The sequence below is a fragment of the Lactuca saligna genome, chromosome 8 (genome assembly GCF_052625555.1).
Source record: "Lactuca saligna cultivar CGN05327 chromosome 8, ASM5262555v1, whole genome shotgun sequence".
Classification (NCBI taxonomy): Eukaryota; Viridiplantae; Streptophyta; class Magnoliopsida; order Asterales; family Asteraceae; genus Lactuca; species Lactuca saligna.
This window is the reverse complement of record NC_136424.1, coordinates 124,924,890-125,213,247: the sequence shown is the minus strand read 5'-3', so window position 1 is coordinate 125,213,247 and position 288,358 is coordinate 124,924,890.

The following is a 288,358-nucleotide window of genomic DNA, read 5'->3' as shown; positions in this document are numbered from 1 at the left end:
CATGCATGGCATTTAGGGCTCAAATTGTCAAAACAAGCTCCATAAAGGGTTTTATGCATGGAGCCTTGCCCAAAACTTGACAAAGCTTGAATCATTGGGCTCATGGGACCTCCTTTTATCCAGATCTGGAGTCTTAACTCAATGACAAGCTCCAGTAACTCAGGAACCATAAGATAAGGGGGACAAAGCCCTAAAACTCTCTAGAAAGAGATCTAGCAAATCAAATGATCAAGGTGGTAGCTTTTGACCTCCAAATTGAAGCAAGCACAGAGAAACACTTGATCCACAAGACTCTTCTTGTTCCAAAGCTTGATGATCTTCACTCTTATTCCAATGTGCATTAAAACGCCAATGTTAGCTCCTATCTCTTTCTCTCTCAAATGGATATACATGATTAGGGTTTCTCACAGAGGATAAGAATGATAAGGAAGGCAGAAATGAGGGCTTAAAGTCCTTTAAATAGGACACAAACTTTGAAAATTACGGTTTTCTCACCCAACTCCTACTCATTGAGTCGACGTCCTCCGACTCGTCGAGTAGACTATAAAATCTTGTGGCCATTACACTCTCAACTCAGCAAGTCGGTGCTCCCAACTCATCGATTTTCTTGCCAAAATGATTGAAATAAAATAAATAATATACCTAGGACTCGGGATGTTATATATGTGTTTGATGGGGACGTGGAACCCTATAATAGGGGGGGGGTGAACATCGATTGCACCTAATCCCACATTGGCTTGGATGGAGAACTAGTATTTCCTTATAAGGGGTGTGGATACCTTCCTTATCACAACGTGTTTTAAAGCAGTGAGGGCAGGAAATCCCTTAAGAACTATGCAGTTAAGTGTGCCTAGGCGAGAGCAATTCAGGGATGGGTGACCCCTAGGAAGTTTTCATGCATGGAGCCCAAAGCAAACTATATTGTGATACGCTCCAGAAGGGGATGTTACATTGATGAGTTGGAGGTAAACTCGATGAGTTCGATCGTGATTTCACGATTCTATGGTTCATAGGAACTCGAGTAGTTGAAGCGAAAACTCGACGAGTTGAGTCAACTCGGAGCGTTGACTTTGACTTTGACTTTAACTTGGACCAAAGTTAACCCTTAAGGGATGATGAGTATGAAAGGGTAATTAAGGAAATATTTTATGTGTATGGGATTGAGTTGAGTTGATATTCAGAGTCGGAGACTATTTAGCTACTACAAATTTTTGAGGTGAGTTACCTTCTGGTATAGGTAGATTGAAAGGATTGATTCCGACCCACTAGTAGTTGTTTACAGTAGAGATAATTGTGTTTGTGATAATTATCTGGTATGTCACTATCTGTTGAGATTTATGTTCTTGTATGCTATGTTAGTACGTGATAATGGTAGGGGTGAAGTAGATCCCACAACCGGTTGAAAGGGACCGTAGGGGTAGGCCACTACCCAGATATGCTAGGAAGTATGTGATTTATGTTCTTATATGCTAGGATATTATGTTGTAGTGGTAGGATGTGAAATAGACCCCGTAACCGGTTGAGAGAGACTGGAGGGGTAGTCCGACACCCAGATATGCTAGGCAGTATCCGATTGAAAGAGATCGAAAGGATAGGGCATCACTAAGATATGCTAGGCAGTATCCGATTGAAGGAGATCGATAGGGTAGGCCGACACCTAGATATGCTCGGCAGTAACTAGTTGAAAGAGACCAAAGGGGTAGGCCAGCACCCAAGTATTCTAGGCAGTATGTTTATTGTATGGTATGTGGTATGATGGAGGAACTCACTAAGCTTCGTGCTTATGGTTTTCAGTTTTGGTTTCAGGTACTTCTACTTCGAAAGGAAAGGAAACGACATGATCGTAGCGCATCACACTATGATTTTCCGCACATGAGATCTTTCGGAGTTAAACTCTGATGTTGTTTTCTTATGAAATTTTTTGTTATTGAGATATTGGTTTCGATTATGATATGGGATGGCACTATTGATGTTTTCAGACTACTGGTTTGTATAATTACGTATTTAAAATTGAATAATTTGGTCATGATTTTTGGGATGTTACACCTTTGCTACAGACATCATGTTGAAAATGAGATATAGATCAACATCAATCTCATATAAGTGTTCAACTTTACGTCAACCATTAGATGTGTAACTCTCAACATATAAGAGTATCAAATCCCATCTTTACCACATACCCCTCTTGAATGGTTCATATCATATCTCAAAATAACTTTTATATCTGCCTAGTTAAATAAGAGTGTTTGAATGTAACAAAGTACAACATTTCTCACACTTAAGACCCATTTTTAAGACATATAAGTCACCCTCTTAAACTTGAAGATCCGCAATTATCTTTTACCTACCAAAAGTATATCTCTTAACACAACTATCTTTCTGCTACCGCAACCTCCTCATCGTAGTGAAGACTTAGTTACGTCCAACCGATTTAGCGTGATAACCTTTGTTTATCCAATGGACCTTTACGTCCAACCGATTTAGCGTGATAACCTTTGTTTATCCAATGGACCTTGTGTGGCCATACTAGACAGTGGTTTTATCATTTGTTTATTCTAGATGCAACTTTTGGAGACTCTATAAATAGAGTGCTCATGCGTTGTATCAAACACTTCTCATCTCTTATCACTTCTTCACTACGATCTTTTAATCTTTCTCTCTGAAATATAAAGATCTTTTTCTCATATCTCTATCTTACTGATCATCATCGAAGATCCTCTTCAATTTAAACCGATTTCACATACTAACTCGTGTTTGATTGCAAACCTTTTTATGAATCAGTTTCGTGTATACTTGATATAACTTGTCATTTACATTTCCTTTATATTTCAACACCTTACATTTCCACAACTAACTGTCTAAGAATCTAACTTCTATTATTGTTGAGGTTTTATGATCCTTTGAGATTAACTTATTCTGTAGCTATATTCTTGTACTAACATTTGTTCAAGTGTTTCTCCCAAATTTTTTCTCTCAACAACTGGTATCAGAGCCAAAGTGGTTTCTTTTTAAACAAAACTCTGATTTTGAAAAGCCTTCTTTACCACTGAATCTCATTCTTAAAAAAAATATCAAAAAAGGAAATGGCACAAGCTCTATCACTTAACGTTTCTAACAGTGTTGGAGGCTCCAACAAAGCTTTGATATTCATTGCAAGCGAATATCAGCACTGGTCTCAAAGAATGGATAGGTATCTGAAATGACTTGGTGGACATGTTTGGAGATCTGTTGAAGAGGGACCTCATGTTCCCATTGTTACTCCTGTTCAAGATGATGGTGCTCAAGCTAGAGTAGGTGGAGGTCAAGTTGTAATGAATCGTCCTACTTAAGATGATCTTGATAATACGGAAAGTGATGTTGTTGCTTTCTATGAAATCTCATGTGGAGTGGCCCCAGACTACTTTGACATTATCATCAACTACAAATCAACTAAAGAAATCTAGGATGTTCTCAAAAACTTGTATGAAGGTTCTAAGCAAGCTCAAGACAAGAAACTCACCACTACACTCAACGAGTTAAACAAATTCAAAGCCTATGCTAGTGAGAGTCTTGAAGACTCATTCAAAATATTTAATCTTATTGTCACAATGTTATCGAATGCTGGCACCATCCTAAGAAATCATGAAACAAACCTTCAGTTTCTCAATGGTTTCGGAAAACATTAGACTATGACAAAGATGATAGTCCAAGGAGTTAGAAAGATTCACACACCATCTCTCTTGAAGTTGTATGGTGAACTTCAGGCACAAGAATCAATAGTGCTAAAATATTGTGTAGACTTCAAAGGTCCACTTGCCCTCATAGCACATCCCCTACAAAGAAAAACCACCCAATAATATGAACCATACCCACTTTCGTATGAAACCCACCATAGTCCCAACAAGCATATACATAATATGATGATGAAGAAGAATTTCAAAATGCCATCGCCCTTGTTAGCCAATAATTTAATAGGATACCACCAACCTCATTTCAAAAAACTCTACAGTTGACCAAAACCACCTTTCAACCGTAACTTCAATCCGCAAAACAATCACTCTCAATATCCTAGAAACCCTCACCAATCTCCGCAACCACTAAACACTCATCAATCTAAAGAGGCACCGTAGCCCGTCAAGTCTACTGGCTCCGGTACTTCAACCGAAGATAAAAATGATGTTACCATCTATAACAAATGCAACAAAGAAAACCACTTTGCCAAAGACTGCAAAGAAAATATGGTGAAAGATAAAGCATTCTATCTTAGAATTCCCTGGGAGATGAAAGAAAAAGAAAAGGCAAGGGCATAAGCGGCCCAAGTAAAGAGGGATCATCAAGTAGATCAAGATTTCAACAACATCAAGGGCAATGGAAAAATCTGCACAGTGGCAACTGCTGATGAGGACGAATCGAGAAAGGTGGACAAAAACTACTGTTTCATGGCAAAAGATGGGACTTTTAGCATTGTTGAACAGGTACAACTCATGATCCAACCTAATAGTTACAACATGCATGATTGTGAACCTTTCTTAGACAAACTTATTGACACTTGTGTTGTCGTCCTTCCAGACTATAAAATGGCTTTAGATAAGAAGAAGATAGTGTCCCATGAAATGTTTCATGTCAGAGGACGACTAGAAGAAAAGTGACTTAAAATTTCCATGTTAGAAATGGACTTAGTGCTAGAAAAAGATGCCAGAATGTTATGTGAAACTTAGTTAGGAATAGATATGAATCAAAGGGATTTAGCCTAGAAGGAAAATGTACAATTAAATCTTTTAATCAAAAAGTTTTTTAATGAAAGTAAAGTTGTTGAAAATATTATGAATAATAGGACTATAGATCACACATACAATTATGGTTGGTCCAATGGGCTTTCAACCGCAAAGTACCCATCACCTCGATTTAACCAAGACCGTCCATATGTCCCTTCGGATCGAGAGTTTCATTTCCATGTCAATGAAAAAACATTCCCCGAGGAAATTAGATTTCACTTTGGTAGGCTTCATGAACTGAGTAATGATTGTGTTATTGAGGAAATTGTCCCTAAATCCTCTGATCCAATACCAATCATTAACACAAATTGTCCTAATTTTCAGTCATCTTCAGTTGTAGATGAATAAATTGCTTTGGAAGGACCAGACTTAGCCGATGATTATTCATCAATACCTTCTATAATGTGTTCCAACAAAAATCCATCCTTGACATACTATGCGGTAGTCTACTCATCCTTACCGCTTACTGCAGTCAAAAGCATAGTGACCATCCAACCCATTTTTCACAAAGTCCAAAATCTTCAAGAGTAGATAATTGAAATTCCCTGTTTTCTAAAACAATCAATGATTTCAAAAAAACCGCAGTTGAACAATTCTGACTGAGGTTCTCTAAAAACTCAAGCAAAATTGTCTTTCAAAGAAGAACTTAGGTCCTGAGGTAAAAATTGGGATACCAACTTCAAAGACAAAACTTTCAAACAAGCCAAGATTTCAAAACAAAATAGTTTAGAAAAACTCGTAACTGACAAAAATCTTTCACGAATCACTACAGTCAAAGAATTTGACAAAAACTAATGTATAATAACTAAAACTTGCTCAAACACTCCTGTAGAATTCCAAAAGAAAGTCACATCTTTTTAAAGGTATATGTTTCAAAATTATTCCTTAAAATATCAAAAATGGAAAGGTCTATTGCCAACTCCTGAACTGAATAAATCACCTCAGTCAAATTTGAAGTCAAAACCTAGGAGAAATTCTCGTGCAAAAGCTTTTTCAAATTCCAAAAGGTTCTATAGCCAAAAGTCATTCATGGACAGGACAAAAGACTCTACCTACATCCTCCAGACCGTATTCGAATTTCGGTGTTTGGATAAAACCTCTCAATCCTGGACTTTATCTTTTGAAAATCTCACGTCCAATCCAACCTCATAAGATTCCTAAAGTTACAAAGCTTCAAGGACTAGGTCTAAACACTGATACGAAACCTGTCCCTGTAACACACGTGCATGCATCCAATCAGAAAAATTCTCATTTTTCGTCGGGTTCTAAACTTGTTTGGGTGCCTAAACTAACCCATTAATCTTGTAGGCAATATGCATGGAGGAACAAGAAGAAGAGTTGTTAATTGATATTTCCTACTCCTTGCACATGACCGGAAGGTTAGAGTACCTTCGCGATTTGAGTATTATGTGTAACGGTAAACATGTCACATTCAGTAATATTGCAAATGGAATCATCATGGGTTACGGTGTTCTGACTATGGGCAACTTCTCAATTCAAAAGGTTGCTTATGTTGAAGGACTCAAGAATAATTTGATCACTATGGGTCAATTGTGCAAAGTTGGTAACAAAGTTGAGTTTGATAGTGAGTATTGCCACATTTTGACAAGTGACAGAAGCACCTACTTGATTAAGTCTAAATCTTAGGGCACAATGTATCCCTTTTGAAGTCTCTTTAATTATTGGAAAACTGCAATTGTGTTTTCTATCCAAAGCCGTATCCAAAGTTAGTTGGTTGTGGCACCGCAAATTAGCTCATCTCAACTTCTAGTATATCAACAACTTGGTCACCAAAGAACTTGTATGTGGTCTTCCTATTATGAAATACAACAATTTCACTCTTTTCCCAACATGTGAGTGTGGAAAGAAAACAAAGGTAAGGCATCCATTAGTTATCGATTCTTTAATTATGGAGCTGTTAGAGTTCCTTCATACTGATCTATGCGGTCCATCTACCGTAGCCACTCTTCATCATAAGAAATACATATTGGTTATAGTTGATGACTACACTAGTTTCACTTGGGTTTTCTTCTTGAGACTCAAATCAGATCCACCGTAGGTCCTGATCAATTTCGTCAAGAAATCGAGCTTCAAATCAAGCTTCCAGTAAGAAGAATAAGAAGTAACAATGGAACCGAATTCACTAATCCGCTCTTGCATAGTTTCATGGTTTCAAAGGACATCAGTCACAACTTTTCAGCCCCTACACAACATAGTAGAATGGAGTTTTAGAGTGAATAAATCGTCCATTTTTTGAAGCAACTAAATCAATGTTAAATTTTGGCAACCTTTCTCTATACTTGTGGGCCGCAGTAGTGGCAACTACATGCTTTGTTCAAAACCAAAGCATCATTTGCAAGCTTCTAAGCAAAACTCCATATGAGGGTCTGAACAACCACAAACCAAATGTCAGATTCTTCCACATTTTTTGATGCAGATGTTTTGTGATCAACAACAAGGATCGTATTAAAAAATATGCACCTAAATTAGATGACGGCATTTTTCCTGGCTACTCCACAAGAGTAGCCTATCGGGTTGTCATCAAACGCACAAGGCTGATAGTCGAAAGCTTTGATGTTAAATTTGATGACTATTTTTTCTGGAACACTACTCCTTCAACTGAATCCAATTATATGCTGGAAAGTGATATCCCAATCTCTTCGGATCCCGTAAACATAGTTGAAATTAACTATGATGATCTATTTGACCTCGTAGAGACAACTCATCTCTCTGAAATTGTTGTGTCTCTGGTAGCTCAATAACAACATGCTGAAGTATCTGAACCATCCTTGTCCGAAGATTTGTCGAATGGAACTTCCACCTTGCCGATTGAAGGAAAGGCTCAACTCTGGTTCAAATGAAAACCATCGACGTTCCAGTTATTGAAGATGCAGCTCCTGTATCTACCTCCAGAGTCACAAATCAATCAGATGTCGCTTCAGACTCCAATGTTGAAGAAATAGAGAACATAGATACAAGAACAGATCCAAGAATAATCTCAATCAAATGCGGATCAACATCCTATAGTGCAAGAAAATTATGTGGGTTGCTCCAAGTCGATGGGGAACTACCTTCTCCAACTGAAGAATTCTCTAACATTGATGATATTCCCTTGACTGTAGTCGCTGATCATCAACAATATCGATTTCATATTTTCACAAAGAATCACCAACTGGGTCAAATCATTGGTAACCCATCCGCATGCATATAAATTCGTTCTTCTAGTGATTTAATGGAACACTGCCATTACGCAGCCTTCATGTTTGCAGTCGAACCTCAAACCATAAAAGAAGCACTTATGGAGCATGACTGGATCACCGCAATGCAAGAAGAGCTAATTGAGTTTGAAAGGAACAAGGCGTAGAGGGTAGTACCAAATCCAAAAGGCCACACAATCATCGGTACTAGATGGTTTTCCAAGAACAAGCTTGACGAATCAAGTGCGGTGGTGAGAAAAAAAGCAAGACTTGTTGCTAAGGGGTATAGTCAATTGGAAGGCGTTGACTATGATGAAACCTATGCCCCTATAGCCTGAATGGAAGCCATATGCATCTTCTTGGATTATATGGCACATAAGAACATCAAAGTTCATCAAATGGATGTAAAAAGTGCATTTCTCAATGGTGAACCGAAGGAGGAGGTTTACATGCAACAACCTTTGAGCTTTGAATGTCAAACAAGCATCAAGCGGATGGTATGAGACTCTTCTAGAGTTTCTTGTCATGTCTGGGCATACAAGAGGTGTGATTGATCCCACTTTAAATAGAAGGGAAAATGGTAACCACTTAATGCTTGTTTAAATGTAAGTAGATGATATCATATTTGGTTCAACAAACCAGAATATGGTGGATGCTTTTGCAAAGCTGATGACATACAAATTTCAAATGAGCATGAATCGTGAGATCAATTTCTGTTTAAGTCTTCAAGTAAAACAAGTCCCTCAAGGGATTTCATTCATCAGGAAAAATACAACTCGGAGCTACTGAAGAAATAATTAATGGACAATTGCTCCCCAGCCAAAGTTCCAATGGCCTTTGGATATAAGATCTCTACTAATCCTGCTGGAAAATCAGTTGATCGCAAAACTTATCAAGGAATGATTGAGTCATTAATGTACCTAACCGCAAGTAGACCAAACATTTTCTTCGCCACAAACTTATGTGCTCGTTACCAATCTGACCCTAAGGTATCACATCTGACTGTAGTCAAGTAAATCTTCAGATACCTCAAGGGAAGCAAAGCACTAGGCCTCTGGTACCTGGAAGGAAATGACTTCAGCCTACAAGCCTTCACTGATGCGGATCATGGCGGTTGTAGATTAGATTGAAAGAGTACTTTCGATGGCTGTCAATTTCTAGGAGGAAGATTAGTCAGCTATTCTTTAAGGAAGCAAAATTGTGTCTCATTGTCTACCGCAGAGGCAGAATATGCGGCCATAACCAGTTTCTATTCTCAAGTTCTTTGGATGAACACTAAACTGATGGACTACGGTGACAGAATGTTGTGGATACCAATTTAATGTAACTTAGAGAGTGCCATTGCGATTTCTCAAAATCCAATTCACCACTCAAAGATGAAATAGATTGAATTGCGGTACCACTTTTTTAAAGACCACATACTTAAAGGTAATATCAAACTAATTTTTGTTCCAACTCATGAATAAATTACTGATGTTTTTTCAAAGGCACTTGACGCAGAAAAATTAAATAGTTGTCTAGAAATGTTAAGAATGATGAGTCTGACCTGCAATTCCATTTGTATTGATAGCTATCGCATTCATTTTGCTGTGAAGAACGTGCTTCTTTTCTTTTCAAAAACAAAACTCCTGAAGCATTCTCTTCACTGCGATTCTAGAACCATATATTCATCATATGTCCATTTGGTATATTTTGTATTCCACAGTCACATATGATCTATATATTCTTCGTGTCCTTAATTCCTTTTATTTCTAACTATTTAATGAAGTGTTTCCTCAGCTCAAGCTACCACAACCATACTATATCTCAACCGCTGTCATCATCATTCCACCCCACTCACAATAAAGGATCCCATAATTTACTTCCTAAATATCCTGATAACATTGTGTGCTATTTAATTGTTCTCATTAAATAAAAAAATCCCTCAAAAAAGCGAAACACTCATTTTGTAGCATATAATGTTTCAATTTCTTTCAAAATCACTTTTCTGTGTCAGACCTATTTTGGGCTATGAATCAAATAAACCGTTTTTCCATAAAAGAAATGTTTTGAGAAAATCTTATTTTATTTTATTTTATTTTGTCATGTCTCATATCCTCCAAACTTTCAATTCCGTTTCAACTTCTTCTTTTTTTTTTTATGATGGATAAACCCCCTTTACCACATATCCTTTAAATGTGTGATGATGGGCCGGACAATCATTAAATGCTACGATTTCCATGCAAGTCTTTTCTTTTTGATTTAATTTTTTTGTGGCTGATAGTGGTTAAAACCCAAGGGTTTTTACTATTAACAGCTGTATATTAATTAATTTGGATAAAATTTTGAAATTCAGCCATATAAAACCCCTTTTTCTCCCCAAGAAGGTTTTACGTTTTCTGAACCCTTACGATAATCCTTCTCTTCATCTTCTTGCTCTAAGCTTTCTGCAAGTTCATAATCTATTAAAAAAATGGTGAAATCAAGCATTTCCAAGAAGCAATCCATGGCCTCAAGGTCTGTGAAACCAACTGGTTCCAACACTAAAATCAAAGCTTAGTTCCTATCCACTGCTTCAAGCAATTTTAGGGTTGTGTTTGAAGATCATCCCCACTACAATGAAGCAATCTGATTGATGATCAAGTTCATTCCATCCCATCCACTATTTGGTGCATTCAATGCTTTCACTAACATTATTCCAACACCAAGTTATTCTCTCCGAGCACACAAGACATCATTACCACTCCGTACGAGATGGGGCACCAAATGAAGAAGAAAGGAATTAGAGAATTTAAGAAAAAAATAAGTTACCGACCGTGTGGCAGTTTGTGTGTCACTTTTTCATCAGAAGTTTCTCCGGCAGAACTGATGGCATGGACAACATAGGAATTAAGCTTCTCAAGCTTGTGTGGAGCATATTCACTAGCAACGCGGTTAGTTTTGGTCCAATTTTAAGGGATGACTTCCTACAATACATTTCAAAGGAGACTCCTCCACAAGATGCAACTGAGCTTACCTTTGCTCACTTTTGGTCTCTCTACATGTCACACCCTAAAACCGGAATGACGAAACATTCGGGGTGGATGACGTCATGTCAAGTAGCACAACACATGCATTATAGTAATCAAAGTACAACAAAACATTGCATTAATAGTAATAATTTTGCGTGGTTCACATTACAATATATCGAAGTAATACAAGTAACTGTAATAAGAACAGCATGGTACTAAGCTATCTTCATCAACAGCTCCGGGGATGTACCTGTCTAATGCTGACCTGAGAATACAAGTTATTTGAAAAGCGAGTATCAGCATTTTTACAAATGCTGGTGAGTTCATAAGTAATTATTGACATTTTAGTCAAATAACTTTATAATGTAGTAGTTTAAGAGTTTATAGTGTATTAGAGTTCTTTCCAGAAAATCCTATATTTTCTTTAATAAAAGCAGTCTTCTACCAAGACTGGACGGAGTTATGTGGTAAAAAGTAGTTTTCCCTTAATTGCTATCATTATCAAAATACTTAATTTGATAGTTAAAAGAAGCAACATAAGTCAGGGAAATAACATAAGCAGTGAGGACTGCTGACTAAGGCAAAGGAATCATAGACTCCAGGAGAGTATCAAACGAATGACACGCCTGCTTTCATCTAACTAATGGAGACACAGACCCCAGAAGGTACCAAATGAAAGGTACAGCTGGTAAGGTCTAAAACAGTGAATACAGACCGCAGACAATATCAAATGAAAGATACATCTTGCAAGGTCAAATCAGAGAATACAGACCGTAGACAGTATCAAATGAAAGATACATCTTGCAAGGTCAAAACAGTGTGACTCTGAAAATGAGTTACCAGCACACAGTGTAAATTGCCGGTGAAATACCGTTACCTTAAGGCCATGAATTATAAGGCAACCTGGGATACTTGTAACCATACTAACCGACGCTAGAGTACCTGACGCCCTACAAGCGTCTATAAAATATGACATTTGTCACCCCTTGGCTTGGTAGGCCGTGGACTGTAGCTAACAGTCAGGGTGCGGGGGTGTCAATCCCGTATAGATCTATACACACAATGTCCGCTCTCTCTACAGGAGACTCTGGTTACCAACTAGACGACAGAGAAGGCCGAGTCCTGAAGATGCATACCAAATAGTGGGTAGTGGGTTTCATATGTAAGTGTTGAACTAGGGGTAGAGACTCATAACTAGACTGACTAATGTAAACCTATATGTCTATACTCGTATACATAACATACAACAAATGAACCAAATGACCTTCGGACGGCCATTCGATCCCACTAGACCACATCTCAACGAAGAAAAGGAAATAGGGCGGACAAACCTTCCTAAGTCCTTCAATCATTATTTATATGCACCTATATAAGTACATACATACATCTAACTATGATTGAGTGTGTAACAACTGGAAACGCATCGTGATGTATAACTGGGTCGTGGTGTGTAAACGTACAGTGTGGAATAACCGAATCATGATGTATAGACTATAGTGTGAGCGAATAGTGTGGAATAACTGAATCATGATGTATAACATACATTGTGAGAGAATAGGGTGGAATAACTGAATCATACAGTGTGAGCGAATAGTGTGGAATAACTGAATCATAAAGTGTGAGCGAATAATATGGAATAACTGAATCATGATGTATAACATACAGTGTGAGCGAATAGTGTGGAATAACTGAATAATACATTATGAATGAATAGTGTGGAATAATCGAATCGTGAAGTATAAATGCACCAAGTATAAGTGTATCACGAAGTGGAATCGACAACTGATGAAGTAGAAGCGTCTAACAAGTATAAATGACTACAAGTATAAGCGAAATAGAGGCAATAACAGGTATAAGCATATCAACAAGTGAAAGCGTTATCAAGTAGGAGTTTAAAATAAGTGAAAGCGATGCAACGGTAACTAACAAGTATAAGTATACTACGTAAAAGAGAAATTTGACGAAAACCTTGGAAAACCTTAATACTTAGGAAAATCACATTTCGGTATTCTTTGGTAAAATAAGTTTGAAAACCTGTAGAAATCTTTGGAACCTTTATAAACCACTTTGAAATAATTTTAGTTACAACTGTACAAGTAAGAGTTTTGAAACAATTGAAAACCTTTTTGAAAACCATTATAGTATCCTACTCGGTAAAACCGTGTACAGTGTGGTAAAATTTTGTGCATGCGGGTTATCAATCACATGTGATTGATATGATAACTGGCATGTTTAACTTGTATTCCCCCCCTTAAAAGATGTAAAAACATTTAAAAGGTTCATTCAGGGGTATGAACTCACCTGGTGTAAGTAGGTCTGACGGAGGTGCTGGTTGGGTGTTCGGTGTCACGTAGAGAGTCGAACACACTCAATGACCTATTTAACATATGATAACATATGTTCACATACAATTAGTATATTTAATACTAATTAAACACGTTTACGCACTCAAAGGAGCGGAAAACACCTTGGTTAAGTGTTTGGGGTGTCCCGGGTAGCGTCTAAAGGTGTCTATGGGTTAGGAATGGAGTTTACTATTCGAGAGTAAACTCTCAATGCTATGTTTACGGCCCAGGGACTACTCACCATGAGTTTACGGCCGTAAACTCATGGTGAGGGGGTTCTAGTGTGTTTTAAGGCTCTATCTTGTTAGTGGAATTTTTCTAAGTCCAAATCCAAAAGGCATGAGTGAGTTTAAGGTCTTTAAGGGCTTCATTAAGGAGTTTACGGCCCATGAACCATCCCTAAGGGAGTTCACAGCCGTGAACTCCTATGCCATGAGTTAAGTGAAGTTTTAATCCATTAATACCCTCCTAGCATTTTATAGTAATAGTCTAAGGCCACTTGGGGGACAAAAACCAACATTTTGGCATCATTAAGGGTGTTTACAGCCTTGACATGTGTCTGGGCCGTAAAATCCTTTTAACCCCTTAAATCTTTGTGTTTGGATGATCTAAATCCGAAATACCAAGCCCCTAATTCATGTATTAAGCCTAACGGTGGTTTGGGAGTGGGTTTGGGGCATTTTGACAAGGTTTAGAGGTGTTTACGGCCTAAGCATGTGCTTGGGTCATAAACTCTCTTTTATGCCATAAAATCCTATGTTTTGATGATTAAAAAAACCTAGACAAATTCCTTAATTGGTTCCTAGGCTCAATCGGACAAGTTCGGGTCATTTTGGCCACATTTAAGGGGTTTACGGCCCTAGAGTGTTTCTGGGCCGTAAACTCCTCTTTGACAGCTTATATGGTCGAATTTTAAGCTATAATCACAAGTCATAATGTTTACAACAAGCTAGGGTAAGTGGACTTACGATTTGGAAGCATTTGGTTGCGGATTCGGGTCGAAAACAAGTCTAGAGAGAGAGGGTGGAAAACGCTCTAATGGAGTTTACTCCCCCTTATATAAGGGTGGGAGTTGGAGCTCAATGATATTCTACCCGATACTGTGGTTTAACGGGGCATTTGGGTGTACCTGATTTTGTGGTTGTGATAATAAAAACTAACTTTTCCAACTAAATGGAAATGTGTATTATGAGTTTTTATTTCTCTTATCACGACTTAACGACATAAATAAATGAAATGTTTATGTAATTGGCGACCTCTAATTAACGAAACTTTTATGCAGTGGAATATTCCATTAACGGTAACGGGGTAATGTAACGGAACAACTTTGGGTTGTCACATCATCCCCCTGTGAGAGGGAATTTCATCTCGAAATTCAGGTCCAGGCAAGGTAGTAGGTATGAATGGCCACGTAGAGGTAAGAGAGTACTTCCTATACAGTTTGTCCTCACATTCCTAAGTGAACTCTAGTCTGTGGTCGTCATTTCAACAGACCTTCATGTACGAGATGCGGATTTCGTCTCATGTAGCTTAGTGGGTTCCAACTGGTGTATCTACGAGGGTAGAGTTCTCAATGGTTTCCATCAGGATGAGTGAGGCATGAAGAGTGACGTCGAGTAAACACATACCAAGTCTCGGAAGTGGATCGATCTGGTGTGAAACTTGTGGAATATCCGAAGGTAGTAGTGGTCTGACGAGGGTTGGACCAAATCTTTGTGAGGATTCTCGGATGGTCCTAAGCTTTGAGAAGGGTAGAGATTTTCAGTACTTAGAACATAGTGTACTTCTATGGCAAGATCATCACTGGCGTGATAGCCATTCCAAATTTCCTAACGTTCTCACTCGTTCTTGGTGTGTAGTCCTTCAGGTTGGTTCTTAGGAAGCTGAGGTGGTCTTTGGTCTCGCGGTTCCTGTCAACTGGCTGATAGAGATTTTCTAGGTCGTCGAGTGGGTTGTGTGACTATGGTTATCTGTTCTCTATAGAGTGTCTAACTCAAGCTGGTGCAAAATGAACCTACACTAAAGAATCTTGAGATATGGAAACCCTGAGAGTCGGGGAGATAGGGTTTCACCGGACAAGTGTTGGACTATCTCGGGAGGTGATGCTACTATTTATGTGTGAGATAGTATTCGTGGACCACCTAATAGTCCAATGAATTCCCTAAGACTTTGGTTTATTCTAGTGCGGAAAGCGCCTGCTCTTGCATAACCGCTCGACTAACACCAAGGCTGGTGTCAAGTCTATAATCTCTTCGGGATCTGGGTCATGATGCTTAATGCCACTACTTTCACACTTTGTTCATGTATTCTTCGATGCGGAGGTTATCCTGTGGCTCTCGGTACTCTAGTGTTCACTTCGGAGAATGAAGTCTATCGTCTACAGAGCGACGACGATTTCCTCCATGCGAGAGGGCGGAGGATCCTAGGCACTACTCGTCGGTAACGGGATGGACGAAGTTCCTGAGTAGTGCGAACACCTTCTGCAGCTACTCTTCCGAAGGTTCTGAGTTTTCTAGGTATAGGTCAAATCTAGTGGGTATAGGTTTTCATTACTCGGAACTTTAATCTCCTCATCCATTTTCCTCAGAGTTCAACTCATCGCAGCTTTCGGATTTCTAGGACATCCGCTGTGATGCTCAAATCGGTGATTAAGTGTGAATGGATGGTCATAGTCCATGTGCTTGTCTCTTACGACTCAGGTTTCTTTATCAACCAAGGGTGTTAGCTACTAGGTTGGCTCAAGCGGAATGACAACAACTTCGGATTTGTGGTCATTATAGTAGCTCAATCCGTAGGGTTCTCTTGACTCTAGCTCCCGTTCCATGGGATAGGATGAAGGGTCTTTCTAGGGAATCTACTAGGTATGCTTCGGGAGGTTATCATCTTCTAGAATGCATGCAGTGCCTTTTGCTTCGGTTCTTATCTGTCTAAGGAGGGTTGGTTAACAGCGTGTGGTACCCCTCTCCTGGGTATTTCGGAAAGTTTGAGATAGAAGGACGACTGAAGGATCGCATTAGGATTCTTTAGTTGCATTATGTTTAGGTTTGGAAGAACCTTTATTTGCCGAAAAGGGCTACAGGGAAAGTTCTTTTTACACAGCACTAGGGATGAACACATGGTTGAACGAAGTCAAACCATGATGGGTAGAGTTGTCGTAGTTGGCACACTCTAACATGATATAAAGTGAGGGTCGATAGAGTCATGTGCCGAACAGGAACACAAGTTCTAGGTGTCTCAAGTTTCGTCCTGTGTATCACTGCCGCGGATACTTGGACCGATAGGGTCGACCCAGAACTATAGAGAGTCCTAAGTGTTTCTGAGCAGAGTATCTTTTTATGAATGGATTCTCACGAGGCATTTCTATAATTGCCTAGCATATACTAGTCATGTATAATTAAGGTGGGGAGGACTATTGACTGAGCGACTCCGCCCTAAATCCACAACCCAGCGAGGAACAGGAAATGAGGTGGCATTCACTCACTCTAGGTCTATCCATCTTCACTATACATGGTCGAAACGTATATGGTTAGCCATTATAGTTTTATCTGAGGAATTTTTTTTTTAATTTTTATAACAGTTGTGCGACTTTCGCGTTAATGGGGAAATATTTACATTTTGAAGTAGCCTTTCAATGTTTTCAGTTTAGTTATCCGAGATCGTAAGCCGTACCAAAAATCTACCAGGTTCCTTGATGCTTCTCCCTAAGTAGTAGAGTTAGACTCCTCCTGTGTCTTTGTCTTTCCCTTTGGTTGGGCAGTCCTTCTTGAAGTGTCCAATCTCACCACATAGACGGCAAACTGGATTGGCCGCCAAATTGGTGGTTGATGTAATGAACTCAATCTAGGTTCTGCAGATGCGGGCAGTATGACCCAACATGTGGCACCTAGCACAATAGAGTTCCTGGCATATACCATGATGATGGTAGCTGCACTTGCTGCAATGGGGAAGGTTTCCTAAGTATGGTTTCCTAGGTGTAGGGATGGAAGGGTTGGTAGGGAATTTGACCATCTCAGTTCGTTGCCCTTTGGAAGGTCCTTGAGCCGAGGTACTTCCCTCCTCGATCTTGATCTTTCTCTTCAGTGGATTTGAGTGAGGTCCTTGGGTGGCTAGGTATGAAGGTGTTGGTTGCTGCTGTCCATTGCTAGGATCGGAAATCCCGATAGGCACCTTGCTAACATTGGTGTTGCTAGCATTCAGGTGAGCCATGACAGCTGCTACGGCTGCTGAGACTGCAGCTTGGAATGTAGCTTCATCGAATAAGAGTGTAGGTTTCTTGCCTGTAGATTGGTTACGCTTCTTTGGAGGCATGGTTTTTCCTACACGGAAAAAGGAATACAAGATAATGAGAGACGATGTCTAACCCTGAACATTTCTGTCCTGAATTTATTAGGCATAAATTTTTCCCGTGCCTCGGGTACTGGTTGTCTGAGTGTCGACCTACATCCCTATGATGTAGTCCTGGTAATCAAGGTAGGAGTGTGAGTATCGAAAAGTCCATAAGATGCGAGTCGTTCCTACTAAGTTACCTTTATACTGGGAAGGTTTCACTCTCCGGTCTTGAAAGATTTGAGAACAGATCGGAACGAAACCGTGGAAAGAGACGCTTATGAAGTCTTATGGCTAAACAACCTCAACAGAGGTGTGGGGATCCGCTCTAAGCGTATCACTGGCAACGGGAATAAGGCGATTTACCTAACACATAGCATGAGTAGAGTAACCACTAACTCACTAAATTGTATTATTTTAGGGGTGTATTATCGTGATGAACACGAGGGTAAGACACTTCTCGGGCTCCATGTACCGGCTCCCTCGGTCTGCCTCGTATCTTTGACTGGTATCGGCATTGGTTTCCTTCGGGTAGTTACCTATGGTTCTTCTCTTGTGAAGACATATTGAATTTCTACTCCGCCTTACTTTCGAATCCGTCTCTAGGTGTCATCACTTCATGATGGATGACTGGAAATGTCAGAAATTTAAGCGAATTTCTTCACCGGTGTCCCTAAAAGATATAGGAACTTGGTGAATTCAATAGTCTCGACCTAGTTCATTCGTTTCCGAGCTGGAAATCTTCTCAATGAACTTCTTGGGGGTCGGAATCAACTCTTCTATCGAGTACTGAAGTGGATAGGGTCTTCTACAGGGTTCGTGCGAGAATGGAAATGTCTAGAGAATCCTAAGGGATTATTAACATGTCGCTGAGTGATCCATACCGAGTCCTGCTACAACTACATAGGGTATACAAATCATATATAGCTTAGATCCGATAGGCCTTCGAATATGTGATACTACTCTAGAACCACATCCCAATGAGGAAAAGGAAATAGGGTGAAACCACACATTCTTAGCCTATGGGATCCTTATTATATATAACCTTGGAAGTATATTCTCTGTAGTTGTAGGTATATCAATAAAGATCTTTTAGTTCTTCACACAAGGTTATCTAGGTATCCTAAAATACCCCTATTGTATTTTAATTTCTTGTTTGTTTTCTTATCTTCTGAATATGATTCTGGGATTTATGCGAGTCTTTTAGTGTTCCAAAATACTCCTATAGTATTTTAGCTTTATGTTTGGCTCTAGCATTCCTAGTTGGTAAGTTTCAGACCTGTTGCAACACCACTATCACTCCCGAGCACACGTTCATCGCATCTCGAATAAATGTAGTTGATCAAGTTACATTTATTCCAGTGTACGATTACATAACTGCCTAGGTTTAACTGTAGTGCTCAACATCCGAAGACTTTTATTATTGTTCTTCTTGTGATACTTGTGTTCAAGTGTTTAGATTCTGCATGTTATTATACTTTGGTAAAATATGGTTATATTTTAAAGTATAATTCTTGGTTAGAGTGTTTTATCCCTTTTGTATTTATAGGCTGTATATCTTTTATGAATTGAGATACTTAGCTCACTATAAACAATGCTCTGATACCAATCTGTCACACCCCAAAACTGGAGCGGCAGAAACGTTCGGGTGGATGACGTCATGTCAAGTATCACAAGACATGCATTATAGTAATCAAAGTACAACAAAACATTGCATTAATAGTAATAATTTTACATGGTTCACATTAAAATATATCGAAGTAATACAAGTAAATGTAATAAGAACAGCATGGTACTAAACTATCTTCATCAACAGCTCCGGGGTTGTACCTGTCTAATGCTGACCTTAGAATACAAGTTATTTGAAAAGCAAGTATCAGCATTTTTACAAATGCTGGTGAGTTCATAAGTAATTAGTGACATTTTATTCAAATAACTTTATAATGTAGTAGTTTAAGAGTTTATAGTGTATTAGATTTCTTTCCAGAAAATCCTATATTTTCTTTAATAAAAGCAGTCTTCTACCAAGACTGGACAGAGTTATGTGGTAAAAAGTAGTTTTCCCTTAATCGCTATCATTATCAAAATACTGAATTTGATTGTTAAAAGAAGCAACAGAAGTCAGGGAAATAACATATGCCTCAGCAGTGAGGACTGCTGACTAAGGCAAAGGAATCATAGACTCCAGGAGAGTATCGAACGAACAACACACCTGGTTTCATCTAACTAATGGAGACACAAACCCCATAAGGTACCAAATGAAAGGTACAGCTGGTAAGGTCTAAAACAGTGAATACAGACCGCAGACAGTATCAAATGAAAGATACATCTTGCAAGGTCAAAACAGAGAATACAGACCGCAGACAGTATCAAATGAAAGATACATCTTGCAAGGTCAAAACAGTGTGACTCTGAAAATGAGTTACCAGCACACAGTGTAAATTGCCGGTGAAATACCGTTACCTTAAGGCCATGAATTATAAGGCAACCTGGGATACTCGTAACCATACTAACCGACACTAGAGTACCTGACGCCCAACAAGCATCTATAAAATATGACATTTGTCACCCCTTGGCTTGGTAGGCCCTGCATTGTAGCTAACAGTCAGGGTGCGGGGGTGTCAATCCCGTATAGATCTATGCACACAATGTCCGCTCTCCCTATAGGAGACTCTGGTTACCAACTAGACGACAGAGAAGGCCGTGTCCTGAAGATGCATACCAAATAGTGGGTAGTGGGTTTCATATGTAAGTGTTGAACTAGGGGTAGAGACTCATAACTGGATTGACTAATGTAAACCTATATGTCTATACTCGTATACATAACATACAACAAATGAACCAAGCGACCTTCGGACGGCCATCCGATCCCACCAGACCACATCTCAACGAAGAAAAGGAAATAGGGCGGACAAACCTTCCTAATTCCTTCAATCATTATTTATATGAACCTATACAAGTACATACATACATCTAACTACGATTGAGTGTGTAACAAGTGGAAACGCATCGTGATGTATAACTGGGTCATGGTGTGTAAACGTACAGTGTGGAATAACCGAATCGTGATGTATAACATATAGTGTGAGCGAATTTTGTGGAATAACTGAATCATGATGTATAACATACATTGTGAGCGAATAGTGTGGAATAACTGAATCATATAGTGTGAGCGAATAGTGTGGAATAACTGAATCATACAATGTGAGCGAATAATGTGGAATAACTGAATCATGATGTATAACATACAGTGTGAGCGAATAGTGTGGAATAACTGAATAATACATTGTGAGTGAATAGTGTGGAATAATCGAATCGTGAAGTATAAGTGCACCAAGTATAAGTGTATCACGAAGTGGAATCGACAACTGATGAAGTAGAAGCATCTAACAAGTATAAGTGACTACAAGTATAAGCGAAATAGAGGCAATAACAGGTATAAGCATATCAACAAGTGAAAGCGTTATCAAGTAGGAGTTTACAATAAGTGAAAGCGAAGCAACGGTAACTAACAAGTATAAGTATACGATGTAAAAGAGAAATTTGACGAAAACCTTGGAAAACCTTAATACTTAGGAAAATCACATTTCGGTATTCTTTGGTAAAATAAGTTTGAAAACCTATAGAAATCTTTGGAACCTTTATAAACCACTTTGAAATAATTTTAGATACAACAGTACAAGTAAGAGTTTTGAAACAATTGAAAACCTTTTTGTAAACAATTATAGTATCCTACTCGGTAAAACCGTGTACAGTATGGTAAAATCTTGTGCATGCGGGTTATCAATCACATGTGATTGATATGATAACTAGCATGTTTAACTTGTATTCCCCCCCCTTAAAAGATGTAAAAACATTTAAAAGGTTCATTAAGGGGTATGAACTTACTTGGTGTAAGTAGGTCTGACGGAGGTGCCGGTTGAGTGTTCGGTGTCACGTAGAGACTCGAACACACTCAATGACCTATTTAACATATGATAACATATGTTCACATACAATTAGTATATTTAATACTAATTAAACATGTATACGCACTCAAAGGAGCGGAAAACACCTTGGTTAAGTGTTTGGGGTGTCCTGGGTAGCATCTAAAGGTGTGTATGGCTTAGGAATGGAGTTTACTATCCGAGAGTAAACTCTCAATGCTATGTTTACGGCCCAGGGACTACTCACCATGAGTTTATTGTTGGATAAGGTGTCTAAGTCCATAACTATTTCTGGTATGTACTTGACCCGACCCGGCATGGTCCATTTGGGTTGCATGGCACCATGCAATTGGATAGACTAAATGAGAGAAATAACACTTAGAGATTATTAATATATTATAAGTTCTAATATATTAATAATATTATTTGATTAGTTTGATCAATAATTAATTTAGAATTAATTAAGTGGTCAAAAGAGAACTAATTAAATATATGGGTTGATTATGTAAATCATCCATATCTTGTATAGTGGGCTAAGAGGCTCCATGGATTATCAAGTTGGGTTCTACCCATAGGATGCTCCATGGATGCTCCATGGGAGTTACAAACCCATGGGTCATGGAAATGAAGAGTCATGACACATTAGGGTTTACATGGTGTAACCCTAGATGTGTCAACACTATATAAGAATCATATTCTCCACCAAAATCGGCTACACTAAGGAAACAAGAAGGCTTGGTCGATTTCAAGAAGTGTGTGTTCTCTCATAAGTTTTTCCAAGAGCATTTGGTGTTGTGTGAAGCATTTGAGGCATCACACTTGGGGTGCTAGGCTCACAAGGTTTCAAGGAACACAAGCAACAACAAGGTAAGTTATTCTATCTATCATTCAAGTTAAAATTGTTCCCCATGTATGCTAGATAGGAATATAGCCTTGGAATTCAACTTTGCATGATAATTAGAAAAACATAGATCCAAGGTTATTAGGGTTGCATGTACACTTAGGAAGTGTTAGAATGCTCAAAACCCATCAGTGGTATCAGAGCCTAGGCTTGTTTACTTTTTATTTGTGCTTAAAAGTTGAAAAAAAGTCGAAAATCTTGCTGTCTACGAATGGACTCGTCAATTCCATAAGAGGGACTCGTCGAGTTCACGTGTATCTTCAACCAACTCGGCGAGTAAGTTCATGCACTCGGCGAGTAGGGTCGACGGGTTGCAGAATTTCGACTTTAGTTGCTGGAAATGAATTAGAAACATTACCCTAAACTTTTTGGTACTTGAAAAACTTGTTTTAGATGGTGTAATGTCTTTGATAATTCATTTACAACAACTAGTTATCAAAATTACAAAGTTTTAAGTGTAATTTTTGATTTATGAATAAGTTCATATTCATGTTCTTGTTCTTATGATGTTTTAGATGATCATAGGAATTATTTGTAACCTATGTGGTAGATTAATTCTTGATCATAATGTGTTTTAATGGAGTCCATAACTTGTCCTCAAGTTATGGAAAACCAAGAGTCACACTTGAATTAAAACCATTAAAAACAAACACAAGAGTTAGAAAAATGAAGAGTCTTCATTTTATTACTCTATTAAACTCATAAGTTACAAGAAATGAAAAGTTTTGAAAGTTACAAAACTTTAGTTCCAACCCCTAGAATTTTAAAAGTTAAATTTCAACCCTTATACTTATATTATGATGATTTAATAATTATATATATATATATATATATATATATATATATATATATATATATATATATATATATATATATATATATATATATATATATATATATATATATATATATATATATATATATAAGAACAAAGTCGGCTTACTGCTAGTACGCCTCATTCACGAAGCCGGTCTATAAGGTGGGTATAAGGTTGTTGCCTATAAAATGGTGACTTAATGGGTGTCTAATCTCACCCACCTCTTACTTGACTAGTAGAGGGTCGTTAGCCGAACGGGTAAGACAAGGACTTATAAATTCTCATTCAAAGTATGATGAATATAATAAAGTAACTAAATGTTTTATTAAATTCCCAATCTTAGTTACTTTAGGAAAATGTGAATAAGGTGCTAATCCATGAAATTACACTTTACACTTTGTCTAAGTCGTTGGTGGAGCGTGTGTGGTTAACCGGCACACTAACTTGGACTTAACAAGGTAGGTAAAGGGTGACTTAAGGTTTATTATAGTATCGGTGGAGCGTGTGTGGTTTACCGGCACATCGATTGAGTGATAAACTTTAAGGGTACCAAGTGATTTGCATGGTTACTTCACACCTCGTTTTGTGATCCTCGGTATCCCAGTCACAAAACATGGAGGGCACACTCGAGATTGAAACCTGCCTTTGAAAAGTTCATTGAATCTCAAAGAATCTAGGAATTTCTAAGAACCAATCATAAAACCTAATATCTAATATTTCGGTTTTCGTGGTGGAAATTAGTGAATCGTCATTCACCTACCTTTCAAATATGTTATAGCTTGGATTACAGCATACCTCTTCTAAGTTATAATATATTGTGATTGGATCCTAGCCTTAATATTACATTTGGGTGTTTTATTAAGGACTCTCATAGATCTATACTAAACTTGTTCTCTTCTTTCAGATGTCTTCAAACAATGCTGCTTCTGGCTCGAATCCTAATGGCTCCTTTACTCTTATGAGTTTGTGTGGGAAAGTTACCTTTGATGGATCCAACTTCAATGAGTGGATCAGAAACATCAGGATGATAACCCGCTACGAGGACAAAGAATATGTCCTTGACAAGGAGCTTAAGGAAATTGATGAGTCCATTGCAACTCCCCAGGAGATCGCTGACTTTCATACTCATGAAAGAGATGCGACCAAGGTGGCTTGCATCGTGTTGGCCACAATGACAGCTGAACTCCAAAAGTCTTATGAAGATTTCTACCCTTATGAAATGCACCAAGATTTGATGGAAAGATACCATCAAAATGTACGACAAGAGAAGTACGAAATCATCTGCTCCATGATAACAACCATGATGAAGGATGGAGATTCCGTCACGAGCCACATGCAGAAAATGCGAAGGTATGTGGATTGTTTGCTGAAGCTTAATGTGAATTTCCCTGAGGAGCTTGCAATAGATATCATTTTGCAATCCTTACCATCGTGCTATGATCAATTCCGCATGACATATCACATGAAAAAGGAAGAGGTCACCCTCAGCAAACTTCAGGGACTTCTCAAGACCACAGAAACAGGTCTTAAGGGGAAGTCGGTTGCTATCACTCCTACTCCAAACTCAACTCCGGTTTTGGCAATCGGGAAAAGTCGAGGGAGGAAGAGAAAGAGATCTTCGAAGGGTACCAAGGCTCGGACCCTTGATGGCTCTTCTTCAAGTGGAACCAAGAAAGGTTTCATTACTCCTTCTTCTGACCCAAAAGAGGCTGAATGCTTCTATTGCCATGAAAAGGCTCATTGGAAGCGGAACTGCCCAAAATACCAGCAGGATGTGAAGGATGGGAAAGTCAAACCCAACCATGCAGGTATTTACACTATCATTTCTAATAACTCACCCCATTCTAAATCTTGGGTCCTTGATACCGGTTGTGGTATTCATATTTGTTGTGACTTGCAGGGACTAAGAAGAAGTGAGGATGTGGAGCAAGGAAGAATAAACTTGATCATGGGGAATAGGAAAGCTTCACCTGTCACCAAGATTGGAGTTTATACTTTATCGCTAAGTAGTGGGTTTAGTTTAGATTTGAATAAATGTTGTTACTCGCCAGGAATGGCAAGAAATATTATTTCCTTTCATGCTTTGTACAAACAAGGGTTTACCTTTTCGTTTAATAATGAAGTTGGTTCTATTGATGCTTTCTTTAATAATGTTCTTTATTTTAAAGCATTACCTTGTGATGGTGTGTATGAAGCTGTGTCTGTTGTAGATAACTTAGGAAATAATGTTTTGTGTATTGATTCTACTACTAATAATAACTTGGATAAAGCATCATTATGGCATTGTCGTCTTGGACATATAAGCAAGAAACGCATAGGCCAACTCCAAAAGGATGGAGTCTTGGAGTCATTTGACCTAAAGTCAGATGATAGTTGCGAATCATGCTTACTTGGAAAAATGACAAAGTCACCCTTCATAGGCTCGTGTGAAAGGGGTGAAGGTTTGTTGGACCTTATACACACGGATGTGTGTGGGCCATTCAAACATGCCACAAGGGATGCTAATCGTTATTATTTGACTTTTACTAATGATTAAAGTAGATATGGATATGTCTACTTAATCAAGCATAAGTCAGAGACTTTCGAGAAGTTTAAGGAATTTAAACAAGAAGTCAAGAATCAATTGGGCAGGAACATTAAGATGCTTCAAGCCGATCGAGGTGGTGAGTATCTTAGTTCAGAGTTCCTCGACTATCTAAGGGAATGTGGGATTGTCTCACAATTGACACCTCCCAGGACACCGCAGTTGAATGGTGTGGCTGAGAGGCGTAATTGAACCTTGTTAGACATGGCTCGTTCCATGATGAATCGAGCTTCGCTACCAATCTCATTCTGGGGGTATGCCTTAGAGACTGCCGCCCATATTCTTAATCTAGTCCCTACAAAGAAAGTTGCAAAAACTCCTCACGAGATGTGGACTGGTAAAGTACCTAAACTAGACCACATCAAGATTTGGGGTTGCGAGGCTTTCGTGAGACGCGAGACTCATGATAAGCTCGAACCTCGAAGCGAGAGGTGTATTTTCATCGGCTACCCATAGAAATCCTTGGGTTACCTCTTCTACAGACCTAGTGATAATGTGGTCTTTGTAGCAAGAAGAGGAGTCTTTCGAGAAAGAGAGTTTATAAGCCAAGGAGACAGTGGGAGGCAAATTGATCTTGAAGAAATTCAAGAGTCAAGTGGTGAAGGAACTTCAAACTTTAGCCCTCAACTTGAGGAGGAAACTCCTGTTGAGCCAATTGACGAATCTGTACCTCTGAGGCGTTCCACGAGAGTTAGGAGTGCACCTGAGCATTACTATGGATTCCATATTACTGCAGAAGGTGAGACACTTATTAGTGATGGGACACTAGTAAGTCAAGATGATCCTAACAGCTACGAGGAAGCCATGGCAGGCCCTGAGTCTGCTAAATGGAAAGAGGCTATGGATAGCGAGATACAATCCATGTATGACAATCAAGTTTGGAACTTGGTTGAAAATGTACCAGGTCGTAAGACAGTGGGGTGCAAATGGGTCTTCAAGAAGAAGACCGACATGGATGGTAAAGTACACACTTATAAGGCTAGACTGGTTGCAAACGGCTTCTCTCAAATTCTTGGAGTGGATTATGATGAGACCTTTTCTCCGGTAGCCAAGATTAAGTCTATTCGGGTTCTGTTAGCCATAGCTGCATTTCATGACTATGAAATATGGCAGATGGATGTAAAAACCGCTTTCCTTAATGGAAAATTGGCTGAAGATTTTGTCAGCAGCAAGTACCCTAATAGAGTGTGTAAGCTTGAGAAATCCATCTATGGATTAAAGCAAGCACCTCGCAGATGGAATCTTTGCTTTGATGAAAAGGTCAAGGAATTTGGCTTTTCTAGGAGTGAAGATGAATCTTGTGTGTATGTCAAGGCTAGTGGGAGTATAGTTAGCTTTTTGGTATTGTATGTGGATGACATACTACTCATAGGAAATGACATTCCAACCCTGCAGGAAGTAAAGTCCTAGCTTGGGAAGTGTTTCGCTATGAAGGACCTCGGTGAAGCTGCCTATATTTTAGGGATAAGGATCTTGAGAGATCGGAGTAAAAGACTAATTGGACTTAGTCAGAGTACCTACTTGGATAAGGTGCTGAAGAGATTCAGCATGCAGGACTCCAAGAAAGGAGAGTTACCCATCCAGAGTAACGCCAAATTGAGTAAGACACAAAGCCCTAGCACTGAGGCTGAGATAGCAGAAATGAGTCTAGTACCTTATGCTTCGACTGTAGGTTCGATCATGTATGCTATGACGTGTACTCGACCTGATGTAGCCTTTCCCTTGAGCATGGTTAGCAGGTTTCAGGGGAACCCTGGCAAGGCACACTGGACTGTGGTAAAGAATATTCTCAAGTACCTACGAAGGACTAAGGACTGGGTCCTTACCCTCGGTGGGAGTGATAACTTGAGAGTAGTTGGGTATAGTGATGCTAGCTTCCAGACTGATAGGGATAATTTCCGCTCTCAGTCAGGCTGGGTCTTTACCCTAAATGGAGGAGCAATTTCTTGGAAGAGTTCCAAGCAAGAGACAGTGGAAGATTCTACTTGTGAATCAGAGTATATTGCAGCTAGCGAGGCGGAAAAGGAGACGATATGGCTGAAGAACTTCATTGGAGACCTTGGAGTTGTACCAGCTATTAAAGAGCCAATGGAAATTTTCTGTGATAGTGAAAGTGCTGTTGCCTTAGCCAAGGAACCAAGGGATCACGGGAGATCCAGACACATCGACAGAAAATACCATTTCATCAGACATCGGATCGAAAAAGGACTCCTCGTGGCAAAGAGGGTATCATCAGATGAGAATCCGGTAGATCCCCTCACAAAGGGACTAACTCGGGTTAAGCATCTTCAGCATGCTCGGAGCATAAGGCTGAAGGATGATATTAGCTTTAGTAGTTAGATAACCTCGAAATTTGTAAAGTGTAATTGATATTTGATGATGAATAAAGTGTTACTATCTCTTGTCGATCGTTTACTATATTTCTTTTGCATGTTTTGACTTCCAGAATAATTTTTGTTTGGTATAACATATTATTCAAACCTCCACAGTCAGTCATATGTTGGAAGTAGGTATGAATCAAGACTGTCATGTTTGGTTGTAGAGGTCTTGGACAAGGCTACAGCAATCATGAGTGCTCATAAGTTCTGAGCATTGGACTCAACCCACGCTCACTCGAATCACTTCATGGAATTCTATCTTGAGTGATCGTGAGACGGTAATATCATATAAGTCTTCAAACCTAGAGATATGATTTGTTACTTACAAGTTGGTTATGCATTGATTGTACGAAAACACATTGGTAACTCGATGTTATAAATCGTGCTCTTGTGTGTAATTCAATGAGTGGTAGAACAAACATATGAGTCGAAGTTTATCTGTTCCTTCTTGGATTAGAAGCTGATATATGGGCCCCTCGATGATTTTGTTTTGACCCATGTACCGGGCCCGGTCAGAACTAAGTTGATGTGTTCAATTAAGTTCTTTGTCAAACAAATCGGAAATCGGGAAACAAACTGTTGGACAATAAGTAAGACATTGTTCCATGTATTTGTCCGACTGATATCTAGAACAGAGGATTATATGATCACTTATCTTAAATGGCGTACCATCATCTTCTCAGTTCCGAGAAACCTTGAAAAGAGCTACGATTGCCGATCGGTTCCTAAAGTCATACTTGTAGTAATAGTTATTAGACTTATCCAAGTGGGAGACTGTTGGATAAGGTGTCTAAGTCCATAACTATTTCTGGTATGTACTTGACCCAACCTGGCATGGTCCATTTGGGTTGCATGGCACCATGTAATTGGATAGACTAAATGAGAGAAATAACACTTGGAGATTATTAATATATTATAAGTTCTAATATATTAATAATATTATTTGATTAGTTTGATCAATAATTAATTTAGAACTAATTAAGTGGTAAAAAGAGAACTAATTAAATATATGGGTTGATTATGTAAATTATCCATATCTTGTATAGTGGGCTAAGAGGCTCCATGGATTATCAAGTTGGGTTCTACCCATAGGATGCTCCATGGATGCTCCATGGGAGTTACAAACCCATGGGTCATGGAAATGAAGAGTCATGACACATTAGGGTTTACATGGTGTAACCCTAGATGTGTCAACACTATATAAGAATCATATTCTCCACCAAAATCGGCTACACTAAGGAAACAAGAGGGCTTGGCCGATTTCAAGAAGTGTGTGTTCTCTCATAAGTTTTTCCAAGAGCATTTTGTGTTGTGTGAAGCATTTGAGGCATCACACTTGGGGTGCTAGGCTCACAAGGTTTCAAGGAACACAAGCAACAACAAGGTAAGTTATTCTATCTATCATTCAAGTTAAAATTGTTCCCCATGTATGCTAGATAGGAATATAGCCTTGGAATTCAACTTTGCATGATAATTAGACAAACATAAATCCAAGGTTATTAGGGTTGCATGTACACTTAGGAAGTGTTAGAATGCTCAAAACCCATCATTTACGGCCGTAAACTCATGGTGAGGGGGTTCTGGTGTTTTTTAAGGCTCTATCTTGTTAGTGGAATTTTTCTAAGTCCAAATCCAAAAGGCATGAGTGAGTTTAAGGTCTTTAAGGGATTCATTAGGGAGTTTACGGCCCATGAACCATCCCTAAGGGAGTTCACGGCCGTGAACTCCTATGCCATGAGTTAAGTGAAGTTGTAAGCCATTAATACCTTCCTAGCATTTTATAGTAATAGTATAAGGCCACTTGGGGGACAAAAACCAACATTTTGGCATCATTAAGGGTGTTTACAGCCTTGACATGTGTTTGGGCCGTAAACTCCTTTTAACCCCTTATATCTTTGTGTTTGGATGATCTAAATCCGAAATAGCAAGCCCGTAATTCATGTATTAAGCCTAACGGTGGTTTGGGAGTGGGTTTGGGGCATTTTGACAAGGTTTAGAGGTGTTTACGGCCTAAGCATGTGCTTGGGTCGTAAACTCTCTTTTATGCCCTAAAATCCTATGTTTTGATGATTAAACAATCCTAGACAAATTCCTTAATTGGTTCCTTGGCTCAATCGGACAAGTTCGGGTCATTTTGGCCACATTTAAGGGGTTTACGGCCCTAGAGTGTTTCTGGGCCGTAAACTCCTCTTTGACAGCTTATATGGTCGAATTTTAAGCTATAATCACGAGTCATAATGTTTACAACAAGCTAGGGTAAGTGGACTTACGATTTGGAAGCGTTTGGTTGCGGATTCGAGTCGAAAACGAGTCTAGAGAGAGAGGGTGGAAAAGGATCTAATGGAGTTTACTCCCCCTTATATAAGGGTGGGAGTTGGAGCTCAGTGATATTCTACCCAATAGTATCGTTTAACGGGGCATTTGGTCGTACCCGATTTTGTGGTTGTAATAATAAAAACTAACTTTTCCAACTAAATGGAAATGTGTACTATGAGTTTTTATTTCTCTTATCACGACTTAATGACATTATTAAATGAAATGTTTATTTAATTGGCGACCTCTAATTAACGGAACTTTTATGCAGTGGAATATCCCGTTAACGGTAACGAGGTAATGTAACGGAACAACTTTGGGTTGTCACACTGCATTTCTGATCTTCACAAGTGGCAAAGCTTGACATGGGTGATGATTCTACACTCTTTATCACCCACGACATAAAAAGGTATACCCCTTCCAATGATCAATCTATTTTTGGACCCCTAAGGAGACTAACTAGACAGATCTTGGAGTCCATTGGAATCAATTCTCTTGAAGTCAGATATTACATTGAGGCTATGGATGGTATTGACCTATACCATTCTTCCCCGCCTCATCCTAGTCAGTATATCCTAGCCAATACTGAAACCTAAGTTCTAACTAGTACCACCGCTCCTATCTCAACTTCGGTCCCTTGTACCGAAGAACCATCTAGTCAACCAAAAACCAAACATGTCATGAAAATTGTAGCCTCTAAGGTAGCTCTCCGTAACACTGTTAACAAAGGAGAAGTTCCCTAAAAGAAACGTAAGACCAAAACCATTGAATCTTCGGATGAAGGACCTACTTACCCCTCGAAAACTCAAGACATACCTGCCAATGTTGAAGAAGTTTCTTATCATGAATCCGGTGATGTTTTCAGACGCAAAATCTCAAACTTACCCCTAGTCATAACCAAATTCGTGACCGGACGTATACCAGAGTCTCTCAATAGACTCCGATAGTCCTTAGAGCCCTTGCAGGCTTACTCGTTTCTACCATATCCAACTACTCAAATATAGCAAGTGAATCTATTTCATCTGAATGTGGAGACACACACCCAGTTGGATTCCAAGAGGATCCCATTGGTACAAATCGTCCTAAGGTCTCCAGGGCGAGACACCTACATGTATTCGAGCTTGAGGAGTTGCGCTTCCTCCTTCTTTCTGTACCGAAACACTGCAAACACATGACCAACTCATTGGCACTTCTTCAGCTCCTGCCAGAACCGAGCTGAGGCCAAACTTGATTTCAGGTCAAGGAGACCAAGGAAGCTTGGGAAATCCTACACCACCACCATTACATACAAGTGGTTTAGGCATGGTGAGCATAGTTGTGCCAGGATCTACGAACCCAGGGGATACCCCGGTGTGAACCAAAGGATTTGACGGACACCTTTCTGATGATTCCTCGACTCAGTATCAAAAAAACATTGAATCCAGAATCAAGAAATATGAAGCTTTTTGTAGGGCTTTTCAGGCACGCAAAGCTCAGCAAACTCAACAACTTCAGCAACGGGAGAAAATATGCAAACTGTAGCTAAGTATTGGATTGATACACTGAACAAAGCTAAGACTGCTCATGATATCTTAAAGATTCAAGAATGGATGTCTAAAATGGAAGCCACGATGCAGGAGGCTTAGAATCTCCAAGATGGTGCTGGTCCATCACAACCTCTCCCTATTGTTGGAAATCAAGGCTCAAACAAGGATGGAACCGCAATCGAGATAAGCACAGGACTGATGTTTGGTCTTGATGATCTAGATGTTAATGAAAATGATAAACCTGTTTAGTCAGATGAGTTCATGATGATCTTTGATGAAGATGAATCAAGTGGATCTCAACACTACACATTAAAGCCTAAGGAAAAGAAGAAGAAGCTAACAGTGACGAGAAAAGAATTTCTCTCTTCACAATCCAAAGTTGACCAAATTTTGGCTGCAGTCACTATTCATCAACTACAACAATCTGATATTGCTGGACCTTAGTCTCTGGTTGAAAGATTGGAACGATTGGAAACTAGAGAACAATTGGCTACAAATATAATATCATTGAAAGAAGAAATGGTTATTAGAGCCATCGACAACAGTCACACTGTGGATCACAAACAGTTCCTCTCTACTACGGAAAACCTCCTCAAAGAGGTGACCATACTCATGGCAGAAATCAAGTCTACTCTTGAAAGTCAAGCTATTTATTCATCGAACCTGGTACAAGAGACTTACAATGTTTATGAGTTTCCTCTTGATGTTCTAAAATCAACCATCAATGGCTTGAGGCGTTCTCGCACTGCAAATTCAAGTGTTGGCGAGATTCTGCACTTAACCAAAGAGATCTACAACCTGTTGTTCAACACAGAACTTCCCTCTAACATTCAAGTCTCTGACTTGATCAAGTCTCAATTCGATAAGAATTTTTCAAAGATTAATGCCCTCACACACTGGTTTAAGGAGCAACAAGTTGTTTATTCCTCAAAAGGGGGAAGTGAACACTCTCATCAACATCAATGTCCCCCAAGAATCTCAACTGTTGGTCCTTCTCATCAAAGAATAGTGACTCCGTAACCATCCCCGCAACAATCTTCCAAGACAACTTCAGTTCACTCTCCACTTCATGAAACTTCTCCAACTGCGGATCAAAACAAGCCTCCAACTCCACAATCTACACCTCAACCATCTCCTAAAACATCAACTCTAGTGTAATCTCATCATTCTCCTCCACCACAACAAGATTCCTCTCAACAAGAAGTTCAACATCAATTCCCTCCTCGTCAAGAAACTCCTCCTCAGTTAAAAAATTTGGAACCAACAATGTCTTCTGAGCACTCTACTGATTCTCGTACAACTTGTCAAAGGAAGGAAGACTGGAAAGTAGCAAAATTCGTTGAATTAACTTGGAGAGAACATCATTTGGACACAACCATGGATGAAACCGTAATCAATTCCTAGGTTAATCCCACTCGAAGATTACTTGATGTAGATTATAGGCCAGCTCTAAACTATGCTGAACCACCTTCGGATGTATACTGGGATATTTTGATCTCTCCCAACGCAAAGGTTTTTTCAGTATTTGAACCTTTTGACTGTAGCCTTCCTGATGATCAAAGGCTACGTCTCAGGTTTGAATGTCTAAACAGGTTCCATGCCAAGCATGGATCTAAATTTGAGAGTATATGGTCTAATGATAGACCTTTAGCAGTTAAAAGCTTCAAGATAAGGATGTTCATGAAGATGGACTTCATTCAGTATACGCTTACCAGAAGAGGAAATGACTACATTAGGACTCAAGCAAATTTTCCTTGCATGAATCCAGAGGAAGTGGTTCTGAGTTTGGATGTAACTTCAGGAGACTCTATAAATAGAGTGCTCATGCCTTGTATCAAACACTTCTCATCTCTTATCACTTCTTAACTACAATCTTTTAATCCTCCTCTCCAAAATATAAATATCTTTTTCTCATATCTCTATCTTACTGATCTTCATCGAAGATCCTCTTCACTTTAAACTGATCTCACATACTAAATCATGTTTGAGTGCGAACCTTGTTATGAATCGGTTTGGTGTATACTTGATATAACTTGTCATTTAAATTTCCTTTACATTTCAGCACTTTACATTTCCGTAACTAACTATCTAACAAGCTAACTTCTTATTATTGTTGAGCTTTTATCATCCTTTGAGATTAAGTTATTCCGCAACTATAACCTTTTACTAATGTTTCTCCCAAAGTGTTTCTCTCAATACCCATATATGTATCTCAGGTGTTAAGGATATACATATATTACCTTTTATCAAGTATCATTCATGATAGCAATCCACGAGGTGATCTTGAGCGGGTCAATCCAATAGTTGTTCTCTATCAAGTACCTTCGAAACTTGTTACAACGCTTTATCAACCATGCTTATTCATGTTAGACTTATTTCGTTATTGATCCCATAATAATAATCGAGTATGGTATTTAGTGTAGCAGCTGGTTCCTGGTACGTAAGATATGTTTGAGTATTTTGTGTTTTTGGTCGTGGACTCGGCGAGTTGGAGGCCCGACTCACCGAGTAGAAACGAGACTTGGGGTGCGGTGAAGTTAGCGACTCGATGAGTCCATAGTATGGACTCGATGAGTCCGTGCTATCTGATGAAACCCTAATTTCCAAGGGTTTGCACCCTATTTACACGACCATTTACGCCCCAACTCCGCCCCATTCACCATCATAAGCTCTTCATACGTTCTAGCTCTTGTTCTTGTGAGTTTGAGGCTTTTTAGTGTGTTTTCTTGAAGACTTTGAGAAGGAAGTGGAGTAGATCAAGAGGAAGGGAAGGAAGCCAAGCATCTTAGTGTTCTCTCAGTAGCCTTTTGGAGGTATAAATCGTTTTCCCTCTGTTTCTATGCTTATTACTCCATTAAAGACCTCCTTGAACCATGTCCCAAGCTTGGTTGTGCATTGTTGGTTGTTTCAAGTTGCTAGCCTTTAGATCTAGACCCTATTCAGTCCCTGGAGCTTGCATCTAATGCCTTTATGGAGTCATATTGCACACAAGCCCTAGATCTACCCCTTTTGTTGCACTTTAAGCCTTAGAACCTTTATTGGTGGTGATCTACACGTAAAGATGGAAACTTTACGTGTAAACCAGGCCCTAGGAGCCCAGATCTGTGGATAGCATAAGCTGAATTTAAGAAAAATCGACCATTTAGAGACCGCATGGTAGCTACTCGGCGAGTCTGCTCGCGAGTCTCCGAGGTTGTCCCCTTTTAGTTGTGTCGAGTAGAGTAGTGAGTCACGGGGTGTGACTCAGTGAGTTGGAAGCCTAACTTATCCATGAAGGAACTCGGTGAGTCATTGCCATGACTCAGCGAGTTCAAGGCAATCTCCTTAGATCAAGATCAGACTCGGCGAGTTCTTCATACAACTCAGCGAGTCGCAGCATAAGTGTTCATCGGATGAAGATGAACTTGCCGAGTTGTTCATACAACTCGGCGTGTAGGATGAAGGACTTGAACATCAGTTTGGAAGGAGACGTCGTCGAGTCAACGCCTAACTCGACGAGTAGAAATGAAATCCAGGTCAGTCAATTGAACAGGAACTCGGCAAGTTGGCAAGCCAACTCGGCGAGTCGGGTCAACTGGAAGTTGACTCTGAGTTTAACTTACGGCATGATCCGGGGTAAAATGGTCATTTTACCCAAATGACAGTTAGCAGTGTTTGATTGAGTATTTTGTGTGAATTACAGCCGGAGGATTTCCGGAGCAGCAGCAGCAGTAGACAGTCGGTTCCCGATCAGATCAGCAACTACTTCGAGGTGAGTTACCTTCCAGTAGCGGTGGGTCTACGGCCATAATGCAGGCCCACTAATAGGAGTTGTATGATTAGATGATTATCTTTGTGATATCATCTAGGTTGTTACTACTCGATATGTTATATGCTAGCATGATATGTTATATAAATAGAGATTGGTTGTCAGGACCGAAGGAAAGTGTAGACACCCCATAGATGTCTGAGAGTAGGTGATGATATGTTTGTATGCTAGCTTGTTATGTTATATGCGATAGAGGTAGTAGGAGGGGACCAGTCCCTGAGTTCGGTTGTTAGGACCGAAGGGTAGCCAGATATCCCAAATATGTCTGATAATATGTTATGTATGATATATGTGTAAGTAGCAGTAGGGGTGAAATAGTCCGTGAGGATCGGTTGTTAGGACCGATGGGTAGTCAGCGCCCCTGAATGGCTTGACATGGGTAGTCAACACCCCAGAATGGCTTGACACGGGTAGGACGGCACCTCAGAATGGCCGCACGGGTAGTCGGCACCCCAGAATGACCGTACCAGTTAGTCAGGCGCCCCAGAATAGCCTGGTAGTATGTATGTTATGTGTTTGTATGGTATGTGGTACGATGGAGGAACTCAGTACGCTTTGTGCTTACAGTTTACAGTTTTCGTTTTAGGTACATCCTCATCAAAGGGGAAGGAGCTGGCGCGGTAGCGGCACATCATGCACACACATTGGTTTCCGCATTTAATAGATTTCTCTGGGAATTATACTCTGATATTTCGATTGGTTGTATGATTTGGCTTTTAGACATGGTTTAAGTTGTGATGTGGTTTGATCAAACAATGTTTTTAATTATTAACGTTTTCTAAAGTAATGTTTTGAAACGAAATTTTTGGACGTGAAAATTGGGTCGTTACAAGTTGGTATTAGAGCCCTGGTTTGAGGGATTCGGACACACCTTCGGGGGTGTCTGAACTCAAATCGAGGGATTTAAAGATTTTCTAAAAGAAAATGTTTTCAAAAATTGAGAAAATAGTTTTAAGGAAGAACGAAGTGTGTGATGTGCGCGACCAACGAAGCTCAAGTAAGTATTCCTCAAAGTACCCATATAAGTTTATGTTATGTTTATCAGTTTTTGTAGAACAGCATGTTAGACTAGGACTAAGGATCTAGGAGTGATGCCTTATGTGCCTGCTTTATGTGTTTCAGTTGTATGATAATTCCATGCTAGTATTAAGTAGATAGCGAGTAGGATAGCCTGATTAGGTTATGCCTTGTAATATGAGCCTAGCATTGTATGCTAGTACAGCTCCTGTAAGCAGATAGCGTTGATTGAGATTGTTACCCTTTTCTGAATGCTGCTTGCTTGGTGCTATGTGGGACTCTGAATAATGAGGAGTTAGCCATTAGGCAAATACGTCACGTCACATGTGATCACGGTTGAAGAATCTTAGAGTGCCGGATTTGATCCTACTCCGTAGCTCTTGTTTGAGTCCAACCGTTGTAGGGACGAGTCGGATACTCGAAGGATTATCTAAGCCTCAGCACATGTGATGATATTCGGGTAGTGGCTAATTGGAATTACAAGGAGACCTGCAGCAGCTGAGGGCTGGGTAGAGTAGAGTAAGAGATTTTCCTAGGGCAAGCCTAGGATGAGTATAGCAGTGATCAGCAGTAGTGGAAGGGATCTGGTGGAGTCGAGGTAGTCCTTGAAGAAGGTACGGATAGATGTAGAAGGTAGTATGGGCCCGTACTACTGAAAGCATAGGATCCGTACCCGAACCAAGGAAGGCCAAGATAAGACCAGGGAACTTGTAAGTGGTTGTGATCCCTCAAGAAGTGTCAGTATCACTAATGATTGTTATTTATGTATTGCAGAATGGTGGTACTACGATCGAGGCCGATAGATGGCGGTTCTGGAGAGGGGTCAGGTTCGGGATAAGGTTCCGGGCCAGTGGATGAGGGACTACGCGAGTTCATCGCGTCAGAGATCACCAGAGGCATCCTTGAGTCGACCCCCATTATATTCGGGTCGATCAAGGAAGGGATTATCGAGTTGATGGAGGATCGCCTCAGGCCTTTCAGAAGCGACATGGCATCTGGCCAGTCAGGATATCGCACGCTGTCCTTTAAGGACTTCAGGGGCAGTGGTGTGCCGGATTTCCACGGGGTGAAGGACCCCATTATTGTCAGGCGATGGAATGCAGACATCGAGTTTGCACAGTTGACTAGCTTCTGCCCCGAGGGGTGGAAGGTGAGGTATGCAGCAGGGTGTTTATGAGACAGAGCTCGAGATTGGTGGGAGTCAGTGGTTGACTCGTTGGGAGCCTCAGCTATCGAGGCTATGACTTGGTCATATTTTGTGACTAGATTCAGGGCAGAGTTTGCACCGGTTTTCGAGCTTCAGCAGCTGGCCAGGGAGTTTTTGGACATGAGACAAACGACGGAGACTGTGGCGGAGATCACTGCCAAGTTCCGGGAGCGGGCACTATTGGTGCCCCAATATGCGGGCGACGAGGACATGAGGAGGACCCGCTACCATGACATGCTCCGAGCTGATATTCGGGAGCACGTTAGTTTTTCAGCTTGCCCCACTTTGAACTCCATGATTGCTAGGGCGAGGGAGAGGGAGATAGATTTGGAGCATATCCGGAAATGGAATTCATAGGAGGGACAGACAGGAGGGGCTTCGGGGAAGAAGCCCAAGGGATCAGATGGTAGACTGAAATGCCACTCAGGATCGAGCCACTACAGGAAATGCGGCAGGCCGCACGAGGGGGCATGCAGGTTGGGATCATTAGGCTGCTACAAGTACGGCAAGTCTAGGCACTATAGCAGGGATTTCATTGCTCCGACAGCAGTTATTCAGACATCGGAGTTGCTGTGTTTCCACTGCAACCAGAGAGGCCACAAAAGGCCAATTGTCCCCAATTGACAGCTTCAACGCCGGTGAAGGCGCCAACTCTAACGACCCTGCGGATCACAGATGAATGACAGGGCAAGGCAGAGAGTCCAATGGTGAGGAGGAGCACATTTCAGCTGACCACTGAGGAGGCACGCGCAGCACCTGATGTGGTGACGGGTATGATTCTTTCCCTCTCATTTATTTATATGATGATATGATATTGATATGTGCTCGGTATATGTATATATGTGTTAGGATCGTTCCATGTGAACGGTATCCCGGTTCAGGTGTTGTTCGATTCGGGTGCTACCCGATCGTTTGTTTCTCTTGCGCTTAGCAAGAAGTTCACTGAGTCTTCGGGCATATTGGATTGTCCTTTGAAGGTAGAGATTGCTGATGATCGATCGGTGCGAGCATCGATGGTGTTCCAGGATTGCGTATTGGGTTTGTTTGAGGAGCGCTACTTGGTAGACTTGGTCCCCATTCCGCTGCGTGGGAACAAGGTGATTATAGGCATGGATTGGTTAAGCCGTAATGGGGCGGTAATAGATTGCGCGCAGTGATTGTTCGAGGCACTGATCTTAGCCCTGCTAGAGGGCGTAGAGGATTTTGTGGTTTATTGTGACGTGTCCATTTCAGGGTTGGGCGCGGTACTGATGCAGAGGGGGCATGTCATTGCCTACGCTTCGAGGCAACTCAGGCCTCACAAGGCGAACTACCCGATGCATGATTTGGAGTTGAGGGCGGTGGTTTTTGCCCCCAAGATTTGGCATCATTACCTCTACGGGGTTCGAGGTACCATCTACACGGACCACAAGAGTTTGAGGTACCTCATGGATCAGCCGAATCTGAACATGAGGCAGCGTCGGTGGTTAGACGTGGTAAAGGATTATGATTGCGAGATCCTATACCACCCGGGGAAGGCCAATGTGGTGGCCGATGCGCTTAGCCGCAAGGTGGCGCCGATCAGGTATGTATGCATGAGGATGACCATAGTGACTCCCCTATTGGAGCGAATTCGGGAGGCTCAGCAGGAGGCTATCAAGGAGGAACATCGGAAGAGCGAGCATGTGGTGGGCCAGGTTTCCTCCTTCGATTATGATAGCCGAGGATTATTCACACTACACCGCAGGGTGTGGGTGCCGTATCACGGAGGCGTGCGCTAGATCTTGGAGGAGGCGCACAAGTCCCAATTCTCTATTCATCCCGGGGCACGAAGATGTATAGGGATCTTCATGTAGATTATTGGTGGCCCTGCATGAAGTGGGATGTGGCATGGTACGTCAAGCGGTGGTTGACCTGCAGAAGGTCAAGGCCGAACATTAGAGAGCGCATGGGAAGATGCAGCCGTTGGATATCCCATTGTGGAAATGGGAAGATATCACGATGGATTTTATCACGAAGCTTCCCAGGACCACGCGTGGAGTAGATTCAATTTGGTTAATCGTGGATCGATTGACCAAGAGTGCTCACTTTATCCCGATTCAGGAGAGTATATCGGCCGAGAAATTGGCCGACATCTATATCAGGGAGATCATGGCGAGGCACGGGGTGCCAATATCGGTTATCTCGGATAGGGATGTGCGTTTTACTTCTAGTTTTTGGAAGAGATTTCATGACGAGTTGGGTACTCGTTTGCATTTTAGCACCGCCTTCCACCCGCAGATGGATGGTCAGAGTGAGCGGACCATCCAGACTTTGCAGGATATGTTGCGGGCATGTGTGTTAGATTTCGGTGGTAGCTGGGATACCTATCTTCCCTTGGTCGAGATCTCATACAATAACAGCTACCATGCGAGTATTGACTGTCCCCCATTCGAGATGTTGTATGGACGGAGGTGCAGGACCCCGATATGCTGGGGTGAAGTTGGCCAGAGGGTCATGGGGAGCACCGAGATGGTGTTCAAGACGACCGAGAGGATCCATCAGGTTCGGAGCAGGCTTCAGACTGCTCAGAGTCGGCAGAAAAGTTACGTCGACAAGCATCAATCCGACATGGAGTTCCAAGTCGGGGATATGGTTCTCTTGAAGGTGTCGCCTTGGAAAGGCGTCATTCGATTCAGGAAGCGGGGCAAGTTGGCCCGAGATTTATCGGACCATTCAGGGTTCTAGCCCGGGGTGGGTAAGGTTTCATATAGGCTGGATCTGCCAGTCGAGCTCAGCCAGATCCACAACACTTTCCATGTTTCTCAGCTGCGGAAGTGCTTAGTGGACGATTCAGCAGTAGTGCCGTTGGAGGATATTCAGGTTTATAACATCCTGAATTACAGTGAGCGCCCAGTCGCAATCCTCGACAGGAAGTCGAAGGATTTGAGGAACAAGAGGGTGGAACTAGTGAAGGTGCAATGGCAGCACAGCAAGGGTTCGGAGTGGACTTAGGAGCCGATAGAAGAGATGATGGAGCATTACCCTGAGCTGTTTCAGGATCGAGAAGCAAACTTCGAGGACGAAGTCTAAAATAAGTGGGGGAGATTTGTAGCACATGGTTCCTGGTACGTAAGATATGTCTGACTATTTTGTGTTTTTGGTCGTGGACTCGGTGAGTTGGAGGCCCGACTCGCCGAGTAGAAACGAGACTTGGGGCGCAGTTAAGTTGGCGACTCGACGAGTCCATATTATGGACTCGACGAGTCTGCGCTGTCTGATGAAACCCTAATTTCCAAGGGTTTCCACCCTATTTAAACGACCATTTGCGCCCCAACTCCGCCCCATTCACCCTCAGAAGCTCTTCATACGTTCTAGCTCTTGTTCTTGTGAGTTTGAGGCTTTTTAGTGTGTTTTCTTGAATACTTTGAGAAGGAAGTGGAATAAATCAAGAGGAAGGGAAGGAAGCCAAGCATCTGAGTGTTCTCTCACTAGCCTCTTGGAGGTATAACTCGTTTTCCCTCTTTTTCTATGCTTATTACTCCATTAAAGACCTGCTTGAACCATGTCCCAAGCTTGGTTGTGCATTGTTGGTTGTTTCAAGTTGCTAGCCTTTAGATCTAGACCCTATTCAGTCCCGGGAGCTTGGATCTAATGCCTTTATGGAGTCATATTGCACACAAGCCCTAGATCTACCCCTTTTGTTGCACTTTAAGCCTTAGAACCTTTATTGGTGGTGATCTACATGTAAAGTTGGAAACTTTACGTGTAAACCAGGCCCTAGGAGCCCAGATCTGTGGATAGCATAAGCTGGATTCAAGCAAAATCGACCATTTAGAGACTGCATGGTAGCGACTCGGCGAGTCGTTCATCTGACTCGGCGAGTTTGCTCGCGAGTCTCCGAGGTTGTACCCTTTTAGTTGTGCCGAGTAGAGTAGTGAGTCACGGGGTGTGACTCAGTTAGTTGGAAGCCTAACTTATCCATGAAGGAACTCGGCGAGTCATTGCCATGACTCGGGGAGTTCAACGCAATCTCCTTAGATCAAGATCAGACTCGGCGAGTTGTTTATACAACTCGGGGAGTCGTAGCATAAGTGTTCATCGGATGAAGATGAACTCGCCGAGTTGTTCATACAACTCGGCGAGTAGGATGAAGGACTTGAACATCAATTTGGAAGGATAACTTGTCGAGTCAATGCCTAACTTGACGAGTAGAAACGAAATCCAGGTCAGTCGATTGAACAGGAACTCGGCGAGTTGGCGAGCCAACTCGGCGAGTCGGGTCAACTGAAATTTGACTCTGACTTTGACTTAGGGCATGATCCAGGGTAAAATGGTCATTTTACCCAAAGGTCAGTTAGCAGTGTTTGATTGAGTATATTGTGGGAATTACAACCGATGGATTTCCAGAGCAGCAGCAACAGTAGACAGTCGGTTCCCGATCAGATCAGCAGCTACTTCGAGGTGAGTTACCTTCCAGTAGCGGTGGGTCTACGGCCAAAATGACGGCTCACTAATAGGAGTCGTATGATTAGATGATTGTCTTTGTGATATCATCTAGGTTGTTACTACCTGATATGTTATATGCTAGCATGATATGTTATATAAATAAAGATTGGTTATTAGGACCGAAGGGAAGTGTAGACACCCCAGAAATGTCTGAGAGTACGTGATGATATGTTTGTATGCTGGCTTGTTATGTCATATGCGATAGAGGTAGTAGGAGGGGACCAGTCCCCGAGTTCGGTTGTTAGGACCGAAGGGTAGCCCAGATACCCCAGATATGTCTGATAATATGTTATTATGATATATGTGTAAGTAGCAGTAGGGGGTGAAATAGTCCCCGAGGATCGGTTGTTAGGACCGATGGGTAGTCACGCCCCAGAATGGCTTGACATGGGTAGTCAACACCCCAGAATGGCTTGACACTGGTAGGACGGCACCCCAGAATGGCCGCACGGGTAGTCGGTGCCCCAGAATGGCCGTACCGGGTAGTCAGGCACCCCAGAATAGCCTGGCAATATGTATGTTATGTGTTTGTATGGTATGTGGTATGATGGGGGAACTCACTAAGCTTTGTGCTTACAGTTTACAGTTTTGGTTTCAGGTACCTCCTCATCAAAGGGGAAGGAGCTGGCGCGGTAGCGACACATTATGCACACACACTGGTTTCCGCATTTAATAGATTTCTGTGGGATTTATACTCTGATATTTCGATTGGTTGTATGATTTGGCATTTAGACATGGTTTAAGTTGTGATGTGGTTTGATTAAACAATGTTTGTAATTATTAACGCTTTCTAAAGTAATATTTTGAAACGAAATTTTTGGACGTGAAAATTAGGTTGTTACATTTATAGTGAATAAATTTACTCAAGGATTAAACATGTTATTAAAGAACTCAAAAAATACTTAATGAAAAGATCAAATATCATATATATCATAGTCATTACAATAGATGATGCTACAAAATGTTCTAATGTTAAATACTAATACATAGATCAAATCCAGTCACTAGAATAGCGAAGTTTAAGCCTCAAGCATGTTCTTCAAACTTTGCTTGAGGAAGGGGCTTTGTGAAAGGTTCCGCCAAATTTTGACTAGTGGGAATTTTGCGAATACTAATTTCACCATCTTCAACTTTATACTAAATAAAGTTGAATCTTCGGCTTATATGTCTTGCCTTCTTATCTGATTTGAGTTCTTTTGCCAAAGAAATTGCACCCTCATTATCACAGAAGACTTGCAGGGTATCTTGAATGGAAGGAACCACGCCTAGATATCCAATGAGTTTCAACATCCAAGCAGGCTCTTGTGTGGCTTCTGAAACAGTGATGTATTTTAACTTTGTAGTGGACAGTGCTACAACACTTTGTTTGGAGCTTTTCCAATATATTGCACCCTCATTGACAATAAACACATAAACTGATTGTGACTTACAATCATCTCGATCTGTTATGAATGATGCATCAGCTTAACACTTTACACTTAAGCTTTCATCAACACCTCCATAGACGAGGAAAATAGCCTTAGTCCTATGCAAGTACTTATGGATGTTATTCATAAATCTCCAACGAATCTACCTTGGATTTTGTTGGAACTTGCTTCTCATGATCATATCACAAGCAAGATCAGGTCTAGTACAATTCATGGCATACATGATAGATCCAAATGCCGAAGCATATGGAATATCTTTCATCTTGTATAACTCAACTTTTATGCTAGGACATTGAGATGAACTTAGTACTATGCCATGCGCCATTGGTATAGCTCCTCTCTTAGAGTTTTCCATATTGAACCATTTCAAGACTTTGTCAGTGTATATACTTTGGCTTAGACCTATTTATCGTTTTGATCTATCTCTATAGATTTTGATTCCAAGAATATATGTAGCCTCACATACATCCTTTAGTGAGAAGCACTTTCCTAACCAATCCTTTACTCCTTGTAATGTTGCAATGTGATTTCCAATGATAAGTATGCCATCCACAAAGAGGACTAAGAAGGTTACTGAGCTCCCACTAGTTTTCATGTAAACACAATATTCATCTTCATTTCTAATAAAACCATACTTTGTGATTTCATCATCAAAACTATGATTCCAATTTAGAGATGCTTTTTAACCCATAAATTCATCTCTTGAGCTTACACACTTTATTAGGATGCCTTTGGTCAAAAAAACCTTCAGGCTAAGCCATATAGACATCTTCTTCCAAGTGTGCATTAAGAAAAGCGGTTTTGACATCCATTTGACATATCTCATAGTCATGATATGCAACTATGGAAAGAAGTATCCTAATAGATTTTATCATAGCAAATGGGGAAATGGTTTCATCGTAATCAACCCATTGGGTTTGATTGAATCCTTTAGCAACGAGTCTTGCTTTAAATGTGTGGAGGCTGGCATCCATGTCAGTATTTTTCTTGAAGACCCACTTACTCCCTACAATATTACATTGGGGAGGAAGTTCAAACAAATCCCAAACATGGTTTTCTCGTATAGATTGCATCTTTGTGTTCATGACTTCAAGACATTTGTCAAATTCAGGATCTCCCATTGCATTTCGGTAGGTGACGGGCTCTTTAGCATTAATCATCATGAGCATTCATCAATGAGAAATCCATATCTCTCTGGTTCTTGACGAATTCTCCCGGAACTACAAACGCCTTGTGTTTCAACAGGTTGAAGAGTAATGATCGCTTCATCTTCAACAACATCTTGTTTAGTACTAGTGCCTACGTGAGTTGCATCAGGTTGTGGTTCTTGATCTTCTTCAAGTTCCATGCGCATCCCACTTGCTTCTGTTGGATAAGGAGTCTAAGTCCATAACTATTTCTGGTATGTACTTGACCCGACCTGGCATGGTCCATTTGGGTTGCATGGCATCATGCAATTGAATAAACTAAATGAGAGAAATAACACTTATGGTTATTAATATATTATAAGTTCTAATATATTAATAATATTATTTAATTAGTTTTGATCAAGAATTAATTTAGAATTAATTAAGTGATCAAAATATAACTAATTAGATATATGGGTAGATTAGGTAAATCTTCCATACTTTATATAGTGGGATAAGAGGCTCCATGGATTTTCAAGTTAGGTTCCACCCATAGGATGCTCCATGGATGCTCCATGGAGTTAACCCATGGATCAAGAAATGAAGAGTCATGGAACATTAGGGTTTACCTAATGCAACACACTATATAAGCAATGTAACTCTCCCAAAAATCGGCTACAGTAACAAACAAGAGGGCTTGGCCGATTTTGCATGTGTTAGAGTATTCTCTCAAGTTTATTCTTTGCATTTGGTGTTGTGTGAAGCATGTGAGGCATCACACTTGAGGTGCTAGGCTCACAAGGTTTCAAGGAACACTTTCAACATCAAGGTATGTACTTCTATCTTTTATACAAAGAAAATTGTAACCCATGTATGCTAGATAGGTTCATAACCATGGAAAAAAACTTTGCATGATTATTAGAAAAACATGGATCCAAGGTTATTAGGGTTGCATCTACACTTAGGAAGTGTTAGAATGTTCAAAATCCATCAGCTTCATCCGATAGAAACTTGTTTTCCAAGAATTCAAGCTTTCGTGAGATAAGGATCTTAGTATTGTAACAACGTAAATTTCGAAATACATAACACGGTAAGCATAAAAGCTTAGTGAGTTACCCAAAATACCACACACAACACATTAGCCACTCAAGGCTATAACTCAATTAGACCCTCTGGTCAATGTGTCTCTGTGGGACCCTCTGGTCTCACAACTCATATGGAACCTTCGGTCCCTCAACTCAACATCACAATATATTACTCAAAAAGCATAACACAAGTAATTTACATGATATCTCATTACATATTTCATGCACATAGGAACCCCTGTTCACGTATAAGGTTTACCACTCAAGGTAAGTATAGTGAGAAGACTCACCTCGGGAAATCTTGGAAAGTCTCGAACTTGAAATATTGATCTAGCCTCCGCCTAATTACACAAAGTAAATCACCTCTCATTAACAACGATTCTCAAAGGCTAGACTAATCCTTTCCTATAATCTCTTATAATGGGAAAAGACCATTTTACCCCTCCACTGGTCCAAATGTTGAAATGTTTACAAACCCTAAAAGTCAACGAAAGTCAACTCCAGTCAGCTGTCCAACCTTGACCAGACTCGTCGAGTGCACTCAGGTGATTCGGCGAGTCCATGCGTGTTTTCTAAATCCTTGTAAGGCCTCACTCGACTCGTCGAGTTAACCTTTTACTCAATAGGTTACCATTGATCACGAATCACGGAGCAACACGATCCGAATTGTTGAGTCCTCTCATGGACTCAGCGAGTGTCCTCCATGAAAATACTCAAATGATCTACTGCATCAGATCTGTTTTACTAAGTTATAAATCTGACCTTGTAACACCCAAAAGTCATCTAAAGGTCCCATTTTTATGTTCATGTATCGCACATATTTGTTGAAATAACAAATAAAATGGTAACCTAGACTCAAAACTCTCATGGGAATACATAAAGCTAGATGGTTGGGACTCTCTGGACCTCTCAAGGTCCAGATCCAAAATCTATTCCTCACTGGGACTCAATATGCTCAAAATCCCTACCAAAGAAGGGGTAAAGAATCCTAGGTTCATGGGATCTACTATATACACGAATATAGGCATGGATTCATAACTTAAGCAACAACCTTTGATGAAGTCCTAACAAATCTGAGCTCCTTAATCATCATAGCTTTGAATAGCCTCCTTGCTTCTTGTAAACATGCACAAATAGTGAAAAATTAGCTCCCTCCCTCACTCTCTATGCTCTCTAGTTCGATAGGGTTTCTCAAGTGGTTGTGTGGCCGCAAATGTAGGCCATAAATGCCTTTAAATAGGTCTTAGGCTCAAAGATTTAGGGTTTTTATCAACAACAGAGACTCGTCGAGTTGACTTGCCGACTCGTCGAGTCCACTAATTAATTTAAGTCAACAGACGCGATCCTACACAATGACTTCAGGCGCCAACACATTGAGTCCCTCTTATTATCTCAAAGCACATATTGAGTTTACGATTCCTGGAAATACGGATGTTACAATTCTCCCCCACTAGAACCAGACTTGACCCTCGAAGTCTCATTCTACAAACAACTCTGGATGCTGCTCCCGCATCCCCGCCTTCGGCTCCCAAATCAGCTCGGAAACTCTCCGATTCATCACATCGGCTATACACTTCCTCAACTGGGATACGTGGAAGGTATCATGAATATGGCTCAACTCTGTAGGTATCTCCAAACGGTATGCTACCTTACCCACTCTTGCACTCACCCTGAACGGACTAATGTATCGGTGCCCCAGCTTACCCCTCTTCCTGAATCGGATCACTCCTTTCCAAGGAGATACCTTCAGGAGTATGAAATCTCCAACCTGAATCTCGAGCTCAGATCGCCGCCTATCCGCATGACTCTTCTGACGGCTCTGCGTTGTTATTAATCTATGCCTGACCTACTGTATTTGCTTAGTCATCTTAAGTATTATCTCAGTGCTACCCATCACTCGTTGCCTAACCTCTCCCCAGCAGATAGGAATCCGACATCTCCTCCCATACAAAAGCTCAAAGGGAGGCAAACCAATACTCGAATTGTGGTTGTTGTTTTAAGGAAACTCAGCCAGAGGTAGGTATGTCTCCCAACTTCCCCCGATGTCTAAACACATGCTCGAAGCATGTCCTAGAGCTTTTGTATCGTTCACTCAGTCTGGCCATCTGTTTGTGGGTGGTAATCAGTACTGAAGTACAATCTCATACCCAACTCCTCATGGAACTTTTTCTAGAACCTGTAAGTGAAACGTACATCTCGGTCTGACATAATCGAGATCGGCACTCCTTGCCACGACATCATCTCTCTAACATATATCTCTGCCAGCCTCTCCGCAGAAGAACTCTCACTGATAGCAAGGAAGTGTGCGCTCTTCGTCAACCGATCAACAATCACCCAAATTGCATCAACACCCCTCACGATCCTTAGCATTTTGGTGATGAAGTCCATAGAAATTTGTTCCCACTTCCATTGGGGAACCTCTAGCGGCTGTAACTTGCCACGCAGATGCTGGTGCTTGGCCTTAAGCTAATGATAGGTCAAGTACCTCTCTACTACCGACACAACATCCCTTTTCATATAGGGCTAATCTCTCTTCAGGTCCAAATACATCTTAGTGGCCCCGGGATGGATCGAGAATCTTGACCTGTACGCCTCCTCCATCAGTATGCTATGTGTCTTGCCCATAAATGGCACCTAGATCCAACCATGAATGGTCATAAGCCGTCAACTATCGGTAACAAACTCAGATACCTACCCAAACACCTGCTCTCTGTTGTAGTTTCCCAGTCTCATAGCCTTCGCCTGGGCCTCTCGAATGGTATCCATCACCGGAGTCATTACCATCATCCTCATACATATATCTCAAAACGGAGCACTCCCCACCGTACGGCTCATAACATCGGCTACCGCGTTAGCCTTGCCTCGGTGGTACAAGATCTCACAGTCGTATTCATTTACCACATCCAACCATCTCCTCTGGCGCATATTCAGGTTGGGCTGATCCATCAGATACTTCAAGCTCTTGTGGTTCATGTATATGGTACACTGGACCCCATACAAATAATGTTGCCATATCTTGAGGGCGAACACCACTGCCCCCCACTCAAAATCGTCGGTGGGATACCTTGTCTCCTAAGGCTTCAACTGCCTTGATGCCTATGCTATCACGTGCCCTCTCTGCATAAGCACCACACCCAACCTCGATATAGACGCGCCACAATACACCACAAAATCCTCCATTCCCTTCGGAAGGGATAACACCAGTGCCTCGCATAATCTCTGGCAAAGAGTCTCAAACGAGGTCTGCTGCTCAGGATGCCAAGAAAAAGCAACACCCTTCCAGGTCAATCTGGTGAGGGGAACGACATCTTAGAGAAATCTATGATAAACTTCCGACAGTAGTCGGCCAACCCTAGGAAACTCCTGATCTCAGTGCAGGATCTCAGCACCCCCAAATCATAACAACCTCAATCTTGGCCGGATCGACCAATTTCTCATTCTGATTAATTAGGTTCCCCAAGAACTGGAGATCTCGTAACCAGAAATCACACTTAGAGAAATTGGGATAAAGCCTCACCGATCTTAATACTCCAAGGATCACTCTCAGATGCTCCTCATGCTGCTCTTTGAGTCTTGAATATACTAGAATGTCGTCGATGAACACAATCACCGATCGGTCCAACATCGGTCTGCATACTCGGTTCATGAGATCCATGAACATTGCTGGTGCATTGGTGAGCCCAAAAGCATCACCACGAACTCGTAATGCTCATAACGAGTCCTAAACGCTGTTTTTGGGATATCCTCATCACGCACCCTCATCTGATGATAAGCAGACCTCACGTCTGTCTTGGAGAACCAAGATGCACCCTGTAACTGATCGAAAAAATCATCGATCCTCGGTAGTGGATAACGGTTCTTGACTGTCAACTTGTTCCACTCCTGGTAATCAATGCACATCCAGTGTGAACCATCCTTTTTCTTGAAAGAAAGGATCGACGCTCCCCACGGTGAGCTACTCGGTCGGATGAACCCCTTCCCTAGCAGCTCCTGAAGCTACGAGGATAACTCCTGCATCTCTGGTGGCTCAAGGCGATAAGGTTCCTTGGCAATAGGCGCCTCTCCCGGAACCAAATCAATATGGAACACAACCTGCCTCTCCGGAGGAACACCCAAAAACTCCTCGAGAAACACATCTGGGAACTTATGTACTATCGATACCTCATCGAAAGAACTCGGCCTCTCTGTGGCAATTCGTGCATCCATTACATAGGCTATAAACCATTTACACCCCTATTGTAGACTCTACCATGCTCTGGCAGCCAAGCAAAATGCAAATCTAGATCGCGTACCCTCGCCATATACCATAAGTACTCCCCCAATAGGGTCTCGTATGGTCACCAAATGACGCTCACAGTCGACAATAGCCCCGAATCGGCTCAACCAATCCATGCCCATGTTGACACAAACATCCCTTGTCACAATTAAGAATTTTGTTCCTTGTAACTACAACACTTAAGTCAAATTATGAATCAAAAACATAAGAGCATGTATGCTTCTTACTCTATGACAACAAAAGTTTCAATCAAACACCCCATGCAACACAAATAGTCGTTAAACAATTGGAAACCCTAGAAGTTCTTGTTTAAGTCCATTTTTGGAGTAGGACTTCTTTATCGGGCCCAAAGGACCAATAAGCTTCCAATTTGGTTATCTTGGACTTAGAACTCTTAAATGAGCTCTAATTGGACCCATTTCCATTTAATTAAATATTTTGGGCCATATTGGGCCTAGAATGAAATAAAACACCTTAATGGACCTCATTGGGCCATAATTAACCTAATTAGCCCTAATAGACCACAAGAATCATAATTGTATTTAATTGGGCCGTGAATTACCCTAAAAGGGCCAAGGGGGTGAAAACCATTAACTTGGACTCCATATTATGGAGTTAAACATAAAAATCCCAAATCTCCATCTCTCTTCTCTAACTCTCGGCCCAAATACAAACCCAAGAGGAAAGGGTTGACTTTACTTGCCACCTCATTTTTATATGGGGGATATCTAAGCTTTTGCACTTCAACCATCCATGCAATCTCACCCTCCCATGCAAGCACTTCTCTTCTCTCTCTCTCTCTCTCTCTCTCATTCTCGGCCGATTCCAAACACACACACACACATATTTCACTCACTTTTCTCTCAAGCAAACTCCCTCATACCCCCTCCATAATTTCGAGATCTAAGAATGATTCAAGGGGAATTCTTACACAAATTCCTCATAAAAGGTAAGATAAGGTTTGGATCTATGATATAAGTTCTTTGTTTAATCAAAATCTCCTTCTAATCCATGTAGAAATCATGATCACTCTCTTAGAGATCCTCTAAGTTCGAGATCTTCCAAGGAGGGGTACTAATGCCGAATCCTCTTCCCATTTTCTTCCAAAAAATGAAACCACACCCAAAGGTGAGCTTCATACCCCTATTTTTCTGTTTTATAAGTTTTTGTGGGGGAGAATACAAGCAAATGTGTAAGATATATGAGTTCATGCATGTCTTGTGTGATTTTATGCATCTATGTATCGTTTTTATGTGTTATGTGATGATTATACTAGCTAAAAATACCTAAAAAACTGAGATATACAACATGAAGAATTAAATAAACATAGCTTATACCATTGTACACTAATCAAGTTAATAAAAATGATTTATTTAGTTAGGATGAACATTTTTTAACACAAAACCCATTTTTGGGCCCAAAATGTCAAAAATACAAAACTAAGGGGCCCAAAACAACAAAACATAATTTATGGAGGTGGAAACAAGTCCAAACAGTCTTTATGATAATTTTTTTGAATAAAACCACTTTGGAGGGGCTTAAAATGTAAATTCTAAACCTAATGGGCTAAAAATGGGCTTTTCGACCCAATAAGCCCCAATTTGTGAAAATCTGGAAAATAGACGGGCTGAACTGCACATTTATGAAAAACAGGGGATTACTAGTGTAATAAAACTATTTCAAGGATCTAAAATGTTTTCAAATTAAAAAGGGACTAAAAATGTAAACATTTTTCTTTTTGGGCCAAAATTGTAAAAGTTGCGAAGATGGGGGTTTCAACCGAGAAAATGTCATTTTGAGGGACCTAATCTATTTTTTTTCAAGTAAATTGGTGCTAAAAATGTCTTTCCAATAAGTTTTGATACTAATGTGTCAAAAATAATAGTTTAAGGACTAAACCGGAAATTCTTTTATACACAAACGGTTAAAAGTGTAAATTATATCCTAGGAAGGGCTTAAGTAGATAAACTCACATTCTTAAACCAATATATCCCTTAAAATAAAAGTACGAGTACTACGTCTACCAGCGAAATGTGATAATAAATACACCCTCAATACCAAAAATCGTTACCAAACAAGTCGATTCGGTCTCGAATCAATAATGAATCAAAAATCAATATACTACGGTACTACAATGCACATGCGTTAATATGCGAGAAGTCAATACACATTCTTTGGGCTCAAAAGATTCAAATCGTGCTTGTTGGGCCTAGCTAGCCCAATGACATGATCTTTAGGCCCGAAGGGAACACACTTACATGTTATTGGGTCTTATATGACCTAATTCCTTGTAAAAGGACTTTCAATAGCCTTATTGTGCTGTTGGGCCCCACGGGTCCTTTGGTACTGCTAGCAAAGTCGAGTAGTCAAATGCGAGTCGGACCCAGTGCCTTTCGCATTCACGATAGCCTTGAACGACCTATGGAAATAACGGGGGCTTCACACCCTCTTTTCTCCTCGGTCGTGGGGCTATGAGAAGTCGGGGTGGTTGGATTAAGTGAGTAGTACGGACGACGCCTAAGGGATCGTTTGTAAAGTTGTAAACTAGTCATCTTCATTAATGCGTGCTTCTAACGACTCACAACCCATAATTAATCCAATGTCACCTGGAACTATAGAATACAACCTCGTATCGGAATAATACTAACTAAGCCACGTAAATTGATGTATTAGGAAAACATCAGGTTTTCCTAGGGAATTCAACACTTTCACCTATGTGATGCATACAAAGTCGAACAATTATTCACACTTATAGAAATCAACAAGCATACTTACGGATCTTCACACTTTTTCTTCTTATCATAATCTTTTCCGAAAATATCGGATTTTCTGGTGTTTTTCAAAATAACACAAATCATTACTTTTCAAATATTACTTATGAACTCACCAACATTTCATATTTTGATGTTTTTCCAAAATACTTGTATTCTCAGGTAATAGGTAAATCGAAGAAAATGCATCCAGTGATGTCATGATGTTTTGTTTAATTAATATCGAACGGTTTATGTTTTGAAAATGTAACATTGTAAAACAATGTACTGAATGTAAACACTGATGGTTGTAATATTTCAATGCATGGTGATGAATGATGTTATGATTCATGTATATTCATTGTGATGGTATTCAATTAAGTCAAAATAGCCGTCGGACGTTTCCGCCGTCTGGTTCGAGGGTGTGACATCCCCCATTTTAATTGGTATCAAATCTATCGGGAACTCAACACCAAAAATATCGAGAATACATCCTCGAATCACCTCAGTAGCATACACCGCTTGCTCGTCGGCTATAGAAACTCACAGAGGTTGACTCAACGCCTCTCATCAGATACTGATGTACTGGCTGAATGCTAATGACATGAAAGATCGACTCGCACCTGAGTCAAATAACAGTAAAGTAGGTAGATAACTCACAAGAAAAGTACCTATGCATACCACAATTTAAGAACAATGCCTCAAACTCAGTGCGAGTAAATAAATAAATAAATACATACCTACCATGACATCGGGCACTGCGCGGGTCTCCTCCATTGTCAACTGAAAGGCTCTCCTGCGAGCCCTCAGCGCCTCGGCCTTCACCAGCCGGTTCTCAGAAGCATGCACAAAAGTAGGTGCAGATCCCTACACTAGCTAGGGGCACTCGACCTTCAATTGGCCGGTCTAGTTGTAATGAAAGCAAACCGAGAATCCCTTAGGGAAATCCTTTCACCATGTTCTCCTCCTTGCTGCATTTGTAGCAGATCCCGATTGGTAAGAACCCTCGTTACTCTTGCTGGACTTGCTACAAGTGTGACCTTTCTGGCCCCCAACTCTGGAATCAGCGGGCTTAGCCTGCTTCGTCGCCAACTACGAGTTCACTGGCCTTCGGTCCTTCCCCCAGGACTCCTACTCATCCTCCTTAGTCTGAAGCTCGAGCTCAATCTCTCTCCTCCTTGCATTGGCCTGGAGCTCGGGTAATATCCGGTACGACGAGTTCGCCACGAACTCTCGTATATCCGTCCGCATTATATCAAATAAGATATCTCATAACACAAAATAAGGGTATTTTGGGAAATCACTGCTCGACCCTAGCTGATTGTACACACTGCTCCGACTCGACTTCTCTTAAACTCTTGCTCATTTTTAGGGAAATTCATCTCTTTTTGAAAAATATTTCTCAAATCCTCAGTTTGAGTCCAAACACACCCGATGGTGCATCCGAATCCGACAAACCAATGCTGTGATACCAACTTGTAAAAATGTAAATTCCAAAACTATTTTTCATTTTTAACACGATAAAAACTTAATTCATAATTCTCAAAACAAATATGTCTCCAATTTTAATGAAAGAAAATACAATCCCAGAATCATAAAAACATTCTCCTGCTGGTGTGTACAATCATGCCGGTGCCTTGTTGTGATCCTCGATAGTACCTGAAGCACATAACACGGAAAGCATAAAAGCTTAGTGAGTTCCCCAAAATACCACACACAACACATTAGCCACTCAAGGCTATAACTCAATTAGACCATCTGGTCAATGTGTCTCAGTGGGACCCTCTGGTCCCACAACTCATATGGACCCTTTGGTCCCTCAACTCAGCATCACAATATATTATTCATAAAGCATAATACAAGTAATTAACATGATATCTCGTTACACAGTTCATGCACATAGGACCCCCTGGTCACACATAAGGTTTACCACTCAAGGTAAGTATAGTGAGAAGACTTACCTCGGGAAATCTTCGAAAGTCTCGAACTTGAAATACTGATCTAGCCTCCGCCGAATTACACAAAGATTCTCAAAGGTTAGACTAATCCCTTCCTATAAATTCTCAGAAGGGGAAAAGACCATTTTACCCCTCCACTGGTCTAAATGTCTAAATGTTTACCAACCCTAAAAGTCAACGAAAGTCAACGGTCCAACCTTGACCAGACTCGTCGAGTGCACTCTGGTGACTCGATAAGTCCATGCGTGTTCTCTTAATCCTCCTAAGGCCTCACTTGACTCGTCGAGTTAACCTTTTACTTGATGGGTTACCATTGATCACGAATCGCTGAGCAACACGATCCGACTCGTCGAGTCGTCTCATGGACTCGGTGAGTTTCGTACATGAAAATGCTCAAATGGCTTTTTGAAGTCAGATCTGTTTCTCTAACTTATAGATCTCACCTTCTAACACCCAAAAGTCACGTAAAAGTCCCATCTTTACGTTCATGCATCGCACATATGGCTCTATTTGATGAAATAACTCATAAAATGGTAGCTCAGACTCAAAACTCTCAAGGGACTGCATAAAGCTAGATGGTTAGGACTCTATGGACTTGTCAAGGTCTAGATCCAAAGTCTATTCCTCACTGGCCTCCATATGCACAAAATCCCAACTAAAGAAGGGGTAAAGAAACCCTAGATTCATGGGATCTACTATATACATGAAAATTAGCATGGATTCATACCTAACAAAATATCCTTTGATGACGTGATAGCATATTTAAGCTCCTTCATCAACCTAGCTTTGAATCCCCTCCTTCCTTCTTGTAAGAATGCATAAATGGTGAAGAATTAGTTCCCTCCCTCACTCTCTATGCTCCCTGGTTCGATAAGGTTGCTCAAGTGGGTGTGTGGCCGCAAATGAAGGCCATAAATGCCTTTAAATAGGGCTAAGGGCCGAAGAGTTGACTCTCTGACTCGTCGAATCCACTCATTAATCTGAATCATCAGTCGCGATACTACTCAACGAGTTCAAGCGCTAACTCGTCGACTCCCTCTTCTCATCTCAAAACACATATTCAATTTATGATACATGGAAATCCAGATGTTACAATTCTAATTAGGGATGTAGAAGTAATATCCTAAACAATCATTAGGATATCCTACAAAGATGCATTTGGTACATCTAAGCTCAAGTTTGTTGGAGGTTTTTTGTCTAACATACACTTCATAACCCCAAACTTTCATATACGATATGAATGGAGTTTTTCCATGCCATATCTCATAAGGTTTCTTGTCTACTTTCTTAGTTGGTGCCATATTCAAGATATGAGTAGCGGTTAGCAAGGCAGAATTCCAAAATAAAGAAGGGAGAGTACTTCTACTCATCATGGATCGAACCATATCAAGTAAGGTGTTATTTCTCCTTTCAGACACACCATTAAGTTGTGGTGTTCTGGGTAGATTAAGTTGTGAGATAATCTCACAACTCCTAAGATGATCTTGAAACTTTTGGCTTAAGTGCTTGCCACCTTTATCCAAATGAAGGATTTTGATTGTATTATTGAGTTGATTTCAACTTCACTTTGAACAAATTTAAACTTTTGAAATGCATCATGTTTATTTTTCATAAAATACATGTTACCAAATCAACTAAAGTAGTTAGTAAATGTGATATAATATCTTTCACCATATCTTGACATTATGTTAAAAGGACCATATACATCTATGTGTATGATGCCTAATAAAACACTTGCACTCTCACTACTGCCAGAGAAAGGGGCCTTTTTCATCTTGCCACATAAACAAGATTCACATACCTCAAATGACTCAGTGTCATTTGCCCCCAAAAGTCCACTCTTTTGGAGTTGTGATATGCACTTCCTGTTTATGTGCCCAAGACGACAATGCATTAGTTATGTTTAGTTCAAACGTTGTTTGATCCTTTTGGTGTTAACATGGTAAAGGGACTTATTGTTTGAAGTATCATCTAGATTCAATTCAAAATTTTTATTTATTGGTCTAGCCTCAAAATAGAATATTCCATCCAAGAAGAAATGAATATTGTCATCAACAAATTGAAACTCAACACGATATTGGGGGGGGGGGTCTTCTATTCGATGAGCAGCAATAGGTTGGTGGCTGCCTCCGAATCCCATGAATGGTGTGTGTGTGTGTGTGTGCGCATGTGGTCGCTATCTCGTTGTCGCCGCTATCTTCTACCGTCGTGGTTGTCGTTTCTACCTTATTCCACTACTACTAGCCACCGTGAGAGGTGGATGTGGGTGTATTTATGGGTGTGTGTTCATGTGTTATTACTGTTTTTGGTTGTTATGAGAGTGTATGTGAATTTTGTTTAGCCAAGGTTCACGGAAAATCCACCGCCATCACCGTGAGGTGGTGGCTGCTGCAACATGCCACTGCCAGCCTCCACAAGGGTGGTTGTGTGTATGTGTTTACATCTTAGTATGTATGTTTATTTTGGGTTGTAATATGTAATTAAAATAAGAGTAATGAAATGAAACTTAAACCACCACCAAGAAGTGGTAGTTTCCACCTCCTACCACCACCAACCGTCGTGTCGGGTGGCGGTGTGCTTAGTTGTGCTGGGATTGTTTTTTTGGATGTTGGACAAAGGACTAAAACCCTAATGGGCTTAATGAAGCTTAATGGATCTAAAAGCCTAAACAAATGACTAATGGGCCTAGTGAAACCTTAATGGGTCTAATGAACCATAATCGATCAAAAGACATATCAATTAGGCCTATTGGGCTAAGATAGGGTTGGAAACCCTAATTACGGGTTAGAAAACCCTAATATTGGATTTATGGGCTTGGATTTATCGGGATCCACTTTTGGGCCATTAGAATGGAATCATGTGTTGAGCCTAATCACACCATATGGTTTATTTTGAACAATAATGGACTTAATGGATTAAGTCCTTAAGGGGTTAAGTAGAAACACTTAACGCTAATTGTCATTTTATATGAAACCCTAATTTCATTTGGGTTTATTTTTGGTCCTTTCTATTGGTCCTTGATGATTGGATTTATTGTTGAGCCTTTCTATTAGGCCTTGATGATTAGGTTATCAATAGTCCATCCAAGATCAAGCAAATAGACTAGAATAATTAATGGGCTTCGAGGTAAGGCCCATACGAGGAATTCGGCCCAATTTAGAAAATTGGGCCATAGTGATGGGTTTTGAGCATTCTAACACTTCCTAAGTGTACATGCAACCCTAATAACCTTGGATCTATGTTTGTCTAATTATCATGCAAAGTTGAATTCCAAGGTTATATTCCTATCTAGCATACATGGGGAACAATTTTAACTTAAAGTATAGATAGAATAAGTTACCTTGTTGTTGTTTGTGTTCCTTGAAACCTTGTGAGCCTAGCACCCCAAGTGTGATGCCTCAAATGCTTCACACAACACCAAATGCTCTTGGAAGAACTTATGAGAGAACACACACTTCTCAAAATCGGCCAAGCCCTCTTGTTTCTTAGTGTAGCCGATTTTAGGTGGAGAACATGTTACTTATATAGTGTTGACACATCTAGGGTTAAACCCTAATGTGTCATGACTCTTCATTTCCATGACCCATGGGTTTGTAACTCCCATGGAGCATCCATGGAGCATCCTATGGGTGGAACCCAACTTGATAGTCCATGGAGCCTTTTAGCCCACTATACAAGATATGGATGATTTACATAATCAACCCATATATTTAATTAGTTATCTTTTGATCACATAATTAATTCTAAATTAATTCTTGATCAAACTAATCAAATAATATTATTAATATATTAGAACTTATAATATATTAATAATCTCCAAGTGTTATTTCTCTCATTTAGTCTATCCAATTGCATGGTGCCATGCAACCCAAATGGACCATGCCGGGTCGGGTCAAGTACATACCAGAAATAGTTATGGACTTAGACACCTTATCCAACAGTCTCCCACTTGGATAAGTCTAATAACTATTACTGCAAGTATGACTTCAGGAACCGATCGGCAATCATAGCTCTTTACAAGGTTTCTCGAAACTTGAGAAGATGATGGTACGCCATTTAAGATAAGTGATCATATAATCCTCTGTTCTAGATATCAGTCGGACAAATACATGGAACAATGTCTTACTTATTGTCCAACAGTTTGTTTCCCGATTTCCGATTTGTTTGACAAAGAACTTCATTGAACACATCAATTTAGTTCTGACCGGGCCCGGTACATAGGTCAAAACAAAATCATCGAGGGGCCCAGATATCAGCTTCTAATCCAAGAAGGAACAGATAAACTTCGACTCATATGTTTGTTCTACTACTCATTGAATTACACACAAGAGCGCGATTTATAACATCGAGTTACCAATGCATTTTTCGTACAATCAATGCATAACCAACTTCTAAGTAACAAATCATATCTCTAGGTTTTAAGACTTATATGATATTACCGTCTCACGATCACTCGAGATAGAATTCCATGAAGTGATTCCAGTGAGCGTGGGTTGAGTCCAATGCTCAGAACTTATGAGCACTCATGATCGTTGTAGCCTTGTCCAAGACCTCTACAACCAAACATGACAGTCTTGATTCATATCTACTTTCGACATATGACCGACTGTGGAGGTTTGAATAATATGTTATACCAAACAAAATTATTCTGGAAGTCAAAACATGCAAAAGAAATATAGTAAACGATCGACAAGAGATAGTAACACTTTACTCATAAATAAAACACTTTTATTCATCATCAGATGTCAATTACACTTTACAAATTTCGAGGTTATCTAACTACTAAATCTAATATCATCCTTCAGCCCTATGCTCCGAGCATGCTGGAGATGCTTAACCCGAGTCAGTCCCTTCGTGAGGGGATCTGCCGGATTCTCATCTGATGATACCCTCTTTGCCACGAGGACTCCTTCTTCGATCCAATGTCTGATGAAATGGTATTTTCTGTCGATGTGTCTGGATCTCCCGTGATCCCTTGGTTCCTTGGCTAAGGCAATATCACTTTCACTATCACAGAAAATTTCCATTGGCTCTTTAATAGCTGGTACAACTCCAAGGTCTCCAATGAAGTTCCTCAGCCATAACGCCTCCTTTGCCGCCTCGCTAGCTGCAATATACTCTGATTCACAAGTAGAATCTGCCACTGTCTCTTGCTTGGAACTCTTCCAAGAAATTGCTCCTCCATTTAGGGTAAAGACCCAGCCCGACTGAGAGCGGAAGTTATCCCTATCAGTCTGGAAGCTAGCATCACTATACCCTACAACTCTCAAGTCATCACTCCCACCGAGGGTAAGGACCCAGTCCTTAGTCCTTCGTAGGTACTTGAGAATATTCTTTACCGCAGTCCAGTGTGCCTTGCCAGGTTTCCCCTGAAACCTGCTAACCATGCTCAGGGCAAAGGCTACATCAGGTCGAGTACACGTCATAGCATACATGATCGATCCTACAGCCGAAGCATAAGGTACACAAATCATTTGTGCTATCTCAGCCTCAGTGCTAGGGCTTTGTGTCTTACTCAGTTTGGCGTTACTCTGGATGGGCAACTCTCCTTTCTTGGAGTCTTGCATGCTGAATCTCTTCAGCACCTTCTCCAAGTAGGTACTTTGACTAAGTCCAATTAGTCTTTTACTCCGATCTCTCAAGATCCTTATCCCCAAAATATAGGCAGCTTCACCAAGGTCCTTCATAGCGAAACACTTTCCAAGCCAGGACTTTACTTCCTGCAGGGTTGGAATGTCGTTTCCTATGAGTAGTATGTCATCCACATACAATACCAAAAAGCTAACTATACTCCCACTAGCCTTGACATATACACAAGATTCATCTTCACTCCTAGAAAAGCCAAATTCCTTGACCTTTTCATCAAAGCAAAGATTCCATCTGCGAGGTGCTTGCTTTAATCCATAAATGGATTTCTCAAGCTTACACACTCTATTAGGGTACTTGTTGCTGACAAAACCCTCTGGCTGACTCATGTAAACATTTTCAGCCAACTTTCCATTAAGGAAAGCGGTTTTGACATCCATTTGCCAAATTTCATAGTCATGAAAAGCGGCTATGGCTAACAGAACCCGAATAGACTTAATCTTGGCTACCGGAGAAAAGGTCTCATCATAATCCACTCCAGGAATTTGAGAGAAGCCCTTTGCAACCAATCTAGCCTTATAAGTGTGTACTTTACCATCCATGTCGGTCTTTTTCTTGAAGACCCATTTGCATCCTACAGTCTTTCGACCTGGTATATTCTCAACCAAGTTCCAAACTTGATTGTCATACATGGATTGTATCTCGCTATCCATAGCCTCTTTCCATTTAGCAGACTCGGGGCCTGCCATGGCTTCCTCATAGCTGTTAGGGTCATCTTGACTTACTAGTGTCCCATCACTAATAAGTGTCTCACCTTCTGCAGTAATATGGAATCCATAGTAATGCTCAGGTGCATTCCTAACTCTCGTGGAACGCCTCAGAGGTACAGATTCGTCAATTGGCTCAACAGGAGTTTCCTCCTCAAGTTGAGGGCTAGAGTTTGAAGTTCCATCACCACTTGACTCTTGAATTTCTTCAAGATCAACTTTCCTCCCACTATCTCCTTGGCTTATAAACTCTCTTTCTTGAAAGACTCCTCTTCTTGCTACAAAAACCACATTGTCACTAGGTCTGTAGAAGAGGTAACCAAAGGATTACTGTGGGTAGCCGATGAAAATACACCTCTCGCTTCGGGGTTCGAGCTTATCATGAGTCTCGCGTCTCACGAAAGCCTCGCAACCCCAAATCTTGATGTGGTCTAGTTTAGGTACTTTACCAGTCCACATCTCGTGAGGAGTTTTGGCAACTTTCTTTGTAGGGACTAGATTAAGGATATGGGCGGCAATCTCTAAGGCATACCCCCAGAATGAGATTGGTAGCGAAGCTCGACTCATCATGGAACGAACCATGTCCAACAAGGTTCGATTACGCCTCTCAGCCACACCATTCAACTGCGGTGTCCTGGGAGGTGTCAATTGTGAGACAATCCCACATTCCCTTAGATAGTCGAGGAACTCTGAACTAAGGTACTCACCACCCCGATCGGATCGAAGCATCTTAATGTTTCTGCCCAATTGATTCTCGACTTCCTGTTTAAATTCCTTAAACTTCTCGAAAGTCTCTGACTTATGCTTGATTAAGTAAACATATCCATATCTACTGCAATCATCAGTAAAAGTCAAATAATAACGATTATCATCCCTTGTGGCATGTTTGAATGGTCCACACACATCCGAGTGTATAAGGTCCAACAAACCTTCACCCCTTTCACACGAGCCTGTGAAGGGTGACTTTGTCATTTTTCCAAGTAAGCACGATTCGTAACTATCATTTGACTTTAGGTCAAACGACTCCAAGACTCCATTTTTTTTGGAGTTGGCCTATGCGTTTCTTGCTTATATGTCCAAGACGACAATGCCATAATGATGCTTTATCCAAGTTATTATTATTAGTAGAATCAATACACAAAACATTATTTCCTAAGTTATCTACAACAGATACAGCTTCATACACACCATCACAAGGTAATGCTTTAAAATAAAGTACATTATTAAAGAAAGCATTAATCGAACCAACTTCATTATCAAACGAAAAGGTGAAACCTTGTTTGTACAATGCATGAAAGGAAATAATATTTCTTGCCATTTCTGGCGAATAACAACATTTATTCAAATCTAAATTTAACCCACTACTTAGCGATAAAGTATACACTCCAATCTTGGTGACAGGTGTAACTTTCCTATTCCCCATGATTAAGTTTATTCTTCCTTGCTCCACATTCTCACTTCTTCCTAGTCCCTGCAAGTTACAACAAATATTAATACCGCAACCGGTATCAAGGACCCAAGATTTCGAATGGGGTGAGTTATTAGAAATGATAGTGTAAATACCTGCATGGTTGGGTTTGACTTTCCCATCCTTCACATCCTGCTGGTACTTTGGGCAGTTCCGCTTCCAATGAGCTTTTTCATGGCAATAGAAGCATTCAGCCTCTTTTGGGTCAGAAGAAGGAGTAATGAAACCTTTCTTGGTTCCACTTGAAGAAGAGCCATCAAGGGTCCGAGCCTTGGTACCCTTCGAAGATCTCTTTCTCTTCCTCCCTCGACTTTGCCCGATTGCCAAGACCAGAGTTGAGTCTGGAGTAGGAGTGATAGCAACCGACTTCCCCTTAAGACCTATTTCTGCGGTCTTGAGAAGTCCCTGAAGTTTGCTGAGGGTGACCTCTTCCTTGTTCATGTGATATGTCATGCGGAATTGATCATAGCACGATGGTAAGGAGTGCAAAATGATATCTATTGCAAGCTCCTCAGGAAAGTTCACATTGAGCTTCAGAAAACGATCCACATACCTTTGCATTTTCTGCATGTGGCTCGTGACGGAATCTCCGTCCTTCATCATGGTTGTTATCATGGAGCAGATGACTTCGTACCTCTCTTGTCGTGCACTTTGATGGTATCTTTCCATCAAATCTTGGTGCATTTCATAAGGGTAGAAATCCTCATAAGACTTTTGGAGTTCTGCTGTCATTGTGGCCAACATGATGCAAGCCACCTTGGTTGCATCTCTTTCATGAGTATGAAAGTCAGCGATCTCCTGGGGTGTTGCAGTGGACTCATCAATTTCCTTAAGCTCCTTGTCAAGGACATATTCTTTGTCCTCGTAGCGGGTAATCATCCTGATGTTTCTGATCCATTTATTGATGTTGGATCCATCAAAGGTGACTTTCCCACACAAACTCATAAGAGTAAAGGAGCCATTAGGATTCGAGCCAGAAGCATTATTTGAAGACATCTGAAAGAAAAGAACAAGTTTAGTATAGATTTAAGGGAGTACTTAATAAAACACCCAAATGTAATATTAAGGCTAGGATCCAATCACAATATAATATAACTTAGAAGAGGTATGCCGTAATCTAAGCTATACCATATTTGAAAGGTAGGTGAATGACGATTCACCAATTTCCACCACGAAAACCGAAATATTAGATATTTAGTTTTTATTGGTTTTAGAAATTCCTAGATTCTTTGAGATCCAATGAACTTTTCAAAGGCATGTTTCAATCTCGAGAGTGCCCTCCAAGTTTTGTGACTGGGATACCGAGGATCACAAAACGAGGTGTGAAGTAACCATGCAAATCACTTGGTACCCTTAAAGTTTATCACTCAATCGATGTGTCGGTAAACCACACACGCTCCACCGATACTATAATAAACCTTAAGTCACCCTTTACCTACCTTGTTAAGTCCAAGTTAGTGTGCCGGTTAACCACACACGCTCCACCAACGACTTAGACAAAGTGTAAAGTGTAATTTCATGGATTAGCACCTTATTCACATTTTCCTAAAGTAACTAAGATTGGGAATTTAATAAAACATTTAGTTACTTTATTATATTCATCATACTTTGAATGAGAATTTATAAGTCCTTGTCTTACCCGTTCGGCTAACGACCCTCCACCAGTCAAGCAAGCGGTGGGTGAGAATATACACCCATGAAGTCACCATTTTATAGGCAACAACCTTATACCCACCTTATAGACCGGCTTCGTGAATGAGGCGTACTAGCGGTAAGACGACTTTATTCTTATACATATATATATATAATTATTAAATCATCATAATATAAGTATAAGGGTTGAATTTTAACTTTTAAAATTCTAGGGGTTGGAACTTAAAGTTTTAACTTAACTTTACTTGTTCCAAAACTTGAGGGCAAGTTTTGTAACTTTCAAAACTTTTCATTTCTTGTAACTTATGAGTTTAATAGAGTAATAAAATGAAGACTCTTCATTTTTCTAACTCTTGTGTTTTTAATGGTTTTAATTCAAGTGTGACTCTTGGTTTTCCATAACTTAAGGATAAGTTATGGACTCCATTAAAACACATTATGATCAAGAATTAATCTACCACATAGGTTACAAATAATTCCTATGATCATCTAAAACATCATAAGAACAAGAACATGAATATGAACACAATCAAAAATTACATTTAAAACTTTGTAATTTTGATAACTAGTTGTTGTAAATGAATTAGCAAAGACATTACACCACCAAAAACAAGTTTTCAATTACAAAACAGTTTAGGGTAATGTTTCTAATTCGTTTCCAGCAACTAAATCGAAATTCTGCAATCAGTTGACCCTACTCGCCGAGTGCATGAACTGACTCGCCGAGTTGGTTGAAGATACTCATGAACTCAACGAGTCCCCCCTATAGACTCGACGAGTCCATTCGCAGACAGCAAGATTTCCGATTCTTTTTTCAACTTTTAAGCACAAATAAGAGCAAACAAGCCTAGGCTCTGATACCACTGATGGGTTTTGAGCATTCTAACACTTCCTAAGTGTACATGCAACCCTAATAACCTTGGATCTATGTTTGTCTAATTATCATGCAAAGTTGAATTCCAAGGTTATATTCCTATCTAGCATACATGGGGAACAATTTTAACTTAAAGTATAGATAGAATAACTTGTTGGGTTTTGAGCATTCTAACACTCCTAAGTGTACATGCAACCCTAAATACCTTGGATCTATGTTTTCTCTATTATACATGCAAATATGAACATCCAAGGTATTATCCTAATCTAGCATACAATATTATCAATATAACAAGATAGAATACATACCTCTTGATGGTGCTTGTCTTCATGAAGCTTGAGTGCTTAGTGCCTCAAGTGTGACACCTCAAATGGTTCACACAACACCAAATACACTTGGAATAACTTGAGAGAAACTAGAACACTTCATGAAATCGGTTAGCCCTCTCTAGAATAATCTAGTGGCTGATTTTGTCAAGAATAAGATCTTTATATAGTGTTACAATTAGGGTAAACCCTAATTGTCATGACTTTCCATTTCCTTGGATCCATGGGTTCAAATACACCATGGAGCATCCATGGAGCATCATATGGGTTTTGGCCCAACTAGATAATCCATGGAGCATTAGCCCACTATATAAGTATGGATGATTTACACAATCAACCCATATATTTAATTAGTCTTCTTTTGATCACTTAATTAATCCTAGATTAATTCTTGATCAATACTAATTAAATAATCTTATTATTCTTATTATTAATATACTAGAACTTATAATATATTAATAACCATAAGTGTCTTATTTCTCTCATTATAGTCTATCCAAGTGCATGATGCCATGCAACCCAAATGGACCATGCCGGGTCGGGTCAAGTCTTACCAATTATAGTTATGGACTTAGACATTAATCCAACAGTCTCCCACTTGGATAAGTCTAAAACTATTATTGCGTATGACTTCAGGAACCAACTAGCAATCGTAGCTCTCAAAAGCTTCTGTCGAACTCTGACCTTGTAGATGAACTCTGATCTTTGTCAACGACTTGTCCATTAGATAAGGGATCATATATTCCTCCATTCTAGATATCATATGGACTGAGACATGGATTATAATCATTCTCTCTGTCCATTAGTTGTTTCCCGATTTCCGATTTATGACGACTGACTAATTGAACAAATCAAATCAGTCCTGGCCCGGCCGAGCACTTCCATTTGTCATCATCAAATCATCGAGGGGCCCACAGATATCGCTTTCATCCCGAAGGTAAAAGGAATGGATAAACTTCGACTCATATGGCTTGTTCTACTACTTGTTGAATCATACATAAAGACACGTTTTATAGCACCGAGTTACCAAATGCAGTTTCGTGCAATTAATGTACAACCAACTCATAGTAACAACTCATATCTCTAGGTTTGAAGAATATAAGATATTATCGTCTCATGATCACTCGTGATAAAATCCATGAAGTGATTCCAATGAGCGCGGGTTGAATCCAATACTCAGAACTTATGAGCACTCATGAGTGTTGTAGCCATTTGTCCAACAACTTAGACCTCTACAAGCCAACTCATGACAGTCTTAATTCATATCTACTTCCAACATATGACCGACTGTGGATGGTTTGAATAACTTAGTCATTCCGGAAGAATAACCTAGTTTATTCGGGAAGTCAAAACATGCAAAGTGAAACACAATAATAATTGAATCCAATATGGTCTCAGAACTTATGAATATAAATAAAACTCCTTTTATTTATCACCATATGATTACACATTATTCATTGTATATTGTTTCAGCTATCAACATTATTCTTGAATTTTAAACAATAGTTGTCCCATGCTCCAAGCATGCACACTATGTTTTCTAAACAATAGTCATGCCATACACCAAGTATGCATAATATGTTTGACTATGATCTGTATTTTGTGAACTAGATCAAATGAACATAACTTCAATGATTCTCTTTTCACACTCCCAAATCCTTACTGCAAATGCAAGAATTCCAAATTCATGTCATTTACTGAAATCTGTTAGATTCTAAACTTATATGCATCGATCCTCTTGTAATGATTATGCACAAAGTCAGAAAGACTTAACAACAATCATTACAGAGCATTCCAAAGGAGATCAAGTCCTTGGAACCATCCTTCTTGCGTTAAGTTTCCTTAATCTTACACAGATTGAAAATTCTAACTTTGAAACATTTCCTAATTCATTTTGACTATCACTTCTGAACAAGAGTTGCCTCCTTACAGATTATGTCAATATGGTCCTTCCAGAATTATCACTATACTTCCAATTGTCCTTGAGAAACCAATCTTTGGTAAACCTTAGATTGTCCTCGACAATTGTTTAATCCTTTTTAGTCATATCCAGTTCTAAACCTTTTCCATTCTTAACGCCCCAGGCATTTGGAAAATTTTAGAAAGGATGAATATAGCACATGTAGTCGGTCCTATATCCGAAGTATATGGGACACGATTCATGATGTCTCACATAAAGACTAAACCAGTCTTTTGCTATAACATTTCCATTTCAATTTGCCAAGTTCTCATAATTCAGATTATGAAAAGGGATGCCGTAATCATAATCGAATTTAAGAACGCAAATAATGGACCCATATACAGAATTTCCTTATGTTGAGCCATTCCAACATGAAATTCATATATATCCTTGACTAAATGATTAAAACCTCACGATCTAAGTTTATAGATTTGAGATGAAGTATAATTTCCTCTCCCTTAATTATAGCAAAACAACTTTTTCCCAATTGAAACCTTTTGTTTTCTATAATTAACATTGCTAGCTTGCAATACTTATTGTAATTATCATGCTCCCACTAACATGATGATTATTAGCATAACACTTATGCTCCCACTAGCTTTAACATATACTCAGAAAGCTCGACTTCTAGAAATCAATACTTTATTGACTTTGTTACCAAAGTTCAGATTTCTGATACTAGATTGTTTTGATAAGACTTTATCAAAAAACATACACCTTCCCTTAGATAGCTCATGGGTGTGTCAAAACAATTTTAAGAACTATGAAAAGGGATGCCGTAATCATAGTCTTGATCGTTTTGACCTTTGCCATTTCTCACAAGTCCAAGTTAGTGTGCCGGTAAACCACACACGCTCCACTAACGACTTTGAGAATGCAAATATCACAATTGCTATCTAGCTCAAATCTACTTAGTGGAAGTGTTTCATCACCATCATTTTCATGAATCGGAGAGAAACCTTATGACACTTAGATTTAATGGTGTATGAGTTCTTATCCATGTGAATTGTCAAAACCATAGTCACAAGACAAGGGTAATGACAATTCCAAACTCATATGGACTGAACTCAATCTTAATTTCTTGCCACCTGGCAGCTCAAGGGCCTACCATTGCTTCCAAGTTGTTGTGCAACACATTGAGAACTCTAAGAACTCATATGCAAAGCCAACTTTAACTGGGATGGGCACAGAATATGTCAACACGATAGGTTATAAACCTTAAGTCGTGTGCTAGTGAAGAACTTTAGGTTTTATTCTTGATTAGTTCTTGAGACTTTCAAGACCTTTTAAGACTCCCACTGTCCTCTTGACATATAAGACTTCCTTGTCAAATATTCAAGAGATAGTGTGGATTCTAATCAAGACAAACACTTCACACAATTGGCCTAAGTTGGTCTTTGTTTTATCCAAAACATCACAACTTACCAATTTCAAATGTACAAGAGTAGAAAACTTTTACTCTTACATTTGACACGTGTTTTTAAACCTTCTTTAAGACATGTCACTAAAATTACAATCTTGGATTATGACTCTAAGACTTGTATTGGAACGAAGTATGACTCATCTTCTTGATTTAACCATTTCAACAATTCAAGATCCCTTCTTCTTAGTCACAAGAATGAACTAAGACTTCCTTAGAGAACTAATTTTGATATGGTTTCTTAATCATTAAGATGATCACAAAAACGATACTAAAGTACTCTCCCATCTTTTCAGATTTGAGAAACTTTTATCCTTCTGCCTAATTTGATTCTTCTTATTCGCTCTGCCTTACATTGGAACCTTTTCCAATGTCTCAGAGTTACACTTAAGCTTGTAAGTATAACCATATTTACTGAGCTTTAGTAAACTATGACGAATAGCCTTACATCTTTTGTGGTGGACTTAGTCAGTGCACATGACTATGTACTCGATCCCTTAGTCCATTACTTGACTCACACATCCATGTGAATAAGTAATTAGTCTTAATTTTCCAATACTTGAAAGTTCTCATTCATCATGCTATAGAATTTGCATGATTCCAAGTCCCGGTCCAATTGAGACTTTGGATGATGAGAATCTTTCCTTGTTTGGTAAATTTAGACATTACCACAAATGAAAGAATCAATTTCATATTTCCACTCTTGCTATTAATGGAATCGTATAAGCAACAATTTTTCCTCAAATGCCATTGTAAGGATATTTTAAAATAAATAAAATCAAAATTTTCTTTTATTTTAAACTATGCGGAAAAACGTATCCTTACAATCCATACGAAAACTTGTTGTTGTCTATTCCTTAGCAATATCTCATAACTCCTAAGAAGTAGCTCAAGAATCCGATCTTCAAACTACGCGATAGAAATCCATCTATGCGATCAGATTCAGCATATTCTTTCTTTAAGTTCCTTTACTTTTCTTTGATTCTTAAAACATTACCATGTGACCCAGTCACATCATGTATCCGGAATCTCATAATAGAAACTTAACAGAGTTAGATTAGTGGACTTTACCTGAAGTAGAGTCAATCTTATTGACTTTAACATCCTTAGGTAAACTTGGCAGCTTCGCAACTAATGACCCTTCCTTTGGCAATATAAACATATGGACCCTTTGATAATGGTACACGGGACTATCACAGATTTAGCTTTTCTCTTTACCATTTGTTCAACCAAGTTGACTATGGCCGATCCCTTTCCATTGGGAAGAGAATGCTTTTTCTGTATTTCCTGTGTCACATTGTCAATGTCCATAAAGTTTCAGGAAGTTGATCTTAACAATAGATAAGATCATTAAGGGTCTTGTCATAGTCTATTTCATAGGTGTCCCAAAGGAACTCACTATGTGACTTAGAAAGTGATTGAACCACCAACTTTCTCAAGACTTTGACACCCAACTCTCCCGGCTTGTCAATATGTGACTACATCTCCAAGATGTGATCACACCTAGACCTTGCCTTGCCATTAGGGCTTGAGTGATCTTAAACTTTTCAAGAACTTGTGGGTTAGGGAGAATAATTGGAGGAGGAGAAAGAAGTATGATATCCATGGGACATCATCTTCATTAGGAAAGCTTGTTTCAAGAGATTCGGGAAGATCATAAATGTCTAATCCAGACATGTTATGGGAGATATTCAAGATAGTTGATCTTTGAGTCCTTAATATGACACCCAATATGAAAATATTAAGGCTAGGACCCAACAAACTATTTTATAACTTAGAAGAGGTATGCCGTAATCCAAGCTATAAAACAATTTAAAGGTAGGTGAATGACGATTCACCAATTTCCACCAAGATAAACGAAATGTATTATTAGGTTTTAATTGGTTTTGAAACTCCTAGATCTTTTGAGATTCATTGAACTGTTCAATGGCATGTTTCAATCTCGAGTGTGCCCTTCAGGTTTTGTGACTGGGATGCCGATGATCACAAAACAAGGTGTGAAGTAACCATGCAAATTACTGGGTACCCTTAAGTGTTTATCCCTCAATCGATGTGCCGGTTAACCACACACGCTCCATCGATACTATGATAACCATTAAGTTACCCTTTTCCTACCTTGTTAAATACAAGTTAGTGTGCCGGTTAACCACACGCGCTCCACTAACCGACTCAAACAAAGTGCAAAGTGTAATTTCGTGGATTAGCACCTTATTCACATTTTTCTAAGTAACTAAGATTGGGTATTATTAAAAGTTTAGTTACTTAGTATTTATCATTAATACTTTTAATGAAGGGAGAATTATAGTCATGTCAAACCCGTTCGGCTAACGACCCTCCACCAGTCAAGCAAGCGGTGGGTGAGAGTGGACACCCATTAAGTTGCCATTTTATAGGCAACAACCTTATACCCACCTTATAGACCGGCTTCGTGAATGAGGTGTACTGGCGGTAAGACCGACTTTACTCTTATACATATATATATTATTAACTTATAATATTATAAAGTATAAGGGTTGAATTTTAACTTTTAAAATTCTAAGGGCTAACTTGGAATTAAAGTATTCATAAGAGAAAACTTTACAAATTCCAAAACTTGAGGGCAAGTTTTGAAACTATTCAAAACTAATTAATTCCATAACTTATGTGTTTAAAGTAGTTTTAATCCAAAAACTCTTCAAGTTCCATAACTTGAGGACAAATTATGGAAGACTTTAAACTAATAAAGAATTAACTTTTTTCTTTATTTTATAACTTATGAAATTAATTAAGGTTACATTATTTTTTTTTATATTTATTTAATGAAGAGACTCTTGGTCCTCCATAACTTGAGGACAAATTATGGAGTCATAACTCCAATTAATTAGAACTAGACTCTTCATTTTTGTAACCTTTGCCAACTTTATGAGTTTTATGAGTCTTTAATGTGACTCTTCATGTAACTTGAGGATAAGTTACACAAACACATTTTATACTCAACTCTTAGATTAAAATGGATTGAAAACAACTATTTCATTCAACTTTTTCTATTAATCTAAGAAACTCATAAGAACAAGATAATTCAAATCAAACTTTTTCATGTAATTAGTCTAACCTTTAAACTAATACAAAACATGAATCTATTGACAATTATCTTTGAAAATGGATTAGCATGAACATTACCACATCAAAAAAACAAGTTTATAAGTTCAAAAACAACTTAGGGTAATGTTCCTAGTCCATTTCTAGCCAAAAACCTCGAAAATATGTTGTCTGGGGTCCAACTCGTCGAGTGCATGAACACAACTCGGCGAGTTGGATGCATTTTGCCTTGGACTCGTCGATTCCCTTCATGGACTCGGCGAGTCAGCTGGGCTGACAGCATCGAAACTCGATTTTTCAGCTTCTATTGCAGGTATAACAAGAAAACAAGCCTAGGCTCTGATACCACTGTTGGGTTTTGAGCATTCTAACACTCCTAAGTGTACATGCAACCCTAAATACCTTGGATCTATGTTTTCTCTATTATACATGCAAATATGAACATCCAAGGTATTATCCTAATCTAGCATACAATATTATCAATATAACAAGATAGAATACATACCTCTTGATGGTGCTTGTCTTCATGAAGCTTGAGTGCTTAGTGCCTCAAGTGTGACACCTCAAATGGTTCACACAACACCAAATACACTTGGAATAACTTGAGAGAAACTAGAACACTTCATGAAATCGGTTAGCCCACTCTAGAATAATCTAGTGGCTGATTTTGTCAAGAATAAGATCTTTATATAGTGTTACAATTAGGGTAAACCCTAATTGTCATGACTTTCCATTTCCTTGGATCCATGGGTTCAAATACACCATGGAGCATCCATGGAGCATCATATGGGTTTTGGCCCAACTAGATAATCCATAGAGCATTAGCCCACTATATAAGTATGGATGATTTACACAATCAACCCATATATTTAATTAGTCTTCTTTTGATCACTTAATTAATCCTAGATTAATTCTTGATCAATACTAATTAAATAATCTTATTATTCTTATTATTAATATACTAGAACTTATAATATATTAATAACCATAAGTGTCTTATTTCTCTCATTATAGTCTATCCAAGTGCATGATGCCATGCAACCCAAATGGACCATGCCGGGTCGGGTCAAGTCTTACCAATTATAGTTATGGACTTAGACATTAATCCAACATAACTTACCTTGTTGTTGTTTGTGTTCCTTGAAACCTTGTGAGCCTAGCACCCCAAGTGTGATGCCTCAAATGCTTCACACAACACCAAATGCTCTTGGAAGAACTTATGAGAGAACACACACTTCTCAAAATCGGCCAAGCCCTCTTGTTTCTTAGTGTAGCCGATTTTAGGTGGAGAACATGTTACTTATATAGTGTTGACACATCTAGGGTTAAACCCTAATGTGTCATGACTCTTCAATTCCATGACCCATGGGTTTGTAACTCCCATGGAGCATCCTATGTGTGGAACCCAACTTGATAGTCCATGGAGCCTTTTAGCCCACTATACAAGATATGGATGATTTACATAATCAACCCATATATTTAATTAGTTATCTTTTGATCACATAATTAATTCTAAATTAATTCTTGATCAAACTAATCAAATAATATTATTAATATATTAGAACTTATAATATATTAATAATCTCCAAGTGTTATTTCTCTCATTTAGTCTATCCAATTGCATGGTGCCATGCAACCCAAATGGACCATGCCGGGTCGGGTCGAGTACATACCAGAAATAGTTATGGACTTAGACACCTTATCCAACACATAGATGGGCTACAGTTTTAGACCTTTATGATTATGTGATATTGGGCCATCAGAATGTTGAATGTTAGACGAGAATAAATGGTTGGGCGTTACGGTAATACCTTGTAATGGTTTGGGCCCAATTTGGAAAATTGGGCCATATGTTGGGCTTTAACTCATAGTTGACTATTGGGCCTTTGGATTAGGCCTTGGGCTTGCATAAAGCTAAGTTAAGGGTAAAGTAGTATTTAACCCAATGTATGTATCTATGGTTATGTGTTGGAACCCAATTATTAATTGGGTGTTATTTTGATGTTGACAGATCGGGAATCTGTCAACAAAAGTTTGGGTTGTGTCTGCGGGACTTCAACAGTGTGAGGTGAGTTACCTTCTAGTAGGGGTGGGTCTAAGGCCACAATCCCAGCCTACCAACAGCAGTAATTGGTAGATGATTTTCTTTGTGATAATTATCTTGGTATGGTTAGGTTATATGCTTATGAGATATGCTTATGTGATATGCTTATGAGATATGCTTATGTGATATGCTATGTGTGTTAGTGGTAGTAGCAGGGAATAACTTTTCCCTGACTCGGTCGTTAGGACCGAAGAGTAGGTTAGTACCCCAGATCTGCCTGACCGTATGATTATATTTTGTTATTGTATGATAGGCGTAGGGGTGATATAGTTCATGTTGCCGGTTGAGATAGAGGGGAGGGTAGTTAGCACCTCAGAATAGCCTAACATGGGTAGGTCAGCACCCCAGACTGGCTTCACATGGGTAGGTCAGCACTCCATAACGGCTTCACATGGGTAGGTCGAGCACCCAAGAATTGCCTGGCAGTACGTATGTACTTTGGTATGTGGTATGATGGGGGAACTCACTAAGCTTTGTGCTTACAGTTTTAGTTTTGGTTTCAGGTACCTTGTTTTTATGGGGAAGGAGTCGGCTTGATCGCAGCACAACACACCATGTTTTCCGCACACGGGATCCTTGGGATTGCACTCTGATATGGTTTTATGATTATATATTTTGATTATTGACACTCTGATTTTGAAATGAGATACTATTATGAACATTTTTATACAGGTGATTTTATGTAATAGCTTAATTGAAAATGAAATTTTTGGCATGTATTTTTGGTATGTTACAAGTTGGTATCAGAGCCTTGGTTTGAGAGATTTGGGCACACTCTCGGGTGTGTCTGTACTCAAACTAAGTACTTGGTATGAAAATTTTTAAAAGTAAAACCCTTTTATATAAAGAATTTTGAAAAGAGTAAGGAACTTTGAAAAGAACAAGGTGTGTGATGCGTCTAATCAGCCAAGCTCAAGTAAGTTTTCCCCAAGATACCCATGCATGTTATGATATGATTATGAGGACTACATGCTAGATTAGTGGTGGGATTAAAACCCTAATTAAGATTTGATGAACAAGATGCGGAAAATAAGAACAAACACAAATATGAAGATGATGTCGAATGATCACTCGATTTATTGAATTGTGAGGAACAAATTACACTTAAGAAAATAAGAATCTAACTCTACAAGAAACCTCACAACGTGGCGGCTACATTTTGCCTCACTCTTTTTAACCCTAATTGTGAATAATACATGACTATTTATAGGGAGAAGACAAGTCTTGGGCTTTTGACCTAGAATTAGTTAAAGGGGCCCATTACCATCATCCATGGAGTGCTTTGAAACCCTACAATCTCCCCCTCAAAGTATGGAATGGATGATAATGCTTTAACTTCCAAAACAAGCATCTAGCAAATACAAAAATCTGCAACGAGGAATATATGAAGCAATCCACGAATCTTGATTCTTCAATAGTCTTCAAACACGGGCTCTAGGATATATAAATCAGGCACTTAAGTAATGTCTTTAAACTTCATTTTCAAATGTAATCCCAAAGAATCTTCATGAAAACCAAACCCACCATAAAAACCCATTTCAGAACAAAGAAATCGAATCACTTCTTGTCTTTGAAGAGCCCCCCTCCAAGTCACAATGATCTTCAAATAAGCTAATGATATAATCCATCAACAAATATCATGTAACAACCCAAACTTTATGATTCGTAAAGCCACTTGATCGAGAAAATACAAGAAGTCGGAGATATAACAAGTCCTTAGCAGAGCTCGATAAATAACTTCCGCTGTAAAGGATACTTCTCTGTAAAAGCTTTAGCAGAGCTCGATGAAGAACTTCTGCTGTAAAAGCTACCTTCATAATTCTACCATAAGCTTTATCAAAAATCTTCAACTTTGAAAAGTCACAAATCCAATTTCGAATGACCATACCAAATTCTCCCCCAATTTATAATCAAAAACATGATTATAAAGCCTTCAAATGGTCATGAGAATGATCTTGAATGGATAAAAATTTACTAAGCTCCCCCGCGACAAAAAGATATACATAATGAAGTATAAAATCCGAAAAAATCGTGAAAATTTGATGTTATCACGAAAAACGACTTTCCGAACCGCCAAGACTTGATGGAATCTTTATTTTTCTGTTCATGAAAAGATATGTGCGTTAAAAAATCCAAAACTGTTCACCAGCCCTTAAAATTGGGTACTTTTTCGAAAAATGGGTTGAAAATGTCACTTGCTGAAATTCAAGGGCTGGAATGGTAATTCTGCATAAATATACCCCGTTATTTGTTACAAAATCTGGAAATGGTCCAAAACTGCCAAGGCATGAAAGGTATAGGGACCAAAAGAGTTAATTCACTGAAGTTGCAGGGACCATTAATGTAACATAAGCTTTCTTCTCCACTTTACCCCTGATTATAAGAACGCAACCACTGATTAAACGAACAAACGGTGACTGGAATGGCGACTTCAAACGGATGTTCGCATATGAGACCACAAATCCAAATAATCAACACCCACGAATTATACATTTGTTCCGAGAATGAAGATGCGAATCCGAGCATTTCGTAGTCGATTCCAAGCCGGATCACCACAAAGAAGACGTGCCAAATTGTTACAGTCTCGGTGCGAAACCCAGTCAATAGGTTCGCTTTCGGTCCTCCCCTCTTTCGTTCCAAGCTCAAGAATAATTCACCTGAAGCGAACCCAACCAAAGGTCGGTTCCTTTCGTTTCTATTTCCATTTCAAGCGCCTTCAGGCGAATCACCCATTCGCTTTCAGTTCATCCTTCGTTCGCTCCAACCATTAACAAGCGAACCCAAGTTTATTGATACAAAAACGAAACCGAGCATCACGATGAGAATAAGGAGCGAAACCTTAGCCAAGCCGAACCATAGGGTCGCTTTCGGTCCTCCCCTCTTTTGTTCCAAGTGCTTTCGTTCCAATGTTCACAGTCAATTTTAACTTTTCGTTTTGACCCTTGTTCATCCCAGTTGAGATACGATTTCATTTGTTCGCAGGTAAAGGCTTTCACAGCAATTTTGACTTTTCTTGTTTGACAATTCAAATCGAGATATGGAAAATGTATCTGTTTCGATTCCTTCATTTTGATTGCATTCATAATCCATTCCTTCCGATCACAGATAGACACCCTTCGTTGAGATCGCCCAGATGAACAGTAGATGAACAACATAAATCCCCATGAACAGTAAGTTGAATAGAAATCTTGATTCCAAAAAGCTAAAACGCCAAAAATCTTCAATAACTTGTGCAGAAAATCATCAAATCAAGAACCGATACTTCAAAAATCAATAGATTTTCAAAGACCCGCTCTGATACCACTTGTTGGGATTAAAACCCTAATTAAGATTTGATGAACAAGATGCGGAAAATAAGAACAAACATAAATATGAAGATTATGTCGAATGATCACTCGATTTATTGAATTGTGAGGAACAAATTACACTTAAGAAAATATGAATCTAACTCTACAAGAAACCTCACAACGTGGCAGCTACATTTTGCCTCACTCTTTTTAACCCTAATTGTGAATAATCCATGACTATTTATAGGGAAAAGACAAGTCTTGGGCTTTTGACCTAGAATTAGTCAAAGGGGCCCATTGCCATCATCCATGGAGTGCTTTGAAACCCTACAATTAGGGCTAAGGATCTAGGAAGGAGGCCTTATATGCCTAGTGTATGTGCTTGTAGACTTGCATGCTAGTACTGATCATTCAGTGATAGGATAGCCTATTTAGGTTATGCCTGATTGTACGAGCCTTTGAATTGCGTGTACAGATTCTAGATTAGAGGATAGAATAGTTTGATTGTATTATGATGATTACATTTTCCATTTTCTGAATGCTGCCTACTTTGTGCTTTGTAGGACTCTTAGTAATGTGAGCTAGCTATATTCATGAGGTATCTAGTTGACATTATTGGGAATCTTTCAGCAACTGAGGACTGGGTGAGTACGGGAACCTAGGAAAGCTTGGGATATGTTTTAGTGGGTTTGTAGTGAGGCTCAGTGATACATGGGTGTACCAGTTTGAGGAAGTGACTTGGAGGTTTCGGTAGGATTGTTGAGGAAAGTATGGATATGTGTGGAAGGTAGTAATTGGCCCGTACTATTAAGATCACAGGAAAGTATGGATATGTGTGGAAAGTATGGATATCAGAGGATGTTTGAGTTGTTGCAGCTTAGCCATTGGCAAGCAAGCTAGCAAGCGTGACAGGGTGTCAGACCCTGAGGGATATGATTTCCATGAAGTTGCAGATGCAACCTCGATGTGGAGCACTTTAATAATAGGGGTTCATGCTAGGTGCGTATAGTAAAGGGTCCCTGGAAGAGACCCATGATTCCTGATCATCAAGTGAAAGGGCAACAGGGCCGGAGTCAGTGTAGCACATACGGGAAAGTGTCCAAGGGAGTTTGTGGTTCCATGGATTTAGATTGCTACAGGTGTGGTTGGGTTGGTCATGTCAGCAAAAGGTTGTAAGGATTCTTGGGTATATTCAGATCCTTGGAATGTTAGTTCGGTATGGTGTTAAGCACCCAAAAACGAAACTCAGATTTGGGTTCTGGCTCAGGAATACGGTCTTAACCAGTCGATGCGCGATCGCACAAGTTCATCTCATCAGAGATGACTTGCGGAGTTACGGAAATGGACATAGTGGTCTTTTGTTCAGCCAAGGAAGGGATTTGGGAGATTTCAGCCATCGTCTTGGGACCTTTCTGGCTAGATTCATCGTCAGACAGTTAGGGGTTCATTTAAAACCGAGTTCTATGGATTCTTAGAATCCTTCTGGAAGGAAGATCCTCTAGTTTCTCCATGTCGTCAAGATCAAAATTTCGTTAGAGGTTCGCGGGTATGTCATCTTTTGCAACTTCAAGTGGATATTAGGAATCTATACTGCTTTATAATTTTGAGTGAGTTTGGACAAGTCAGATATTAGGTCGGTTTCTACTATGATCTGGGTTATCAAGGATTGTCATATGCTAATCTGCATGCCGAGAATCCTTAATGAACCTACAGAGGGATGTATCTTGCGGAGTGGATTCCACATGTACCATTCTCATCTCGGATCCTTTTCGAGATCTGTTCTAGATTATTATTCAGAGAATATTGGGTCAGGAGTAGAGCGATGGTTCTCCGTTGAAGTCAGCGTTCGGTTATTCTATCATTGTTTGGGTATGGTTGTTAGCTTTCTATGGAAGAACTTTGGAGTTCAAGGAACCACTGTTACTAGGGAAGAACCAATAGCATGAAAATGGTAATGTGAGTTGCGGTTGTTAGATGCATAAGTGGTTAGTCATTGGATGTTCAAGAGAAGTGTATTTTTGTATGGGCTATGTTCGGTTAGAGTTCAGTGTTATTGCAAGTATGGAAGTGAGAACGAGGACTCATCAGCCAGGGTGAAGATTAAGGCCTTCGGTTGATAGCATGGTTGATGGACTGAGGTGTCATACTGTACCAGATTTCAAGAGTACTCTTCAAGATTTCCGAGTATAGGCGATCTTAAGGTTTAACCGGTGATTAATCATAGCATTGGTATGCACAGGTAGTTATTAGTAGGATCCTAGAAACCGGGAAGGATTGGGAATCCCTTAATTCTCGCGTTCCATGAAGACTTAGTCCAATCTAAGTGGGGAAAAGACTTTTCATAACGTTATCAAAATGTGAGTTCTGGTTACGCGAGGTGCAATCTCTTGGGCACCTAGTTAACCAGAAGGGGTATTCTGGGCGATTCAACCAAGATAGAGGTTGTAATGCAGTGGGAGATTCCGAGGTCTCCACCTAAGATTCGGAGTTTCCTGGGTCTAACAGGTTATTATTGGAGATGTATATGAGACTTCTCTGAGATTGTGGTTCCTTTGACCCGACTGACCAAGAAATCGGTGGCCTTTCGGTGGGGGCCTGAGCAGCAGGCAACCTTCGAGACTCTCAAACAGCGGTTGTGCAAGGCACCGATTCTCACCCTGCCAGAGGGTGTAGATGATTTCGTGGTTTACTGTGACGTTTTGATCATGGGAGTGGATGTGGTATTGATACAGTAGGGTCACGTGATAGCAGGTTTTGGGAACCAGGTTAGAGTTCCAGTTAGAATTCATGTTCAATTGAGTGTTAGGTCGAGTGCATGTTAGAACCAATATGGAAAGTGTTGTGAGTTTATGGGTGTAGCCGTAGCATTCACTAGCAGTCAGATAGTGTTAGAGTGTTGTAAATTTGCCGGTGTAGCAATACCATTCACTAGCAGCCAAATAGTGTTAGAGTGTTGTAAGTCTGCGGGTGTAGCCGTAGCATTCACTAGCAGTCAGATAATATTAGAGTGTTGTAACTCTACGGGTGTAGCCGTAGCATTCACTAGCTCCCAGATAGCGATGGAGTGTTGTAAGTCTGCGGGTGTAGCCATAACATTCACTAGGTTGGTAGATAGCGTGAGTGCGTTGTTGGGATGCGAAAGGAACAGTAGTACCCACCAGTTCGGGTGTAGCAGTAGTTATATGGAAATCCAAAAATTAGATTTCAGAATTATCTGGATGGATTAGGTCTAGCTGAGCCAGTGATAAGACAGTAGGAACGCCACTGCAGTGTTGAGATCGACAAAGCAATGGATGGCTTAAGGTAGCTTGTTATATAAGGCTACAATTGGTCATGTAGCAATCACTTTTAGCCGTGGTATGGTAACGTTAGGATTCGACGCATGGACCCGATCGGTTAGAGCAAAATAAATTTTGATTCACAATGGCATGATAACTAGTAGCAACTATCCTAGTGAAGAATTTCGTTCGGAAGTTGTGTGAGGCGACTAAGTGGGAGTCCCTTGGCTCCATAGCCGGGTTGGAACCAGGTACTTCTGATGATTGGTGAACGAATTAAGACTAGGGAGATATCGGTAGATGTTGGAAAGCTTCTATGTGGCAACATATTGCTTCAAGAAATCTAGCGTTTCGACAGTTTCAGCTTTTGGGCAGCGCTAGTATTTGTGTTTTAGGTTGCAAGTTCGGACACAATAACAAATTGCTTGGGTTATGCAAAAAGACATGGATGGATAATTGGGTCTGTGATCTCAGTTTTTTAGTGGGAACTACATGTTATCAAAAGTTGAGTAGTCAGTTGAGGGATAACCAGACTCCTCAATGATAATGATTCAGTATGAGTGGTCTGTTAAGGATTCAAACCATCTCGAGGCAACAAAAGTCGAGTAGATGTTATCTTATTGCAGGGAATTCGTTCATCTATGGATTCTAGGGATTTGTGAATATTGGTTACAACTACCCTGGGAAGAGTAGGGTATGCCCAGGATGGGGACCATGTTACTCAAGGGGTTTGGCACATAAGAAATCTTCAGGCATGATTTCGAGGACAAAATCTAATTTAACTGGGGGAGAGTTGTAACACCCCGTTTGTATATTAAATAAATAAATGAATTGATGAATGTACAGTAGCCCTAAAATCAATAATTATATATGTAGGTTGTTGGTTTCAAGGAGTTAGTTAGCATAATTTACAAGTTAAAGGTTAAAAGTGTAAGTCCCAAACTCAGTTTATAATTATTTACGAAGACAGGGGCTCCGTGGTAATTATTGGGACATAATTTGAAAAAGATTTGAAGGCTTAGGGGGCTGATTGGTGATTTTGGTACCTATTATGAAGAGATTCTTGAAGTCAAGGGCTGGTTGGAATATGTTGGATTTAAATTAAAAGAGGTTTCCAAAGCTTGTGTTAGATGGGTAAATAATGACCCATTTTGAGAGAAAATAGGGAAGGAGGGGTCGATTATGTCATTATGGAAAGGATTTTAGAGGGGCACCGGGTATATAACCCTTATGGGAACCCTAACCCTAACGAGAGAGTTCAACCGCAATGTGTGGAGTCAGCCACCCCCTCCCTTCATTCACTGTTCCGATCAGTGAGGGTAGTCGTTGATGCCGCTATTTCGCCATCCAAACACCACAACAACGCCACTCTTCTAGACCACTCGAAGTTGTGATCCACCAAAAATGTTCCTCGATGAGTGCCGATGAATCTGAGACATTCTTAGAATGACATTACTCTTGGCAAGGACCGATAAAAGGGCTGCGGTTGGGTCTCCATGTTGTAATCGTTGCCATGCGACTGTTTCATCAAGGGTGTCGCCACTCCACCGCCGATGTCAAGCTGAGGACCACTGTGCACTCACTCCATTGATGATGAGGGTTGTTTCTGGACATCGGGGTTGTGGATGAACACGATGTACAGCTGTTGCTGTTCGCCAGTCAGGATCTTAAGCCCTAACCGCCATCCCCGCTGTTGGGGGGGAGGGTTCTTCGGTTCGATTAGCACCACCAGGTGGGTGGGTTCCTGCAGATCTCGAGAATGGTGTATGTGTGTGTGATCGCTATCTCGTTGTCGCTGCTATCTTCTGCCGCTAAGTGGCCATGGATGCCATTTCTACCTTATTTGGTGGCCAATAGCCACTGTGAGAGGTGGTTGTGGGTGTATTTATGGGTCGGTGTTCATGTGTTATTACTATTTTCGGTTGTTATGAGATTGTATGTGTGTTTTGTTTAGCCAAGGTTCATGGAAAATTCTCCGCCACCACATGCCACCGCCGGCCACCACAAGGGTGGTTGTATGCATATGTATACCTCTTAGTATGTGTGTGTATTTTGGGTTGAAATATGTAATTAAAAGAAGAGTAACGAAATGACACTCAAACCACCACCGTGAGGTGGGTGGCTGCCGCCACCAGCCCCGTGTCTGGTGGCGGTGTGCTTAGTTGTGTTGGGATATTTTTTTTGGATGTTGGACAAAGGAGTAAAACCCTAATGGTCCCAATGAAGCTTAATGGACCTAAAATCCCAAACAAATTACTAATAGGCCTAGTCAAACCTTAATGGGTCTAATGAACCATATTTGATCAAAAGACATATCAATTGGGCCTATTGGGCTAAGATGGGTTTGGAAACCCTAATTAGGGTTTAGAAAACCTTAATATTGGATTTATGGGCTTGGATTTATCGAGACCCTCTTTTGGGCCATTGAAATGGAATAGTGTGTTAAGCCCAATCACACCATATGATTTATTTAGAAGAATGATGGACTTAATGGATTAAGTCCTTAAGGGGTTAAGTGTGAAACACTTAACCCTAATTGTCATTTTATGTAAAACCCTAATTTCATTTGGGTTTATTTTTGGGCCTTTCTATTAGTCCTTGATGATTGGATTTATATTTTAGCCTTTCTATTGGGCCTTGATGATTAGGTTATCAATAGGCCATCCAAGATCAAGCAAATAGACTAGAATAATTAATGGGCTTCGAGGTAAGGCCCATGTGAGGAATTGGGCCCAATTTAGAAAATTGGGCCATAGATGGGCCATAGTTTGGATCTTTATGATTATGTGATATTGGGGCATTAGAATGTTGAATGTTGGACTGGAATAAATGGTTGGGTCTTATGGTAAGGCCTTGTAAAGGTTTGGGCCCAATTTGGAAAATTAGGCCACATGTTGGGCTTTGACTCATAGTTGAATTTTGGGCCTTTAGATTTGGCATTGGGCTTTAATAAAGCTAAGTTAAGGGTAAAGTAGTATTTACGTCCAAGTATGTATTTATGGTTATGTGTTGGAACCCAATTATTAATATGGTGTTATTTTGATGTTGACAGATCGGGAATCTGTCATCCAATAGCTGGGGTTGTGTCTGCGGGACTTCAACAGTGTGAGGTGAGTTACCTTCTAGTAGGGGTGGGTCTAACGCGAGAATGCCGACCCACCAACAGGAGTAATTCGTAGATAATTTTCTTTGTGATAATTATCTTGGTATGGTTATGTGATATGTTTGTGAGATATGCTTATATGATACGCTTATGAGATATGCTTATGTGATATGCTTATGAGATATGCTTATGTGATATGCTATGTGTGTTATTGGTAGTAGTAGGGAATAGCTTTTCCCTGACTCGATCGTTAGGACCGAAGGGTAGGTTAGTACCCCAAATATGTCCGACCGCATGATTATATTTTTATATTGGATGATATAGGTATGGTGAATTACTCCCCGTTGCCGGTTGAGAAAGACCGGAGGGTTATCGGCACCCCATAACGGCCTAACATGGGTAGGTCAGCACCGTAGAATGGCTTGACATGGGTAGGTCAGCACCCTAGAATGGCTTGACATGGGTAGGTCAAGCACCCCAGAATTGTTTGGTAGTATGTATGTTGTTTAGTATGTGGTATGATGGGGTAACTCACTCAACGTTGTGCTTACGGTTTCAGTTTTGGTTTCACGTACCTCATTCTCAAGGGGAAGGAGCCGGCTTGATCGAAGCCCATCACACCATGTTTTCCGCACACGGTATCCTTGGGATTGCACTCTGATATGGTTTTATGATTCTATATTTTGATTATAGACACTCTGATTTTGAAATGAGATATTATTATGAACATTTTTATACTGGTGGTTTTATGTAATAACTTAATTGAAAACGAAATTTTTGGCCTAATTTTTGAGATGTTACAGTATAAACATTTAAGTTGGTGAGTTCATAAGTATGTATTTGAGATGGAAAGTTTGTCTTTTTTGTTTGAAAATGTTATAGTGTACTTCCATCAAATCCAATATTTTCTTTAGTGAATGAAATATAGTCTTAGGCCTTAATACTAAAATGTATGTTGTTACTGTATTCTATAGTAAAAAATGGTAGTCTTGTTAATAAATAAAACTACATCATGCATGTTTGTTACAATTGTATGATGTATTAGTGTACTCTGTACTTGAAAAGTAGTAAACTGTAATTGTGTTTGCATGGAAACCTTTGTATGAATGCCTAGATCCCACCAGCCGTAGTGTAAAATAGTTTACTGTAGTTTTGTTTATATGAAAACCTTTGTATGAATGCATGGATACCACCAACCGTAGCATATTGTTGTGTATTGTAGTACTATTTGTATCAAAACCTTTGTATGAATGCCTGGATACCACCAACTTGTAAAAACCCAAAATTTAAGACAAAAAATTTCTTTTAATAAATCATTACTTAAAGTAAAGTCATCATTCCAAAACATATTATGAGTATAACTTTTCAAAACACATGTTCATTATTAGAGTAAACATTCCCAGGCTGACTAATTTATGGTGTGTGCCATGTGATCACCCCGAGCTCTTCCCTCCGTTACCGGAAGTACCTGAAACCAAAACTGAAAACCGTAAGCACGAAGCTTAGTGAGTTCCCCACCCTACCACATACCATGCATAACCACATATTGCACATACTGGGCCACGCCCGCTATCTTGGGCCTCGCCCCTACCTTGGGCCTCGCCCGCTACAACGGCCCCGCCGCTCCAGGCGCCGCCTGGCTTCGAGCCCCGCTCGGATACAAATCTGTTTTACTTAGGCTTGGCCTGTCACAGGGCCTCGCCCACCAACAAATAATAACACATAAACATTTCACAACACATAACTAAACACATGCAATTGGTTCTGTCCTAAGGCCTCGCCTATCCTGGGCCTTACCCATGTCGTGCTACTGATGAGTCATGGAACCCCATCCACGCTCCTAATGGTAGTGAGGTACGGGCCCAGCCCACTCTCACTCCTGTTCTAGTATGGGCCTCGTCCCTATTCTGCTACTAATGAGATATGGAACCCCATCCACACTCTACTATTGGTGAGATACGGGACCTCACACAAACAACAAGTATAATTTAGCATATAAAAAAAATCCTTGGGCACCCACCCGCTATTACTAGACCTCGTCCTGAATATCATACTAGCATACTATGCCTAGGGCTAACCCCCAGGTCTTCTACTCATAACTACATGGGCCGGCATTGTGGCCTTAGACTCATTCACACAAAGGGAAACTCACCTGCACTGACTGAACTTGCTGATGATCTCACTAGCTGCTGCCCGACAACTCACTGAACTCCTACTCCCCTTGCTTCCCGAACTACCAATATCAATGCGACACTGAGTCTAACGGATCCCCGAAAGACAACCAATTCAACCCTGGTCCAAGTCAACCTTCCAGGTCAACCCTACTTGCCGAGTCACCCTACAGACTCGCTGAGTTCAAAATGTTCAGATTCCTTCCATTCGCGTCTCAACTCACCGAGTCAGTCCATGACTCGTCGAGTCTATCGATTTTTGAGTCCTGACCTGTCCAACTCACTAAGTCTCCACCCGACTCACTGATTCGAGTCTCAACTCGAAGGGCCTAACAAGCATTCCCTAAGTGTTCTTGGTCCTAGGCTTGGACTTAGATGAGTTTGAAGGCCAAAACACGAACCAACAAGGGTTTACAGCCATGCAAGGGTTTATGGGCGTAAACTCTTGGTTTTCAGGCTGCAAATGATGTTCTAAGGCTAGAAATTGGGTGTTTATCAAGCCTAACTAAAAGATGGAAGAAATACTTACACTTTGGAGGCTTTGAGCGGGTTTACGACCCAAGAACAAGTAGGTGTTCTTGGTGTTCTTAGTGAAAGTGATGAACACTTGAAGATCTACCCAATAACATGATTTTTATGGATGAAATAAATGGGTGATACAAGATTTAGAAGGATAACAACAATTAAAATGGAAGGAATTCTTACATTTTGGAAGATCAAGGTGAAAGCTTAATGATAGTTGAGAGAGAAATACGAAATCTAGGCTTGGAAGTGTAAGAAATGACTAGAAATGAGGGTAAAACTCATATATGGGTATGAGTTTACGGCCAAGGAGGTGTTTACGGCCGTTAACTCTAGTTTACGGCTGTAAAGTCCTTATAAATGGAGTTTCCGACTTGTATGCTGCACACTACCCTCTAGAATACACTTCCTAATATTCCTTCTTGATGGTACCAGGCTTATAACACTCAAATAGACCTGAAACATGGCTAAAAGATAGCCAAAACATGTCTGAATTTGATTGACTTGACTGAATGTACAAGATAGAAATTCCGGGTTGTCACATCTGACTAGTAGCTTCTACGATGTTCTTTAGGCATCAGAATGTTATGACGTTTGTCACCCCAGGCATTCCGGCCTAGCTATAGCTAATACTTTAGGTGCAGGGTTGTCAATCCCATATAGATCTATACACAAAGTCACGCTCTCCTTCCAGGAGATTATGGATATAATTTATAGGACTTGGACTTGTACCCCGATGGTTACAATTGAATTAGTGCCTCACAAACCTGTACTTGAAACTGTAGTGTTATAGCGTTCTCTTGTACTTGAAACTGTATGTATCACCTCGTAGTAGTTTACTTTGTAATGTAAAATAATTATACTTAAATAATTATTTAGTAGTGTATCCTTGAATCATTGTAATAGAGTAGTGTTCCATAAACTATATCCTTTAGAGTTTATATTATTGTTATTGAATAGCATTCTTGAACTTGTAATAAAGTGTAGTGTCTTCCAAACTATACCTATTATAGTTTAAATGTATGTTCTCGTCCTGTGTATTGAACTTAGAAAAATAGTGTACTTTTTCACAAACTATACCGATTATAGTTTAAATGTACGCTTTGTAATGTACTGAAAAACTTTGCAACTTAACTGCTTGTATAAGGTAGTAGTTAGAAACTTGTAATAAACACCCTTTTGCTCGACATGTTACAAAAGGTTTAAAAATATATATAAATATATTTTTATAATATGTAGCGATAAATCGATTTGAATCAATTGCAAAATGGTTTGAAATCGTTTGAATATTAACACAATAGTCCTTGTGTTTCACTAGTATCCCTCCCCCCCCCCCCCCCAAAAAAAAAAAAAAGTAAATAAATAAAAAAAACATTGAAATATAGTGAAAACATAGGGGTATGAACTCACCTCTAGTACGTGTCCGTGGTTGGATAGTGAGACTGAAGATATGATCCTCGGGCTAGCGTATGTGGAAATAACGATATCCTAGCATTATTTAACATGTAATCGCATTTAAATTAGCTAAATAATTAGTTAATGTGTTAGACAACACTTAATTTATGTAAGGAATTTCTTACAAGAATTATTAAGAATTGTATAAGGTGTTGATGAGGGTTTTCGGCCTAACCTCCACCGCAATCCTTTAATTTCGGTCTTAAAACCTCAACTGAGAACCAGGTTCTCAGTGTAATGGTGTTCTCGGCCAGGAACGATTTCTCGGTCCTACGTGTTTTTGGTCAACTTCAAGATTTGAAGGTTGTTCTTGGTGCTCTTGGTGAAAATTATGAAGATTTGAAGAATTTTTCTTGAAGATATGAAGATTCTTATATGATACTTGAGAGAAAAAAGGGTGTCTTTTCGGTTGGACAGTGAAAAAATGACTATGTTTTTGAGTGAACCCATATATATCGGTTGGGTTTTCGGTCAGAAGGGGGTTCTTGGCCGAAATAGGGTTTTCGGTCGGAAGAGGGTTTTTGGCCCTAGAGGGTTTTCGGTTCCAAAGGGAAAATGTTGATTTTTAAGTGTATTTTATTCCAAATACTTATATAAAACATCATTTATATAATTTAAATACTATTTAACCCTTATGTTCTTAACCAAACCAACAAAACTCAAATTTTATCGTAAGGGTTTAACTTTTATTGACATGAAAAATAACGGGTTGTTACATCTTTTCATCTTGAGAACATGAGTGCTCACATTCCCGATTTCTTTCATCTTGCAAGCATGAAGGGCTCGAGCAGTTTCAAATCTTACAGTCCTTGCTTGCTGACCAAACATATGCTTGAGATGTTCAATCATGTCAAAGGCAATGAAGAAATCTAGATACCACTGAAGATCAGGTATCATGGTGGCAAGCATAAGGCATGAAACATCAAGTGAGTAACCCACATGCTTAAGCCAAGCATCATGTGCAACCTTTGGAACAGAAGATGGTTCTTCCGAGATTTGTAATTCAAGGACATAGTCTTTCTTTTCTTTTTTTTAAATGATTCTTAAATTTCTGTGCCAATCTAAAAAATTGGAGTGGCTCAAATTTTCCTTTTCAAGCATGGATCGAAGGTTCATAGGGTGATGATGTGTTATAGTAGTTGGTGGAGCCATCTACAAAATTTAAAAAAGTTTAATTTAGTAATCTAATTTTTTTTTAAAATAATGCCCTTTTTTTCCAAATTTTATTTATTTAAGGTCTAGAATCCAAGTTATAAATAAAATAAATGGTTAGCTATCCTTATCCCACTTACTCAATTTCAACAAGGTAAATTGATTTTATTAATTGCACCACTTGTAATTCCTAGATGTATGAGGCACTTAACAATCCGTTTGTCAGTTTGACATGTTTTGTCTCATTTATGCCTTAGAACTCTCTTGCTTAGGTTACCTTTATCACAAGAAGTTTCCAATCAAGTCATCTAATTAAAGAAACTTGTACAATTGGCCTATAACTAGGTTATACAAATTGCAAAAATACTTTGGCCACCAAAAGATAACACAAATGGTTAGGTATCATTTATACCATAAGCATGACACAAATGGTGTGCAAATGTTTGTAAAGTTGTATGGCATAGAGTTTCCTTTAAAAAGAGCTTTGGATGTTTTTTATTCTATTTAAAACATATGATATCATTGTTGGAATAGTGTCTAAGGCTGCAACTATATTAGGCAAGTATTTGACATCATTGTGCATGGTCCTTTTTGGTTTCCTTCACCATAGCAACTTGACAGGGTGATTTATTATGAGAGAATAAACATTATTAATATATTATGAGAATAATATAAGGAATAATAATATTATTATTTGATTAATATAAGTCATAAATTAATTAGGAATTAATTTGGTGACTTAAAGAGATTAATTAAATAAGAGGGTATAAACTGTCAATTGTTTGATAGTTACACTTTGGGCTATATACCCTTTAAGGATAAGGGGTGGATGATTTCTAGGGCTAAGGATAGCCATAACATCGTCCAAGGCTTATCATGGAAAGGATTGAGATTGCTTAGGGCTTAAGTTATCCAATTAGGGTTTAAGGGTGAAACCCTAGGAGCGTTACAAGTATAAATAGACCTCTTGGGGTGGGGAAATCGGCACCTGTGTCTTTGGAAGAATCTGGTCGATTTTTGTCCTCTCTCCTCTTTCTCAAATCATTCTCCTTGCTAATTGGTGTTTGTAAGCCATTAGAGGAGTGACATTTGTGACTCTAGAGCTCCAAGAACAAGAAGATCAAACAAGTGTTTCAAGGTAAACTTCTAACTCTGATTTTTTATTGTTCTTATACCTTATTAGCCATTAGAAGTCTTGGATTCAATGCATGTTTAATTAGAGAAACCCATATCCAAGAATTAGGGTTTGCATGTGCATATAGGAATGCTCATATGGCCAAAACCTATCAGTGGTATCAAAGCCTAGATTGGTTTCTATTAAATTGATGCATGGTTGTTTTTTCTTGCTTGCAAAATTCGAATTTTGTGGATCTGAGTGTTGGACTCGGCGAGTTGTCTTGACTCGGCAAGTCCAGTTGGGTACTCAGCGAGTCCAAGCGTCAGGAAGAGCAAAAATCGGGATTTTTTGATATTTATCTTATGGAAACTTTCCTTTATCATATTAGATCAAGCTAAATCCGATTTTTTGATATATATGACTATATGCTTGATCTAATTGAAGATGTTTATCAATTAATAAAATATTTAATTTCCTTATGTGATAATTATTAATTATTTTTTATTAAATCGGTAAAATGTTTTGCAAGAAATCATAAATAAATCAAATATGGATAATTATGTGATTAATTGTTAATTTAGATTGTTTGTTATTTGATCCTTTATGTTTTGAAAAGTTTAAAACTTGTCCTCTAGTTTTGAAATTTACGTTTTGTGATTAAAAGTTTAATTTAGACAATTTAAATTTCAAACCTTAGAATTTTAATAGTTTAAAATCCAACCCCATACTAATATAATATTACAAGATTAATATATATATATATATATATATATATATATATATATATATATGTATGTATGTATGTATGTATGTATAATTAAAATGCTAGTCTTACCGTTAGTAGGCATCATTCACGAAGACGGTCTATAAGGTGGGTATAAGGTTGCGGCCTATAAAATGGCGCTTAATGGGTGTACACTCACACCCACCGCTTGCTTCATCGGTGGAGGGTCGTTAGCCAAACGGGTAGGATAGGGCAACCTCATCCTCTCATTAAATGTATAATATCAAATACAAAGTAACTACATGTTTTCAAAAAAATTCGCAATCCTAGTTACTTTAGGAAAAGTGAATTGATGCAATCCCATGAAATTACACTTTGCACCTTGCTAAGAAGTTAGTGGAGCGTGTGTGGTTTACCGGCACACTAATTGGTTCTAAGCGAAGGTGGCAAAGGGTGATTCATTGTTTATCATAGTTCGATGGAGCGTGTGTGGTTTACCGGTACATCGAATAGGTGATCGTTACAATGAAGGAAACATGTGAATTTGCATGGTAATTCATACCCGCTTCGTGATGCTCGGTATCCTAGTCACAAACAAGAGGGGCATATCGAGATTTAAACATGCCATTGGAAAGTTTCAATGAATCTCATCCAAACCTAGGAATTCTTAATACATTTAGGAATTAAATTTATGTTTTGTGGTGGAGAATTAGTGAATCGTCATTCACTTACCTTCAAATTGTTTGCATGTTAGATTACGACATCCCTTTTCTAATATGTAAATATTCTTGTGATAATTAGGGATTCATATTCTAATCCATCTTTGTCCTTTCTATTTGAAGATGTTGAACGCTAACAACACTGCTGCTAGCTCGTTCACATTAATGAGCCTTTGTCAAAAGGTCACTTTCGATGGGACGAACTTTAGCGAATGGATAAGATACATTCGCACAATTGCTCGCTATGAGGACAAGGAGTATGTCCTCGATGAGAAGCTCGAGAAAATTAACCCTGAAATCGCTACTCCAGCTGAAATGAATGATTTCGAGACTCATGAACGTGATGCAACGAAGGTTGATTGCATCATGATAGCCACTATGAACTCCGAATTCCAAAAGTCCTATGAGGACATGTATCCCTACGAGATGCACCAAGACTTGTTGGAGAGATACCACCAAAACATGAGACAAGAGCGTTACGAGATTTTCACTAACATGATTTCCGCTAAGATGGGTCATGGAAAATCTCTTACCGTGCACCTGCAAAAGATGCAAAGGTATGTTGACCATCTTCGCAAGTTGAATGTTGACTTTGGGGAAGACTTGGCGATCGACATGGTGCTTCACTCTTTGCCTCCTTGTTACAATCAATTTAGGATGACATATCACATGAACAAGGAAGACGTCACCCTAAGCAAGCTCCAAGGTCTCCTTAGGGTTGCTGAAAGCAACCTCAAGGACAAGTTTGTTGCACTAACTCCCAATCCACCCGCTGCTCCTATTTTGGTTATTGGACAAGGAAAGGGAAAGAAGAGGAAGGCTTCTTCTAAGAACCATCACAAGGTTAAACCCTGAGATGGTGCCTCTTCTAGTGGGACCAAAATTGATCCTGCTAAGCCCTGCCCTAACCCAAAGGAGGCAGAGTGCTACTACTGCCGTAAAATAGGACATTGGAAGAGAAGCTGCCCAGAGTACCTGCAAGCCATCAAGGAAGGAAAGATCAAGCCGTCTTTGGCAGGTATGTACACAATTAAATCTAACGATTCATCTCATGCTATTTCTTGGGTTCTTGATACCGGTTGTGGTTATCACATTTGTTCTGATGTGGAGGGACTAAGAATAAATAGGGATGTGGAGCATGGAAGGATAAATCTAATCACCGGGAATAGAAGATCGTCACTTGTGACCAAGATTGGAGTGTATTCTTTAGTGCTTAGAAATGGTATATGTTTAGATTTGAACAATTGTTGCTATTCGCCAGAAATGGCTAGAAATATCATTTCATTTATTGGTTTATTTAGACAAGGTTTTAGATTTTCTTTTAATAATGAGAATGGTTCTATTTTGGCTTATCTAAATGGTGTCATTTATTTTGAAGCAATACCATGTAATGGAATTTATGAAACTGTTATGATTGTTGATAACTTAGGAAATGATGTTTTATGCATGGATTCTTCCAATAGTATGGATAAGGCATCCTTGTGGCATTGTCGTCTTGGGCATGTCAACAAGAAACGCATAGCCCAACTCTAAAAGGATGGAGTGTTGGAGTTAGTCAACCTTAGGTAAGATGACACATGCGAGTCTTGTTTACTTGGAAAGATGACTAAGTCACCCTTCGCTGGTACGTGCGAAAGGGGTGAGGGTCTATTGGAACTCATACATACCAATGTGTGTGGACCGTTTAAATCTACCACGATGGATGGAAACCGCTTCTACGTGACTTTTACCGATGACTATAGTAGATATGGGTATATCTACTTAATCAAGCAAAAGTCAGAAACTTTTGAAAAGTTCAAAGAGTTCAAGAATGAAGTGGAGAATAAATTGGGCAACAAAATCAAGATGCTTCGATCCGATCGAGGAGGAGAGTGTTCGATAAGGTGTCTAAGTCCATAACTTATTTGGTATATACTTGACCCGTCCGACATGGTCCATTTGGGTTGCATCTCATCCAAACTATTATGGATAATTTTATAAGAGTTATACACACATGTTTATTAATATATTATAAGTTATAATATATTAATATGAAGTTACATTATTTAATTAGTTTTAATCTTAAATTAATTATGAATTAATTTAGAGATTAAAAGGAAGACTAATTAGATTATGGGCTATTTGTTTTATATAGTGTGGGCTAATACTCATTTGTTAATGGGCTAGGCTTATGTGGAAGTCCATGGATGATCCATGGAGCTTTTAACCCATGGATCCTTGGAAAGGAAAAGACATGGGTTATTAGGGTTTCACCCTAACCATGCACACTATATAAGCATGCTTATGGAGCATGAAATGGGGCCTAAGGAAAAACTAGTGAACTAGTGTGGGTGTGCTTGTGTGTGGCCGAATTTATACAAGTGTGTATACTCTCTCAAAGTTTTCCAAGAGTTTGTGGTGTTCTGTGATTCCATTTGAGGCATTCACACTATTGGTGCTTGGCCCTCAAACTCCTTAGAACCAAACTCACCAAAAGGTATGTAATCTCTTCTAACTCTTTTATGTTGAAATGTTCCCCATGCCATGTTAGATAGGTTATAAACATTGGAAAATTTAATATTTTGCATGTATTTAGACAAACATAGATCCAAGGTTTATTAGGGTTGCATGCACACTTAGGAAGTGTTAGATTGCTCAAAACCCAACAGTGGTATCAGAGCCTAGGCTTGCTTGTTTGATACTTGATGCAAAATAGTGAAAAAAGTCGAAATCGTTGCTGTCTGCATGGTGGACACGCCGAGTCCATGGTGGGGACTCGACGAGTCCAAGGCAAACTTCAACCTACTCGTCGAGTAAGTTCATGCACTCGACGAGTAGGATCGAAAAGTGTAGTTTTTCGACTTTTGCTGCTGGAAATGGACTAGAAACATTACCCTAAACTGTTTTGGTGTTATAAAACTTATTTTAGTTGGTGTAATGGTTGTTCTAATCCATTTACAATAGCATATAGCAAAATTCCATGATTTTATGTGTTCATATAATTCTTGAATTTTTGATGATCATGTTCATGTTCTTATGAATTTAGAAAATGATAGGAATTATTTGCTGAATTGTTTAGGATTAATTCTTGATCATTTATGTGTTTTAATGGAGTCCATAATTTGTCCTCAAGTTATGGATTTCCAAAGGTCACTCTTATTTAACACACACTTAAAACACATAAGTTACATGAAAATGAAGAGTCTTCATTTTTATGAACCTTTAATTCATAAGTTATGAAATGAAGAGTTTTGCAAAGTTACAAAACTTGCCCTCAAGTTTTGGAATTTGTAAAGTTTCACACACATTAATAAACTTTAATTCCAACCCTTATTGTTTTAATAGTTAAAATTCAACCCTTATACTATTTATAACATTAATGGTTAATTATTATATATATGTATAAGAATAAGTCGTTTTACCGTTAGTAGCCCTCATTCACGAAGCCGGTCTATAAGGTGGGTATAAGGTTGTTGCCTATAAAATGGCGACTTAATGGGTGTCCATTCTCACCCACCGCTTGCTTGATCGGTGGAGGGTCGTTAGCCGAACGGGTAGAACAATGAATTTAAATCCTCATTAAAATTATAATGATTATTATAAAGTAACTAAACTCTTTTAATTCCCAATCTTAGTTACCTTAGGAAAATGTGAACATGGTGCTAGTCCATGGAATTCACACTTTGTACCTTACCAAGTCGTTGGTGGAGCGTGTGTGGTTAACCGGCACACTAACTAGGACTAGTAAGGACCACGAAGGGTGACTTAATATTTGTCATAGATCAATGGAGCGTGTGTGGTTAACCGACACATTGATTAGGTGATAATATTAAGGGTACCAAGTGAATTAGCATGGTTATTCACACCTTGTTTTGTGATCCTCGGCTTCCCAGTCACAAAACTTGAAGGGCACAATCGAGATTGAAACATGCCATTGAAAAGTTCAATGAATCTCAAAAGAATCTAGGAATTTCAAATCCAATTAAACCTAATAAATCATTTCGTTTTCGTGGTGGAAATTGGTGAATCGTCATTCACCTACCTTTCAAATATATTATTACTTAGATTACGGAATCCCTCTTCTAAGTATAATATAATGTGATTGGGTCCTAGCCTTAATATTACATTTGGGTGTGTTATTAAGGATTCTATATATCTAATCTAAACTTATTCTCTTCTTTCAGATGTCTTCCAACACTAATGTTTCGGGCTCTGACCTAACTGGTTCTTTCTCTCTCATGAATCTTTGTGGGAGGGTCATCTTTGATGGTTCCAACTTCATGGATTGGATTAGGAACATCAGGATGGTTACTCGTTATGAGGACAAAGAATATGTCCTCGATAAAGAGTTAAAAGAACTTGATGAGTCCACTGCTACTCCTGAGGAGATCGCTGAATTCAGGACTCATGAGAGAGATGCTACTAAGGTGGCATGTATCATGATGACCACGATGATAGCCGAGCTCCAAAAGTCGTATGAAGATTTCTACCCTTTTGAAATGCACCAAGACCTGATGGAAAGGTACCATCAGAGTGCTCGTAAGGAGCGGTATGAAATAATCTCCTCCATAATAACTACCCGCATGAAGGACGGAGAATCCGTCACGGGCCACATGCAAAAGATGCAAACATATGTGGACCGTTTGCTGAAGCTGAATTTTAACATCCTCGAGGAGTTGGCAATTGACATCATTTTGCACTCCTTTCCTTCTTGTTATGATCAATTTCGAATGGCATATCATATGAACAAGGAGGAAGTTACCCTCAGCAAGCTTCAAGGACTCTTGAAGACCGTGGAATCCGGTCTTAAGGGTAAGGCGGTTGTTACCTCTACTACTCCTACTCCAACATCTACCCCTGTTTTTGGCTATTGGGCAAGGCAAAGGGAAGAAGAGGAAGCACCCTTCGATGGGTACCAAGGGAAAGTCTCTTGAAGGCTCCTCATCAAAGACCAAGAGCAGTTCTGTCACTCCTTCTGCCATTCCCAAGGATGCTGAATGCTTTTATTGCCATGAAAAGGCACACTGGAAGCGAAACTTCCCTAAGTACTTGCAGGATCTAAAGGATGGGAAAGTGAAACCCACCCATGCAGGTATTTACACTATATTGTCTAATTACTCAACACATTCTAACTCTTGGGTGCTTGATACAGGATGTGGTATTCACATATGTTCTGATTTGCAGGGCCTAAGAAGAAGTGAGAATGTGGAGCACGGGAAGATAAACTTGATCATGGGGAATAGGAAGGCTTCACCTATTTCCAAGATTGGAGTTTATACTTTGTTGCTTAATAATGGGTTAAAATTAGATTTGAATAAATGTGTGTACTCATCTGAAATGGCAAGGAATATTATTTCTTTTCATGCTTTGTACAAACAAGGTTTTACCTTTTCGTTTGATAATGAATGTGGTGGTATTAATGCTTTCTTTAATAATGTGTTTTATTTTAAAGCATTACCTTGTGATGGTGTGTATGAAACTGTGTCGATTGTAGACAACTTAGGAAATAATGTGTTGTATATTGATTCTTCTACTATCCTAGATAAAGCATCATTGTGGCATTGTCGTCTTGGACATGTAAACAAGAAACGCATAGGCCAACTCCAAAAGAGTGGAGTCTTGGAATCATTTGACCTTAAATCGGATGATAGTTTTGAATCTTGTCTACTTGGAAAGATGACAAAATCACCCTTCACTGGAACTTGTGAGAGGGGTGAGGGTTTGTTGGACCTAATACATACTGATGTATATGGGCCATTCAAAACCACCACAAGAGATGCTAGTCGGTATTATGTGACTTTTATTGATGATTTTAGTAGATATGGGTATGTCTACTTAATCAAACATAAGTCAAAAACCTTTGAAAGGTTTAAGGAATTCAAACAGGAAGTAGAAAATCAATTGGGCAGGAACATTAAGATGCTTCGATCTGATCGAGGTGGTGAGTATCTTAGTACCGAGTTCCTTGACTATCTTAAGGAGTGTGGGATTGTCTCACAATTGACTCCTCCCAGGACACCACAGCTTAATGGTGTAGCTGAGAGGCATAATCGAACTTTGTTGGACATGGTTTGCTCTATGATGAGTCGAGTTTCGTTACCAATCTCTTTTTGGGGGTATGCCTTAGAGACTACCGCCCATATCCTTAATCTAGTCCCTACAAAGAAGGTTACCAAAACACCTCATGAGATGTGGACTGGGAAGGTTCCCAATTTGGACCACGTCAAAATTTGGGGTAGTGAAGCTTTTGTGAGGCGTGAAACTCGTGATAATCTTGAACCCCGAAGCGAAAGGTGTATTTTCATCAGCTACCCACAGAAATCCTTCGGTTACCTCTTCTACAGACCCAGTGATAATGTGGTCTTTATAGCACGACGAGGGATCTTTCGCGAGAAAGAATTTATAAGCCAAGGAGACAGTGGGAGGCAGTTTGATCTTGAAGAAATTCAAGAATCAATTGGTGAAGGAACCTCAGACACTAGCAATCAACCTGAGCAAGAAACTCCTGTTGATCCAGCTGACGAGTCTGTACCTCTGAGGCGTTCCACACGGGTTAGGAACACACCTTCGTTTTATTATGGCTTTCATATTACTACGGAAGGTGATACGTTTATCAGTGATAGTACACTGGTAAATTTGGATGAACCCAGCAGTGTTAAGGAAGCCATGGCAGGCCCGGAGTTTGCTAAATGGAAGGAGGCTATGGACAGCGAAATACAGTCCATGTATGACAATCAAGTTTGGAACTTGGTTGACAATGTACCAGGCCGTAAAACAGTCGGGTGCAAATGGATCTTCAAGAAGAAGACAGACGTGGAAGGAAAAGTGCATACTTATAAGGCTCAACTGGTTGCGAAGGGTTTTACTCAAACTCAAGGTATTGATTATGATGAAACCTTCTCGCCGGTAGCAAAGATTAAGTCTATTAGGGTTATGTTAACCATTGCAGCATTTCATGATTATGAAATATGGCAAATGGATGTCAAAACCGCTTTCCTTAACGGAAAGTTGGCTGAGGATGTGTACATGAATCAGCCAGAGGGTTTTGTAAGTGCAGAGTACCCTAATAGAGTATGCAAGCTTGAGAAATCCATTTATGGATTAAAACAAGCATCTCGTAGTTGGAATCTTTGTTTTGATGAGAAGGTAAAAGAGTTTGGCTTCTCGAGAAGCGAAGATGAGTCTTGCGTGTACGTCAGAGCTAGTGGGAGTATAGTTAGCTTCTTGGTACTGTATGTGGATGACATACTACTTATAGGAAATGACATCCCAACCTTGCAGGAGGTTAAGTCCTTGCTTGGGAAGTGCTTTGCTATGAAGGACCTAGGGGAGGCTGCCTATATCCTAGGGATAAGGATATTAAGAGAAAGGAGTAAAAGACTAATTGGACTTAGTCAGAGTACCTACTTGGATAAGGTGTTGAAAAGGTTCAACATGGAGAATTCCAAGAAAGGAGATTTACCGATCCAAAGCAATACCAAACTGAGTAAGACTAAGATTCCGAGTACAGAGGCAGAGATAGATGAGATGAGCCGATTACCGTATGCTTCCGCAGTTGGCTCGATCATGTATGCTATGACTTGTACCCGCCCTGATGTAGCATTTGCTTTGAGCATGGTCAGTAGGTATAAGGGGAACCCTGGCAAGGCTCATTGGACCACGGTAAAGAACATTCTCAAGTACCTATGGAGGACTAAGGATTGGGTCCTTACCCTTGGTGGGAGTGATGACTTGAGAGTATTAGGGTATAGTGATGCTAGTTTTCAGACTGATAGGGATAATTTCCGCTCTCAGTCAGGCTGGATCTTTACCTTAAATGGAGGGGCAATTTCTTGGAAGAGTTCCAAGTAGGAGACGATGGCTGATTCGACTTGTGAATCAGAGTATATAGCAGCGAGTGAAGCAGCGAAGGAGGCGATATGGCTAAAGAACTTCATCGGAGACCTTGGAGTTGTACCAGCTATTAAGGAACCTATCGAGATTTTCTGTGACAACAATAGTGCGGTTTTCTTAGCCAAGGAACCAAGAGATCATGGCAGATCTCGACACATTGATAGAAAATATCACTTCATAAGACACAAGATTGAAGAAGGACTCCTTGTGGCAAGGAGGATATCGTCGGATGAGAATCCTGCAAATCCCCTTACGAAGGGACTGACGAGGGTTAAGCATTTTCAGCATGCGAGACGCATCGGGCTGAGGGACGATATTAGTTTTACAGATTAGATAGTTTTCCTGAAACTTGTAAAATGTAATCGACGTTTGATGATGAATAAAATTTGTGATTTATTTATGAGTAAAGTGTTACTATCATTGTCAATTATTTACTATTGTTTCAGTTTTGCATGTTTTGACTTCCAGAATAATTAATTTATTCAAACCTCCATAATCGATCATACGTCGGAAGTAGGTATGAATCAAGATTGTCATGAATTGGGTTTGTAGATGCCTTAAAGGTGTTTAGACATGGCAATGGTTGTTGCAAAATTCATGAGTACTCCTAAGTTATGAGTATTGGTATATACCCACGCTCACTTGTATCACTTCATGGAATTTATCTCGAGTGATCGTGAGACGATAATATCATATAAATCTTCAAACCTAGAGATATGAGTTGTTACCTATGAGTTGGTTGTGCATTGATTACACGTAAACGCATCAGTAACTTGATGTTATAAAACGTGCCTTTGTGTATGATTTAATAAGTAGTAGAACAAGCATATCAGTCGAAGTTTATCTGTTCCTTCTAGAAATAGAAGCGATATCTGGGCCCCTCGATGATTTTGTGTTGACCCATGTATCGGGCCCGGTCAGAACTAAACCGATGTGTTCAGTGAAGTTCTTCGTCAAACAAATCGAAAAATCGAGAAAAAACTGCTAGAAAATAAGCAAGACATAGTTCCATGTGTTTGTCCGGCTGATATCATGAGAACAGATGATTATGTGGTCACTTATCAAAAATGGCGCTTCATAGTTCAACAGAGTCTTCATAGTTCGAGGGAGTTTTCGAGAGCTACGATTACTGGTTGGTCCTGAAGTTATAGGCAAATACAGTTATTAGACTTATCCAAGTGGGAGTCTATTGGATAAGGTGTCTAAGTCCATAACTTATTTGCTATATACTTGACCCGACCGGCATGGTCCATTTGGGTTGCATCTCATCCAAACTATTATCGATAATTTTATGAGAGTTATACACATATGTTTATTAATATATTATAAGTTATAATTAATTAATATGAAGTTACGTTATTTAATTAGTTTTAATCGTAAATTAATTATGAATTAATTTAGAGATTAAAAGCAAGACTAATTAGATTATGGGCTATTTGTTTTATATAGTGTGGGCTAATAATCATTTGTTAATGGGCTAGGCTTATGTGGAAGTCCATGGATGATCCATGGAGCTTTTAACCCATGGATCCTTGGAAAGGAAAAGACATGGGTTTTTAGGGTTTCACCCTAACCATGCACACTATATAAGTATGCTTATGGAGCATGAAATGGGGCCTAAGGAAAAACTAGTTAATTAGTGTGTGTGTGCTTGTGTGTGGCCGAATTTATACAAGTGTGTATACTCTCTCAATGTTTTCCAAGAGTTTGTGGTGTTTTGTGATTCCATTTGAGGCATTCACACTATTGGTGCTTGGCCCTCAAACTCCTTAGAACCAAACTCACCAAAAGGAATGTAATCTCTTTTAACTCTTTTATGTTGAAATGTTCCCCATGCCATGTTAGATAGGCTTGGAAAATTTAATATTTTGCATGTATTTAGACAAACATAGATCCAAGGTTTATTAGGGTCGCATGCACACTTAGGAAGTGTTAGATTGCTCAAAACCCAACAGAGAGTACCTAAGTCTTGAATTCCACTATTATCTCAAGGAGTGTGGAATAGTTTCACAATTGACGCCACCTAGGACACCGTAGTTGAATGGTGTTGAAGAAAGGTGTAATCGAACCTTGTTGGACATGGTTTTCTCTATGATGACTCGTGCTTCGCTATCTATCTCTTTTTGGGGTATGCCTTAGAGACTGCCGCCCATATCCTTAACTAAGTCCCTACTAAGAAGGTTGCCAAAATACGTCACGATATGTGGACGGGGAAAGCTCCTTCGTTAGCACATATCAAGGTTTGGGGTTGCGAGGCTTTCGTAAGACGAGATACTCACGACAAGCTCGAACCCCGTAGTGAGCGATGTATTTTCATCGGCTACCCGTATAAATCCTTTGGATATCTCTTCTATAGACCGAAGGACAATGTTGTATTTGTTGCGAGGAGAGGAGTTTTCCGAGAACGAGAACTCATAGGCCAAGGATACAATGGGAGGCAAATCGAGCATGAAGAGATTCAAGAGCCGATAGATGAAGGAACCTCTACCGCTAGCACTCAACCCGAGGAGGAAACTCCGGTTGAACCGATTGACATATCATTACCTCTTAGACGTTCTGAAAGAGTTAGAGGTCAACCCCAGTTATATGGTTTTCATATTACTACTGAAGGGGACACGTATATTAGTGATAGTACACTAATAAACCTTGATGAACCTAATAGCTATAAGGAAGCCATGGTAGGCCTGGAGTCTACGAAATGGAAAGAGGCAATGGACAGTGAGATTCAATCCATGTATGATAACCAAGTTTGGAATTTGGTTGATAATGTACCCGGACGTAAGACCGTTGGGTGCAAATGGATCTTAAAGAAGAAGATCGACGTGGATGGAAACGTACACACGTATAAGGCGCGATTGGTTGTGAAGGGATTTACTCAAACTCCTAGAGTTGACTATGATGAGACCTTCTCACCAGTTGCGAAGATAAAGTCTATTAGAGTGATGCTACCAATTGCCGCATTTCATGATTATGAGATTTGGTAAATGGATGTCAAGACCGCTTTCCTTAACAGGAAGTTGGCTGAGGATGTTTACATGGCTCAACCAAAGGGGTTTGTGGATCCGAAGCATCCGAATAGAGTGTGTAAGCTTGAGAAATCCATTTATGGACTTAAGCAAGCGTGTCACAGATGGAATCTTTGCTTCGATGAGAAAGTCAAAGAGTTTGGATTTCTACGAAGCGAAGATGAATCGTGTGTATATGTCAAAGCCAGTGGGAGTATAGTAAGCTTCCTCGTTTTATATGTCGATGACATATTACACATAAGAAACGACGTCCCGACTCTGCAGGAGGTTAAGTCCTGGCTCGGGAAGTGCTTCGCTATGAAGGACCTCGGAGAGGCTTCCTATATTTTGGGAATAAGGATAGTAAGAGAAAGATGTAAGAGACTAATAGGACATAGTCAGAACACTTACTTAGAGAAGGTACTAAAACGTTTTAGTGTGGAAAACTCAAAGAAGGGAGAACTAGCGATACAAAGTAATGCCAAGTTGAGTAAGACTCAAAGTCCGAGTACCGAAGCTGAGATATCTGAAAGGAGTCGAGTTCCATACGCTTCCGCAGTTGGCTAAATCATGTACGCTATGACTTGTACTCGCCCTGATGTAGCCTTTGCTTTGAGCATGGTTAGTAGATATCAAGGGAACCCTTGCAGAGCTCATTGGATTGCGGTGAAGAATATCCTTAAGTACCTTCGGAGGATGAAGGAATGGTTTTTAGTCCTCGGAGGGAGTGATAACTTGAAGGTGCAAGGGTATAGTGACTCCAGCTTTCAAACCGACAGGGACAACTACTGTTCGCAGTCGGGCTGGGTCTTTACCCTGAATGGAGGAGCACTAACTTGGAAAAGTTCCAAGCAGGAAACCATAGCAGATTCAACGTGCGAATCCGAGTACATTGCAGCGAGCGAAGCGTCGAAGGAGGCAATATTGTTGAAGAACTTCATCGGTGACCTTAGAGTTGTACCTGCCATAAAGGAGCCCATGGAGATTTTCTGTGATAATGAAGGAGCGGTTGCCTTGACCAAGGAACCTAGAGATCATGGTAGATCTTGGCATATCGACAGAAAATATCACTTCATCAGACATCGTGTAGAAGAATGACAACTCGTAGTGAAGAGGATATCATCAGAAGATAACCCAACAGATCTTCTTACGAGGGACTGAGTAGGGTTAAGCACTTGCAGCATGCTAGGAGTATTTGGCTGAAGGATGATATTAGCATAGATTATATAGTGTTGGAAACGTGTAATAGATAAATGTAATTAACATTTGATGATTAAATAAAGGAGTTTTATTTATGAGTAATGTTACTGTCTTATGTTAATTGTTTAACTATTGTTTCACTTTGCATGTTTTGACTTCCAGAATAATTGAGTTTATTAGGAATAATCGAATTATTCAAATTGTCCACAATCGTTCATATGTTAGCAGTAGATATGAATGAAGATTGTCATGAATTGGTGTGTAGATTGTCTAAATGGTATTAGACATAGCAAAAGATTGTTGCAATGTTCATGAGTGCTTATGAACTGGTTTTGAGCATTGGAACAAACCCGCGCTTGCTGGAATCACCTTATGGAATGTGATATAAAAGGTGATCGCAAGACGATAATATCATATAGTCTTAAAACCTAGATATATGGTTTGTTATTTGTTAATTGATTGTACATTGATAATGCAAAAACGCATCAATAACTCGGTGTTATAAAAAGCATTGTTGTGTATAGTTGATTAATGAATAAGTAAATTCATATAAGTCGAAGTTTATCTGTAACTTTTATCCTAAGAGGGTAAAAGTGATATCTTGGTCACTCGATGATTTGATTTGACTTATGTGCCGGGCCCGGTCAGAACTGAATTGATGTGTTCGATTTAGTTCTATGTCAAATAAATCGGAGATCAAGAAACCAAATGCTAGACTAATTATTCCATAGAATTGTCAGCATGATATCTAACAGAGGACTGTACGATCCCTTATCTAAAGGACAAGATTGATTAGATCAGAGTTTGACAGCATCTTTGAGAGCAACGATTGCAAACCGGATTGTACTTGTGCATATAGTTACTAGACTTATCCAAGTGGGAGACTGTTGGAATAGTGTCTAAGACTGCAACTATATTAAGCAAGTATTTGACCCGATTGTGCATGGTCCTTTTGGGATGCCTTCACCATGGCAACTTGACTGGGTGATTTATTATAAGAGAATAAATATTATTAATATATTATGAGAATAATATAAGGAATAATAATAATATTATTTGATTAATATAAGTCATTAATTAATTAGCAATTAATTTGGTGACTTAAAGAGATTAATTAAATAAGAGGGTATAAACTGTCAATTGTTTGATAGTTACACTTTGGGATATATATCCTTTAAGGATAAGGGGTGGACGATTTCTAGGACTAAGGATAGCCATAAAATCGTCCAAGGCTTATCATGGAAAGAATTGGGATTGCTTAGGGCTTAAGTTATCCAATTAGGGTCTAAGGGTGAAACCCTAGGAGCCTTACAAGTATAAATAGACCTCTTGGGGGTGGGGAAATCGGCACCTGTGTCTTTGCAAGAACCCTGGCCGATTTTTTTCCTCTCTCCTCTTTCTCAAATCATTCTCCTTCCTAGTTGGTGTTCGTAAGCCATTAGAGGACTGAAATTTGTGACAGTAGAGCTCCAAGAATAAAAAGATCAAACAAGTGTTTCAAGGTAAACTTGTAACTATGATTTTGTATTGTTCTTATACCTTATTAGCCATTAGAAGTCTTGGATTCAATGCATGTTTAATTAGAGAAACCTAGATCCAAGAATTAGGGTTTGAATGTGCACATAGGAATGTTCATATGGCCAAAACCTATCAATCGTTATATGTCACACCCCGGCCGTCGGCGGAAACACCGCGTGGTGTAACGTCATTCTTCGTATCACACTTAGATAACATACATTGAACAGTATTAAAGAAAATACATACCTTCATTGATAATTGAAAGTTACATAACTATTTTTCTAGAACCTATTACAAAATATCCGACTCTGGCATATTTCTTAATGAACAGAACGATAATAGTAAATCTTCTCCTGTTCGAATACATACAAGCTTTTCAAGATCCTGAAAACACATACATTTTAAAATACGTCAACTTAAAGTTGGTGAGTCCACAGGTTTTGACTCTATATAAAAATAACACATTTTCCATGTTCAAAAGTATAGTTTTGAAAGTATCATTTTGACTCTTCAACATTTAGTACATACATAACATTAATACCTGTATACGACAATGTATAATGTTTATACATAAAATTAATACTTGTATATGACACTGTATAATGTTTCTAACAAACTGCTACAATGAGCTTGTAACTGCTGCTACGACACAATACCTCTGATAAAACACGCTCATGATTTCCATGAGAAACAATTCATTCATAATTTGTATGAAAAACAACACCGTAAGCTTCATTGACGCCAGAACAATAACAAGTAAACGGATAGTTCGTCACTTGTTTATGGTCGACTGTAATTAACAATCACAAGTGGGGTTGTCAACCTGTATACTAATTATACATGACTTCCTCGCTCATACTGGATTAATGGTTACAGTTCAGAGGATTTCCTCTAAGATCCCCAATCTTAGTTGATGAATACAATTACTCATTTAGACTTCGATGACTTCCTATAGCCCTAACAACAAAAGCATTTTTCTGTCTAAAACCCTAAGTTACTAGACTTTGCTTTTAAACATTACTCCTAACTTCATTACATTTAGGCAATATAACAACTATAACTTGAAGTAAAACCAGGTTTTATCTTGATATAAAACCAATAACAACAACAACATATAACGTAACAAGTTTTATATTGACATAAAAACCAACAATAACAACGTACATACTTTTTAACATATAGAACCTCCGAATATAACTTCGGAACCATATCACACACAACATATATAGAATCTTAAGTATAACTCAAGATCTACATTAATATATTTCTATAACAATAGCCTGCTAACAAGTTGATAATAGTTGTATATAATCAAAATATTATATTTAGAACAACTATATCTCGATTAATATAACTATCTATATTGATACAAATAAACCATCGTATATACCTCATAGTAACATATATACAATATATAGCGTGTGTTTTCCCCCGAAAATATTAGAAAGTGTGGCCGTGAAACTCACCCTAGTAGCGTGATTTTATATAATCTAAGCAGAAACAGTCAGCGATACGAGGTCGTCGGGGCTCGAGATGCAAGATGGCTTCAGCAAGGGAGAGAGGAGAAAGGGAAATGGTGTAAGGAATAGCTTAGGTCGGACCTGATATTTATAGTAAGGATTTTGGACTCTCACCTTGTGAGTTTTATAAAACTCACCTCATGAGTCTTGCATGCTCATCCCGTAGACTTGCCATTTGCATCCCTAGCTTTGGAGGGTGGCCATGTGACTCCTCACGTCGTGAGATATCCTTGCTCATGTCGTGAGTTTGGATCTTATCCCTTCGTAGCCTCGTGACACACCTTCTAGATTCTGAGATGTGGCAAAATGACACCTCACATCGTGAATAAACCCTTGTTTACGTCAGGAGTTCAGTTAGATTAGGGTTACTGATAGCCGAATCTTCGGAAGGTCATAACTTTCGTATACGAACTCCGTTTTTAACGTTCTTTGTATCCACACGTAGGCATTTACGAGTACAACAACTCTCTTTTAGACTCCAATGGCTAATTCTAAGTCAGATTCAGACGTTCTCTATATCTTTGGAATCGTATGGACATATACTTTGAGTTGTACTATATAACAAAATTCATATTTGTATTTGAATTTATCATGAACTACATAGTATGTTTATCACATTACTCGCTTATAAAATCACATTACATGATTGGTATAATCACATGTGATTGTCTATTGACCTATTTTGGCTGGTGTTACATTATAATTGCATGCATCAAATTGATCATGGTATCAATTTTTAAAAAATCACATTTTGAGGTTCAAATATGAAATTCGGTTTTATATTTTTAGCGGTTCGATTTTAACGATAATATTCAAATATTAAATTTGAGTTTGAGCCTTGTAGAACCTTTTATTATTCTTCAATAAAACTTCTTTTCATTAAAAAATATTTGGAGTGTGTATAAGTTTCAAAATCATAATTTCTAGACTTATATTCAAATATCGGGTTTTATTTTAAAACATTAACTTGTTACATCTTATGTTTAACTTTTAAATTTTGAAAACATAATGCCATGTGATGTTTATTTTGACCAAAAAATAGCTTGAGTTTGTGAAAAGCTAAATTATCAACCACACAAAATATTTACTTGAAAAATAAGCAACATAAGCATGTATTTGACATAAACAAGTCTTAAACTAGTTAGCACTTTTATGAGCCAACACAAAAGTGTTACATTCTTCCTATGGGACAAAAGGGACCAAATAATACAGGGTGTTCTTCATGTGATATTCAAGCTCCCACTTGCAATAACCACCAACTTTCTTGCAATTTTTTTTAAGATCTTTATAAAAATTATGAACTTTTATAAGACCTTATAAAACAATGACCTCCACTTGAAGTCTTCAAAAATGGCCTCCATCTACATCTTATTACATTTTTTTTATTAAAATAAATCTAGTCTAAAACTAATCTATTACATAAGAATAACAAGAATAAAAATAGCTACTTTTATTACATACTTTTATGAATAATTGAATATTACAAACCATTTTAAAAAAAAATGCATAGACAACAACACAAATGGTCTAATGCTTTTTTATGCACTCTAAAATACATATAATCATAAACCAACCATTCTTTTTCTAAGACAACTTGTTTTTATACATAACAAATTTATCCATATACTCCAAAAACTAAGATTTGCATAAATCAAAAAAAAAAAAAAAAAAAAAAAAAAAAAAAAATCTACCAAACTTGCAAGGTGGCTTTGACACCAATTGTTGGGTTTTTGTTCATAGTTAGATTCGAAAAACACGAACTAATAGAAACAAAAGTATTAAAGTTTTTGAACATGATAACATTTACAACCCACCAAGGATGTTCTTGATAGTAATGGAAAGATAAAAATACAACCATATCAGGAAGTAGTAACAGCAATCTTTGAAGAACTTTGGGTCCCCTAGGGGAGGCTTAGATGTTGAAGAAGATGGATGAACTTTGAGATACCAACAATGCTCCAAGTTTTTAGAATGCTAGTTCTATGTAAGCTCTTAAGCTTGGATATAAATAACCAAGTATTTGATGCAAGTAACTTCTACTAACTCAAAGCAAGAGAAGAGACGGATAGAGTGGAGAGAGCTCATGATTTTTCTTCATGGGAATTAATAAAATCAAAGCCATTCACCAAGTATTTATAGTAACCTTAGTATCAGTACTTTTTAATTAAACAATTTGTAAGGCCATACTCCATACCTTTTTATTAAACAATTTGTAAGGCCATCCTCCATAATTTTTGATTAAGTAATTTGTAAGGCCATGCTCCATACTTTTTGATTAAACAATTTGTAAGGCCAAGCTCCATTCTTTTTTATTAAATAATTTGTAAGGCCATGCTCTCTACAACATATGCTAGTTTTGTCCATTTTCAAGGAAAAGAAAGACATAGTTTATATTTTATAACCTCAATTTTTAAAATATATAAGTTTTATATTTAGGTAAAAGATAAAAGGATCCTAGTAGTCCAAAAGGTTGTGCATGACTTATTAATTCATACCTTATAAAATAATGTGCGTTACTTGTATTGTAAAATAATCATTTCCATGAAATAAATATCTTCCTAATTTACTATAAGAGGTTATTAATATTTATTACAACAAATTTCTAATAAATAATCAATTGTATCAAGTTGTTGTTAGTGTGACCCTTAGTATCATATGTTAATTAGCAATGTCATTCTAGTATTATTCTACAGCATATTAGATCGTTCAAATGTTGGTGTTGGCACTGGCAGTCAGCGTATAGAGTGTTTGACTCATCCCATCATAAGATGCGACCTTACAATCTCCCCTATCTGATGATGACAAAACTATTCTTCTTCATAGGATTCATCGAAAGAACCATGGTATAATTTTTCAGGTTCTTTTAAAATTTCAGGCATTACCGACTTGAATTCATCAATTTAGAGTTCTTCTAATCGTTTGCTAAGCTTAAAATAGATCAACTCATAATATCCTCTTTCAAGTTCTAAATGACTATGTCCTTCCATGAAAAGATGAAATAAATGCTCAGTAACTACAATAGGAAGATCATCATTGCATTAAAAGCACATATGATTTTGACTATCAAGATAGAAAATATCATGCTATGGTTTTGAAATGAACATGTACTGAGCTGGATCAACACACACTGGCAATTTATTATTTTTGTAGTGAGTTCCATATGGAAGAAGAAACTTGGTATTCATAGATCTTTTAGGAGTGTATGTTCTTCCTAAAGTTGATGATCTAGATGCTGATGGCATAAGATTCAGCTTCTTGACTTTGTTGAGCAGCCGCTAAATTGCCAACTTCACATTCTAAGCATGAATACATTCATGTTTGTTGATAAGTTTCTAAATTTGTATCCACTTCTTGTAGCCAAATTTGACTAGTTCACGAGCGAATATAACCTCAATGTATACATACTTGGTCTTCTCTTTAACCAAGTGATGCTTCAATGCCTAATTCCATGGTTTAGTAAACCTTACTCTAATGATGGGATCAGGCTTTGATCTTCAAGCCGGAACCTCTCCAAACTTATTTCTACTGATCCTGGCATTTAGCTCTGAAACTTTATGTTGTTTTTCCACATTGTTATTGAGCACATGAATATTCTTGTTTTTAACATTAATGCTTTAAACATCATCACTTTCATCAGTGGAAGCAAGAGCCTAGCAAACTTAATAGACCAACGTTCTCATTTTCTAGCTTCTTTTCTTTCTTGAGTAGCAACATTATTCTCTACAATGATTTCTCTTACTTCCTCAATAGTTATAACCCATTCTTCAACTAAAACATTTAGATCAATAGTGATCGTGTTTTTTTTAAAGAGGAAGTGCTAAAGGATTAGTAGCAACAGAAGAGCTTCCTACTTCAGCATCATGAGCTCCCCCAGAGAATAATGGCTTCTTTTTTTGAGGATTAAGCTGATAATCATCATACCGAATGCCACTGTTACTTCCTTAAGGATTCTGTCACACCCCGAAACCGAAGGCGGAAACGTCTCGGGGCGGAGGTGACTTCATGTGAATATCATAACGAATGTACATAGTAAGCGAAGTAAAACACAAAACATTACATTACATTACATTACATAGATTTCATTACATTAGTTGAAAAGTAAAGTAGTACAAGTTTCATAGATACATAGTTTAAACAAAAGAAAGACGTGACTTCCATTCGCTCAGTCTTCTGCAAAAGGATGCAGGGTACCTGTCTAAGTAGAACATGAGAATACAAGCATTTTAAAAATCAGCATAAAGCTGGTGAGTTCATAAGCGGTTTGTTCTTATGAAAATGTACAAGATTCCTTTTGGTTTCTAAAAATGTTATGACCCAAGAAAATACCATATTTTCTTAAAAGTAAAGTTTAGTTGTTCTGTTATGTTACACTGTTCTGGTTACGAATTGTGATTACCCTAGGAAAATCCTATATTTTCCTAATGTGAAAGTTGTGTACTGAAAACCTGATTAAGCTTGTGAAGTGTTATCGAATCTGAAAGTAACATACAAGTATCTACTATACTTAAAGTGTGTGCGTGCAAAGTTTCTTGAAAGTTCGGTTACCTTTAAGTGTACATTAGTTTTAAGAAGTATATAAAACTAATAAATAAGTATAAAGTTTTCATAATCTTGATTGCGAGTTCCATAAGCATACTACATACTAGATTTGACTTGAGTCGGGGCCAATATCTTCTATGACTTTTGTCATCCTTGAACCTTTTAGTTCGGCTGTAGCTAGCTGCCAGGTGCAGGATAGTCAATCCCGTATAGATCTATACACTCAATTCACGTTCTCCACTTTACGGAGACTCTAGTTACGGGGGCGGTCCTCCACTTTCGTGCCTAGGAAGTGTTGCAAAGGACGTGCATCCAATGTTTAAGATTCATGAATTTAAAACTGAAATTACCAATACGTCAATCCTGTTCTATTGGTATTTACTCTCATGTCTAGAGGGAGTACTAACTAGGACCTGACTATACCTGTCCTTCACACTTGTGTCTAGGGGTGTTTTATTAAGGACAATACACAAGTTCTATTTACTATCCTCCACTCGTGTATCCCTGTGGGGTGTTACCGAGGACAAAAAAATATACTAAGTTTCCTATTCAAAGTGCAAAGATTATGTTTTGAACTATTTAATATGGAAACCATTTGTGAAAATATAAAGTATAACAATTTATAACGTTTTTCACAAATTATATGATAATGAAATCTGCAAGTTTAAACGGTTATCAGTTATGATTATCAGTGTTAAAAACATATGTAATATGAAACACAATACTTATAAAACAAGTTTTGAGTACAAGTATTACTTGTACTTTGCTTTTATTTCCCCCTGAAAACAGTGAAAAACATTGAAAACGGGTAGGGGTATGAACTCACTAGGCGAGAAATGTGTCAACGAGGATGCTAAACGTCGGATCAAGGCTTCAAAATGTGCGAGGTTCCTATGTAACGTTAAATGATACAAAAATGTATCTAATTAGACTTTAAAACACTAATCAGATTCGATTATACACTCCATGACGTGAAAACACTTCAAATTAAGTGTTTGGAGTGACTCGGGTGACGTTTATGGACATGAATGGCTAGGATATGGAGTTTACTCTTCAAGAGTAAACTCTAGGGAGTGTTCATGACCCTAGACACCACATCCCCATGAGTTTACGGCCGTAAACTCATGGTGGGGTGTTCTTATATGCTAAATGACCTTAAATCAAATGGGAGGTGTTGCTAGGTTTGGTTCTAGGGCATTATCAAGGAATTAACTCAACCATACAGACTAAATGATGAGTTTACGGCAGTAAACTAAGTGTTTATGGCCATAAACTCTCACCCACACAATTCTTAAGTGTTTTGAAGGTCATTGATTTATCACAAGTGATTCTACTCAATTTTACAAGACAAGTTGTGAGTTTAGGGCATCAAAAAACCCATTTATAGGAGTTTACGTCCCAGGAACCCATTCTTGGAGGGTTTATGGCCGTGAACTCCTTATGGAGTTGTTTTAATCAAGTTTAAGGTCCCTAACTTGTTTGTGGTTGCTTCTAGACTTTAATCCAGGGCTTATGAGGTGTGTAAGTTGCATTTTAACACCCAAAAAGGAGTTTACTCCCCATGAAATGGTGTTTATGGCCCAACCTTGTTCTTGGGTAGTAAACTAATGTTTACTCCCCAAAAGTTGAGTTTAAGGTGTCCTAAGTCCAATCCAATAAGTCCTTAAGCCATATCTAAGCTCTAATGGTGATTTGGAAGGGTTTTGAGGCTCAAAAACACCACTTATATGTGTTCACGTCCCAAGAGTGTTTGAGGTCCTAAATCATGATTTGAACTCGAAATTGAAGGCTAAGGATGTTGTACAAGAAGCTAGGATGATTACCTTGGTGTTTTGAAGCTTGAAATGGATGATTTCTGGATCAAATTCTTGAATTGAGGAGAGAGGTTAGAGAGAGTGTCAAAAGGCTCCAAATGAGTCTTAATTCAGTTTGTATATGGTTTGAATTTGATATACGATGAAATTCTACCCGATACTGATGTTAACCGAGGCTTTTGGTGGCGCCCGATTAAGTTGTCATCACCCAATATGGTCGAAACTAAAATTTTTCTAATCACTAGTTTGGGATGTTTTCACATGTTTCCAACATCTTTGGATAATTACAAGGTCAATTAAAATTCGTAACTTAATTGACCTAATCCAAAAAAAAATTGAAATAATTCGATTAAAACGGGTTTTAGGGACGAAGTGCGTTACAGCGATGGAATAACTTCGGGTTGTCACAGATTCTCCCCCTCATAGTATGAATCAGGGTAGACGAAACTCAAAGGAACAACAGGAACAAAAACTTGTGCATGAATCCTAAATCAAGAAACATTTCATAGTCATCATTCTTTCATTGATCACTAGTGTCTGAGATAGGTTCATCATATATTGCATCAATGTCTGCAATGTTTCTCTCTTTAGCGACAATGATTTCATTTTCAACCCTTCCCAATTCAGATAATTCAGCATGTGATGGAGTTGATGCAATCAACACAATTTACATTTGCTGATCAGAGACTTTTTGATTATTCTCACCCTTTTTAGCAGCATCAGATTCGGAAGAATGGCCAAAAGGTGGTGAAGGAGTGTAAGGAAGAGAGTGAGATGGTAGAGGAGGCTTGATAATGGAGGTGGAGATGGAGAGGGATTATCACCTAGATATTTTCATGGGTTCTTATTAATAACCATATCATCATCTGTTGGATTAATGTCTAAGTCCATAACTATAATTGGTAAGATTTGACCTGACCCGACATGGTCCATTTGGGTTGCATGGCATCATGCACTTGGATAGACTATAATGAGAGAAATAAGACACTTATGGTTATTAATATATTATAAGTTCTAGTATATTAATAATAAGAATAATAAGATTATTTAATTAGTATTGATCAAGAATTAATCAAGGATTAATTAAGTGATCAAAAGAAGACTAATTAAATATATGGGTTGATTGTGTAAATCATCCATACTTGTATAGTGGGCTAATGCTCCATGGATTATCTAGTTGGGCCAAAACCCATATGATGTTCCATGGTATATTTGAACCCATGGATCCAAGGAAATGGAAAGTCATGACAATTAGAGTTTACCCTAATTGTATAACTATATAAGCATCTTATTCTTGAGGAAAATCGGCCACTAGTGAGAGTAAGAAAGGGCTAGCCGATTTTCATGAAGTGTAGAATTCTCTCAAGTTATTCCAAGTGTATTTGGTGTTGTGTGAACCATTTGAGGTGTCACACTTGGGGCACTAGGCACTCAAGCTTCATGAAGACATTCTACATCAAAGAGGTATGTATTCTATCTTGTTATATTGATAGTTTTTGTATGCTAGATTAGGATAATACCTTGGATATTCATATTTGCATGTATAATAGAGAAAACATAGATCCAAGGTATTTAGGGTTGCATGTACACTTAGGAGTGTTAGAATGCTCATAACCTAACAGTGGTATCAGGGCCTAGGCTTGTTTTCTTTTTATACCTACAATAGAAGCTGAAAAATCGAAATTGGTGCTGTCAGCCTAGCAGACTCGCCGAGTCCATGAAGGGACTCGACGAGTCCAAGGCAAAATGCATCCAACTCGCCGAGTTGTGTTCATGCACTCGACGAGTTGGACCCCAGACAGCATATTTTCGAGTTTTTTGGCTAGAAATGGACTAGGAACATTACCCTAAGTTGTTTTTGAACTTATAAACTTGTTTTTTTAATGTGGTAATGTTCATGCTAATCCATTTTTCAATGATAATTGTCAATAGATTCATGTTTTGTATTAGTTTAAAGGTTAGACTAATTACATGAAAAAGATTGATTTCAATTATCTTGTTCTTATGAGATGCTTAGATTAATAGAAAAGTTAATTGAAATAGTTGTTTTCAATCCATTTTAATCTAAGAGTTGAGTATAAAATGTGTTTGTGTAACTTGTCCTCAAGTTACATGAAGATTCACATTAAAGACTCATAAAACTCATAAAATTGGCAAAGGTTACAAAAAATGAAGAGTCTAGTTCTAATTAATTGGAGTTATGACTCCATAATTTGTCCTCAAGTTATGGAGGACCAAGAGTCTCTTCATTAAATAAATAAAAATAAATAAATAATGTAACCTTAATTAATTCCATAAGTTATAAAAATAAAGAAAAGTTAATTCTTTTATTAGTTTAAAGTCTTCCACAAGTTATGGAACTTGAAGAGTTTTTGTATTAAAACTACTTTAAACACATAAGTTATGGAATTAATTAGTTTTGAATAGTTTCAAAACTTGCCCTCAAGTTTTGGAATTTGTAAAGTTTTCTCATATGAATACTTTAATTCCAAGTTAGCCCTTAGAATTTTAAAAGTTAAAATTTAACCCTTATACTTTATAATATTATAAGTTAATAATATTTATATATATATAAGAGTAAAGTCAGTCTTACCGCTAGTACGCCTCATTCACGAAGCCGGTCTATAAGGTGGGCATAAGGTTGTTGCCTATAAAATGGCAACTTAATGGGTGTCCACTCTCACCCACCGCTTGCTTGACTGGTGGAGGGTCGTTAGCCGAACGGGTTTGACAGGACTAGAATTCTCCCTTCATTAAAAATATTAATGATAAGTACCAAGTAACTAAACTCTTAATAATTCCCAATCTTAGTTACTTAGGAAAATGTGAATAAGGTGCTAATCCATGAAATTACACTTTACACTTTGTCTAAGTCGTTAGTGGAGCGTGTTTGGTTAAACGGCACACTAACTTGGACTTAACAAGGTAGGTAAAGGGTGACTTAATATTTATCATAGTATAGATGGAGCGTGTGTGGTTAATCGGCACATCGATTAAGGGGTAATTTATTAAGGGTACCAAGTGATTTGCATGGTTACTTCACACCTCGTTTTGTGATCCTCGGCATCCCAGTCACAAAACTTGGAGGGCACACTCGAGATTGAAACATGCCATTGAGCAGTTCAATGAATCTCAAAAGATCTAGGAGTTTCAAAAACCAATTAAAACCTAATAATACATTTCGTTTATCTTGGTGGAAATTGGTGAGTCGTCATTCACCTACCTTCAAATTGTTTTATAGCTTGGATTACGGCATACCTCTTCTAAGTTATAAAATAGTTTGATGGGTCCTAGCCTTAATATTTCATATTGGGTGTTATATTAAGGACTTTAAGATCAACTATCTTGAATATCTCCCAAAACATGTCTGGTTTAAACATTTATGATCTTCCCAAATCTCTTGAAACAAATGAAGATATGTTCCAATGGAAATCATACTTCTTTCACCTCCTCCAATTATTCTCCCTACCCCACAAGTTGTTGAAAAGTTTAAGGTCACTCAAGCCCTATTGGCAAGGCAAGGTCTAGGTGTGATCACATCTTGGAGATGTAGTCACATATTGACAAGCCGGGAGAGTTGGGTGTCAAAGTCTTGGAAAAGTTGGTGGTTCAATCACTTTCTAAGTCACATAGTGAGTTCCTTTGGGACACCTATTAAACAGACTATGACAAGACCCTTAATGATCTTATCTATTTGTTAAGATCAACTTCCTGAAACTTTATGGATATTGACAATGGTGACACTGGAAATACAGAAAAAAAAAAACATTCTCTTCCCAAGGAAAGGGATTGACCATAGTCAACTAGGTTGACCAAATGGTAAAGAGAAAAGCTAAGTTTGTGATAGTCCCGTGTACCATTATCAAAGGGTCCATATGTTTATATTGCCAAAGGAAGGGTCATTAGTTGCGAAGCTGCCTAATTTACCTAAGGATGTTAAAGTCAATAAATTTGACTCTACTTCAGGTAAAGTCCACTAATCTAACTCTGTTAAGTTTCTATTATGAGATTCTTGATACATGATGTGACTGGGTCACATGGTAATGTTTTAAGAATCAAAGAGAAGTGAAGAAACTTAAAGAAAAAATATGTTGAATCTGATCGCATAGATGGATTTCTATCGCGTAGTTTGAAGAACGGATTCTTGAGCTACTTCTTAGGGGTTATGAGATATTGCTTAGGAATAGATAACAACAAGTTTTCATATGGATTGTAAGGATAAGTTTTTCCGCATAGTTTTAAAATAAAAGAAAATCTTTGATTTTATTTATTTTAAAATATCCTTACAATGGCATTTGAGGAAAAATTGTTGCTTATATAATTCCATTAATAGCAAGAGTGGAAATATGAAATTGATTCCTTCATTTGTGGTAATGTCTAAATTTACCAAATAAGGAAAGATTCTCATCATCCAAAGTCTCAATTGGACCGGGACTTGGAATCATGCAAGTTGTATAGCATGATGAATGAGAACTTTCAAGTATTGGAAAAATTAAGACTAATTACTTGTTCACATGGATGTGTGAGTCAAGTAATGGACTAAGGGATCGAGTACATAGTCATGTGCACTGATTAAGTCTACCACAAAAGATATAAGGCTATTCGTCATAGTTTACTAAAGCTCAGTAAATATTATTATACTTACAAGCTTAAGTGTAACTCTGAGACATTGGAAAAGGTTCCAATGCATGGCAGAGCGGATAAGAAGAATCAAATTAGGCAGAAGGATAAAAGTTTCTCAAATCTGAAAAGATGGGAGAGTACTTTAGTATCAGTTTTGTGATCATCTTAATGATTAAGAAACCATATCAAAATTAGTTCTCTAAGGAAGTCTTAGTGCATGCTTATGACTAAGAAGAAGGGATCCTGAATTGTTAAAATGGTTAAATCAAGAAGATGAGTCATACTTCGTTCCAATACAAGTCTTAGAGTCATACTCCAAGATTGTAACATGAGTGATATGTCTTAAAGAAGGTTTAAAAACACTTATCAAATGTAAGAGTAAAAGTTTCCTACTCTTGTACATTTGAAATTGGTAAGTTGTGATGTTTTGGATAAAACAAAGACCAACTTAGGCCAACTATGTGAAGTGTTTTTCTTGATAAAGAATCCGCACTATCCCTCGAATATCTGAAAAGAGAGTCTTATAGGTTAAAAGGACAGTGGGAGTCTTAAAGGTCTTGAAAGTCTCAAGAACTAATCAAGAATAAAACTTAAAGTCCTTCACTAGCACACGACTTGAGGTTTATAACCTATCGTGTTGACATATATGTGCCCATTCCAGTTAAAGTTGGCTTTGCATATGAGTTCTTAGAGTTCTCAGTTTGTTGCACAACAACTTGGAAGCAATGGCAGGCCCTTGAGCTGCCAGGTGGCAAGAAATTAAGGTTGAGTTCAGTCCATATGAGTTTGGATTTGTCATTATCCTTGTCTTGTGACTATGATTTTGACAATTCACATGGATAAGAACTGAAGAGATTAAAACAAACTTAAAGATCGATTAGATCTATGAAACAGGTAAATGAATGACTAAGTAAACAATCAAGAACAAGCTAATGAATCAGAAAGATCGAATGATTCAATAAACAATCCTCAGAAGAGCTCGATAAAGAACGTCAACTGTAGAGGATTTTAGGGTTTACAAATATTCAATGAGAGTGACGACTATTACTATACGCATACATGCATGCATATATTTATAATAAAACCGTAACAGATTTTCTAATAAAAATAAGGCTAATCTAGCTGAACACGGATTGACAAGCCCAATCTGGTTGTAAAACAAAAGGGCCCAAGATGCAAGTCTATTATCTTCAACAATCTCCCCCTTTGCGTCTTTGGCACAGAATCTTCATTCTCTTTTGACAGCAGAAGGCTTCTTTTCCGTCTCAAAAATCTTCGGTATTATAGCCAGAATGTGATGCTTGAAGGTGATATACCAACGAAGCATGTCAGTGAAGTTCTTCTTGTCTGCTGTTGAGTTCTGTTTGCATCGATGAATGATGTTTATAATATGCTCCAGACAATCTGTAGAAAACAGATGTTTGTCTACCAAAGCAAACAGAAACTTATGCTTGTCACCTCTGGTGAACATGACCGTCAGATTGGAAGAATCAATTTGCCCTACCTTCATTTTATGAACATCTCCTGTCTTGGAAGTAGGCTTGACGGTCGGTTTCTTATTCATAACCTTTGCTATTTCCTGATCCATAGTGGCGAGCTCATGGATGTAGGAGGCCAACATTCTTTTAAGATGTTTAAGAATCGGTTCATACTCTCTATGATTGGAGAGAAGAATGTTGTATAGCAGAATCCAATCATGCGGATTCAGACTGGGAAGATCTGCCAGAGAAATGAGATGTTCTGTGTTGGCCGTTCCTCTGTTGATTTTGAAATTAACGTTCACAAATTTCCTAGCCTGTGTCGGTTTCAGCACCTTAACTTTAATAATTTTCTGAGCGCTCCATGTCAAGTACTGCGGTTGACCATACTTCAGATAGAAATCTATTAGCTCTCTGTCAACCTTCAAGTTCGGATGAGGGACATCGGCAGTGACATCAAAGCAATGAAATGTGAAAGCTTTTCGCGTGATTGGCATGTCGAACTGCGAGTCTTTTGTATTTTCACACTCGAAGGATGCAATCGGTTCCAACCAATATATGGAAGGAAACTCAATCGCTTGAGTGATGAGTGTGTCTCTGTCCCAATCTAGGAACAGAGTCTTCTTGGCTTGAATAGCATCCTCATCCTCCTTGATCTTTCTTTCCCTGGCCTTGGCCTCTCGAGCTATCTTAAGAGTTTCATCAAGCTCTTTGTCCCTTTTCTTGCGTTGAAGAGCTTCAGTGATAGTTTCATCTAAATTTGATTCACTCTCAATAAGGACTTGTTTCCCAGAACCCGAAGCTACATTAACCTTCGGTTCTGTCTTGGGCACACCTTCCTCTCCCCCTTGTCGCGGAAGAACAAGCTTCTCCGAGACACCCTTCATTTCACTCAAGATGTTAATAGCAGGAAGGAGTTTCGTCTGGAGATGTTGTCTGATAGTGAGGGTAAGGAAGGGATCATGGGTGTCAAGAACATTTGTTAACAAATTCTTGACATCACCAGCACAACTTTGAAGAACTGCCCGCTGATTCTTTAGCAAAGAAATTTCTTGTTGTGCCTGGGCCAGTTGGATCTTTTGTAGGTCGATGGTTGCCTGGTGCTTGACAAGATCTTCCTTCACGGTGCTCTCGGCTGCCAGAGAAGCAAAACGTGAATCCAAAGATTTGAGAAATGATGTGGATTCAGTTTTGTGGTCAGCACGCAGAGCCTCAAATTTGGTGGTTTCACCCTGAAGGGTAGCCGAGAAAGAGTCAACAGACGTCTGAAACCTGGCCGCATTGGAATCAGCATGAGCTTTTAGAGAATCAAGAAAGATCTGAGTTGTGTGAACAACCTCAGAAACTTCCTTGGTGGCTTTGGAGCATGAAGCAGCTGAGTTGTCGATGGCTTCAGTTGAACGATACAGGGCGTTAGTGTACGTCTTGATCGCAGACTCAATGAAGGCTTTGAGCACAACACCCCCGTAGGCTTTATTATCAGCCAGCAGACAATCAAGTTTGTCATGAATTTCCTGAATCTGCTGACTAGTAACAGGGGTATCGGCATAAGTGTCTGTAGGAATCCGGTAGGGGCTATAATAAATAGAGTCGAACTCTTCATCATCACCGCCCAAGGTAGCACCGGAGTTGGAGGATGGAGAAGGAGATGGGGGAAGGTTGATGACCGGGGTTTCAACCACAGTAGCAGCCCCTGTATCAGATACATTGACTGTGACTGGTGGTTGGGAAGAGGTGATAGTAACTGTTTCGGTGATAATTGGTGTGGAGATAGAGGATGAAGGTTGAGTAACAGAGAAGGGAATGGTAGGTTCTGTTGTAGTTGGAGGGATGGTTATAGGAACAGAAATTTGTACCTTCTGTGTTGGTGATTGGGGTGGAGTTGGAATTTTTGGAGAAGTGGGAGGAGTGGGTGATTTGGTAATTTGGGGAGATGTAGGTGGAGAGGGTGATTTGGGAATTTTGGGAGATGCTGGTGGAGAGGTTAGATGAGAGCCAGCAGGAGAAGATGGTTGTTGAGGAGACTGAGCAGGTGTTGTTTCGGTTTGAGGAGCAGCAGCCTCTGTGTCTGATGGGTCATTAGGAGCAGAGTCAGAAGAAGGAGACCCTTTGGCTCTTTTAGCCATCTTCTTGACCTTTTTGGATTTGGACTGAGAAGGTTCCTCTGCCTCAGATTTGCGTTTAGAGGATCTTCTCTTTCTCTCCTTCTTTGGTTCAGTTTCTTTCTTCTCCTTTTTCTCCTTTTTGCTTGCCCTCTTGCCACGGTTGGCAGGTTGATCGAGGGCGTCAAGAGCAGCACGCTGTTCATCGGACAGAATCCTTGGAGGCAAGGGTGTTTTGGTGCTATAGTCAGCCATGATGTTGCTGTGAGGCGTGATGCACCTATACATGGATTCAGGGATCAATCCATAATGGAGAAACTTACTTGGATCAGAGACAATGATCTTCTTGGTGTGGTAAGTGGCAATTGAAGCCGTAAGAGCATCCTTCATTACCGGGATTTCAAGGGAATCCATGGCCCTTTTTGTAATAAGCGTACAGAACCGTCCGCATCAGATCTCGGAGTACCTTGTAGTTGTGTTGAGACTTTGAACGACTTGAGACCAGATTATGGAGCCATAATCTAGATTGATGCCGTTGTAAAGACCATACAGGATGGTCAGAAACCCTTTACTTGTGGTGTTAGAACCACCACACCTCTCCGCTAATCCCTTAATAAGAAGGGTAAGCAATCCGTTCCACTGAGATGGAAGACAGGATTTCTTGACTTTGGCAATGGTAGTAAGAACATCCGTATACCCCATTTCGTACATCATTGAAAAGAGTTGCGCAGTGGTGATAAAGTCCGGTGAGATGACGGAAGAGTCGACAGCAAGCCCTAGAAGAGAGCAAAACCTTGTTTTGGATACAGAGGTTTTCTTGTCGTGAATGGTGAAGAAGATGCGATCTTTGTGTTTGTCGTAGTTGGCCGTTGTGTAAACTTGGGAGAGTAGGGACATGGGAACGGCCTCCACCTGCGTGAGTGCCAACAACAATGGGGAATATTTGAGACATTCCACCACATGTAGCATGCAGGAGTCATATAAGAATGGGGTCATCTCTATAATCAAATTTTGATTGGGTTTGATTGAGAGCAAAGAGGAGGATGCAGTTTGATCTTGTGTTGAAGAAGAAGTCGCCATTGTTGAGTTGTGGAAGAAGATGAACAGTTGAAACTTTTTCAGAGAGAATTCGTGAGAGGTAAATTCCAAAGAACACGATCACCCCTTATTTATACCGTTCATAGGAGAGAGAAAATCGTGATGATGAAGAAACCAAAACGTCGCCTGAAAAAGCGCGATTGGAAGTTATGGTGTATCCCAGGAATACGTCAGCACACGTGGGTGTGAAAGGAATCAATTGCACGCGCCCAAATCAGTTTTGTACCGTTTGAAATTCTTGTGCCTTGTTTGGTTACATCTGAAACTTAAAACCATATGCCAAACAGTAATCAGAATGTTGGAAAAAATTAATTTTCGTGCATAGGAGTGTGAAAGATAAAGAGATAAATCTAAGGTGTTTTGGGATGTGAGTGTTGTCTAGTAAGAAGACAGAAAGCGGAAGATTCCGGGAAAAAATCGCTTCCTTCAAAGCCAAGAGAGACTTGAAGTGCTTGTGTGGATTCCCGAGAAATACGATCAGTTGTCTGTTAATAAACAATGAAAGGCATCTTTTGATCATGGGCTGAAGGATGGCTGACCTCTAACCGAACATCAAGTCTTAACATAGAACTGAGTGTTGGTAGAGATACCTGTGAGACCGATGTGATCTGTTGAACAGGTAGGTGGGAATTATCTTGTGACAAGAATGGGATAGACAGAAATCTCAAAGAAAAATAAACTGGACCTCTTTGGGAAGAAATGTCTTAGGAGTAGACGATTTCATAAAAGATCACACAAAAAGAAAATGAGATTTCCAAGTAATAGCTTGAGTTTATCACTCACTGTCAATTCATTTCAGGTATTGGATTTTGGGTTTCACTTAGAACGTGGTAATCGAATCCAAGATCATAAACATAGATGTTGTGCAACCATAAGCCTCAGTGGTAAAGACCGAAAGCATCAAGGGTTACTTTGGGGAATCGAAGGTAAATGAAGAAGTTGAGGAGATGGTTAAGAGACCGAACGTACCTTCTGCTACACAATAGGGACAAAGCAGAGCAACTCATGTTTCAGATGAGTAGAGTAAGGTAGCTCTAGACCGATATTGAGAGAATAGCCTGATTGGGAAGAAACGATAGGTATTGATCGAATCATTAAGGCCTGCTCGAGGTCATAGAGGCTTGCGACAACATACAGCAGCATGCTTCTAGGGATGTCTAACTAGTCTGATAAAGATAAAACATACCTGAGTAAACACTACAGAAGGAGATGCTTGTATTCACCTGTGCAAAACGTACACCGACCAGAAAGATAAAATGTTTTTGTAATTTTGGGATTTTTCTGAAAAAATAAATAGAATCGGAAAGATAAAATGTTTTTGGAATTTTGGAATTTTCTGAAAAATAAATAAAAACAGAAAGATAAAATGTTTTTGGAATTTTGGAATTTTCTGAAAGATAAATAAAACAGAAAGATAAAATTGTACAACATAAAAATTGAGGAAGCAGAGATAGACCGAGCGATCTGTGTATTTCGGTGACAAATTTAGAACCGAGAGGAACCGAGCGGTCTGTCTAGTTCGGTTCAGTAAATCGTTAGAGCATAGAGAGACCGAGCGGGCTGTTTGTGTTGGTTCCTTTAAATTTCCGGGACAGAGAGAGACCGAGCGGTCTGGTTGCTTCGGTTCCTTTATTTCACCAGAGCAGAGAGAGACCGAGCGGTCTGGTTGCTTCGGTTCCTTTATTTCACCAGAGCAGAGAGAGACCGAGCGGTCTGGTTGCTTCGGTTCCTTTATTTCACAAGAGCAGAGAGAGACCGAGCGGTCTAGTTGCTTCGGTTCCTTTATTTCTCCAGAGCAGAGAGCAACCGAGCGGTCTGTCTCGTTCGGTTCTTGATCCTTAGATGGAGATTTGAGGATTTGGGACCGACTCTCCAACCATCATACCCAAGCCTTGTAGAATTTTATTGAAAGTCGTTTCAGGAAGAGCTTTGGTAAAGACATCGGCCAATTGATCAGTGGTTCTAACAAAGTGTACTTCAACGTTTCCGTCTTCCACGTGATCTTTGATGAAGTGATACCTCAGTGCGATGTGCTTGGTCTTGGAATGCTGCATTGGGTTATGACAGATCCTAATTGCACTTTCAGAGTCACAATATAGTGGGATCTTTTTCATATTGAGTCCATAATCTCGAAGTTGACTCTGGATCCAAATCACTTGAGAGGTACAAGAAGCAGCAGCAATGTATTCGGCTTCAGCAGTAGACAGTGACACGCAGGTTTGTTTCTTTGACTGCCAGCTAACCAACTTCCCATCGAGGAATTGGCATCCACCAGTGGTGCTTTTCCTGTCGAGACCACAACCACCAAGGTCTGCATCTGAGTAGGCTTGAACGAAGAAGCCTGAATTAGAAGGGTACCACAGACCTAAAGAGGTAGTTCGCTTGAGATATCGGAATATGTTTTTCACTGCAAGCATATGAGGTTCCCTTGGATTTGCCTGAAATCGAGCACAGTAACAAACGGAAAACATTATGTCAGGTCTGCTAGCAGTAAGATACATTAGAGAGCCTATCATTTGACGATAAAGTGTAAGATCAACAGCTGGTTTGTCCAGGGAAGGAGTGAGCATAGTGCCGAATGCCATTGGGACTTTGACTTTTGAATCTCCCATCATGCCAAATTTTGCTAAGAGATTCTTGGTGTAAGCTTCTTGGTTGATAAAGATGCCTTCAGGTCCCTGTCTTATATTTAAACCAAGGAAAAAGTTAATGGGACCCATTGAGCTCATTTCAAATTTAGTCTCCATCAGCTTTCTGAATTCAGCTGTTAGGCCTGGATTCGTGGAGCCGAAGATGATATCATCGATGTAAATTTGGACGATCATAAGGTGGTTACCTTCCTTTTTACGAAGGAAGGTTGGGTCAACCGAACCTTGTTTGAATTTGGACATCTTTAAAAATTTAGTCAGCGTTTCATACCAGGCCCTCGGTGCTTGTTTGAGACCATACACGGCTTTATCCAATATGTAATAGTGATCGGGATGCTTTTCATTCACGAATCCAGGAGGTTGCTCCACATACACAGTCTCTTCGAGATCTCCATTGAGAAAAGCACACTTGACGTCCATTTGAAAGACCTCAAAGTTTTTGTGAGCAGCATAAGCAAGAAATATTCTCACTGATTCCAGCCTAGCTACCGGAGCGAAAGTCTCTTCATAGTCAATGCCTTCCTCTTGATAGTATCCTTTGACGACCAATCGAGCTTTGTTTCTGATAACATTCCCTTCCTTGTCGAGTTCGTTCCTAAAGACCCATTTGAGACCAAAAAACGAGGCATAAGGAGGAGTTGGAATAAGACGCCAGACCTTGTTCCTTTCAAATTCATTCAGTTCATCTTGCATTGCTTGAACCCAATCAGAGTGATCAAGAGCAGTTTTAACTGTCTTTGGTTCAACTTTGGAAACGAATGAGTTAAACATGCAAAATTCAACTTTTGAGTACAAGGATGCTTGTTTTGCCTTGAGCTGTGATCGGGTCAGAACTGTTTCTGAGATATTACCAACCACTTGTGAAATAGGATGATTTCTGGTCCATTTGGTGAGAGGAGGGAAGTTTGGATCAAAGGATGGATCCAATTCATCATTTATCATTTCTTCTGGTTCGGACAGACTGTCGAAGTCGAATGACATATCAGCATGCTCCCCCTCGACATGTGATCTTGCAGGAATGTCTTGTGAATCATGAGCTATAGGGGTTTCCTGATGTGATGATCTTTCGGGTGCTAATGAACCTACGGTTGGAGAGGCTCTGTCGTTTGGTGAGACGCTTTCGGTTGGTGAGACACTCTCTGTTGGTAAAGCACTCTCTGTTGGTGAAGCACTCTCGGTTGGAGGTTGAGACCTTAGCTCCCCCTCAACTTGTGAACTTGACTGGAACGCAGGTGGATCCTCCCCCTCTACTGATGCATTGTGTTGAGGAGGGTCTTGTGAACTCGATTCTTCTTCATTTAGTCTTCTTGCAGCATCGTCAATAAGTTGCTTCAAGTTATCTACCCTGTTGTCTGCTGCACTGGCTTCAGAAAGATTGGCCTTCTCTGGTTCATCAAAAAGCTCCATGAATTTCTCGAATAGATTGGCGACCGAGGCTGTGACTTGGCCAGTTTGAGGAAAGATTTCTCCAGCTGTGTCTTCATTGGCCTGTAGCTTCTTAACATAGCTATCATCAAAAGTCACGTACTAAGTTTCTTCGATCTTCTTGGAATGCTTGTTTAACACTCTGTATGCTTTGGAAGTAAGAGAATATCCCAGAAATATCCCTTCATCAGCTTTGACATCAAACTTGTTGCGGTGTTCTTTGGAATTGAAAATGAAGCACCTGGAACCGAACACATGGAAAAACTTCACATTTTGCTTCCTATTGTTGATGATCTCATAAGGAGTGAGAGTGAAGCGTTTGTTAAGATACGACCTGTTCTGTGTAAAACAAGCAGCAGAAATAGCATCAGCCCAAAAATATAAAGGTAAGGAAGCAAAACTTAGCATTGTTCGGGCAACTTCACATAAGGATCGGTTTCGTCTTTCAACAATTCCGTTCTATTGAGGTGTATAAGGAGCTGAGAAGTTGTGACTAATCCCTTTTTCTTCCAGGAATTCTTCAAATTCTTTATTTTTGAACTCTAACCCATTGTCACTTCTGATGTTGCGAACAATCTTCTTCAGCTGTACTTCAATCTGCTTGATGAACACTTTTAGCTTGTGCATCGCTTCATATTTAAGCTTCAGAAAGAACACCCATGTAAAACGTGAAAAGTCATCAACAATAACAAGAATATACTTGCTACCACCAATGCTTTCTACAGAAGATGGACCACATAAGTCAATATGAAGTAATTCCAGTGGTTCAACGACTTTGGTGTTTATTATGGATGGATGACTTTGACGACTCTGCTTTCCCATTTCGCATGCAGCACACAGATGATCTTTGTCATATTTGAGCAATGGGAGACCCCTCACATGACTTCCAGTGACGAGTTTGTTGATATCTTTGAAGTTGAGAAGAGAGAGTCTTCTGTGCCACAGCCAGCTTTCGTCAGATGGTGCCTTGGATAACAGACAGATGGCTGGGTTTCCTTTGATTGGTTTGAGATTTAGGGGAAACATTTCACCTTTGCGCTCTGATTGGAGAATAACTTTGTTCGTCTTCTTATCAATAATTTCCGAACCTTCATCATCGAATGAGACTTTGAGACCAGTACCTCCAACAAGCTGAGATACACTGATGAGATTGTGTTGTAATCCCTTTACATATGCTACTTTCCTAATTAAGAAATCACTGTTTGTAATCATCCCGTAGCCTTTGATTGTTCCGAAGGAATTGTTCCCAAATTTGACATTACCACCATTGGAAAGAGATCTGAATTCCCTGAGTTCTTCCTTCCTCCCTGTCATGTGACGCGAGCAGCCACTATCAATGTACCATTCTTCGTCATACTGCTCGTCACTAATAACCTGCAAAAATTAAGCAGATTTAGGAACCCAGAGCTTTTTGGGTCCTCGTGAGTTGTTTGCGGGAATAGTAAGAGAGATGTCAACAACATATGTTCTTTTAATTAGTGTTGTATTATCTTTTCTTTTGATGGTGTAAACTCTGATTTGATTTGGATTTGATGGTTTCAGAATGGATTTTGATTCAGTATTTGAAACCTTCCTTTTCCATTTTTGATCAGCTGAAGACTGAGATTTTTGAGAATAAGCAGAGTAGACTTGAGGACGAGAAGAGACAGAGGATTGTGAGGAATTAGAAGTTTTAGAACGAGAAGAGACTGGGTAACTCATTTGTTTTTGATTAACGGAAGGACCACCTTTAGAGTTTTGACCTCTTTTAATTCCCGAACCGAACCTGTGCTTTCGGTTGAAATCATTCTCTGAACCGAATCTATACGTTCGGTTGTTGTTGTGCGCTGAGTCGAACATCTACTTTTGGTTGTTGTTCTGCTTAGAACCGAACCTCTGCTTTCGGTTGTTGTTCTGCTCAGAACCGAAACTCTGCGTTCGGTTATTGGTGCTCTCCGTCGATTCATCAGAATTTTTCACTGGTTTTAAATTCCTATCTTGATGTGAGAAATAGGCATTTTGCGATCGCCAAAACTATTTTCTTTCGGAGAGATTTTTCCTGTATCTTTGATTCTTTTCCCGTTTTTGACTTCTCATCTGCTTTGGACGATGATGGACGTTAGCTTTACGTTCATTAGTTGAAACACTCTGATTCGATGTTGCTTTGCTTGGAGATTTGACTTCTTTTGCAGGAATTTCTTTCTCTTGAGGAACATCTTTCGTTCCACTGGTACTTGCCACGTTAAAGCAATCAGGTTTATTTAAAGGTTCTGGAACGTATCTGCCTTTGCTTTTCCATGAAGTCCTTTCAGACAGACCTACCATTTCATTAGCATTGTCAATGGGAGCTAACCAGAAGAACTCATCACACCCATCAACATTGTCCTCGTTCACAATAGTTGTTAGTTCAGCAGTCTGATGTTCAGTTACACCAGTGACTTTGTATACTTGATTCGGAGTGGTCCTAACTTTTTGGTATACAACTGCCTTCTCTACAAGAATCGGGGACTTTTGTTGGGACAACCGAGCGAATTCCACAAAATTTTCTGAGATAAGATTTTTGTGGTTCTCGGGTTCATTTTTGACAAATTCTGAGCAATCAACTGTGTCTTCTACAGAAATTTCACTCATGTTATTGTCCTCGTTAAGCTTAGATGCATTTTCAACATCAATTTTATTTTCCGAGCTCAAGTTGACATTCAGTGAGTCAAATTTTTGTATAGTTTCGGTTCTAAGCTTTAGTTTATCATTTTCATCCAAAAGATTTTTGAGCATATTCTTGTGGTCCTTGGATTTTATGAAAGATTCAATTTTGTCCAGTCCATATAAATATGTTGGATTAACATCCTCAGACGAAATAATACTCTCACAATTGAATGCATCAGCATCGATTTCATCTTCCTTAAACTCAAGAAAGGGTAAAATCATGCGATGAATCTTTTGACCTATTTCACAATTTAAATGAAGCTGAGTAATATTAGTATAAAGACGTTTGGCAATCAGACAAAAAACATTTCGCTGTTTCAAAATCTTTAAATTATCTCTCTACAAATAGATGTTTTCATCTTTTATTTTGATTAACTCTGACTCCTTCAGTTCGATCCACATCCGCCGTTCCTCACTCTTCGAAGAAACCCCGCTTAATTGATCAGTTAGGTTAGAATTGGTGACCCGAGTTTGAGTTAAGCTACTATCCAGATAAGAGATTCTTGAATTAACACTTTTTAATTCCTTTTCATATGAACATTGTGGGACTTTAAATGAGACAAAAACTGATTGTACCTTCTTGATCAATTCATCAAGTTCGTTGAACTGCTCGCTGAGTGGTTTGGTGGTAAAGCACAGATTCTATTGTTCTTTGTCATCATTCCCACCATCTGTGTTGTATCCTCTCATCTGCGAAACATCAGACACCATCAAGCATTTTCCTCCACTGCTCTCTTCTTTCACTACATAGGCCTTTCCATGTGAAGGCTTCCTCACTTCATCATCTTCAGAGTTGGTTGACCAAACCTCCACGCCACCGAACTCATCATCAGCTACAGAGCCCTGCACAATTAAAGCATTCATGGAAGGGTTAGCAACAAATTTCTTCTTCCTTAACTCATCAAGCTTTTTCATCAACACAGCTTCTTCATCATTTTCTTCATTCTTTTCTGCCATCTTTTTGAGGACACAATCTTTTGCGTAGTGGTTCTTTCCTCCACAATAATAGCAGCTCACTCCAGAATCTCCTTCAGCCTTCGGTTCCTTCTTTGTTTCTTCAGCTTTCGGTTCATCTTTGACCTTTTCAGTGCTATAGCTTCCTTGCCAGTTTCGGTTCCTATTGGTGCGGAATTTCTTCTTGATGAATCTCTTAGGGTTTGACACCATCATAGCATAGTCTTCAGATGTAAGATCATAATCATCCAAGTTGAGATCTTCGTCCTCCATCACAACTTTGCTTTTCGACAGGAGTGCTAATGAACCCAGACTTGAAACCACGGTCTTCTCTTGCAGCACGATCTTTTCCTGAGATTTTAGAATACCCACCAGTTTCGCCAAAGAATAGGATTTGAATTGCTCGTGTGCTTTAACTGTGGACACAATTGATCTCCACTCAGACCTGAGTCCATTTAAAAAAGTAACCTTCTGTTCAATCAGTTTTCTTTCGATGTCATGCTTGATCATCTTGCTAAGAAGATGATTGAAGCGATCAAACGTTTGAGTCACTGTTTCTTCGGTTCCTTGCTTGAATTCACCAAACTCAGACAGAAGTAAGGTTTGAATGGAGTGTTCAAGGTCTTCATCTGTAGAGTACAATTCACGTAGCCTGTCCCATATCTCTTTAGCAGTTGTGCATGAACTTACCAACCTGAAGGTATCGGATTGAAGAGAAAATCTAATCAATCTTAGCGCTTTGATATTGCACTGAAATTTAACCTTTTCATCTTGCGCTACATCTTTAACATCTTTCAGGAGATCATTATACTCCTTTTGAGTTTTAATAACCCTTGAAGTTGCTGAATGAGAAAATGGTCCAAAGATAATTGCTTCCCAGATGAGGTATCCATTATCCTCAGATCCTATGACATAATCTTCAAAGTGATTCGCCCAGACTTCATAATCATGTGTGTAGAGAATGGGAATCTTTGTCGTTGATCCAATGTTGTTTGAAATGTTGATGGGATTGGATTGAGACTCGTCCATAATTGATCGAATAACCTGTTCAAAGATCAGACTTGTAATATATCGAATTAGGGCAAAGGTAATAAATATTGAGATACGTCAATTAAGAGATGACGGCTCAATAAATATTAATGAATGCGGAATAACCCTAATCGAAGCTTTTTCACAGAAAAGAAGTGTATGAATTACACAGTCTCCTGCTCTGATACCAATTGAAGAGATTAAAACAAACTTAAAAATCGATTAGATCTATGAAACAGGTAAATGAATGACTAAGTAAACAATCAAGAACAAGCTAATGAATCAGAAAGGTCGAATGATTCAATAAACAATCCTCAGAAGAGCTTGATAAAGAACGTCAACTGTAGAGGATTTTAGGGTTTACAAATATTCAATGAGAGTGACGACTATTACTATATGCATACATGCATGCATATATTTATAATAAAACCCTAACAGATTTTCTAATAAAAATAAGGCTAATCTAGCTGACCACGGATTGACAAGCCCAATCCGGTTGTAAAACAAAAGGACCCAAGACGCAACTCTATTATCTTCAACAAGAACACATACACCATTTAATCTAAGTGTCATAAGGTTTCTCTCCGATTCATGAAAATGATGGTGAGGAAACACTTTCACTAAGTAGATTTTAGTTAGATAGCAATTGTGATATTTGCATTCTCAAAGTCGTTAGTGGAGCGTGTGTGGTTTACCGGCACACTAACCTGGACTTGTGAGAAGTGGCAAAAAGGTCTAACCATTATGATTACGGCATCCCTCTTCATAATTGTTTAGATACACAAGTGTGCTATCCAAGGGAAGGTGTATGTTTTTGATAAAGTTTTATCAAAACAATCTAGTATTAGAAATCTGAACTTTGTAAGAAAGTCACCTGATTTCTGAGTACATGCCAAAGCTAGTGGGAGCATAAGTGTTATGCTAATGATCATCATGTTAGTGGGAGCATGATAATTATGATAAGTATTGCAATTTAGCAATGTTAATTATAGAAAATAAAAGGTTTCAATTGGGAAAAAGTTGTTTCGCTATAATTAAGGGAGAGGAAATTATACTTCATCGAAAAATCTATAAGCTTAGATCGTGAGGTTTTAATCATTTAGTCAAGGATATATATGAATTTCATGTTGGAATGGCTCAACATAAGGAAATTCTGTATATGGGTCCATTATTTGCGTTCTTAAATTCGATTATGATTACGGCATCCCTTTTCATAATCTGAATTATGAGAACTTGGCATATAGAAATGGAAATGTTATAGCAAAAGACTGGTTTAGTCTTTATGTGAGACATCATGAATCGTGTCCCATATGCTTCGGATATAGGATCGATTACATGTGCTATATTCATCCTTTCTAAAATTTTCCAAATGCCTGGGGCATTAAGAAGGGAAAAAGGTTTAGAACTGGATATGACTAAAAGGATTAAACAATTGTCGAGGACAATCTAAGGTTTACCAAAGATTGGTTGCTCAAGGACAATTGGAAGTATAGTGATAATTCTGGAAGGACCATATTGACATAATCTGGAAGGAGGCAACTCTTGTTCAGAAGTGATAGTCAAAATGGAATCTGGAAATGTTTCAAAGTTAGAATTTTCAATCTGTTTAAGATTAGGAAACTTAATGCAAGAAGGTTGTTTCCAAGGAGCTGATCTCCTTTGGAATACTCTGTAATGATTGTTGTCAAGTCTTTCTGACTTTGTGAATAATCATGACAAGAGGAACAATGCATATAAGTTTAGAATCTAACAGATTTCAGTAAATGGCATGAATTTGGAATTCTTGCATTTGCAGTAAGGATTTGGGAGTGTGAAAAGAGAATCATTGAAGTTATGTTCAATTGATCTAGTTCACAAAGTAAAGATCATAGATAAACATAGTATGCATACTTGGTGTATGGCATGACTAGTGTTTAGGAAACATAGTGTACATGCTTGGAGCATGGGACAACTATTGTTTTAAATTCAAGAATAAAGTTGATAGCTGAAACAGTATACAATGAATAATGTGTAATCATATGGTGATAAGTAAAGGGTGTTTTATTTATGTTCATAGGTTTTGATACCATATTGGATTCAATTATTATTGTGTTTCACTTTGCATGTTTTGACTTCCCGAATAAACTGGGTTATCCTTCCGAAATAACTAAGTTATTCAAACCATGCACAGTCGGTCATATGTTGGAAGTAGATATGAATTAAGACTGTCATGTGTTGGCTTGTAGAGGTCTAAGGTGTTGGACAAAGGGCTACAACACTCATGAGTGCTCATAAATTCTGAGTATTGGATTCAACCCGCGCTCATTGGAATCACTTCATGGATTTTATCACGAGTGATCATGAGACGATAATATCTTATATTCTTCAAACCTAGAGATATGAGTTGTTACTATGAGTTGATAGTACATTGATTACACGAAACCGCATTTGGTAACTCGGTGCTATAAAACGTGTCTTTGTGTATGATTTAACAAGTAGTAGAACAAGCCATATGAGTCGAAGTTTATCCATTCCTTTTACCTTCGGGATAAAAGCGATATCTGTGGGCCCCTCGATGATTTGATGATGACAAATGCAAGTGCTCGGCCGGGCTAGGACTGATTTGATTTGTTCAATTAGTCAGTCGTCATAAATCGGAAATCGGGAAACAACAAATGGACAGAGAGAATGATTATAATCCATGTCTCAGTCCATATGATATCTAAAATGGAGGAATATATGATCCCTTATCTAATGGACAAGTCATTGACAAAGGTCAGTGTTTATCGACAAGGTTAGAGTTCGACAGAAGCTTTTGAGAGCTACGATTGCCACTTGGTTCCTGAAGTCATACGCAATAATAGTTTTAGACTTATCCAAGTGGGAGACTGTTGGATTAATGTCTAAGTCCATAAGTATAATTGGTAAGATTTGACCCGACCCGGCATGGTCCATTTGGGTTGCATGGCATCATGCACTTGGATAGACTATAATGAGAGAAATAAGACACTTATGGTTATTAATATATTATAAGTTCTAGTATATTAATAATAAGAATAATAAGATTATTTAATTAGTATTGATCAAGAATTAATCTAGGATTAATTAAGTGATCAAAAGAAGACTAATTAAATATATGGGTTGATTGTGTAAATCATCCATACTTGTATAGTGGGCTAATGCTCCATGGATTATCTAGTTGGGCCAAAACCCATATGATGCTCCATGGTATATTTGAACCCATGGATCCAAGGAAATGGAAAGTCATGACAATTAGAGTTTACCCTAATTGTATAACTATATAAGCATCTTATTCTTGAGGAAAATCGGCCACTAGTGAGAGTAAGAAAGGGCTAGCCGATTTTCATGAAGTGTAGAATTCTCTCAAGTTATTCCAAGTGTATTTGGTGTTGTGTGAACCATTTGAGGTGTCACACTTGGGGCACTAGGCACTCAAGCTTTATGAAGACATTCTACATCAAAGAGGTATGTATTCTATCTTGTTATATTGATAGTTTTTGTATGCTAGATTAGGATAATACCTTGGATGTTCATATTTGCATGTATAATAGAGAAAACATAGATCCAAGGTATTTAGGGTTGCATGTACACTTAGGAGTGTTAGAATGCTCATAACCCAACATCATCATCACCCAAGGTCATAAAATGTTTCAAATCAGCCACATCCTTTTCAACTCTAGTCAGTCTTTCTCTAAAAGACTGAGTTAACTACACTAGTAGACAGAGTTGAGAGACGACAATAGTTTGGAAGTTTGAGCTGGATTCCCACTGATAAAATACAATAGTTTGAAGAGGCGTTAGCATAGGAAGTACATGTTCGGCTTGACATGGCGCCAAGGATCTTGGAGATATCACATCTTGGATCATTTGATAGACATTTTCCACTTGAGAAGGGGTTGAGCTCTGATGAACAATATCATTTACAGAGGGGGTGTATGAAGAAGTAGTTGAAAATAGAATGTGATTGTTCATTCTTGGAAGAGATTCATTCCTTAAACAAAGTCTTCCATATTAATGACAAGCTCATTTTCTTCAGCATTTGTGACTTATTTTTCATCGGTACCTTCTTTATCATCCCCTTCTTCATCATTAATATTTTCTTATTCATTAGCCTCATCATCATCTTCCTCGTAATCAAAGGATTCAACTGTGTAGGGGTTTGTGATCCAATTAACCATACTTTGAGTAATATGCTTTTCTCCTTCAATAGCAGCAACATTGATAATATTTGAGGACAAGGTAGGAATTAGAATACCGATCCCATGATTATAAATATACCCTTCATCAAGAGCCAAGATTAGACCAAGCCATCGATGATAAGAAATATACACTATCTTCTTGTTTCAAGTGATGCAATCAATGAACTGATCAAGAAAGAGTTGAGAAAAAAACAATCTTTTGTTGCATACCATGGAGTACAAATTTCTTTTCTCAAAAAGATTTAATTGATTGAGGCTTCTAGTCTTATGTCCAAGACATTTACCAATAACTCCTGACAAATATTTCCATCCTAAACTAAAACATTAACAAAGTGTGTATTTGGATGTGATGAGATTAAACTTACCTTTAATATATAAAGATCGATTAGATCTTGAACAAGTATATAAACATAAACAATATGAACGCAATAAAAAGAATAAGTCAAGATGGAATGAAACGTGTCGAATGATTAAACAAAATCCTCAGAAGAGCTCGATTATGAACATCAACTGTAGAGGATTGGAAGGTTACAGGAACGATCAAAGAAACCTGTTATCGTCTAGATGTATCGCTATTTTCAGATATCTAAAAACCTTAACCTAATATGCATGCAAGCGTAAACTTATATACAAAACATAAAAGGTTCACGGCTGGACAGGCCCCAACCGGAATACTAAAAGGCTTATGCTTAACGAGCCCAAAAGACGCAATCTTCAAAAATAATTTCTAGCCCAACAATCTCCCCCTTTGCGTCAATTTGGAGCGAGACCTTCATTAGTTACTTGGGCCAGTAGCTGAAGCAGGCACCTTCTTCTTCACGGTACTAAACAGACATTTGGTGATGGAGAGAATGGTCTGTCTAAACTGGATGTACCAATTAATCATATCTTCAAAGTACTTGATGTCATCAGCCGAGTTCTCTTTACACCGTTTGATAATGAACAACACATGCTCCAAACAAGTTGTGGTGTAAAGATGCTTGTCAGCTAAAGCGAAGAGACATTTCTCTCCTTCCGCTCTAGTGAACATAACCGAGTTGCGTCTCGGGTCGATCCTGCCCAATAGCATTTGGTTGAGATCACTGGCCGATCCCACAGGAGCAATCTTTGGTTTCTTCTTGAAGACTGTGGCGACCTCCTGATCCGTTAGGGCAACCTCCATGATGTAGCAGGCTAACATCCTTTTGACATGGTCTAGAATGGGACCATATTCAGCTTCATTAGTCAAAAGGATATTATACAGGACAATCCAATCATGAGGATTTAGATTCGGTAGATCTCCCAGGGAGATAAGATGAGCAGTTCTTGCAGATCCCCGAATCAACTTGAACCGAACATTTATAAAACGACCTTCAGTATAAGGTTTCAGCACCCGAACGTTTACAATCTTCTGGGCGCTCCAAGTAAGGAATTGTGGACGAGAAGCCGCCAGATAGAAGTCAATGAGCTCCCTGTCAAGCTCAGCGTTCGGGTGAGGGACTTCAAAGATGTTTGAGAAGACGTGGAAGATGAACGCCTTTCGAGTCAGCGGCATATCGAACTGCGAATCGACAGTGTTGTTGCAGTCGAACGAGATAACCGGCTCGAGCCATAAAATGCTAGGAGTTTCAATGGCCTCTTTAATCAAACGTTCCCTGGTCCAGGCAGGGAAGAGAGTCTTTCGGCTCTCAAGGAGATCGTGGGCTACTTTTTGTTTGCGTTCGGCTTCTTCAGCCTCTTGCGCCACACAACTGGCATTTTCATCAACCTTGCGACTGTTCTTTCTTTTTAAAATGTCAGCAATGGTCTCCTTGTCGCCTTCTTCATCTTCTTCCTCAGCTATGTTTTTGCCTTTGTCCTTCACACCCGAGCCTAAAGCTTGATCAGTCGGAGATGGTTCGGTCGTGTGAGTAGCTTTGGAGGAAGGAGGTGGTTTTGATCCTGTCTTCTCATCTCCCCCTTGTTTCGGAATGGACACGAAACTTGGGAGCCCTTCTACTTTGGTAAGAAGATCGATGGCTGGAGAGAGTTTTTCAGCAAGGGAACGCCTCACCGAAAAGTTTAAGATGGGATCGTGTGCTTCCAGAATGTTGGATATAGCAGCGTGGATATCCGAAACACACATCTTGATCACCTCCCTTTCGGATCGAAGATCTTCCAGTTGTTGTTGGGATTGGGAGAGTTGAGTTGTCTTGACCTCAAGGGCGGTTGTTTTGGTTGCCAGATCGTCCATTAACGAACGCTCGGTTGCAAGATCCTCTTGTAGCTTGGCGAGGCGAGCATCAATGGAGGCACGAAGGGCCGAGTTGTCGTCGCATATGTTTTGGCGGAGAGTAGCGAACGAAGGCAACTCCGATGAGACAAAGTTGGCAAATTGTTGAACAATTGGTTCCAAAGATGTCTTGGTGGCATTGGCACTTTCCTGCAGGGACTGCAGCAGGGTAGAAGCGTCAGAAAATAGTTTATCGACTTTTTCGGTCGCAGCCTCACAGGCTCTGGTAGAGGCTTCAATCGCAAGAGTTGCTGAGGCCACCGAATCATGTTGAGCCCTGGAGAAGGCATCAACAATTTTCTGAAGGGTAGCTTCAGAAAGAGAGGACTGTTGGTTGGAAGAGGAGGCGAGAAGTAGGTCAATCTTCTCGTTGAGCTCTTTGAGATGTTTCTTTGTTACTGGAGCATCATCCTCCTCGTCACTTTGAACTTAAAATGGACTATAGTAGACCGAATCAAAGATCATATTTTCACCACCAAGATAAGGGTTTTCGCCCTCAGAGGCATTTTCAGGAGATGAAGGGGGTGGTGAAGTTGGGGGTGTTGTGGGTTTGGAAGGATCAGGTTGAGTGGGTGTTGGTATAATTTTGGTTGATGGTTGAGTATGGGTAGTTTCGGTTGTTTGGGTTTTGGTTTGAGGTGGTTCGGTTACGTGTGGTGATTCGGTTGTAGTTGTAAAGATTGGTGGAGGGGAAGGAATTGGGGAAATTGGAAGTTCCATCTCTGGGGTAGGGGACCGAGGTGGTATGTTGCCTCGTTGAGGAGATGTATCTCCTTGAGAGTCGTCAGAACCCGAACTCTCACCCTCAGAGTCACTCGAAGAAGAGGGAATTACAAGCTTTCGCTTCGGTTGGGTCTTCCTCCTCTTCGGCGGTGGGGATTGTGCGGCTTTCGGTTGTTTCCGCTTTTTAGGAGAAGGTCCCTTTGGAGCTTTGGACGTTTGCTTCCCTTTTTCTACCTTTTTGCCCCTGCTTACCGGTTTGTCTGCATCGTGAATTGACCGGAGCATATCCGAATCAACCTGCTGTCAGAGGGCACGTCGCCATACATTGACTCCGGGATAGAGCCAATGAAGGAGAATTTTGATGCATCTGAGACGATGATCTTCTTGGTATGGAAAGTACCAACAGAAGACATCGATGCACCATCAGCAGTAGAAACATCAAATCTATCCATGGCCCATTTTGTAATCAGGATCCAGAATCGGGCCAACGATACCTCAGAGTGTCGGGATGAAGAGGAGAGGCTTTGAATAAGTTGTTGCCATAGGACAAACTCATAGTCCAGGTTAATCCCATTGTAAACCCCGTACATGATGGTGAGGAAGAGACGACTTGCACCATCTGATCCTGAGCTTCTTTCCGACAAGCCCTTGAAAAGGAATGTAAATAGACCATTCCACTGTGGCGGCAAGCATGACTTTTTGAACCTTGCGACAGAGGTAAGAACTTCTGTGTATCCCATGTTGTAAAACATGTTATACAGATGACCAATCTGAATCGACACCGGATGAACTCTTGAAGGGTCAACAGCAAACCCTAGCAAGGTGCAGAAACGTTGGCGAGAGACTGAGGTTTTGTGTTCTCCAATCTCGAAAAAGACCCGGTCGACGGCCTTATCGTAGTATGCAGTCGCATAGACCTGCGATAGGGCCACCATCAGCACAGATTCGATTCTAGAGAGAGCCGGAACAAGTTGGGAATACTTCAAACACTCTATGACCGGCGACATATAGGAGTCGTACGCTAGTGGGTTAAGATCAATGACCAGACATTGTTGTGGGCGAATGGGAAGGATCTGTGAGGTAGCATGAACAGAAGAAGAATCAGCCATTTGTTTTGTAGGTATGAAGAAGATGATGAACTGGAAACTGTTTGGGAGTATTTGCGCTCTGGAAATTTTGAAGGTGGTAAAGAGGTAAAAGGTGGTGTAGTGGGCTATTTATAATGGGTGATAGGAGAGAGAAAAATCGTTTCAAATCTCTTATGGAAATTTGAACCGAGTTGTTGAGTGACAGATGGATGACAGTTGGGGCGTGTGATGATCACGTAGGAGAGAGAGTGTCAGGTTCCTAGGATCACGCCGCCCAAGAAGCGCCGTTTCATAGGGACAAGCCGTTACTATTTCCACACGCGCATTTAATGCCACAGGACAAGAGAGAACTGAAGGTTTAAAAGGATTCCCGTTAAATTACGATCAACCATTTATTAAGAAATGTTGAAAGGCTTCTTTTAATTAGGCTAAAGAAGAGTGGCTTGAAAATAAAATCTCAGAAAGAAAAATAAGAACTAGATCCCAAGGGAAGAAATGTTATGGGTTTTAACAATTTCATAGGAATCACATAAAATTGGAGATTTTAACAGGGTACTTTCGTCAATCCTTTAGTGAAAACTTGAGCAACTTAATTGTTCACCGTCAATTCATTAGGTGTGGAATTTTGGGTTTCACTTAGCTCGTAGTGACACAATACTAAGATCATAAACACAGATGTTGTGTAACCATAAACCTCAGTGGTAATTTCTGAGAGTCTTAAGGGTTACTATGATGGAATGAGTGTAGTGGAGAAGTAATGTGGAGATGGTGTAAGAGAACGAAGTACCTCTACTGCGAAAAGAAGGACCAAGCAGGAAACTCTTAACTCATGTGAGAAAAGAGTGAGGTAGCTCACGATTAGAATAAATGAGTTGGCCTTATTGGGAAGACAAGGTTTGTGTATACCAGGTCATGAAGGCCATTATTCAAAATCTTATGAGGCTTGAGACACATACAGCAACATGCTTCTAGGGACACTTAGGTATTTCATCAAATTTATCCCCATAAACGAACACAAACACACAAAAAATAAAATAAAAAAATAAAAAAATATTTTTGGAGTTTTTGAGATTAAAAAAAAATTTGAAAGAGGAAAAGAAAAAGAATAAGAATTAAAATTTTTTTTTGAAAAACCGAACCCGAACCTTCGGTTGGTTTCGGTACAATAAAATTTTGAGGAACCAAGAAATTTAGGCAAACAAGAAAAAGTAATTTTAACACGAGGAAAAACAAAAATTGTACAAGAAATATACAACATAGAAAAACTACCTTTGAAGTAATCAGTGAGTCAGATAGTTGAACCGAACCCGAACGTTCGGTTGGTTTCGGTTCTTACGTTTGAGTTTGAGAGGTAGTGTGATGTACTGACTCTGATTCCATCATACCTAGTCCTTGCAATATTTTATAGAATGATGCTTCAGGAAGAGCTTTTGTCAAGACGTCAGCCAGTTGATCAGTGGTTCTTACGAAGTGAACTTCGACGTTTCCATCTTCCACGTGATCTTTGATGAAGTGATACCTCAGTGCTATGTGTTTGGTTTTGGAGTGTTTCACTGGGTTATGACAGATCCTAATTGCACTTTCAGAGTCACAATATAGTGGGATCTTCTTCATATTGAGTCCATAGTCTCGAAGTTGACTTTGGATCCAAATCACTTGTGATGTGCAGGATGCAGCTGCAATGTATTCCGCTTCGGCAGTAGACAACGATACACACGTTTGTTTCTTGGATTGCCAGCTGACTAACTTCCCGTCAAGAAATTGACAACCACCAGTTGTGCTTTTACGGTCGAGTCCACATCCTCCAAGGTCAGCATCAGAATAGGCTTGAACAAAGAAGCCTGAGTTGGATGGATACCATAGACCTAAGGAGGTGGTTCGCTTGAGATAGCGTAAGATGTTCTTCACTGCAAGCATGTGAGGTTCGCGTAGGTTTGCCTGAAATCGAGCACAATAACACACAGAAAACATGATATCAGGTCTGCTAGCAATTAGATACATCAGTGAGCCAATCATTTGACGATAGAGCCTGATATCGACAGCCGGTTTGTCTAGGGATGGGGTAAGCTTGGTGCCGAATGCCATTGGGACTTTGACTTTTGTGTCTCCCATCATACCAAACTTTGCTAGGAGAATCTTCTATTGGAATAGTGTCTAAGGCTATAACTATATCCGGTTGTGCATGGTCCTTTTGGGTTGCCTTCACCATAGCAACTTGAAGGATGATTTGTTAAGAGAGACTAAATATTATAAGGAATAATATATGGCTATTTGATTAATATAAGTCATAAATTAATTGGTATTAATTTGGTGACTTAAAGAGATTAATTAAATAAGAGGGTATAAACTGTCAATTGTTTGATAGTTACACTTTAGACTGTAAATCCTTATCCTAGATAGGATGGACGATTTCTAGGGATTGGATAAGCCAAAATCGTCCATAGGGTTATCTATGGAATGGATTTGGATAGCCTTAAGAGAAGATTATCCAATTAGGGTTAAAGCTGTAATCCTTAAGGAGTCTACAAGTATATATAGACCCTAGGGGTGAGGGAATTTGGGGAATCACAACATACCATCTAAAGTAGAGATACTCTGGCCGAATTCCTCCCCTCTCCTCTCTCATAAATCATCTTGCTTGCTATTGGTGTTTGTAAGCCATTAGAAGAGTGACATTTGTGACTCTAGAAGCTCCAAGACAAACAAGATCAACAAGGAACTCAAAGGTATGATTCTAGATCTGTTTCATCGTTGTTATTTAACCTAATTAGCTATTAGAAGTCTTGGATTCAAAGCATGTTTAATTAGAAAGCCTAGATCCGAGCAATAGGGTTTTGCATGCGCACATAGGAAAGTTCTTATGGCTAAAACCCATCAGTGGTATCAGAGCCTAGGTTGGTTTTCTTTAAATTGTTGTTTGATTAACTGAAACAAACCTGCAAAATTCGATTTTTGGGTTTATGAGTCACTGACTCGGCGAGTCCCCTTGTGCACTCGGCGAGTCCAGGCGTCAGGAATGGCCAGATTCGGGATTTTTTCATAATTATCTTATGGAAACTTACCTTAATCATATTAGATCAATCTAAATCCAATTTTTTAATAAATATGACTATTATCTTGATCTAATTAAAGATATTTATCATCTAATAAAATATTTAATTTCCTTATATGATAATGATTAATTATTTTGATAATTATCTTGAAAGAAATCTTAGATAAATCAAATAAAGATAATTAGGATATTAATTGTTAATTGGAATTATTTGTTATTTGATCCTCCATGTTTTAAATGTTTAAAACCTACCCTAAAGTTTTGAAATTTATATTTGTGATTAAAAGTTTTAATTTAGACAACTTAAATTTCAAACCCTAGATTTTAAAAGGTTTTAAAATACAACCCTATACTTATATGATATTACTAGAATAATATACATATGTATAACTAAATGCTAGTCTTACCGCTAGTAGGCCTCATTCACGAAGCCGATCTATAAGGTGGGTATAAGGTTGCGGCCTATAAAATGGCGCTTAATGGGTGTACACTCACACCCACCGCTTGCTTGATTGGTGGAGGGTCGTTAGCCGAACGGGTAGGATAGGGCAACCTCATCCTCTCATTAAAAGTATAATAAGAAACACAAAGTAACTACACGTTTTAAAAATTTCCCAATCTTAGTTACTTTAGGAAAAGTGAATTGATGCAATCCCATGAAATTACACTTTGCACCTTGCTAAGAAGTTAGTGGAGCGTGTGTGGTTTACCGGCACACTAATTGGTTCTAAGCGAAGGTGGCAAAGGGTGATTCATTGTTTATCATAGTTTGATGGAGCGTGTGTGGTTTACCGGCACATCGAATAGGTGATCGTTACAATGAAGGCACCATGTGAATTTGCATGGTAATTCACACCCGCTTTGTGATCGTCGGCATCCCAGTCACAAACAAGAGGGGCATATCGAGATTTAAACATGCCATTGAATAGTTCAATGAATCTCATCCGAACCTAGGAATTCTCAAAAACACTTAGGACTAATAGTTTATGTTTTGTAATGGAGAATTAGTGAATCTTCATTCACTTACCTTCAATTTATTTGCATATTAGATTACGGCATCCCTTTTCTAGTATGTAAATGTTATTGTTGGATCCTAGCCCTAATTTTTCTTATTGGGTGATAATTAGGGATTCTTGTTCTAATCTATCTTTGTCCTTTCTATAGATGTCAAACGCAAACAACGTTGCTGCTAGTTCTTTCACATTGATGAGCCTTTGCCAAAAGCTCACCTTCGATGGAACGAACTTTAGCGAATGGATAAGATACATTCGCACCATTTCTCGCTATGAGGATAAAGAGTATGTCCTCGATGAGAAGCTCGAGAAAATCAACCCCGAAGTTGCTACTCCCGCCAAAATCACCGCCTTTGAAACTCATGAGCGAGATGCAACGAAAGTACATTGCATCATGATCGCTACCATGAACTCCGAATTCTAAAAGTCCTACGAGGACATGTATCCGTACGAGATGCATCAAGACTTGTTGGAGAGGTACCACCAAAACGCGAGACAAGAGCATTACGAGATTTTCACTAACATGATCTCCGCTAAGATGGGTCATGGAGAATCTCTTACCGTGCACCTGCAAAAGATGCAAAGGTATGTTGACCGCCTTCGCAAGTTAAATGTTGACTTCGGCGAAGACTTGGCGATCGACATGGTGCTTCACTCTTTGCCTCCGATGTACAACCAATTTAGGATGACCTACCACATGAACAAAGAGGAGGTCACCGTAAGCAAACTCCAAGGTCTCTTGAGGGTTGCTGAGAGCAACTTCAAGGACAAGTCTGTTGCACCAACTCCCAATCCATCCACTGCTCCTGTCTTGGCTATTGGTCAAGGGAAGGGAAAGAAGAGTAAAGCTTCATCGAATAACTATCGAAAGGTGAAAGCCCGAGATGGTTCCTCTTCTAGTGGGACCAAAGTTGATCCCTCTAAGCCCTGTTCCAACCCAAGGGAGGCAGAGTGCCACCACTGCCACATGATAGGACATTGGAAGAGAAGCTGCCCGGATTACCTGCAAGCCATCAAGGAAGGAAAGATCAAGCCATCTTTCGCAGGTATATACACAATCAAATCTAACGATTCTAATCATGCTATTTCTTGGGTTCTTGATACCGGTTGCGGTTATCACATTTGTTCTAATGTGCAGGGACTAAAAGGAAGTAGGGATGTGGAGCAAGGAAGGATCAATCTAATCATGGGGAACAGAAGATCGTCGCCTGTGACCAAGATTGGAGTGTATTCTTTAGTGCTTAGGAATAGTTTAGTTTTAGATTTGAACAATTGTTGCTATTCGCCAGAAATGGCTAGAAACATCATTTCATTTCATGGTTTATATAGACAAGGATTTAGATTTTCTTTTAATAATGAGAATGGTTCTATTTTGGCTTATCTAAATGGTGTCGTTTACTTTGAAGCTATACCATGTAATGGAATATATGAAACTGTTATGATGGTTGATAACTTAGGAAATGATCTTTTGAATATTGATTCTTCCACTAGTATGGATAAAGCATCCTTGTGGCATTGTCGTCTTGGACATGTCAACAAGAAACGTATAGCCCAACTCCAAAAGGATGGAGTATTGGAGTCATTTGACCTTAGGGAAGATGACACATGCGAGTCTTGTTTACTTGGAAAGATGACTAAGGCACCCTTCACGAGTACTTGTGAAAGGGGTGAGGGGCTATTGGACCTAATACATACCGATGTATGTGGACCCTTTAGATCAACCACGAAGGATGGGAACCGCTTCTATGTGACTTTTACCGATGACTATAGTAGATATGGGTATATCTACTTAATCAAGCAAAAGTCAGAAACTTTTGAAAAGTTCAAAGAGTTCAAGAATGAAGTGGAGAATCAATTGGGCAGGAAAATCAAGATGCTTCGATCCGATCGAGGAGGAGAGTACCTAAGTCTTGAATTCCACGATTATCTCAAGGAGTGTGGAATAGTTTCGCAATTGACGCCTCCTAGGACACCGCAATTGAATGGTGTGGCAGAAAGGCGTAATCGAACCTTATTGGATATGGTTCGCTCTATGATGAGTCGTGCTTCACTACCTATCTTCTTTTAGGGGTATGCCTTAGAGACTGCCGCCCATATCCTTAACCGAGTCCCAACTAAGAAGGTTGCCAAAACACCTCATGAGATGTGGACAGGGAAAGCTCCCTCGTTGGCACATATCAAGGTTTGGGGTTGCGAGGCTTTCGTAAGACGAGATACTCACGACAAGCTTGAACCTTGAAGTGAGCGATGTATTTTCATCGGCTACCCGCAAACTTCCTTTGGATATCTCTTCTATAGACCGAAAGACAATCTTGTTTTTGTTGCGAGGAGAGGAGTTTTCTGAGAGCGAGAACTCATAAGCCAAGGAGACAGTGGGAGGCAAATCGAACTTGAAGAGATTCAAGAGTCGATAGATGAAGGAACCTCTACCGCTGGCATTCAACCCGAGGAGGAAACTCCGGTTGAACCGATTGACGAATCCTTACCTCTTAGACGTTCCGATAGAGTTAGAGTTCATCCCCAGTTTTATGGTTTTCATATTACTACCGAAGGGGACACGTATATTAGTGATGGTAGACTAGTAAATCTTGATGAACCTAATAGCTATAAGGAAGCCATGGCAGTCCCGGAGTCTGCGAAATGGAAAGAGGCGATGGATAGCGAGATTCAATCCATGTACGATAACCAAGTTTGGAATTTGCTTGATTATGTGCCCAAACGTAAGACCATAGGGTGCAAGTGGATCTTCAAGAAGAAGACCGACGTGGATGGGAACATACACACATATAAAGCGCGATTGGTCGCGAAGGGCTTTACTCAAACTCCCGGAGTTGACTATGATGAGACCTTCTCACCAGTTGCGAAGATTAAATCTATTAGAGTGATGCTAGCAATTGCCGCATTTCATGATTATGAGATTTGGCAAATGGATGTCAAGACCGCTTTCCTTAATGGAAAGTTGGCTGAGGATGTTTACATGGCTCAGCCAGAGGGGTTTGTGGATCCGAAGCATCCAAATAGAGTGTGTAAGCTTGAGAAGTCCATTTATGGACTTAAGCAAGCATCTCGCAGATGGAATCTTTGCTTCGATGAGAAAGTCAAAGAGTTTGGATTTGTACGAAGCGAAGACGAATCTTGTGTATATGTCAAAGCCAGTGCGAGTATAGTAAGCTTCCTCGTTCTATATGTCGATGACATATTACTCATAGGAAACGACATCCCGACTCTGCAGGAGGTTAAGTCCTGGCTCGGGAAGTGCTTCGCTATGAAGGACCTTGGAGAGGCTTCTTACATTTTGGGAATAAGGATAGTAAGAGAAAGAAGTAAGAGACTAATTGGACTTAGTCAGAATACTTACTTAGAGAAGGTACTAAAACGTTTTAGTATGGAAAACTCAAAGAAGGGAGAACTACCGATACAAGGAAATGCCAAGTTGAGTAAGACTCAAAGTCCGAGTACCGAAGCTGAGATAGCAGAAATGAGCCGAGTACCATACGCTTCCGCAGTTGGCTCAATCATGTACGTTATGACTTGTACTCGCCCTGATGTAGCCTTCGCTTTGAGCATGGTTAGCAGATATCAAGGGAACCCTGGCAAAGCACATTGGATTGCGGTGAAGAACATCCTTAAGTACCTTCGGAGGACGAAAGAATGGTTCTTAGTCCTTGGAGGGAGTGATGACTTGAAGGTGCGAGGGTATAGTGACGCCAGCTTTCAGACCGACAGGGACAACTACCGTTCGCAGTCGGGCTCGGTTTTTACCCTAAATGGAGGAGCAGTGACTTGGAAGAGTTCCAAGCAAGAAACCGTAGCTGATTCAACGTGCGAATCAGAGTACATCGCAGCGAGCGAAGCGTCAAAGGAGGCAATATGGCTAAAGAACTTCATTGGTGATCTTGGAGTTGTACCGGCCATAAAGGAGCCCATGGAGATTTTCTGTGATAACGAAGGTGCGGTTGCCTTGACCAAGGAACCGAGGGATCATGGTAGATCTCGACATATCGATAGAAAATATCACTTCATTAGACATCGTGTAGAAGAAGGACAACTTGTAGTGAAGAGGATATCATCAGAAGATAACCCAGCAGATCCCCTTACGAAGGGACTGAGTAGGGTTAAGCACTTGCAGCATGCTAGGAGTATTGGGCTGAAGGATGATATTAGTATAGATTAGATAGTATTAGAAACGTATAATAGATAAATGTAATTAACATTTGATGATTAAATAAAGGAGTTTTATTTATGAGTAAAGTTACTGTCACATGTTAGTTGTTTAACTATTGTTTCACTTTGCATGTTTTGACTTCCAGAATAATTGAGTTTATTAGGAATAATCGAATTATTCAAATGGTCCACAATCGTTCATATGTTGGGAGTAGATATGAATGAAGATTGTCATGAATTGGTGTGTAGAATGTCTAAATGGTGTTAGACATATCAAGGGTTGCTGCAACGTTCATGAGTGCTTATGAACTGGTTTTGAGCATTGGAATAAACCCGCGCTTGCTGGAATCACCTTATGGAATACGATATAAAAGGTGATCGCAAGACGATAATATCATATAGTCTTAAAACCTAGATATATGGTTTATTATTTGTTAATTGATTGTGCATTGATAATTCGAAAACGCATCAGTAACTTGATGTTATAAAACGCATTGTTGTGTATTGTTGGTTAATGAATAAGTAAATGCATATAAGTCGAAGTTTATCTGTAAATTTTATCCTAAGAGGGTAGAAGAGATATCTTGGCCACTCGATGATTTGATTTGACTTATGTGCCAGGCCCGGTCAGAACTAAATTGATGTGTTTGATTAAGTTCTATGTCGAATAAATCGGAGATCGAGAAATTTAAATGCATGACTAACCATTCCATAGGATTGTCAGCATGATATCTAACAGAGGACTGTACGATCCCTTATCTAAAGGACAAGATTGATTAGATCAGAGTTGACAGCATCTTTGAGAGCTACGATTGCAAACCGAATTGTACTTGTATAGTTACTAGACTTATCCAAGTGGGAGACTGTTGGAATAGTGTCTAAGGCTATAACTATATCCGGTTGTGCATGGTCCTTTTAGGTTGCCTTCACCATAGCAACTTGAAGGATGATTTTTTAAGAGAGAGTAAATATTATAAGGAATAATATATGGTTATTTGATTAATATAAGTTATAAATTAATTGGTATTAATTTGGTGACTTAAAGAGATTAATTAAATAAGAGGGTATAAACTGTCAATTGTTTGATCTTTAGACTGTAAATCCTTATCCTAGATAGGATGGACGATTTCTAGGGCTTGGATAAGCCAAAATCGTCCATAGGGTTATCTATGGAATGGATTTGGATAGCCTTAAGAGAAGATTATCCAATTAGGGTTAAAGCTGTAATCCTTAAGGAGTCTACAAGTATATATAGACCCTAGGGGTGAGGGAATTCGAGGAATCACAACACACCATCTAAAGTACAGATACTCTGGCTGAATTCCTCCCCTCTCCTCTCTCATAAATCATCTTGCTTGCTATTGGTGTTTGTAAGCCATTAGAGGAGTGACATTTGTGACTCTAGAAGCTCCAAGACAAACAAGATCAACAAGGAACTCAAAAGTATGATTCTAGATCTGTTTCATCATTGTTATTTAACCTAATTAGCTATTAGAAGTCTTGGATTCAAAGCATGTTTAATTAGAAAGCCTAGATCCAAGCAATAGGGTTTTGCATGCGCACATAGGAAAGTTCTTATGGCTAAAACCCATCATCTTCGTGTAAGCTTCCTGATTAATAAAGATGCCTTCGGGTCCATGTCTTATGTTTAAACAACGGAAAAAGTTAATAGGACCCATTGAGCTCATTTCAAATTTAGTCTCCATCAGCTTTTTGAATTCAGCTGTTAAGCTGGGATTCGTGGAGCCAAAGATGATGTCATCGACATAAATTTGAACTATCATAAGGTGGTTACCTTCCTTTTTGCGAAAGAAGGTTGGGTCAACCGAACCTTGTTTAAATTTAGACATCTTTAAAATTTTTTTAAGCGTTTCACACCAGGCCCTCGGAGCTTGCTTGAGGCCGTACACAGCTTTATCCAGAATATAGCAATGATTTGGATGCTTTTCGTTCACGAACCCAGGAGGTTGCTCCACGTACACAGTTTCTTCGAGTTCTCCATTGAGAAATGCACACTTGACGTCCATTTGGAAAACCTCAAAGTTCTTGTGAGCAGCATAAGTCAGAAATATTCTAACAGATTCTAGCCTAGCTACTGGAGCGAAAGTCTCTTCATAGTCTATCCCTTCCTCCTGACAGTATCCCTTTACCACCAGACGAGCCTTGTTCCTTATAACATTACCTTCCTTGTCCATTTTGTTCCTAAAAACCCATTTGAGACCAATAACCGAAGCATTTGGAGGAGTTGGAATGAGGCGCCAGACTTTGTTCCTTTCAAATTCGTTCAGTTCGTCTTGCATTGCTTGAACCCAATCAGAGTGATCTAGGGCAGTATTAACTGTCTTTGGTTCAACCTTTGATACGAATGAGTTAAACATACAAAACTCAACCTTTGAAAATAAGGATATCTGTTTTGCCTTCAGTTGTGATCGGGTCAGAACCTTTTCAGAAACATCGCCAACTACTTGAGAGACAGGATGATCTCTGGTCCATTTGATAAGAGGAGGGTAATTCGGATTAAAGGTTGGATCTAGTTCAGCATTGATCATTTCTTCTGGCTCAGATTAGCTATCGTAATCGAGTGTCAGATCATCATGTTCGTCCTCAATTGATGAGCTTTGAAAGGCATGAGGTTTAGGTGTTTCTTGTGGTACTGAGCTTCCAGGCGTTGAGGCATCTTCGGTTGGAGAGGTATCTTCTGTTGGAGAATCATCTTCGGTTGGTGAAAGACCTTCAGTTGGAGTGGTAGAATTTAGTTTCCCCTGGACTTGTGAGCTTGGCTCCCCCTCGACTTGTGAGCTTGGCTCCCCCTCGACTTGAGAGCTTGGCTCCCCCTTGACTTGAGAGCTTGGCTCCCCCTCGACTTGAGCGTTGTTGGAAGGCGAGTCATTAGTGGTTGATCCTTCTTCATGCATTCTTCTTGCAGCATCTTTGACAATCTGCTTCATATGATCAACTTTGTTGTCTGCTGCACCTGCTTCGGAGAGTGAAGCTTTCTCTGGTTCGTCAAAGAGCTCCAGAAATGTCTCGTATAAATTGGTGACCGAAACTGTGACCTTGTTAGTTAGAGGAATGATTTCCCCTGCAGTGTCTTCTTTGGCCTGTAGCTTCTTGACATAGGTATCGTCAAAGGTCACATAGTATGTCTCTTCAATCCTTCTCGAACGCTTGTTTAGGACCCTGTACGCCTTGGATGTGAGAGAGTAACCCAGAAAAATTCCCTCGTCGGCTTTGACATCAAACTTGTTGCGGTGTTCTTTAGAATTAAAGATGAAACACCTTGAGCCGAACACATGGAAAAATTTCACATTGGGCTTTCTGTTGTTCAATATCTCATATGGAGTGAGCTTGAACCTCTTGTTGAGATAGGACCTGTTCTGTGTAAAACAAGCAGCCGAAATAGCGTCAGCCCAAAAATAAAGAGGTAAGGAAGCGAAACTTAGCATGGTTCGGGCAGCTTCACACAAAGATCGGTTTCGTATTTCGACTATTCCGTTCTGTTGCGGTGTGTAGGGAGCTGAGAAATTGTGACTTATTCCCTTTTCTGCAAGAAACTCTTCAAACTCCCTATTCTTGAATTCAAGACCATTGTCGCTTCTGATGTTGCGAACAACCTTCTTGAGCTGTACTTCAATTTTCTTGTTAAATACTTTCAGCTTTTGAGTTGCTTCAGATTTGAGCTTTAGAAAGAACACCCATGTAAATCGTGAAAATTCATCAACAATAACAAGAATATACTTGCTACCACCGATGCTTTCGATAGATGAAGGACCACACAAATCGATATGAAGTAATTCGAGTGGTTCAACAACTTTTGTGTTGATTATAAATGGGTGACTTTGACGACTCTGCTTCCCCATTTCGCATGCAGCATACAAATGATCTCTGTCGAACTTGAGCAATGGAAGACCCCTAACATGACCTCCAGTGACAAGTCGGTTGATATCTTTAAAATTGCGATGAGATAATCTTCGGTGCCACAACCAGCTTTCGTCGGATTGAGCTTTTGACAACAAGCATATAGCTGGGTTTCCTTTGATGGGTTTAAGGTTTAAGGGAAACATTTCACCCTTTCGCTCTGACTTGAGAATCACTTTCTTTGCCTTTTTCTCTATGATTTCAGAACCTTCATCATCGAACGAGACTTTGAGACCTGTACCTCCAACAAGCTAAGATACACTAATGAGGTTGTGTTGGAGTCCTTCCACATAAGCCACCTTCCTTATAGTAAAGTCCCCATTTGTTATCATCCCGTATCCCTTTATGGTGCCGAAAGAATTATTTCCAAATTTGACGTTGCCACCATTTTCAAGAGATCTGTATTCCCTAAGCTCATCTTTCCTCCCTGTCATGTGACGTGAGCAGCCACTATCGATGTACCATTCTTCGTCGAACTTCTCGTCACTTATAACCTGCAAAAATTAGGCAGATTTAGGAACCCAAAGTTTCTTGGGTCCATGTGAGCTTTGCATGGGAACGGGAACAGTAAGAGAGACGTCAACAAGATAAGTTCATTTTATAAGAGTTGTTTCATCTTTCCTTTTAATGGTAAAAACTTTTATTTTGTTAGGATTGGGTGTGTTCGGTTTAGACTCTGGTTTGGATTCATTGACCTTCTGCTTTCCCTTTTGTTCAGCTGATGAATGAGATTTTTGAGAACAAGAGGAATCAATTTTAGAATAAGATGGAGATAAATCGATGGAAGTAGAAGAATTAGAAGAACGAGAAGAATTAGAATGAGAGGGTTTGGATTGAGAGGATTTCCTGGCTGGAGACTCTAGGTGACCCTTTTGCTTTTGATCGTTGGAGGGACTGACCTTAGAGTTTTGTTCTCTTTTGACTTCAGAACCGAACCTTTGCGTTCGGTTGAAGCTGTCTTTGGAACCGAACCTTTGGTTTCGGTTGAAGTCTTTTTCAGAACCGAACCTTTGCCTTCGGTTGATATCTTCTTGTGAACCGAACCTTGGCTATCGGTTTTTGTGACTTTCAAGCTTTCCTACAGGATTGTTTTCATACTTCAGATTCTTGTCTTGGTGTGAGAAATATGCATTCTGGGAATGCCAGAATTGTTTCCTTTCAGAAAGGTTCTTCCTGTATCTATTGTTCCTTTCTCTCTTCCTATTCCTCATCTGTGTAGGTTGATGATGAACATTTGCTTTCGGTTTCGGTGTCTCCTTGGCTGGTTCCTTTTGAACTGCAGGAGTTTTACTTTGAGCTGAGGGAGTAGATGTAGCGTGTTCTTTTGCCGAACAATCCTCCTCCTGAGGAATATCTTTTGTACCACTGGTGCTTGGCTTATCGAAATTATCCAGCTTATTCAAGGGTTCAGGTATGTATCTTCCTTTTCTCTTCCAGGAAGTTCTTTCAGATAAACCAATGGTTTCGTCTGAATTATCAATTGGAGCTTCCCAGAAGTACTCATCGCAGCCATCAACATTGTCTTCGTTTACAATGGCTACAAGTTCAGCTGTTTGACGTTCGGTTACTCCTGTTGCCTTGTATACTTGATTCGGAGTGGTCCTGACCTTTTGATACATAACTTCTTTCTCAACTAATATTGGGGACTTTTGATGGGACAAACGAGCGAACTCTACTGAATTTTCAAAAATAAGATTCTTGTGGTTTTCAGGTTCGTTTTTAATGAATTCTGAGCGATCAACCGTGTTTTTGTCTTCGTTAAGCTCAGATGCATTTTCAACATCAATTTTGTTTTCTGAGCTTAAGTTGGCGTTTAAAGAGTTAAATTTTTGCATGGTTTCGGTTCTCAGTTTAAGTCTGTCATTTTCATCCAAAAGATTTTTAAGCATGTCCTTGTGATCTTTGGATTTAATGAAGGACTCAATTTTGTCCAGTCCATACATGTAGGTCGGATTGACATCATCAGACGATATCACACTCTCACAATTGTAGGCTTCGGCATCGATTTCATCTTCCTTAAACTCTAGGAAGGGCAAAATCATGCGGTGGATCTTTTGGCCTATTTCACAATCCAAGTGAAGCTGAGTAATATTTGAGTATAAACGTTTAGCAATTAAACAAAAAACATTCCGCTGTTTTAACAATTTTAAATTGTCTCTTTGCAAATAAATGTTTTCGTCTCTAACTTTAACTAATTCCAACTCCTTTAACTCGATCCACATTCTCCGCTCCTCACTTTTCGATGCCACCCTGCTCAATTGATCAGTTAGGTTAGAATTGGTGACCCGAGTTTGGGTTAAGCTACTATCTAGATGAGAAATTCTTGTATTAACATTTTTTAGTTCTTTCTCATATGAGGTTGATGGTACTTTGGATGAAACAAAAACAGATTGTACCTTCTTTATCAGTTCATCGAGCTCACTGAACTGTTGGCTAAGTGGTTTGGCCGCAAAACACATATCCTCCTGTACCTTCGGTCGATCGCTTCCTCCATCGGTGTTGTATCCCCTTATTTGAGATACGTCAGTCACCATGAAGCATCTTCCTCCACTGCTTTCATCCTTAGCCACATAAGCCTTTCCATGGGTAGGCTTCCTCACTTCATCGTCTTCTGAGTCGGTAGATCAAACTTCCGTGCTACCGAACTTGTCACCTTTAACCGAACCCTGCATAATAAGAGCATTAATAGAAGGGTTAGCGGTAGACTTCTTCTTTCTCAACTCGTCCAATCTTTTCTGCAACACAGCTTCCTCATCATTTCCATCATCTTTTTCAGCCATCTTCTTAAGGACACAGTCCTTGGCATAGTGGTTTTTCCCACCACAGTAGAAACAGCTTACTCTGGAATCGCCATCCACCTTCGGTTCCTTCTTGTGCTCCTCAGCCTTCGGTTCATTGTTCACCTTTTCAGAGCTGTAACTCCCCTGCCAGTTTCGGTTTTTGTTGCTGGGGAATCTCTTCTTTATGAACCTCTTGGGATTGGACACCATCATGGCATAATCCTCAGACGTGAGATCATATTCCTCCAGGTTGAGGTCTTCATCCTCCATCACAGCTTTACTTTTAGATAGGAGGGCCAACGAACCAAGACTAGTAATGACGTTCTTTTCTTGCACCACAATCTTCTCTTGGGACTTAAGAATACCCACTACTTTCGCCAAAGAGTATGATTTAAACTGCTCATGAGCTTTGACTGTGGAAACTACTGCTCTCCATTCAGACCTCAATCCGTTCAAGAAAGTAACCTTCTGTTCGATAAGCTTCCTTTCAATATCGTGTTTAATCATCTTGCTGAGAAGATGATTAAAACAATCAAACGTCTGGGTCACCGTTTCTTCAGCTCCTTGCCTGAATTCTCCAAACTCAGATAAAAGCAAAGTTTGAATAGAATGTTCAAGATCCTCGTCTGTAGAATACAGTTCACGAAGTCTATCCCAAACTTCCTTTGCCGTCGTGCATGAGCTAACGAACCTGAATGTGTCAGACTGAAGGGCAAATCTGATCAACCTTAATGCCTTGATACTGCACTGGGATTTATCCTTTTCATCTTGTGCAATATCCTTCACGTCCTTTAGCAGATCATTGTACTCCTTTTGTGTCTTGATGATTCTGGACGATGCAGAATGAGAAAACGGTCCATTGGTGATGGCTTCCCATATAAGATACCCATTATCCTCCGATCCAATCACGTAGTCTTCAAAGTGATGCGCCCATACTTCATAGTCATGGGTGTATAAGATAGGAATCTTTGTCGTCGAACCAATCCTGTTGGAAATATTAATAACGTTTGATTGCGTTGCGTCCATTATGATCGTAAAAACCTGTTCAAAGATCAGACTTGTAATAAAGCAGATTAGGGCAAAACAATAAATATCAAGATACGTCAATAGAGAGATGACGGCTCAATAAATATTGATAATTGCGGAAAAACCCTAATGGAAATCTTTTTCATAGAAAAGATGTGTATCGATTACACAGCCTCCCGCTCTGATACCAATTGATGAGATTAAACTTACCTTTAATCTATAAAGATCGATTAGATCTTGAACAAGTATATAAACATAAACAATATGAATGCAATAAAAAGAATAAGTCAAGATGGAATCAAACGTGTCGAATGATTAAACAAAATCCTCAGAAGAGCTCGATTATGAACATCAACTGTAGAGGATTGGAAGGTTACAGGAACGATCAAAGAAACCTCTTATCGTCTAGATGTATCGCTATTTTCAGATCTCTAAAAACCTTAACCTAATATGCATGCAAGCGTAAACTTATATACAAAACATAAAAGGTTTACGGCTGGACAGGCCCCAACCGGAATACTAAAAGGCTAATGCTTAACGAGCCCAAAAGACGCAATCTTCAAAAATAATTTCTAGCCCAACAGGATGGATCATGTGAGTTGTCCTGAAGAGAAAAATTTACAATAGATTTGTAGGAATGGATTTACACTTTTCTTATGAAGGAATCTCAGAGTAGCTTTCTGATCAAGGAAGACAAATAATAACTCAAAAGGATTTTTCATCAATAGTAGCCCTAGATTAAACATCTCTAATGGTTCCAGTAGTGGTTTGAGCACCAGAATTAATAGAGGCAGAATAGTAGAACTTGCAAACTTGCTTAGGGTAGAATGTGTTCGGAAAATCATATCACAAAAAGCATATCGAATTGGACATCTCTTCACATAATTGACAAAATCTTCAATTCTTGAGTTCACGAACTTCTTTGGGATAACATCAGAGAAGGCCACATTGTTTTCTTGAATGAAAATACGGGAATCTGGAGCATGATAGCCTTTGACAACATCAGTATTTGTAGCAAACTCGTACAGAGGCTTTGACATGATAAAATATTGAGGAAGATGAACGTTGAGAGAAGCCTTTTGGAGAAGGAACTAAAATTGCATGAGTATCTTGTACAAGAGACCTAGGATAGGGTTTTCCCAAATATATACGAAGTTTTTCTTCCGTTTTACATAACTATGATTGAAGAGATCGGCATCGTAAAAATATTGTATCCTAATATATTGATAAACCATTTAATCATCATCTAAAAAGTCATCGTTAAAATAAGGAAGACATATTAGTGCGGCACAATATCATAGGACAATCTATCACTGGGAGCAATCAACATGTCAGAGTTGTAGGCGGAAATTAGTAAATTTGTGATGTCTCCTGTTAGTATAGGTTTGAAATACCGTTCACTGACATAGTATTGCGAGATTTTATCAGCATGTGGTTTCATACGCTAATTCATTAATCAATTTTATTATAAAATAAGAGAAATAGTTGTATGACATGAGTGATAAGCTATGGTATTTTAGTTTAACCATCAACATAGATTTTGGAAGTTCTCATCAGCGTTTGGTACATTATGTTGAATCATAATGCTTTATGGAAGAAAATAGGAGAGCATGGATTGTTTTTTGTCATGTTGAGGTAGAATCAGTGTGGATCATCAACGGTGATAATCCATCAACAAGAAGTGGTTAAATCATTGCATCATACAGTTAGTTACAATGTAGAATCGTAGATCATCCATTAATTCATAGTGACACCATGTCATACCTTAGACTTGGATGTGAGGGAAATGACTAACCCTTTTTCATTTATGGATTAGACAAGTAACTCTTATGTTAATGACTACGCAATCAGGGTAAGGTGTTGGGTTATGCTCAATGTTTCAGCAGAACATGAGACTTAATCAATGTTTGATTTTTAATTGTTGTTGGTATGATCTCCTAGATAAGGGTTAATCATTTCAGTTGATTATTTCTTAAAATCCATTATTGTTTTGACAACTTGATAATAAGAGACAAGTCGTAAATCGGCATTATGTTTATATTTGACTTTATTATAAACAAAAATGAAATATCCTATCTTTATGCTTCTGAGCTTGTGAGAAGTATCGGATATCGCTAGGAACTTTATAAAGAACACAATGCAACTTTTCTGATCTTAATCAAGTGCTTGTTTAATTAGATAATAAAAGGTTATGATTAACTGAAGAGCTTGTTTTGGTTAATTTAACTAGGTATAAGAGATTATACTAGAGCCTGTTGTTTTTCTCAATACTAGCTCAGATAGAACACATTTTGAATAATTAGATATGAGCTGATTGCATGATTAGGAATGTCACAGCACGCTGTGTTCCTGGGGATTCAACCCTACTTCCCTATGATATCCTTTAGTGTAACTAAGCACTCAAATTAATATTTGATTAAATCCTGCTTGACAGCGATTTAACACGAGGTTGTCTCGACGTGGTGGTATTGTGTCGACGTGGTGGTATTGGGATTCAATCAACCAGGGTATTGGAAAAATTTCTGGATAATTTTTGGAATTCTTCTTCTACAAATTTGGAAGTTCTATTGGTCTAATGGTACATTGGAAAAATCTTCCAGCTTCGTCTAAGGTGTGGGATCTCGCTTTCTCTGTTTTAGGAATGTTTCTTTTAATAATTCAGGTCCTTCATTTTGTTCGATCTGTTGGTACTTCTCCCTTTCATAAGGATATGTTAAAAAATGAACAGGACTCGCGTAATAAGTTATATGTTTTCCCTTGGGGGAGTGTGAATTGTTGGTAGTCCGATAGATAAGGTCTTGCAGAATGTATGGTGGTCGAGTGTGATTGCTTGAGCATATTCTCCTAGCCTTAAGGAATGGTTCTTATTTGACTTACTTCTTTCAAGTTAGGGTTGGTGTACCATAATTTATTTGATTTCCTAGTTGCATGTGAGCATGTTGTATCCGATGATACGTATGTAGCAGCTTAGATCGTGGAAGGGTTGCATGTTATATACTGGTATGGCTCATGTGGTTATGGGTAAGTGTAAGTAGGTTGTGGTCAGGGTTCTTGGAGGTTATTAGGATGATGGTTTTACACCTATAGACCTATTAGGTAATGATTGGGAGTCTTCATGGTCGATATTACATAATGGGAAGAATGGTGATGAAACGTGTGCTTCTCATTCTAATGGTTCGATGGTGTCGTGATGTGTCATGAACCATCATGGATGTCAATTATATGATAGATTGGCAGATATGTCATGGAAATCAATATGTGTGGTTTGTTGGTCTTTGGCAAAGTTAGGTACTTTGAGCAGTATGGAAATATCACAGATGGCTTACTAGCCTATGGGTTTTGGTTAGGATTTATTAGGAATTTGACTTGTTGCAAAAGTCATATTTGTTTATCGACAATCTTCGTTGATTTCCTTATTGGATCATTAATTGTTATTGCAAGAAGAGTTTTGAGTGAGTTGAGTTGTCAATGATGGAGTTCGTTGTAGGAATCATGGATGAATTTTTAGTTGACTATACTACTATTCGCACGGGAGTGTGAACGATGCCGAATATTTTCTTTTGGATTAACCATCATTACGTTAGTAGGAGCGGTGGGATGGTGGTGACTTGATAGGAATTCAAGTGTGTATTTGAGAGCTTTTTGGCTATTTATGAGTTTGGTTTGGGTTGAAATTCTTGATCGAAACATTTTGAGTATTATTATGTTGGATTTAGTGTTGTTCTTTGTTAGAGAATTGAGCTAAGTATGACGAATGGATAACCATCAACCATTATGTTGGTCCACATAATTTTAGGTTGATGGATTCCATATTTTGTCAAGTATGGATCAGTTCAGACGCAACTTTGATATTTTTCTAGTTTACGTAGTTTGCTATAAGTGGGTTCATACCGTTGGGGCGAGAGAGAGAGAGAGAGAGAGAGAGAAAGATAGTTGTTGCAATTGAATGATTTCAAGTGTTTAGATTATTGTTAGCATTAGTTGGGTTCTGCATGGTGCCTCAAGTTTTCAATTTGGTTGTGTTGATGTTATAAAGCGAGGGGATGGAGTATGTGAAATGGTTCTAGTAAAATTCCTAGGAATTCTATCCGAGTCAGATTTTGAGGACAAAATCCAGTTTAAGTGTATGAAAATTATAACTCCTATTTTAGTGATGATCTAAGTTTGGGACATTAGGCCGAAATTTTATCAAGTGATGGTATTAGCATTCAAAGGAAATGAGTTTAGACCCTTTCAGATGTTAATAATTTTGGATTAAGTGATTATAACCCTCGATTTGTGCCTTGAAGAAAAAGGGTAAAATGTAAAAGGAGATATATCAGGATTCTTGCATGAATTAAGGATTTTAGTTTGATATGTTTTTAGTCAAAACTACAAAGGTGTAATATCCAAAAAATTTAAGACAAATTTAAACTTTTTCAACCATGAAACCAAATAGTGTTTTACAAAATGTTTTCAAAATATTATTCATCATAGTACCCCGAAAATATAATCATATGGATGACGAGCGGTACGGTCAAGCCTTCACCTTGCCATGATCTCCAGAAGTACCTGAAACAATAAACTTAAACTATAAGCCCGATAGATTTGTGAACTACGCCCAAAATACCAGTACCACACCGATAATACCAAATCAATAACAGATAATTAACAACACGCAAATTGGGCCTTCAGCCTGAACTGATTACCCTGCAGGGCCTACAGTCTATCCGAACCGCTCATAGGGTATCTTGGCCTTCAGCACAAAGTAGGACCACCTCAACCCAAATATCAAGAAAATAACCATGTTCACATAAGTAACACATACTAGCATATAGAGATATTAGATATAACTATCTCATAGATCATTGATCATAGCAATCTCTCATAACCAGAGCACTGACGTAAAAAGGTCACTAACATACCAATCCTAACGGATCATAAGAGCATAACAACATATTGTCTATCCTGATACCAATCTAATAGATCATAACCACATGTAGCATACTATAACCAAGATAACAACTAAAAGGATCGGCCTTCGTGCCTTAGACCCTATTGATATAGTGAAGTTAACTCACCTTGCTAGTAGCTCTGAATGATACTGTCCACACCTCCAGATATAGCTCCAACAACCTCGCCTGTACCCATAAGTGGTCCACTCAATAATCACCCAAATTACCAAAATTCCCTTGGGAGGTACAAGACATCCCACAGTAAAGTCAAGTCACCGGTCAATGGTAAATAGTCCAGGTGGACCTATTTGCTGATTCCAGAATTTGTCGACTTGACTCAAATTACCAAAATGCCCTCGAGTCCCTCTAGATTCCAGAATTTCTCGACTTGACTCGTTGAGTCTCTAGCAGACTCGCCGAGTCGATACGCGACCCAGTGCAAGGAAATCCAATCTAACTCGTTAGGTCATCTCCCAGAGCTCGTCGAGTCCATGCGGGACTAATTTGGACAAAACCATACTCGACTCGCCGAGGCATCTCCCAGACTCACCGAGTCCATACACATACTCTCATGATCAAGCGATTCTGAACTACCCATTTGTTCCAGTCAGTAGATCTAGGTCCCTAGAGTGCATTACCAACATAAGGTTGCTACCTTTACCTATTTGGGTGACACAAATTCCACATCTAACCTTTAAATGGGATTTACTCATAAACAAGGGTCCTTCATGACCCTATTAAGAACTTTATGAACTTAGGGCTCAAAAGAGGTTCAGATTTGAAGTTTCAACTTCAAATCTAGCTCGCATACCATAATCCCTTCATTAATAGCTCAAGAAATCCCTAATCTTCACATATGAAATATTCTAGAAGAAAAGAGGTCAAGGTAACAGCTTGTTACCTCAAAAACGTGCCCAAGCTGAAGTAGACTATGGATCTACACAAAATCCTTGATGCTAGCCTCTTGATCTACAAGTTTCCTTCATAAAAGTCACTTCCGAAAGTTCCAAAACACTCTCCAAGCTCACACTCACGGAGATTAGGGTTTCTGGCTCTCAAGGGGTAATAAAGGACAGTGGGAGGTACTAAAGGTCCAATATATATGATGAAAAAAGCCTAAAATTTAGGGTTTCCTTTGCCAGCACCTACTCGTCGAGTCACTCATTAAATGATGTGTCTTGATTCGTTGCTACTTGACGAGTCACAGCGTCAACTTGTCGAGTAGACCTTAAAACATGAAATCTAAATGGAATAATAATGATACCTGATGGTTGGGATGTGAAATAAGAATTGTAGGGATCGTCAATATATTTTCGTGCATACCAAGAACACTAAAAACAAAGTTGAAAGGAAAACGTTATGGGTTTTTGATGTTGAATTGGAAATTAGGAGTTTTGCACTACATCGGGCGTAGGAAAAGCCCCTATGCTGGTGGTAGGTGCTAAATTTTGGATGCAATTTTTTGGACTATGCTAGACATAGGTTTTGCTTGTTGAGTTTTATTTAAAAAACTAGTTGCAAAAACTACAAATAATGGAAAATGGAAGACATGAGTTTTATATAATAACATAAATTTTTTTTATCAATCACCAAAGACCATCTTGCAAGTAATAGAAATATTTATAACACGATCATAGAAGAAAGACGTGGTAACAACCTTTGAAGCACTTTGAGTCCTCTAGGAGAGGCTTGGAAGTCGATGGAGTGAGGATGAACCCTTGAGACACCAACAATGTGCCAACTTGATGGAGTGCTAGTTACAACTCTTAAGCTTTTAAGACAAAACAAGATTATGACTTAAAGAGAGAATGCAAGCAACAAAAATCTTCAATGTTCAAGACTTTAAAGAGAAGATGGAGAAGAAGAAAGAGATCTCGGCCATGGAGAGTGGAGTGAAGATAAATGAGATCACTCACCTCTTATTTATAATGGAATTATGGTCCAGGAGTTATTAACCATTAGACAACTTTGTCACCTATGTCATGAACACATCTTCCAAGGTATGACTCTTTTGGATTCTACCAATGCAAATGTCTTTTCTCTTCTTCTCATGTTTCCAAGAAGAAAAGACATGTCAAGAGTTTATATTTTATAAACTCAAAATTAATAAGATATAAGCTTTGTCTTTTTGCTGAATGATAAAAGGTTTATTAGGTCCAAAAAGATGTACATGACATATTATATTCATACCATATGAAATAATTTGTTACTTGTATTTTAATATAAATAATCCTTTGAAATAAATATTTTCCCAATTATTATAAGATTGTACGAATATTTATTAAAATCAGTTTCTAATAAGTAATCTTTTGTATCAAGTTGTTGTTAGTGTGACCCTTAGGATCATATGTTATTTAGCAATATAATTTTCAACATGACTCTTGAGCATACTAGATCTTTCATTGCTACATAGGGCATAATTTTTGCAGACCAAAACCCTGACCCAAAGGTCTTCAGTCGTGTATAAGGGCTCTAACATCTTGGGATCGTTCCCACAGCCAAGCCTCCACCACCTCATATAATTTATGTGAAACCCTAGCCACCATTTGTGTGTTTTATATCTTTTAGAGAGTTTTATGTGTTCATTGAAGGGAGAAGGTGTTTTTAGAACCAAGTGGAAAACTTCAAGGTGTGTCGATCTGGGATTTACAAACCAACATCTATCTCTAGAAGGTGTAAAGTTTTCATCTTGATGCTTGTACATGTTAGATCAAGTATGGTTGTGAGTTTTATGATTTTATCCCTACAATCTTGGTCCTTGTGAGCATGAGTTACTCCAAAACATCTTAATGCCTCCTTTTGTTGCTTTTGAGGTTGTAGAGTCATAAAATTGAGAGCTTGGGCACTCTCATCCATCCATGTATGAGTTCTTGTGCAAAAAGTGACAATATGGCTTAGGGTTCAGTTTGTGATCTTCTTGGCCATCCAAAGGGATAAATTCAGAGAATTTGTCCATTAAGACATTCATTTAGATTAAATATGGGAGTTTGAGAGTTTGACTAGTTGTATAAAGAGCTTAACAGAAGTTTTTGGGAAATAGGTGTTCTACATTCGATGTAGTGCTCTATACGCTAAGCATAGCTATATACTGGGTGTAGACTTTTGTATACTAAGCGTAGTTCTATGTTGGGCACAGATTAGTGTGTCAAGCAGAGCGTAAGTCAACTGATGGTTGACCGTTGACATTTTGACCGAATTGTGTGACAACCCAAACCTTTTTCCGTTAAAGTTAGCCGTTTTCCATTAAATAAATTTCACATTTTTATTTATCACATTAAATTTCTATGGTTTGGAAAATCATTTAAGTTTTAATATAATTAAATTTATATACAATTCGGAACTAAAAATCACGTGAAAACCCGAGTTTCCTTCGAAAAATTAGCAGTTTCCGGCCTGACTGGTGTCCACGGCCGTGAACCCGTTCACGAAAGTGAACCCGATCACGACCGTAAACTCGTTCACGACTGGTGGACCCCACCACCGGCCATGAAACCCCCTATATATACGTGATTCCTAACGTCATTTACACTTTTCTGTTGAAAACTCCCCCATTGTCTCTCATAACCTCTCAACCGCAACCACCAAAATACCTTCTTTTCTTCCGAAAAATCATCAAGAATCACATTTTGGCATTATTGTGGAGCATCTAAAATGCGTTTTTTGTCGGATCAAGCATTGTTGTTTTTGAGTTCACGGCCATACACCCTTCATATCTTCAAACCTTCAAGGGCCGCAAACCATTCACAGTCGTGAACCCATCAAAAATTCATATATCCTTCAAGAACACTGTTCACGGCCGTAAACTTTTCAAGGGGCTGTTCACAGTCGAGAACAGTTCATAGCCGTAAACCTCTTCACGGCCGCAAAACTTCCCTATGTGGTGAACTTAACTGAAAACCCGCTTTCCCCTATTCAATCAAGTCCCGATAACATTCCTAAACCAAAACCAAGTGTATTTCCAACACTATAAATAATGGTTTCGCTAATAAAATACATTTATGTATTTAATTCTTATTAGGATCCCGTTAAGTGACGCGTACAATAATCTGAGGGTCTTCATTTCCAGTTTCATTGTTCGACATTTCACGCAACTAACAGTGAGTGCATACCCTATGCTTTTACTATTTTTAATGTATTTAGAGCGGGCGGGGAATACAAGCCAAACACAAATGATTTTGTGAACTTATACAGAAGAATTTCATCATGTTTAAATCTTATGCAATTGATACAACCAAAAGATTTTCATATTGTATAAAATATTTAGATATTTTATCCCTTTTGTAGCACGACGAGCATAAGGGACATTTTAAACTTACAACCACAATTGCATAGTTTATAGATCAACACACGAACAAACTACACAACATAAATGCAAACTATAATAGGTATAGTTTTGGATTTCAATACACAATTTTACAAATTCAGAGCTTATCCACTAACAAATATATAAACTATGATAAACTTAGTATATGATATACATTACTACCTTCGGATTTCAAGATTACAACATTTGATAATTATTTAAATATAATTATTTTCACACTACAAGTATACAAATGGATTCAAATAAAAGAGAACAATACAAAACCACAAGTAATCTAGTTAATACAGGATTGTGAGATATCTCTTCAATTGTACCCTTTGGGATACATAATAAATCCTATCATTTAGTATAACCAGAGTTTCCTAGAGAGAGAGCGTGAGATTTGTGAAAAGATTTATTCGGGACTGACAATCCCACACATGAACTACTAGCTACAGTTAGGCAAGCATGCCTGGGGTGAAAGATGTCATATATCCAACACTTAAAGAACGTCGTAAAGGTCACTAGGTAATATCAAGCATGGTTATACGTCTCATAAAAGTATAACTAACCTTTTTCTATGGGATTTCATTCTTCATTAATTTTATTTTAATCAATGGAACTATTAGACATTATATTGGTGGTCGCTAGGGTTTTCAAACAGAACATACTATATATATTGATGGTAGCAGGGTTTTCAAACAGAACATACTATACATACTGGTGGTATCCAGGGTTTTCAAGCAGAACATACTATACATACTGGTGGTAGTTAGGGTTTTCAACCAGAATATAGTAATGAACATATATGTTAGAAAATATTGGATTTTCTTGGGAAGCATAAATACATTTTACATATTCATTGACATGTTTTCATTACAAAATCATTTTATGAACTCACCAGCTTTATGCTGATACTCTTTCAAAATTGCTTGTATTCTCATAAATCAGTAGACAGGTACTCCCGAAGACTTTTGAGAAGACGGAGCAAATAGAGAACACGTCTTTATATTTTGTTATACTTTTGATGTATACAAACTATGAATCAAACAAATGTAAATATGCATATCATAATGTAATGGTTGTGTTGACTTTGATTACGATGATGCAAGTGTTATGATAATACATATGACATCATCCACCACTGAACGTTTCCGCGTTCCAGTTTGGGGGTGTGGCAGATTTGTATCAGAGCTATTATTTATAGTGAACTAAGTATACAGAACCTTACATGGTATACAATTATAAACGCTAAGGGGCCAAAGTGCTCTGAACTAAAAGTGTACTTTTAAAATATAAGTATTTTATAAGAAGTATACAAGTATATATATATATATATATATATATATATATATATATATATATATATATATATATATATATACATATATATATACACATACATACCAGAAAAAGTATCGCTTGTAGAACAAAACAAAAGTATTTGGATGTTCGACACTGCGGTTAAACCTGGATGGTTATGTAATCATGTCTGGGATCAATATAGCCTGGTCAAGTATATTTATTTGACACATGACCAACATTTGTTTGGGAGTAACTGTGGTGCTGCAACAAGCCTAAAACTTACCTAGGTTTATACAACAATAAGTTGATAGGAAAAAACATATAACATTAAAATATAGGATTATAATAGCTAGAGCCAAATATAGTGTAACAGATCATTCCAAGTGTTGCTACTTATTTCTTCACAGCGATAATTTACTTGTATGGGTAACCTTTCTCTATATATAACTTAGTAGAACACTTTATCTTTTAGGCTGATGTATAACTTGTTCCGTATCTCTTGATTCTAAAATCTATGGGACTTACCATCCTCTTCTTCTTGATTATTTTAGAATAAGATTCCTTCGAAGAAGAGACCAAGTAGAAAAGAATAACAATCCCCCAACAGATCCAACGCTACCACCTCCTTAGTTCGACCCTATAATGTTCCAAGCAGTGGTTACAGCCGTTGTGGCTTCCGCAATGTCGCAAATTAATTAAGGCGGCTCTAGCGGGTTTGGAAGTGGTACCCATCCCCTTAACCTTGATGGAAGTCAGGGATACCAAAAGTAGTGTTCCTACAAAGATTTCATGAATGTGAAGCCTAAGTCCTTCGACGATAATGGAGGAGTCATTGCCCTAACCTATTGGTTCGCGAAAATCGAATCAATTTTTGAGATTTGTGCTTGTTCTGAGGCAAGAAAAGTACAGTTGGCGCTTGCACCTTCAACGATAGAACTTTGACATGGTTGAATGTAAGAGTCAAATCCTTATGCTTGCTGAATACTACCTAAGAGGCAAAATGCAGAAATTGGAGCACGAGCTTTGGAACCTGAAGATGAAGGGTTCCGACATTCCCACCTATACAGCTAGATTCTGCGATCTATCTCTTCTCTGTCTAGGATTGGTCACCCCGGAAAGCAAGAAAATAGAGAGGTAGAGTTGGGGATTGACACCCCAACTCAAGGAAATGTTTTGGCTGCTAAGCCTCCCACCTTCAACAGTGCCAAGTGTTTAGCGCAAACTCTTATAGATCACGAGGTTGATCCATTGGATTAGTGTCTAAGTCCATAACTATTTTGGGATGTACATGGCCTGATTATGAGCATGGTCCTTTTGGGTTGCATTCACCATAGCAACTACTAGGACGAATTATGGAGAGGGAGAGCATTAATTATGATTTATTAATATAGTATGAGAATAATATAATAAAGGAGAAATCATATTGTTTAATTAATATTAGTCAAGAATTAATTAAGAATTAATTTGGTGGCTAAAGGAGATTAATTAAACTTAGGGGGTTGATATTGTAATTATAAGATAATTGAAATTGGGCTAATGGACTGCATAGAAGTTGGAGTGGACGAAATATATTGGGAAGCCCATAAGAATTTGTCCAAGGCTTCTAAGGAGGGATTCCATGGGTTGCTTAGGGCTTAAGCAGTCATATCAGGGTTTCCAGCTAAAACCCTAATAGCCTAACTATATATAGAGACCCCTAATCCCCAAAAACGTAACTAAGCAATCCTTTAGGGTTTCTAGACGTTTTTGTGCCTCTCCTTCTCCTCCTTCTTCATCCTTATTGCTTATAGTGTTTGTAACTCCATTAGAGGTACAACACTTGAGGGACTAAGCATTCTGAAGCAAATTACAAGAAGGAATAGATTGTTATTGCTACATAACAATCAAAGGTAATATCTAAACCCTAATTTTGATTATAGTATGTTAGATCTAGGGTTTATGTGTTTTGGATAACTTGCATGTACAATTAGATAAACCTAGATATAAAGTTTTAGGGTTTTGCATGTGCACCATAGGATTGATGTGGTGCTCATAAACCATTAGTGGTATCAGAGCCCAGGATGATTTTCTAATGTATTTGATGCTAAATTTATGTTTTCAAAGCATAAATTTTTTTAGTTTTTTTTTGCTTCTGCTTGATCACCACAAAGTGGTAAAATCACCATGAGGTGGTGTCGGGGCAGATGATAGAAAACTTAGGAAATTGACCTGTTTTGAGCTTGGATAATTACCAAAATTGTTTTTGATTGATAAAATCCGAATTTTATTAATTTTTTATGATTATCCTTGTTAAAATTAGAGATAATTGTCATTTAATTAGATAATTATTTCCTTATTTGATAAACACTAATTATTTGAATTAATTGTTTTGAATTATCTTGCAAGAAATTGAGTTAGGTCAAATTTAGATAATTCAAATTATTTGATTAATTTAATATTTGTAATTTGATCTAGATAGTTTTGAAAAGTTTTAAAACTTGCCATCATGTTTTGGAATTAAAAATTTTTGATTAAAATTTAATTTTGAAATATTTAAATTCTAAACCCTAATGTTTTGAGAAGTTAAAAACTTGCCCTCAAATTTTGGAATTTATAATTTGATTAAAAGTTTAATTTTGAAATATTAAATTCTAAAATCCCTAGTATTTTGAAAAGTTCAAATTACAACCTTATGGTTTTATTAAGTTAATTAAGTGTATAATTAAAAGAGAGTTAATAAGTCAATAAACATATTGGTTTACATTAAATTAAATTAAAAGTATAATTTATTAAATTAAACCACCTGGTATTTTAAAAGTGTAAAATACACCCTATACTATATATAACATTAAAAGTCTAATATTATATATATATATATATATGTGTGTGTGTGTGTGTGTGTATATATATATATATATATATATATATATGAGTAAGCTGTGAATCTTAACGTTAGTAGGCCTTATTCACGAAGTTGGTCTCTAAGGGGTGTTTAAACAAATTGCCTATAAAATGGTGATTGAATGGGTATCCACTCTTACCCACCGCACTCTTGACTAATGGAGGGTCATTAGCCGAACGGGTAGGATAGGTCACAACCATCCATTATAAAGTATAATGAATCAAAGTAACTAAACGCTTTTAAAAATTCCCAAATCTTAGTTACTTTGGGCAAAATGTGAAATTGTTAGCTATTCCATGGAATTACACTTTGTACCCTTGACGAGACATTAGTGGAGCGTGTGTGGTTAACTGACACACTAATTTGGGATTGGAATTAGTAGCAAAGGGTGGATCGATGTTTTACATTGATCAATAGAGCGTGTTTGGTTAACCGACACATTGATTAGGTGATAGTAACATTGGGTGTACCAAGTACATTCGCATAGTTATTCACACCCTATTTGTGATCCTCGGCATCCCAGTCACAAATGATGGGAATAATCAAGATTAAACATGCCATTGAAAAGTTCAATGAATCTCAAACGATATAGGAGTTTTCAAAACATTTAAAACTTAATTTTTTTTTTCGTTTTTGATGGTGGAAATTGGTAAATCGTCATTTATCCACCTTCAAATACTCTGCAACTAGATTATAGAATCCCTCTTCTAGGTTGTAGAATATTGTGTTGGATACTAGCCTTAATGTTTCATTTGGGTGTTACATCAAGGATTCTTATCAACTCACTTGAATTTTCTCCCATTTTGTAGATGTCTAAATCTAACAATGGTCTTCCCAAATCCCTTGGCACAAGATTTCCAAATGAAGCTGACGTTCCAAGATACGATCAAGGAAATGAGATTCATGCTTCACTTCCTCCACTTCCTCATATTGTTCTACCTAACCCACGTGATGGAAGGCTTGAAAATTTCATGCTCACTGAAGCCCTAATGGCAATAAAACATGAAGATGGGCAACCTGTGTGTGCACACGTCATAAAGATGAAGTCACATATTGACAGGTTAAGGATGTTGGGCGTCGATTTTTCAAGGAAGATGGCTGTAGACTTGGTTTTTTAGTCACTTCCTGACTCATATAGTGAGTTCGGAAGAGTGTACTATATGATGGAACACGACGTGACCCTCATGGATTTGACCTAGTTGCTTATTGCGGCTGAATCAGCAATGATTTGGCGTAATGGTACAGCAAACTTGATTGGTCAATCAAACTCCCAAACTTCATTGGACATTGGCAAAATTGGAAGTCAAGAAAAGGCTGAGATTGTCCTATGTGATGTGCCAAAGAAGTCCATTTGCTTTTACCGCGAAAAGAAGGGGAATTAGAGACGAAGTTGCCCTGACTACCTGAGAGATCTAAGAGATGGGAGAGTTAAAATGTATGGCTCTACTTCGAGTAAATCCACTAACTAACTTTATAAGTTCCTATTTTTTTTATTCTTATAGCATGATGTGATAAGATTACATTTTGATGTTTTGTAGTATCGGAGATAAGAAAGGCAGCTTAAGGAAGAAGCGTGCTAAATCTGATCATGAAGAAATGGATTTCAATCGCATGGATTCGAAGATCAGATTTGTGAGCTGATACTTTAGAGTTAGGATAGATTGCTAAGAAATATTTAATAACATGTTTTTTAGTCGAATTGCATTGTAAGGATAAACTTTTCTGCAATAAAATAAAATTTGATTTTGTATTATTTATTTATCCTTGCAATGGTATGTATGAAAAATTGATGTTTGTAAATTTCTATTGTTAGCAATAATGGATTTGATTCTTAATTATGTTAATTGTGGAAATATCAAGAATTCCCCAAATTAGGAAAGATTCACATTCCCATGTTTTAATTGGATAGAAACTTGGAATCGAGCAACTTGGTTTGCATGATGAATGAGAAACTTTATATTTGAAGAAGTTAAGACTAATTCATTGACAAAGAGTCAAGTAAAGGACTATGAGATCAAGTTTGCAATGTTGTGCAATGTTCTAGTCCACCACAAATAAAGATAATAGATTCATTATGATTTACCAAAAGCTAGGTGAATATGGTTATGGTTACAAGTTTAAGTACAATTCTACATCATTAGAAAGGTCTCAATGAAAGGCACGATGAATAAAAAGGATTGGTATGGCAGAAAGATAAAAGTTTCTCCATTCTAGGAAGAAGGGAGAGTACCTTTTATCATATTTTATGATCATCTTAATGATTAAGAACCATATCTCAAATTAATCCTCGAAGTGAGTCTTAGTGCATTTGTCTGACTAAGAAGAGGAATTGAAAATTGTTAAAATGGCTAAATCAAGAAGTCAATCATACTTTGTTCCAATATTGAGTCTTAGAGTTAAGATTGCGATATTGAATAACTCGCCTTCTAGGTTTATAACACTTATAATATGTGGAATAAGGAAAGTTTCTTATTCTTGCACATTTAAAAATGGTAATCTGTGATGTCTTGAAGAAGACAAAGACCAACTAGAACCAATTAAGTGAATTGTTAGTCTTGATAGGATTTCACACTAACTCTTGAATATTTGTTTTGTCAAGCAAAACTTCTGGACAAGAGAATCATATATGTCAAGAGGTCAGTAGGAGTCTGAATGGTCTTGAAAAGTTCAAGTACAAATAAAAAATAAACCTATAGTTAATCACTAGCACACAAATTGAGGTTTGCGACCTATCGTGTTCACATAATTTTGGTTATGTGCCATTCGAAATTAATTCAACTATGCAATATGAGTTTTATGAGTTCTCAATTGAATTGCATAAAGGCAAGGCACTCTATCAATGGAAAGTACACTGATAGGAAGGGGTGAGCTTCTTGAGAACCTGGAAGCAATGGTGGCGATATGTACTACCATAAGACAAGAAATCAAGAATAAACAAGTTCACTCCATATGGTTTGGATAGGAACACATACACCAGATAAATATAAGTGTCATAAGGTTTCACTCCATTCATAAAAAGGATTGTTATAAAATGCTTTCACTAAGAGAGATTTTAAGTAGATAGCATTTGTGAAAATTGTATTCTCAAATTCGATTATGATTACGACATCCCTTTTCATAGTTCAAATTGTAAGATTTGGCAATTAGTCTAAACGTTTGGGGCTTATTGCTATAAGTTCTGAATTGTTTAGACACACATTCAAGCTGTCTAAGGAAAGGTGTATGAGGTTAAGAGGCTTAGATAAAGGTTTATCAAAGCATCAAGTATCAGAAATCTGAACTTAAGAAATTTAATAAGCGTTGTTTTTCTAATAGTTCAACTGTTTTCTAAATACATGTCAAAGCTAGTGGGAGCATAAGTGTTATGATAGAAGAGATAATCATCATGTTAGTGGCAGCATGATTATTATTTTAAGTATTCTAGGTTAGCAATAATAATTATAGAAAACAAAATTTCACTTTGCAAAGTTGCAGGGGTTGAAAAGTTGTTTTTGCTATAGTTAAGGGAGAGAATATTATACTTTGTTTCAAAATCTAAAAGCTTAGATCGAGAAATTTTAATAAAATTTAGTTAAGGATATATAGTGCAGTCTCAAAATACGATTATGATTACGTCATCCCTCTTCATATTTCAAATTTTGAGATCATGTCACATAAAATATTATGGCAAAAGACTGATAAAGTATCATGTTTTTATGTGAGACATTATGCATCGTGTCCCATACGTTTCGAGTATAGGATCGATTTCATATGCTAGAGTATTTGACTGCTCTAAAATTTTCCAAATACCTAGGGAATTAAGAGGGAAAAGAGACTAGAACTGGTTTTGACTAAAAAATTGAACAACTATCAATGGACGATCTGAAGTTCACTAAGGATTTGTCGCTTGTGAGCAGTTGGAAGTATAGTAAAGGATGGACCATGTTGGCATTATTATAAATAGATAAGATTCTATTTAGAGTGAGTTGTCACATGGCAAATATGGAAATGTTTCCATAAATGGGAATTTGATATTAAGAAAAATGTTTAGATTAGAAAATTTTATGCAAGAAGGATGTTCAAAGGAATGTACTTTCAATGTGAGACTTCACGACTATGGAATTGTCTTGTAACAATCTCCAATAGAGTACTTTGTAATTTTATAGGCCGAGTCTAGGTAACGTTGGTGATGTGACATTACGAAAGAATCGTTGCATAAAATGTTATAATCTAACATATTCTAAAAGTGGCCAGAATTTGGTATTCTTACAATAACGATAAGGATTAGGGATTGTGAAATGAGTTTCATTGGAAAAAAATTTTCAATTAATATATTTCACAAAGTATGGACCATAGGTAAACAAAGTGTGCATGCTTGGAGCATGGGACAATTGTTATTATAATTCAAGTGTCATGTTTGTTATGTGAAACATTAAACAATGAATAATGAGTAATCAATATGGTGATTAAATGAAAGGTGTTTTATTTATACTCAAAAGTTTTGGACCTTATAGGATTAAATATTATCGTTGTTTTTCACTTTGCATGTTTTGACTTCCAAAATAACAAGGTTATTCAGAATAACAAGGTTATCGAAACTCCACAGTCGATCATACGTTGGAAGTAGGTACAAAGCAAGACTATCATGAATATGTCTGTAGATTGTCTAAAGTGTTTAGGCATAGCAGAAGTTTGCTACAGAGCTCATGATTGCTTTGATAAGATTAAAGTATTGGATTAAACCCATGCTCACTTGAATCACTTCATGGATTTATCACGGGTGATTAGTGAGACGATAATATTATATATTCTTGAAACCGAGATGTGTGAATTGTTATTTACTAGTCGGTTGCAAATTGATAATAAGTAAATGCACTAGTAACTTGGTGTTATAAAAATTATTATTGTGTGTGATTCGATCAGTAGGTGAAAGTGAGCATTTGAGTCAAATTCTATCCATTCCTTTTACCGAAAGTTGGATAAAAGCAATATATGTTGGCCCCTCGATGATTTAGTGATGACACCCTAAGCGCTTGTCCAAGATGGGACTAAGTTGATGCGTTCAATTGTAGTCTGTAATCAGTGATCATAAATCGGATGTCGGGAAACAATATATAGACAGAGAGAATGATTATAATCCATGTCTCAATCTATATGATATCTAGAATGGAGGAATATATGATCCCTTATCTAAAGGACATGTTATCTAATAAGATGAGAGTTGACAACGACATTTGAAAGCTACGATTGCAGATCAGGTTTTGAAGTCATGCCAAATAGTTATTAAACTTATACAAGTGGGAGAATGTTGGATTAGTGTCTAATCCATAACTATTTTGGGATGTACTTGACCCGATTAAGAGCATGGTCCTTTTGGGTTGCCTTCACCATAGCAACTTGTAGGATGAATTATGGAGAGAGATGATTAATTATGATTTATTAATATATTATGAGAATAATATATTAAAGGAGAAATCATATTGTTTAATTTATATTATTCAAGAATTAATTAAGAATTAATTTTTGTTGCTAAAAGAGATTAATTAAAATTAGGGGACTGATATTGTAATTATAAGTGATTGCAATTGGGCTAATGGACTCCATAGAAGTTGGAGTGGATGAATTATATGGGGAAGACCATAAGAATTTGTCCAATGCTTATAAGGAGGGAGTCCATGGGCTGCTTAGGGCTTAAGCAGTATTATTAGGGTTTCCAACTAAAACCTTAATAGCCTAACTATATATAGAGACCCCCTGAGCCCCAAAAACGTGGTTAAGCAATTCTTTAGGGTTTCTAGACGTTTTTGTGCCTCTCCTTCTCCTCTTTCTTCATCCTTATTGCTTATGGTGTGTGTGACTCCATTAGAGGTGCAACACTTGAGGCACTAAGCTTTCTGAAGCAAATTACAAGAAGGAATAGATTGTTATTGCTACAGAACAATCAAAGGTAATATCTAAACCCAAATTTCGATTATAGTATATGAGATCTAGGGTTTATGAGCTTCAGATAACTTGCATGTACAATTCCATAAAACTAGATCCAAAGTTTTAGGGTTTTTCATGTGAACCATAGGATTCATGTACTGCTCATAACCCATCATGATCTTCCTGCACTGACAGCCACTCCAAAACTACGAAATGAGAGTGGTGGAAAGAAAAGGTTTTGGAACAAACGTAAGGGTCAGTCTTTGCTGGAGCCCTCCAAGAAACTACAAGTAGTAGCAGTTCATGTTGCTACCACTCCTGTCGTTGCTCCTGCAGCTCAAGCACCTGCCAGTAGATATGATAGTACCCTTCCAAAGTGTGAAAAGTGCAACATTCATCATCACGGACCCTACCGTGATATGCAATGCAACAGTTGTGGCAAGAAGGGGCAGACATCTCGATTTTGTAAGACACCAGCCCAACCAACCAATCAGGCTCCTAGAGCGGGCGTTGGTTAAGCATGTTATGGTTGTGGGGAGATTAGGCACTTCTATAGGCATTGTCCCAAGGCAAAAACAGTTGGCAACATAGGGAGAGTGCTAGCAATGAGCTAGGAGGAGCAGTTGCTGATCACACTGTTGTTACGGGTACGTTCCTCCTTGGCAACTCATACGCATGCATTCTTTTCGATTCTGGTGCGGAGAGAAGTTTTGTTAGTCATGCATTTAAGCATCTACTCAAGCATAAACGACAACCTTTAACCGAAACATTTACCTTCGAGATGGATAACAAAAAGAAAGAGAGCACTAAAAATGAATTCATTGACTTAACCCTTACCCTAAACGACCATTCCTTTCTAATCGACCTTATGCCAGTTTCCATAAAAAGCTTCGACATCATCATCGGCATGGATTGGTTGAACACTAATCTTGATGAAATCCTTTTTTATGAAAAAATCATTCACCTCAATCTTCCATATGGCGATGCCCTCATTATTTATGGTGATAAACTCAACTCAAACCTCCGTATCATTTCATGCATCAAAGCCCAGAAATATCTGTTAAAGGAGTGTCATGCATTCTAAGCCCATGTCATAACTGAGAGCAAGAAGTTAAAGACCTTGAGAGCATCCTCGAAGTCTACAAATTTCTTGATGACGTTCTCGAAGAGCTTCCTGGAATGCCTCCCGAGCGCCAAGTCGAGTTCCGAATCGACTTAAACCCCAGAGCTAAATCCCTATACCATCTAGCGCCGGCAGAAATGCAAGTGTTATCCAGCCAACTCAATGAGCTACTCAGCAAAGTTTTCATCAGACTGAGTTCCTCACCCTGGGGAGCCCCGGTCTTATTTTCGAAAAAGAAGGATGGATCCTTTCGGATGTGTATAGATTATCGTGAACTAAACAAGCTCACCATCAAGAATCGATATCCCCTTCCCCGAATCGACGACCACTTCTATCAACTGCAAGGAGCTAGTTACTTCTCAAAGATAGACATAAGAACAGGGTACCATCAACTATGAGTCCATGAGGGTGATGTTCCTAGGACAACATTTCGTACTCGATATGGTCACTATGAGTTTGTAGTGATGCCCTTTGGTCTAACCAACACACCGTCGGTCTTCATGGATATGATGAATTGGGTGTGCTGCCCTTTCCTAAACAAGTTCGTAAGAGTGTTCATTGATGATATACTTGTCCACTCTCAGAGCGAGGAAGATCATAAATACTTGAGGCTAATGCTAGAAAATCTAAGGGTGGAGAAACATTGTGCAAAATTTTCAAAGTGAGAATTTTGGATCACAAAAGTAACTTTCCTTGGTCACGTGGTTAGCGAGGAAGGCATACACGTGGACCCTTCCAAAATCATGGCGATTGAGAATTGGTCAGCACCTAAAACATCCACAGAAATCTGTCAATTCTTGGGTCTCGCTGGCTAGTATTGTAGATTTATCCAGAATTTCTCCAGGGTTGCTAATCCTTTAACCACCCTGAGTTAGAAAGGAGTACCCTCTAGATAGGGAGAAAAAGCAAGACACTACATTCCAAACATTGAAGCAAGCCCTATGCAGCGCACCTATCTTGTCTCTACGTGAACGGACAGAGGACTTTGTTGTCTACTGTGATACATCCAATCAAGGCTTGGGTTGTGTGCTCATGCAGCAAGGAAAGGTTATTGCCTATGCCTCGAGACAATTGAAATCACACAAAGTCAATTATACAACTCACGACCTGGAGTTGGGAGTAGTCGTCTTCACATTAAAAAAATGGAGACATTATGTCTTCGAAACCAAGTGCACTGTCTTCATCGACCATAAGAGCTTACAACACATTCTCGATTAGAAGGAACTGAACATGAGTCAAAGACGATGGGTGGAGCTACTCAATGATTATGAGTGTGAGATACGCTTGAAGGTTTTTGAGCATTCTAACACTCCTAAGGTGTACACACAACCCTAGAAACCTTGGATCTATGGTTTACTAATATACATGCAAATTTCATTTTCCAAGGTTCTTAACCTAACTAGCATGGCATGGGGAACTTTGAATCATAAAAGCTACTAGGAGAACATACCTTTCTTGTGTGGATTCCTTGAGAACCTTGTGAGCCTAGCACCTAAAGTGTGATGCCTCAAATGTTTCACACAACACCACAACCCTTAGAATAACTTTGAGAGAAGTTCACTAACACTTAAACTCGGCTAGCCCTCTTGGTCATCACTTAATCGCTGATTTTTCTAGCCATGGAGCTTCTTATATAGTGTGCCACATGTAGGGTTACTCCATGTAAACCTATATGTGCATCGGTTTTCATACTCCATGATCCATGGGTTCATAACCTCCATGGACTATCCATGGAGCAACTTATGGGTTTTAGCCTAATTCAATAAACCATGGATACAAGAATGGATGATTTACACAATCAACCACATATCTTTAATTATTCTCTTTTTGATCACTTAATTAATTCCAAATTAATTCTTGATCAATGCTAATTAAATAATATTATTAATATATTAGAACTTATAATATATTAATAAACCTTAAGTATCCTTTCTCTCATTTATTCTATCCAAGTGTTGCAATGCCATGCAACACAAATATGCCATGCCAACCAGGTCAAGTACATCCCAAAAAGAGTTATGAACTTACACATTTAATCCAACAGTCTCCCGCTTGGATAAGTCTAATAACTATAACTGCAACAAGAACTTCAGGAACCGATCAGCAATCGTACCTCTTTCAAACTCTCATGGAACTGAGATCATGATGATACGCCATTTAAGATAAGTGATCATATAATCCTATGTTCTAGATATCAACCGTACAAATACATGGAACAATGTCTTACTTACTCTCAAGCAGTTTGTTTCCCGATTTCCGATTTTTTTAACATAGAACTTAATCGAACACGTCAATTTAGTTCTGACCGGGCCCGGTACATATGTCAAAAAAAATTATCGAGGGGCCCAGATATCGCTTCTAATCCAAAAAGGAATAGATAAACTTCGACTCATATGCTTGTTCTACTACTTGTTGAATTATACATAAAGGCATGTTTTATAACATCGAGTTACCAATGCGTTTTCATGCAATCAATGTATAACCAACTCATAGTCAACAACTCATATCTCTAGGTTTGAAGACTTGTATGATATTACCATCTCACAATCACTTGAGATAAATTCCATGAAGTGATACAAGTGAGCATGGGTTGAATCCAATACTAAAAACTTATGAGCACTCATGAGTGTTGTAGCAATGCTTGCTATGTCCAATACCTTAGACATCTACAAGCCAACTTCATGACAATCTTGATTCATATCTACTACCAACATATGACCGATTGTGGAGAATTTGAATAATATGATATACCATAACATAATTATTCTGGAAGTCAAAACATGCAAAATGAAATGATAGTAAACAATTGACAGAAGATAGCAACACTTTTACTTATAAAGAGACAACAACTTTTATTTATCATCAAATGATAATTACAATTTATAAATTTCAAAAGCTATCTAATTTCTAAAACAAATACTATCCTTTAGCCCTATGCACCTTGCATGCTAAAGATGCTTGACCCTACCCAGTCCCTCCGTGAGGGGATCTGATGGGTTCTCATCCGATGATACCCCCTTTGCCACAAGGAGTCCTTCTTCTATCCGATGTCTTATAAAATGGTATTTTCTGTCGATGTGTCTAGATATTCCGAGATCCCTTGGTTCCTTGGCTAAGGCAACTGCACTTTCACTATCACAAAAAATTTCCATAGGCTCCTTTATAGCTGGTACAACTCCAAGGTCTCCAATGAAGTTCTTTAGCCATATAGCCTCCTTTGCTACCCTACTTGCTACTATATACTCTAACTCTCAAGTTGAATCAGCAACTATCTCCTGCTTGGAAATTTTACAAGTAATTGCTCCTCCATTCATGGTAAAGACCCAGTCCGACTGAGATCGGAAATTATCCCTATCATTTTGAAAGCTAGCGTCACTACGCCCCACAACTCTCAAGTCATCACTCCCACTGAGGGTAAGGACCCAGTCCTTAGTCCTCCGTATGTACTTAAGAATGTTCTTTACTGTAGTCCAGTGAGCCTTGATAGGGTTCCCTTGATATCCGTATACCATGCTGAACGCAAAGGCCACATTAGTACGAGTACAAGTCATAACATACATGATCAAGCCTACAACAGAAGCATACAGTACTCGACTCATCTCAGCTATCTCAACCTCTATACTCGGGCTCTAAGTCCTACTCAATCTGGCATTACTTTGGATCGGTAACTCTCCTTTCTTGGAATTCTACATGCTGAACCTATTTAGCACCTTATCCAAGTAGGTAGTCTGACTAAGTCCAATTAGTCTCTTACTCCTGTCTCTAAAAACCCTTATCCCTAGGATATAGGCAGCTTCTCCAAGGTCCTTAATAGCGAAATACTTCTCAAGGTAGGACTTCACTTCCTACAGAGTTGGGATCTCACTTCTTATTAGTAGTATCTCATCTACATAAAGTACCAAAAAGCTAACTATACTCCCACTGGCCTTGACATATACGCAGTATTCATCTTCGCTCCTCGAAAAGACAAACTCTTTGACTTTCTCATCGAAACAAATAATCCATCTACTAGGTCCTTGTTTCAATCCATAGATGGATTTCTCAAGCTTACATACTTTATTAGGGTACTCTGTACTGACAAATCCCTCTGGATGACTCATGTAAACATCCTCAGCTAACTTTCCATTAAGGAAAGTAGTTTTGACGTTCATTTTCCATATTTCATAATCATGAAATGCATCAATGGCTAACATAACCCTAATAGACTTAATCTTTGCTACTAGTGAAAAGTTCTCATCGTAATCAACTCCTGGAGTTTGAGAAAAGCCCTTCGCAACCAGTCGCACCTTACAAGTGTGTATATTACCATCCATGTCGGTCTTCTTCTTGAAGATCCATTTGCACCCGACTGTCTTACAACATGGTACATTGTCAACCAAGTTCCAAACTTGATTTCCATACATGGACTGTATCTCACCGCCCTTACCCTCCTTCTATTTAGCAGCCTCATGGCCTGTCATGGCTTCCGTGTAGCTGTTAGGTTCATCGAGACTTACCAGTGTGTTATCACTGATAAGTGTATCACCTTCCGCAGTAATATGGAAACCATAGTAATGCTCAGGTGCATTACTAACTCTCATGGAACACCTTAGAGGTACAAACTCGTCAGTCGGATCAACAGGAGCTTCCTCGCCAGGTTAATTGCTAGGGTTTGAGGTTCCTTCACCACTTGACTCTTGAATTTCTTCAAGGTTAATTTTCCTCCCACTGTTTCCTTGGCTTATGAACTCTCTCTCGCAAAATACTCCTCTTCTTGCTACAAAGACCACATTATCATTGGGCCTGTAGAAGAGGAAACCAAATGATTTCTATGGGTATCCGATGAAAATACACCTCTCACTTCGAGGTTCAAGCTTATTATGAGTCTCGCGCCTCATGAAAGCCTTGCAACCCCAAATCTTGATGTTTAGATTGGGAACTTTTCCATTCCACATATCGTGAGGTGTTTTGGCAACCTTTTTGGTAGGGAATGTATTAATTATATGGGTAGCGGTCTCTAAGGCATGCCCCTATAACGAGATTGGTAGTGAAGCTCAACTCATTATGGAACGAACCATGTCCAACAAGGTTTGATTACGCCTCTTAGACACACCATTAATCTATAGTGCTCTTGGAGGTGTCAATTGTGAGACAATCCCACATTCCTTATGATAGTCAAGGAACTCTGTACTAAGATACTCACCACCTCGATTAGATCGAAGAATCTTAATGTTCCTGTCCAACTGATTCTCCACTTCGTGTTTAAACTCCTTGAACTTTTCAAAGGTTTCTGACTTATGCTTGATTAAGTAGACATATCCATATCTACTATAATCATCAGTAAAAGTCACATAGAAGCGGTTAGCATCCTTTGTGGTGCATCGAAAGGGTCGACACACATCAGTATATATGAGATCCAACAAACCCACACCCCTAGCAAAAGAACCAACGAAGGGAGATTTTGTTATTTTTCCAAGTAAACAAGATTCACAACTATCATCTGACTTCAGGTAAAACGACTCCAAGACTCCATCCTTTTGGAGTTAGCCTATGCGTTTCCTGTTAACATGTCCAAGTCGACAATGCCATAATAATGCTTTATCAAAGTTAGTGGAAGAATCAATATACAACACATTATTTCCTAGGTTATTAACAACCGACATAGTTTCATATACACCATCACAATGTAATGCTTTAAAATAACGAACATTATTAAAGAAAGCATTAATACCACCACATTCATTATTATACGAAAAGGTAAACCCTTGTTTGTACAAACCATGAAAGGAAATAATATTTCTCACCATTTCAGACGAGTAACAACATGTATTCAAATCTAACACTAACCCACTACTTAGTAACAAAGAATAAACTCCAATGTTGGTGATAGGTGAAGCTTTCCTATTCCTCATGATTAAGTTTATCTTACCATGCTCCAAATTCTCACTTCTTCTTAGTCCCTACAAATCAGAATATATGTTAATACCATAACCTGTATCAAGGACCCCAGAGTTAGAATGGGGTGGGTTATTAGACAATATAGTGTAAATACCTGCATGGTTGGATTTTACTTTCCCATCCTGAATATCTTCCAGGTACTTTGGGATGTTTTGCTTCCAGTGCAACTTTTCATGCCAACAGAAGCATTCAACCTCTTTAGGATTGGCAAAAGGAGTGACAGAACCTCTCTTGGTTCCACTTGAAGAGGAGCCATCAAGGGACTGTCCCTTGTTACCCTTCTAAGGGCTCTTCCTTTTCTTTCCTTCGCATTGCCCGATTGCCAAGACAGGGGCCGCGGTAGGAGTTTGAGTGGTAACATCCGATTTACCCTGAGACCACTTTCAGCAGTCTTCAAAAGTCCTTGAAGTTTGATGAGTATAACTTACTCCTTGTTAATGTGGTATGTCATTCAGAATTGATCATAACAAGAAGGTAAGGAGTGTAAAATGATGTCAATTGCAACCTCCTCGGGGAAGTTCATATTCAATTTCAGCAAATGGTCCACATACCTTTGCATTTTCTGTAAGTGGCCCGTGATGGGTTCACCATCCTTCATTCGGGCTGTTATCATGGAGGATATTATTTCATACCTCTCTTGATGATCACTTTGATGGTAGCGGTCCATTAAGTCCTGGTGCATCTCAAAAGGGTAATAATCCTCATAGGACTTTTGGAGCTTGACTGTCATCATGGCCAACATGATACATGCCACTTTCGTGGCATCTTTCTCATGAGTTCGGAATTCATCGATCTCCTCAGGAGTAGCAGATAACTCATCAAGTTCCTTAAGTTCCTTATCAAGGAAATATTCCTTGTCCTTGTAACGAGTGACCATATTGATGTTCTGGACACATTCCATAAAGTTGGAACCATCGAAGATGACTCTCCCACAAAGGTTCATGAGAGAGAAGGAGCCGATAGGATTTGAGCAAGAAGCAGAATTGTAGGAAGACATCTGAAAAGAAGAAAGACATGTTTAGATTAGATATAAAGATAGTCCTTAATAACGCACCCAAATGTAATATTAAGGCTAGGACCCAATACAATATTTTATAACTTAGAAGATGGATGTCGTAATCCAAGCTATAAAATATTTGAAGGTAGGTGAATGACGATTCACCAATTTCCACCATGAAAAACGAAATGTATTATTAGGTTTTAATTGGTTTTGAAAATCCTAGATTCTTATGAGATTCCTTAGAACTTTTTAATGGCATGTTTCAATGTTGAGTGTGCCCTTCAAGTTTTGTGACAGCGATGTTAAGTATCACAAAACAAGGTGTGGATTAACCATGCATATTACTTGGTACTCTTAATGTTTATCACCTAACCGATGTTCCAGTTAACCACATGCACGCCACCAATCTATGATAAACATTATTCCACCCTTTTCCTACCTTGTTAAGTTCAGTTTAGTGAGTCAGCTAGCCACACACGGTCCAATAATGACTTAGCCAAAGTTCAAAGTGTAATTTTGTGACATCCCCAAAAATCACGGCCAGAAAAGACCGATTTTGTTTATGCTTTATAAAAATCAGAGTACCTCTTTTCATAGAAATGTTGCGGAATTTGTTCCCAGAAAAAAACGATAAATACGTTATCAAAAAATTTTCGAAGAAACGTATTTTATTTATGTTAAAATGTTTGGGATGTCATCGTCAATACATAAACATAAGCATAAATAGAACTTACATTTATTTACACTAGTGGTCTACATCTCTTTAATCTCTCAGTGTGACTTCATATCAATACCTGTGATGTAAATAAACTGAGTGGGTCAGGTTGGGAAACCTGGTGAGTACATAGGGATTTCAATCCCACAATGTTATACCATATATATAGTTTAAAACTCACAAAATATACAATTTCACCGTATATATATATATATATATATATATATATATATATATATATATATATATATATATATATATATATATATATATATATATATATATATATATATATAAACAACTCTTATCCCACCCAGTCGATCCTTGCAACGAGGCTATCCATACTCTCGGACCTAAGATTAGTCGTTTTACCTACTCCATACTCCCGGATCAGAAATGAATGAATTTACCAAATCCATACTCTCAGACTAGGGACGAATGACTAATCCATACTCTCGGATTAATGATGAATGATTATGCCTAATCCATACTCTCGAACTAGGGACAATGACTAATCCATACTCTCGGATTAATGACGAATGATTATGCCTAATCCATATTCTTGGACTAGGGATAATGACTATGTCTAATCCATACTCCCGGATAAGTGACATATACTAACTTCTATTCTCTGAGTTTAACTCACTTGTACTCGTAAGAATATACTACCCAATATTCCTCATATTTAATTTAGGTCTACTCTTTATCCTAAATTATCAAATATAATCAGGTATGTTCTTTAACACGAATTTCAAGCAACATCAATTAACTCGCACATAAACATATAATTAATACTTCAATCAATACTTGTATTAAAATCATGTTCACGAAAGGGACTATGCACTCACCTGAGTAGGTGGTGACTTAGCACTCAGACAGCGCTTCGATACTCTCAAAACGATATTCCTTCGATAAAACCTAGTACCAATACCACTAGGGTTTAGTCTAACGATAACCGTGACAAATTAATTAGTCTGACTATTATTAAGTGTTAATAACGCTCAATACAACTCATACCATTGTGTAAGCGTAGCACACTTACAGTGAATTTTATCGAAAACCGGAACTTAATTGGAGCAGCATTTCGAAACCGAAAGGCTCTTTTTCTTGTGACACCGGAAGCCTCGGGGCTTCCCTCACGGGCTAGGAGTTTTATCTAGGGCTTAGGGGTGTTTAGAGGTGCTAGAGAGAGAAAGTAGTGAGAGAAATAAGAGGTTTTGGGGTGAAGAGAAATGGCAGCCTCGCACCTCAATTTATAGGGTCAGGCTTCGGAAATTACGCTGGGCGTACTCCTCGGGTATGGATGCCAGCCGAAGATAACTGTCTCGCACTCACCGGATGGATCAGATCGCAGTTACGCGGGGCGTAAAGCGATACTACGTGGCGTGATCCGAAGCGAAGACCGTGTTCAGCAAGCAACGGACCTGATCGAGCCACGTCATCATTTCGCAACAGATTTCGCAAATTCATAGTCCGACTTCTAAAAATCATAACTTTCGCATACGAGCTCCGTTTTCGACGTTATTTATATCCACGCGAAGGTGGGAACGTAGTCTACAACTTTCGTTTAGACATTGTCGGCTAATTTTGAATAGATTTTAAATTTTATATTATTAACAGACCAGGACATGATTGGTCCGTTAAATCCTCATAACTTCTTCATCCGACGTCCATTTTCGCCCATCTTTTTCTTGTTACACTACTCTTATCGAGATCTTGGATTCTCGTTAAGGTCGTGCCGGATAAAAATCACTCGATCTAATATTCGAATTTCGGGTTGTACAGTGTTAATCCGAAACTTTGAAAAATCATAACTTCTTCATACGAAGTCAGATTTGGGCGTTCTCTTTATTGATGTTCTTAGTTTAACATATTCTACCACTTTTGTTTATATCGCTAAGGATAAATCTCGCTCTATCGTCAATTCACTATTTACGCTTTCCGGTATCGTGTCGGTTCTGACGCAAACTTCGACGGGTTATAACTTCTTCGTTATAACTCGGATTTCAGCGTTCTTTATATGCATGAAAACCTTGTAACATACTCTACAACTTGGTTAAGATTATTTAATCTAAATAATCTTTTTTCGAAAAGTTGTTTTCGACCCCTATTACCTCTAATTTGACTAGCACAGATCTACGGGTGTTACAATTATCTCCCCCTTAAGATGATTACGTCCCGGAATCATCAACGAAATAGGGTCTTATAATGACTCCATACGTCATCTCTTCATCCTAGGTAATTATAAATTCTGTATTCCTTCAAGTCTATCACTTAGACTCATTGACTGTAAGCAGTGCTCGATCTTACACCTGCTCTCTACCTCAGGTTAGACTCCAAATTATGATCTTTAAGTCACAATCTCGATCCTTACTGGATACGAACTTGAGATAAGTTCTTTTATTACTACTATAGATCGATGTGTCATATTCTAATGACCTATCATCGTATGTTGCAACACTTAAACTTAGGTCTCTTAGAGTTAAATTCTAAAACAAGCTATGCGTTCCTTCATGTTCTAATGTGATATAATCACACTTTAACATTTGGCATTTCTAGCTACCAACTTCTTTAACAACGACCGCGATATTTCTATTGATCGCTTTGATTTCAATCGTTTGGTTTAAGTCGGACGCTACATCCACCTTTATTTTCTAAACCACATAGCATACTTTGCGTAGTCGGACTCAATTCGATATGACCACTAGGGTCGGATTATCAACAATCTTCTTAGTCATTACCGAAACGATGGTAACAACACACTTGAATAAAATGAAATCAATTACTAGCTTCTTGGTAAGCTTGTGAATTTCCCTGATCCAAGTGTGAGTCCTGTGCTTTCGGTAGTATAGGCCTCTACTACCATTCACACCTACTCATACTCATCCCAAGTATTATCCCGCAGTTTTTCCAAGTCACCATACAAGAAAACCATACAACAACTTAACACATCAGATAACAAAACAAAGGTTTTATATTATTTCTTGAAACTATTACATAGGTGTTCAAGTTCACCCTAGACTATGCCTCTAACGGGCTACATCGTGAGGTACTATCTACATGATTACTCCATAACTCGATCCTCGGATGTCAAGCCTTCACTCCTGAATCCTCGCATTGTCATCTGCTTCATCAAGGATCATTTGAAATGCTCTTGCCTTTGGCTTTGGTGGCACATTTGGCTTTGTGGCCCTTTCTCTCTTTGGGAAGTCTTGTTTGAAGTGTCCTTCTTCTCCACACTTAAGGAACACTTCTCTCTTGGTTGTGCATTCGCTGGCATAATGACCAGTCTTCCTGCATTTAAAGCATGTTGTATATTTACAGCATTTCCCGATGTGCTTCTTTCTGCACTTGTCACACCATTGCGTTCCTTCTTCAGACTTCGAGAATTTTCTCTTCTCGCTGGACCTTGAAGATCCTTCAAACTTTCTCTTCTCGCCAACCTCCATCTTGTTGGCGGCTCTTCCCTTGATCATATCTTCAACAGACTTGGCAGCCCAGATAGCTGCCTCTAGAGTAGGTGTTTGATGCACTAGCACCGCATACTACCATGGAAGTCCTTTTGCATACTTGAGGATTTTCTTCAGCTCATCCGGAACAAGACACAAGGAGAACTCCATCTTCTCTGTGAAGTTGTTGGTGTATTCATCAATAGTCGTGCTTCCTTTCTTCAAGGTAAGGAATTGGTTTTCTAGCTCAAGCAAATTTTGGGCTGAGCAGTACTTACGTTTGAACTGCACCAAAAACTCTGCCCATGTCAGTTGCAGGGGCTCATTGGGGCTTAGAGTCTTCCTCAGAGTGTTCCACCAACGAACCGCGCCTCCTCTGAACTGGCGTACCGCAAACGTTGTTTATAGTTTGCCTCTGCAACCACACATCATGAAAGCTAACTACATCTCTGAGATCCAATCCATGACCCCGATCGGATCTGCCTTTCCAGTGAAATTCGATGGCTTGCAGGTTTGAAAATCCTTGTACTTGCATCCATTCCTCTCGACTTCGTCATCTTGATTGTTCCTTCTAATCAACGGTGGATCAGCTTGACCAATGGTCCTGCTGTTGTTCCCTTCCTCAGACTGCCCGTCATTCAGCTCGGGTTGCTCAATAGGCATCGTAAGTTCCTCTCGAGCTTGTTGAAGTAAACGCCTTGTTTCCTCCATTTGACGATCCAACATCACCTGGATCATCGCTTGCACTCCGGCCATCGTTATTGGCTTAGCAGCGGCTACCACAACCGGTATCTGCTCAAGCACTGGGGGTTGGTTTCTGTTCCCATTTCCGTTCACGTTTCCGCTACGGGTTCTTGCCATCTTGATATATACACCGAATAAGGTGAATCTAGACCTTTACTTGGGATTGACGGTTAAATCATCCTTATCACTCCGAAACGTTTATATGCTAGTTCTGATATCGTAGTTAAACGCTTAGAATCCTAAACATAAAAGGTTTCCAGATCCGGTCGGCAACAGGCCATGGATCCAAACAAATAATAGCATGTCAGGAACAAAGCATTTAGCACATAAAAGCATTTTAGGCACAATCCCTAAAATAATCTAGTGCTCACACCTCACAATCATCGCTTAGCATTCTAAGTTTAAGTCTAGAAATAAATCCATATTCCTAGTTCGCTTAAACTAATGCTCTGATACCAACTGTGACATCCCCAAAATTCACGGCCAGAAAAGACCGGTTTTGTTTATCCTTTATAAATATCAGAGTACTTATTTTCATAAAAATACGATAATTACGTTATAAAAACATTTTCGATGAAACGTATTTTATTTATGTTAAATTGTTTGGGATGTCATCGTTAATACAGAAACATAATCATAAACAGAACTTACATTTATTTACACTAGTGGTCTACATCTCTTTAATCTCTCAGTGTGACTTCATATCAATACCTGTGATGTAAATAAACTGAGTGGGTCAGGTTGGGAAACCTGGTGAGTACATAGGGATTTCAATCCCACAATGTTATACCATATATATAGTTTAAAACTCACAAAATATACAATTTCACCATATATATATAAACAACTCTTATCCCACCCCATCGATCCTCGCAACGAGGCTATCCATACTCTCGGACCTAAGATTAGTTGTTTTACCTACTCCATACTCCCGGATAAGAAATGAACGAATTTACCAAATCCATACTCTCGAACTAGGGATGAATGACTAATCCATACTCTCGGATTAATGATGAATGATTATGCCTAATCCATACTCTCGGACTAGGGACAATGACTAATCCATACTCTCGGATTAATGACGAATGATTATGCCTAATCCATATTCTCGGACTAGGGACAATGACTATGTCTAATCCATACTCCCGGATAAGTGACATATACTAACTTCTATTCTCTGAGTTTAACTCACTTGTACTCGCAAGAATATACTACCGAATCTTCCTCATATTTAATTTAGGTCTACTCTTTATCCTAAATTATCAAATATAATCAAGTATGTTCTTTAACACGAATTTCAAGCAACATCAAATAACTCGCACATAAACATATAATTAATACTTCAATCAATACTTGTATTAAAATCATGTTCATGAGAGGTACTATGCACTCACTTGAGTAGGTGGTGATCAGCACTCGGACAGCGATTCGATACTCTCAAAATGATATTCCTTCGATAAAACCTAGTACCAATACCACTAGGGTTTAGTCTAACGATAATCGCGACAAATTAATTAGTCTGACTATTATTAAGCGTTAATAACGCTCAATACAACTCATAATAATAGCCCAAATAATTATTTTAAGGACTTAAAAACATTCCTATAATTATTTCAAAGCTATATTAAAAACTGCATAAGCGTAGCACACTTACAGTGAATTTTATCGAATACCAGAACTTAATTGGAGCAGCGTTTCGAAACCGAAAGGCTCTTTTTCTCGGGACTCTGGAAGCCTCGGGGCTTCCCTCGGGGGCTAGGGGTTTTATCTAGGGCTTAGGGGTTTTTCGAGGTGCTAGAGAGAGAAAGTAGTGAGCGAAAGAAGAGGTTTTGGGGTGAAGAGAAATGGCAGCCTCGCACCTCAATTTATTGGGTCAGGCTTCGGAAATTACGCTGGGCGTATCGAGGGTACGTTGTGCGTACTCCGAGGGTATGGATGCCAGCCGAAGCCAGCTGTCTCGCACTCACCGGATGGATCAGACCGAAGTTACGCGGGGCGTAGCTTCTTCGTACGCGGGGCGTAAAGTGATGCTACATGGCGTGATCCGAAGCAGAGACCGTGTTCAACAAGCAACGGACCTGATCGAGCCACGTCATCATTTCGCAGCAGATTTCGCAAATTCATACTCCGACTTCTAAAAATCATAACTTTTGCATACGAGCTCCATTTTCGACGTTCTTTATATCCACGCGAAGGTGGGAACGTACTCTACAACTTTCGTTTAGACTTTGTCGGCTAATTTTGAATCGATTTTAAATTTTATACTATTAACAGACTAGGATAGGATTGGTCCGTTAAATCCTCATAACTTCTTCATCCGACGTCCGTTTTCGCCCAAATTTTTCTATTTACACTACTCTTATCGAGATCTTCGATTCTCGTTTAGGTCATGTCGGCTAAAAATCTCTCGATCTAATATTCGAATTTCGGGTTGTACACTGCTAATCCGAAACTTCGAAAAATCATAACTTCTTCATACGAAGTCATATTTGGGCGTTATTTTTATCGATGTTCTTAGTTTAACATATTCTACCACTTTCTTTTAGATCTCTAAGGCTAAATCTCGCTCTATCATAAATTCACTATTTACGCTTTCCGGTATTGTGCCGGTTATGAGCCGAAACTTCGACCGGTCATAACTTCTTCATTATAACTCGGGTTTCGGCATTCTTTATATGCATGGAAACCATGTAACATACTCTACAACTTGGTTAAGATTACTTTTTCTAAATAGTCTTTCGTCGAAAAGTCGTTTTCGACCCCTATTGCTTCTAATTTGACTAGCCCGGATCTACGGGCGTTATAAATTTCATGGGTTAGCACCATATTCACATTTTTCCGAAAGTAACTAATATTGAGAATTTATAAAAAAATTTAGTTACTTTACAATCATCATACTTTTAAAGAGGATTAAAGTCATTATCCTACCCGTTCGGCTAACGACCCTACACCAATCAAGGAAGCAGTGGATGAGAGTGGACACCCACTAAGTTGCCATTTATAGGCAACAACCTTATACCCCCCCCCCCCTCCTATAGACCGACTTTGTGAACGAGGCCTACTAACAGTAAAATGAGTTGTTCTATATATATATATATATATATATATATATATATATATATATATATATATATATATATATATATATATATATATATATATATATATATATATTATTAACTTATAACTTTATAAAATATAATGGTTGAATTTTAACTTTTAAAACTATAGTGGTTGGAACTAAAGTTTTTAAAGTGACTTTACATGCTCCAAAACATGAGGGCAAGTTTTGTAACTTTCAAAACTTTCCATCTTTCATAACTTATGAGTTAATGGTTTATTAAAATGAGAGATTTTTCATTTTATGTAACCTATGCGTTTATTAATGGACTTTAAAAGAAAGACTTTTGGTAATCCATAACTTGAGGGAAAATTATGGATCCAATAAAGCACATCAAGATCAAGAATGAAACTAACAAACTAGTTGCAAATAATTCCTATGATCCTCTAAACTTATAAGTATGTGTGCATCCATATCAACAATTTCAACAATCATAAAAAAAAGACATACAAAACTTGAAATTTTTATAATAGCCTTTGTAAATGGATTAGCATAAGCATTACACCATATAAAACAAGTTTTATAAGACCAAAACCGTTTAGGGTAATGTATCTAGTCTATTTCCAGCAGCAAAACTCAAAAATCTGCATTCAGGGCCTCCTACTCATTGAGTGCATGAACTTACTCGAAGAGTAGGATGAATTAACACATAGATTCATCGAGTCCCCCCATGGACTCGGCGAGTTTACTCAGAAGAATGCATAAATCTTGAGTTTTTTCAACAATTTGCATCAAGTATCAAGAAAACAAGCCTATGCTTTGATACCACTGAAGGGTTTTAAGCATTCTAACACTCCTAAGGTGTACATGCAACCCTAGAAACCCTGGATCTATGTTTTACTAAGATACATGCAAATTTGATTTTCCAAGGTTATTAACCTAACTAGCGTGGCATGTTAAACTTTGAAACATAAAAGCTAGTAGGACAACATACCTTTCTTATTGCTTGGATTCCTTAAGAACCTTGTAAGCCTAGCACCTTAAGTTTGATCCCTAAAATGATTCACACAACACCCCAACCCTTAGAATAACTTTGAGAGAAGTTCACTAACACTCAAAATCGGCTAGACCTCTTGTTCTTCACTTATTCGCCAATTTTTCTAGCCATGGAGCTTCTTATATAGTGTGCCACATTTAGAGTTAGTCCATGTAAACCCTAATGTGCATGAATTTTCATATTCCATGACCCATGTGTTGATAACCTCAATGGACTATCCATGGAGCACCTTATGGGTTTTAGCCCAATTTAATAAACCATGGAACATTAGCCCGCTATACAAGAATGGATGATTTACACAGTCAACGCCATATGTTTAATTAGTCTCTTTTTGATCACTTAATTAATTCCAAATTAATTCTTGATCAATACTAATTAAATAATATTATTAATATATTAGAACTTATAATATATTATTAACCTTAAGTGCCCTTTTTCTCATTTAGTCTATCCAAGTGTTGCAATGCCATGCAACCCAAATGGACCATGACAACCGGGTCAAGTACATCCTAAAAATAGTTATGAACTTAGACACCTAATCCAACAAAGCTATCATCCTGGCAAGGCTAATGTGGTAGAAGATGCCATCAGCCGGAAAGAGTATTCAGTTCATAGAGTGAAAGCACTTACAATGACCATCCAGAAAGAGTATTCAGTTCAAAGAGGCTTAGTTGGAGGCCTTAAAACCAGAGAACATGTCAGATGAAGCCTTAAGGGGGATGCAAAAGAACTTGGAGATCATAGGAGACGGAATTTACTATTTCATGAACCGTATCTAGACCCCAAAATTTGGTGGTTACTAGATACTCCGTTCATCTAGGTTCGGATAAGATGTACCTGGATCTCAAAAAGCTCAATTGGTGGACAAACATGAAAGCTGATATCGCTACTTACGTAGGCAAGTACTTGACTTGTGCCAAGGTGAAAGTGGAATATCAAAATCCCTCTGGTCTACTTTAGCGGCCAGAAATACCTGAGTGGAAATGGGAAAGGATCACGATGGATTTCATTAGTAAGTTACCCAGGTCTCCGAGTGGGTACGATGCAATCTGGGTAATTGTCGATCGATTGACTAAATTCGCCCACTACCTGCCAATCTTAGAAACATTGAAGATGGAAAGACTTACACGAATCTACATCCAAGAGATAGTTCGTCTACATGGTGTGCCTGTGTCCATTATCTCCGATCGGGATAGCAGATTCACCTTGAGATTTTGTTAGTCACTGCAGAAGGCTAATGGAAATAGGCTGGATATGAGCACAACTTACCATCCTGAAACTGATGACTAGAGTGAGAGGACCATTCAAACATTGGAAGACATGTTGAGAGCATGTCTTATAGACTTTGGCAAGTCGTTCGACACCCATTTTCCCTCTATCAGGGGAATGATGTGACAACCCGAACCTTTTTCCGTTAAAGTTAGTCGTTTTGCGTTAGATAAATTTCATATTTTTATTTGTTCTGTTAAATTTCTATGGTTTGGAAGACCATTTAATTTTTACATAATTAAATTCATGTACAAATCGAACCAAATATCGCGTGAAAACCCAAGTTTCCTTTGAAAAATCAGCAATTTCCGGCCTGACTGGTTTTCACCGCCGTGAACCCGTTCACGGAAGTGAACCCAATCACGGCTGTAAACTAATTCACGGCTGGTGGACCGCACCACCAGGCATGAAACCCCCTATATATACGTCATTGCTACCCTGATTTACACTTTTCTAGTCGTAAACTCCCCCATTCTCTCTCTAACCTCTCAACCACAACCACCAAAATACCCTCTTTTCTTCAGAAAAATCATCAAGAATCACCTTTGGGCGTCATTGTGGAGCATCTAAAACACGGTTTTCGTCAGATCAAGCATCGTTGTTTTTTATTTTACGGTCGTACTCCCTTCATATCTTCAAACCTTCAAGGGCCGCAAACCTTTCACGACCGTGAACCCTTCAAAAATTCATATTTCCTTCAAGAACACCATATACGGCCGTAAACCGTTCAAGGGGCTATTCACGGACGAGAACAATTCATGGCCGTAAACCTCTTCACGGCCGCAAACCCTTCCTAAGTGGTGAACTTGACTGAAAACTTGCTTCCCCTGATCAATCAAGTCCCGGTAACATTCCTAAACTAAAACAAGTGTTTTTCCAACACTATAAATAATGGTTTCGCTAATAAAATAAATGTATGTATTTAAGTGTTATTAGGATCCCATTAAGTGACGCTTACATGTTAGGGTACAAAGTCTTCCATGAATGACTTTGTAATGTTTGACTTTTGTAAAACCCACTTGCATGTGGAGTATTAGCCTTGTGACACATGAAAGATAGAGAGTGAGAGAGAGACATGTAAACACCTCTATAAATAGTGGGTTTATACCACTTGTAGAGGTGTGCTTGAGAGATGTAATAGTGAGTGTGTAAGTGTGTGTTATTTATGTAGTCTAGATCTAGATCCTTTTTGTAACACTATATACAATAAATACATCTCTTAAACACCCAAATCACCATGTTCAATTGTTCAAGCTATAATTCCGCATGTCAAACCATGTTCTTTGTCACTACAATTGATATCAGAGCTTAGTTTTCACGATCAACATGACTTTTGAAGAACGATTCTGGGTTTGGCAATTTATGTCGCAACTTGAACAATTTTGGTGAGTCTCTCTCTATGATCTCTCGTAATATTTGGATTCGTGCTTTGCCTTCTTGATTTTTGATCGTTTGGATTCATTGGATCTAATTCGTTTCAAACTTCATTGTTGATCCAATTATTTTTGTTCAGATCAAAAATTCAAAAATCAAAATCATTTTATCAAACTTCTAAATTTACTATTCATCGTTTCTTTTATTTTGAAAGTCACTGTTCATGAACTAATTTTTTAAGTCCAACAATTGAGATATAATCGTTGATAATCCTTTTGTTAGCCTAAAATTTGTTTACATCTTATGATCATTTAGTGTTGTTCCAGATCTAGTCGCACACATCAAATAGTTGTTCCATCAAACTCACTCAGATTGGTTCTTGGTTCTTAATCGTCTGCAATTGATTCTACTTTCGTTTTCATTTCTTTATATCTTGAATTCGATTGACTTTGATTGCTGAGTCTAGCTTGTGAATCGATTTTATATATTGTGTTTAATCACATAAATCGATCATGATCAAGTCAGTTAAAAATCATGAAATTGATCTCTTTAAGTTCTATGAAACGGACGGAGAACACTTGAAGATGGTGAAGAACAGTTGAATAACTCTTTTTGATCTGAAATCAGACATCATAATCATCGATTTTGTGTTTTTGATCTTTGACATCAAAAGGTCAAACTCGGAAAAGAATAGTCAAAGTTGATGATTGTGGTATGAATTGATGAACTGGAAGATGAAATCGATAGAGACAAGTTGTTTTGGGTGTGTGTGTTGAAATCAAGTTCAATTTTGCGTTTGATTTCAAATTAGCTATCGATGTCGACTTGTGAGTATCGACTGGATTGGAAATAAGCAAACGCTTGACCGTAAAGGTTTTGAAATCAATTGTACCGATGAAATCAATTGAAGTAAAAAGTGTGAGTTCGCAAGTTTAATTTTTGTGAGTTCAATCGATGATGATTAGGAATCGATTATGTGAAGTCGAGGATTGGAGGCGAAATCTGAATCGATGGTTTGGATAATCGATGATTTGCGATGAATCGATGGTTTTGATTGTTTGGGATTTGTTTGATTTTGGGGTTTCCGTATCAAAAAGAAAAAGTTTGCAATGATATAGATTTGTGTTGTCGACTTCGTTTTTGATCGATGAAAAATAGACTAGCTAAAAGTTTGTTAACAAAGGACTGTAAGCGAGTTTTGCACGTTTGGAGTTGAAGATCTGTATTGTGTTCGCATCTATGGATTGAGTTCGTATATGTGCTAATCAATTTTGGGTTCGCATATTGATTTTGGTTCGCAATTTGGAAGTTAAACAAGATGGCCATTCGCATTTTGTTATGTAATGGTGATATTCGCATTTGAGATCAAAAACAGGTTGCATATGAATGACATCAATTGAGTTCGCATTGTGGAAAAGAACGGTTCGCATATGAGATCAAAATCATTTTCACATTTGGTTAAAGAGATAACATTGGGTTTGCATTTGCTTATAAACATTGGATTCGCATTTGGTTTTAGAGATTGTGTTCGCATATTTGATTAATTGGGTTAAAGATGCGAAATATTTATAAGAAACATGCGAAGAATCTGGAACATGCGAAGTAATTGACTGTATAAGTAAATTGGGGAAGAAGAAAGCAAATAGTTTCGCATTTGGCCCCTGATCTTTTCACAAAATAATACAAATGGTCCAACTTCGCAAAATGGGGTTATAAAATGATAAAAATGCAGAATTTTCATTTCGCATCCCTGCAGTTTCGCAAGATGACAAATTTTACCCAGTTTCGCATTTGGGGTAAAAAATTTGAGAAATTGGAATATTTTCAAATTTGGTCCATGCAGTTTGAGAGAATTTACACATTTTACCCAGTTTCGCAAATGGGAGTGTATTTCGCACATTTGACTGTTTTTGGCGCAACGGGTCACTGCAGAATTTTGAAATTGACAATTTCTACCCATTTTTGAGAAATTTTGTCAAAGGCAATCCGTGAACGAAGATAAAAATTGATTATTTTTTGGATTTTCCGGATTGAAGCACAAAGTTTATGCCACATGTTAAGGGGGAGTTTTGATACGAAAAATTCCGAATAGAGCACGTTCTTTTTCCTTGGAGTTTTATAATTAAATTTCGATTACAAAAAGGGGGAGAAGTTTTATATGGAAATTCGAACTTGAATTTTTCATATTACGCGGATTTGAAGACCGAAGTGATCTTGAAGTTTTGAAGCCTACGAGATGATGCAATTGGAAGTTCGGAAGTGATGTATTCGAAATGGGTTTGGAATTATTGAAGATTTTTGGGGTGTGTTTTTATGCGCAACTTTAGGGTGATTATTTGGAGTTTGGAATACTCTTGATCATTCGTTACTGCTCGGATTGTATTGTCTCACATCCTAGAGCCCAAATTGAAGAATCATGGAAAAATTGAAGATTGAAGTTCGTGTCGACATGTATCACCTTTGAGGCTCGAATCGCGTAGTGTTTCACTTTGGAAGATTTGAAGTGGGTCATTCATTCCTAACTTTGAGGGGGAGAATGTTAGGGTACAAAGTTTTCCATGAATGACTTTATAATGTTTGACTTTTGTAAAACCCACTTGCATGTGGAGTGTTAGCCTTGTGACACATGAGAGATAGAGAGTGAGAGAGAGACATGTAAACACCTCTATAAATAGTGGGTTCATACCACTTGTAGAGGTGTGCTTGAGAGATGTAAAAGTGAGTGTGTAAGTGTGTGTTATTTATGTAGTCTAGATCTAGATCCTTTTTGTAACACTATATACAATCAATACATCTCTTAAACACCCAAATCACCATGTTCAATTGTGCAAGCTTTAATTCCGCATGTCAAACCATGTTCTTTGTCACTACAGTACATTAATCCGAGGGTCTTCATTTCCAGGTTCATTGTTTGACATTTCAGGCAACCAATAGTGAGTTCATACCCCTATGCTTTTACTATTTTTAATGTTTTCAGGGGGGGGGGGGGGGGATACAAGCCAATTAAAAATGATTTTGTGACTTATACAAAAGAATTTCATTAGGTTTAAAATTTATGCTATTGATACAACCAAAAGATTTCCACTTTTTATAAAATATTAAGATATTTTATCCCTTTTGTAACATGTCGAGCATAAGGGAAGTTTTAAACTTATAGCCATAATCTCATAGTTTACAAATCAATACACGAACCAAGTACACAACATACATGCAAACAATAATAGGTATTGTTTGGAATTTTAATACACAATTTTACAAATTCAGAGCTTATACACTAACAACCATACAAGATATGATAGACTTGGTATATACTATATAATACTACCTTCGGATTTCAAGAGTACAACATTTGATAGTTATTTAAGCATAATTACTGTTACACATGAAAGATGCAAAGATATTCAAATACAAGAGAACAATACAGAACTGCACGTAAACTAGTTAATACAAGATTGCAAGACATCTCTTCAACTGTACCCTTCGGGGTCCGGAACAAATCCTATCATTTAGTATAACCAGAGTCTCCTGGAGGGAGTGCGTGATATTTGTGAATAGATCTATTCGTGACTGAAAATCCCACACATTAACTGGTAGCTACAGTTAGGCATGCATGCCTGGGTGACAAATGTCATATATCCAACAGTTGAAGAACATCGCAAAGGTCACCAGGTCCTATGAAGCATGGTTATACGACTCAGAATAGTATAACTAACCTTTGTTTACAGGACTTCATTAGTTTTATTTTAATTAATAGAATTATTATACATTATACTGGTGGTAACCAGGGTTTTCAAACAGATATACTATACATACTAGTGGTAGCTAGGGTTTTCAAACAAAACATACTATACATACATGTGGTAGCCAAGGTTTTTCAAGCAGAACATACTGGTGGTAGCTAGGGTTTTCAAACAGAATACAGTAATGAACATATTTGTTACAAAATATTGGATTTTCTTGGGAAGCATACATACATTTTACAGATTCATTGACAAGTTTTCATTACCAAAAACATTTTATGAACTCACCAAATTTATGATGATACTCTTTCAAAATCGTTTGTATTCTCATGAAATCAGTAGACAGGTACTCTCGCAGACTTTGGAGAAGATAGATCATATAGAGAACACATCTTTATATTTTGTTATACTATTGATGTATACAAATTATGAATGAAACAGATGTAAAAATTCATATCTTAATATCATGGTTGTGTTGACTTTGATTACTATGATGGAATTTTTGTGCTACTACATATGACGTCATCCACCCCGAACGTTTTCACCGTTCCGGTTTGGGGGTGTGACAAATTGAATTTTGGCAAATCATGTTCAGACTTAGTATTGCAAGGGTAAATTAATCATTTTCCCAAAGGAGTTTTAGTGGTGAGCCTAGACCTTTCGTGATATTGTTATTACCTTAATTGTTAATTAGAGTTTTATTATGTATATGTTTAGCAAGTGGAGACTTGATATCATCGACTCGAGTGGGTGGTTTATCTTGTATTTTATGTTGAGGTGTGTTTTATCACTATAATTTGTACTGTAGTATGTGTTCTTGTGTGTAGGATGTTGGTATACTGTACTAACCTGTTAGATTGGTAGATATGTATGATTACATGTATTGATGGTTATTATTCATCTATTCGCATATGTCAACACAGTATGCTTGGATTAAGGCGGTACTGTTTTCTATTGTAAGAAAACAAACCCAAGAGCAATCCAGCCATAAGTTGAGTGTCGGGAGGGAAATCAAGTCGTACGTTGTGGGCTCGGGTGTAGGAAACTAATAAGGTGAGGGTTAGGAAGGGCAATCTAGTCTTATGCTATGGGCTTGGGAACAAGCTAATCATGAGTTGTAGGCTAGGAGGGGGCAATCCAGTCTCATGTTGTGGGATCCGGGGGAATCTAATCTTATGATGTAGGCCTAGTATGCATGGAATGTATTGTATTTTTGTATGGGGTATTTTGGTGGAAATGCATGATCATACACATCCTCCTGTTGATTTATATTTTAAGGGACCATTCCTAAATCTGATTTAATGGATTTGACTAGAAAACAGTACTTGACTATCTTATGGTTTTTGTGAAAATGCTTTATAAAAATGAAAAATTTTATCATGGTTTTTTGGATGTTACATCCGGTATGTATACACCGTGGACGTATTCCCAACTAGCCATCTGGTAGCCAACACATATACTAAATATCATTAGGGTTGTGGTAACAATTATTTCTCAAGAGCAGCTTCTACTGATCAACTTAGATCGTTGTTTATAGTGGAGTCAGATCCTTTTAAGTGGGAGGGAGCCGACTGTAAAGTGACGCTATTGTTTATGATATATATATATATATATATATATATATATATATATATATATATATATATATATATATAGTGGAGTCGGATCCTTTTAAGTGGGAGGGAGCCGACTGTAAAGTGACACTGATGTCTATGATATATATATATATATATATATATATATATATATATATATATATATATATATATATATAACAGTGTTGCTTCTAATTTCCGATTAAACAAAACTGTAGCACACTCCTTGCTTGGGGATTTTGAAGGCTTAGGTTCCATACCACGTAAACTCTTCACATCGTCTCTATCTTATAAACTTATTTGCATTTAATATTTAAGCATTCAGTTAGTTCAACTACTTCTAGATTTGACTAATTTTTGAATTGGTTGTTTAAACCATTTCTTCGAGATGTTTAACCATATTAAGTGACTCAAATACTTCCAACTCATTCTACGGATTATTCTCAAGTGTATCAATGATGTGGGGAACACGATGCTAGCATTCATGCGATAGTAAGAGCATCCAAACAATTTAGGCAAATATTGAGTTTTTAAATTTTTGGTGGAATCTCATTTCTTTCTTTTACTTCAAGTTGTTTTTTTGTTTCCTCTAATTTGGAGGACCTTAGTTGTTAATTCCTAAAACTATTGTTTTGTGGTTTTATTTTAATTTCCTCGTAGATATCTTTTTGGAGAAGGTTATCTTCTTGTAATAAAATTGAGGGTTTTGTTTTCCCCAATATTCATTAAAGCATGAGTTCAATTGAATCAACAAAGAATTTAATTTATTAATTCTTGTATTATTCACACATGCTACATCAAAGTGGTATTGGTTTCCAGTCTATCTTGTGTTATGACGCCTCACAAACCAAGGAATATGGATGCCATTGTTGCATTAGATGTTTATCCCATAACTATTATTGATATGTACTCGATCCGAGAATAGCATGCTCCATTTGGGTTGCATATCATCAGGACAATTTGTTAGGATGGACTTTTGAGAGAAAGTTATATATAGGGCCGACCGAAGGGATGGGCGAGCTGGGTCACAACCCAGGGCATCAAAAAAATAGGGGCATTAATTTTGGTCCTACTATTATTTAATTCCAGTCCAAATATTGACCCACAAGTGTGTGTGTTAGTAGGGCAACAATTCGTGCCAAAAACAAATTCATATGAAGCGACAATTTCAATAATCAGAAGACGAGGAGACGTCATCGCTTCACGCCAATTCAGGAAACGAGGAGATTGCTTCAATAGTTAGAATCTGACGTTGCCCCCGATAACTCAAATATGACTTTCTGGTGGTCATAAACGATAAGATCTCTTAAAATCATCTACTAGAAGTCATACGTATGTTTTTATATGCATTAAATTATTGTGTTTTTATTTACATGAACTTATAGCTGTTTATACTTTTAGGGGACTATATATGCATTCAAATGGAAATGAGGATGAAATGGGTTTCACTATCCGTGAGTTGTGTTCATATGGTAAACATCAATAAGAAACATGTGAGTTTTGTTCATATGGTAATCATCAATAAGAAACATGATTGCAATCTGAAATTTGTTTAGTGGGTTAGTTCTTTGTGGTCATAATTATCAATCTCTTGGGTGGGGGTTTCACTTGGCGTACATTTTTCTTTGGTTATCTCTCACATATGTGTAAAGAATTAATTTAGTGAGCAAAAGGAACTAATTAAATATGGACTCTTATATATATATATATATATATATGATGAGCCAAGTTCATTGAGGTTGGGTTAAGCTTTCATTGATAGTCAATGGAGTTCTTAACCCATGGATCCTATGGAAATAAAAGATCATGGGTATTAGGGTTTACATGAATGTAACCCTAATCCTCCACACTACATAAAGAGGTCTATGGTTCATGAGATGGCACTAGTGCATACACAAAAAGAGGGCAAAGCCGATTTCATAAGAGTGAGAGTATTATTTTTCTCAAGTTATTCCAAGGGTTTTTGGTGTTGTGTGAAGCACTTGAGGTGCAACACTTAGGACACTAAGCTCTTAAAGATTCAAGACTTCAAGCTTCATCAAAAGGTATGTCAATCTACTAGATTCTTGTATTGTATAGACTTCATATTATGCTAGTTAGGATGAAACCTTTGAACATGTATATTAGAGAAAACATAGATCCAAGGTTTATAAGGTTGCATGTACACCATAGGAGTGTTAACATGCTCAAAACCCATCAAAAACAACTCCTCCTTCCATTACTTAATGGAGGTTAGAAAACCGTCATAAATCTCCACCAAACCATGGCAAAAGGAGAAAAACCCAATCTCCGTTGTACATCGAAATATAGAAATGACGAAACAGAATGATGGTCGACAACACATCCAGAGCGACGCATAGCAGGGTGAAGCAAAGAATCTTGCAAAAGTCATAAGGTTTATTTGCGCGATGTGCAGACCATAATAATCAAGAATAGTTACTAGAAAATCGAAAGCAAGAAGTGATGGGTTTTAGCCATAAGAACTTTCCTATGTGCGCATGCAAAACCCTAATGCTCGGATCTAGGCTTTCTAATTAAACATGCTTTGAATCCAAGACTTCTAATGCCTAATTAGATTAAATAACAACATTGAAATAGATCTAGAACCATACCTTTGAATTCCTTGTTGATCTTGTTGTCTTGGAGCTTCTAGAGTCACAAATGTCACTCCTCTAATGGCTTACAAACAGCAATAGAAAGAAAGATGATTTAGGAGAGAGGAGAGGGGAGGAATTCGGCCAGAGTGTCTCTACTTTAGATGCTGTGTCGAATTCCCTCACCCCTAGGGTCTATTTATACTTGTAGACTCCTTAAGGATTCCAGCTTTAACCCTAATTGGATAACTTAGACTTTAAGTTAATCCATATCCTTTCCTTAATAACCCTATGGACGATTTTTGGCTTATCCAAGCCCTAGAAATCGTCCATCCTATCTTGGATAAGGATTTATAGTCTAAAGTGTAACTATCAAACAGTTGACAGTTTATACCCTCTTACTTAATTAATCTCTTTAAGTCACCAAATTAATTCCAATTAATCTATGACTTATATTAATCAAATAACCATATATTATTCCTTATAATATTTACTCTCTCTTAACAAATCATCCATCAAGTTGCTATGGTGAAGGCAACCCAAAAGGACCATGCACAACCGGGTCAAATACTTGCCTAATATAGTTGCAGCCTTAGACACTATTCCAACAGTCTCCCACTTGGATAAGTCTAGTAACTATACAAGTACAATTCGGTTTGCAATCGTAGCTCTCAAAGACGCTGTCAAACTCTGATCTAATCAATCTTGTCCTTTAGATAAGGGATCGTACAGTCCTCTTTTAGATATCATGCTGACAATCCTATGGAATGGTTAGTCTAGCATTTGATTTCTCGATCTCCGATTTATTCGACATAGAACTTAATCAAACACATCAATTCAGTTCTGACCGGGCCCGGCACATAAGTCAAATCAAATCATCGAGCGGCCAAGATATCGCTTTTACCTTTTTGATAAAAGTTACAGATAAACTTCGACTTATATGCATTTACTTATTCATTAACCAACTGTACACAACCATGCGTTTTATAACACCGAGTTACTGATGCGTTTTCACATTATCAATGTACAATCAATTAACAAATAATAAACCATATATCTAGGTTTTAAGACTATATGATATTATCGTCTTGCGATCACCTTTTATATCGTATTCCATAAAGTGATTCCAGCAAGCGCGGGTTTGTTCCAATGCTCAAAAACAAGTTCATAAGCACTCATGAACGTTGCAACAACCCTTTGCTATGTCTAACACCATTTAATCAATCTACACACCAATTCATGACAATCTTCATTCATATCTACTTCCAACATATGAACGATTGTGGACAATTTGAACAATTCGATTTTTCCTAATAAATTCAATTATTCTGGAAGTCAAAACATGCAAAGTGAAACAATAGAACAATTAACATAAGACAGTAACATTACTCATAAATAAAACTCCTTTATTTAATCGCCAAATGTTAATTACATTTATCTATTATACGTTTCTAATACTATCTAATCTATACTAATATCATCCTTCAGCCCAATACTCCAAGCATGCTGCAAGTGCTTAACCCTAATCAGTCCCTTCGTAAGCGGATCTGCTGGGTTATCTTCTGATGATATCCTCTTAACTATGAGTTGTCCTTCTTCTACATGATGTCTAATGAAAGGATATTTACTGTCGATATGTCTTGATCTACCATGATCCCTTGGTTCCTTGGTCAAGGCAACCGCACCTTCGTTATCACATAAAATCTCCATGGGCTCCTTTATGGCAGGCACAACTCCAAGATCGCCGATGAAGTTTTTTAGCCATATTGCCTCCTTCGATGCTTCGCTCGCTGCGATGTACTCTGATTCGCACATTGAATCTGCTACGGTTTCTTGCTTGGAAGTCTTCCAAGTTATTGCTCCTCCATTTAGGGTAAAGACCCAGCCCGACTGAGAACGGTAGTTGTCCCTATCGGTCTAAAAACTGGCATCACTATACCCACGCACCTTCAAGTCATCACTCCCTTCAAGGACTAAGAACCATTCTTTCGTCCTCCGAAGGTACTTAAGGATGTTCTTTACCGCAATCCAATGTGCTTTGCCAGAGTTCCCTTGATATCTGCTAACCATGCTCAAAGCGAAGGCTACATCAGGGCGAGTACAAGTCATAGCATACATGATTGAGCCAACTGCGGAAGCGTAGGGTACTTGGCTCATTTCTGCTATTTCAGCTTCAGTACTCGGACTTTGAGTCTTACTCAACTTGGCATTTCCTTGTATCGGTAATTCTCCCTTCTTTGAGTTTTCCATACTAAAACGTTTTAGTACCTTCTCTAAGTAAGTATTCTGACTAAGTCCAATTAGTCTCTTACTTCTTTCTCTTACTATCCTTATTCCCAAAATGTAAGAAGCCTGTCCGAGGTCCTTCATAGCGAAACACTTCCCGAGCCAGGACTTGACTTCCTGCAGAGTCGGGATGTCGTTTCCTATGAGTAATACGTCATTGACATATAGAACGAGGAAGCTTACTATACTCCCACTGGCTTTGACATATACACAAGATTCGTCTTCGCTTCGTACAAATCCAAACTCTTTGACTTTCTCATCGAAGCAAAGATTCCATCTGCGAGACGCTTGCTTAAGTCCATAAATGGACTTCTCAAGCTTACACACTCTATTTGGAAGCTTCGGATCCATAAACCCCTCTGGCTGAGCCATGTAAACATCCTTAGCCAACTTTCCGTTAAGGAAGGCGGTCTTGACATCCATTTGCCAAATTTCATAATCATGAAATGCGGCAATTGCTAGCATCACTCTAATAGATTTAATCTTCGCAACTGGTGAGAAGGTCTCATCATAGTCAACTCTTGGAGTTTGAGTAAAGTCGTTCGCAACCAATTGCGCTTTATACGTGTGTACGTTCCCATCCACGTCGGTCTTCTTCTTGAAGATCCATTTGCACCCAACGGTCTTACGTCCGGGCACATAATCAACCAAATTCCAAACTTGGTTATCGTACATGGATTGGATCTCGCTATCCATTGCCTCTTTCCATTTCGCAGACTCCGGGCCTACCATGGCTTCCTTATAGCTATTAGGTTCATCAAGATTTACTAGTGTACCATCACTAATATACGTGTCCCCTTCGGTAGTAATATGAAAACCATAAAACTGGGGATGAACTCTAACTCTATCGGAACGTCTAAGAGGTAAGGACTCGTCAATTGGTTCAACTGGAGTTTCCTCCTCGGGTTGAGTACCAGCGGTAGAGGTTCCTTCATCTATCGACTCTTGAATCTCTTCAAGTTCGATTTGCCTCCCACTGTCTCCTTGGCTTATGAGTTCTCGCTCTCGGAAAACTCCTCTCCTCGCAACAAAGACAACGTTGTCCTTCGGTCTATAAAAGAGATATCCAAAGGATGTCTGCGGGTAGCCGATGAAAATACATCGCTCACTTCGAGGTTCGAGTGTGTCGTAAGTATCTCGTCTTACGAAAGCCTCGCAACCCCAAACCTTGATGTGTGCCAACAAGGGAGCTTTCCCCGTCCACATCTCGTGAGGTGTTTTGGCAACCTTCTTAGTGGGGACTCGGTTAAGGATATGGGCGGTAGTCTCTAAGGCATACCCCCAAAAGAAGATAGGTAGTGAAGCACGACTCATCATAGAGCGAACCATATCCAATAAGGTTTGATTTCGCCTTTGTGCCACACCATTCAACTGTGGTGTCCTAGGAGGCGTCATTTGCGAAACTATTCCACACTCCTTGAGATAATCGTGGAATTCAAGACTTAGGTACTCTCCTCCTCAATCAGATCGAAGCATCTTGATTTTCCTGCCCAATTGATTCTCCACTTCATTCTTGAACTCTTTGAACTTTTCAAAGGTTTCTGACTTTTGCTTGATTAAATAGATATACCCATATCTACTATAATCATCGGTAATAGTCACATAGAAGCGGTTCCCATCCTTCGTGGTTGATCTAAAGGGTCCACATACATCGGTATGTATTACGTCCAATAGCCCCTCACCCCTTTCACAAGTATTCGTAAAGGGTGACTTAGTCATCTTTCCAAGTAAACAAGACTCGCATGTGTCATCTTCCCTAAGGTCGAATGACTCCAACACTCCATCCTTTTGGAGTTGGGCTATGCGTTTCTTGTTGAGATGTCCAAGACGGCAATGCCACAAGGATGCTTTATCCATACTAGTGGAAGAATCAATATTCAAAACATCATTTCCTAAGTTATCAACAATCATAATAGGTTCATATATTCCATTACACGGTATAGCTTCAAAGTAAAAGACACTATTTAGATAAGCCAAAATAGAACCATTCTCATTATTAAAAGAAAATCTAAATCCTTGTCTATATAAACCATGAAATGAAATGATGTTTCTAGCCATTTCTGGCGAATAGCAACAATTGTTCAAATCTAAACATAAATTATTCCTAAGCACTAAAGAATACACTCCAATCTTGGTAACAGGCGACGATCTTCTGTTCCCCATGATTAGATTGATCCTTCCTTGCTCCACATCCCTACTTCTTCTTAGTCCCTGTACATTTGAACAAATGTGATAACCACAACCGGTGTCAAGAACCCAAGAAATAGCATGATTAGAATCGTTAGATTTAATTGTGTATATACCTGCGAAAGATGGCTTGATCTTTCCTTCTTTGATTGCTTGCAGGTATTCTGGGCAGCTTCTCTTCCAATGTCCTATCTTGTGGCAGTGGTGGCACTCTGCCTCCTTCGGGTTAGGACAGGGCTTAGTGGGATCAACTTTGGTCCCACTAGAAGAAGCACCATCTCGGGCTTTAACCTTGCGATAGTTCTTCGATGAAGCCTTCCTCTTCTTTCCCTTTCCTTGACCAATTGCCAAGACAAGAGCAGCAGACAGATTGGGAGTAGGTGCAACAGACTTGTCTTTGAAGTTGCTCTCAGCGACCCTCTAAAGACCTTGGAGTTTTCTTAGGGTGACCTCCTCTTTGTTCCTGTGGTAGGTCATCCTAAATTGGTTATACATCGGAGGCAAAGAGTGAAGCCCCATGTCGATCGCCAAGTCTTCCCCAAAGTCAACATTTAACTTGCGAAGGCGATCGACATACCTTTGCATCTTTTGCAGGTGCACGGTAAGAGATTCTCCATGACCCATCTTAGCGGAAATCATGTTAGTGAAAATCTCATAACGCTCTTGTCTCGCGTTTTGGTGGTATCTCTCCAATAAGTCTTGATGCATCTCGTATGGGTACATGTCCTCGTAGGACTTTTGGAATTCAGAGTTCATGGTGGCAATCATGATGTAATGTACCTTCGTTGCATCTCGCTCATGAGTCTCAAAAGCGGTGATTTCGGCCGGAGTAGCGATTACGGGGTTGATCTTCTCAAGCTTTTCATCGAGGACATACTCCTTATCCTGATAGCGAGCAATGGTGCGAATGTATCTTATCCATTCGCTAATGTTCGTTCCATCGAAGGTGACCTTTTGGCAAAGGCTCATCAACATGAAAGAACTAGCAGCATCGTTGTTTGCGTTCGACATCTAGAGAAAGGACAAAGATAGATTAGAATAAGAATCCCTAATTATCACCCAATAAGAAAAATTAGGGTTAGGATCCAACAATAACATTTACATCTTAGAAAAGGGATGCCGTAATCTAACATGAAAATAAATTGAAGGTAAGTGAATGACGATTCACTAATTCTCCATTACAAAACCTAGACTATTAGTCCTAATTGTATTGAGAATTCCTAGGTTCAGATGAGATTCATTGAAACTATTCAATGGCATGTTTAAATCTCGATATGCCCCTCTTGTTTGTGAATGGGATGCCGAGGATCACAAAGCGGGTGTGAATTACCATGCAAATTCACATGGTGCCTTCATTGTAACGATCACCTATTCGATGTGCCGGTAAACCACACACGCTCCATCGAACTATGATAAACAATGAATCACCCTTTGCCACCTTTTCTTAGAACCAATTAGTGTGCCGGTAAACCACACACGCTCCACTAACTTCTTAGCAAGGGTGCAAAGTGTAATTTCATGGGATTGCATCAATTCACTTTTCCTAAAGTAACTAATATTGGGAAATTTTTAAAACATGTAGTTACTTTGTATTATTTATTATACTTTTAATGAGAGGATGAGGTTGCCCTATCCTACCCGTTCGGCTAATGACCCTCCACCAATCAAGCAAGCGGTGGGTGTGAGTGTACAACCATTAAGCGCCATTTTATAAGCTGCAACCTTATACCCACCTTATAGATCGGCTTCGTGAATGAGGCCTACTAACGGTAAGACTAGCATTTAGTTATACATATATATATATATTATTCTAGTAATATCATATTAGTATAAGGTTGTGTTTTAAACCTTTTAAAACGTAGGGTTTGAAATTTAAGTTGTCTAAATTAAAACTTTTAATCACACGTATAAATTTCAAAATGTGAGGGCAAGTTTTTAAACATTTAAAACATGGAGGATCAAATAACAAATAATTCCAATTAACAATTAATATCCTAATTATCTGTATTTGATTTATCCAAGATCTTTCAAGATAATTACCAAAATAATCAAAATAATTAATTAATTATCATATAAGGAAATTAAATATTTTATTAGATGATAAATATCTTTAATTAGATCAAGATTATAGTCATATATATATCAAAAAATCGGATTAGGGTTGATCTAATATGATTAAGGTAAGTTTCCATAAGATAAACATGAAAAAATCCCAGTTTTGGCTAATCCTGATGCCCGGACTCGCCGAGTACAAAAAGGGACTCGCCGAGTCCATGACTCAGAAACCAAAAAATCAAATTTTGCAGGTTTGTTTTAGTTAATCAAGCAACAATTTAAAGAAAACCAAGCTAGGCTCTGATACCACTGATGGGTTTTAGCCATAAGAACTTTCCTATGTGCGCATGCAAAACCCTAATGCTCGGATATAGGCTTTCTAATTAAACATGCTTTGAATCCAAGACATCTAATGCCTAATTAGATTAAATAACAACATTGAAATAGATCTAGAACCATAACTTTGAATTCCTTGTTGATCTTGTTGTCTTGGAGCTTCTAGAGTCACAAATGTCACTCCTCTAATGGCTTACAAACACCAATAGCAAGAAAGATGATTTAGGAGAGAGGAGAGGGGAGGAATTCGGCCAGAGTGTCTCTACTTTAGATGGTGTGTCGAATTCCCTCACCCCTAGGCTCTATTTATACTTGTAGACTCCTTAAGGATTACAGCTTTAACCCTAATTGGATAACTTAGACTTTAAGTTAATCCATATCCTTTCCTTGATAACCCTATGGACGATTTTTGGCTTATCCAAGCCTTAGAAATCGTCCATCCTATCTTGGATAAGGATTTATAGTCTAAAGTGTAACTATCAAACAATTGACAGTTTATACCCTCTTACTTAATTAATCTCTTTAAGTCACCAAATTAATTCCAATTAATCTATGACTTATATTAATCAAATAACCATATATTATTCCTTATAATATTTACTCTGTCTTAACAAATCATCCATCAAGTTGCTATGGTGAAGGCAACCCAAAAGGACCATGCACAACCAGTTCAAATACTTGCCTAATATAGTTGCAGCCTTAGACACTATTCCAACAAGAAGATGCAGCCCAAACTTGAATAATACTTGGTAAACCCCCATGAATCCTTCAGGAGCATCGATAATGGCATCGTTGGCCTTCGACAGACGAGGATAGAACTTTGGATCAATATTTTACTTTTGAATGAGCATACCCATGGTCCAAACGGTCAACTTGGATTTTACCATCCCAATGTGAGAAATCCCAGTGATGTCCATATTCAGGAAAGAAAAAGGAAATGAGAGAAAAGGTCGATAGAAGACAGAAAATGAATCTAACTTAAATAATGAATGGTGAAATGGATGATTCAATACCAAAGATTTATGGAAAGTCCAGAACGCGTGAAGATTAATGGGTAAAAAATGTGGTTGGTGGATATTATACATGAATTAAAGAAAATGAATATGAAAATACGATTATAGGGATCATCATGAGGACTAGCATAACTGTCAACACGTCATGTCAGAGTTAATTCAGGAATTTTTCACCCTTATCCAATTATAACGGATATAATGTCGTTTCTTCGAAAGTTTGTATCCCTACTCCACACAGTATATAGAGATAGAAACTGGGGGGGGGGGGGGGGTTAATAGGATATAGTCTAAAAATACCTATATCCTTCCTAAATATACCGAACCAACAAGTTGCAAGGTCACTCGAACTAACCGGCCCCATATGTCTTAAAGTTGCTCACTTAAATACCAAATTAGCATGAAAACTCAAAAGGAAAGGAAATAACAAATAAAAAGTACAAAGTGACATCGAAACACTAGCAACAATACCTCGAAACCATGAGAATACAGTTTATACAAGGATACATGGCTGGTTGATCCTAGCACAACCACATGACAACTACGTAACAACATAACAGTACATATAGTCATACCTTCAATCATAATACCATAAATGTGATAAGATGGCATGTCACGGTCGATATGGGAAGAATTTGCTATTTTCTCCTGTTTCGCTATAAATAGATAGCATGACTCGTCAAAAAGGTAAGCACATAGAATTCTTACTTATCTCTCTCATGTAATCAATCAATAACATAACCTTTTGCTAACTTAACCATCGGAGTGTTGTCCGGCATCCCCTCACGGTCGACTGGCTTACGGTTTGTTTTTATTCTTCAACTCAATGTATCAGCCTAGGAAGAACTGGCCCAAGAATGAAATATGGAAGACTGACCTGATATTACATTAGATGGATCTCTAACAGTGAATCGGGCTCTAGGGCACCTTCATCCGTAGGCTCACTGTCACAACTAGAAATTTTGTGTCATATAAGCTATATACTCAAGTAAAGGTTGAATCAAAAATTTTAAAGCATGTTTGATGCCTATTATGTAACATCAAAATTTCAATCAAATACATCATACAAGTACTACACATAGTCGTCAAACAATTGGAAACCCTAGAAGTTCTTGTTAAATCCATTTTTGGACTAGAACTTCCTTATTGGACCTAAGTGGACCAATAAGCTTCCAATTTGACTATTATGGGCTTAGAACCCTTAAATGGGCTCTAATTGGACCCACATTAATTTAATTCAACATTTTGGGGTCATTTTGGGCCTAGAATGAAATGAATTAAAAGCTTTGATCCATGATTAACTTAATCTAGCTTAATAGAGCATAAAAATCACAATTTTATCTTATAAGGCCAATGATCACCCAAACTAACTCTAATATTGGGCTTAGGGGCAAAAAGCCGAAAAACCTTTCTTCCTTTCCAAATTCTCGGCCCAAGGCCCAAACCCAAGGAAGGTTGAAGAGTTGACTTGCCATTGCCACCTCATTTTTATCTTTTGGACATCCATGCAACATATCACATATACCCATGCATACATCACCTCAAAGTCACTCTTCTTCTTCTCTCCCACTCACTCTCGGCCGAGCAACACCCACACACACACAAATCTCTCACAAACTCTCTCTAGATCACTCAAGGCTTCTTTCTTCTTCTCCATCCAAAATCTCGAGATTTAGGAAGCATTCAAGGGAGTTCTTCCACAAAAATCATCATCTAAGGTAAGGTTTTGCTTGGATCTATGACTTGTATTCCTTGTTTTATCAAAAATCTCTTCCTAATCCATGCAAAAATCGTGATCTTGCACTCTAGAAAACTCCATAAACTCGAAAACTTCATCAAGGAGTGCAAAGGCCAAAAATCACTTCATTTCTTCCATTCTTTCTTCAAAAACCGAATCAACACCCAAGGTGAGTTTCATACCCCCTTATTTTCGGTTTTTATAAGTTTTTGTGGGGGAGAATACAAGCAAAGGTGTAGATCCATCATTATGTGTATGTTGTGGTTGACTTCTATGCTTATATGTATGTTTTGTATGATTTTGATGTTAGATCTAGTATGAAATGCTAAAAACCGAGACATGTATTTCATTATAGCATAAAATATACTACTACATGCAAATTATACTAATAAAAATAGCCAAATGGCTTGACAACACTTAATTTGGGCTAAAAACTCATTTTTTTGACATAAAATGTTGAAAATACAAAGTTGAAGGGCCTAAAATGAAATATTTCGAAATCTGATGGGTGAGATGAGTCAAAACAGTTTACATAATGTATTTTCTGAAAATATACTATTTGGAGGGTTAAAAACATAAATTCCAAGCTTATTGGGCTAAATATGACATTTTCGGCCCAATGAGGCCCAATATGCGAAATTTTCTATTTTGGAGGACCAAAACTGCATTCTTCTGTAAAACAGTGTACTATAAGTGTTCCATGTACTTTTCAAAGGTTTAAAATGCTTTTCAAATTTAAAAAGGACCAAAGTTGCAAAAATTTTCCAAATTGGACCAAAAATGTAAAAATTGCGAAAAAGAGGGGTTATAACCGAGAAAACTGCAATTTCAAGGACTTAAGCTGTTTTCTATGAAAAATATGCTGGAAAATACTTATTTCCAATAATTTTTGGTGTTAAAATGTCAAGAAAATTGATTTAAGGACCAAACCGGAAAGTTTTTAAATAAAGGGGTGAAAAGCGTAAATTTTACAAATAAGGAGGGACTGAAAACAGAAAATTCTCAAGGCTAGTTCAATACATGCAATTTGACCGAATGATGGTACCACACCTATCGACGAAATACAATACATTACAATACCAAATGTCGTTGTCAAACGAATTGGTTCGGTCTCGAACCAATAAAAATCCGAAACTACTAACACGACGACACTACGACATTACGACATTACGATTCATAACTAATAACGATTGGGAAGTCACTATACATGTGAGTGTGCACAGATGTCTACGCACCATCTTTGGGCCCCAAAAGTGTAAAATCTTGTTTGTTGAGCCTAGCTAGCCCAATGACCTGATCTTAAGGCCCGAAGACCTCTCTCTTACGAAGTGTTGGGTTTTACCGATCCGACATAACGTAAAAGGACTTTCAATGGCAAACATGTTGCTGGTCCCCAAGGGTCCTTCAGTGCTGCTAGTAAAGTCTGTAACTCACGATTGCGGGTTGGGCTTCGGGCCCTTCGCAATTGCAATGGTCTTGAACGACGCGGGGAAATACCGAGGGTTTCGCACCTTCTCTCCTTCCCTCCGGTCGTGGGACTACACAAGTCCGGGAGGATTGAGTTGTGTGAAGAATTACGAGTGACGCCTAAGGGATCGCTTGTAAGGTTGTCGATTGGACGTTTTCATTAACACACGTCACAACACTTCACCACCCACTGTATTCTCAATGCCTCCGGAGCTCAACGGTTTCCTCTAACGCAACGAAACAACGGTACCCAAACTAAGTAAAGCAAAGTGATAGGAAAACGTCGGGTTTTCCTAGGGTTTTCAACAATTACAATTATGAATTACCGGTCGAATTTCACAACTCTTACGCTTACATCTATAGAATTCAAACAAGCATACTCATGGATCATCACATATTTTTACACTATTCTATTTTTAGAAAATATTGGATTTTCTGATGGTTTTCAAACAATACATTGGATTTCAAACACTACTTATGAACTCACCAACATTTCATATGTTGACGTTTTCAAAATACTTGTATTCTCAGGTAACAGATAAGGTGAAGGATGATTTGTACTCTATGACGTTTTGCTGTGGTTTAAGTAGTATCAAACAATTTTTTTTTTTTTTTTGAGAATGTAATGTTTTGAACAATGTAATGAATGTAACATTACCAGTTGTATCATTCCAAATGTTGGTGATGTATAATGTTATGTTTCATGTATATGCATTGTGATGGTATTCAATGAGTCACGATAGCCCTTGGACGTTTCCGCCATCTGGTTCGGGGGTGTGACAGGTTGGTATCAGAGCTTTGTTTATAGTGAACTAGCATATCTAGCCACACATGGATATGCAACTATAAACCAAAAAGAGGGACTAACATAACTCTGAACAAAACAAGTAAATAAAACACCCTTGTTTGCACTAGGAATAGGAACATAACGCCGAACCAAACAAAAATAATACTAGTGTCTCGGTTAATTCGGGAACTGTTCTTAGTGATACCAAGGAGTGAATGCAGCCTGATCAACTACATTCTCTCCAAAGTAAAACTAACACACGTCCTGATGAGATCGGGATTTCTAGGGAATCTAAAACTATACCCCTACCACCGAAAAGAGAACGCCTACTTGATCTATGCGATAATTGTAGCATCCTAGGAATAACGTTAGCATAATTACACACTCTCGCAGACCGCATGGCTGGTTTTCATCACCCTGGAGACCCCTACTTCCCTAACCAGGGGAACAACGGATGGTTAGAGGAGGAGCCCGAGGAAGAGCCCGAGGAAGAGCCTGAGGAAGAGCCTGAGGAAGACCCCGAAGAGGAATCTGACGGGGAACCGGAGGCCGAAGTTGAGGGCGAGCCTGCCGAATCAGAGGAAGATGAAGGAAGCCTCGAGGAGGATGCTGATGATGGAGAAGGGGGTGATTCGGATGCGGAGTCCGAAGTCATCAACCCCCCTTACCCGATCAGGGTGCCTGCCTATCGCGTAGGCCCCACTGGTCCTACACCTCCCTGGGGTATTGATCTTTGGAGATGGAGCAGACAGCAGGGACAGCGACCCCCGTATGGCATGTCACGCGAGTTCTTTGACCTGAGAGACGGAGGACCGGCTGATCGAGCCCTTCCAGTCATGGTGAAACGGTTACGGAATACGGGCGACCTTGCCCAGGACACTGCGGATCAGGTGCGCCAGTTGAGGACTAGGGTCGAGCGTGCGGAGCAGGAGACGCGTGACGTCCTTCGAGAGTTTCACATGAGGCAGGTTCGGTGGGAGTCTCGACTTCGGGACGCAGAACGCTTGGTGGCTCGTCTTCAGGGAGCATCCACATCCTCGGCACCACCTTCGGGCGCAACTCATCGCGGTTAGGGATAGACTTATCATAGTAGGTCGTTAGGAAATATGCTATGTACTCCGACCCTATGTTTAAGTGACTACACTACTCATAGAGTCGTTATGCTGTCGAACTAGTATCACTCATGTATGCTCCTACGAGCAAATTTTCATGTATCAAATGCGGATAATATTAATAAATTTTTACGTGTTTTATTACGATATTGCAAATTGCTATGTGTTGAGATATTATTATTGATTGGTCAATGGTAGTAGTGTTTAAGTTCGTACCATGCACCTAGTCAGTAGGATCACGACCTCACCGAAACAACATACCCTCAACATCTTTCCGTATTGTGACAGAAAGATGCCTCCCCGACCTGCTCGCGGAAACCTAGGACCAACCCCACCTGAAGTTGACTCCGCCGCTTTCCAGGCGGTTGTATCTGCAGCAGTCACTGCAGCGATTGCGCAAATTCAACAAGGGAACAATGGAGGAGTCAATGGGCAATGAGCCGGAAGTTCAAACAATGGAATGAATCAAGGACCCACCAAGACATGTACCTACAAGGACTTCACAAACGCCAAACCACGAACTTTTAATGGCACTGGAGGGGTGATCACTCTTAAGCGATGGATCGAAAAGGTGGAGTCGGTATTCGAGATATGCGACTGCCCTGAGCAAATGAAGGTGAAGTTCGCAGCCTGCACTTTTGTGGATCAAGCACTCACCTGGTGGAACGGACATGTAGAATCCATGACACTCCCTGTAGCCAACTCTATGCCGTGGACAGAGATGAAAGAAATGTTAATGGCAGATTACTGCCCACGAGGCGAAATACAGAAGATGGAACAAGAGCTATGGAACCTCACTGTGTAGAACGCGAATATCGATGCCTACATATCGAGATTTAGCGAACTATCTCTGCTGTGCCCGGGTATGATCGCCTCGGAAGGAAAGAAGATTGAGCGATTCATCTGGGGACTCACATCACCAATTCAAGGGAATGTAATAGCTGCACACCCCGAAACATTTGACAGTGCAAAGAGATTGGCAAAAAGGTTGTACGACCATAACAACAAAAAGGGAGAGAAGCCAGTGGAGGCTGAGAAGACGAAGGAAGGAAATGGCAAAAGGGGAAAGAACAATAAGAGGAAGGGGCGTCAGGGCCCCGACACCACCAAGAAGCAACAGACAGTGTCGGTTAATGCTGTTACCACATCGGTTCCAGCCGCACCACATGCTCCAACCTCAGGGAATCAACAACAACAACCCTCGCAACAACAACAATGCCCATGCCAGCGGCAATAGCGCAAGGCCTAGCTACACCTGTTACGGATGCGGGAAGACTGGACACATCCGCCGAGACTGTCCCAACAACAACAATTTAAGAAACGGAGGAACAGGAAGGATGTTGACCATGGGTCAGAGTGAGGCTATTCAAGACCCCTCTGTTGTTACCGGTACGTTTCTCTTAAACCACGCATATGCATGCATCTTATTTGACACCGGAGCGGAGCGAAGTTTCGTAAGCAATAAGTTTAAGCACTTATTAAAACAACTTCCCCAAAAGCTAAATGAAGCCTATACGGTGGAAATGGCCAATGGGAAAACCGAGTCGACTGGGGAAATCTACACCGGATGTACCCTAACTCTTAATCAACACGTTTTCCGAATAGATCTAATGCCAGTGTCAATTAGGAGCTTCGATGTGATCATCGGCATGGACTGGTTAAGCCCCTACCATGCCGAAATTATGTGCCATGAGAGGGCCGTCCGTCTTCGTCTTCCAAATCACGAAACCCTAGTAATTTACGGAGACAAATCTAGCATGAACCTTCGCCTCGTTTCGTGTATAAAAGCACAAAAATATCTACGAAGGAACAATCTGGCTTTCCTGGCTCACGTGGTGGATAAAACCAAGGAGGAGATTAACGTTCAAGACATTCCCGTAGCATGTGAATTTCCAGACGTGTTTCCTGAAGATCTTCCGGGAGTACCCCCAGAGAGACAGGTTGAATTTCGAATCGACCTTATTCCAGGAGCAACTCCTCTTGCTAAATCACCCTACCGGTTGGCTCCTGCCGAGATGCAGGAATTATCCAGCCAACTCAGCGAACTTTTAGATAAGGGATTTATTCGACCTAGTTACTCGCCATGGGGGGCTCCGGTGCTCTTTGTCAAAAAGAAAGACGGATCTTTTAGAATGTGTATCGATTACAGAGAGTTAAATAAACTCACAATCAAGAACCGCTACCCACTCCCATGAATCGATGACCTATTTGACCAGCTCCAAGGAGCTAGTTATTTTTCTAAAATAGATCTACGGTCCGGATACCACCAACTCAAAGTCCGGGAAGAGGATATTCCAAAAACCGCTTTCCGAACTCGCTACGGACATTATGAATTTGTCGTAATTCCCTTCGGTCTAACGAATGCCCCTGCCGCATTTATGGACCTAATGAATCGAATCTGCCGACCGTTTCTCGACAACTTTGTCATTGTTTTTATCGATGACATCCTCGTCTATTCTCGAAGCAAGGAAGAGCATGGCCAACATCTTCGACAAGTCTTAGAAACTCGACGATCAAAAAAACTTTACGCCAAACTCTCCAAGTGTGAGTTCTGGCTGCGGAGCATGAACTTCCTAGGTCATGTAGTCAGCCAAGATGGAATCCATGTGGATCCCTCTAAGGTCAAAGCTGTAGAAGGATGGGCAATCCCGACAACGCCCACGGAAATTCATCACTTCTTGGGATTAGCAGGCTACTATAGGAGGTTCATTCAAAACTTCTCTAAGATCGCCAAGCCACTTACCTCGCTTACGCAAAAGGGCGTACCATTCAAATGGACAGACAAACAAGAGATTGCGTTTCGAACCTTGAAACAAGCTCTCTGTAGCGCACCTGTACTATCTCTGCCTGAAGGAACGGAAGACTTTGTAGTCTACTGAGACGCATCAAATCAGGGTTTAGGTTGCGTTCTCATGCAACGTGAGAGAGTGATAGCCTATGCATCCCGCCAGCTAAAGACGCATGAAGTAAACTACACGACCCATGACCTAGAATTGGGAGCTGTAGTCTTTGCCCTAAAAATTTGGAGGCATTACCTTTATGGTACAAAGTGCACCGTCTTCATGGATCACAAGAGTCTCCAACACATCTTGAACCAAAAGGAGTTAAACATGAGGCAACGAAGATGGGTTGAGTTGCTAAATGATTATGAGTGTGAGATTAAGTACCACCCAGGCAAGGCCAATGTGGTAGCTGATGCATTAAGTTGGAAGGAGTACTCTAATCGTTGTACGAAAACTCTCTCGATAACCATTCAATCACACCTGGCGACTCAAATTGCAGTAGCCCAGTCAGAGGCCATGAAGACAGAAAACAGAGCAAGCGAAGTATTGCGCGGAATGGAAAAGTCTCGCCCTGGAAAGGGGTTATATGTTTCGGAAAACGGGGAAAGCTGAAACCGCGATACATTGGACCTTTCGAAATCGTCGCCCGAATTGGTCCAGTAGCATACAGACTGCAACTACCCGCAGAGCTAAACGGTGTACACCCCGTGTTTCACGTCTCTAATCTGAAGAAGTGTCTCTAAGATGAAACACTCGTCATTCCTCTTGACGAAATCGAAATCAATGAGAAACTCCTGTTCGTTGAGGAACCAATTGAAATCATGGATAGGGAGGTGAAGCGTACTAAGCAGAGTCGCATCCCGATCGTGAAAGTACGGTGGAACGCAAAGCATGGGCCAGAATTCACTTGGGAACGCGAAGACCAAATGAAGCAAAAGTACCCTCACCTATTCTAGCTTTCTCAAATCTAGCTTTCAAATAGAATTTCGGGACAAAATTCCCTCTAACGGGGGGATGATGTCACAACTAGAAATTTTGTGACATATAAGCTATATACTCAAGTAAAGGTTGAATCAAAAATTTTAAAGCATGTTTGATGCCTATTATGTAACATCAAAATTTCAATCAAATACATCATACAAGTACTACACATAGTCGTCAAACAATTGGAAACCCTAGAAGTTCTTGTTAAATCCATTTTTGGACTAGAACTTCCTTATTGGACCTAAGTGGACCAATAAGCTACCAATTTGACTATTATGGGCTTAGAACCCTTAAATGGGCTCTAATTGGACCCACATTAATTTAATTCAACATTTTGGGGTCATTTTGGGCCTAGAATGAAATGAATTAAAAGCTTTGATCCATGATTAACTTAATCTAGCTTAATAGAGCATAAAAATCACAATTTTATCTTATAAGGCCAATGATCACCCAAACTAACTCTAATATTGGGCTTAGGGGCAAAAAGCCGAAAAACCTTTCTTCCTTTCCAAATTCTCGGCCCAAGGCCCAAACCCAAGGAAGGTTGAAGAGTTGACTTGCCATTGCCACCTCATTTTTATCTTTTGGACATCCATGCAACATATCACATATACCCATGCATACATCACCTCAAAGTCACTCTTCTTCTTCTCTCCCACTCACTCTCGGCCGAGCAACACCCACACACACACAAATCTCTCACAAACTCTCTCTAGATCACTCAAGGCTTCTTTCTTCTTCTCCATCCAAAATCTCGAGATTTAGGAAGCATTCAAGGGAGTTCTTCCACAAAAATCATCATCTAAGGTAAGGTTTTGCTTGGATCTATGACTTGTATTCCTTGTTTTATCAAAAATCTCTTCCTAATCCATGCAAAAATCGTGATCTTGCACTCTAGAAAACTCCATAAACTCGAAAACTTCATCAAGGAGTGCAAAGGCCAAAAATCACTTCATTTCTTCCATTCTTTCTTCAAAAACCGAATCAACACCCAAGGTGAGTTTCATACCCCCTTATTTTCGGTTTTTATAAGTTTTTGTGGGGGAGAATACAAGCAAAGGTGTAGATCCATCATTATGTGTATGTTGTGGTTGACTTCTATGCTTATATGTATGTTTTGTATGATTTTGATGCTAGATCTAGTATGAAATGCTAAAAACCGAGACATGTATTTCATTATAGCATAAAATATACTACTACATGCAAAGTATACTAAGAAAAATAGCCAAATGGCTTGACAACACTTAATTTGGGCTAAAAACTCATTTCTTTGACATAAAATGTTGAAAATACAAAGTTGAAGGGCCTAAAATGAAATATTTCGAAATCTGATGGGTGAGATGAGTCAAAACAGTTTACATAATGTATTTTCTGAAAATATACTATTTGGAGGGTTAAAAACATAAATTCCAAGCTTATTGGGCTAAATATGACATTTTCGGCCCAATGAGGCCCAATATGCGAAATTTTCTATTTTGGAGGACAAAAACTGCATTTTTCTGTAAAACAGTGGATTCTAAGTGTTCCATGTAGTTTTCAAAGGTTTAAAATGCTTTTCAAATTTAAAAAGGACCAAAGTTGCAAAAATTTTCCAAATTGGGCCAAAAATGTAAAAATTGCGAAAAAGAGGGGTTATAACCGAGAAAACTGCAATTTCAAGGACTTAAGCTGTTTTCTATGAAAAATATGCTGGAAAATACTTATTTCCAATAATTTTTGGTGTTAAAATGTCAAGAAAATTGATTTAAGGACCAAACCGGAAAGTTTTTAAATAAAAGGGTGAAAAGGGTAAATTTTACAAATAAGGAGGGACTGAAAACAGAAAATTCTCAAGGCTAGTTCAATACATGCAATTTGACCAAATGATGGTACCACGCCTACCGACGAAATACAATACATTACAATACCAAAAGTCGTTGTCAAACGAATTGGTTCGGTCTCGAACCAATAAAAATCCGAAACTACTAACACGACGACACTACGACATTACGACATTACGATTCATAACTAATAACGATTGGGAAGTCACTATACATGCGAGTGTGCACAGACGTCTACGCACCATCTTTGGGCCCCAAAAGTGTAAAATCTTGTTTGTTGAGCCTAGCTAGCCCAATGACCTGATCTTAAGGCCCGAAGACCTCTCTCTTACGAAGTGTTGGGTTTTACCGATCCGACATAACGTAAAAGGACTTTCAATGGCAAACATGCTGCTGGTCCCTAAGGGTCCTTCAGTGCTGCTAGTAAAGTCTGTAACTCACGATTGCGGGTTGGGCTTCGGGCCCTTCGCAATTGCAATGGTCTTGAACGACGCGGGGAAATACCGAGGGTTTCGCACCTTCTCTCCTTCCCTCCGGTCGTGGGACTACACAAGTCCGGGAGGATTGAGTTGTGTGAAGAATTACGAGTGACGCCTAAGGGATCGCTTGTAAGGTTGTCGATTGGACGTTTTCATTAACGCACGTCACAACACTTCACCACCCACTGTATTCTCAATGCCTCCGAAGCTCAACGGTTTCCTCTAACGCAACAAAACAACGGTACACAAACTAAGTAAAGCAAAGTGATAGGAAAACGTCAGGTTTTCCTAGGGTTTTCAACAATTACAATTATGAATTACCGGTCGAATTTCACAACTCTTACGCTTACATCTATAGAATTCAAACAAGCATACTCATGGATCATCACATATTTTTACACTATTCTATTTTTAGAAAATATCGGATTTTCTGATGGTTTTCAAACAATACATTGGATTTCAAACACTACTTATGAACTCACCAACATTTCATATGTTGACGTTTTCAAAATACTTGTATTCTCAGGTAACAGATAAGGTGAAGGATGATTTGTACTCTATGACGTTTTGCTGTGGTTTAAGTAGTATCAAACAATTTTTTTTTTTTTGAGAATGTAATGTTTTGAACAATGTAATGAATGTAACATTACCAGTTGTATCATTCCAAATGTTGGTGATGTATAATGTTATGTTTCATGTATATGCATCGTGATGGTATTCAATGAGTCACGATAGCCCTCGGACGTTTCCGCCGTCTGGTTCGGGGGTGTGACACTCACCCTCCTCGTTGGGCTCAACATTCTCTAAAGAGTTATCACTGGATGATGAATGTGGGTAAACTGAGCTATCAGTTGAGTTGCTTTCACCCTCTTCACTATAGGAGTACTCCTCCTCGAAGTTCTCTTCCTCCTCCTCTGATGACGATATGGGTGTAGGTGGCAATGGCATTTTTGGATCATATTTGTCCATTCTCTCTGATATATTTGGAATCACTTAGTCTTCCTCTGGTCAGGGATCATCATATATATACTCATATTGACTATATTGCTCCTGTGAACCTACATAAGACATCAAATAGGATATAAGTTTATAAGAGGTAGCGTGAGAATCAATAAATACAAATAATATCCAATTGTAAGTATGTAGTACATAGTATTGTGTCTTTTGTGATTCCCCTATAAGTATGTCAGATACCTGAATCTAGACCATCAATCTAGGCATCCTCAATAGTGTATGTTACGCAAACTGTCGCATCCTCAAGTAGTATGTCCTGATTTACATCTTCCATTTAAGAACCTCTAGTAAGTAAACAAAGTCAACAACCCAAGAATCCACAACCTTTTAGCTTGTCAACTACCGTACCCGATTTTAGTCATGTGTCGGTCAGACCATAGAAAAACTTACTTGCGCATTCTAGGTCTAGTTGTGATACGGCCGCTATACAGTAATAACTCTAGATACTATATTTGACCTAAAGTCTTGAGTTTGTGATCTCATTGATTTAATGGCGGTTATACAAGAGTTTTTGTATATAACTCTATATTTGCTTATTGCTTTATTTGATGAATTTCATTATTTTTTTATTTTTTACTTCACGAATATCATGTAAGGATTAGCAAGGTAGGAAAAGTTGGAGGACAGGACCATTTTGGCGTATAGTCATTCTGAAATCCAGTAACCCAAGCGACATTTTCCATTCTTGACACATATCTCGTAAATATTTTATCAATAGGTAAATTAATAGTAATACTTTTAGGCTTAAGGATTAAACCTAATTAGAGTGTATTCCCTAGGTTATAGTCATAGTTTCTGAAGAATCATTAGTTTGTTATGACTAATAGCTCTGATACCAATCTGTCACACCTTGGCCGACAGCGGAAATACCAAGTTGTGTGACATTGTGATGTCGATACACAACTATTGAATACATTGATCAATACACATAAGAAATCACATAATAATTATTTTATTTATATAGATGGGCTAACATCATCATTCTGGGTACAAACATATCTTAACGATACTAAACAATAAGAGAACAAAGGAGACTTCCAGACACTTCCTTCATAACTCCTTCCTTCATATTGACACCTCTTCATATTATCTCTATGAGAATACATGTGGTTTGAAAACCTCAAGATAAAGTTGGTGAATTCATATGTTTTGTTTGGTTTTACACTGTAAATAGCTTTATCTTTTAAGATTTTCAATGAAATTTTGTTTTAAGAATTTTCTTTGTAGTATATATTATTCTTCCATACTATCCTATTATTTTTATTTAGAGAGTTCTTACTTCTTTGGATTTTTGTTACATACTATTAATACTTCAAGGTGCTTCCCTTTATGTAGTTTGTTTTATTAAGGTTAGTTGAACATTTGTTACAATAAGTTCCTATAATCGAACTTTCAACTAGATATTTGTCTCGCACATGCTTCATCAGACATTCTAATGTAGTTTAGAAAGTTATGCATGTTGTGACTTTACCGTAAGGGTTGTAGATAGAAATCACATATGGAGGTGTCAGTCCCCTGTAGTTCTAGAAATATCTTTCCCACGCACTTAATATTTAACGATTATATTTCAGGGTTAGCCGAAAACTAATCAACTAAAGGATGAATTATCGTTCACATTTAACACAGCTTTGTTTAACCGTATAGTATGGTTTATCGATCTTGTTATCTTTACTTTTCTTTTGATATGATTTTCTTCCATAATTATAATAACATATACTTTCTTCTACATATTATATAATTATCATAGTTTTTGAATTTTTGATACGATATTATGGCAGAGTAATAACTAAGTACTATGATTATCCTTACGACTTAGCAATTATAACAACTAGGTACTTTTTTACCTTCGAATATATGTCAGTATAAAAACTATGTACAATATTATCATATAGTTTTCGGTTGATTTTCTAGAGGGTATAATATCATTCTATGGTCTTGTGTACCATAATGACTAGGCATAGTATTATTCCTAAAATTTTGGTTCGATAACTACTAGGCATAATATCATCCTAGGGTTTCATGTATTTGTAAACTACTGATATATATTACAATTAATAGCATTTTGTAAAATAGATAGGGTAGTATTATAGCATTACCCCCCCCCCTCCCGGTCCCCATCCCTACTGACACCCTCTAGTAGAAAGTTTGAAAATCATAAAGGTGGGGCTGTGAACTCACTCTAATCGCATAAATCGCAGGAGTTAGCTTCGAGATTCGGGAGCTCGGAGAGTACGTGCGACTTTAAAGTGCATCGAATAGAAGGATAGAGAGATCTTGAGATTGTGCATAATCATTCTATAAGAACCTCTTTTATAGAATGGTTTTTTGATTGCATGTTGTGAACTTTTGGTGTGAACCAAGAAAATTGCATCGTAGCTCCAACCAGGCGCTGCCACGTATCACTCCTTTGCTTGGCCAAGTCGTTTGTATTCTTCGCGAATCGAGTGTTAGTGTGTGCAACATGCATGGTGTGCACACAAAAAATATTTTTTTTTTAATTTATATCTTTCATGTACAAGCTCTGATCTTAACCCACTTTATACCCATGTGATGCTCTCAACTAGTACTACAACTCTCCTTTAGGTTGTTTTGCCAAATTTTAACTTTTATCTTTTGGTGAAACATCAAAAAATACTGAATAAATATTTTTGTTTTTAAGTCAAACAATACCATCATTAATTCATTTCAAACCATCAAAACATGTTAGTGTGATAATAATTAGTAGAATATAATCCCACAATCATCGAAAGCTAAATAATGGTGGATGCAATGCAATGAAGTTGGGCCCTTCCCTTTTGAAATGGATGTACCTAAAAAAAATTAAGCATAAACCGTAACCAGAAAGCTTAGTAAGTTTCCCCAAAATACCAGATACCATATATACACTTCATACATATGTATCAAACTAAAGCATGTAACAGGTCTATTTCACCCTAGAGTCTCTTCCGACTCGCTAAGTCCCTTCTAACTCGCTAAGTCCCTTCTAACTCGCTGAGTCCTTTCCGATTCACTGAATCTCTTCTGAATCTTTTGGTATCTTTCAACCGGTACAGGCCTATTTCACCCCTTATAGCTAAGCATACAATTATACTAGCAAGAGTCAAAAAGACAACAAGCACATACATGCATATCAGTAAGTGTCACAAAGATCACTACTATCTTACAACATAACCCAATGGGCCGATATTCGTTCCTTCAACCCATATGTACAGTGAGGAGACTCACCTACCCAACAATGATCAACTACTAAAGAGTTCTGCACAACATAGCAGCCGTTGGCGTGTTGAGCAGTTTGGCTTTTGGTTAAACTATGTTACAATTAAGTATTAAGCTAAAGACTAGTCCCGATGTGGTTTTAGGCAGCTTGTTGCAGTTGTTTTGTTGTTGAGTATTGTTTTTGAGCCTCTATTGGTTAGCTCAGGTGAGTTTTCAAACAATACTTTGTACTACAGTGTGACATCCCCATTTTCACGGCCAGAAAAGACCGATTTTGTTTATGCTTTAGAAAAATCAGAGTACTTCTTTTCATAAAAATGTTGTGGAATTTGTTCCCAAAAAAATACGATAAATACGTTATCAAAACATTTTCAAAGAAACGTATTTTATTCATCTTAAAATGTTTGGGATGTCATCGTCAATACAGGACCATAAGCATAAACGGACTTACATTTATTTACACTAGTGATCTACATGTCTTCAATCTCTCAGTGTAATGTCACTTCATATCGACACATGTGATATAAATAAACTGAGTACGTCAGGTTGGGAAACTTGGTGAGTACATAGGATTTTCAAACCACAATAATACAATTACTATGTTTATGATCAAACAGTTAACCCAATTACCCATCCCCATTAGCTTATTTATTCTTAAGGATCTACCCTAAGAATCAACTATTCCTCGTTCATTCATTCCTAAGGATAATCCTAAGGAATCAGAAAGAAATCCATCATTGCCACGGTTTACACAACGGGCACTAAGTCTCCATAGTTACCAAGGTTTAGGCATCAAGTCTACATGATCACCAAGGTTTAGGCACCAAGTATGCATGGTCACCAAGGTTTAGAGTACACCGTGTCAACACGTCGTTCACAACACCTACAGGTTGCGAGCCTGCTAGTGTTCCACTGGACTGTCTAGAATAGTCTGTGGTTATCATCCTTACTCTGCTGAATGATGGGGCCATCATTTGGGAAAAAGGTTTCTCACATCGTCCACCTCTCACCCTCACCTCGTGGTTTATAACACCTCTCAACTCATCATTCAACTTATATTCCATTTATTATATCTACCCATGTTTACCCCAACATTATCGTAGATATAAAATACATATACATTTTAAATCATTGAAAACATGTATAAAAATGTTCATCCGACATAGATAGCAAGTATTCAGATAATATGCACACATAGCACGTAATTTATATAAAATACTTCATATCTATGTGTAAGCTGAAAGTAACTATGCACTCACCTCAAAGGTAGTGACTCATCACTCGGACAACGCTTCGATACTCTCAAAACAATTTTCCTTCGATAAAACCTAGTATCAATACCACTAGCGTTTAGTCTAACGATAACCGTGACACATTAATAGTCTAACTATTATTATTATTGTATAAGCGTTAAATAACACTCAATATAACTCATAATAATAGCCCAAACAATTATTTTAAGGACCTAATAACATTACAATAATTATTTGAAAGTTATATTAAAAATTGCATAAGCGTAGCTTACTTAGAGCGGATTTTAGAGAAAATCGGGCGTTGCTTGGAGCAGCGTTTTAAAACCGAAAGACCCTTTTTCTCGGGACTCCAGGAGCCTCGGGGCTTCCTTCGGGAGCTAGGGGTGTACGTAGGGTTTAGGAGGGTTAGAAACCCTAGAGAGAGAAATAAATCTAGAGAGAGAAAGGAAATGGTGTGAAAAACTCGTAAATCTTCACATCTATTTATAACCTCTGCAGCCTCGGTTACGTTGGGCGTAGTTTCGAGGTACGTTGGGCGTAGTTCGCATTGGGCTACCAGATGGCTTCGTATGAGACACGCATCGGACATCGGCTGGAGCTACGCGGCTGCTTGTGGACCAAGGGTGGCAGCTATACGCAGTGCGTACTGAGCTTCGGATGTTGCGCGTAAGCGAAGGCAACGTGTCGCAAATCCGAAGAGAGACGTGATCATCAAGCAACGACTAGGATTCGACCACGTCACCAAATCTCGCAAATTTCGCAATTTTCCTTCCCAACTTCTAAAAATCATAACATCGCATACGAGCTCCATTTTTGACGTTAATTATATCCACACGTAGGCGGGAACGTACTCTACAACTTTCATTTAGACTCCGTTGGCTAATTTTGACTTTATTTTAAAATTTATATTATTAACAGGCCGGGACAAGATTGGTCCGTTAAATTCTCATAACTCCTTAATCCGACGTCCGTTTTCGCCCATCTTTTTCTCATTATGTTACTCTTAACGAGATATTCGATTCTCGTTTAGGTCGTGTCGGATAAAAACCGCTCTGTCTATTCTTCGAATTTCGGGCTGTACACTCCTAATCCGAAACATCGAAAAATCATAACTTCCTCATACGAAGTCAGATTTGGGCGTTCTTTTTATCGACGCTCTTAGTTTAACATATTCTACGACCTTCGTTTATATTGCTATGGATAAATCTCGCTCTATCGTAAATTCACTATTTACGATTCCGGTGTAGTGGTGGTTCCGTCGCAAACTTCGACTGGTCATAACTTCTTAGTTATAACTCAGATTTCGGCATTCTTTATATGTATGGAAACCTTGCGACATATACTACAACTTGGTTAAGATTACTTATTCTAAATAATCTTTTGTCGAAAAGTCATTTTTGACCCCTATTGTCTCTAAATTGACTAGCCTGGATCTACAACATTACAATTATCTCACCCTTAGGATGATTATGTCCCGTAATCATCAACGAAACATGGCTCGTATAACGACTCCATAAGTCATCTCTTCATCCTAGGTAATAATTATAACTTCTATATTCCTTCAAGTTTATCTCTTAAACTTATTGACTGTAAGTAGTACTCGATCGTGCACCTACTCTCTACCTCAGATTAGACTCCAAATTATGACCTTCACATCAAAATCTCAATCCTTATCAGAGACTCCTTCTTCTTCTTAAAAAACTTAGGATAAGTTAATTTGATTACTACAATTGATCAATGTGTCATATTCTAATGACCTATCATCATCTATAGCAACGCTTAGACTCAGGTCTCTTCGAGTTAAATTCAAAAATAGACTATGCCTTCCTTCACGTTCTAATGTGATATAATCACACTTTAACATGTAGCATTTCTAGCTACAAACTTCTTTAACAACGAGCGCGATACTTCTATTGGTCGCTTTGATTTCAATTGTTTGGTTTATGTCAGACGCTACATCAAACTTGGTTCTCTGAACCACATAACCTACTCATCGTAGTCGGACTCAATGTGAAACGACTACTAGGGTCAGGATAAAAACACTCTTCTTAGTCATTACCGAAACAATGGTAACGACATACTTGAATAAAAAGAAATCAATTACTAGCTTCTTGGTAACCTCGTGACTTTCCCTGATCCAAGTGTGAGTCTTGTGCTTCTGGTAGTATAGGCCTCTAGTACCTTTCACACCTACTCATACTCATCCCAAGTATTGTCCTGCAGTTTTCCAAGTCACCATACAAGAAAACAACTTAACACATCAGATAACAAAACGAAGGCTTTATTATTTCTTGAAACTATTACATAGGTGTTCAAGTTCACCCTAGACTATGCCTCTAATAGGCTACATCATACGACACTATAGCTACTGCTTAACTTGATCTTCGGATATGAATTCCTTATCCTTGATTCCTCGCATGGTTTTCTGCTTCGTCGAGGATCATGTGGAATGCTCTTGGCCTTGGTGGTGTGTTTGGTCTTGCTGCCTCGTTTTTGTTTGGGCAGTCCCTAGAAATATGCCCTTCTTTATTACATCCATAGCACACCTTCTTGTTGGACGCACACTTGCTGACGTAATGCCCTGTCTTTTTCCACATTTGTAGCAAGTCACATCCTTGCTATATATCCCGGAGTGCTTCTTTTTACACTTTTCGCAACACTTGGCTTCACCTCCTCCTCCTTCTTCCGTCTTTGAGAATTTCCTTTCTTTGTCGGACTTTGAAGATCCTTCATGCTTCCTTTTCTCGCCAACTTCAGCTCTCTCCATACCCATTTCCCTAATTTGGGTTTCAACATTCCTGGCTGCCCAGATGGCTCCTTTCAAATTGGTTGCTTGCTTAACCATTGGTCCAAAGTCTGCTGGTAATCCATGGGCAAACTAGTTAACCTTGGAGAGCTTAGTTGGAACTAGGTAAGGAACAAGCTTCATTTTCTCTGTAAAACTTGCAGCATACTCGATGACACTCATCCTTCTCTTCTTTAGATTCTGGAACTCATTGTTGATCTCCAAAAGATCCTGCTTAGATCAGTACTGCCTCTTTAGCTGCACCAGAAAATCTTCCATGACATCTTGCTCGCTTTTCCTTTGGGCATCAAATCAGCTAGTAGCTTCCACCAGCTTAGTACTCCAGATTTCAATAGAGGAACCGCGAGAGCCGTCTTTTTCCTGTTGGTACAGTCGCAACTCCCAAACATCGACTCCATCTCGGAGATCTAGTTCCTGACTTCCACCAGTGTTGGGCTTCCAGATAGACTCGGAGGTTTGGACGCCATGAAATCCTTGTATTTGCATCCACGTCTGTCATTTCCTCCGTCGTGGTGGTTTTGCCTAACTATCGGTGGGTTGGCTTGACCAACGGTCCCACTGTAGTTTCCCTCCTCAATCTGCCCTTCGTTCAACTCAGGTTTTTCGATCTGTACAGTCGCTTCCTCTCGATTTTGCTAGAGAAAACGTCTGGTTTCCTCCATTTAACGATCCAACATCGCTTGGATCATCGCTTGCACTCCGGCCATTGTTATTGGCTCAGCAGTGGCTACCACAACTGGTATTTGCCCAAACACTGGGGGTTGGCTTCGGTTCCCATTTGCATTAACGTTTCCGCTACGAGTCCTTTCCATCTTGATCTATACACCGAATAATGTGAATCTAGATCTTTATTCAGGATTGACGTTTAAAACATCCTTATCACTCCAAAACGTTTATATGATAGTTCTAATATCGTAGTCGTACGTTTAGATTCCTAAACACATAAGGTTTCCAGATCCGGTCGGCAACAGACCATAGATCCGAATAAATAATAGCATGTTAGGCACAAAGCATTTATCACATAAAAGCATTTTAGGCACAGTTCCTAAAATAAGCTAGTGCTTGTGTCTATTCAGGTGTATTACCTAAATCTATTTAACACACTCCTCAAAATCATCACTTAGCATTCTAAGTTTAAGTCTAGAAATTTCCTACAAATTCCTAGTTCGCTTAAACTAATGCTCTGATACCAACTATGACATCCCCATTTTCATGGCCAGAAAAGACCGAATTTGTTTATGGTTTATAAAAATCAGAGTACCTCTTTTCATAAAAATGTTGCAAAATTTGTTCCCAGCAAAATACGATAAATACGTTATCAAAACATTTTCGAAGAAATGTATTTTATTCATTTTAAAATTTTTGGGATGTCATCGTCAATACAGGAACATAAGCATAAACGGACTTACATTTATTTACACTAGTGATCTACATCTCTTTAATCTCTCATTGTAATGTCACTTCATATCGACACATGTGATATAAATAAACTCAGTGGGTCAGGTTGCGAAACCTGGTGAGTACATAGGCTTTTCAACCCACAATAATACATTTACTATGTTTATGATTAAACAGTTAACCCAATTACCCATCCCCATTATCTTATTTATTCTTAAGGATCTACCCTAAGAATCAGCTATTCCTCGTTCATTCATTCCTAAGGATTATCCTAAGGAATCGGAAAGAAATCGATCGTTGCCACGGTTTACACAACGGGCACTAAGTCTGCATAGTCACCAGGGTGTAGGCATTAAGTCTGCATAATCACCAAGGTTTAGGCACCAATTCTGCATGGTCACCAACGTTTAAAGTACTCCGGGTGACCATGTGGTTCCTAACACCTACAGGTTGCAAGCCTACTAGTGTTCCACAGGACTGTCTAGAATAGTCTGTGGTTGTCATCCATACTCTGCTGAATGATGGGGCCATCATTTGGGAAAAAGGCTTCTCACATCGTCCACCTCTCACCCTTACCTCGTGGTCGATAACACCTCTCAACTCATCATTCAACTTATATTCAATCTATTATATCTACCCATGTTTACCCCAACATTATCGTAGATATAAAATACATATACATTTTAAATCATTGAAAACATGTATAAAACTGATCATTCAACATAGATAGCAAGTATTCAGATAATGTGCACACATAGCTCGTAATTTATATAAAATACTTCATATCTATGTGTAACCTGAAAGTAACTATGCACTCACCTGAAAAGTGGTGACTCAGCACTCGGACAACGCTTCGATACTCTCAAAACAATTTTCCTTCGATAAAACCTAGTATCAATACCACTAGGGTTTAGTCTAACGATAACCGCGAAAAATTAATAGTCTAGCTATTATTATTATTATTATTATTATTATATAAGTGTTATATAACACTCAATATAACTCATAATAATAGCCCAAACAATTATTTTAAGGACCTAATTACATAACAATAATTATTTGAAAGTTATATTAAGAATTGCGTAAGCGTAGCTCACTTACATTGGATTTTAGAGAAAACCGAGCTTTGCTCGGAGCAGCGTTTCGAAACCGAAAGACCCTTTTTCTCGGGACTCCGGGAGCCTCGGGGCTTCCTTCGGGAGCTAGGGGGTTTACCTAGGGTTTAGGAGGGTTAGAAACCCTAGAGAGAGAAAGAAATCTTGAGAGAGCAAGGAAATGGTGTGAAAAACTCGGAAATATTTGCATCTATTTATAGCCTCGGTTACACTGGGCATAGTTCCGAGGTATGCTGGGCGTAGTTTGCATTGGGCTACCAGATGGCTTCGTACGAGACACGCGTCGGACATCGGCTGGAGCTACGCGGCTGCTTGTCGACCGAGGGTGGCAGCTGTACGCGGCGCATACTGAGCTTCAGACACTGGGCGTAAGCGAAGGCAGCGTGTAGCATATCCGAAGCAAGGCTTGATCATCAAGCAACGGCTAGGATCCGGCCACATCACCAAATCTCGCAAGTTTTGCAACTTTCCTTCCCAACTTCTATAAATCATAAATTTCGCATACGAGCTTCGTTTTCAATGTTGTGTATATCCACATGTAAGCGGGAATATACTCTACAACTTTCGTTTAGACTCTGTTGGCTAATTTTGACTTTATTTTAAAAGTTATATTATTAACAGGCCGGAACAGGATTGGTCCATTAAATTCTCATAACTCCTTCATCCGACGTCTGTTTTCGCACATCTTTTTCTCGTTACGCTACTCTTAACGACATCGTCGATTCTCGTTTAGGTTGTGTCGGCTAAAAACCGCTCGGTCTATTACTCGAATTTCGGGTTGTACACTGCTAATCCGAAACTTCGAAAAATCATAACTTCCTCATACGAAGTCAGATTTAGCCGTTCTTTTTATCTATGCTCTTAGTTTAACATATTCTACGACTTTCGTTTACATTTCTAAGGCGAAATCTCCTCTATCGTAAATTCACTATTTACGCTTCCCAGTGTCGTGTCGGTTTCGTCGCGAAACTTTGACGGGTCATAACTTCTTCGTTATAACTCAGGTTTCGGCGTTCTTTATATATATGGAAACCTTGCGACATATACTACAACTTGGTTAAGATTATTTATTCTAAATAATATTTTGTCGAAAAGTCTTTTTCGACCCCTATTGTCTCTAAATTGACTAGCCCGGATCTATGGGCGTTACATACAGTATGTATCCTTGTGTATAGGATGTTGGTATGTGGTTGTGATTGGTTAAATTGGTAGAACTATTATGACTACCTGTATTGATGGTTAGTGTTTGTTTGTTTGTTTATGTCAACATATTTTAGTTGGGTTGAGGCGGTCCTACTTTGTCTTGTTAGACAAGATACCCTGGGGAGGTCTAAATGTATTGTAGACCTTGCCAGGCTGTCTAGTCAGACTTTAGGCCTAAGGGAGCGGTCCTGTTATATTGTAGGTGGTTGAAACAATAAACTTAAGATCGAAAGATTCTTTAATAGAAAAGTGTATCAAAATTGAAGAATAATTGATCAAAAAGGCGTTGAATGATTATACTATCAAAGCCTTATAAGAGTTATGTGTGAACTTCTTTGTAAAGGAAATGTAGGGCAATACAATTGATTAACCCTAAAAGCATTGCATACATGCCCTATTGCTAGTCTAACCCGAATATCATTAAATTTACAGGTGGACAAGCCCATCCCATTACATTATTGACTAATCTAGTGCAAAAAAGAATTACACAACACATTAAACACCCTAACAATCTCCCCTTCATATCAATAAGGGAGGAAGATTCTTCATTTTTGTTGACGCTTATAAGCTTTGAAAAGTTTTGGCATTAATCCAGGCATGGTGTTGCAAACTGAGAAATACCATTTAATAATATATGCAAAGCACTTCTTATCTACAACATCATTTGCCTTGCATTGTTCACTAATCCTCACAATGTAGTTCAGAAAATAAGTATAATAGAGATGCTTGTCGGGTAAGGAAAATAAGCACTTCTGAACATTCGTACCATATCTAGCACTTTATTGAAACACCACACTCCAATTATCCATTCGTATTCTTCCGATTTTCAACTTGGTGACATCATTCAACGCTTCTTCTATTTGCATGGTAGGTTTCTTTCTCAAAATAGCCGCTATCTCACATCCATTTTCTCGATTTCTTCTTTAGATAAAAGATGAAACAAAGAAATCCTATCGTAAGGATTAAGGCACGGAAAATCTACAAGAGTGAATTCAAAGATTGATTTGCTTGCCCCTCGTGATTCCTTGAATCGAGCATTAATAAAGCTTTTTGTTTCTACTAAACTAAAGACTTTCACATCAATAATCTTTTTTGAACTCCAAGTTTAGATTTGGGGCTTTCTATGCTTGAGATAAAAGGAGATAAGCATGAGATTGGGATCGTTATCTGAATCGGGAGCTTTCTCAACCTTATAAAAACATCGGAATAAAAAGGCCTTCAGAGTTAATGGAAAGTCGAGCTGAGACTCTGAAGTGTTTTCCAATTCAAACGAAGCAACTGCTTCCAACCAGTAAACATTCAAATTGTCAATAGCTTCGTTCAAAATATGCTCCATCGACCTATGAGGGAATAGGGCCTTCTAAGTTTTGAGTGTGAGTTGAGCATCACAAGTCTCCTTTTCTATAGCTTCAGCTTCTTTTTTAACCTGTAGATTCTCAACAAGCTCTTGCTCACATTTCTTTCTTTTAAGATGGGACCCTTTAGACAAATCTTCTTCTTCTTCTTCATCATCATCATCCAGTTTGCCTTTTCCTTTTGATCCTGAAGCTTCATTACCCTTTGTATCTTTTGATTTCGGATTTCGCTTCTGTTCATACTCACCACGCAGATTCATCAGTTGATTTCTTGGGTTCTTCATTAGATGGCTTCTTAACTTCTCCCCATTGTTTCGGAATGTTGCCAGCTTCTGAAACACCCTCGATACGATTTAGCATGGAGAATACTAGATTAATTTTGTCAGCGAGATGTTGGCTAATCGAAACTGTGAAAAACAAAATCACGAGTCTCTACCAGTTTTTGCAAGAAGAGGTTAACATCTGCAATATAGCTTTTGATAACATCATTTTTGGACTTTAAGGAATCAAGCTGCTGGTTGACATTTTAAAGATGGACTGAAAGTACTTTCACTTTTTCAGTTTTCATAGCTAGCTTATCCATTATTTTATCTTTGATTGCATGATCTTCCTCTAGCTTCTCAATTTTTGAAACAATGGAGGTACTGATCTCTGCATTATCAACTTTCAGGTCCGAACGGACTTTGGAGAGAGCCTCTTTTTCAGTGTGAATAGTGGAGCCAAGATTCTTTATCACCTTATTCACAGTTGCTGTATTCTTATCTGAGGAACTCCGAAAGTCCTCCATAAACTGAAATTCATCCAGATCATCACCAAAAATAGTGTCAGGATCATCAACCCTTAAAGGTGACATGAGAGAGAAATAGAAACCAATAGTAGCACCAAATGCACCAGCCCCCATATCATATATGTTGGTAGTTACCTGAGGTAAACTGGTTGTAATTGTTATGGTAGATTCAGTGTAGAGTGGAGTGGATTGGGGAATAGATATCTGCCTTTGCGAAATACCAACAGATATACTCGGACATGGAGCAATGGTGATGGGTGTAGAAATAGGTGTACAAGTAGTAGTAGGAGAAGTTGTAGGAGAACGAACATGAAAATTTTCAATTAGTGAAGGAACTAAAGTATGAATCGTAGACGATACCTTTGGAATGGAGTAAGTAGAAGAAGGTTATGAGGCCATTGGTTGTGAAGATGCAATAGTATCATTAGTTTCCTTCCGAACGTGTTCAGTTTCCCAAATCTCTGATATTGTGTGAGAGTATGAATCCTCTTATGCGACAGTAGACGGAGATCTAGGTTTGCAAGAAATCTTTTTCACCTTCTTCTTCAGAGTTTGAGCCGGCTCGGAAGGACTAGCTTTCGTGTTTCATTTTATGCCCTTTTTGGGTTTGTTTCCTTCTTCAAGAGCTCTTCATAAATCATCGAGTATAGGAAGAACACCAGAAGCAGGTTTCTTGCAGTATTCATTTACCATAACATTATCACCTGGAACATTTATGAGCATTGCTTCAGGAATCGAACCGACGAAGCTAAATTTAGTGGGGTTAGAGACAATAAAATTCGATGTACGGAGGATTGGAATAGATGCAATCACATAATTTTCATGATCTTGAAGCTGAAGATGTGTAATAGCACGTTTGACGATGACTGACCAGAACCGTGCACAAGATATCTCACAGTGCCTTCATGAAGAAAGGATGCTCTGAACCTGTTGTTCCTAATGAATAGAACCAACATCAAGGTAAATCCCCTTGTAAAGACCATAGATCAATGTGAAAAAGAGCTTGCTAGCAGTGTCTGACCCCGTGCCTCTTTCAGAGAAACTTCTGTAAAGTAGCGTGAAAAATCCATTCCAGATGGGTAGAAGATTTGGAAATAGAGCTTTTTTGAGAATTGACCTCAAAAATGATCATGGATTCACTCTATTTTGTAGTCTGCAGTAGAGAAAGCTTTCAACAAATGAATCAATGGTAAACTTTCAGCCATTGTTAGAGCTTGAGCAAGTAAAGAATATTGAAGGAATTCGATCATCGACTTTAGAGAATCGGTGTACTTGGAAGACTCAAGATCCAAAACAAGATTCTGATTTGGTTTGATGTTCAGCATAATCGTGGAAGCTGTTTGTTTAGCAACAGATGGAGTTTCAGAGGAAGCGACCATGGATGCAGTTGGAGAACAAGATGAATAGTGTAGAGAAAAAGATGTATTATCGATAGGGATTTTGAAAATGGTGAGAGAAAACAAAACGTCGATTTTCCTTAAATACGGTACTGTTTGAGAGAGAAAGACAGTTGTAGATGTTCTGTTTCCCTAAAAAACCGCCTGAAAAGGCATGACTAATAGGCGTGATGTTAGGCAGCGTAACTGACAAGCAATGATGTCAGGAATTTCAAAAAGAACATGCCCAAATTTTGAAGTCATATCCCTTTAAAACTGTCGTTTCAATTCTACACATTCGTAACCAAGCGTTAAACTCCTCAACCTGTTCAGAACAAGTAGCCATCTCCTGTTTTCGAATTGAAATTAACCATTCAGAATTGTGAGACCAAAGTTATGAAAAATCACAAGCATTTTTTTCAAGAGTGTGCCAAAGATAAAGAAATATAGCAAATTATATTTGGGAATCTGTGATGTCAATTATAGATCAACAAAAAAAACAGTTGGATCCCAGGCAACGATCTCTCCCTTCAATTGATCAAAAAGGTGTTGAATGATTATATTATAAAATCCTTAGAAGAGTTATCTATGAACTTCTCTATAAAGGCAATGTAGGACGATACAACTGAATAAGCCTAAAAGCCCTACACGCATGCACTATTAATATTCTGACCATAATATCATTAAATTCGGGTGGACAGGCCCAACTTGTTACTTTATGGACTATTCTAGTACAAAACAATATTGACACAACACATTAAACACCCTAACAATATCCCCCTTTGTTTCAATAAGGAAGGGCGATTCTTCATTGTTGTTGATGCTTATGAACATTGAAAAGTTTTGACATTAATCCAAGCAAGGTGTTGCGAACTAAGATATACCAGTTAATCATATCTGTGGAGCACTTCTTATCCGCAGTATCATTCGCCTTGCATTATTTAGTAATCCCCACAATGTAGGTAAGACAATAAGTAGAATAGAGATGCTTATCGGGTAAGGAAAATAAGGACTTATGAACATTCGTACCATCTCTAGCACTTTGTTGAAAGGCCACATTCCAATTATCCTTTTGGATTCTTCTGAGTTTTATCTTAGTAACATCATTCGAAGCTTCTTTTGGTTGCCAACTTATGAGTTTTCTGTCTAGAAATTGACATCCTCTAGTTATACTTATGATATCAAGATTGCATCCACCAAGATTAGCATCAGAGAACGGTTGAACAAAGAAACCTGAGTTTGAAGGGTACCCTATTCCGAGAGAAGTCGTTCTTTTTTGATATCGGAATATGTTATTTACTGCAGTTATGTGGGGTTCACGAGGATTTTCTTGTAACCAGCACAATAGAAAATAGAAAACACAATGTCCGGATGAATAGTAGTTAGATACATTAAGGAGCCTACCATTTATCGATAGAGAGTCATATCAGCTACGTTTATCCATGGAAGGTGTAAACTGCATTCCAAATGCCATTGGAACATTGACCTCTGAGTCTCCCACCATTCTGTATTTCGCAAGAAGAGACTTTGAGTAGGCCTCTTCATTTATGAATATTCCCTCTGAACTCTTTCTAATATTCAATCAAAGGAAAAAGTTAAGAGGACCCGTTACGCTCATTTCAAATTTAGTCTCCATTAATTTTCGAAATTCTTCTGTTAATCCAGGATTACTAGATCCGAAAATGATATCATCAACATAAATTTGAATGATCTAAAGGTGATCACCATCTTTCTAGCGAAAGAAGGTTGGGTAGATCGAGCCTTGTTTAAATTTGGATTGTTTTAAGAATCAAGTAAGAGTTTCATACCAAGAAAAAGGATCTTGTTTTAAGCCATACACGACCTTATCCAAAATATAGTAGTGATTCGTATACTTATCCTTTACAAAAGCTAGTGGCTACTCCACATAATCCGTCTCTTCTAATTCATCATTAAGAAACGCAAACTTCATGTCTTCCTCCTGGCAGTATCCTTTCACAACTAATCTCGCTTTGTTTCTGATTACGGTGCCTTCTTTACGAAGCTTATTATGAAACACCCATTTCAAACCTACAACAAATGCATCCATCAGAGTTGGAATTAGACTCCCAACTTTATTGTGCTCAAACTCATTGAGTTCTTCTTGCATTTCTTGCACCCAATCGGAGTGTTGAAGAGAAATTTTGGCTCCATTTTTGAAAATAATGCAATCTGATTCACTTTTTGTTGAGATCAAGTGAGAATACTGGAAGAAGATGAACCAATCACTTGCAATTTGGGATAATATCTAGTCCACTTTGACAAAGGATGGTAGTTTGGATAAAAGGATAGATCCAATTCAACATTTACATCTTCGAATTCTGACTGAGCATCTGAGTCATTATTTTCACCCTCATTCTCCACATGGAATGGTGCATGTGGCTCAAAATTTGGAATCAGCTTCTCCCCTTTGATTGGAGTGTCAAGATTGACTTCGGGGTTTTCATTCTTCCCCTGAATAGGTGAATCAGATGTTGAAGTTGAAGTAGAACTCTCCCCTTGAACAGGTGCATTTTTAGCTTGTGGCGAAGGTGGACTGTCGGAGGTGTTCGAAATTTGAGGTTATTCTTCAAGATCTTTAGCATCGTCATCAATGATCATCCTAATTTCATCTCCTTGTTATCTACTACTTTTGATTCTAAAGAAATCACCTTCTCTGGCTCAGCAAGCAGATTCATGAATTCCACGTAGAGATCAGAAAGAGGAATCGTCATCGAATTTGTCGTTGAAAAAATCTCCTTTGATTGACAGTCAAACTTCTGATACTTCTTCAGATAATTATCATAAAATGTGACATAATAGGTTTCTTCTATATTTTTTGACTTTTTGTTTAGAATCCTATATGCCTTCAAAGTAAGAGAGTACCCCAAAAAGATCCCTTCGCCTGCTTTCACATCGAACTTGGTCCGCTGCTCTTTAGAATTGAAGATGAAGCACCTGGAACCAAAGACATGAAATAAATTAACATTAGGTTTTCGTTTATTTATAATCTCATATTGAGTGATTGAAAATCATTTATTGATGAGCTATCAATTCTAAGTGAAACAGGCAGTTCCGATAGCCTCAGCCTAGAAGTATGAGGACAGGTTCGCAAAAGACAACATGGTCCTCGCAGCTTCACACAAAGATGGGTTTTGTCATTTAATGACTCCGTTTTCCTGAGGAGTGTAAGGATCAGAAAACTTATGAGCAACCCCTTTTTCAGTAAGGATTTCTTCAACCACTTGGTTTTTGAATTCAAAACCATTATCACTGCGAATGTTCCAAACCATCTTTTGCAATTAAAGCTTGATCTGCTTGATAAAGTCCTTGAGCTTGGTGGTTGCTTCTGATTTCTGTTTAAGAAAATATACCTAGGTAAATTAGGAAAAGTCATCAACAATAACTAGAATGTATAAGTTACCACCAATACTCTTGATGGCGGAAGGACCACAAAGATCTATATGTAACAGTTCAAGTGGCTCAATCACTTTGGTGTTGATGATAGACAAATGACTCTTCCAACTTTGCTTTCCCAAGTTCGAGTTTGTTGATGTCCTTGAAGTTGACATGCAGGAACCTTCGGTGTGATAACCAACTATCATCCGAAGATGCTTTCGTAAGAAAGCATATAGAAGGAATTCCTATGATCGGCTTTATATCCAATGAAACATCTCTCTCTTTCTGTTGGATTTTAGAAGTACTGCCATCATTTTCGTTTCTATAATTTTAGATCCCTCATCATCGAGTGATACTTTTATCCCTCTACCTACAATGAATTGAGAAACACTTATCAGGTAATGTTGTAGGCCTTACACATATGCTACCTTGTGAATGGAGAATTCGCCATTTGTGATCATGCTATATCCTTTGATTTCTCTCGTGGCATTATTTCGATACTTCACTTTGCCTCTGTCCTTCAGTGATCGAAATTCCCTTAGCTCTTCTCTCATTCCAGTCATGTGATGCGAAAAGCCACTATCAATGTACCATTCGGAGTCGTACTGTTCGTCACGAATCACCTACAAAATTCAGAGAGATTTAGGAACCCAAAGTTATTTAGGTCCATGTGAGGTTTTCTTAGGAACAAGAAATGTTATAGATTCGTCAACCAAATATGATATCTTTATCAAATTTGAATTCTCGCATTTCATTAATGTAAACACAATTATCCTTTCATCATTGGGATATCTTTTAAAAGGAATTTTGTTTGTTTAAATGCTATTTGTTGCTTGGCAGACTTTTTCACAATCTTCTTTTCCTACTTTTTCAAGTGTGTTTTGGAATTCCTTAAGGAAGGTTCCAGTTCCGAAACAAGTTTCACCTTGCCCTTAACATCTGTGTGGAGAGTTTTGAACTTTTAATTTTAGGAGAAAAAAATTATGCTTTTTCAACTGATTTTGAACCTGAGGTTTTGAAAAAGTTGTTGTTTTCGCAACAGGTTTTATAACTTAAGGTTTCGCAACTAGAGGTTTTGGAAAAAACTTTTGCTTTGAATTCTGAATTGGAGAAGATTTCACATTTTGAATAAGAGATCTAACTGAATTAACAGTATTATGATTGGAATTATGATTTTTCCAGAACTGTTTTCTTTCTTTTAGATTTTTCTGATATCTAGCATTTAGTTGTCTTTCCTTGGCAATATGTTCTTCAACTGACTTATGAACTTTGGCGCTAGGCTTCAGTTTCCTATCACATAAGTCAGTCTATTCGGAAGATGCTTCACAAGGGAGATCTTTAGTTCCACTCGGAATAGTTATATTATTATTACAAGGATTGTCACTATTCAAAGTTTCTATGACATATCTCCCCCTTTGATTTTCCAAGAGGTAATTTTGGAAAGACCATTGGTTTCATCAGAGTTATCAATCGGTCCTGACCAAAAGTATTCATCGCAACCATCTGCATTATCGTCATCTACCAGGGACGTTAGTTCAGAAATCTGATTTTTGTCCAGTCCGGTTTTTTATAAAGACAGTAGTGTTTGCTTTTAAAAAATCTGAACCCTTATTTTCAATGATGTGAAGATATTCAACTAAATATTTAGAAATCAACTATTTCTTTGGTGCATCCTCATTTTTCACAAATGTCGAGCGATTAATCTCATCCTCTACAGAGATCTCACTCATGTCATTTTCATTAAATTCGTAAATATTCTCAGTATTGAAAGTGTTTTCTGAACTCAAATTTGTGCATAAAGAGTGAAATTTTTGTATAGTATTAGATTTAATTATCTCTTTATCATTTTCATCCAACATTTGTTTTAGCATGCTTTTGTGATCTTTGGACTGAATATAAGCTTCAATTTTGTCAAGTCCGACTATATCTGATTCAGAAACATCATCAGAGGACACTATGGATTCGCACTTGTAACACTTTGCATCGATTTCATCCTCTTTCTATTCGAGAATGGGTAAAATCATTTTGTGAATCTTTTTCCCTATTTCACAGTCAATATGCAGTTCGGTAATGTTAAAATATAATATCTTAGCAATCAAACAGAAAATATTTCTTTGTTTTAAAAGCACTATATTGTCTCTTTTCAAATAAATGGCATCATCCCTAGACCTATTCAGCTCTAACTCCAACTTCTCTATCCACATCCATCTCTCTTCACTCTTTTTTGTCATCCTACTGATTTGATCAGTTAGGTTAGAATTGCTTAGACGTTTTCTTTTTAAACTATCACTGAAATTAGAGACAGTGAAATTTAAATCATCTAATTTGGATTCGTAACGACCAACTGGAATATTAAGAGACTGTAGAATAGATTTCCTTACTGTTGACCCGCTTACATTCACTAACCTGTTCTGAAACGGGTCTTGCATCAAAACAGTTCTTAGAGGCCTTCACATTGTCAGTGGCGTATCCTATCTGCTCTGAAACATCACCATGAACCATCAAACATCTTCCCTCGTACTCAGGGACTCCAGATTTCACAACGAAGTATCCACGATGTGTCAACTTCCGAACTTCCACGTCTTTTGAATCTATTGACCAAATTTCAACATGTCCAAACACATCAACATCTACGTGCACAATTAAAGCTAGCTTAGCACTATCAGAAGTCTTTTTTTTTTTTTAATATCTTCTAACTTTCGAAGATAATAGGATTCATTATATTCTTCCTCCTCCTTCTCACTCATTTTACTCAACATACACTCCTTGGCCAGATGAGTCTTTCCATGACAATAGTTGCAGTCATAGATGAAATCTCCTATCAACTTCTTTTATTTTTTAACTCACCCTTTTTTGAGTTGTTAAGGCTCTCATCATTCGCTCTGTCAGAACTGTAGTTCCCTTTCCAATTCCTATTTTGGAGGTGTCCAAGGTTCGTTTTAGCAAACTTTCTGGGATTTTACACCATTAGAGCGTATTCTTCTTTTGTAACCTCACAATCAGAGAGATCAGACACCGAATCTTCTTCTGATACCCATTTTCCCTTCGTAACTAGGGCCAACAAACCCATACTAGAAACAAGCTTAACATCTTTTGCCACTTCATCTTTGTGGGATCTTAGAATTCCCACCAGTTTTGCCAAGGTGTAGCTCTTAAAGTGTTCATGATCTTTTAAGGTTAACGCTACTGCTTTCCATTCTGATCTCAAACCATTCATGAACATCACCTTTTGTTCTATCATTCATGCCCGATCTTGTGTTTTAACATCTTGCTTAAAAGATGATTAAAACGATTAAAAGTTTGATCAATTTCTCATCTGGATTTTGAGCAAAAGAACCAAACTCTAAAAGAATTAGTGTTTGAACTAAATGTTCAAGATCTGCATCCCTCAAATAGAGTTCTTTCAGCCTATCCCATATCTCCTTCGCAGTTTCACAAGAACTCACCAAACGAAACATGTTTGAAGGAAGAGCGAATCTGATAATCCTCATTGCCTTGACATTACTCATTAACTTCTCTTTTTCATCTTGAGGAATTTTTCGTTTATTCGATGAGAAGAGTGTTGTATTATGCTTGAGTTTTAATGACTTTCCTTGTAGCAATGTGAGCAAACGTCTGCTAGGTTATTGACTCCCACATCAATGAACCATATTCTTCAAGACCTTGCATGTAGTCATCGAAGTGCGGTGCCCATACTTCATAATATTGTGGAAAAAGAGTAGGGATGCTAGTAGTAGATTCGATGTTGCTTGATAGACTGAAAGATAGAGAGTGTGGATCTTCTGGTTGCATGATGTCGATTCACAAAACTTTGTTAAGAATAAGATGTCTAATATAATAATCGAGTTTATGTCTCAAAAAGAAATCAGATCTATCATCTACAAGTGATGAGAATGATGAAAATGACAAGAACAAATCTTACAAAAACTTAACTCATAACTCAATTTTCGATTTATTTTGAGAGATGTGAGTGAACTCAACTGAGTTTTCATATATAAGGACTTTTATCGGTTCAGTTTTGTTTTTCATAAACTCAAAATAGTCATCCTCATCCTCCACAGATATTTCACTCATATCACTGTCCTCATCCAATTCAGATGCATTTTCAAGATCGGTTTTATTCTCTAAACTTAACTTGGAACTCAATGAGTCAAATTTTTGTATGGTTTCGGTCTTGATTTTCAACTTGTCATTTTCATCAAGTAAGTTTCTCAACATGTCCATATGGTCTTTGGATTTAATAAAAGATTCAACTTTGTCCAGTCCAATTCCCCTTATAACAATCAGCATCAATCTCGTCTTCCTTAAATTCAAGGAAAGGCAATATCATTTTGTGAATCTTTTTTCCTATTTCATAATATAAATGTAACTGAGTAATATTTGAATAAAGTCGTTTATCAATGAAACAAAAGTTTTCTCTTTGTTTCAAAAACTTCAAATTATCTCTCTGCAAATAAACTGATTCATCTCTAGACCTAGACAATTCAGACTCTATCTTCTCAATCCACATCCTTTGCTCTTCACTCTTGGATGATGTCCTGCTGATTTGGTCAGTTAGGTTAGCATTCGCTAGACGAGTTAGTTTAGGACTATTACTTATACTCGAAAAAGTGAATTTTAGGTCATTTAATTCAGATTCATAGTTAGATATAGGTACATTAAGACATTCCAAATTGATGTGTACCTTTTTTATCGGTTGATCACACTCATTGATTTTCTCACCAACAAGTTTCACAGCAAAACACCTGTCATCTCCACTTCCATTCCTATATCCACTATCAGATGATTTGCCATTGGTCACCATTGAACACCTACCAGCGAACTTTGATCTTTCTTCCTTCACAACGAATGCCCTGCCATGTGTGGGCTACCGTACATCCTCATCCTCTAAGTTAATTAACCATATCTCCACTGCTCTAAACTCATCTTCAGCATTTTCCTACAGAATTAAAGCATGCATAGAGTTGCCAGTGGTTTTCTTCTTCTTGATCTCCTCCAACTTACATAGGTAGTAAGTCTCATCATCCTCCCCATCTTTCTTTTCGTTCAGCCTTCTCAACATACATTCCTTTTCTAGATGATTTTTACCATGACAATAATTACAGTCATAGCCAGAATCACCTACGAGCTTGTTCTTCTTCTCTTCTTCTTCTTTCTTAGGGGGCTTTTCTCCTCCTTCACTTTCTTGGAAATATAACTTCCATGCTAGTTTTCGTTCTTGGTTGATGGAAATTTCCTATTGGTGAACCGCTTTGGATTTGTGATCATCAATGCATAGTCTTCACTAGAAATATCACAATCAGAGAGCTCTATTTCAGATTCTTCCTCTGTAACATTTTTACCTTTTGCCATGAGAGATAAGGATCCCATACCTGAAGCCACTTTCGCTTCTTTTGTCACCACACTTTCATGGGACTTAAGAATACCAATGAGTTTAGCCAATGTTTATACTCTTGAATTGTCCGTGTGCTTTAATAGTAGACACAACAGGAATCCAATCCAATCTGAGTCCATTCATGAAGGTAACTTTTTGTTCGATCAGTTCGCGCCTAATACCATGCTTCACCATTCTACTAAGTAGATGGTTGTAGCGATTGAACATCTGGCTCAAGCTTTCTTCTGGCTTTTTTGTAAATGCCCCAAACTCCGAAAGTATAAGGGTTTGGATATCATGCTCGAGATCAACATAAGTAGAGTATAGCTCTTTAAGTATATCCTAGATCTCTTTTGATGTAGTACAAGAACTTACTAAGCGAAACGTGTCAGACTGCAGGGCAAATCTGATTACCTTCATTGCTTTGATATTCTTGATAAGTTTGTCATTCTCATCCTTAGGGACTTCCTTCACATCAATGAGTAGTTGGTTTCGATGGTTCTTCAAGTTTCAGTAAGAACAAACAGGCCTAGAGTAATGGCTTCCCATATCAAGTAACCATTATCCTCAAATCCAACGACGTAATCTTCAAAATAGGATGCCCAGACTTCATACTCCAGACAAAACAAGATTGGAATCCTTGTTGTCGATCCTATGATGCCTGTGATGTTGATAGAGTTTAGTTCTGAATCTTCGTGCAGTATGTTGACTTTATTTCAATACCTATCAAGAATCAGACTTGTAAACACTTATTAGGTTAATATCGAGATCACATAGTTACGTCAATAAATCAGTGACGACTCTAATAGATCTAATATTTGTGGAAACCCTAATAATTTGTTCGAAACAAAAGAGTTGCGGATTGAGTACACAGCCTTGTGCTCTGATACCAATTGTTAGGAATAAAATCCTCTTAGATTGATTAGACTCTAACAAGTATAGTATAAGCACAATATGGAAAACAAGAACATAAGATGTATCAACTGGTGCTGAATGATTAAAAGGTACAACCTCAGAAGAACGCTATGAAGAATTGCTACTTTAGAGGTGTGCTAGGGTTACAATAAAATATCAATCAACAGTTAGCTAAAATAGATGCATGCATGCACCATATATACTCTAGACCTAATATAAAATACGGTTGAACAAGCCTAAACCATTTACAAAAATAAAACAAAAACAAGGCCCAATGACACAACCCATAAATACTCAAAAAAAATCTTGGCCGTCAAACCATCCTGAATGGCAAGAGAATGGGCACTCTTGATCAGACGATCGAGAATGATCCAAATCACATCAAATCCCTTTTTCATCCTCGGAAACTTCATGATAAAGTCAATAGTGATCTACACCTATTTCCATATGGGTACCTCCACAGGCTGAAGCTTTCCATGTGGCCTCTGGTGATCTGCCTTGACCATCTGATAGGTCAAAAATCTCTCTACATACCATGTTATCCCTTGCTTCATGCATGGATACCAATAACTAAATCTCAAATCTTAATACATCTTTGTGGATCCAAGGTGAATCGAGAACCTAGACTTGTATACCTCTTCCATCACTGTCTGACGGACCCCTCCATAAACCGGAACCCAAAACCGACCGCATTGGGTCAAAAGCCCTCGGTTATTAGTGGCAAACCTACTAATCTAAATCCTGATCCTCTCTTTCTTGCAGTTCTTCCTCCTAAAAATCTCGGCTTAAGCCTTTCTAATCAAATCTAGAAGTGGTGAGTCGATGTTCATCCTCAAACAGAGTCCTCGATTGGAGGTGCATATCATATTATGACTCAAGGTGTCAGCAACTACATTGGCCTTCCATGGATTACAAAGAATCCTACAATCATAATCCTTGACCACATCATGCCACCTCAGCTGTCTCATATTCAAATATGGTTGATCCATAGGAGTTCTTAGAATCTTGTGATCTATGTAAATGTTACAGAAGATCGCATAGAGATAATGTCGCCAAATCTTGAGGGAAAACACCACTGCCCCCAACTACAAATCATATGTCGGGCATTTCACCTCATGAGGCTTCAAATTCCTGGATGCATATGCTATGTGTAATGCCCGCATTCCTGGCTAAGCATTAGTATGATGATGTAATAGTTAGGGTCAGCAATTGTAACATGTTTCGAAGTAATGAAGAAGAATTATTCGACTATTATGTGAATTATGTGATTTTATGTGCTTTATAAGATACAATAAAATATGTATCAAAAATAAAATGAAGATTTGGCCCATTATCTTTAAATAAATTCGAAGTATTCATGACAAGGATTTCGGGGATATAAGGAACATTGAAATCTAACTTATAATGAAGAAGTTATAACCCGTCGAAGTATTGTGACAAAACCGGCCCGACATTGTGTATCGTAAAAAGTAAGTTTGCGATGTGATCTAAAAAAAAGTCATAGTATAAGTTAAACCGAGAGCGTATATATAGAGAACATCCAAATAAGACTTCGTTTGAGGAAGTTATGATTTTTCTAAGATTTTGCATAGCAGTATGTAGCCTGGAAATCGAATTTTCGATTGATAGATTTTTAACAAACACAACCTAAACGAGAATCGAAGATCTTGTTAACAGGAGTTCAACGATATAAATACATATGAAAATGGACGTCAGATGACAAAGTTATAAATTTTTAATGGATTTAATCAGTATAAGTCGACTAAAATATAACTTTAAAAATAAAGTCAAAATTAGCCGACAGAGTCTAAACGAAAGTTATAGACTACATCGCTACCTATGCGTGGATATAAAGAACATCAAAAATGGAGCTTGTATGCGAATGTCATGGAATTTAGAAGATAATTAAATTATGGGTTAAGATGTGAGGCTGACAAGTGGCACAAATCCTGACCGTTGCTTCCTCGCCTCGCCTTGCCACCTGATGGTGATACCTGTCCACATATGCCCAGCGTAACAAGTAGTATGCCTAGTGTACTGGCGTATTGCAATACACATAGCATACCGCATTTCCTCACACCAAAACCATTCTTTCTCTCTCAAATATCCCCTTTATCCGCTCCCCTTCCCTAGCACTTCCCAAGTGTTAGAGGTGCAGCCCGGAGTGCTAGAAGGCTCCAAGAAGAAGAGCTTTCAGCTCATAAGTTCTATCCCTATAGTGCTCGACTCCTAGCCAAAGCCCATAGTAAGTGAGTTATGCTTACCCTACTTTAAGTATAACATATCTTTAAATTCGTTATCATTATTATGAACCTATAAACAAAATTTATTAGTGATTCAAAGTCGTTATACTAATTGATCTACTTACTGGGATGATGTCTAGGCTGTGATTTAGTGACATGTTTAAAGTGGGTTTTCCAAGCAGTATACTATGTATACCAAATGGACCCTACCTCCAATATGATCCTACATGGTTGTCCCTTACTTGATAAATCATGATGTAGACTTTGAGTTAATGATAAATGTAGACTAATAATTAGTCGCAATAAATATTAGACGAAAATCTAGTAATATGATACTATGTTTTGTCGAAAGAAAGAAATTAGTTAGAAGCAAAGTGCTGCCTAAATTTTGAGTCATCACTTAAATAAGTGAGTGGATAGTTACTTTCATCTTAACCATAGATATGAAGAATTTAATATAAATTACATGCTATGTGTGCATATTATCTATGTTCTTGATATTTATGTTGGATGAACAAAATATACATTTTTTATTCAATTTAAACTGTACATGTATTTTATACCTATGATTATGATGGGTAAAGATAGGTAGATGATATAGATGATGAAATAAATGATGAGAGACCTCGATTTTTAAGTTGATTCAGTCATCTAATGGAGTATAGATGAGGAACGCAAACTATTATAGACAGTGCAGTGGGATACTAGTAGGCTGGCAACCTATAGATGTTATTGAACAACGTGTTCACCAGGTGTACTCCATCCCTCTCATGGTTGCCTTTTTGACATATATTGATAAGGAATCCCCTGAGCAGCATTTTCCATCCCAATGAAAATGCTTAGGCTAGGTACCTTAAATTAGATGCTTTAGGGACAAAAAGTGAGGATAACGGGAACGGGTAATCGGGTTGAATGATTTGACAAATTAATGAATTTAATTATTGTGTGTTGAAAACCCTATCTGCTCACCTGGCTGCCAAGCCTGACCTACTCAGTTTCTTGTATTACATGTGGTGGCAATATAGCACAAAATGATTATCTAATGAGAGATCAGTGGATTATAGGTCGTTAGAATAATAGATCTTGTAAGGCATCTACTATTTATGTTTATGCTTATGTAGTGTATTGACAATGACATCCCAACATTTTTAATATAACGAAAATACATTTCTTTGAAAACCGTTTGATAAATGACTTATCACATTTTTGGTAACAAATTCTGTAGTATTATTCTTCAAAAGAATATTCTGATTTTAAAATTAAGCATAAACAAATCGTTTTTTTTTTTTTTTTTTTTTTTTTTGCTGTGAAATTAGGCATGTCACATTTGGTATCAGAGCATTAGTTTATGCGAACTAGGAATTCGTGGGATTTCTAGACATAAAATTATAATATTAGGTGATGACTATGCGATGAGTGTTTGCCATAGATAGACACAAGCACTCCCTTATTTTAGGAAAGATGCCTAAAATGCGCTTATGTGCTAAATGATTTACGTTATAGCGATAAAGATGCCTTATATGCTATTATTTGATTAGATTCATGGTCTGTTGCCGACTGGATCTAGAAAATTTATGTGTCCACATTTCTAATCGTTTGACTACAATATTAGAACTGGCATGTAACATTTCAAAATGACAAGGAGGATTTAAATGTTTATCATAAATAAAGATCTAAATTTGTCTACATTGGTGTATATATTAACATTGCAAGAACCCAAATTAGATTCGAAAATGATAATGGAAATGGAAATGCTAATGCTAATCAGCGACATGTGATTGAGTGTGCACCAAAGGTAGAATCCACATCCAAACCAATCACGATGGAAGGAGTCCAAGCAATTATTCGGGCTATGATGGCCGAAAAAAGAGAGGAGGTGAGACAAATGTTGAATGATAATACGGATGAACCTATTGTGCTTGTTGAACAGTCTAAACTAAACATCAAACCATCAGAAGAATGGAATAGTAGAAATTTGAGCCAAGCTAAACCACGAGTGGCTAGAAGAATTAAATAGGATTAAGGAATTGAAAGGAACGAGTGCAAGTAAAAAGACTTTACGACTTGAAAACCTTCAACTTTCACTAGGAAAGAATATCAAATCGGAGTTATGGACTGGATCTCTAAAATGGAGTTAGCTTTCATGACATACGGTTGCAAGGGCAAGCTACAAACCACATATGCAGTGCGTTAATTTAGGGGTGGTGTTATTCGCTGGTGAAAAACTTTGGGAAAGACCATAACCCCCAATGATCCACTACAACTGATATGGGCAGAGTTTTTGTATACTTTAATCGCAAGTTCTTCTCAGCCCAAAACCTGCTAGAGCTAGAAAACCAGTTTCTGATGTTGAAGAAGGGTAACAGGTCCATTGACGAGTATACCAATGCCTTCACAGACAAGATGGATTTTTCTTTGGTGCATCGCCACTGACAAACTAACAAAAATCAATAAGTATGCAAAGGTACAACCATGGGAGTACACTATGCCAATACGCCAAGCACCTACTCTTACAGTGGACAATTGGATTCCTAAGTCTTTTGAGGAGATGATCAAGGGTAGAGCCATCAACAAGGTTGAAGTTAGTGAGAATAGGTAGTTTGAGGGATCTTCAAGGTCAAACAAGAAAAGAAAGTTCTCGAAGTCTGGTTCCAAGAAATTTGAGGGGGATGAGGCAAAGAAAAATGGTGCGAGAAGTGAAAAAAGAAGCACTTTGGAAAGTGTGGCGAGGAAGTCACTTGTTACAAGTATGGAAAGACTAGGAATTAAACCAATGAGTATACATCCAGAAAGAGGGTGTATTATGGATGTAACGAAGAAGGGCACATTTCTAATGCCTACTCGGAAAAAAAAGAGGTAGCAAGGCCTAACATTCCACTGAGACCAAAGGCAAGAGCATTCTAGATGACCCTGGAAGCCGCAAACAATACAATAGATGTCGCTTCAAGTACCTTTCTTGTAAATGGATTACCTACCAACATATTATTTGATTCTGGAGCTAATTACTCCTTTATATCACACAAATTTGGTGGAAGACTAGAATTTTCTATAGATAAACTTGATAATGCTCTAGTTTTAAAAGCTTCTAGTGGTAAATTCATACCTGTTAGCGATTGCATTTGAAACATCATCATCGAGTTGAATGGAAATGAATTTCATGAGGAGTTGTTATTGAGTTGAATGGTTTCGACATTGTACTAGGAATTGATTAGCTTAGTGCGAAGGATGCTGAGATACTATGCAGGAAGAAGATGGTGAGAGTAAACCCAATTGGAAAAAGAGTCATTTATGGTGTACGAGGAGAAACGTAGAGTAAATTCTAGAATCATTTCCCTGATGAAAGCTAGAAAATGTTTGTCAAAAGGATCCACATCATACTTGGCATTTGTGATTGATGCAAAGAAAGAGAAGAAAGAGATACAAAGAATACCAGTGGTATGTGACTATCCAAAAGTCTTTCCCAAATATCTTCCTGGGTTAACCCCTAATAGACAAGTAGAGTTTCGAATAGACTTGTTTCCAAGATCAACTCCAATAGCGAAAACACCATACCGATTAACACCAATGGAGATGAAGGAGCTTATAATGCAACTTTAGGAGTTGTTGTACAAAGGTTTCATTAGACCGAGTTCATCACCCTGGGGAGCTCCGGTGTTATTTGCGAAGAAAAAGGATGGAAGCATGAGGATGTACATAAACTATAAAGAGATGAACAAGGCAACGGTGAAAAACAAGAATACATTGCCAAGGATTGATTACCAATTCGATTAGCTGCAAGGTTCGAGTTATATCTCAAAGATCGATCTTAGGTCAGGATAGCATCAGATGAAAGTGACAGAGCAAGATATTAAGAAGACCACATTTAGAACAAGATATGGACACTATGGGTTCTTGGTTATGTTATTTGGACTAACCAATGATCCAACATCATTTATGGATTTGATGAACAAGTTTTGTAAACCATTCCTTAATAAATATTTGATAGTGTTCACAAATAATATTCTAATTTACTCAAAGAGATAGTAAGATCATGGAAAGCACTTACGAGAAGTGTCAGAAGTCTTGAAGAAGGAGAATCTGTATGAAAAGTTCTCTAAATATGATTTTTGGATTCGAGATGTCCAATTCTTGGGTCATGTGGCTAACCAAGAAGGGATAATGGTTGATCCAGCAAGAGATTAAAGCTGTGATGAAATGGGAACAACCAAAAAGTCCCGCTGAGATTCGAAGCTTTCTAGGATTAGAGGGATATTACCAAAGCTTTATCCAAGGCTTTTCTTTAATGGCTTCTCCATTAACAGCTTTGACCCATAAAGTAGCTACATATACATGGAGTAAGAAACATGAAGAAGTGTTCGAGAAATTAATGAAGAAGTTATGTGAATCACCAATTCTTTCTTTACATGACGGAGTTAAATACTTCACAGTCAATAGCGATGCATATGGAGTTGGGTTAGGTTGTGTTCTGACCAAGAGAGATAAAGTGAAAGCATATGCATCTCGACAACAGAAAGTGCATGAGAAGAACTACCCCACTCATGATCTGGAGTTGGCAGTGGTAGTATTCACATTAAAGATATGGAGACATTATCTTTATGGTACAAAGTGAAAAATCTTCACTGATCATAAAAGTCTCCAATATCTCTTTGACCAAAAGGAATTAAATATGAGGCGATGACATTGGCTAGAGTTGCTCAAGGATTATGACTGTGAGATACTTTGCCACCCTGGTAAAGCAAATGTCGTAGCTAATGCTCTAAGTCAAAAGGTAAACCTAGAAAGAAAAAGGCCAAGAGCATTAAGAATAGAACATTTACCTATACCCATATGTGAGTTTAGAGCCTTTACCTATCCCTGTGGGTAAATGGGATGAAATCACCATGGATTTTGTGACTAAATTATCCAGGATGAAGAATGGTCACAACATGATTTGGGTAGTCGTGGATCAGTTCACAAAGAGTGCACACTTCATAGCAGCTATAGAGAGATGGTCTATGGATAAGCTTGCAAATCCTTACGTGAAGGAGATATTGAAACTTCACGGTGTTCCTTTAACGATTGTATCGGATTGTGACAGTCACATTGAGATTTTGGAGGAGTTTACAAGAAGAAATGGGTATGAAGTTGTGTTTAAGTATACCCTACCATTCGCAAACTGATGGTCAAAGCGAAAGAACAATTCAAACATTGAAGAAAACGTTAAGAGCATGTACCCTAGAATTTCAAGGTAATTGGGATGAGCACTTAACCTGGTAGAGCTTTCCTACAACAATAGTTACCATTCAAGCATCAAGATGGTACCATATCAACCATTGTACAGACAACAGTGTCATACACCATCTTGTTGGCTTGAGGCTGGAGAAAAGCAGTTTGTGGGCCCCGAAACAGTCCATTAGACTACTAAAAAGCTAAAAGTAATTAGAGAAAGAATGTTAGCAGCTCAAGATCACCAAAAGAGCTATGCTGACAAGAAGCGACAACTAGTGACATTTTAAGTTAGAGATTTGGTATTGCCCAAAGTATCACTGTGGAAGGGACTTATACGATTTAGGAAGAGAGGAAAGTTGAGTCCAAGATTTATTGAACCGTTCAAGCTTCTTCATAGGATTGGGAACCAAGCTTACGAGCTGGAATTACCGAAAGAACTGGATGGTACTCATAACACTTTCCAGGTGTGTTATTTGAGGAAGTTCATGGGATTAATTCCCGACATAATTCCACATTTGAAGTTAAGGATAGATGAAAATAGGAGGTTAATCAAAGAGCCTGAAACAATTGTTGAACTAAGACAAAGAAGTTGCAACGTAAGATGGTCGAATTTGTGCTTGTGCAATGGAAACATATGAATGGGCTGAAAGTCACTTGGGAAATAGAGAATGACATGATAAGTGGCTATCCACATCTTTTTGTCGATGTATGATTTCGGGACGAAATCATCCTAAGGAGGAGAGAATTGTAACACTCGTGCTTCTGGCTAATCATTAGCATGATGATGTAATAGTTAGGGTCAACAATTGTAACCTATATCGAAGTAATAAAGAAGAATTATTTGAGTATTATGTGAATTATGTGAATTTATGTGCATTATACTTGTTTATAAGATATGATAAAATATGCATCAAAAATAAAATGACTATTTGACCCAGTATTTATAAAGAAAGTCGAAGTAGTCATGACAAGGATTTCGGGGATATAAGAAATGCTGAAATCCGACTTGTAACGAAGAAGTTATGACGTGTCGAAGTTTTGCAAAAAAACTGGCATGATGTTGTGCATCGTAAAAAGTGAGTTTGTGATGAAATAATTTTTAGCCTTAGCGATCTAAGTGAAAATCATAGTATACGTTAAACTAAGAGTGTGCATATAGAGAACATCAAAATCTGACTTCGTTAGAGGAAGTTCTGATTTTTCTAAGATTTGGCATAACAATATGCAGCCCGGGGTGTCAAACCCAACAAATAATAGGGGTACAACAGACTCTAAATACACTGCTTTAATGCACTAAAAAGTAGTACAAGGAAATCAGGGTCGAACCACAGAGACACAGGACAAAATATATACCTCTTTGCACATGGTACTTTGATCACAAAAGGGAGATTTATTTGCAAAAGTGAAATAATAAAATAACAATCTACTTTAAAAACATGCACAAATGAAATAGATTTGTAAACAAGTTGTAAAAGTGTTTCCAGTTCTAGTTCTCAATGTTGTTGTTCAGCTTGATTATGACTTGATGTAATTCAAGATTGCTATTCTAAGTTAGTACTAAAAGATATTAACACGCTCTAATACCTCTCGCTTGCCAAATTATCTAACAAAAATGCACTCTTTGACTAGACCTAGCTTTACTAATTCACCCTAAACTTACTCTTAGATTGTATTGAAAAACTGCATTAAGTTTTGTAAAAGCTTCCCAATAATGTTCATTTCTTCTCATACGCTCGGAAGTGTGCAAACATGTGATAAATGTTCTACAATAAGAAAAACTATTCGTTGTTACCAATCATTAACTTTATAGAACGATTAGGTGCCCTAAAAGTTAATTAACTACACAAAAATTCAATTCATGAAAATGGCCAATCAAACATAAATGAAATTTAAGGGTTCTAGTTTAAAAAAAAAAAAACATAATCACTAGAATAGAATCACAAATCAAACATCAAATCATATGCTTCAAGTCAAGAAATCAACATGTTTTGAACAAGAACTAGAAACTAGGGTTTCTTAGCCACACATGGCTAAGAACAAATCAAACAAGAATAAAGATGAAATTGAAATGTTTAATGCTTACTAAAATCAAATCAAAAGTGTTTAAATGATTAGTTCTTCAAAAAGGCTCCAAGAAATCTCTTAGAATCGCCCAAGATCGCCCCAAACTGCTCCAAAAACCGTTATCCGTGAAATGCGACATCTTCACTTGTTTTATTAATGTTCACGTGCTTTCCATAAGACCATGCATTTTTGGCATGGTCATGCCTTTTGCCCGTGCGTTTTTGGCTTGGCCATTTGTCGTGACCATGTGTTTTTTGCATGGCCCATGCTTTTTACTAAAATTCCAAAAAGTCTTCAATGTTGACTCCATCTTTAATCTAGCTTCACCACGATTCATGTTGCTCAAATATAAGATGACAAAAGACAAACACGAGATGTGTCGGTGTGACAAGAATGACGTTTCAAACATAGTCATGATAATAATGCACAATGACTCGGGTTCCATCTTCATGTTTTATGCCATGGAATGACAGGTTCATCTTCTCTTCATGCTCTAAAGCTTCAAGAATCCAAGATTGATGCATCCATGCATCCAAGCTCCACGTTCCATCCTCCATAATGTCTGCAAAATAAATCAAAAATGGTGAAGTACCAGGCATTCTTAATGAATTATGCAATTGCCCAAATAATTAACTAAATGCAGGAATTATGAAGTAGAATGCTATGAAATGATAGAAATAACATGCAAAACAGGTGCATAAAATGCACCTATCAATCGATTTTTAGCCGACACTACCGACTTGAGATTAGAACATCTCGTTAATAGGAGCTCAACGATATAAAGACAGATAAAAACGGACGTCGGATGACAAAGTTATGAAATTTTAACGGACTTTATCAGTCTACATCAACTAAAATATAACTTTAAAATAAATTAAAAATTAGTCGACGAAGACTAAAAAAAAAGTTGTCGATCACGTCGCTACCTTCATGTGGATAAAAATAACGTCAAAACCGCAACTCTTATGAGAAAGTTATGGGATTTATAAGATAATTATTGGTCAAGTTGTGAGGCTGACACGTGGCATAAATCCTAACCGTTGCTTCTTCCCCACTCCATGCCACCGGATAGTGACACCTGTCCACGTAAACCCAACATTACAATCAGTACGCCCAAAATACTACAATATGCCTAGCGTACATATTATGTGCGCCCCGCATAATCCGAATTTCCAGCCTGTAAATAGAGGCGTAAATCACATCATTTACTCATACCATAACCACTCTATCTCTTTCAAATACCCCCTTTGCCCATCCCCTTCCCTAGAACTTCTAGAGTGTTAGTGGTGAAGCCCAGGGCGCCAAAAGGCTCCAACAAGAAGAGCTTTCAGCTCAGAAGTTCTACCCCTATAAAGCCCGGCTCCTAGCTAAACCCCCTAGTAAGTGAGTTATGCTTACCTTACTTTAAGTATATGTGACAACCCGAAAATTTTTGCTTTGTAAGTTCAGTCATTCAATCCAACAGTGTATCAGACTCATTTCTGCTATCTTTTAGCTTTGTTTAGAGTTTGTTTAAGAGTTCAAATCTTAGTACATTCAAGCATTGGGTATAGGATCGAGTTGTGTAAGTTCTTCGCGTCGAAATCAAGCTGGACACTCCATGTGAGGGAGTGTACGTCCATACACATGAGTGTACGGCCGTACACATGTTTATGCAGCTGTACATCCATGTTGGCCATACACCCCCTCCGTAAGTGTGATATCCCTTCATTTCCAAGCCATTCCCTCAGTTACCAAGTCAAGAACATTGAGTTTTCTCTCAACTATCATCAAGATTCTTACCCGATCTTAAAGAATGTAAGCCATTCTTCCATTTTGATTTGTAATTATACTTATTCTCCTAGTAGATTTCATCCATGGAAATCATATTTTGGCTAGATCTTCAAATCTTCATCCATTTCATCAAGAACACCAAGAACACACACTTGTTCTTGGTGATTGTGAACCCTTTTGAGCCTCCAAATCGTAAGTACTCTTTACCTATTCTTAGATCTTGTTAAGAACACTAGATTGACCCTTAGAAATCATCCAGAAAATGATAATCAAGGAGTGTACAGCCGTACACACCCCATGTGGCCGTACACCCCCTTGTTTAGTTCTATTTGGCTTCAAACTCATGTTCTATGCTAAGCACAAGATCAAGAACACTTAGGGGATGCAAGTTACAGACTTGGGACACAATTTTGACCACTTTTACAAGAACATAAGGAGTGTACGGCCGTACACCCATGTGTGGTCGTACACCCCTCAAAACACCTTAAAGGGCCTTCAAAGTGCAAACCTAACTTCACCACTTGATGAGCAATTATCCCACGAACCTCCCTACCATTCAAGACAACTTTTGTGCACTTTTTAACATGAATGTATGGTTGTACACTTCCTGGCCATACACCCATGGCCGCATACTCCTCATTGTGGCCATACACTCCCCTTAGATGAATCATATGTAATTCTAACACTTGGTCCAAGTGTTTTCTAGTCCATAAAGGTCTTTCCTTGCATTTGGTTGCTTCTAACACTATATTCATGCCAATATATGTCATTAAATGTCATTTAGGACTCATTTGTATCTCGGGACTTAATTAGTGGAGCTTTTCATCCTTACGCACATATTTGTTGAATCACCCACCTAAGGTGAGTTCATACCCCTATAGTGAATCTTTTAAATTGTTTTAATTGCTTTTAAGGGGGGAATACAAGTTGAACACAATTGATAATTGTGTAAATGTTTGATAAACATATTTCAATGGATTGCTTATGTTTTTGTAAGTGATCAAAACATTTCATAAACTCTTTTTAAGTTATGTTACTTTGTAGTTTATAAAACTCCATTTTCAAAGTACAATCATAACTTAGTATATAAATGAGTCTTTTTCAATAACATTTCAAGTAAATATACTAGTAAACTATAATAGGTATAGTTTAGGGGTTCAGTTCATACTAGATACTAGAACATACTATACAGAGAGAAAAAACTACACTATACAAAGAGAACATACTACACTATACAGACAGAGCATACTATACATGTACAAGAACACTATAAGATAAATGTGAACCACTACGTTGGGGCACGACATCACTGTTGTGGCTCGTTTTGTAGCCAGAGTCTCCTAGAGGGAGAGCGTGAATTTGTGTATAGATCTATATTGGACTGACCATCCTACACCTTGCTCCTAGCTACAGTGGGACCTACAGGTCTGCGGGTGACCATTGTCATAATTGTTCGGCGTATTTTAGTGTCGTGTTTCCACTAGTTAATTAGTATGGTTACAACATATCACATTTTACCTTAATTAATAATTGATTTAAGGTAGCTAGTACAACAATAGTTACTATATACAATACTACAGTACTCACATTTTCCCATTACTTTCATAAAGTGACAGTTCCACTTGAAAGTTAATGTAAACTATTTTCAAGTTAAGATAGTTATAAAACTAGGGAAAACTTACATCTTCTCAAACGAGAAGCAGAACAGTCGGGTCTAGTACATTCAGTAGAAAGGGACCAATAATGTTAACCTTATGATTCCTTAGTATATACACCAGGGATATATATTAATCAGATCCGATCGGTAATAGGATGTGTGCTTTATGCTTCATTTCATGTTCCTTGTTTCCTTGTGGGCTTAAAGCGGATTCACCCCAGCTATTATCCACTCGATCTTAGTTATATATATGTTTCGTATACATTAAGTCATCATAAGGGGTACCAGGTATGGGTCAGGTCATAGGACACTAATTCAATGCATTGTTTTCTAGTACAAAACATAGTTTTCAAATAGATCATTTGGTTTACAAAACGAGAAACTTATCAGTAAAGAGTTTAATCCATTTTATTAAACCAGCATAACTTGAAGGACCTTAGGTGATTAATTCTATAATACCTTAGTTCGTACATCATGGTTATATATAATTAATACCCTATAGATAGTTAGATGTGTGTCTTCCGCCTCATTTCATGTTCCTTGTTTGGTTGTGGGCTTAGGGTAAATTCACACAATTAACTATCTATTCGATATTAGATTATATACAGCTAGTATAAACTAAGAGATTAGAGAAAGAACCAGGTTACCATTTTTACTAAAATAAATAAGGGTTTTCTTAAAGGATCTTTTCTTCAAATATAAAGGAATATTGCAATTAATTCTATGAGTACCAAATAAATACACAATGTTTATATACCACGATGAGCTAACAAACAATGGGAGGTGTGCCTTCCGCCTCATTTCATGTTCCTTGTTTGGTTGTGGGCTAAGGGCAGATACACACAATCGATTGTTGGTTTACTCTAGATCTTTATATAAATTGTATTTACTTAGAACTCATAGAAAGGATTGTAGAGTAATTTTTACTTATCATTCATCAAAGCAGGAAATATAGGATTTTCTGGAGGAACAGGTGAACTTTTCTAAAACAAAATTTACAACTTACTATAATTTTATTACAACATACTTACATAATTAAAATCTTATGAACTCACCAACTTTAATGCTGATAAATGCTTTCAAAATAACTTGTATTCTCAGGAAACTAGTAGACAAGTACGCACGTTGGGAATTCAGAAGATGGAGCAGTATAGCTTCATGTCTTGTTTTGTTATTTACTTTTGTCTATGTTATGTGAATCACATACTTTGCAAACATTTTCTTTCTAATGAAATAGTTTTTTATTACTTTGATTACTATGATGCATGTCTTGTGATACTAAACATGACGTCCTCCACGCCCGAACACATCTGTCGTTCCGGTTTTGGGTGTGACAGTATAACTGGTGTTTAAGTTCATTATCATTATTATGAACCTATAAACAATATTTATTAGTGATTCAAAGTCGTTATAATGATTGATCTACTTACGTGGATGATGTCTAGGTTGTGATTTAGTGAGGTGTTTAAAGTGGGTTTTCCAAACAGTATACTACATATACCAAACGGAGCCTACCTCCAATATGATCCTACCTGGTTGTCCCATACTTGATAGATCATGAAGTATAGTTTGAGGTAATGATAAATCTAGAATAATAATTATTCGCAATAAATATTAGACTAAAATCTAGTAATAATGAAACTAAGTTTCATCGAAGGAAAGAAAATTGTTAGAAGCGAAGTGCTGCCCAAAATTTCAGTCATCAATATAGTAAGTGTGTGCATAGTCACTTTCATCTTACACATAGAGATGAAGTATTTAGTATAAATTATGTGTTATGTGTGTATATTATATGTGTTCTTGATATCTATGCTAGATAAACAAAATATACATCTTTTATTCGATTTAAACTGGATATGTATTTTATACCTATAATTATGATGGGTAAAGATTCGTAAATAATATAGATGATGAAATAAATGATGAAAGACCTCGACGTTCAAGCGGATTCAGTTCTCTAGTGGAGTATAGATGACGACCATGTACTATTCTAGACAATCCAATGGAACACTAGCAGGCTTGCAACCTGTAGGTTTTTTGAACTACGTGTTCACTAGGTATACTCCATCCTCCTCATTGTTGCCTTTTTGAAATATATTGCTAAGGAATCCCTAAGCAGTTTTGTCCATCCCTGTGAAAATCCTTAGGCTAGGTCCCTTAAATTAGATGCTTTAGGGACAGAGAGTGAGGATAATAGGAACGGGTAATCGGGTTGAACCATTTGACAAAATTAATGAACTTAATTATTGTGGGTTGAAAACCATATATGCTCACTAGGCTCCCAAGCCTTACCCACTCAGTTTCTTGTATTACAGGTAGTGGCAATAGAGCATAGGAGTGATGATCTGATGAGAGATCAATAGATTATAGGCAATTAGAATAATAAATGTTATAAGGCCTGTATTATTTCTATTTATGCTTATGTATTGTATTAACAATGACAGCCAAACGTTTTTAATATAATGAAAATACATTTCTTTGGAAATGCTTGGATAATTAATTATCATATTTTTGGGAACAAATTCCGCAATATTATTCTTCAAAAGAATACTTTGATTTTAAAATAAAGAATAAACAAATCGGTCTTTTCTGGCCGTGAAATTGAGGATCTCACATTATGATGCTGCCCTGCTACATGATTACTGCCCCTAAGTCTGTGATCGATGCATCACAAAATACTACAAAATCCTCAACACCCTTAGGAAGGGTCAATATCAGGGCCTCACATAACTTCCTCCTCAGGTTCTCAAAGGTAGCCTGTTGGTTAGGTCCCCAATGGAAATCCACACTTTTATTTGTCGGGAATGTTAGAAGAACAACAATCTTAGAGAAATCATGAATGAATCTTCGATAGTAACTATCCAGCCCCAGAAAACACTTGATCTCATATGGGGACTTCGGGACTTCCCACCACATCACCGTCTCAATATTGGCCGGGTCGACCAAAATCCCGTTTTGGTTGACGAGGTGTCCATGAAACTGGGCCTCTCATAACTAGAACTCAAACTTAAAGAACCTGTCATAATCGATCAGTCAAGCATCGGCCTACATTCCCGGTTCATCAAATCCATAAATGTTGTCGATGTGTTGGTGAGCCCAGACAGCATTACCACTAATTTATAATGACTATAACAAGTTCGAAATGTTATCTTCTGCACATACTCCTCTCTTATTCTCATTTATGGTAACCGAACCTCAGATCAATCTTGGAGAACCAAGTTGCACCTTTCAACTGATCGACGAGATCTTCAATCCTAGTAAGTAGGTAACGATTCTGCACCATTAACTTGTTCAACTCCCGATAATCTATGCACATACGGTGAGACCCATCATTCTTCTTTACAAACAGAATCGATGCTCCCTTGGGTGAACTGCTCGATCAGATAAATTGTTTGCCTGACAGCTCTTGGAACTGAGAGGAAACTCCTGAATCTCTAGTGGTGCGAGGAAATACGATGCCTTAGCAATCAGAGCTGCATTGAGGATCAGATCGATCTTGAACTCCACCTGCCTTACAGGATGCGCAACAGGTAGATCCTCTAGAAATACATATGGAAACGCTCTTACCAAAACACTCCATTCATCTCAAGTTTCTACTACATATGCGAGATAACCCAAACATCCATGTTGGAGATACTATCGAGCCCTGATGGCTGAATAGAAAGTTGGACTAACCCTGGTACCCCCTCTACAAATGGTCAGTTCTCCCCCACTTGGGTTTCGGACTACCACCAAATAACTCTCATAATCGATCATGGGTCCAAACCTACCCAACTAGTCTAACCCCACAATCACGAATACATCCGCTGGGTTCAACTTGAAGTCCTTACTAAAGGACTGAGATACAAAGGACCAACTCACATCCGAGTCAAAATGCACAAGAGCAGGCAAGGAATTCACTAAGAATGTACCTATTAGAAATACAGGTATAAGTATACCCGAAATAACTGAACGGAATAATAAATGAATATATACTAGTAAATATATCATGGGTCACCCTTGCCTCCTATGGTATGAGCTAAAAAGCACAACCCCTAGCCTTCAGGGCCTCAGCCCTGCCAAATTGTCCGTCTGTAATCCTCAAGGTAGTTGGAGCTGGCACCTGTACTAGTTTGGCAGCGATAAAGGGATTATTGGACTTCACATGGTCAACATGACCACAATGCTAGAAAATATTTGTGCTTGACAATGGGGTCTACTGACGACAGTCCCTCGCAATATGCCCATCCTCCCACACTTGTGGCCCTCATTCACCGATCTGCATACTCCCTCATGCATCTTCACATACTTGACACAAGTACAGCCCCTCTGGCCTCCAGATTGTGAACTGGTATGCCTCTTCTCTCTCACATCGGTCTCAATCTCAATCTCCATCCTTTGAGCGAAAGACTTCAACTCGAAGACGGAACTATACCTCTTACTTGACAAAAACTCGTGGATCTCCTTCTTAAGCATGCTCAAGTAACGGGCATCTTGAGAAAACCCAAAATTTAATCCGTTATTTTAAACCGCCTCTGTTAATAAAATTTAATTTTATTAAATTCTCCGGCAATATCTCGGGTCTAATTAAATATTCTAAACTCGGAACAATCGAGGTTTGAGTCCAAGAATGAGTTTTTCCTAGTCAAAGCAAAACATCCAGGCCAAACACCCCTTCAAGAGGAGTGTACGGCCGCAACTCGAGTTTATGGTCGTACACCCCCCACCCCACCCCCTTGGCCGTAAACTCACCCCTATATAAGGGATGAGTGGCCTTCATTTCATCCTTTACACACTCTAAGGACTTTCCCTCTCTACTCTCTCTCTCTCTCTCTTTACAATTTCGAGTTTGATCAAGGACCATCAAATTGTAAGTGATTCTTCACTTTGATGGTGTTTTACTCCGTTTTCTAGTGATGAATCCATGTTTTAACCCATCTAATTTCATCCTTTTCTAGATTTTCTCTCTCACGAAGAACACACACTAGTGTTTGGTGGCTAAAAACCTCATTCCAAGTCTCTTACAGTAAGTAACTGCCATCTATGCTTGATATCTGCTAGAAATCATTGGTTTTTCACCTAAAAATTGACCAAAATCATGAACACAAAATGGGTTTATGGCCGTAAACCCATGTGTACGGACGTACACCCTTCAATGGCCGTAAACTCCATTTTTGGTCGATTATTGATCTTTAAACCCTACTTTGAGCTATACACAAGGCTTAGAACAATTCCAAGAGGCTAGAAAGGACATTGAAACATCAAAAATCGCGCCTCTTACCAAGTGTTTACGACCGTCAACCCATAGGCCGTAAACCCATGAACCGCAAACACTTGGGCCGTAAACCCTTGGACGGTAAACCCTGTTGGGCCGCAAACCAATGACCGTACACTCCCAATTACGGTCGCAAACTCCCCATCTTCAATCATGTCTGATTCAAACCCTTAGTTTCAAGTGTTTCCTAGTCCCTAAAGTGGTTTCTTTCTATAACAAATAGTGTTGTGTCCTCATTTAATACATATATGTGCCTTTATATGTTAAATAGGATCCGTTTGTGTCCGAGACATTGTCTGACACCTAGCAACTCCTATTGAATGACACACGAATCCTACGTTAAATAGTGAGTTCATACCCCTACGCTTTTACAGATTTTAAAACATTTTTTGGGGTGAATACAAGTCAAACATACCGATTTTAACAAGTTAAAAACTGATGCAATTACAACGGTTTTACATCAAACATTTAGATACTTTACCCCTTTTGTAATATGCGGAGCAGAAGGGATGTTTTTCTAAACGTAATTGCATAGTTTTCAGAACAGTACATGTACGTAACAAACCATTCAAACTATAATAGCGATAGTTTAGGGATTTCATTACCAGTCTTACGGATTCAAACTACGTACAAAGTCAAACATATAAACTAGACAGATTTAGTTTATCCATTACTACATTCAGATAACAAGAGTATCTTACTAAATAATTATTTTGTGTATATTTATTTATACTCTACGCTGTATATAAACGATTTCGAACACGAGAACTATAGAACAACATGCAAACTAGTTAATACAGGATTGTGAGACCTATCTTCGTCATGCCCGTCGGGGTACCAGTAAAATCCTCACCTTTAGTATAATCAGAGTCTCCTGGAGGGAGAGCGTGAAATTTGTGAATAGATCTATTTGGGACAGACAATCCTACACCTGAATTGTTAGCTACAGTTAGGCGTGTACGCCTAGGGTGAAAATTTTTGTAATCGTACGACACCTAAAGAAACTTCAAGGAGGTTCATCGGTCATATTAGCATGGTTATACGAACTCACAATAGTGTCAACTAACCTATGTTTATGGGATTTCTTTCTTCAATAGTTGTATTTTAATTAACAAAACTACCTATCTACTTACTGGAGGGTATTGCAAGCACACAACCTTTGGTTTTATTTTAAGTAATAAAACTACTATATATACTGGTAGTAGCCAGGGTTTACAAATAGATCATACACTACATTCTGGTGGTAACCAGGGCTTTCGAACAAAACATACAATACATACTGGTGGTAGCCAGGTTTTCAAACGAAACATACTTTTCATATAGAAATCAACAAACATGTTAGAATATATTTGATTTTCTCAGAAAGCATGCATACATATTTCAAAACATGATAACAATAGTTTTTGATTCAAATGACATTTTACTTATAATAAAAAGAAACCATTTGTACAAATTCAATGACTAGTTTTCAATACAAAAACATGCTTATGAACTCACCAGCTTTTGGATGATACGTTTTCAAAACCGCTTGTATTCTCATGGCAACGTTAGATAGGTACCTTCGTCGGTTTTTGGAGAAGATGGAGCATTTTGGAGTCTCATCTTTATCTTTTGCTACATTCTGATGTATACAAACTATGCTTTCAAACAGATGTAAATATTATTAATGTAATGTATTGGTTGTGTTTACTTTGATTTACTATGATACGATTGTTGTGATACTACGCATGACGTCGCCCGCCCCCGGACGTTTCCGCCATTATTTCTGAAGGTTCGGGGTGTGACAAATTGGTATCAGATCTATTTTTTATAGAGAACTAAGTAAACCGAACCTTACAAGCTTTACAACTATAAACACTAGGGGGCCGATACACTCTGAGCTAAAAGTACACTTTTAAAATATAAGTATTTTTACAAAAAGTATCCAAGTATACCTACATACCAGAAATAGTATCATTAACAGAATAAAATAAAAGTATTTGGATGTAGGGTACGGCGGTTAAACTTGGGCAGTGATGTAATCATGTCTAGGGTCAATATAGCCTCATCAACTATATTCATTTGAGACATGACCAACATGTTATTGGGAGTGACTGTGGTGTTGCAACAAGCTTAAAACTTACCAAGTATTCCTACCACAAGATATCGATAGAACAAAGCATTCAACATAAAATACTATAGGAGTATTTTAGTCAGAGTCGAATACATTGTAGAAATTTATTCCAAGTGTTGCTACTCATTATTTCTTAGTGATAGTTTACTTGTTTTAGTAACTCTCTGCTGTTTATCGCTTAATAGAACACTTTATCTATAGTATAGAGATATACCTTGTTTCATATCTCTTAAATAGAAAGTCCAAAAGATTAACCATCTTCTTCTTCCTAATATAGAACAAGATGCCTCCAAAGAAATGACCCAACAAAAAGAACAAAAATTCCATGACAGATCCAACGCCACCACCACCTCCTCAGTTCGATCCCATTATGATTCAGGTAGCTGTTACTGCCGCTTTGTCATAGATAAATCCTGGTGGTTCTGGTGGTTCCAGGAGTGGTATTCATTCCCAAAATCATGAAGGCGATCAAGGGCATCAGAAGGAGTGCTCCTATAAATATTTCATGAATGCAAAACCCACATCTTTCGATGGCAACAGAGGTTTTATTTTACTGACTCGATGGTTTGAGAAGATCGAGTCTATCTTCGAAATTTGCTCTTGTTTAGAAACCAAAAAGGTGAAATTCACCGCTTGCACTTTTACCAACAAAGCACTAACCTAGTGGAATAGTCGAGTCAAATTTGTAACCCTGGCAGTAGCAAATGCTATGGGTTAGGAGAATTTGAAGGAGCTCATGCTCGCTAAGTACTGCCCAAGGGGCGAGATGCAAAAGCTGGAACACGAACTCTGGAACCTAAAAATGAGGGGTTCCGACATTTCTGCCTACACTTCTAGGTTTGAAGACCTAACACTTCTTTTCCAAAAAATGGTCACCCCGGAAAGCAAGAAGATAGAGATATACATTTAGGGATTGATACCCCCAACTCAAGGGAATGTCTTGGCTTCCAGGCCAATCACTTTTGACAGCGCCAAGTTCCTGGCATAGACTCTCATAGATCACAGGGTTGATCTTGATAAAGTAATAGTCGCTCCCGAACCAGCGAAAGGGAGTGGCAAGAAAAGAAAATTCTAGAAGAAGCGAAAGGGCCAGTCTTCGCATGAGCCTTCCAAGAAACAACATACGGTGGCAGTTCATGCTGCTACTACTTCTACCGCTACCCCTGTAACTCAAGCACCTACCAACAGATATACTGGTACCCTCCCTTGGTGCAACAAATGCAACTATCATCATCACATCCCCTGACCATGTCGTGAAATGCTCTACAACATCTGTGACAATAAGGGTAACATGGATAGAAGTTGCAGAACACCAGTCCAACCAACCAATCAAGCATCTGGAGCTGGTGTCGGTCAAGCCTGTTATGGCTTTGGGGAGGTTGGACATTATAAAAGAAACGGCCCCAAGGCAACAACAACTGGAAACACTGGGAGAGTTCTAGCGATGGGGCAAGAGGAGGTAGTTGTTAACCCTACCGTTGTTACAGGTACGTTCCTCCTTGGCAACTCTTATTCATGCATTCTTTTCGATTTTGGTGCAGAGAGAAGTTTTATTAGCCATGCATTCAAACATCTCCTCAAATGTAAACCACAACCCCTAACCAAAATGTTTACCGTCGAGATGGCTAACGGTGAGAAAGAGAGTACTAAAGACATATTCGTAGGTTGTACTCTTAGCCTAAACGATCATTCCTTTCCCATCGACCATATGCCAGTTTCCATGAAAAGCTTCGATGTTATCATTGGCATGGATTGGTTGAGCCCCAATCTTATTGATATCCTCTGTTACGAAAAAGCTATCTGCCTCAATCTTCTCTATGGAGAACCCTTATGATCCAGGGTGATAAACTCATCTCAAATCTCCGTATCATCTCATACATCAAAGCCTAAAAATTTATGCGAAAGGAGTGTCATTCATTCCTAGCCCATGTTGTTAATGAGAAACAGAAAGTTAAAGACCTCAAGAGCATCCCCGAAGTCTGCAACTTTCCTGATGTCATTCCAGAAGAGCTTCCGGGAATTCCTCCCAAGCACCAAGTTGAGTTTTACATCGACTTAATCCCTGGAGCTACCCCTGCAGCTAAATCCCCTTACCGCCTAGCGCCAACAGAAATGCAAGAGTTATCTAGCCAGCTCAATGAGTTGCTCAGCAAAGGATTCATCAGACCGAGTTCCTCACCCTGGGGAGCCCCGGTTTTATTTGTGAAAAAGAAGGATGGATCATTTCGGATGTGCATTGACTTCCGCGAACTGAACAAGCTCATAGTCAAAAACCGTTATCCTCTTCCTCGGATCGATGACCTTTTTGACCAACTTCAAGGAGTCGGCGACTTCTCCAAAATAGACATAAGATCAGGGTACCATCAGCTGCAAGTCAATGAGAGTGATGTCCCTAAGACAGCATTTCGGATTCGGTATGGTCACTACGAGTTCGTAGTAATGCACTTCAATCTACAAACGCATAGACGATATACTTGTGTATTCCAAAAGTGAGGAAGAACATAAATAACACTTGAGATTAGTGCTAGAAACTCTAAGAATGAAGAAGCTATACACGAAATTATCCAAGTGTGAATTTTGGATTCAAAAAGTAACCTTCCTATGTCACGTGGTAAGCAACGAAGGCATACAGATGGACCCCTCCAAAATTAAAGCGATAGAGAACTGGTCAGCACCGAAGATGCCACAGAAATCCGCCAATTCTTGGGTCTCGTAGATTTATTCAAAATTTCCAAACCCTTAACCACTCTGACCCAGAAAGGTGTACCCTTTTGTTGGAGTGAAAAGCAAGACACGGCGTTCCAAACATTGAAGCAGACCCTATTCAGCGCACCTATCTTATCTCTACCCGAAGGGACGGAGGACTTCGTTGTCTTCTGTCACGCATCCAATCAGGGCTTAGGCTGTGTGCTTATGCAGCGAGGAAACGTTGTTGCTTATGCCTCAAGACAGTTGAAGGCACATGAAGTCAATTGTACAACCCAAGACCTTAACTTGGGAGCAGTGGTCTTTGCATTGAAGATATGGAGACATTACCTCTACGGAACCAAGTGCACCATCTTTACCGATCACAAGAGTTTACAACATATCTTTGACAAAAAGGAGTTGAACATGAGACAACGGCGATGGGTAGAGCTACTCAACGATTACGAATGCGAAATACGCTACCATCCTGACAAGGCCATTGTCGTGGCAGATGCCCTTAGCCGGAAGGAATGCTCAAATCGTAGAATGAAGGCACTGACAATGACCATCCATTCCCACTTATGCGCACAAATTAGAGACGCTTAGCTAAAAGCCTTAAAACCAAAAAATGTGCCGAGTGAAACCTTGAGAGAGATGGAAAAGAACTTTGAGGTCAAGGGAGACGGAGTCTACTATTTCATGAATCGGATCTGGATCCCAAAGTTCGGTGGTTACAGATAGGTTGTCATGAACGAAGCTCACAAGACTAGATACTCCATTCATCTAGGTTCGAACAAGATGTACCTTGATCTCAAGAAACTATATTGGTGGCCAAACATGAAAGCAGAGATCATTACCTTCATGGGCAAGTGTCTAACTTGCGCCAAGGTGAACGTCGAATATCAGAATCCCTCGGGTTTACTTCAACAGCTAGAGATACCTGAGTGCAAGTGGGAAAGGATTACCATGGATTTTGTTACTAAATTACCCAAATCTACGAGTGGGTACGACACCATCTGGGTAATAGTCGATCGATTAACTAAATATGCCCACTTCCTGCCAATCAAAGAAACTTTGAAAACGGAAAGACTCATGTGAATCTGCATCCAAGAAATAGTTCGACTACATGGTGTGCTTATATCTATTATCTCCGATCGAGATAGCAGGTTCACCTCAAGATTTTGGCAGTTCCAACAGAAAGCTCTTAGAACTAAGCTGCATATGAGTATGGCTTACCATCCTCAAACAGAATGACAGAGTGAGAGGACCATCCAGACATTGGAAGACATGTTGCAAGCATGTGTCATCGATTTTGGTAAGTCGTGGGACACCCATTTTCCCTTGTTCGAATTTTCCCACAACAATAGTTATCATACCAGCATCAAGGTTGCACCGTTCGAAGCCCTCTATGGCTGCAAGTGCAGATCCCTCTATACTGGGATGAGGTAGGGGACATGCAGCTAGCCAAGGGGCAATTCCCTAATAGCGCTCTCACTAGCCCATAAATCATCCAGAAAACCATAGATAACATCATACAAATCCGGGAACGACTGAAAGCTTCGAGAGATCAACAAAAGATCTATGCCGATAAACGATGAAAACCCTTGGAGTTCCAGGTCGAAGACTGTGTTCTGCTGAAGGACTTTCCCTGGAAAGGCATGATACGTTTTGGAAAGCGTGGGAAGCTAAATCCAGGGTACATAGGACCATTCGAGATCCTTGCTAGAATCGGTCTCGTAGCCTATAAGCTTCGTTTACCGCATGAACATCGCAACATTCACCTTGTCTTCCATGTTTCAAATCTTAAGAAGTGCTTATCCGATGAAACCATTGTAATCCCTCTTGATGAGATTGAAATCAATGAAAAGTTAAACTTCGTGGAAGAACCAGTCGAAATCATGGAAAGAGAAATCAAATGAACGAAACAAAGTCGCATCCCGATAGTGAAGGTTAGCTAGAATGATAAGCGGGGACCCGAATTCACTTGGGAGCACGAAGATCAAATGAAGCAGAAGTATTTGCATCTCTTTCCAAATCCATGATTTGTACTCTATGTTCGAATTTCGGGACGAAATTCCCTCTAACAGGGGGATGATGTGAAAACCCGAAATTTAATCCGTTATTTTAAACCACCTCTGTTAATAAAATTGAAATTTATTAAATTCTATGGCAACTTCTTGGGTCTAATTAAATATTCTAAACTCAGAAAAATCGAGGTTTGGGTCCAAGAACGAGTTTTTCCTAGTCAAAGCATAGCATCAGGGCCAAACACCCCTTCGAGAAGATTGTAAGGCTACAAACTCGAGTTTACGGCCGTACACCCCCAACCCCACCCATTTGGCTGTGAACTCACCCCTATATAAGGGGTGAGTGGACTTCATTTCATCCTTTAAACACTCTAAGGACTTTCTCTCTCTAGTCTCTCTCTCTCTCTCTTTCTCTCTCTCTCTCTCTCTCTCTCTACAATTTCGAGTTTGATCAAGGACCCTCAAAATGTAAGTGGTTCTTCACTTTGATTGTGTTTTAATCCCTTTTCTAGTGATGAATCCATGTTTCATCCCATCTAATTTCATCCTTTTCAAGATTTTCTCTCTCACCAAGAACACCAAGAACACACACTAGTGTTTTGTGGCTAAAAACTTTATTCCAAGCCTCTTACAATAAATAACTACCATCTATGCTTGATATCTGCTAGAAATCATTGTTTTTCAGCTAAAAATTGACCCAAATCATGAACACGAAATGGGTTTACGGCCGTAATCCCATGTGTACGGCCGTACACCCTTCAATGGTCGTAAACTCCCTTTTTGGTCAATTATTGACCTTTAAACCCTACTTCAAGCTAAGCACAAGGCTTAAAACAATTCCGAGAGGTTCGAAAGGACCTTCAAACTTCAAAAATCGCACCTCTTACCAAGTGTTTACAGCCGTAAACCCATGAAGTGCAAACACTTGGGCTGTAAACCCTTGGTCTGTAAACCCTGTTGGCCGCAAACCCATGACCGTACACTCCTGATTACGTTTGCAAACTCCCCACCTTCAATCATGTGCGATTCAAACACTCAGTTTCAAGTGTTTCATAGTCCCTAAGGGGGTTTCCTTCTATAACAAATAGTGTTGTGTCCTCATCTAATACATATATCTGCCTTTATATGTTAAATAGGCTCCATTTGTGTCCGAGACATTGCCTGACACCCAGCAACTCCTATTGATTGATACACGAATCCTACGTTAAACAGTGAGTTCATACCCCTACGCTTTTATAGATTATAAAACGTTTTTAAGGGTGGATTACAAGTCAAACATAATGGTTTTCACAAGTTAAAAACTGATGTAATTACAACGGTTTTACATCAAACATTTAGATACTTTACCCCTTTTGTAATATGCAAAGCATAAGGGATGTTTTTCTAAACATAATTGCATAGTTTTCATAATAGTACAAAAACATAACAAACCATTCAAACTACAATAAGGATAGTTTAGGGATTTCATTACCAGTCTTACGGATTCAAACAACGTACAAAGTCAAACATATAAACTAGACAGATTTAGTTTATCCATTACTACATTCAAATAACAAGAGTATCTTACTAAATAATTATTTTGTGTGTAATTATTTATACTCTACGGTGTATACAAACGATTTAGAACACGAGAACTACATAACAACACATAAACTAGTTAATATAGGATTGTGAGACCTATCTTCGTCATGCTCCTCAGGGTACCAGTAAAATCCTCACCTTTAGTATAACCAAAGTCTCTTGGAGGGAGAGCGTGAAATTTGTGAATAGATGTATTCGGGACCGATAATCCCACACCTGAACTGTTAGCTACAGTTAGGCGGGCATGCCTGTGGTGACAAATTTTGTAATCGTACGACGCCTGAAGAAACGTCAAGGAGGTTCATCGGTCATACTAGCATGGTTATACGAACTCACAATAGTATCAACTAACCTTTGTTTACGGGATTTCTCTCTTCAATAGTTTTCTTTTAATTAATAAAACTATCTATCTACTTACTGGATGGTATTCTAGGGACACCACCTTTGGTTTTGTTTTAAGTAATAAAAATACTATATATACTGGTGGTAGCCAGGGTTTTCAAACAGATCATACACTACATACTGGTGGTAGCCAGGGTTTTCGAATAGAACATACACTACATACTGGCGGTAGCCAGGGTTTTCGAATGGAACATACTTTTCATACAGAAATCAACAAACATGTTAGAAAATATTTGATTTTCTTAGAAAGCATGCATACATATTTCAGAACTTGATAACAATGGTTTTCGATAAAAATGACATTTTACTTATAATAAAAAGAAACCATTTGTATAAATTCAATGACTAGTTTTCAATATAAAAACATGCTTATGAACTCACCAGCTTTATGCTGATACGTTTTCAAAACTGCTTGTATTCTCAGAGCAACATTAGACAGGGACCTTCGTCAGCTTTTGGAGAAGACGGAGCATTTTGGAGTCTCGTCTTTATCTTTTGCTACATTCTGATGAATACAAACTATGCTTTCACACATAAGTAAATATTCTTAATGTAATGTATTGCTTGTGTTTACTTTGATTTACAATGATATGATTGTTGTGATACTACGCATGACATCACCCACCCCGGATGTTTCAGCCGTTATTTATGATGGTTCCGGGGTGTTACACATCTAAACCTACTCCGAAACAACATACTCAAGGTAGAAAAGGGCTATCTCAGTAAACATATTAGCAATCTCCATCACTAACTCTTTCATCTGCTTCAGCGATAAATACCCATGGGCTAACCACTCCTTCTCAACCAAGGCAACATATTCCTTATGGAACATATCAGAAAACTGCTCCCAAGTCACCAGAGCGTTCTCCACAGAAGAATAAGCATCGGTCACCATCTTCCATATGTCCTTCACCCCAGACGAAGAAGGTTCAAGGAGAACTGGACCTTCTGGTCATTTGGGAACGAGCATGTGAATAAAATACCATCCATATCTGATATCCACCTCATGGCCATGATTGGGTCCTTGACCACATCGAACTCTGGGGGCTTCATGTTTCAAAAGTCCCGATAACGCATCATCCCTCTCTCGTGAAGTGTAGTAGCAACAACAACTATAATGGTTGTGGAAGCAATAGCCTCTGAGAAGGAAGCATAAAACTCAACAAACATCTTGATCATGAAAGTCTTGATAGACCCAAATACCTTCAGGATCGCCTCCCTAACAGCCACGGTCACCTGAGTGGTGATTATCTCACGAATTTTTTTCATTAGTCAATCCTAGCCTCTCTGGGCCACCAGCTCCTGATCGTGAACTTCTAGTCATCATCATGCTAAAAAAACTGAAATACATCAAAAAATCCATAATCCATACTATTACATCATTATGGGATCACTAAATCCTTGATGTTCATGACTTCCTTGACACCAATGTTGTAAAACTCGCTGAGTTGGCCGAATACTCCTCTAAGTACTCGCTATTCGGCCCTTACCAAGGCGAGTTACAGAATCCCGAGTAATCCCCGATCAGCCCCTTACTGACTATGTAGTGTTGTCAAACCTGGTCAACTCGGTGATTAATATGTATAATATACTTAATGATTTATTATTTAACTCACACATATGTGAATATTATTACATATATATATATATATATATATATATATATATATATATGTGTGTGTGTGTGTGTGTGTATCTTAAATTTTTCAGTAATTATTCACAAACTGAGACCATTATGTGTTTCTCATTTTTTTTGTATTCACATGTATCAAACTTTGTTATATATTTCAATCAACTTAACATTTTAACTTATGATTTTGATATATATAAGATTTTAACTCCTGAGTACTCGCTACTTGGTAGTCGGTCGAACAGGTACTGAGTAACAAGTTCTAAAATCATGATTGATACACATACAGTCCCTGTGCTTCCAGTAGTATGGGTCCATACTACCTTCCACGCCTACCCGTATTTTCCTCAAAGGATCATCTCGGACCGCCCTGACAGAAAGCCCAATAACTAGGATACACATACATCCTATACTCACTCTCTCGATAGAGGATAATCATTCCTTATGATGGCCTTCTACAAACCACACTTACTCATGAAATTTCCATTAACCCTGCAGCCACTCGTGTATACTAATCATACATAACATTGTATTCGATAGAAAGAAGAATAGTTGGTTCTACCCTAAGCCCAAAACCAAACAAGGAATAGGAAATAAGGCTAAATTAATGTGATAACCCAAAATTTTCATTCGGTCAAACCCTAAAAGTCAACCACTTCGTATCATAAATTAATATCATCATTTCTTATTTTAAGAAATATAAAGTTCATTTGATTTTTTTAATATTATTTTTAAACGAACGGGTGAAAGAAAGTGTTGTCTCGGGTTTTAAATTTTAAAAACCGCAAACACCTCGCGTCTTAGAAACTCTCGGCCAAACTATTTCGTTTGAGTCGAAAAATCATACCAAAATCCGAAAACTCATGCTTATCCATGAGTTTACTCCTTAAGTCTAGTCAATATGAGTTTACTCCCCATTTATCCAAAAGAGTAAACTCAAGAAAACCTCTCAAGTAGTAAACTAGAAACAATTCAAGATCTTCAAACTTGTAAGTGTTCTATCCATTCCAAGTTGATTAAACACTTAATCTAGTGTTTGTGCATCTATTCATCCGTTCACTTTTGTGTTTTTTATTAGATTTCCAAAAACACCAAGAACACACACTAAGTGTTCTTGGACTTTTAGCTAAATCCAAGCTTCCTTATAGTAAGTACTTCCATCCTTGAGTCTTCTTAAGCCTGTAGTACATATTAACATCAAAGAAAAGTCCCAAGAACACCAAGATCAAGGTGTTCACGGTTTTGGAAGGCTCCCAAAACCGCAAACACCATTTATGGTGCAAAGTGGTGCCTTAAGGTGCCTAGATGCTTCACCATGCCTTAGGGACTTGTCTAGCTTCATCCTTAATGTGTTTATCACACAAAAAGCACCAAATACTTCCATTTTTATGTGTTTATGGTTTGGGGATCTCCCAAAACCGTAAACACCCCAAAAAGTGCATAAAAGTCCCATAAAAGTTCAATGGTTATTCCTTATGTCTAAATCTAACCTAGACTATTGCAATGATTAAGCTAAGGACTTGAAAACCCCCCAAATACCAAACTTATGAGTTTAAGGTAGTAAACCCAAAGAGAAATGACCATGAGGCCGTAAACTCCTCAAAGGAGTGTAATGATGCCCTAATCTCTTCCAAAGGCCAAACCACCAAGTAGAACTGCTTCAAAGGACTTGCAAAACCTCAAACCAACTTATGGAAAAAAGAGAGGAGTTTACGATTGTAAACTCTTGAGTTTACGACCGTAAACTCATTAGGTCAAAGTCATGAAAACCGTAAACTCCAAGGGAGTTTACCCTTAAGCCCCAAACACAATGGCAAGGTCCTTTAGCACTTAGATGCAATCCTTATGGCTTGTAGCACTTAAATAAGGTGTTTTACATGCCTTAGGATGTCTTAACTTTGTCAATTAGTGGTTTAAAGTCTAATTGGATACATATATGTGAGATTATGTGTTAACTAGGATCATTGAGTGTGAACAAGTCTTCACTTGTCACCTAGCAATCCTACATCATTCAGTTCATCCAAACCACCATCTACAGGTGAGTTCATACCCCTTAATCAATGTTTTAAATGATTTTAAATGCTTTAATGGGGGGAATACAAGTAGAAAACATCATGTTATTAAATCATTCATATGTATTTTATAACTGTGTTTTCATTCAGCAGATCTCACATACTACAAAATGTGATGCATGAAATGGTTTTCTATCTTAAAAATACTTTTTTATCAAATGTATTAACTTTTGAAATGTTTATTTAAATGACATCAAGTCATTGTTACCTACTGTTCAAAACTCTTAGAGGTTTTACAAAACCATTTTACCTACTTGAACATTCAATTACCTTCCAGTTAACTATCATAGGGATAGTTACAAGATACAAAACATTATTCCTATTACAAGGAGTCACACAAGAGTCAGTTCATTCATGAGTCTATACCAGTACATTACAAGATACATGAGTACACTTCCATATGCTTACATGATACATGAACACATTTACTTATGCTTACATGATACATGAACACATTTACCTAGGCTTACATGATACATGAGTAAATTTACATAGATACATTTACCTGAATACGCTTACATGAATACCATACATGAGGAAGATTTATTCGTACCTTCTGTGTAAATTTTCCTGCCTATCCCAGTTCAACGGGATGTCTAGATGGGACTAACCATTCAGGCTCCCTGCTGCTAGCAGCAGTGGGTGACGAACATCTATGGATGTCTAAGGTTACTACTTATATTAGGAGTCAATTATGGGCCTAACCATTCCTCGAGCCTACTGTTCGGTACAGAGGTTGATGAACATCTAGGGATGTCTATGGTTAATACTTATATTAGGAAAACGTTTACAGGACTAACCCTTCCTCCACCCTGCTGCTGCTACAGAGGAAAATTAGACAATCTTTGGATGTTCATTAGGTTATACATTTCGCTTTACGCGATGGCGTGTTAGCCCTAGTACCTCGGGATAACACTTACATTAGTACTTTTTTCCTATTTACTTTATTTTGTGATATAGTCACATAAATGAAGAGTTAGACTAAGTACTCTTAGTACTAGTTAATGGAAAGTAAAAACTATCATTTTACTTACAAAACATTTGGGTGTTGGCAGAAGACTACATCTCATACTAATAGGAAATAAGGGATTTTCTAGGGTTTTTCATACTTATATCAAAATCTTCATTTAAAGATTTACATGGTATTCGTAACAGCTTTTCAAAACAAGGCAATGACACTTGAATACTTATGAATTCACCAGGTTTAAGCTGATACTCGCTTTCAAAATAACTTGTATTCTCAGGTCATCAGTAGACAGGTACGGTGGCCAGGTTTTGAGAAGACGGAGCACACACAAGTCTCGTCTTTTATTTTGATTGTATATTTTTGGTGTCTTATTACCATGAAAGAACACACATGTATTAAAACTTTAGTTATAATACAATTGATGATGTTGTTGGTTGTTTACTATTTTACACTGTTGTGATACTGTACATGACGTCCTCCACCCCGGAATGTTTCCGTCGTTCTTGGTTTTGGGGTGTGACAGATTGGTATCAGAGCATTGTTTATAGTGAATACAGTATATCAACCCATAAAAGATATACTAACTATAAATACATTGGGATTAAAACACTTTGTCTAAGAGTTATACTTATAAATAATAAAATATTTAAGTAAGTATACGTTCCTGCATTCATACTAAAACCAGTGTCACAATAACAAGAACAAAAGTATTACGATTGTTGAATATCACAAGTAAGCCTGGGGATGTATGGTCAGTCTTGGGAATGGCATAGCCTGATCAACTATGCTGGTCCAAGGAGCGATTAGCATATGCCCAAGAATGGTTTTGATGTGGCAACAAGTCTAAAAACTTACTGTAATTATCTTAGTTAGTTCATCTAATTAGCTATTTCTTATATCCCTTTTCTCACGTAGATTAAAATGGCTGGATTTCACTATGGTGATCTGTACTTCCCAAACCAAGGCAACGTTGGATGGCTAGAAGAAGAACCAGAAGATGATCACCCAATCCCTTTGGATGATCACCATGCTGAGGGTTTTTCCGATAGTTCTAACCTAAACCTCCATCACGCATTTCAAGGACCCAGAACTCTGTGGGCCATAAACTTGAATACATGGAGTCAAGAACAGGGTCAACCTATCCCCTACAATGGAGACAGAAGTTTCTACAACCTCACTGGAGGAGCATCTGCTAACAGGGTCCTACCCATCATGGTTCGTAGGATTTCTCGGAACACAATACTGGGTCAATCAACTATGAATCAAGTCTTGGAGATTGACGCCAACTCTGGCGTTAACACAATCCGCATTCGCCAACTAGAGTCTGCTCACGAAAGGACTCTGATCCGCAACGTAGCTCTGCAGAGGGAACTTGCTGAAACTCAAGCTGAATTTAGGGAACTTCGAGCTCAGCAAGCAAGAGCTGACAGGCGTATGAGGGACATGGAACGTCTACTATTAGGATCAAGGACTCATGCTAGCAGTTCTCGTTACCGATAGAATCTCGTAGACTCATCTTTTGAATATAACCTAGTTTATCTAAAAACTTTAGTCTAATTTCCTATCTTTGTAAACCTTAGACCTGTTAGGTCTTGATCTAATCATAGTTCTGTCAAAATTTTCCTATCTTGGTTGATTTAAGGCCTACTTATACGCCATTTTCCTGAACTTGTTACATCTGTAATCCCAGTATTATTGACAGATATCTAATCATATGGAAATTATTATCCAAATGTTGTCATATTCATTTAGTCATACTATTCATTTTGTTGTTGGACTATGGGGAGTTAGTCCATGAGACACATTCATTATTCATTTATTCTTATCCATGTCGTCATCTTTTACACGTATAGTTAAAGATGCCGCCACGCAGGAATCCCAGGCGTAACCCTAACAACGAAACACCTCCACCACCACCTCAACCTCCTCAACCACCTTTTCCTTTCAATACCACTACGTTCCAGGCAGCCTTCACAGCAGCAGTAGCAGCTACTGTGTCAGCCATCAATAATCCTGTCCCTAGTGGATCGGGAACAGTTGCACTTCCCTCAAACCACGGCGAAAGCCATGGACACCCTCAGGAATGCACGTACAAGGACTTCACGAACGCCAAACCCCACAGATTCAATGGAACTGGGGGTGTTATGGTGTTGAGGCATTGGATTGAAAAGATGGAATCCATCTTTGAAATCTATGCTTTCCAGGAGGACAACAAGGTCAAGTTTGCAACTTGTACCTTCTCTGACAGAGCACTAACATGGTGGAATGGGCATGTTAAATATCTGACTCTGGTGGTGGCGTATTCCATCAGCTGGGAACACTTAAAGGATATGCTGATGAGAGAGTATTATCCTCGAGGAGAAATATAAAAACTCGAGCAGGAACTCTGGAGCCTGCAAATGGTTGGATCCGACATAGGAACCTACATGAATAGGTTCTGTGATCTGGCAATCCTATGCCCTGATATGGTTGCTCTCGAAAGGAAGAAGATAGAGAGATATATCTGGGGACTATCTCCCCAGATCCAGTCAAGTGTGTTAGCTTCCAAGCCTGTCACCTTTGATAGTGCCAAAGAGCTGGCACAATCTCTCATAGATCACAGCAAACCTCAGATACCAACAATCCCTACACCCGTACCATAAAAGTCCAACCCCGACAACAACAAGAAGGGGTGGAACAAGAGGAAAAGAGGGACTTCGCAAGAATCCTCCAAGAGACAACAAATCGTGGCAATCAATGCCGCCACGGTAACTCCCGTTGTCCTTACGAACCCCTTACCAGCAAAAACATATGCTGGAACTCTCCCGAAGTGCACCAAGTACAGCCTCCACCACCACAAACCTTGCAAGGAGATGCAGTGCTCTAACTTCAATAGGAAGGGGCACACAGTCCGTTTCTGCAGGACGCCAACAGCTCCGACCGCCCAGGTTCCTAATGCTTGTATGGTCCAAGCTTGCTATGGTTGTGGCGAAGTGGGCCACTACAAGAGGAACTACCCTAAAGAGGGGATGGTTGGAGGAGTAGGAAGAGTTACGGCCCTTGGCCACGAGGAAGCGGTAGCTGATCCTACGATAGTTACTGGTACGTTTCTCCTCGATAACTCATATGCTTGCATACTTTTCGACAGTGGAGCAGAGAAAAGTTTCGTAAGTTACAAATTTGCACACATACTTAAAAAAAACCATGGGCATTAGATAACACATTCACGGTGGAAATGGCTAACGGGAAAACGGAGAGTACTAACTGCATATACATAGGTTGTACTTTAACTTTAGATGCACATACTTTCAAGATAGACCTCATGCCGGTCCCAATTAAATGTTTCGACGTCATCATCGGCATAGATTGGTTGAGTCTTCTTCGCACCGACATCCTGTGCTTTGAAAAAGCAGTTTGTCTTAACCATCCTAACAACGAAACATTAGTTATCTACAGCGACAAACCTTGTACGAGTCTTTGCATCATTTCATGCATTCAAGCCCAGAAGTGCTTGCGAAAGGAATATCATGCATTCCTCGCACACGTAGTCGATACGTGTCAAGAGTTGAAAGACATTCAGAAAATCCCAGAAGTACGCGACTTTCCCGACATTTTCCCAGAAGAACTTTCCGGATTACCACCACAACGCCAAGTTGAGTTCAGAATCGACTTAGTGCCAGGAGCTACTCCCGTAGCCAAATCTCCATATCATCTAGCACTGGCCGAGATGCAGGAACTTTCCAGTCAACTTAACGAACTTCTCAAGAAGGGATTCATTAGGCCAAGCTTCTCACCATGGGGAGCACCGGTCTTGTTCGTCAAGAAGAAAGATGGATCGTTTCGCATGTGCATCGACTATAGAGAACTCAACAAGCTTACCATTAAAAATCGTTATCCTTTGCCCCGCATTGACGATTTATTTGATCAACTTCAAGGAGCCAAATACTTCTCGAAGATGGATCTACGATCCGGATATCACCAGCTACGAGTGTTAGAGGAGGATGTTCCCAAGACAGCCTTCCGAACTCATTATGGACACTACGAGTTTGTAGTAATGTCGTTCGGATCAACTAACGCGCCCACAGTATTTATGGATCTAATGAATAGGGTGTGTCATCCTTACTTGGAACAGTTCATCATCGTCTTCATTGATGACATACTCATCTACTCTCGAAGTAAGGAGGAACATAGTCAACATCTTCGTAGAGTCTTAGAAACCTTGCGAGCGAAGAAGCTCTATGCGAAGTTCTCCAAGTGTAAATTTTGGATCCGACAAGTCGAATTTTTGGGCTATGTTGTTAGCGAAGAAGGAATACACGTGGACACTTCCAAAATCTAGACCATTGAGAACTGGTCAGCACCGAAGACACCTACAGAAATTCATCAATTTCTAGGTCTCGCTGGCTACTATCGCAGGTTCATTCAGAACTTCTCCAGCATAGTGAAACCTCTTACCACCCTGACCCAGAAAGGCATGGCCTTTGACTGGGAAGAAAAACAAGAAAGAGCGTTCCAAATGCTCAAATGAGCCTTGTGCACCGCACCAATACTATCCCATCCCGAAGGAATAGAAGACTTCATAGTCTATTACGATGCATCAAATCAAGGACTCGGATGTGTTCTGATGCAGCGAGGTAAAGTCATCGCTTGTGCCTCGAGACAGCTGAAGACACATGAGGTTAACTACACCACCCACGATCTTGAGCTAGGAGAAGTTGTGTTCGCTCTGAAGATCTAGAGACACTACCTGTATGGTACAAAAAGCACGATCTTTACAGACCACAAGAGTCTACAACACATTTTTGACCAGCGGGAGCTCAACATGAGACAACGACGGTGGGTTGAGTTACTCAGTGATTACGAGTGCGATATTCTTTATCATCTGGTTAAAACCAATGTAGTAGCCGACACCCTAAGTCGGAAATAATATACTGGTCGTAGAGTCAAATCTTTGACTCTAACTATCCATTCACACTTGTCCACGCAACTTAAGGAGGCTCAGCTCGACGCTTTGAAACTTGAAAATGTAGCTGGTGAATCCCTTAGAGGAATGGATAAGAACTTGGAAGTCAAGGGTGGCGGAGCCTTATACCTCATGGATCGGATCAGGACACCGAAACACGGTGGCTTCAAAGACTTGGTCATGATGGAAGCTCACAACAAACGTTATTCCGTCCACCCGGGTTCAGATAAGATGTATCTGGATCTTAAAAAGTTATACTGGTGGCCTAACATGAAAGCAAATATTGCTACCTTCGTGAGTAAAGGCCTTACTTGGGTAAAGGTCAAGGTCGAATACCAGAAACCCTCCGGTCTTCTACAACAACCGGAGATACCAGAATGGAAGTGGGAGCGGATCACTATGGACTTCATAACCAAGTTGCCCAAGACGACGGGTGGACTTGATTCCATATGGGTCATCGTCGATAGACTGACCAAGTCTGCACACTTCTTGCCAATAAAAGAAACAAACAACATGGAGAAACTTACAAGAACTTACATTAGGGAGATTGTAAGACTGCACGGTGTTCCCTTATCTATTATCTTGGACAGAGATAGTAGATTCACTTCGAGGTTCTGACAGTCATTACAAAGTTCCCTAGGTTCTAGCCTGGACATGAGTACGGCCTACCATCCACAGACCGATGTGCAAAGTGAGAGAACTATCCAAACCTTAGAAGATATGTTGTGCGCCTGTGTGATTGACTTTGGGAAAGCTTGGGATACCCATTTACCCGTCGTCGAATTTTCCTACAACAACAGTTATCACACGAGCATAAAGGCAACTCCATTCGAGGACCTCTATGGCCGAAAGTGCAGATCCCCTATATGCTAGGCTGAGGTGGGTGATACCCAGTTAGCTAAGGTACGAGTTCCCAAAAGCACTCTCACGGGTCCGGAGATCATTCGGGAAATGACAGAGAAGATCGTTCAAATTCGTGAACGATTGAAAGCCTCTAGAGACCGACAGAAAAGCTACACTGACAAGTGAAGGAAACCATTGGAATTCCAGGTGGGGGACCGATTTCTACTGAAGGTCTCACCCTGGAAGGGCTTGATACGCTTTGGAAAGCGTGGGAAGCTCAATCCAAGATACATTGGGCCTTTTGAGATTCTTGCGAGAATCGGCCCTATAGCTTACAAACTCAATCTACCACGTGAACTCAGTAACATACATCCTACCTTCCACGTGTCGAACTTGAAAAAGTGTCTATTCGACGAGACTCTTGTTATTCCACTCGACGAGATCGAGATCAACGAGAACCTCAACTTCGTGGAGGAACCAGTAGAGATCATGGACCGAGAAGTCAAGCAAACGAAACAAAGTCGTATCCCAATAGTGAAGGTTCGCTAGAACGCAAAACAGGGACCTTAATTCACTTGGGAACAAGGGGATCAGATGAAATGGAAATATCCTCATCTTTTTCCTTAGTTGCCTGTAAATACTTTATTTGCTTAGACTTTTATTTCGTGATGAAATTCCCTTTAATAGCGGGATGATGTGACAACCAGAAATTTTCATTCGGTCAAACCCTGAAAGTCAACCACTTCGTATCATAAATTAATATCATTATTTCTTATTTTAAGAAATATAAAGTTCGTTTGATTTTTTTAATATTATTTTTAAACGAACGGGTGAAAGAAAGTGTTGTCTCGGGTTTTAAATTTTAAAAACCGCAAACACCTCGCGTCTTAGAAACTCTCGGCCAAACTATTTCGTTTGAGTCGAAAAAAAATACCAAAATCCGAAAACTCATGCTTATCCATGAGTTTACTCCTTAAGTCTAGTCAATATGAGTTTACTCCCCATTTATCCAAAAGAGTAAACTCAAGAAAACCTCTCAAGTATCAAACTAGAAACAATTCAAGATCTTCAAACTTGTAAGTGTTCTATCCATTCCAAGTTGATTAAACACTTAATCTAGTGTTTGTGCATCTATTCATCCGTTCACTTTTGTGTTTTTGATTAGATTTCCAAAAACACCAAGAACACACACTAAGTGTTCTTGGACTTTTAGCTAAATCCAAGCTTCCTTATAGTAAGTACTTCCATCCTTGAGTCTTCTTAAGCTTGTAGTACATATTAACATCAAAGAAAAGTCCCAAGAACACCAAGATCAAGGTGTTCACGGTTTTGGAAGGCTCCCAAAACCGCAAACACCATTTATGGTGCAAAGTGGTGCCTAGATGCTTCACCATGCCTTAGGGACTTGTCTAGCTTCATCCTTAATGCGTTTATCACACAAAAAGCACCAAATACTTCCATTTTATGTGTTTATGGTTTGGGGATCTCCCAAAACCGTAAACACCCCAAAAAGTGCATAAAAGTCCCATAAAAGTTCAATGGTTATTCCTTATGTCTAAATCTAACCTAGACTATTGCCATGATTAAGCTAAGGACTTGAAAAACCCCAAATACCAAACTTATGAGTTTAAGGTAGTAAACCCAAAGAGAAATGACCATAAGGCCGCAAACTCCTCAAAGGAGTGTAATGATGCCCTAATCTCTTCCAAAGGCCAAACCACCAAGTAGAAATGATTCAAAGGACTTGCAAAACCTCAAACCAACTTATGGAAAAAATAGAGGAGTTTACGATTGTAAACTCTTGAGTTTACGACCGTAAACTCATTAGGTCAAAGTCATGAAAACCGTAAACTCCAAGAAAGTTTACCCTTAAACCCCAAACACAATAGCAAGGTCCTTTAGCACTTAGATGCAATCCTTATGGCTTGTAGCACATAAATAAGGTGTTTTACATGCCTTAGGATGTCTAAAATTTGTCAATTAGTGGTTTAAAGTCTAATTGGATACATATATGTGTGATTATATGTTAACTATGATCATTGAGTGTGAACAAGTCTTCACTTGTCACCTAGCAATCCTACATCATTCAGTTCATCCAAACCACCATCTACAGGTGAGTTCATACCCCTTAATCAATGTTTTAAATGATTTTAAATGCTTTAATAGGGGGGGATACAAGTAGAAAACATCATGTTATTAAATCATTCATATGTATTTTATAATTGTGTTTTCATTCAGCAGATCTCACATACTACAAAATGTGATGCATGAAATGGTTTTCTATCTTAAAAATACTTTGTTATCAAATGTATTAACTTTTGAAATGTTTATTTAAATGACATCAAGTCATTGTTACCTACTGTTCAAAACTCTTAGAGGTTTTACAAAACCATTTTACCTACTTGAACAGTCAATTACTTTCCAGTTAACTATCATAGGGATAGTTAGAAGATACAAAACATTATTCCTATTACAAGGAATCACACAAGAGTCAGTTCATTCATGAGTCTATACCAGTACATTACAAGATACATGATTACACTTACATATGCTTACATGATACATGAACACATTTACTTATGCTTACATGATACATGAACACATTTACCTAGGCTTACATGATACATGAGTACATTTACATAGATACATTTACCTGAATACGCTTACATGAATACTATACATGAGGAAGATTTATTCGTACCTTCTGTGTAAATTTTCCTGCCTATCCCAGTTCAACGGGATGTCTAGATGGGACTAACCATTCAGGCTCCCTGCTGCTAGCAGCAGTGGGTGACGAACATCTACGGATGTCTAAGGTCACTACTTATATTAGGAGTCAATTATGGGCCTAACCAGTCCTCAATCCTAATGTTCGGTACAGAGGTTGATGAACATCTACGGATGTCTATGGTAATACTTATATTAGGAAAAAATTTATGGGACTAACCCTTCCTCCACCCTGCTGCTGCTACAGAGGACAATTGGATAATCTTGGATGTTCATTAGGTTAAACATTTCGCTTTACGCGATGGCGTGTTAGCCCTAGTACCTCGGGATAACACTTACATTAGTACTTTTTTCCTATTTACTTTATTTTGTGATATATTCACATAAATGAAGAGTTAGACTAAGTACTCTTAGTACTAGTCAATGGAAAGGAAAAACTATCATTTTACTTACAAAACATTTGGGTCTTGGTAGAAGACTACATCTTATACTAATAGGAAATAAGGGATTTTCTAGGGTTTTGCATACTTATATCAAAATCTTCATTTAAAGATTTACATGGCATTCAGAACAGCTTTTCAAAACAAGGCAATGACACTTAAATACTTATGAATTCACCAGCTTTAAGCTGATACTCGCTTTCAAAAAAAATTGTATTCTCAGGTCATCAGTAGACAGGTACGGTGGCCAGGTTTTGAGAAGACGGAGCACAGATAAGTCTCGTCTTTTATTTTGATTGTATATTTTTGGTGTCTTATTACCATGAAAGAGCACACATGTATTAAAACTTTACTTAAAATGCAATGGATGATTTTGTTGCTTCTTTACTATTTTACACTGTTGTGATACTATACATGAAGTCCTTCACCCCGAAACGTTTTCGCCGTTCTTGGTTTTAGGGTGTGACAATTAATCATTCTCATGCTATAAAATCATAGTTATGTATAACTATGATGCAGGCACTAAGCAATTACAAAAATAATGCCAGTTCCATTTAGCATATCAAAAATAAAAAATCTACTAGGATATCAAGCATCATAAATCAGCGAATTCTATCTTGCGATTCCTGAAGATCCCTAGCCTGCCAACTTGCATGCAATTCTATCATATCAACAATACACATAACAAGTATGGGTATCTTGGGTATACTTTCCTTGGCTCCGGCTAATTGCACACATCGTATCCTCTTTGTTCATCATTTAGAGTAAATTTTGAAAATTATTTTATAGATCCTTAGTTTAGGTATGGAATCACATAAGTATTCAT